We start from the raw sequence: 288,358 nt of genomic DNA on the forward strand, positions 1-288,358 counted from the left end.
CACTTTTGAGCCCTGCAATCTAATTCCAGAGCCCAAAAATAGGCATTGATTGAATGCAAGCAGTTGCTTATACTATGAATTCTTGCATAACCAGTTCCAAGGACAGGATTGATTGATATGTTGTTTTAAGTCCACTTTATGCAAAGTAAGGCTAATCGGGACTGGACCTACAGTTTAAAGTGGGATCCGAACCACTTGTGCCTCCACCGGGTATTGAACCTGGGACCCCTTGATTACAAGGTGACGACACTACCACAGCGCCATCGGGGAGGCCCTCCAAGGATAGGAAATGGTGTAAATTTTCTAATAAAACTTATGCCGTTTTACATGAAAGTTTTCTTATCAATCTTCAGTAAAAAGTGATCAGGTGGGAGGAAGGTTAGAAAAAAATTTGAGTTGACTTTTTAGAATTTGTCTTGATATTTTCAGTTCAAAATATGTTTTAAATCAGAAACTACTAAACTCCAAATATTTATTCACAACACTGTTACAAGAATTGACAATATTATCTCTTCCAATTAAATGTAAACTACAAGCAATGACATGCATGCATACATACTCACTACACAGAACTGCATTCCTGCCATGCCACTACTTAAAAAGTTCACAACAAATTGAACAAAGTAAAACTTTCTTACAATTCTTGCCTCTTCTCGACTGTTGTGCACATCAGGATGAACCACGGCTGATAAGGGGAATCCACAAGTAGCTTCAATGAGCAAAAAAGTCTCCCACTAGAATTGTCACCTGAAAATTAAAACAGTTAGTACTTCAAAATTAACTTCTGGTGATTATGTATAAAATTAAATGTTCAATATTTTAAATATACAGTGTGTCGCAAAATAATGTTTACACTCTTTGATTGATCAAATTGATGTTTTAAGTCCATTTTATGCACAGTAAGGCTAATCGGGACTAGACCTACAGTTTAAAGTGGGATCCGAACCACTATGTACCTCCACCGGGTATCGAACCTGGGACCCCTTGATTACAAGGCGAGGACGCTACCACTGCGCTTACTCTCTTTGAACTTTAATAACAGATAAACTGTTAAAGACGACTTGACTGTAGTTTTTGCATTTCAAGCTGCAATGTCTATGTTGAGCATGTGAGAGAATATAGGTCTTGTTTTGTTCTTAGTCCCGTCACAGCCTGTGAGATGTGAGAAATTTTTCTTTCGAGAAACGTAAGAGTCGAATATCCATCCATATCTCTTGATTTAACACAGGTAATTTACTACCTGTGGGGAACTGTGATGAATGCTGTGCATGCTACAAAGCCAGACACACTGAATGATGTTGGACATGCATACACTTCCGTTCATGCAGAAATCGTTATCTGCTGCTTATCACACTGTTCAGATTGCACCACATCATGTATTACTGCCAATGGTGGTCATTTTGAACATGAGACACCAAAAAAAAAGTTCGTGCTTGCTGTTATTATTGTTCCTGTTGTTGACATTCAAAGAGTATAAACACTGATGGTGCACTACTGTTATTCTACAGAGTGATTATTTCCCTACAAGACCCTGGAAAATGCAAATATCTCAAAGGCTATGCACTTTATTTAGAACATACGAGATGGTATGAAAAAGTTTTGAGACTAGGTCTGTTTACAAGAAAGTACTTTATATACCTACATTTACACACTATCACCTTCAAAATAATCCCCTTGCACAGTGCCCCTGCCATTTCTGGAATGTGTCCTGGAAGTCTCGTTTTCGAAGTGTGTCAAGCACCTTCTGCGATTCAAGCTGGATCTCTGCAATGGAGTCAAAAGGGTAACATTTGAGCTGGATCTTCGGGAAGAGGGCAGTCCGCAGGAGCCAAATCTGGTTCCGTACAACAGCAATGCTGTGGATTGTTCTCTGACGATCACCATGCACAATGCTGAATGGTTTCGATATTGTCAGGGGTTGCGCTTGTGGAAGGTGTTCCTGATCTCTCGTCATCTTCCAGTGATGTTTTTCCGCTCTTGAAGGGCACGTGCCACTCAAAACATCTCGAAGGACTCATTGCAGCATCGCCGTAAACTTACCGAATTATGTCAAGCGTCTCTGTGGCAGATTTGTCCACTTTTACGCAAATTTCACATTCGCTCTGTTCTAACTTGCTGTCCATGGTGAAATCGCAGACGTGGTCAGAATAGCCCCCAGTTGCACAGCACCCGATCTACTGAGGATGATGTCTCTTGGCACACTGACATGAAGGTCAGTGCTCCCTGCGACTGAGCATGCAGCCTTGTACTGCCATCTAGTGTCGTATTATGGAAACTTTTTGACACCACCTCGTATATATGTGAATAAATATCTTGATTCATGATAAACGTATCCATATTACAGAATACATGAAACTATCCAACACCACCATTTAGGCAGATTCGAACTTGATGTTACATATTTACAATTAACACATGCTCCACTACTGTGTAACCCTTCCCCCGGAATTAACCTTACACAATAAAAACTGAAAAGAAACCTGATACCAGTAACTGTGCGCTCTACCCTGTACTCCACAGAAAACAACAATACCGTAGGATGAGTGCCAAGAGCCAAAATGAAGAGCCTAAATGAGAATAATGTAGCAGGTTATTATCATGGCAACATAGTGCCTCGAAAAAGAAAACTATGTTTTCAAATCAATGGCAACTACTCAAGGGTACTCAAAATTGTAAGCATCATTTTGTAACTTTTCGTGTATGTTGAAGGCACTGATGTATGTGGAGGCTGGAATTGAAAATTGTATTGTAAGCATCAGCAATGACACCTTCTCCTTTTAATATTAAGATGCAAACATTGTTGGACCTCCTTGTTGAAAGCAATGCAACAATGTTGTTGGCTACTCTAAGGAGGTTAAAACTTTGCTTGGATCATGCATAGGCGAAAATCAATTCCCGTGATACTACGTTGTTTTTATCATGAGAAATGAGCTCCAATTACAATTTTAAACATTTATTTTAATCCTTAAAGGATGGGCCATGACACGGGTGTCACAGTAGGTTTCCCTTAAGGACGGCTTGTGACACCAGTGTCACGAGCAGCTTTTTCTTATAGTATGTTACTTTTTTAACATACTGTAACTTGGATAATTATCAGAGATACATGTTTTGATTTCTGGATGAATCTAGAGGTATGTAATTAACAATTAGAAAAGTTTAATTTCATTGTTACTATTGGTAGGGGGCAAAGTCCGATTTTTTAAAATTTTTTATTTGTTTCAAAAACATTGTTTCTTTCTCAATTTTGGTGTTACAAAACACACTTTTGGCAATAGAAGTACGACCTTCTGACATTCCTGATGCCAAAATCATGGGTGGGAGTGGTAGGAGGGGGAGGTGACAGGGAAAGAAAGTCAAAAGGCTCCAACTGACAACGAAGGGTTGGAAAACAGCAGACATTTTAAATTCAATGAAATATTGGAGAACAAAAAATAATTAAAAAATTTAATGGAAACAAATGACAAAATAATAATAATAAATATTCCACAAAACTGAGCCGTAGGATTACAAAGGAAGTATTGTTGAATGATTTGCCTGCTTTCTGTCGGTCATGCTATTTGTAGCCCCTTGCTTCACGTGTTTACTTAGGTAAGTTGCTGTAGAGGGTATGACAGACTAACAAAGTGATTTGGACGAATTGAAATTATTCGAGTTTGAACTTTCGTTCAGTGTGTGTGTTCCCAGCTTCTGGCGTGTGACCAGCAGAGAGTTGTGGCATTGAGGGTTTTATCTCCCCCCAACAAGAGTAAAGGGCACATAAGATGGAAAGAAGACTCGGTTTTTCACTGAGTAAAATTGACAATGAGTTATTATTTTCCACATCAATGGCAAACGTACCAGGTATTATACAGGTTCCCTTTGGAAATTCACATCCTGGTCTAGCCTGAGTTCCGATGAATTTCAAATTTCATGTTAAAAAAAATAGTTACTTTCCCTTTTTTTTCTTCCTCTTCTAACTGATTACGGATTCTTTTTCCCCCCATCATTATTATAGCCCAAAGAATACTGAACAAAACGAGGTATCATTTGTACCTCTAACGTTCTTAGTCTCGGAATTATTAAATTTCATTCAGAAGCATGTACAATTTCAAATTTCCTGCTGAAAACACAGGTCCACGTTAGTGCAAATACCTGGAAAATCAGCCTCGGCGTCTAAGGGTTAAAAGTTTTTTCAGAGACAAAGATGGATATCGGGGTTATTTTAAAGGGGGTGTGCACCTACTACTTTGGGTTTTCATTTTCTCAAAATCTCAGCCCCCCCCCCCCTTTCCTCTATGTGTACGCCAGTGGTTGGAAGTTTACTTCATGATATTTGAAACATGAAATAAGCCACAAACTATCAAATAAACATACTCACAAGCAATTCTGATACATCCACGAGCCAACTTCTACATCCATCTTCAATGGCATTGGACACTGAAGCTGGACAATGGCTGCTTCATCAAACCAGCTTTCAGCTGAGGAGATTTCTAGCAAGCCAGCTCAAAGAACATGGTCCTGAAAAATAGGAAGATTCTCCGATACTTCATCAATTGAACATTTTGCTACGAAATTTAAATATTAGAACTAACCTTCGCATCATTTGATACCTCTCTAATATCTTCCAAAAATTGGAGAATATTAAAATACATAATTTTATTTAACCTTGCACCAAGAAAGTGCAGAAAAAGTGATTTCATGTAATTTATTTTAATATCCTTATTACTAATATTTAAATAATAGTATAACAATAAAAGAATACTAACATTTGAAACTAATTGAAACTTAAAAAACACCACCATGTTCAAATATTTGTACAAGCATGTTCAGAATTATTTCCTTTGGCAGCCTATTCGTAACACATTAGCTCATGAAAATTATGTTGCAAAAGGGAGATTGAACTAGCCCAAATGCAATTAGTTCAATGTACTCAAAATGTGTATAAAGTAATATAGTGGGTCATTTCAGGTGAAATCGATTTCCTTCTAATCTCTTTTACTGATAGATACTTGTTCCAATATGACAAATCTGTAATATTAGACTTGTTGAACAAATATGTTGAAAGTTACAAATTTTTGAAAATTTGAAGATTTTCAGAAAATGGGTGGACGAACGAATGCAGCATGTGACACAAAACATGTCATATCTTGGAAACTATGTGGAGTATTGTGATGATCTAGGTATTGTTGGAGATGAGAAGGACAGTCCTAACAGAAAATAACTGTGTTACCACTCTTACGTGCTCATAAAGTAGAAAAATCTTTAAAGAAAGATTGATGAAAAAGACACTTAACTTTGGGAAATTGTTTGATAGGTTATCCCAGGTTATACCAGAATGAAAATTGTTACACAGCATAATCAATACATGTCAAACATAATATTAAAAATCAGAAAGGTAATATTTTTCATAGTAAAAATATCACAGGTTTCAGTATTGGGTGTATGAACCAATGTTTCTACTGGCATACAGCTATATTTTTGACAAATGGCCCTAAAACACTCACAAATTACCACTAATATGAGTGCACAGAATATTGTTAGAAATGTTGAATAAGTGGGAGAAACATTACTATGATGTTTACACTTTCAGTTCACAGAAATTTTACTAAGACCAGAATTTTTGTCCAGAATGCATATGGGTCAGTCCATACCGAATGGTCCAGCACTAGTTGCTTGACCATTTTAAAAATTTTTAATGTTTTTGTTTGTTCTAACCTCTATTCAGGGGTAGTTCAAAGCAGGCATTATTTATCTACAACTTTGTTTAAAACTGGTGGCCATTTTTTTGTATAATGACTTTATTTTTGGCCTTTGCAGACAATTGCAATAATTATGATAACTCAGCTAACAAAAATGATAGAAAGCCGTGGTAAATAACATTGTTTTCAGTAACCCAGTTTCAGAAATCTCCTATAATGGCTGAGGGTTCGACGTGCTTAGTCGGGAGATAGGCTAAGGCTCTTCGAGGGCTGTTATTTAAGAAGGCAAAATCTAAGGTGCTTTTCGAATTTAGCAGGTGAAATCATGGATTAAAAATGCACGTGCTGCGGTTACAGATTTAAAAATAAAAATCACTGTCTAAATGCAGATTCGAACACACGCATGTCGGTGCCTCATTGGCAACTTAAAAAAGAAAATCTGTAACCGCACTCGAACACGCATCCTTCAGAGCGTGAAGCCGTAACACTAACCACTTTCTATTGGTAGGTATTTATTTACTTATCATCTAAGTTTTCGAATTGTTTCATTACTGGCGACGCGAATATCTTTTCGCTTATTTGTTGTTTTTCCAGACCGATACATTTTTTTACCTTCTGCCACGCATGGAAATCCTCATGGAATACATTATTGGGATGCAACTCACAGCAAAATAATATCTTAGTTTAATAAACTTGAGGTGGGAATGATGTGTTCAGTCACACATTTGACCTCAAAATTTTTCATCTTTGAAGTTTTGCTTGCAACACCACTATCAACCGAGCATTTATTTTCTGGACATATAGTACAACTGTTTTATGTGACAGAAACAAATACAGATACTTTTATCTCTTACGAACATTTAAACATTTGGCAACATCTGTAGCTATTTACTTAAACCCACACGTTTATACAAGATATTTCAAAGACCTTCATCTAAATTGAAATATGCACATCTTTTACATAAGATCAAGCAATTACAATAGCAACTGCGAAACTTTATCAGCCTGTTCTGCAAAAATATGTAACAAGATATGCTTAGTATATTTAGGACTAACCATTAGATTTCCTATTTGAATTCACCAGGTTATGAGCCAGAAATATTTATTAAAAAAAAGTTAGGAACATTCCATCAAAATATCCTTACTACAGATTTTATTATGAACAGCGTGAAGTGAAGCATCACATGGAGTGAGGAAGTAGAAGTTCTGATTTGTATGTGCCAAAACCTCACCGACAGAGTCGCTGTAACCCATAGAGATGTCTGTCCATTTTTTTTTTTCATAAATAGATTTACACTGTCTCATTGTAAAGCATATGAAGTTGAAAGAGAAATTTGGAAAACAAAACTGCGGGTAGCCTCTGTACCAACATCAGTACATTTTATTTCTTTAAAAGCACTATGTAAAATACCCAAGAAATTCTAAAAAAATAATTAAAAATGTGCACATACATCTTTGTAGGTCATGGTATCAACCAGGGAAATAGTTTCCTGGTACCAATAAAAATAATCATTGCATTTCATTATACTCTGATAATATCCAAGATATTTCCAAGATGGAAAGTATACAGAAGGTTGTTCGCTTTATATCCAACCATGTTTGACAGGTACTCACCTTAAGAGATACCGCGCTGCCACCACCGATCATGTTCTATTGGACCCCCAGCATTGTGGACTATCGGCCGGCATCGCAGTTTCCATTGCAGCAAGCTCCGGCGCAGGACAGGCACGGAAATTCTGTCCCACTCCTCCGTGCAAGCTTTCCATAGACCATCCAGGGTGCACGGGCGGCGATGTTGAAGATGTCGTTTCAACAGTCGAAATGTGCAAAAATCCATTGGACTCGAAGCCTTGCCCATATGGATCACCACCTGGTTCGCGACCATTCCATACAATTGTGGGATGTCTCTCTGATAGATAGGTGTCAGAATGGAGTCTTGGAAGTATCTGGCATTCACCTTCACGTTTTTGTCCACCTTGTGTATCATCAACTTACCTTCATATCCGAATCCCGTCACAACCATAAAGCCACGAGGGAAACTCTCCCTGCACTGAGGAACAAAGTTGCTGCGCCCCTTGCCGTCAATGTCACGGTATGTGATCGCCCGAATGTGACCACCAGCAGTGAGATGGACATATGATTCATCCATTGTGACAACTTTCTTCCATTTGGAAACCGGCAGGTACTTTTCATACAGTTTCCTGCAGTTCGTCTTACGTTCGGTAGAAGGTGGTGTACACGGTAGGGATGGGCAAACGGATCCAAAAGTTTCGGATCTGGATCCGCATCCGTAAGTTCCGGATCCGAGAGTTTCGTATCTCAATCCCATTATAATATTACCACACCTTAAAAGGTATTATGATCTTCAATTACAAATAAATTTTTCATTAGTTAGTCCTACAATAATTTATTTCAAGTGTTGTTCCTAAAATACTTTGCTACACATCGTCTAACACACTCGTGCACAAAAATAATCTTACTTGTTTAACATAAAATGTCAGAGGTGATTTTGTAAATGCCATTGAAACGAATATGTATTCATTCGAATGTATTGGAAATGGAAACACACATAAATGTGAGACATTCCATTCCAATATGAAACCTTTAACACATAGAACAAGATAGAAATGTTATACAAAAATTATACAATTTTTCTACAGTTACAGTTTTACAAATTAAAATAAAACATTATAATATATGCAGTGTTATATAATTACAAAGTGTAAGACTAACAAGGGAGGTTATCTAAGTGTCCCCCTCCGATTTTCATGAAACTTGGCAGGTGTATAGTGGGGCCCAAAGGAAGAAATATGTGTTTTTTTGTTTCAGCTAAAAAACGGTTTTAGGGGGCAAAACCCCCTCAAATGTCAAGATGAGGACAAATTGAAGTGAGGATCTGACCCCTGCTTCCCCCTCCGATTTCCATGATACTTGGCAGGTGTGTGTATAAACGGGCTCAAAGGAAGAAATACGTGTTTTCTTGTTTCAGCTAAAAAACTGTTTTAGGGGGCAACCCCCCTCAAATGTCAATATGAGGACAAATTTAAGTGGGCATTTGACCTCTGTGTCCCCCTCCGATTTCCATGAAACTTGGCAGGTGTATAGTGGGGCCCAAAGGAAGAAATACATGTTTTTTTTTGTTTCAGCTAAAAAAACGGTTTTACGCGGCAAAACCCACTCAAATGTCAAGATGAGGACAAATTGAAGTGGGGATCTGACCCCTGTGTTCCCCTCCGATTTCCATGAAACTTGGCAGGTGTGTGTATAAACAGGCCCAAAGGAAGAAATACGTTTTTTTTTGCTTTGGCTAGAAAACTGTTTTAGGGGGCAAAACCCCCCTCAAATGTCAAGATGAGGACAAATTTAAGTGGGCATTTCACCCCTGTGTCCCCCTCCGATTTCCATGAAACTTAGCAGATTTATAGAGGGGCCCAAAGGAAGAAATACGTGTTTTTTTTTGTTTCGGCTAAAAATCTGTTCTAGGGGGCAACCTCCCCTCAAATGTCAAGATGAGGACAAATTGAAGTAAGGATCTGACCCCTGTGTCCCCCTCAGATTTTCATGAAACTTCGCAGGTGTATAGAGGGCCCCAAAGGAAGAAATACGTGTTTTTTTTTGTTTTTTTTTGGCTAAAAAATGTTTTAGGGGGCAAAACCCGCCTCAAATGTCAATATGAGGACAAATTGACGTGGGGATCATCTGACCCCCGTGTTCCCCTTCTATTTCCATGAAATTTGGCAGGTGTATAGAGAAGCCCTATGCCCCCTGTTTCTTCCTATGCCATATTTACGTGGTTTCGGGGTCGGATCCCCACTTCAATTTCTCCTCATCTTGACATTTGAGGGGGGGTTCCCCCTAAAACCGTTTTTTAGCTGAAACACAAAACCATGTACTTCTTCCTTTGGGTCCCTCCATACACCTGCCAAATTTCATGGAAATTGGAGTGGCACACAGGGGTCAGATCCTCGCGTCAATTAGTCTTCATTTTGACTTTTGAGGGGGGTTTTGCCCCCTAAAACAGTTTTTTTAGCCGAAACACAAAAACACGTATTTCTTGCTTTGGGCCCCTCCATAGACCTGCCAAGTTTCATGGAAATCGGAGGGGGAGCCTTAGACCTCCCTTTTAAGTGTATTAATTAATTACAAATCGCACACACTATATATATGTGTGTATGTATGTATATTATATATATATAGGGTGTCATTTTAATGGCGCCCACGGACCACAGATTCGTATAGAGGACATCAAAACAAACAACTTTTCTCAGTAACATTTCTCTCGTTGTTGCGTCGATTCAACGCTACAGCCGTTCAAAAAAGACCGTTTTGCCGCCTGGATGCTGGCAACCCAACACAACATTTGATCGTATCTGTGACGTCATTTCCTGCGGCGAAACAGCGCACGGCAGGGTTGCAAGGAACACACAAATTTTGTGAAAAATGACAAACTACCAACCACATTATTAGCTGTAAAACGAAACGAGAAACGCATCCAGAAGCCCGAGCATCATAGCCTACCAGGCAAGATCAGCAGTCATCACAGGGGAAGGGGAAAGTGAACCAACGATATGAGAAATGGTAAAAAACGTATTCAAAATGAAGTGTCAATATCGGATTTTGTCTCAGTCTACATGCCAAATATCAAAAACAATTAATTTTATTTGACTTGAAGCTCACATGTGGCTGTTTACGCTACATGTCAAATATTTGCAAATCTCGTTGCAAGGTTGATATCTAAAGGTTTGTATCCAGATGACTTGTGGTACTTTTGTGCTGATAACGGACGTATTCGAGGTTCACGTTGTTACATTACGGCTAAAACATGTACAATCGCAGTAACAACGTAATGATGAATCAGTAACGAATATACTGCCCTCTTCACAGTTGCAAACTATTACATGTGTATCCGGTGCATTCTTACTTTCCAAAGAAGCGCATGTGGGATGGCAAAACGGATCCGGATTCAAATATTCCAGATCTGGATCCGAAAGTACTGGATCCGGATCCAAAAGTTCTGGATCCGGATCTGAAAATTCCGGATCCGAAAAATTTTAGGATCCGGACCCTTACGATCTGGATTTCGGATTCGCCAGGTTCCGGATCTGGCCATTCCTAGTGCACGGGCCTTCAGCACACACTTCAACCTGAGGTGCTTGCGAATTGTTTTGTACACAGTTGACGGTGCAAGGTGAAATCTGTGGGCCATATCATGTTGAGTCGGGAGATTTTCTTGGCACGCCAATCGACGAATCCCCCTTAGCACTACGGGTGACACTTTGCTTGCAGCCCTTCTCCTGTTGGTTTTCGTGGGTGAATGTCTCGCAAGGAGAGCCTGTTGTGTGTAAGGGGCCACAATAGCTTTTGCAGTAGTCACCTCGAGTGTTAACCCATTCTCAGGACACTGTTTCACAATGCGTACATATGAAAACTTAGCATGGAAAAGGGCAATTACGTAACCCTCCCAATACCGGTTGCTTTTCGGCGCCATTTGATAACATTCACTACCAACACTCACGCACCTACAAGATCAGACACAACACTGCTCCCGCCAGCAGACCCATAGTTCCAGCATGATATGCCAGGTGGCAGCACCGAATCGACAATGGTCGGATATAAAGTGAACAACCTCTGTATTTTGCAAAAAAGTTGTATGCTTGAAAGTAGAAAACGTATTATTGAATGTTGCAAACATACGTTCAGTGCGAAATTCACATTTATTAATGGCTAAATAAATTTTCAGTACACAAAAATCTGTCTATAATATCCAATTTATAGTCCAAAATTATCAGAATATTTTTCTTCAGAATCTTTTAAGAAACCATGGGAATAAAATAGCATGATTTGATTTCACACCCTTGCACCAATAAATCATCGTTCTGGAAGCATAGATGTCCCAAAGCTTAATATACATACTACAGAAACGGCATAAATTTCAATGAAAAGAAAAACAGGTTTTAGTAAACACATAAGTTAGATGAAACGTTTTTGTGGCCACTGAATTCAAATTCATGAAGAATTACATAATTTAATCATTCCAGGCGTTTCCTGCATTTTGCCCATAATTTTCCGGTCATATTCAGGTACATACCTACTCCCCGCTGTCTGCTTTTAATTTTCTTCCCTTTCTACTTTCCAGAGCTTCCTGGGCCTCCTTGACAAACCTAGGCTCGGGAATCCCACCTTTATTGTAGCACGGACTTACGAGCTCAGGTAACAGACAATAGTGGTAAGTGATGGAGCTTTGGGTACATCACACTCTTCCAAAACATATCATCTCTCACAATTCTTTCTTTCTATCGAGGTCCCCTTCGGAGGCCAAATAACAAAATCACACTACCGTCTTCATGTGATGTGAAATTGTCCTTGGATCTGATAGTAATAATTGTGCGAGACTTTCAAGTGCAGTTGATTTCCAGGATCAACTACACTACAAAATTGCTTCAGGCACCGGGCAGCCTCAACAGGTGTCATATTTCCAGCACTGAAAGAACATTTCACCTCCAAAACACCTTCAGTCGACACAAGACCATCGGGAGTAGCAGCCAGGAAAGGGAGCTCCTAGTCAATAACCATACCACATTTGATTACTGACGAGTTGCTTTGAGCTTCATATTGTGCAATGGCCACCGGCTCATTGGCTATCCCAAACCTGATGGCGGGAGAACATTTGACAGGTTTGGGATAGAGAAGTCTCAAAACTGTAGCTCTGCAAGGCATGGAATCTCTCATCTTGCAAACCACGACAAAGTTGGAAGCAGTGAGCCTTACCTTTCTTTCCTCCCGCCATGTTCCACAAGCAGACTCATTGCCTCCACTTTGGCCGTGGGTCGCCTCTTCTATTTCCTTTCTCTGGTCAGCTGTAGCCTGTTCTTTGTTCCTCACCCGGAAGTTGCAGTTCTTCAGAACTTACATCCGGTTGAGTCGCTTCGAGACCTGGTGCTTCCTTTGTTTTGGGGAGAAATGCTGTTCTGCCTGGATTCTGAAACAATCTCTGCCTACACTTCGCCTGGTGCTATAAAGTCTTAGCGCACAAGCGTTTCACCACCTGGTTAGGACTCTTATCGCCTTTCACATCCGTTTATGCCACTTGCCCCCGTACTGGAAGCTAAGTGCGGCCACGTGGCACCTACGAGTGTAGGAGCCCTGCTGCAATCGGTTCCCTCCAATTAACTTGCAACTTGCAACATGTACGACTCCGCGAGATTGGAAGTGCAGTTCGTGGCAACAGAGTCCGCTTTTCCAAGTACGCGTGCAATCGATTGCCGGATTCCCACTAACAATCCCGGTGGAAGTTGTGTTAGCAGAAGGGGGGCAAATTTCTGCCTGGCATTCTTGCAGAACTCAGGTTTGCACTGACTATGGTCTCCAAACACATGATCAGGTACGTTCCTGAGATCTGCAACGAGGCCATCTCTATTTCCAGTATTCCTGGAAATTGTCAGGCTTGCACACCAGGATAGGTGCTTGATGCGGGAGGCACTCAAATGTTTCACACTTCAACCTTTTGCTATGTTCACAGAACTGGAAGCCTTCTACAAGGATATCAGCTTCCATAGCTGTAGAAGTGCCATTCCAATTCTTCAAACATTTGTAAGAATGTGCTTCCATCTTCTGCTGTAGCGATTTTCGATAAAAAACCTGGTTTATCTGTTGTAAAGTTACCAAAAATCCTACAAGTTTCAACACGGAGTGTTGCTTGCGTTTATCCGCTCATGTTATGAAAGAAAAGTGACGTAGTTCTGGAAATGTCCTATAGGTGGCAACACCTGTTATGCTAGTTCGGTTGCTTTATTAATCACGCCAGCTGGCATGACGTAACGTGACGTATTGTGCGATGCACACACAGTCGAGTACAGTTTGAATCATGCATCGGAATGGGGCAGTTGTAATTGCTGTCATCGCAGTTTGAATTTGTATCGCGTGGACATTGCTATTTTTGGCAAGTTAAATGCAAGGGGACTATGGTTCACGTATTTATACTATGCCAATGAACTAATATATAACATATATGAACGTTTGACGATAATATGTGAAAATCCTGATGTACGAAGTTTACGCATGGGCGAAACGCGAGAAATTGGTCAAATCTTCTTGGCGATCTACGAGTTTTGGAGTACGCAAGGAAAGAGGACTGAAGGCTATCCAAATACCAGTGAACATCGTGTTGAACTTCTAAAAAGGTATGAAAGTACATTTCTAAAATGTGCCCACAGTATTTAGTTGTAATCCGATCTTCCTGAGTTCCCAGTGTTGGAACGAGTGACGTAGTGCAAGTGATAGCCCGCATGAACCTGTTCTACAGTAGAGTAAGATGCGTCCAACTAAAGTCATTTTTGCGAGATGTAGTTAAATGAACTCCCCAATGAACTTACTCACATGTATTCATGAACGCTTATTTTGAAAAAGTACTAGCAAAATTCTACATAGTGTTGGAATTCTCGTTAAATGGAAATACTATGAACACAAAATTGTTAAGTAGATGAGAAATAAGCATTAGTTATCACAAGTAGATTCTGCCAGGCGATAAAACTGTTGCTAAAAAAATTAAAATTAGTAAAAAGTGCAAATCGTCGCCCAAAGTCACTTTTGGCAAATCACAACTGTGGTGATTTTCAATGTCTCGTTCATGCTTGAGTACCGCGAAATAAAAGAAAGTAAAATTTATCTTAACCTTATCTTTGAAAGAGCATCTAATTAACGTTGTTCTCCCTTGTTAGTCTCATAACAAGATGAGAGTAATACAATGAAAGCCAAGGTACTAGAATGGTCTCGATTTATAAGTTATGAATTTGAAGTGTTGAACACTAGTTAATTAAAACTGATTTTGCTGGACAAAATTGTATTTGATTTTAAGCAAACTTACACGTTGTGTTGCCCCTGTCAACACATGCTTTTTCAAGCACAAAACTGTTCAATCTGTATTGTATTAATCTATGTTGCAATATTTTCTTTAAAAATGTGTTATTGTTAATGTTACAATAGGTAATGAATTGTTTAACTTAAATCAGGAAAAAATGTTGAAACTATGGACATATAAAACAACTATGTAGTAACCATGGTAAATTGTAAACAAAATTATGATATAAAAGAGCTAGATTTTTGTAAGCCTTCGGGACATTCTCCTGGTTGCCGAAAGGCTGATGGTTCAGGGGACGTTGGGTAATAACTTGCTTCAATCTTCGGATTGGCTGGTGTACTTGTACTCCATTTGGCAGATATTCCACAAACCCAACTCTGAATAAGGCATTCTCCTGTACCATCAAAAAGACCAGGGTTATAAACTTCGGTACAACTAATAGGTTTAGGCCTACAAGTTGTATCGGGTGAATTGTCTGTTTGAAAAGTGTTTGTATATCATCGGAAATTTAAATAAATCTTCGAGTAAAAGATCTTAATGATCTTTCATTTCAAACCTACATAGGTGATAATTAAAAATAAATCCTGCACCACAGACCTCGCATAGGGCTTGGTCCTACTTACCCTAAGAAGCCTTTGAGAAGTCTGATAAAAGGGTTGTAACCGACTAACAAAGCCATAAAGGCAGAAGCTGCGTGTCAACGTTGCGTGATTAAACAATTTTTTGCAAGTTGCAGTTTTTCTTGTTGAGCAACCACGTAAAACTATATTGATTGTTAAATTTGTAAAATGTGTAAAACGCGAGATTATGCAAAAATAATTGTGTCGCTTTCTTGTTGCGCCTTATTGTTATATCGAAAGTTATTACAGGCGTAGTGAATCTACGAGTAATAGAATTGTTATTGTTGAAGATATAATTGAATAAAGTTGTCAAATTGTTACAAATTGAAATATGTGTACGATAATTTGACCTTGCCATATCAACCAACAAGTGTGGGAATATGTAACATGTGTAGTTAGTGGTGAAGGTATTAATATTGATAATCGTAACACTGTTTATTTATGTGTGCTATATAAGAATACGAAGCTTGGCTTACCTTCCCCTTCTTGCAAGCAATCGTATGTATCTTGCTTATACACTGCTCAGTCCTTGCCATGATGTTTATTGGGTCCAGTTTTGCATCAAGTGAAATTGAGGCGCTGTGAACAACATAGCAAAATACCTTCCGCCGTTTCCAACTTAGCAATTTTGTAAGGGTTCTGCGAATATTAACATTATTTTGATTTCGGCCTCTAAGATTTGTATTTATGGCAGCTTACTATTTTGTACCACCAAAGCAGACTGTTACACTTCTCGGTTGGCTGCTTTGGCACACACAATGCAAAATTTGTTCCTCACTCCTACGTATAACAATTTCTTTGTATAAAAGCCGACAATGACAGTGCATCCAGATTTGGCTGATTTGGTGTCCATGAGACCACTGGCTCTAGCCCCCCATCAACAATACCTGTTGTCCATGGAACACCGTCATTCAGCCTGTAAGCTGCCATTGCCAGTTTTCGATCTTCTTCGGCAGCCTCGTTCATTGTTTCCATGACCCTTTTCTCCCATTTCTGGAATTAGAAGAAATAAGAACATTAATACAAAATAAAGTCAATAAGTTCTATTTTGTATACCACAAACAATTTTCTTTTGCCGAATTCTTTGCACACAGCTTTTGAATAAAAATCGTTTTTGCAATGTTCTCAACGGAAACCAAAACGGTTATTACATAAAGGGAACAAAATGAAACTGAAAATACCAAATGTTTATAAATGTTCAAAGGTTGCAATTTTTTTACAAATTTTTTGAACAAAAAATACTTATTTTTCAACACTGAATCCAAATATGTATGTTCCATTTGAAATTTCACATTTACCCCCCAACCCCTCTACGGGGTGGGTGGTGGCGACGAAATTTTTGCGGCATTGACATACCCCCTCAATAGTATCAAACTTTTGTTCTGTGCAATTTTTCGATTGGATGCATTCTGCATGCAATATTCAATACTATCATTGTGTCGAATAACATGGGTACCTGGGGGAAACCCTGGGGGGTAAAGGCGGTCAGGGGCATGATGCTGATCACATCACCCCCACTCACGACCGGATCAAGATAGCGTTGGGCGTTACTCCCACACCCCGTATACGCCTTTATGGCGTGGTGCTAAGCACAGGGGAACACTTTACCTTTATCATTATAAATGGACCACCCGGTATAAGTTCATTTATGTCAGAGGTTATGGAAAACAAAGTTTCTGAATTTGCATATTTTAATTACTGATGATGCCTATTCACTGAAGGAAAATCTGATGAAACCCATTTCTTCTAAAGGAAGGATGATGAGGGGCAGTACAATAAACACTTTTACAAGCAATAAAGACAGTTGAATATTACTTTTTTACATGGATAATCCTAGTAGCCACCATTGAAGCAGATCAAAATTTGCTAATGTTATTGTGTGCTCAATGTATATCTTGTAAAATATTATAAAAAAGGTAAAGTGTTCCCCTGTGCTTAGCACCATGCCATGAAGCCATATAAGGGGGTGTGGGGGTAACGCCCCACACTTTCTTGATCCGCTCGTGAGTGGTGGTGATGTGATCAGCACCATGCCCCTGACCGCCTTTACCCCCCAGGGTTTCCCCCAGGTACCCATGTTATTCGACACTGGGTGGGCGCCGGGACCACTTCCGTTAGAAATGTTCCCGGATTTGAACAGGCCGGGGATCGAACCTAGGACCTTTAGCATGGTAGTCAGACGTGTTACCGACTGAGCCACCGCAGCAAAATATTATAATACATGAAAAAGGATATATACAGGTAACTCAGGAGATTGATTTACCACACAATTTATCAGAACCTAGGAACATGCTAAATAACTTCATTCAGGACTAGGAAAATTAAAGATAGATTTAAGATCTACTTCAGCTCCAATATCCACTAAAAGAAACATTGTAGCCATGACATATTCACGATTCTTGCCTACAAATAGTCTGCTCATGATTTAGCAAAAGAATTGTGGTGTAGTACGTGCAAACATTGATATGTGCAGGAAGCATGGTGGATAAAAATCATATTTTTTTAAAAAAACACATTTAAAATTGCTTGTATGCTTCTTGAGACCATACATATACAATACATGTCTCTTACAGAAAATCTTTTTCATGTAAACAGCCCTGTAAAATATTAGAATAGTTTGATTAAAGCAAATAAAAAATTACATGTAAATATATATTTTTCAGTTTCTGATTCTGTATTTGAAAATAAGATCCTTAGGAAAATATTTGGACCTAAAAGGGATGAGGAGATAGGTGAGTGGAGAAGGTTACATAATTTAGAAGTACATAATTTGTATTCATGTCCAGATATTATTAGAATGATCAAATCAAGAAGACAGGTGGGCAGGCCATGTGGCACGAATGGGAGAGGAAAGAATAGTTTACAGGATTCTTGTTGGGAAACCTGATGGTAAGAGACCTGTAGGAAGGCCAAGACGAAGATGGAGGGACAACCTTGAGATGGACCTAAAGGAAATCGGTAGGGATTGAAAAGAGTATATAGATCTTGCTCAGGCTAGGGACAGATGGAAGGCCTGTGTTGCTGCAGCCATGAACCTTCAGGTTTAAGAAGGCTAGAGAGTTAGGTAGTTAGATTCTGTATATATGTGTGTGTGTGTGCACATGAGTGCTACCCAACACTGATGGAAGTCACTAGGGGACTGGAATAGATCTTTGATTTTTATTTGTTTTAGTTGTGGTTTTTGTTGTTAACATAGGGAATTTTTAACAAGCGAAGACTTCCATCGGAGTTTTTATGCTGCCACCGTAAGTTATTTTACCTTTTCTATCCTCAACTTACGATTTAACAATGCAGTACCATGTTTGGCACCTAAAGTTTTTTATTTTTTTATTACCTAATGAAGGAAGTCGTCCTGAAAAAACATTCTTACCCACTCACGTAAGTTATTTATACATTTTTATTTGAATTGATAGTGAGTAAAACGCACCATTCTAATACATAAGAGCAGATTATGAGAAAGAATCTCTAAAATAATTGCATCCAAAGTGGTATCTAGAGTTGGAAATACTCTGAAAAGATTTTAAATTAGCAAGGTCAATTTTCTCTTTCATATGGACCTGCAAAAGCTATGAATCAGGCAAGTCAATCCAACAAAAAGATTGAAGTTCAAACAGGCACACGCTGACAAGGGTGAAAACTACTAGTATAGAACAATTTTTGTGGATGGAAGCAATTTTAAATTTCCAATTAAGATGGGTGCCCTTGTGTATGAAGGATTTCAACAAAGAATGAAAAGGAACATCCAACACACAGTTTAGAAACATGATGGTTTGTGGCTGCCTGTATTCACCTGTTAAGAATGCATTTAAAGCCAAGTGCACAAGAATTTAGCATTCATGCATGACACCAGATATACAATTGGCTGTGCCTCTAATCCCACACTTATATAATTTCTCAATTAGTATTTTATGGTTAACATAGTCAAAGGCTTTAGAAAGGTCACAGAAAATATTCACAGTATTTAATTTTGAGTCCATTGAATGTAAATTATTAGAAATAAATTCATAAGTGCAGTTTCTGTAGACTTATTTTCTATGAATCCATGCTGACTAGACGTAATTATATTAATTTTTGTAAGAAAGTCTTTCAATCTTCGATGCATCAGTTCTTCTAGTATTTTATCTAAGCATGATAATAGTGATATTGGTCTATAATTATCAATACTTGAAGTGTCACCCTTTTTATAAATAGGTATAACTCTTGATAATTTAAGCTTGGTCTGCGAAAACTCCAGCTCTAAAAGATTCATTACATAAAAAGGTAAGCACTTTTAAGATATTGGCGGAACATTTTTTTAATTATAGCATCTGGTATCCCATCATATCCTGCACATTTCTTCCTCATGCGAGCATTTATGAGAGAATCAAGTTTGTATTCAGTTACGGGATATATAAACAGAGTGATTATTAGTTTTAATTCCTTGATAATTATTTTTATGTGCAGGAAGTTGTTGGATTAATTTATCAATTTGATTTATAAAGACTGAATTGAAGTTTTCAGCTAATTTTTTGGGTTAAGTTATTTCTTCATTTGCCACTAGTATTTTATTAATTGGAGGTTTATCATATATCGTTCCAGATTCTTGTTTCATAATATTCCACATAGCTTTACTTTTATTATTTGAAGTGGCAATTAATTTTTCATATTCATATTTCTTTGCATCAGCAATTACCTGTTTGTAAGTTTTCTTATATGATCTAAAATACTCCTTAAAATAAGGGTAGGCATTTACTTTACTAAGCCTATACAACATTTTTTTCTTTTCACATATTCTAATTCCTTGCGTTATCCATTTTTTAATTGGAGATTGCTTATTTCTATATGGTTTGGCAGGAAAGGCTAATTCAAAGTTGTACTGGAATATATTTATGAAGGCATTATATTTTTCGTTGACAGATTGAGCTCTGTACACGTCTTCCCACATTTCAAATTTTAAGAGTTGGTTAAAATAATGAATATATTCTATACTAAAATTTATTTTATTGATATATATAGCATCCTTATTAATTTTATTTTTGTGAGTTTTTAAGTTAAGATTATTAATTTCAAGTTTCTGAAACGAATGATCAGATAGTCCAGCTTCACCTATACTTGATATGCAATCACTTTTAGTAATATTAGTGATAATTTAAAATTATGAAAAAACACATTAATATTGCTGTCAGTTCTATAAATTACTAATACTAATAGTTTGAGGGAATCAATTACAATACCACAACATTCAAAATCTTTTTCCTGACAATAGTGATCAAGTTTACGGTCATCAGTAGCCATTTTATTTCTTACAAAAATACATGTACCTCCCCTATTATATTTAGATCTACAAAAGCTTGCGGCCATTTTATAACCAGGCAAGTGTGCACTCTTCTTTCTTCATACTTATACCAATGCTCGGACAAAGAATATCACATTTTTCATTATCTATTACAGTTCCAGGGTGGCTACAAACAAGCAGAAATAAAATTCCCCGAGTTTTCCAGGACAAAATTTACATTTTTCCCTGACAATTACAAACTAAACTAAATCGATGTTCTTGCAAATGGAAATAATAATCTCGTATAGATCCAGGTATAGATGTCAAGTACCAATATTATCTTCTATGATATTGACTTAATTTCTCTATTATTTGAATTCAAACTGCAAAACAGCAATTAACATTTTTCACGGTTTTTGCGTTTGCAAAAAATCAAGGTCCCTACTAACTGGAAATTACTTTCTCGGCACCCCTCATATAAATCTGTAAATGAAAAGTGAAAATTTAGCAGGGCTGGGAGAGAAAAATCAATTCTTGAAGAAAGTGATATGCTTTTATGATTGAATGATTCGAGTAAATATATTAAAATATTTACATATTTATTATTAGTATTTTATTTCATAATATTGGACATTAACTTCACTCAGTGAGAGTTTAATGACCATCTCTCACGAGTTTAAACAGACAGGACAGCGAGTGGCGTTAATTTCATTGCAATACTAGTGTTGCAGTAAACTTGAGGTTGGGAGCATGCACTTGCCAATTTTTTATAACGTTCGCCAATGCAGATTTGTGTTTCAATTTTTCGTGATAGTATTCAAGAGTATATATCCCATTTTGTTGGATTCTTCTTGATATCTAAGAATTGTGCAATGTCATTGTAAACGTATGTTAACTTGTGCGAAACCAGTAATACGTCAGGATGATGAAAGAAAACCATTGTAAGCACTGCTAGATTAAATAAGGTTAAGAAGCCAGAACAGTAATAAAATTCCAGCAACATATTTGCACTCTAAAGCTCTTGTTTATGCATGCGATTTCTGTTGGATGTTGCAGTCCAAAGACATCCAACAAAAATCAATTCCATGAGTGTGCCATGCATGCAATTTCTGTCGCATATTGTAGTGAGATACTTTGTCAGGTGGCGATATTCGACAAAAATCGTATGTATCAATGGAGCCTATTTGTTTCTATGTTCCTTCAGTTTGTCCAACAAAATGTCTTACTACGATGTACCACAACGGCCCAAGTTCCTTTTGTATTATTGCGATTTCATCATGCTATGAATGCAATTTTTACATGGTTCGATTTTGATTTATGTCTGTTAATACATACTGCAGAGTTTTAGCGATCACTTAATATTTTGCTCAATATATGCTATCATGGTTAGGTTAGGCAGGGTAGGTTTGGTTCCCTTAGCATTAAAATAAAGTCCCTAAGTGCATTCTACTAAGGTTCCAATTTACTTCTACATTCATTCCCATGCTTCTACGATATTTATTGTCGCTTGTCCACGGGGCTAGCGTCAATGGTTCGTGGGGCTAGCGCCAATGGTTCGCAATTATTTCCAATTTCTAGATCCTGATACTAACACGACACCAAATTTTAACTATGTTTCCTAACCTAACTGAACTAACCTAACCACGTGCCAATGGTTCGTGGGGCTAGCGCCAATGGTTCGTGGGGCTAGCGTCCATGGTTCGCAATTATTTCCAATTTCTAGATCCTGATACTAACACGACAACAAATTTTAATTATGTTTCCTAACCTAACCACGTGCCAGTGGTTCGTGGGGCTAGCGCCAATGGTTTGTGCGGCTTGCGACACGCCATCCTTCTAACTCTCGTTGCAAACGCAGACAGTTCGAAACACTGGATACCCAATGAACATGAACAAAACACAATCACGACAAGTGATGCATGAAGAAGAAGACGACGACGATGCGCGATGGTGTACGAAGGTGTACGCGCCAAACGCTATTCTCTGTTGGAGAATTAATTTTCAACGAACAACATGAATTTCAGCTATGAAACATTCCCACCTCACACAAAACACCTTCCCCATGTTCGACAATGCTACAGGAACTTATTACAGTAAGTAGTTTCTTCTGTAAAAATAAATAAATGTGTCCGAAGGATAGTAAACTAGTACCCTTGTTTTAATTGCTTATTGATGTTCATTTCACTATTTCCATCATCAACAGCGTATTGTCCATTAATATCTAAGGGTGTATTAATATAAATATTGTCAGCATTAGATTTATATGATTGTTTCATCAAGCTAGGCCAGGTTTTATTACATAACCTTATTACATAACATGTCTACAGGGTGTACCAAAAGTCCCTTTACCCCCCATTTGAATTGTAGACAAACCTGCAAAATGTTATTTTAACAGCATGCGTATGATGAGAGGATGGTATACCATTAAATCAGACCAATGACCACCATTTACTCCAGAGGATCTGTGTGCACACAGCTATTTTCATGCCACAGTATTATTCGCCTCCAGGTGCGATGTGAAATCCTCCGTAACTTGGCTGGCGTGAGGGAAGGAAACGCACTGCGAACAGCTTCTTGAAGTTCATCAGTTGTCTGATAATGGCGACTTTCTGTTTAATGTGCCCTCATAGCGCATTATCACAAGATGTCAGATTTGGACTTCGGGGTGGCAATTTTAGAGGTGCTGGTAAATTTGGCGATCCTCGTCCAATCAATTTGTCTCTGAACACTTCATTGAGGAATTCTCTTCAAATGGCTACCCCGAGATCCAGATCTGACATCTTATGTTACAGAGGATTTCACATCAGTAGTGGTAGTGGGCGGGAGCCGCGCCAGAAAATGAGGCTCGCCTTAATGGATTTTTCTTGTAAGGCATGAGCCTCATTTTCTTGCAGTGTTGCCAACTTCTTACTCGAAAAAATCACCAAGGTTTTTTTTTAGTCTAACCACCTAAAGCAAGGAGCTGGCAATCTTGCTTGAGGCTTCTTAATGGTTTGTTTTTGTAAGGCATAAGTCTTATTTTCTCGCAGTATTGCCAACATCTTACTCGAAAAAAATCACCAAGGTTTTTTTTTCGGGTCTAACCACCTAAAGCAAGGGGCTGGCAATTTTGCTTGAGGCTTGGTTTACAGTGCATAAAGCAAGGTTGCCAACCTACTGTTTTTGCCATAGCTTTTTTACAAAAAAAAGAGAGGAGAGAAAGAGAGGGAAGAGTTAAACAACCGATAGCCTACCTACAGCTTTTCTTGGTCTAACCTAGCCTCAAGCAAGGAGCTGGCAATTTTGCTTGAGGTTTGGTTTACAGTGCATAAAACAATTTTTGCCAACCTACTGTGACGATTTTTTATGCGAACTCGATTTTAAGTATAATGTGAAAAAATCCCGCATCGAATATCGTCACATTTCTCCTCATGTTACTCCGGTACGCTTCGCGTCTGTCTGGTTTCAAGATTAATGAATTGACCGCTAGAGGTCTCTAGTGCATTTTTCGCCTTACGAACAGCATCGACGAAAAGCAGCAGTTCCTTATCAGCTCGCGAGCACGCGAGGGATTCCTGACGTGACGTAGTAGATTACGGGAGAAGCAGCGGCTCGCAGAACTCAGTGTGCTTCTCTCCCTTTCTCTCTCTCGACGGCAGTTTTGATTTTGACAAGTACTTGATTTCGTCAAACATTACGAGGGAACGTTGGTTCACACGCATTTAGTGCAAACACGTCAGAAGCGATTGGAGTCTTTTGGGAATACAGGAACGTCAAATTACGTGGATGGCGAAAATGGAATTTGCTTTTCCCCATTGAGCATTTTTCACCGAGGACGACTTGTTAGTTTCGTCTGGTAGAAACCTGAAGTACGAAGGAGAATTGGATCGACAAGTGAGAAGGAAGGATGAGAACAAATACGCGGCTATAGTATTCGACGAACACGAGAAGCGGCCGATTTGACGACGTCCCAGTGTTCGCTTGATCCAGAGGGATTGTCCAGTTAGTATGGATGGATCGATTGCGATGAGGCTGAGGTATGTACTCGATGACTCTTTTCATAAGTGAAGTGTGAAAGTGTGTGTTTTTTGGACGAGAAGGCCACTTTGACTCTCTTGTCGTTACCTTCGTCACGGAATGATAAATTGAATCAATAAGTAATCCACGAAGTGCGAAGAGTGAATCACGAGTAAAACAATTACAAATTCTCCTTCCCCCTCTTTTTTGTGAATAGACGTCCTAATGTTGCCGTGGATACAGTGAAGAAAGAAAGTGTCGCTGAGACGCGTCCTTCCTCTCCTCCCCGGTTTTTGCTCAAAGTAACAAAAAGGATTAATCGTTCAATTTACCTTGCATACGGGCAACTCGTATAATGAGCTTAATGCCTCCCCCTCCCACAAAAACCAGAATCACGAGTTGACATAACTTTCACGCAATATAATCAAATGAGTTTAGCATGAGCACCAAAGTAATATGTAATGTCAAAACGGGTGGTCTTTTTTCCTTTGGAATAACTAGCAATTAACGAAAGAGTAGTGTAAAAAATGCATCATAGTTTTGTCTTGACCTGTTTTAATATATTGCATTATTGCGTCATTGGTAGTCACTGGGTTTTGTTCCCGGTTATATTTTTTTGTTGTGCCACCAGTAACGAAGAATTGTTAGTAACTTTTAGTCAGTTATTGTTACGAAAGGAACGAAATAATTGTTGTGAATAGTATATGTATATGTTACGCTTGGAAAACGCCTGCCATTCTGCGTTGCGAGGTAGTGCGTAATAAATCTTGAGTTGACTCAACAAATTAAATTAAGTGTAAATAATTATCCCTTACTCTGTAAAAATTAGAATCCATTGCATTAGAGCATTTTTGACTAAAACGTGATCGGAAGACCATGCTTGGATGAACAGGCGATTTACTTTCATTGATTGAGAAAGCGACTTAATTTGGCTACGATATTTTCAAGTTTGGTTATTGACAAATTGTTTTCCTTTTTTTTGTGTCAAGTTGGTTCTCTGCGGAGACTGAGGCGACGGTCCAAAATACTGTCATTAGCCTCAACAAGCCCTCCTGACTATTGTAAGTGATAGTTTTTTTTTTCTTTACTTCTATTATCGTGCGAGTGATTGAATTTTCCACGGACCTCTGCACCTTCCTTTCAAAAATCTTGACCTTATTGTCACGCACGCGACTATCACGTTACAAAGTTTTTGGTAGCAGATCTGGTTCTGTATACATACATTTTCTGCTTTACTCGTTAAACGTAAGAAAAGTTTGGATTCACCCCCCTTTTTTTTTACAAAATTTTTTTCCCTCCCACCCCCCCCTTTTAGGAACTTTTGTTTCCCCTTCCCTTTCCCAGGACTTCTGGTCGTGTACTATTTGGGAGAGCTCATTTGTTTCACAAAAGGTCGGCAGTCGATTAAAAATATAAATATATATCTATATTTTTTCATATCTATATTTCCTTATGTTGCAGTTCAGTATTGTTAACACGTATGTGTTAGGACCAGTTACCTTTTTGTTTTGGTTATTTACCCTTTTGAGTTTAGGAAAAATTTCCAAAGTAGTTTCCACCATGTCATCCCCTCTACATGGCCATTTGTATGGATCGTCGACCTTCCCATTTCCGCTTGTAAATATACAACCTCCCCCCTTTCAGCAAACCCCGCACCTTCATACACCTAGAGAACTTTTCTTACCCCCCGACTATTCACATGTTACAAACCACATTCGATATTCCGCAGCAACAGAACTTTTACAAGCTTTACCGTATACTGACGGTTCAGACCCTGACCAATTGTTTCATTTTTTGCTAACTATATATAAAACCTTTAAACTTAATCTTTTGGATTTAGAATCCTTATTGCTAATGGCGTTTTCATCCACTAAGGGAGTACTCCGGGAAGTTTGGTACAATTCTCTTATTGAGAAATTTCCATGGCCAACGTTTACACGAGTTATTTGGTATCGTTTGGTCCCCTTTTCCACATTGCAGATCTTACTGAACAAATATCTAACACGTCCTCAGAGAACTGATGAATTTCTTTCCAGCTATTTGCATGAAATTTTTGACGCTTTTCACATATTACCCATTGATTGGACCGAATCAAGTCTTTTGGAATCGGTTCTGCTGAATTTACAGGATACCACCCGTCTACTTTTAATGGGTTTTAATCGGCCCACTTCTATGGTCAATTTTATAAGTTTATCTCGAGAAATATGGCCCATGGAATTACGTCGCGTCGAGCAACAAGCGGAGGAAAACACCTCACACTCGGGTGCCTCACCGCCAACCCCGTTGCTTGCCTCTGTAGAACATTCACCTCCAACTAGACCTGCATTCCCTTCTCCTACCCCCCTTTCAGAAACCTTGGATATGTCGGACGATTTTCCCTCTTACACGGTTCCACGGACTAGTGGTACTTTACCGAATCCTTCGTTTTCACAGTTGGGCACCCAACAAGTTTCGGTACCAGCGGCTACCACCTTAACGCATATTGAACACCCTTTGACTATTATTGAGACAGCTGTGCCGATTATCAATGCCACCTTGAATTTTACACCGAGTCGCATTCTTCTCGTTTCAGGAAGTTCTGTGTCCTTGATTGCGAGGGGATTTTTGGCCAGCTTCCGCCCCAGACCCCCCGTTTGTAAAGACACTACTCGTACGCTACAAACGGTCAATAGTCAGGCCATACGCCTTGACACAAGTGTGGTATTGACCTTGAAGCTACAGGGTTTGTCCTGGAAATGGAATTTTTGGATTTCAGAAAATTTACCCTTTCCTGTTATCCTTGGTTCAGATTTTTTTTCCTATTCCAAGGGTACTATTTCCTTTGAACATTTACTCGTTTCTTTTCCCTATTCCACTGATCCCATTCCTTTCGCCTCGTCTGTACCTCCCACCACGCTACACCAGGCACGGTCTCCGGAAGACGATGACCCTCCTCATTTGATTGACGTACCCTCTAATATAACAAGTTTATTACATGAATATGATGATGTGGTCACAGAACGTGTTGGCAGTTGTACACTGGAACCAGTGTCTATTCCTTTAATCACTAATGTTCCCTTCCGTTCTAAGCCCTTTCAGTTAAATCCTACACAAACGGCCATTCTACGTCAAAAAATTCAAGAGTTGATGGATCAGAACATCATAGAGGAATGCGCCTCTTCTTACGCATCCCCTTGTTTCCTTGTTGACAAGAAGGATGGTGGACATCGCCTGGTATGTAGTTATAAGCATCTAAATAGACTCATCGCCTATGACAACTTTCCACAAAGCCGTATTGATTTGATATTTCAACATTTACAATCGGCTCGGGTATTTTCTTGCTTGGATCTCTGTCAAAGTTTCCATCAGATAAGGTTAGATGAGCCCAGTAAAGACTTAAGGGCGTTTGTCACCTCTTTCGGTCAATACCGGTATACCAGGGTTCCCTTCGGTATCAATCTGGGTACTCAACTTTTGACACGTGCCTTAGATAAAATTCTGGGTCCATTTAAATTTAAATTCTTGGTCACATATGCCGATGACGTCTTGATCTTTAGTCCGGATGAGGAAACTCACCTGCAACATCTTCAATTGGTTCTTCACGCATTTCGAGAAGCTGGGTTAACTGTTAATCCCATTAAGTCCAAATGGATGCAAAGGGAAGTCAAATACTTGGGATACATTTTACGTGAGGGACAACTTGTTTTGGATCCCGACCGTATATCCGCCATTCAGGACATACCCCCCCCTAAGAACCTTAAAGCTGTTCAGCGTATTCTTGGATTATTGGGGTACTATTCCCGTTTCATCCCATCTTATTCGGAGTTGACTTCTTTTCTTACAGATAAAAAGAAAAAGGGCATAGCCTTCGTATGGTCAGAGAGTGACCAACAACAATTTGATCACCTTAAGCAGGTTTTCCTTGAACATACGGTTTTAGCTTTACCGGACTTTTCCAAGGAATTTGTCCTCCAATGTGACGCTTCGGGATTGGCATTAGGGGCTACTCTTAATCAACGTATGCCTGACGGGTCTTTACGCCCTATTGCTTTTGCTTCCCGTAAGCGGACCGATTTAGAACGTCGACAATCCATATACGAGGCCGAATGTTGTGCGATCGTTTATGGTTTCAAAAAGTTCGAGACTTATTTAACAGAAAAGCATTTTACTCTTCAGACCGATAATCAGGCTCTTTCCTGGCTTCTACGACATCCTGAGCAATATGGCAAATTTGGGCGATGGTTGCTGTACCTGTCGCGATTTTCGTATTCCGTCGAACATATCGCCTCTCGACTTAATCCTGTTGCCGATTGTTTGTCACGAATGTACTCACCTGAGGAATTCCAGGTTTCTCCCTTACCTGTTACCTCTATTGCTTGTGCGGCACCTAAATTCCAAATTATCCCCTTTAGTAAATCCGATATTCTTGATCTTCAACAAAAAGATTCTAATTTACAACCAATAGTAACACAATTACGTGCAGGACAAAAATATAAACATTATGCTCTGTATCATGACCTACTTGTTTGGCAACCCCCACGCTCTACAGCTTCCTTAGTTGTTGTGCCCCACACTCTTCAACACCTGATTTGTCGCTATTATCACAATATGCCTATGGGAGGTTCACATTTGGGTATTCAAAAGTGTACTAAGAAAATAATGTCAGTCTTTTGGTGGCCATCCTGTGTTCAAGATATTAAAGCTTATGTCAAGTCTTGTGATATTTGTCAAAAGGCCAAATTGGCCATACGAAAGCCTCCGGGGTTTTTGTCATCTGAGATCATAAAACATCCTTGGCGACGCCTATATATTGATCTTGTTGGCCCTCTTGTGCGTTCGTCAAAGGGCCACTCTTATATTCTAGTAGTGGTAGATGCCTTCTCAAAATGGGTTTCTCTTTATCCTCGTCGGGGACCCACATCAAATCAGATAGTAGAAAAGCTTCACTCCTTATTTCTTGTGTTTGGGGCTCCTTGCGAACTGGTGTCGGATAATGCTTCTTATTTTCGATCTCGTCACTTTAATTCCTTTTTGTTTGAAGCTCGGGTGAAACATATTTATACTAGCTCCTATTACCCTAATCCTTCATTGGCAGAAAGATTTATTCGCAATCTCAAGGCTTCCTTGATAGTGTATCATTCGGATGACCATACCAAATGGGACGTCCATTTACATGCTATTTCCTTTGCGTTTAATACCGCAGTACAGGAGAGCATTCAAACTACACCTTCACAAATAATGTTCGGACGAGACATTGATGGCCCTATGAATTTCTTTTGGGAATTCACATCTGATTCCGACTTGGCTGGTCCTCCTTCGGCCGACCGCGCAAAATGCTGGGCTCAAGCTTTTCATCACCTACAAAAGTCTTGGGCCACACGGCGGGATCGATATGACCCTAAAAGACAGCCTTCTTCAGTTAAAGTAGGAGATATGGTTCTCTATAAAACCTTCCCTCAGAGCAAGGCCTTCCAGAACATCACCGCCAAACTTCAACAACGATGGGCTGGTCCTGCCAAAGTGTTTAAGCTTTTAGGTCCAGTAACGGTTCTCCTAGTCGATCCCGAAACCGAAGTTTTTCTTCGCAAGATTCACATATCTCATCTTAAACCTTATTATATTCGGGATGATCCTCCACCGGATATTGACTTGTCTGACACACACCTAGCTTCTGTCCTGCATCCTATGGAAGGACAGAATTTAAATCGCCCCCTGCGTCAATCTCATTCTTTTTACTGCAACTTTTGCCACAGAAGTGGACATCCCACGTCTCACTGCCGCCGTCGTTCCTCCCAGCATGATCCCCATTCTCGTAATCTGGCTGTTCCAAGGTAACCAATGCATTCACTTTCACATGTATGGTATGGTATGATAAGTGTTGTTATGTACTAGAATGTTAAGGTTTCTATTGCAAGTGTACTGTTTATATCTTGTTTATTACTATGTGTTTATTCACAGTTTTGTATTCTTACTTGGTGTATGTTAAAAAACATTTATTCATTAATCTTCATCAAAGTAAAGCAAACTATGATTCATTACTTAAGTTACAATTTACCTTCATTTAGTAAATTTGGATGTCAATGTCTATACCCGTTTGACAGTATATGTATAGTTTTGGGATTGTTTATTTCAAATATCTTGTAATTGGTGCTCTTATTCCTCGCAGCATTCCCTTCCTCCCTTTGGTTTCCTCTCCTCTTTCCTATCTTTTTGTTTTTTCTTCTCCTCTTCTCTTCTAATGTATTTCATTTTTTTTCTTTTCATGGTTTTTGAGGAACCTCACAATTATATAACATCTCGGAATCAGTGGAATTGAGGCATCATAAGGATGATTACTTATCCCCGTGCAACAACATATATATATATTTCCGTCTACGTCGCAAATATCTTCGACCTGTAAGTGCATATCTGATCGTTGTTCCAGTGTCAGTTTCTCCGCAAAAATTAAGTGCTACGTATCATATATCCCTATTTTTCCTTTATAGAAGGCAATTCTGTGCGCCCCATTATAAACTCTATTGGCGCCTATGGTAATTGGGTGTTGCAAAATTTTTGATATTATGTATTACCACAGTCTTAAATTGTTAAATGTTTTATACCATTTGTTCGTTCCCATTTTTAGATTGCAATCGATCATTCACTTCCATTTTTTATATTATTGTTATTGTATTTATTACCTTATTTATCTAATGTATTTCAATCATTGCAATTACTAATCTCTATGTTGTCCACTGCCTTTTTTAGAGATTAACAGGTCTTTCAAGTAATAATTCCTGTCGGCAGTCAGGTGTTGGTGTCAAAAAAAAAAAAAAAAAATTGAGGGTGTTTTGCCTTAATTATTGTCTGGTTTTCATGTGTGTGTTTTCATCAAGGTTAACTTGTTTATATCATGTATATATATAAATGTTTTAATATGGTTAGGGGTTATTTTGTAATTGGTGCTCTTGCGATACTATTGCGCTAAGGTCATGTTATGAATTCTGAGCCTTATTGGTGTTCTTCTCCTTTTTTCGCAAGGCAGGGGAGTTTGTGACGATTTTTTATGCGAACTCGATTTTAAGTATAATGTGAAAAAATCCCGCATCGAATATCGTCACATTTCTCCTCATGTTACTCCGGTACGCTTCGCGTCTGTCTGGTTTCAAGATTAATGAATTGACCGCTAGAGGTCTCTAGTGCATTTTTCGCCTTACGAACAGCATCGACGAAAAGCAGCAGTTCCTTATCAGCTCGCGAGCACGCGAGGGATTCCTGACGTGACGTAGTAGATTACGGGAGAAGCAGCGGCTCGCAGAACTCAGTGTGCTTCTCTCCCTTTCTCTCTCTCGACGGCAGTTTTGATTTTGACAAGTACTTGATTTCGTCAAACATTACGAGGGAACGTTGGTTCACACGCATTTAGTGCAAACACGTCAGAAGCGATTGGAGTCTTTTGGGAATACAGGAACGTCAAATTACGTGGATGGCGAAAATGGAATTTGCTTTTCCCCATTGAGCATTTTTCACCGAGGACGACTTGTTAGTTTCGTCTGGTAGAAACCTGAAGTACGAAGGAGAATTGGATCGACAAGTGAGAAGGAAGGATGAGAACAAATACGCAGCTATAGTATTCGACGAACACGAGAAGCGGCCGATTTGACGACGTCCCAGTGTTCGCTTGATCCAGAGGGATTGTCCAGTTAGTATGGATGGATCGATTGCGATGAGGCTGAGGTATGTACTCGATGACTCTTTTCATAAGTGAAGTGTGAAAGTGTGTGTTTTTTGGACGAGAAGGCCACTTTGACTCTCTTGTAGTTACCTTCGTCACGGAATGATAAATTGAATCAATAAGTAATCCACGAAGTGCGAAGAGTGAATCACGAGTAAAACAATTACAAATTCTCCTTCCCCCTCTTTTTTGTGAATAGACGTCGTAATGTTGCCGTGGATACAGTGAAGAAAGAAAGTGTCGCTGAGACACGTCCTTCCTCTCCTCCCCGGTTTTTGCTCAAAGTAACAAAAAGGATTAATCGTTCAATTTACCTTGCATACGGGCAACTCGTATAATGAGCTTAATGCCTCCCCCTCCCACAAAAACCAGAATCACGAGTTGACATAACTTTCACGCAATATAATCAAATGAGTTTAGCATGAGCACCAAAGTAATATGTAATGTCAAAACGGGTGGTCTTTTTTCCTTTGGAATAACTAGCAATTAACGAAAGAGTAGTGTAAAAAATGCAATCATAGTTTTGTCTTGACCTGTTTTAATATATTGCATTATTGCGTCATTGGTAGTCACTGGGTTTTGTTCCCGGTTATATTTTTTTGTTGTGCCACCAGTAACGAAGAATTGTTAGTAACTTTTAGTCAGTTATTGTTACGAAAGGAACGAAATAATTGTTGTGAATAGTATATGTATATGTTACGCTTGGAAAACGCCTGCCATTCTGCGTTGCGAGGTAGTGCGTAATAAATCTTGAGTTGACTCAACAAATTAAATTAAGTGTAAATAATTATCCCTTACTCTGTAAAAATTAGAATCCATTGCATTAGAGCATTTTTGACTAAAACGTGATCGGAAGACCATGCTTGGATGAACAGGCGATTTACTTTCATTGATTGAGAAAGCGACTTAATTTGGCTACGATATTTTCAAGTTTGGTTATTGACAAATTGTTTTCCTTTTTTTTGTGTCAAGTTGGTTCTCTGCGGAGACTGAGGCGACGGTCCAAAATACTGTCATTAGCCTCAACAAGCCCTCCTGACTATTGTAAGTGATAGTTTTTTTTTTCTTTACTTCTATTATCGTGCGAGTGATTGAATTTTCCACGGACCTCTGCACCTTCCTTTCAAAAATCTTGACCTTATTGTCACGCACGCGAATATCACGTTACACTACATATACTAAACAAGGAGAGTTGGTACTGCCGTAAAAGAGAGAGAGGTGGGTGGATGGCAACACAAGCGCGCACGCGTGCGTGTGTGCGTGTGTGTGTATAATATGTAGTATTATTATTAACTAGAGTGTGTTGGCAATTTACTTCCAACTAAAAAAATAGAGATGCCAACGTTGCTGTAAGATGAAGAGAGAGAGAGAGATTTATGGCTGGCAACAGTAATAAGCGAATGCGCCATATCGTAATTTTCCAACTCCGTATATCGTGATTTTTGTAAACCTCTCTCGGGGAAACGATGTGCCACGCACACACGCACGCGCGCGCGCGCGCACACACACACTTATATTATAACACAAACAAACAAACAAAATAATAATAATTGTTGTTTTTTAGGATTCCTGGCCCCCATAACCCCGCCAGAAGTGCGTGGTGCCCAACCAAAAAAAAAGTAAAGATTTACAAATAGGAATTGGCAACACTGACGAGGCTCGAATTATTATTTGAGGCTCGAAATTATTATTTGATGCTTGTTGGTGTTGCCTACCCACAGGAGGAGGGGAAAGAGGGGGGTAGAGGAGAAGAGGGGAGAGAGAGAGAGGAGGTACTATCAGCGCCATCTATTAGCAAACAATAGAAATAAAAAGTAGGGTCAAACTTTTTCAACACCCAAACATTTTAAACGTCCTCACGTAGTAATACGATCTAGCTGAAGATGTTTAAAAGAGTACTCTTAGTTGGCGAAGCTAATTGCTAGGGCCCTTATATTGCTAAAATATTTCTTGATTTGCATATTTCTCATACCGCCATATGTTGTTCTAGTTGACTTCTTCCAAAAAAATGCTAATTAGCGAGAGTTAATTAAGCAAGGGCAAGTAAAAGAAGCAAAATAGAACATATGTGCCGGCGTGAGAATATGTAAAAATTCGATTCAGAGGTGGATCGAATTAAAGTTGGGGGGATATTTTGCATTTTTTCCCTATAATGTACAAAACATTTACCGTACATAATTTTTTCTATTTACAACAGTATAAAATAAGAGGAATATGTGACAATATCTATATTAATTAGGAAAGTATGTTGTATGCTAGGTTAGCTAATTGTGTCTTCTACAGCTTCACTGTATAGAGGGAAGATGGAAAAGAGAGCTCTACGGAAACTGACGCTCTTGACAATATTGTACGCTCGTGAAAATTATATATAAATAAGACTTAAGCGTATTATCTGTTTTCATGCCAGATTTTGCCAACCTGTAAACTGTAGTGTTTAGGTGACAAGCGACCTGCTCAAATATGATACTGTTGACAATATTGTACGCTTGTGAAAATTACATATAAATAAGACTTAAGCGTATTATCTGTTTTTATGTCAGATTTTGTCAACCTGTGAGCTGTAGTGTTTAGGTGACAAGCGACCTGCTCAAATATGATACTGTTGACAATATTGTACGTCCGTGAAAATTACATATAAATAAGACTTAAGCGTATTATCTGCTTTTATGTCAGATTTTACCAACCTGTGAGCTGTAGTGTTTAGGTGACAAGCGACCTGCTCAAATATGATACTGTTGACAATATTGTACGCCGCCGTGAAAATTATATATATAAATAAGACTTAAGCGTATTATCTGTTTTCATGTCAGATTTTACCATGTGGTTGAATATTCAGATGCCAGGCAATTCGCTGGTATCGAAATATTCAAGCAATGCAGGCTGTGCTATATTTTTATAAACATCATCTGTCTGAATATCAAGGATAAAGCTATCTATGTCCATGTATATTAGTTTTACACGATCACCATAAAAAAGCTTAAGGACATCGTAATAAAGCACCAGCATATGTAATTTGGCCAATTCTAATATTACAACTCCTACATAAATAGGCTTATCAAACTTGATCTTAGTTTTTTTTCTTGTTGAAGAGTGCCAGATTCTCATCATAAATTCTTCTGTAGTTGAAATTAGGTTTTGCTACCAATAGTGGTAATCACCCCAAGAAAATTTCACCATACGATATTTTACAGGCAAAGCTAACCTACAAATAGGAGTTGGCAATACTGACTAGTTGCTTCACAAATTTTTTGTTTTTTAAAAAAAATTGCCATATGATATTTCAGAGGCGAGGCTAACCTACAAATAGGAGTTGACAGCGTAGCCTTCTAAGAGATGATAAGTATGCAGTAAAATGAAGAAGAAGAATTAATGACGCTAACCGGCGGTGCAGTGTTAATGCTTCTTCTTCTTCTTCTTTTTTTTTTTCTGTATTTTCTAGCATACTGATCTATTGCATGCTAACCAAACCTCTTGGGAGGTGGGCCACGGGTCCTCCACATGTATGTATGTATGAAATGCGATTTGGGGGAGGCCAAATTTTAAATTTACAGCTTAATTAATCTGCATGCATGCTTAATGTTTGATTTGTTTGTTTCTAGTTCGACATGAGATACACACAATTTTATTTTTTGAAGTACAGTTAATATTACCTAGGTTAATCTGTGACATACAACTAGCGATCGACACGACCACCTGACACACAGACACAGAGAGAGTGAGCAAATTTAAAATGTGATCTATCGTGAATTAAACTAAGCTCCCTCACCTACCCACATATAGCCTTACAGGTGACTCAAAAGCAGAAATTGGTCATAGCGTGACAGGTCGATCTATCGTGAACTAAACTAACCTCCCCTACTTATACATACACACTATGTCTTACAATAAGTAAGGCTGCTATATCACATGTAAGGGCTGACGGTTGCCAACACACACAAGATCTATTGCAAATTTTATTAACCTACGACATAAGCCATGGACACACACACACCAAGCCTTTCAGATAGGGTATAAGCAACTCACCTCTTGCAATTGTATAACGGGGGAAAATTAACCTACAGCTAGCAACACTGTTTGAGCTGTTTTCGACGAGTTGTGTTACCAAACTTATTTTTTTGCAAATAGGCTCTACAGCTAGAGGCTTGAAACATATACCCTACCAGAGTATGCCAACTTACCTCATGTAAAAATATTACCTAGTACGGGTTAAGCTGTGACATACAACTAGCGAACGACACGACCACCTGACACACAGACAGAGAGAGTGTGATACAGCTTATACGCAGTTTTTCCTACACACGTACTGGGTTTAAAAGGTAACTTGCAACAACTATTTTACTCACCTCCTATCATATAATAAAATTACCACAGGTTTTTGATACTTGCTGCCAGAACATGGTGGTTTTAGACTGGAAATTCAGCCCGATTATTCTATTTGTGCAAGAGAAAAATGATGATGCCTGCATTTGGAATATATAATTTTTCTTACGGTATTTTGCGTGCCCCCAGTAACCTTGCTTTTGATTCACGGAAGCTATGACGTGTATTTCCTGTTTCGCGAACATACGAGAATTTTTCACAATGTCGCATCAGATAATATATTGCAAGAGCGAGTTGGTTGTGTATATAAATCTAGTCTTGGGGAATGGACATGAATATAATGTCAAAATTATTGCATAACTTAAAAAGAATATTTATTGCACTGCGTTTTCTAGCAAAGGTAAATGTGGAATGCCCCGGCCCCTCAGAGATTCGAATACTGTTAGTTAAACAGCAAGCATTGTCATATGGACTGACGATTATTATTTTTTTAAAAAAACAGACCTCGTAGTAAGTTATAACCTGAGCTGTCTTGCAAGTCTCTCGAGTTTGATATCTGGTGAAGGAATATGATGCCACTATAAACTGTACACAAGATATACCCAGTCCCTGGCATGAGATGGACGAGGACCTATACAGTTGTACAATGGTTGTTTTTTTTATTAAAGCATAGCGCTTATTTACATGTCAGCGCAACATGCATGCAAAGAAGGGAGGGAGACCATAACGGATAATTCTTATTTCGATTTCAATATTTTTGCTAGTCATGCTATCTAGACGAACACTGGAAGATGGGCAAAAGCGAGGGAAAGAGAGAAATGTTATTTTTTGCCCCTCTGCCTGCGTGTGATATACTAGTTTTACATGCATACGACTGTATCGTGAAGCGAGGCCGAAAATAATTTTTGAAAGCAGTCTCGAGCATCTTCGCGTTCAGCCAACAAGAGAAATAAAATATTATACATGTGTGTGGGGCGCAACAGCCACAGTACGGTAATGTGCATGGATGTTAAAACTTTTGGGTTTTTCTGAATAGACATACATATTAGTTTTGCAGTCTCCAGATGGGACCGGAGCTTATTTTTTATTTGGACAAGGGGGGGGTTCAGATCAACTATAATTTTTGTTCACATCAAAATGAAACAAATGATTTTACTCTACTGCTTACTTATTCAATATTTTTATTATTGTAAAGAATGGGGCGGTGTGTTTTATTGTATATAGTCTTCCAACAACCACCTCGGGGGCGTAAATTTATGTTTCTGCATGTATGCAAAATATAGTTAACTTTAGTTGTGAAGTTTGTTTTGCTGTTGTGATTAAATACTAAACCAAAATCTCACTACATAATTTTGAATTATATTTGTTAAAATCGATCTATATTATATCATCGCTATAGGTGGTCTATGTTATGCGCAGGAGATTTTTTTTAAAAAATGTCTTGTTTCTTGAACTTGTCTGTGTTGGGTCTTATTAACAACTTCACAGCTGTACCTGCACAACTCATCGACAACAAATCAACAATGTTAGGAAATGTGTGCATGGCCCCGAGAATACAATTTAAAATCAAGGGGCGAACGGAGATTACTACGAAAATTGTAACGCGAGGCTATTTTGGCTAATGGCAACGATGAGGATGAATAATGGTTGTTTTGATGAAATTGAAAAAGTGGGGCACGTCTGCTTCGAAGTGTATTACACCAACAACTACAATTGTCTCTCTTCCCCACACGAGGCGATTAACAGAGGTGTACTTTTGCTGGTCTACGACTCTGAGGGCTCAAGTTACAATATTTACCTATAGCTGTACATATTTAAAAATGACCTGAGCAATTAAATGTTACAATACCGATCCTGATTTTTGTCGGATGACGTAGGTTGCAATCCCACCCCCGATGGCGTATAGACTTAAATGTTTCCATAACATGAAATACTGTTAATGGAAATCTGTTGTTTCTAATGTAAAAATCATATAACAAGAAAAAGAAGAAAATAAATGTTGCGAGCAAATACGGAGCCTCAACCCAAACACATAAATAATCAGACAAGATGTCAACGGTGTGTTCATAACTAACAAGTGATTATTCAAAAATTGAAATGGTGCAGGGGGAAACAACCAACTAACTAACTAGGCTTCTTAAACCCGAGGATAGCAAATACAAGCCTATCCTGATCTGAGAAAGATCTCTATCTATTTTTTTCCATCCCAACCGATTTTTTTAGGTCTATTCAACCCCTCATGGTACACGAGCTCCCACTGCCCTGATGGTGGAGGAAGCGAATCTATTTGGACATGAAAGAGTATTATGTGTGGGAGACTATAATTTATACATGTGGTTGCTTGGATGCTTACAGAGGATGTCATAGCTCGTGCGATTGAGGCATTTTATTAAGCACATATTTTGATGAGTGTAAAGAATTAAATAAGTCACAAGGGGCTGAGGCATGGTTTGAATTTCTCGATCTAGGTATGGATGCAGACAGACACGAAGTTTTGTGTGTGGACACAAATGATAATGGAAAAATGCTGTTCACCCCGATAGCATAGTGGTAATGTTGTTCTTGCCTCGTTTCCATCGACAACATAGTGGTTACACTGTCCAATATTAAGAAGTTCTCAAAATTATTCAATCACTCTCTCTCTTCTTCTTCTATCATCTCGGTAACCAAAAAAAAGGTTTTCTCAAACGTTTAGACGGCTACGAAAACGTTGAAATGTAAAATATTGTTGCATTGTAATCAAAAAAGAATTTGTTGAATATGCCTAACCTAAAATAAAATTCAAGAATTAATAGAGTTAAATATTTGCCACTCTGAAATGGCGACGGCTATCATAACATTATTTTCAGCAGGATAATAATGACAATATTATATATATTAAGGATTAGGCCCGAGGGATTCTTATTCACTACACTTGCTTCTAACCTGTCCACACTGGAAACCGAAAACACAAGTACGAGACACTAACTTGGGAGAGGACATGCAAAAAACTCTGCGGGGCTCATCTTAAAAACTTCAGTAGATGTTTGTCATGGAACTCCCTCCTTAAATTCGATTCGAAAGGCACAAATATTCCGGTTCTTGAATAAGAAGCGCGTATGCCTTCGGAAAGAGAGAAGAAGAAATAAATAAATCAACTCATGCATATTCTTCATGTACGTACGCTTGGTGACAAGAAACAGTATTTTTTTCTCTCTTCAAGAAATTGTTTTCAACTTTTTGCTAGGTGACCCAACAGGAGTGGACGAAATAGCTTATTCATTCAAACTAGAAGCTTGCTTTTTTTTCAACAATGGAAAACACATTATTTCCAGTGAAATATCGACTCAACTACCTAGAATGGCTACCACGGACTTGGTGACTGAATACTAAAAAACTATCGAGCAACGAACATTTGTTCGTTGAAACGTTTCAACGTTTATGCAGAAAGGTTGAAACGTATTGTCACGATTAGTCGAACATGTCGCGAAAGGCAAAATAAAAAAAATAACTCCCAAGTATGATTACAAAGCGACAACGCCATCGGCAAGACATAATTACCAGAAAATAACTGCAACCGACACAGTGAGAGGGGTCTTCATATTGTAAGGCCAGTTCATCTGCTTGCTATTAAAAAAAAATAAATGCCGAACCTTGCAGGACACCCGGGAAGCCTTGAACTGTTCTTGTTGAAACTAAGTGACACTGCTGTGAAGTAAGTCGCTCGATAGTTTTTTAGTATTCAGTCACCAAGCCCGTGGTAGCCATTCTAGGTAGTTGAGTCGATATTTCACTGGAAATAATGTGTTTTCCATTGTTGAAAAAAAGCAAGCTTCTAGTTTGAATGAATAAGCTATTTCGTCCACTCCTGTTGGGTCACCTAGCAAAAAGTTGAAAACAATTTCTTGAAGAGAGAAAAAAATACTGTTTCTTGTCACCAAGCGTACGTACATGAAGAATATGCATGAGTTGATTTATTTATTTCTTCTTCTCTCTTTCCGAAGGCATACGCGCTTCTTATTCAAGAACCGGAATATTTGTGCCTTTCGAATCGAATTTAAGGAGGGAGTTCCATGACAAACATCTACTGAAGTTTTTAAGATGAGCCCCGCAGAGTTTTTTGCATGTCCTCTCCCAAGTTAGTGTCTCGTACTTGTGTTTTCGGTTTCCAGTGTGGACAGGTTAGAAGCAAGTGTAGTGAATAAGAATCCCTCGGGCCTAATCCTTAATATATATAATATTGTCATTATTATCCTGCTGAAAATAATGTTATGATAGCCGTCGCCATTTCAGAGTGGCAAATATTTAACTCTATTAATTCTTGAATTTTATTTTAGGTTAGGCATATTCAACAAATTCTTTTTTGATTACAATGCAACAATATTTTACATTTCAACGTTTTCGTAGCCGTCTAAACGTTTGAGAAAACCTTTTTTTTGGTTACCGAGATGATAGAAGAAGAAGAGAGAGAGTGATTGAATAATTTTGAGAACTTCTTAATATTGGACAGTGTAACCACTATGTTGTCGATGGAAACGAGGCAAGAACAACATTACCACTATGCTATCGGGGTGAACAGCATTTTTCCATTATCATTTGTGTCCACACACAAAACTTCGTGTCTGTCTGCATCCATACCTAGATCGAGAAATTCAAACCATGCCTCAGCCCCTTGTGACTTATTTAATTCTTTACACTCATCAAAATATGTGCTTAATAAAATGCCTCAATCGCACGAGCTACGACATCCTCTGTAAGCATCCAAGCAACCACATGTATAAATTATAGTCTCCCACACATAATACTCTTTCATGTCCAAATAGATTCGCTTCCTCCACCATCAGGGCAGTGGGAGCTCATGTACCATGAGGGGTTGAATAGACCTAAAAAAATCGGTTGGGATGGAAAAAAATAGATAGAGATCTTTCTCAGATCAGGATAGGCTTGTATTTGCTATCCTCGGGTTTAAGAAGCCTAGTTAGTTAGTTGGTTGTTTCCCCCTGCACCATTTCAATTTTTGAATAATCACTTGTTAGTTATGAACACACCGTTGACATCTTGTCTGATTATTTATGTGTTTGGGTTGAGGCTCCGTATTTGCTCGCAACATTTATTTTCTTCTTTTTCTTGTTATATGATTTTTACATTAGAAACAACAGATTTCCATTAACAGTATTTCATGTTATGGAAACATTTAAGTCTATACGCCATCGGGGGTGGGATTGCAACCTACGTCATCCGACAAAAATCAGGATCGGTATTGTAACATTTAATTGCTCAGGTCATTTTTAAATATATACAGCTATAGGTAAATATTGTAACTTGAGCCCTCAGAGTCGTAGACCAGCAAAAGTACACCTCTGTTAATCGCCTCGTGTGGGGAAGAGAGACAATTGTAGTTGTTGGTGTAATACACTTCGAAGCAGACGTGCCCCACTTTTTCAATTTCATCAAAACAACCATTATTCATCCTCATCGTTGCCATTAGCCAAAATAGCCTCGCGTTACAATTTTCGTAGTAATCTCCGTTCGCCCCTTGATTTTAAATTGTATTCTCGGGGCCATGCACACATTTCCTAACATTGTTGATTTGTTGTCGATGAGTTGTGCAGGTACAGCTGTGAAGTTGTTAATAAGACCCAACACAGACAAGTTCAAGAAACAAGACATTTTTTAAAAAAAATCTCCTGCGCATAACATAGACCACCTATAGCGATGATATAATATAGATCGATTTTAACAAATATAATTCAAAATTATGTAGTGAGATTTTGGTTTAGTATTTAATCACAACAGCAAAACAAACTTCACAACTAAAGTTAACTATATTTTGCATACATGCAGAAACATAAATTTACGCCCCCGAGGTGGTTGTTGGAAGACTATATACAATAAAACACACCGCCCCATTCTTTACAATAATAAAAATATTGAATAAGTAAGCAGTAGAGTAAAATCCTTTGTTTCATTTTGATGTGAACAAAAATTATAGTTGATCTGAACCCCCCCCTTGTCCAAATAAAAAATAAGCTCCGGTCCCATCTGGAGACTGCAAAACTAATATGTATGTCTATTCAGAAAAACCCAAAAGTTTTAACATCCATGCACATTACCGTACTGTGGCTGTTGCGCCCCACACCCATGTATAATATTTTATTTCTCTTGTTGGCTGAACGCGAAGATGCTCGAGACTGCTTTCAAAAATTATTTTCGGCCTCGCTTCACGATACAGTCGTATGCATGTAAAACTAGTATATCACACGCAGGCAGAGGGGCAAAAAATAACATTTCTCTCTTTCCCTCGCTTTTGCCCATCTTCCAGTGTTCGTCTAGATAGCATGACTAGCAAAAATATTGAAATCGAAATAAGAATTATCCGTTATGGTCTCCCTCCCTTCTTTGCATGCATGTTGCGCTGACATGTAAATAAGCGCTATGCTTTAATAAAAAAAACAACCATTGTACAACTGTATAGGTCCTCGTCCATCTCATGCCAGGGACTGGGTATATCTTGTGTACAGTTTATAGTGGCATCATATTCCTTCACCAGATATCAAACTCGAGAGACTTGCAAGACAGCTCAGGTTATAACTTACTACGAGGTCTGTTTTTTTAAAAAAATAATAATCGTCAGTCCATATGACAATGCTTGCTGTTTAACTAACAGTATTCGAATCTCTGAGGGGCCGGGGCATTCCACATTTACCTTTGCTAGAAAACGCAGTGCAATAAATATTCTTTTTAAGTTATGCAATAATTTTGACATTATATTCATGTCCATTCCCCAAGACTAGATTTATATACACAACCAACTCGCTCTTGCAATATATTATCTGATGCGACATTGTGAAAAATTCTCGTATGTTCGCGAAACAGGAAATACACGTCATAGCTTCCGTGAATCAAAAGCAAGGTTACTGGGGGCACGCAAAATACCGTAAGAAAAATTATATATTCCAAATGCAGGCATCATCATTTTTCTCTTGCACAAATAGAATAATCGGGCTGAATTTCCAGTCTAAAACCACCATGTTCTGGCAGCAAGTATCAAAAACCTGTGGTAATTTTATTATATGATAGGAGGTGAGTAAAATAGTTGTTGCAAGTTACCTTTTAAACCCAGTACGTGTGTAGGAAAAACTGCGTATAAGCTGTATCACACTCTCTCTGTCTGTGTGTCAGGTGGTCGTGTCGTTCGCTAGTTGTATGTCACAGCTTAACCCGTACTAGGTAATATTTTTACATGAGGTAAGTTGGCATACTCTGGTAGGGTATATGTTTCAAGCCTCTAGCTGTAGAGCCTATTTGCAAAAAAATAAGTTTGGTAACACAACTCGTCGAAAACAGCTCAAACAGTGTTGCTAGCTGTAGGTTAATTTTCCCCCGTTATACAATTGCAAGAGGTGAGTTGCTTATACCCTATCTGGAAGGCTTGGTGTGTGTGTGTCCATGGCTTATGTCGTAGGTTAATAAAATTTGCAATAGATCTTGTGTGTGTTGGCAACCGTCAGCCCTTACATGTGATATAGCAGCCTTACTTATTGTAAGACATAGTGTGTATGTATAAGTAGGGGAGGTTAGTTTAGTTCACGATAGATCGACCTGTCACGCTATGACCAATTTCTGCTTTTGAGTCACCTGTAAGGCTATATGTGGGTAGGTGAGGGAGCTTAGTTTAATTCACGATAGATCACATTTTAAATTTGCTCACTCTCTCTGTGTCTGTGTGTCAGGTGGTCGTGTCGATCGCTAGTTGTATGTCACAGATTAACCTAGGTAATATTAACTGTACTTCAAAAAATAAAATTGTGTGTATCTCATGTCGAACTAGAAACAAACAAATCAAACATTAAGCATGCATGCAGATTAATTAAGCTGTAAATTTAAAATTTGGCCTCCCCCAAATCGCATTTCATACATACATACATGTGGAGGACCCGTGGCCCACCTCCCAAGAGGTTTGGTTAGCATGCAATAGATCAGTATGCTAGAAAATACAGAAAAAAAAAAAAAAAAAAAGAAGCATTAACACTGCACCGCCGGTTAGCGTCATTAATTCTTCTTCTTCATTTTACTGCATACTTATCATCTCTTAGAAGGCTACGCTGTCAACTCCTATTTGTAGGTTAGCCTCGCATCTGAAATATCATATGGCAATTTTTTTTAAAAAACAAAAAATTTGTGAAGCAACTAGTCAGTATTGCCAACTCCTATTTGTAGGTTAGCTTTGCCTGTAAAATATCGTATGGTGAAATTTTCTTGGGGTGATTACCACTATTGGTAGCAAAACCTAATTTCAACTACAGAAGAATTTATGATGAGAATCTGGCACTCTTCAACAAGAAAAAAAACTAAGATCAAGTTTGATAAGCCTATTTATGTAGGAGTTGTAATATTAGAATTGGCCAAATTACATATGCTGGTGCTTTATTACGATGTCCTTAAGCTTTTTTATGGTGATCGTGTAAAACTAGAGTGCCACACACGTAAATTTGCCGTTGCGTAGAAACGAATTTTCGTTTCGTCTCCCTCTCTCTTAGCATCATGTGTTCTACCCTGCTCGAAAACCTTCGCTATTGTTGCCACATTGTCATTCCATTCCTGGACACACTCGCGCAAACATCATTGAAAACAATTGAATAGCGCTCCAGCTCGCGGTTCCCACCGTTCGGTAGGGACGCTAATGTGGCAATATAGCACGGCGTAGTGCTTGCTTCTTTTATGCAGTGCATGTTCATTGGCTAGCTAGTAACTAGTGTTGCCAACTGTAATAATGAAGCACTATTTCTGTCACGGAAGGGGAAAAGGCAGGTAAAGTGGCGGTGAGTTTTGTTGGATTGGAAGCACCATATTTTTATTTTATACTAAGTATTTGACCGGTTTGACGTTGTGTGCGTGTATTGCGTGTGTGTATGTAAAAGTGTGTGTTTGCTAATGAACGTTAAATTCCATAATGCCTCCAGTTCTGTCGAAGTTGAAATCAAAAACCTTGCATAGCCAAGCTCGGGAAATTCTAAGCAACGTGCACGAGTTCATGAAGGAGGAAGCCAGTCATGGTGTTAGCATCCCAATAAAGCATTTTGGCAAGAGAGCAGCGAACAGCAGCAACAAATTGTTCATATTTCATAATTTTGGAATTATTCAAAATAAATAAATTATGTGGCTCCAACATCATTTCAACTCTGGCTCCGGCACGTGTTCTTCTAGAAATTGCATAGAGGAGGCTGTCATTTTTGCTGCTTAATGCGATACATATTGTTTTCTGTGTTAAAATTGCCATGCTTTGATGGGTGACCAAGTTCATAGCAGGGCCGGCGGAAGGGGAGGGCGAACCGTCCCATCGCCCAGAGCGGCAAAATTTGAAGAGAAGAAAAAAAATAAGCCTATTGAAAACTGTGATCGAGCGAGATATTCTTTTGCGCTGAATAGTATTGAAATAGCATAAGAAGTCTCATTATTTATTTTATATTTTGATGTTTTAGTTAGGAATATATTGATTTTCAATTTTCCGTTGCTGCGTAATGACCGGGGGGGGGGGGGGGGTTCGAAATAGAGCGGCATCTGAAGCCACCTCCCAGGGAGGCAAAATGACTAGCGCCGGCCCTGGTTCATAACAAAAGAAAAAGCTGCGCAGCTTATCGTCTAGTGGCAGTATATGTACTTGTTATTGTTGTGGAAGCCGGCATCCTTTGTAAATGTACAACAAAGGCAACCGATTGTCGCCGATCTCAGAGAGGAAATAATAATACTGCTTCAGGAGGAGTGTTATGGTGCAATTGTAGCGGTTTAACACGTTGGCATGTTATTATCTGCCGTTGCAGTTCCATACCAGTGTATACGGGTTTTGGGAGTGAAAAGTTAGAACGCCACCAGCGCATTAATGCAATGAAAAATAATATATATTTTTTTTTATTTTGTTTGAAATCACTCAAATAAGGAATCGTATGAAGAAGTCTTCTTTGCAGCATTTTTGGTAATTTTACTTATGTGTTAGTTCATATTTTGCGAATTTTTAGTCCATATGTATGTAGCTACATACAAAGCCACTTGTTAGTACATATTAATCCTAGTCCTGGTATAATGCATGACGTTTAAAACTCAACGTTAGATAGACCTGAATTCTCTAATTTTATTGTTGTACGTAACAGCTGTGCATCGGCGCACTGCAGCGATTTTTCTATCTGCTCCATTAGCAACACTGCTTCTTTAGTTGTTTCGCGCATTGCACGGCAGAATTATCTGCGCTGGACTCTAATATACATGGACATAGATAGCTTTATCCTTGATATTCAGACAGATGATGTTTATAAAAATATAGCACAGCCTGCATTGCTTGAATATTTCGATACCAGCGAATTGCCTGGCATCTGAATATTCAACCACATGGTAAAATCTGACATGAAAACAGATAATACGCTTAAGTCTTATTTATATATATAATTTTCACGGCGGCGTACAATATTGTCAACAGTATCATATTTGAGCAGGTCGCTTGTCACCTAAACACTACAGCTCACAGGTTGGTAAAATCTGACATAAAAGCAGATAATACGCTTAAGTCTTATTTATATGTAATTTTCACGGACGTACAATATTGTCAACAGTATCATATTTGAGCAGGTCGCTTGTCACCTAAACACTACAGCTCACAGGTTGACAAAATCTGACATAAAAACAGATAATACGCTTAAGTCTTATTTATATGTAATTTTCACAAGCGTACAATATTGTCAACAGTATCATATTTGAGCAGGTCGCTTGTCACCTAAACACTACAGTTTACAGGTTGGCAAAATCTGGCATGAAAACAGATAATACGCTTAAGTCTTATTTATATATAATTTTCACGAGCGTACAATATTGTCAAGAGCGTCAGTTTCCGTAGAGCTCTCTTTTCCATCTTCCCTCTATACAGTGAAGCTGTAGAAGACACAATTAGCTAACCTAGCATACAACATACTTTCCTAATTAATATAGATATTGTCACATATTCCTCTTATTTTATACTGTTGTAAATAGAAAAAATTATGTACGGTAAATGTTTTGTACATTATAGGGAAAAAATGCAAAATATCCCCCCAACTTTAATTCGATCCACCTCTGAATCGAATTTTTACATATTCTCACGCCGGCACATATGTTCTATTTTGCTTCTTTTACTTGCCCTTGCTTAATTAACTCTCGCTAATTAGCATTTTTTTGGAAGAAGTCAACTAGAACAACATATGGCGGTATGAGAAATATGCAAATCAAGAAATATTTTAGCAATATAAGGGCCCTAGCAATTAGCTTCGCCAACTAAGAGTACTCTTTTAAACATCTTCAGCTAGATCGTATTACTACGTGAGGACGTTTAAAATGTTTGGGTGTTGAAAAAGTTTGACCCTACTTTTTATTTCTATTGTTTGCTAATAGATGGCGCTGATAGTACCTCCTCTCTCTCTCTCCCCTCTTCTCCTCTACCCCCCTCTTTCCCCTCCTCCTGTGGGTAGGCAACACCAACAAGCATCAAATAATAATTTCGAGCCTCAAATAATAATTCGAGCCTCGTCAGTGTTGCCAATTCCTATTTGTAAATCTTTACTTTTTTTTTGGTTGGGCACCACGCACTTCTGGCGGGGTTATGGGGGCCAGGAATCCTAAAAAACAACAATTATTATTATTTTGTTTGTTTGTTTGTGTTATAATATAAGTGTGTGTGTGCGCGCGCGCGCGCGTGCGTGTGTGCGTGGCACATCGTTTCCCCGAGAGAGGTTTACAAAAATCACGATATACGGAGTTGGAAAATTACGATATGGCGCATTCGCTTATTACTGTTGCCAGCCATAAATCTCTCTCTCTCTCTCTTCATCTTACAGCAACGTTGGCATCTCTATTTTTTTAGTTGGAAGTAAATTGCCAACACACTCTAGTTAATAATAATACTACATATTATACACACACACGCACGCGCGCACGCTTGTGTTGCCATCCACCCACCTCTCTCTCTTTTACGGCAGTACCAACTCTCCTTGTTTAGTATATGTAGGTTGGCAAAAATTGTTTTATGCACTGTAAACCAAACCTCAAGCAAAATTGGCAGCTCCTTGCTTGAGGCTAGGTTAGACCAAGAAAAGCTGTAGGTAGGCTATCGGTTGTTTAACTCTTCCCTCTCTTTCTCTCCTCTCTTTTTTTTGTAAAAAAGCTATGGCAAAAACAGTAGGTTTGCAACCTTGCTTTATGCACTGTAAACCAAGCCTCAAGCAAAATTGCCAGCCCCTTGCTTTAGGTGGTTAGACCCGAAAAAAAAACCTTGGTGATTTTTTTCAAGTAAGATGTTGGCAATACTGCGAGAAAATAAGACTTATGCCTTACAAAAACAAACCATTAAGAAGCCTCAAGCAAGATTGCCAGCTCCTTGCTTTAGGTGGTTAGACTAAAAAAAAACCTTGGTGATTTTTTCGAGTAAGAAGTTGGCAACACTGCAAGAAAATGAGGCTCATGCCTTACAAGAAAAATCCATTAAGGCGAGCCTCATTTTCTGGCGCGGCTCCCGCCCACTACCACTACTCACATCACACCTGGAGGCGAATAATACTGTGCCATGAAAATGGCGATGTGCACACAGATCCTCTGGAGTAAATGGTGGTCATTAGTCTGATTTAATGGTATACCATCCTCTCATCATACGCATGCTGTTAAAATAACATTTTGCAGGTTTCTCTACAATTCAAAAGGGAGGTAATGGGACTTTTGGTACACCCTGTAGATCTAGCAATTTCCCTGTTGTGATAAAATATCAGGTAATGTTATGTTTTCCTTCCTACCATGAACTCTACAGGCGTGCCTATTTATTACTAAGGCCAAATTTCATGGCAAGATTATTTTTTTTGACACTATCAACTGTTAGTTTAGTTTAGTTTATTTGCGTCCAAGGACTACCGGTGTGTACAAATTACAGTACATGGTAATATAGGACATGTCAATACTTACATTACAATACAGGTACATTAATAGATTTTACAAATACAAAATATATAGCCAAAAATTGTAAAAAATTGGGTCTTACTCTGCTATTATATCAAAATCACAAAAAAATATAACATGAGAAGATATACTAATTACCCACTTTCATTTGACATTTAATTTTACAAGAATAATATGTGATTATACTACATTATGTACATTTGTCTTATGTAAAAGCTGCTTCCATGTATTCAGCTATAGAATAAAAAACATGCTTCAGAAGCATTGATTTTATCTTGTGCTTGAATATCATCAAGTTTGGTTCTTTTTATCTTTGAGATAAGTTATAAATATCTTCCCAATTTTCGCTGTTTAGTTTTCCAATAAACATGAGTATAGAACCTTCATCATATTTACGTTTCTGCATTTTTAGTGGCTTTCTATGATATTCAGTAGCTTCTCTTTTACATGTGAGACATAAAAATTGTGCTTCATGGTCAGAGAAGTGGACTGATATGTTTTCACATTGAAACTCTTTTGAGTGTACACTTATTAACATGTGGTCTATGAGGGAGAGTGTCTCTTTCGTTATGCGCGTGGGTGTAGTTATAATTTGCTTTAGGCCAAAAGTGTTTATTGTGGCTTCAAAGTGCAGTTTCCGTCCTGTATTTTTTAGAAAATCAAGGTTTAGGTCCCCGCATACCAAAATTTCACATGTATAACTTTTTAATTCATCTAACAATACTGACAGATTTTTTATGAATATTGTATAGTCTGCATCAGGCGTTCTGTAGCAACATACTATTATTAAATTGTATTGTGCAAGACGTACAACACTAACTTCAAAATGTTTTTCTATAGGTCTCACAGTTTTGGGGACAATTTGTTTGGCAATTATATTATTTTTTGTAAATATGCCTGTTACCCCTCGTTTTATTAGAGACCTTGATGAGAAACTAGCTAGGTGGAAATTTGGAATTTTGAAGGTAAGTAATTTCATCTTTGGACAGCCAGTGCTCAGTAACACACAGTACATGTGCATCTAAACATTCATCGGTTAGGAGCATTTCTAAATCTAACACTTTGCCTGTAATACCTTGAATGTTTAGATGCACAATATTGCATTGATTAAAATTTCGGTAACCACCAAACGTCTCTAATTCCCTTATTTTCGTATTTTTCACATTGATACTTACATATTCTGCATTCGTAAGGATTCTTCTATTTCGAGTTTCGTTTTTTGCAGGCAAATAATCTCAATTTTCGAAATATGGAGTATTTTTATTTACTTCGCTTTTGCTTGCGTTACACGCGATATGGCGGAGAAATCTTGACTAGCGTAGTCCATGATCAGTGGTTATGCAGTGTTGCGACCTTCTTCATAGCAAAATATCTAGGTACTAGTGTGGAGAATACGTAAGTATGAATGTGGAAAATACGAAAATAAGGGAATTAGAGACGTTTGGTGGTTACTGAAATTTTAATGATATGGATAACAACATAGGCCTTTAGCCTAAAAATAAACTTCAGTCTGCTGACGTCAGAACGCAAGGTAGCAAGTGTTGTGCGATAAGTGATTGAAATAAATCAAAGCAACTGAAACCATTGGCGCGTGGATAGGTTAGTAGGGCCACGCAAAGGTTTCAATAGTGAAAAAGATAGCCCCACGAACCATTGGCGCTAGCCCCACGAACCATTGGCGCGTGGATAGGTTAGTAGGGCCACGCAAAGGTTTCAATAGTGAAAAGGATAGCCCCACGAACCATTGGCGCGTGGATAGGTTAGTAGGGCCACGCAAAGGTTTCAATAGTGAAAAAGATAGCCCCACGAACCATTGGCGCGTGGATAGGTTAGTAGGGCCACGCAAAGGTTTCAATAGTTAAAAATTGGTTTCGAAAAAATATTCGTAGCCCCACACACCATTCTCGGATAGCCCCACGAACCATTGGCGCTAGCCCCACGAACGATTCACAGATAGCCCCACGAACCATTCACGGATAGCCCCACGAACCATTCATAAATAGCCCCACAAACCATTCACGGATAGCCCCACGAACCATTCATGGATAGCCCCACGAACCATTCACGGATAGCCCCATGAACCATTCACAGATAGCCCCACGAACCATTCACGGATAGCCCCACGAACCATACATAAATAGCGCACGAACCATTCATAAATAGCCTTAGAGATACTGGGCGAAAGGGGGGGTTATCACCCCCATCAACCTCACATTGAGCACGCCACTGATCCTGTGCACGTCATGTTGTCGCAAGTTCGTAATCAGAAATGATGAACAGTAACTCACGTTTATTTACGTTCTAGAACTGTTACACAGTTACAAAACCGCGCATTTGGAAACACTGACCGGTTGTTACGTCATGAAACGCTCGCAAATATTTGGTTCACGTAGTAGACGGACATCAAGGGAACAGCTTTCATGCATCGGAGCGACATTAATGTCGAAAATTACATGATTTATCGGCAAAAAAATTTCAACGAGTTGAAAGCAAACTTCCAAGACCTTCCTAAAGTATAAATAAACCCATTTCGGTAAGTACTTTCTCCTGTAAAATTGAAGAAATACGTTTTGGGGATACGAAAATTTTACCTTGCATTGTATAACTCTCTTTATCATTTGAGAGAAACTATTGGGTGTAAGACCTTGTTCCTTAGGTTTAACATTTACAATATTTGTTGCATTTTTTCATTTTACAATAAAAAATCATCTTTAAATTACGTCTGTGAAGTTCTCCACATTTTCCTCAGCCACAAATACAAGCCACGCCCACGCCGCGCCCCTTACGGCAGGGTTGCAATCCCAGAAACCAGACCTTCTCAGGCAATATGTAAATGAACATTTCGGATAGTAGTAAATCATGAAAGTTTAATTTCATGATTGAAATATATACATCCTTATAATATCGGATGTTCGTGCAGATGGTTCTTTTTGTTTTACATTAACTCTTTTATCATTTTCCACTTCCTTGTCTTTTTCATCTTTTCTCACTTCACTGTAATCTTCATTTTCTTCACTACCATTTTTATCACTTACCATTTGACTGCATTTTTCACCATTCATCACAAGACAGACTTTTCCGATTAGTCGATTTTAGTCATCTTTCCGAGTTTTCATGGCAAGATAGAAAAAAATCTTATCGATGGAAACAACAGAAGATGTGCTTAACTCTGCTTCATAATATTAATATTGCTGATTCGGTTGCAAATCTATAAATTTTGAGTAACTTACCATTCCATTCTCTGAAATTCATTAACTGCACACACGTACACGCGGTAGTGGGTCAGGTCCATCGGTTAATTGTACACAAATCTTCATGAAGACGATTGATGCTACAGGCACATTTCACATATTTGGCATTTTCCACACCTTTGATGAAGCATTTATGTCAATACAATACAAATTGAATTGAAATCGAACTCTTCCCGTAGTCAACCACGGCGCCATTTCTCTTTTCTGTCCAGCTCGCTCCAGTGTTGCCACCACAGGTGGGAATTTCAACCAACCAAAGGGGGGGGGGGATTTCCTTTCTTGTCCAAATTTTCCCCTTCGCCTTTCGTTGCACAGACAAGAAATGGATTACGTTCGCTTGCATGTATTGTTTTTTTACAAATGTTTAAAACATTTAAAACAATGTGTTTTAGACATGCTTTTTTTATTTTGGCCGAGTCTGCTGCCATGCGCGTATTTCTATTTCTTTTTCGAGGAAAAATTTCAAACCCACGCAATTCATTTTTCTTTGTGGCCATAGATTGTGAGGGAAGAATGGCAAGAGGTAAAAAAATGTATTGAAGTTTAGAAATTTTCTAAATAGTTTCCAAATGTTGATTCAATCTGCCTATTAATTAGAAAATATTTTGAAATAATAATCCATAAGTGACTATTTTGTTCTGTTATCCTAATGTGGCAAATGACAATGATAAAAATTATTATTTTATGTGACGTCATATTCAATATGGCGGCACAGTGCTGTTTAATAGAATTGTAATGAATGAATCAGTGTGTTTTACATGTGACAGTCACTTCTATGTAGTGTAATTACTTCTCTCGTAAGGAGAAAAGAGGTATTTCTTTACGTACTAGTTATTATATTCTTCTAGTATAATGTTTATTTAGATATTTTCGTATATTCGTCACAAATATAGGCTTGCTTCCAAGAATAGCGTTAACTGCGTGGAATATTAAAACATATTTGGTCGTGACCTTAACTGGTACACGTTTGATTTTGAGTGATAGAGAAAATGTTTGCCTGCTCAAGATATATGAAGGTTTACATATCAGTGAGGAAGTATATTTTGACGAATACAAAACAAAGCGAGTGTTGACTTGTGTTTTTTGAGGGTAATGGTGTCTGTGGTTAGTGCGCAGAAAAAATCAACTAGCAAAGAATCTTTACATTTACTCAGTAAATTATGAAGCGATCAACTGCATAGCGTTAAAAATAAGCAACAACACAAATTGCTGTTAATAAAGTGACATCAAGCAATTTGTAAATCCATAGTTAATAGAAGAACCCACTTCATATAAATCAACTGAAGATTACATTTTAATATGACCGTGAAACTCGTTTAAATTTTTTTAAACCAAGTAAGTCAAAATGCCTCTAGAATCTTACACCAAATTGAAAGAAATCAATGGTGCGTAGTTACTGTCGTTAAACATTGTTATTATTTTGGTTATGTTTATCACGAAACATTTAGAAATTTAGAAAATTCATTGTTCTGTGTTGTGTTGCTTTGAAGAGCTAAAGTACTTATCCCCACATATATTATAGAGCAAGCTACAAATTCAAACAGTGTTAAACGTGATATAGTGGAACTACAGGCAAACGAGCCTATGCAGACCTGCGACTTCTGTGCATCTTACTTTTGCTGGAGGGGAGGAGCAGAGAAGCATGCTTCCTTATGGCCCAAGTTGAGCTGCTGGAGGGGAAGGTGCATGGAGACTTTTGGCCGAAGGTTCTTTTCCTTGTGATCACTTTACAGAAGAACTAAGATTGTATTGCTCATTAGCAACATAGCCTGTTTCTTGTAAATGTTTGGTACTGACAGCAATTAGTAACTCTTGAGTTTCATCTCTCTGTATTGTTGACAATTCTATGTAACACCTAGCTGTAATATAAATTTCCACTAGCTATAATGTAGAATGCATCTATTTCACAAGGTGGCGAGAATAGCAGAAAGAGCCATTTTCATTGCATACCTGTGAATTACTATTATTTTAAGAAAACAGTTAAACTAATCTTAATAAGAAGTACAAAGTAATGTAAAACCCATCTCTTATCAGCAGCACCCCCAGGATTAATCATCTGGGGGTGCTGAGGGGTTGCAATGTTGAAAATAAAGCATGAAATATGCATGCACGTTTTAGCAAAGGTGCAACCATGCCTATAAAATTAATAATAATGGGATTATTATTAGTAGTAGTATCAAAGTTATTATCACCCAGAAAGGGAGATAGATGTCTGTGCTAAAGCATTTTGGGCAAGAATTGACAATCCCGGATATTTCAGTAATTTCTATGCTACTGCTTATACTGACGGAATAATTAGTTGCGATGACTTATCTGAGGTTAACATTTTGGGGTGAGGTGTAGAAATTGTTCATGAATGTGTAGAAGTTGTAAAATAAGATTTTCTATTCTCACAATGATTCTCCATATACAAGTATGGGAACCATATTTGTTGATATGAACAATTGACGTTCGTAATTAGTTACGCTGTCTACAGCATTACCACACTTGATTTCATACTTGGGGAGCATGGATCGTGTAAAAATGGCAGAAGAAAACAGTAAAAAAGTTGTTAGTGTTGTACAGATTGTTAGGTGGAGTGTGCAGGAGGATGGCCATGGGCTAATCAACAACTTATGGGTTTGGGTATTTTGCCCAAAAGATGACAGTGACAATCACGATGTAGATTGTCACAGTGACAATCACATGTGGAATGTGGACTGATTTGATTACAGTTAAACTTGGCAACAATGCATCAATGTAAAATTGTAGGATACAAAAATGGCGTGTTTGATGAAGAACTTTTTCCATTAAAGTGCTACGAAAATAAGATTTTTTTATCTGTTCATTATTGCAATTAGCGCAAAACCATTCACGGATAACTCAACTGACCATTCTTGTTAAGGTTAGGTTAGGTTAAGCAAACATAGTTAAAATTTGGGGTTGTAAAACCATGCATGGGTGTCCCCACAAACCATTCAAGGTTAGGTCAGGTTAGGCAAGCATAGTTTAAATTTGGAGTCGTAGTAATGTCATGAATATATATTTCGTTCCTTAAGTATTCAAAACTCAAAATCTTGCGATAAATGTTGAGCAATCGTTCATTGTCTGTAACAATCACGGACTCCCTTATTTTGCAATTTCTACACGTGACCCCCAAATTTTAACTTCAAATTCGTGATTAGGAGGCCTCAATTAGTGAGTATACGAAATATTACAAAAATCTGGGAGGGATCCAGTATTGAAAATTTGCTCCAGCATTTTTTTACCTTAGCATGGTTCTTACCAGATGAAAACACGGCTTTTTGATTTTAAACTTTATCACACTAAACATAATACAGAACGCTGCTTAGAATCTGAATTACACTTGTTTAATAAATCATTGATAAGTTCATTTTTCCATGTAATTGGAGACGCGTGCGTAACATGTTTCACAGACGAGCTCTCACATGAACAAGTTCAAGTCTGGTCGCTTTTGCGCATGCTCCACAGAATGCTTTCATTCCCGAACAAACTGTTTTACACATATCCAACATAGAGCAACGTAAAAAATAAGAAATATATATGCAACTTGTTAACACTAAATTATGTTATGTATTCGTAGCCTATTCAAAGTTTCTTCAGCCTCCCCAATCGTGCAGTGGGAGCGTCGTCACCTTGTAATCAAGGGGTTCCGGGTTCGGTACCCAGTGGAGGTACATAGTGGTTCAGATTCCACTTTAAACTGTAGATTAGTCTTACTGTGCATAAAGTGGACTTAAAACACTAAATCAACCAACCAACCAATCAAAGTTTCATTAATACATATATATGACATCTTATTTAAATGGATTTCATATTCAATTCATCCACCTCATAAGTAACAAACTGCGAAAATGATATAAAGCTCTCACATGTGCACACTCCTTTTCACCCAAACAATTGTTAATGCATTTAAAACCAAACTGCTTAGCAGTAACAGTCTGCCGTGCATAGGTGGTCTTCTCTCTCTCTGGTAATTTATAATACATTACAGAAAAGAGTAATATTGCTCGCAAGAAAATTTTTGGATTCAAGTTAGTGCAAGCTGAAAACAGTATTAATTTAATAAGGTGCCACATTCTATCTTTTATAATGTTATACTTTAGATTGTATGCCGCCTCCTAGCTACGGCTCTGAACTTTTACAAAATGTATTTTTATTTGCATAAAATTTGAAATCTAGGATGGCAATTGCCTCTCTGTGCCCCCCTTTCCTCGCAGGTCCCCTTGCCCATCTGGAAGAAAAAGTAAAGCAATGCATAAAAACTATTTCCATCTTGAGTACCATTTTATCCTGCTACTCTTAGATTTTCCTAGTCTAGCTTTTTTTTTTTTAATCTTTTAATTAAAATTAAATTGAAATTAAAGAGAGGGGTTCATATTATTACATAAGATAAATTAAATTATAATTAGAAACAATATCACGAAAATTTCCCATCTTCCGTCTGCCGCACTATCCTCATCAACGAACTGTAACATTTCTTCCCGAAATTTGAGCTCCTCAACAAAGTCTGAAATGATACTTTACTAAATATGTCACGTGGAACATCTAGAATGTACTAACAGGTAAACTACCAGTCACTAGAGTACAAACTTGCGCTAAATAATTTTTCAAGCAGGATTTGATGATTTTTTTTGTTCCAGTCCGACTTTGAGAAAAGAGGAACAACAAGTAGGCGGACAATAAAACTATTTAACAACAATGCTAAAAAATGAACTCTCTGAGCTGTAGGCTTATATCGAAAAACACAAGCAGACCATATAAAACAAAAGAAGAAACAATTCTTAACAACAATACTGACGAAAGAAAAGACAATGGCCTCTGGTCTTTATAGAGACTGCGGGCAGTGCAGGAAAATAAATGCCCCACAAAGTGACAAGTTGTAGAACTTTATAAAAGTAAATAAAAAAATCTGGCTCGGCTTAGAAAATTTTTCTGCTTGAATATGGTTCACATAGCTTTTAATTTTTCAGGCATTAAGGTTAGGTCAGTTAAAACAGAAAAGTCTGAATTTTCTTACCCATAAGATTGTCAGACATTCATCTGCATCACTACATGGAGAGTTCATAATTCAGCTGTGGTTTTGGGTGACCCTTTAGACATATGCTTCAGAATGTTTAATGTAGGAAAACTGTGCAGCAGGAGTGAAGATGTGTGATCTAAAACAATCTCATGGGAGCATAGGTACTATAGGATCCAGGTGGTGCTTCTGTGTATTTCCAAATTGTACCTCTCAGTTTTACAATGTGAAGTACATGTTAATTTGTCCATATCTTTTTTCAGTTGTAACGGTCGGATTGACCATTACTGGTTTTGGTATATTGTAATAATTGATTGCTGGCCAGCTACAAGGTGTAGGGTTAAGTAATATGCTTCCATGAGTGTACTTTTATGTTATTATTGCATGTAAGTGTATATTATTGAATTGTGCTTTGCTGGATGTTAGATTCCCCTGTTTCTTACCTCCCCGGTTGGGGGAGCTAGCAGTCTTTCAAGAGACCGTTGTAGTGGAATTTTCCAACGCTACGGGGTCCACGTCCACGGACGTTTACCCCGGCTATAAAAAGAGCCAGTGGGCTTTAGCAAGAAAACAGTGTTTCCCCATTGATCGACGAAAGAGGAACGTCTCCTCAAGTTTAGTCCACTTATGGTGGCTAAACTGGATATCATAATGTAGCATCTGGTTATGCCAGCCCCTGTTGCTGTCCCAAGTCCCCTTTTAGAAAAAGCTTTGATTATGTGGATATTTCCGGATTTGATTAATTGATGCCCAAACGAAGGAGTGAAGGCGTAAGGAAACGCAAATTGTAACGGAATATCATTTAAGCTGAGGATAGGCCCACCGAGATAGTTTTGCTAACTCGGTGGTAAGGGAAGTGCCGATGGTTATGCCATAGGTGCGCATATATATTATTAGAGATTTGGTAATTTGATCTATGCAAGACACTCATGGAAACGCTCTGTAAAATATGTATATATATAACTACGTAAAATAAACCAATATATCCTACGAGAATGCTTTAATTTCAAGAACTACGGTACTGTCCATTTAACCAGTTGTATATTCACTTGCTGTATATGTGTAAACGAACCAGGGACATACAAATATAAATTGTTATGTGAAACCCCCCCCTTTTGTAATTCCGGCGCAAATATAATCTGCTCGCTTGGCACCCAGGGTGAGGTGAAAGGAGAGATTGAGGGATGAAAGTAGGAAGTAATCCAGAGGGCCGGATAGAAACGAGGGATAGGGGGGCGACGACTTTCACATATGGGGGCTCTATTGTCCAGGATATATCTTGTTGTATAAAATGTCGTCAGGTCTATAGGTTTGAAAAATAGACGGACTGACGGACGGATAGATTTTTTAATTTTTACAACGAAGATCGTACAGAAGTGAATGTTATTACGTAGTGGAAAAAGTAAAGTAGAAAAAATGGCAGTACAAATTGATAGAGATTTGCTTGGACAGCTATTGGGTAATCAGGATATAAGCGATAAATCTCAGGAGGAAATTATTAGGGAATTAAATAATCTTGCTTTATCTCGCACTGAACAGCAGAGTGCTAAGGAAGAGGAGAAAAAAGTTCAGAAAATTCTCGATAAGTCAAATTTACCGATTCCAGTCTTCACAGGGAGCGATGACAAGATTTCGCCGCATGATTATTTGCAGGAATTGCGGAATTATAAAGATGTCATGGGCATTTCGGAGAAGTCATTGTTTGACAAGATTCTTCCGTTTTCGCTAAGGAGGGCTGCAGGGGATTGGTTTAGATTTTCACGCCCGTTTGAAGATTTCAAGAGCTTTGAAAATGCTTTTTTAGAAGAATATTATTCTGTAGATTATAAGAATGAGATCGACCGTTTGATTCTGAATCGCTTCCAAATGAGCGAAGAATCTCTGGTTTTGTTTATTCGTCGAATGAGAAAACTGTTTTCTATGAGGCAAAAAGAGACAGAGGAATGTGAAGTAATAGAACATATTCTATCTCATGCACACCCTAGTTTCCGAAGGCATTTGTATGGGATGCAATTTCATACTTTGAAGGAATTGGAATCTGAAGCAGCCATTGTTCAGAGAAGGTTGTATTCAGAAAGGCTTTATTTTTCACCGCTCGCCGGTGAGACGGAATTATCTTTTTCTGAAGTTTGCAACACTGAAGAGGACACCTCGCGAAGAACAGGAGGAAAACATTTGGCTTTGTCCGCGAGGACAAGCGAAGGGGGAACCGAGAGTGACCAGCTACCCTTATGCTCTCTCAATCCAGGTTTAGGAAAAAGGATCAAGTACTGTGAAACAACCGTTTTACCAAGAAGGGGCATTGGCGGTGACGCGACCGTAGGGCAAAAGAGACCCTCTTTTGATGCAACTTTTGGGCAAGCGGGGGCCAATAAAAATTCTGCAAAGTTGATTTGTTGGGGCTGCCGTTGTGAAGGCCATAAACGTCAGGAATGTCAACAGGCCAATAAAAGGAACCAACCCGCTGGAAAGGGAGGTCAGCAGCGTCCCCAAATAAACATTCTGTCGCCCGCCGGGAGAAAACGCAGAAACAAAGGCCGTTTTTTGAATGGAGAAGGCTGTTTTCAGCAAGACCTCGAACCTCTCATTCAATGTAAAATTAACAACAAACGCTTTGTATTATTTGCAGATACGGGAGCTTCAGCTTCTACGCTAAGTTTGAAAACAGCCAAGTTGTTAGAGAGGGATGGAAATAAATTCATGAAGACGAGAAAATGGAACATTTCATTAGCTGTGGGCTGCGTTACGTCGAAGGGCGAGATGTATGCTACTGTTTGTATTAATAACATGAAATTTAAGCATAAATTTATCATCCTTGAGAATTGTTTCCGTGACATAATCGTTGGAAGGGATTTTTTGAAGCAGAGTGGGATAATTTTGCACATTGAGCAGAACGGTTGGTCGTTCAAATATAGCGACGTGATTTACACGTTCTCGAAGCGTGCATGTAAACGAGAATTTGCTGTTACAGTTATGCAGAGAAATAACGTGGTACAGGAAAGGAATAACTCGTCAGATCACTCGCGCCTGGATGGATGCAACACACATGCACATGAGAATAGCGGGAAGTCTACGAATGAGGATACGGGCCAATTAGTCGATTCCCAAGGACTCGAAGGTCAGAAGACTGCAAACGCTGGTGCATTATGCTCTCTAAAAATCTCGAAAGAGGTGAAGAGAAAACGGAGGACCGGAATAAAAAGGGAATGCAAATTTCCTCGAAAAAATTCCATTTCTACGAACGAGAAGAACCATTCATTATCATTGTTGCCTTTTGCTTTGGAGGACAATGAAAATGATGAATTACTGGTTTCTGAGAGGCTACAAAAAACTTCATCGCTTGTTTCAGAGCAAATGAGAGACAGTTTGTTATCTCATATAATGAAACAACTGAAGGGAAAGCATTTCTCTGGAAGTAGGAAGTATGAGGAGAAAGTTGCTAAGTTGGCCAATCAGTCGTTTTTGGATGAGGAGGGAGTTTTGTGCAGGAGGATAGACTGCAAGGAAGATTCTAAGGGAACGGCCAAGATATGGGTCCCGTTGAGTTTGAAATCTCAAATATTGACGTCAAATCACGATTCTGAATTTGCAGGACACTGCGGAAAGCAGAAGACGATAGCAAAAGTCAAGGAGAAATATTCGTGGCTTGGAATGACACGAGATATCGCTCGCTACGTCAGAAGTTGCGTTCCCTGTACTGTTTCCAGCAAAAGGAAGACAGAAGAAGTGAGACTGAAGTACAAGAAAACGAGCCCAGCCTTACAGATGTTCCCGGATGAAGAGAACGAAATCAAAAGTAGGCCATGTAAATTTCGCATTGGAGACAAGGTGTGGCTGAAAGAGCACACTACATCTGGTAGATTGCGTGGCGTTAATGGTGAACTTGAAACGGAACACTCAGGTCCATGTTTAATGTCTGGAAGGATTAAAGAAGATACTTTCAGGGCAAAGAATGGGAAGGATTGTCCGATTGTGTAAGCTGAACCAGGCCAGTTGTCCAGCCATAAACCACCAGCTTTTGCTGCGAGGTGGAGGGACAGAAAACAGCCAAGGGGAGCCACGCGACAACTCCTAATGAGGGTTAGGAAGACTACCGTCGGGCCGCCTAGCCAGCAATCCCAGCTGTCATAATAGCCGACCGCGGATCTTCTTTTATTTGTTATTTTTTTTATTTAGTTTTCATTTGTATATAACTTACCCCTATTTTCTTCATTTTCACAACACTGTTTATTTATTTGCGTGTCTCCAAGTTGTAAACAGAAAGACACATTGTGTATTTAGGTTCGAGAGTCGAACCAGGACTCGGTTGAGAGTCGAACCAGGACTCGGTTGAGAGTCGAACCAGGACTCTGTTGAGAGTCGAACCAGGACTCGGTCGAGAGTCGAACCAGGACTCGGTCAGGAGTCGAACAAGGACTTGGTTGGGAGTCAAACAAAGGACTCGGTGAAGAGTCGAAGCCAAGGACTCGGTGGAGAGTCGAACCAGGAACCAGAGAAAACCATCTTCAAGGAAGATGCTGTCATGAAGACTTCATCCTAGAGAGGATACTTCAGTGGCGGATTTCACAAGGAAGAGGAAGCTTGGTGAATCTGTGAACATTGTGGACAATGTGATAAAGTGACTGAACTAGTGACTATTTCATTTTTCAGATACTCTGAGAACAGTTGAATATCTTTAGTGTGTGTTGAGTAATTGTGTTGGATGCTTTTGTAAATATGGTGATTTTGTTTTTGAGTGTATTGTTTTTTCTTGTTCCTCTTGAAGGGGGGAACTATGTAACGGTCGGATTGACCATTACTGGTTTTGGTATATTGTAATAATTGATTGCTGGCCAGCTACAAGGTGTAGGGTTAAGTAATATGCTTCCATGAGTGTACTTTTATGTTATTATTGCATGTAAGTGTATATTATTGAATTGTGCTTTGCTGGATGTTAGATTCCCCTGTTTCTTACCTCCCCGGTTGGGGGAGCTAGCAGTCTTTCAAGAGACCGTTGTAGTGGAATTTTCCAACGCTACGGGGTCCACGTCCACGGACGTTTACCCCGGCTATAAAAAGAGCCAGTGGGCTTTAGCAAGAAAACAGTGTTTCCCCATTGATCGACGAAAGAGGAACGTCTCCTCAAGTTTAGTCCACTTATGGTGGCTAAACTGGATATCATAATGTAGCATCTGGTTATGCCAGCCCCTATTGCTGTCCCAAGTCCCCTTTTAGAAAAAGCTTTGATTATGTGGATATTTCCGGATTTGATTAATTGATGCCCAAACGAAGGAGTGAAGGCGTAAGGAAACGCAAATTGTAACGGAATATCATTTAAGCTGAGGATAGGCCCACCGAGATAGTTTTGCTAACTCGGTGGTAAGGGAAGTGCCGATGGTTATGCCATAGGTGCGCATATATATTATTAGAGATTTGGTAATTTGATCTATGCAAGACACTCATGGAAACGCTCTGTAAAATATGTATATATATAACTACGTAAAATAAACCAATATATCCTACGAGAATGCTTTAATTTCAAGAACTACGGTACTGTCCATTTAACCAGTTGTATATTCACTTGCTGTATATGTGTAAACGAACCAGGGACATACAAATATAAATTGTTATGTGAAACCCCCCCCTTTTGTAATTCCGGCGCAAATATAATCTGCTCGCTTGGCACCCAGGGTGAGGTGAAAGGAGAGATTGAGGGATGAAAGTAGGAAGTAATCCAGAGGGCCGGATAGAAACGAGGGATAGGGGGGCGACGACTCTCACACAGTGTAACTTTATTTTTGGTGGTGGTAGTAAATATATTATGTGACAACTAATCTATTTACAAAATTATTTAGGCTACATGTTTAACTTGTAATCATCCATGTAACAGAGCTGTTAACCCTCTTGAGAATTATGTATAATTTTTCTAATCAACATATTTCAATGTTTTATGTAATATAAAATTGGTTCCAGTGTGCAGTAGATGCAAATAACTGAGTTATATGATCCCAAAGTATGGCCCACATATGTAAAAACTTGCCATCTCTGACCACTTTTGACACTTTTTATTAGTAAAAACTGTTTGTATGCACACTAAAATAGCGAAAGAACACATTCGAAATTGCTATCATCTCCAAACCTAACAACATAAAATTGTATTGTATCCTGGGAATCTGTGGAGCAAAGCAGTGCATAAAGGCGGAGTAGTGGAGGAAGCAGTACACCCTGCTGGAAAATATGGTAACAGCAGTCGCTCTTATCCCTCCATGCAATCCCATTCCCTTGCACACGTTCATTAGCCATGTCCCCTGGAGTCACTACTTACACAGAGACTTGCTTTTGTTCGCTTGCTCCAGAGATTCCCAAGACAGAGTATAGTTGCTTTTGTGGAATGTCGTGTTGGTTGCTATATTCACTTGCTCAAAGCTTTCAAGGCTCTTCTGCTTCATGGTGAGGTAACAAACATACTTTATTTCACAATAAAACATCTCTGTGAGATAAAAGACAATAGTAAACATATATAAACAGAATAAATCACTTTCTCAAAGGTGTACAAAGGATCAAGGCTACCCATATAACTTCCAGACCCAATTGTAATTTCCTGATAATTAAGTGCTGTTCAAGACAGGATGCTCTGTTGTTTACTTATATGGATATTTCATTAAGTAATGCTCTGATATTGATACTAAGCTCAACAGGAAATCAGACCACGTTGGTAAACCAGTTTATAGTTTTATATTAATTAATTGATTATTTCAGAATTATTGGTTTGTACCATATTCAATTTAATATTTTTTGTTTCATTTCTTTTAGGTTTGACTGCAGATATAAGAAATGAACGAAGGAACAAATGGGAAAGTAAAAAATGAAGAAAATGGCCTTTCTGCCACAGAACACAGTCCAGGGAATGCAGCTGACCTGCAGGAAGATAATGACTCTGCAAGATTACAGAATGTTGCCATAGGGGGTGCACGCCCAAAAGTAAAGAATTATCTGTGTGGTATTCCCAATGGAATATCAACACATTATTCTTCTGGGACATCTGCAAAGTTAAGTAACAATGTTTCCACAAGGAAATTGTCTTGTGGTCCTGAATGCCAATCTGTCTGCTCCTCCGAAAATAGTGCTAGTGTTAACTTACAGTGTGCAATTGATGTAGCTGGTGAGTCGGAAGAATGTGGAGAAGCTAGCGAACGAAACTGTGTAGATTCCCTTGCTTCCAGAGATGAGCAAGACTTAAGTTCCTCTTCTTCAAGGTACCCTGTGTCTGATTGCAATGGTGTAGACAATGCAGAAGGTGGTAAAAGTTCGCTTTCCCCACATCAAAACGATTCTGATAAGAGTGATAGTGTCAACTGTGACAGTTTCGCATACGATCAGCATGACGAAGATAGCTCTAGCGACACTGGTAACGATGGGGATGACGGTCTGTCTGATGAATACTGTATTTACACATACAAAGGAGACCAAGCTGCTGATTTGCCTAGCTCATTTTTTAAGTTAGACATTCTAAATAATGATATGTTATATTCTGATTTTCCTAATGTTGGTGCTAATGATTCTGTTCGACTGCCTGGCGTTCCACAGCCAGAAGTTCATGGTGCGAGAGAGAGAGCTTCCAGTGAAAGCAATGGAGCATCTTCTCCAGAAATGGATTATCTTGAAATGGACTTTGATCCTGGTCCCTCGTGTGAACGGGACTTTGGCACGGACTCTGAGCAAGAAGTGGACGGCAAAGAGCTTGGTGAACAATACTCCGAGAGGACATGTGCTTCAAATTCATACAATTGCAACTGTTTAGGGTGCCAGTCAGCGGAGTGTGCGTCTAAATCGAGCGAAGGCGATAAGTTGTGTTCTAAGGCATCTGGCGCTTCAACTGCAGGCGCAGTGGGTGATAGTGGTGACAAGAAACACGAGACTGAAAACAAACAACAGAACAACCTGGATTGTTTTCAACTTCCAAGTACTTCTATGTCTTCGTATCCTTTCAGAGAGCAACAGGCAAGTGGCAGTTCAGCCACGTGTAGGAGTGAAGGTGAAGACGAACCCTCACCTGGGACTTCGCATGAGGATGGTAACATCAACATAGGGTCAGTGTCGGTACCGGACTTGAGCCCGGAATCGGAAACTGGTTTTCCTTCAAGGACGAGCCTAGTTCAGAGTCACAGTGTTCACAGCAACATCTCTGACCTTAAAGCGCCTAATGTTTGCCTTCGAACATGGCCTGTAAGAGACACTTGGGGTCATCACAGTGTGAATGGTGATCTGTGGCCTCCAGGGGAGAGTGATACAGAGTTTTCAAACATTGAATTGCTGAACGAATCCCTTGGCTTGTGTGCTACAAATGGAAATTATAAAACACATGCAGAAGGTTTCAATTCAAGGAAGTACAATTTACAGTCGGCACTTTATCATTGTATCATGGCCAAAAGGTTGGTGCTGGAAAAGCAAGCATCGCTAGCAGATGATGAATCAAATATGGTGAGTACAAACTTTGTTTCATGTTAACATGCATCCTGAGAAAAGCACAATATATTTAGTTCAGTAATAATACTGTTGGGTTAAGGTTTAATAATATTTTTGTGTTTCAACACATCTTTCATGATGTTCCAAGCAAGATTTCAAATCTAAAGTGTAAATCACCAACCCTGAGACCTTCTGTAAACAAACGGTCTTACCGATTCGATGTATCACTCCGCGTCAGCTGATTCATAACCGCAATCATCTGCTGTTACACTCATAGTTCGCCGCACCTATTCATTTTATGTGAGAGCCTCTGAATGTGAGAACCCGCTCTCAAAACAGCAGACGAATATGTAGCCGCATACATTGTTACTCTCCCGGTCATTCTCTCTTTCATAACCCTTAAAACTGCAGACACTGACACACCACTGCACTGGGATACCAACTTAACCACTTCATTTACTGGTTTCTCAGGATACCACTGATGGAACGTTACATAAATATTGAGTAGAATCTGTTTCTCACCCCTTTTCAAAGGCTGTCCTTGCTGGTGTTTTGAAAACAAGCTCGGAGAACACGTAGACCTTCCTGCACGCATAGAACACGGCATGTTATTTTTCTAAGGATAAGTCAGGCAATATTACTAAGTTGCACTACTTCCTTGCTGTTCACATGATTATTTTCAGAAAATAACCAATGTCATAAAATATCATTATGTACACAAATCTCTAAGCTCATTGAAAGTTACAATGCATATTACTACAAAATGTTCACACTTATCTTGCTTGCCATGTCACCAAGTTATTTTACGAAGTGCACTATATTTGGCGGAACAAAAATCGTTATTAGGATGCTTGTCAAAGTTTCCAACCGCAATAAATTTACGAACTTCCATTGTCTTGTTTTGATCATCATCATCAATATATTTATTGGACTTACAGCAATGCATGTGGCTGTTTATGCCCATTATATATTTTATTTACATAAGATACAATTTACATAAAATGTATAAACAAATTTCAAATACACTCCTATCTATATCATCCTTAGAAATATACATTACCATGTTATATCATTTTGTCTAAAAAAAATGTAAGTAAAATATATTCAATTCACATGCAAGAAAGAAGCCAAATTTATGGGAAGTGATTACTGGTGCAAAGAGTTAACCATAAAGGTGAAGCAATAAGTACAAAAGAAAGAGCATTGGGTTTAAAGTGAGACGTCATTTGCGGCAGCATATCCCATACTACAAATTGGCCATTGTTTTACCTTACATAATGAATCCTGTAACAACGCTGGATTTTCATGTGGATTATTTTACTTCTATGAGTTTGCAATGCTTTCTGCATGCAGGTGGTTTTGTTTACAGAAGGTCTCAGGGTTTGTGATTTGAACTTTAGTGCATGTTTATAATTTTTTCATAATAATATTGAAGACTACATGAGAACTAGCATGCAATTTGGTTCTTAGTTTCTGTGCTTTTAAAGTTCTTTTTCTGACACTTTTGGCTATTTAATAATACGTGTGATGCAGAAAAGACAAATATTAAAAAATGTATACTGTTACGTTATTTTAAAAAATTAATGAAAATGTCCATACATGAACTCAAAATATTAAAAAATGAAAAAAATTAGAGCTGAATATGAAGATTCAGATGCCATGATGACTGCGTGCCCTGTATTTTTCTACCCCTGTATATGAACTTTTTGCATCAGTTAATATGTTCTCTTGAAATTAAATATTAATAAATAGATTGACATAATCATGAAGAGTGATAGTTCAATTATGCGTAGGCATATTGACAAATATAAAATTAGGTTTAAATTATGTAGTAGTCGGCCACTGGATCTAATGAACCTCTTGCGGTCCTGCATAATTGATGTCGGGGGCTAGTATCGGCTCCAGCCCATCAGATCAAACAGTAGTCTATAGAGCGTCTCAACCTTAAAAATCTGTATGGGTTAAATGGAGCGCTGCGTTGGCAGATCATCAAACAAGTTGCATCGAGTCGCTGTTAATCGCTAATGATTGTGACAAATTTACATCCTTAATATCGTATAGGAAATCATCAAAATCTATGTATTTGATGCATTTTGGAAAAAGAAAACTATAGTTACCTCAAGATTTGCATGTAAATGTTTATATTTCGATGTAACTATTTACCATTTTACATTTGCATTATATGTGTAATACACACAACTATTGTTACTTCTTTTGTTGAACGTTGTATCCTTTACATAAACAGAATTAAATAAATGCAAAAACAAACATTAAGATACATTTTTTATGGAAAATAAAGTGCACTGCATTTCCTATGAACTGAGGCACCTGCCTGCAACTGAATTGTAACGTTGATGGCGCGCAATGAATTTGATACGTGAGACAGCCTGCATAAACAAACTACGATTGCGGAATAAATAACGGTGCTGTGGAGTAACAATGCATTCTAAAAATAACTTCAAACAATGGTCAACACTTTTCTCGCTTGGTCTGCATGTGTATCGCGACAAACCGAAAAGTTTCTCATTAACCAACTTTTTCGTGTTACGGTCTGGTGATTTATACAAAATATCCAATGTATGTATATATACAGGGTGTTTCTAAAGGTCGTTTACAACGCTTGGGAGGTGATTCCTCACACGAAAACAAGCAAAAAGTCTAAGTTCCATTTTTACGACTGAGGCTTCATTTCCGAGATAGGAGCCTCGCAAAAGGTGACAAAGTGAACGTCACACCTGACTGGGACGAATACTATAACAGATAGAGAGGCGGTTCCAAGGGAATCATAAAGGAATCGTATGTGCTCAGTCCGGAAGTCACTATGAAAAGTTCACTGCACGCATGCGCAATGGAGTCCTCAAAGGAATTGGGGATTTCCAGCAACAACAATGCATGGAAAGTGTATGTAACGCATCAAGAAGGACCGTGACAATGAGAAAAGCGTTAAAGACAACACATCCCGACCTCAAACATCAAAACATGAGCACGGAACACATAATCCGAAAAGTTGAGCACGGTTGCATACCCCAGTTACACGCGAGGAAGGAACGAATCGTGTCATGTGGCATACGAGAGACACATCACTCCACCAGGAGGAGGGAAAGAAAAACACAATATCAGATGATTGCGACAACGTGTATTTATAAACGCGACAACTACGTAATATCCCCACACACACAACAAACAACAAATGCTACAATATCTTACGCACGGACAGTGCGTGTGGATGTACACCAACTGAAGATGTCACTTTCACCACACAATGGGGGTGGGGAGCAATACCAAGAGTGTTCGCGCGCGATCACTGTGACGTAAAAGAGACCAGTTTTGGAAGCGCTGCGCAGGCAAGTCTGGCTCTCGTAGTCTATGTTTGACCTTCATGGCTGCTGTACCCGCGAGAGGAGCTCGAAAGGTTGGTTCTCTCCGGCAGTCGTCCCAATCGTGTTGCAGGTGCTGGGATATGATCAGCAGTTCGCTCTAGGTTGTCATACGCATTGAAGAGTACTAGTATGTTGTATTTAAAGAAGTTGACGTGGTGGAGTGGGCAAGTCAAGTATCGCAACAATTGGTCTTTGGTGTTCGTACGGTGATACGGTCAATTTTTGCAGTGTGCCAGTGTTAAACAAAAACGATGCTTTGCAGTTCCAGCTCCCTATTACATAGATGGCTGCGTATACGACCCAGCAGTTAGCAGACATGCATCTCATGTATGGGGAGGCACGTGCTAATAGCCGTGAGGGAAGTTGTCTTTATGGAGAATGCTTTCCACATAAACGTTTACCGTTTCACGCCTTCTTTCAGGTAGTGGACAGTCGACTGCGTGAAACAGGGTCAGTCTTACCACCGCGGCAAGACGTTGGAAGACCCCGAAGTGTACGCACATATCAGTTTGCAGAAGATGTGTTAACAGCGGTCGCAGAACATCCTGGCACGAGTACGCGCGTGCTCGCTCGGGCACGAAACACGTGTCATGTGAATGTTTGGCGAGTGTTGTCAAAAGAAGGAATGCACCCTTTGAAACTGCAAAAAGTACAAGAATTGTTACCTCGTGACTTTCGACCTCGTATTGAGTTTTGCCAATGGTTGTTGAATCAGCTGGACACAAACCATCACTTCTGGGGAAAGGTATTGTGGGCAGATGAAGCCATTTTCACCAGGATGGATGTCTTCAATAGTAGAAACAGTCATGTCTGAGACTTTGACAACCCACATGTACTTTTTGTGGCCCATCACCTGCACAGGTTTTCAGTGAATGTGTGGTGCAGGATAGTACATGATCATTTAATTGGATCATACATTCTCCCTGTTCGCCTGATTGATCGCACGTAGCATGCATTTCTTAGTGAGGTTCTGCCTGAACTGTTGGAGACCGTACCTTTGGCACTGCGGCAAGAAATGTGATACTAACACGATGGGACAACAGCTCATATCGATCGTAATGTACGACATTTCCTGCATGACGTGTTTCGTAATAGGTTCAATGGTAGGGATGAACCTATGCCTTGGCCACAGAGGTTGCCAGATCTCAACCCTCTCGATTTGTTCTTCTGGGGAGATATGAAAACCCTCGTATGCGACACACCTGTCACATCAGCTGAGGACCTCGTTGCTCGCATCAACGTCGCCGCCGCGACGGTAGCATATACACCTAGCTTGTTTGCTCGTACTCGACAATCCTTGATTCGTCGCTGTCATCTCTGCGTAGAAGTGAACGGCAGACATTTTGAAAACCGTCTGTGATTATCGTTCTCGACAAGTCCCAGTGAGAACACTCTTGGTATTGCTCCCCACCCCCTTTGTATGTTGAAAGTGACATCTTCAGTTGGTGTACAGTGAAACGCACACGCAAGACATTGTAGCATTTGTTGTTTGTTGTGTGTGTGTGTGGGGGGGGGGGGATTTACGCAGTTGTCGCGTGTAAAATTACACGTTGTCGCAATCATCTGATATTGTGTTTTTCTTTCCCTCCTCCTGGTGGAGTAATGTGTCTCTCGTATGCCACATGACATGATTCGTTCGTTCCTCGCGTGTAACTGGGGTATGCAACCGTGCTCAACTTTTCGGATTTTGTGTTCGGTGCTCATGTTTTGATGTTTGAGGTCGGGATGTGTTGTCTTGAACGCATTTCTCATTGTCACGGTCCTTCTTGCTGCGTTACATACACTTTCCATGCATTGTTGTTGCTGGAAATCCCCAATTCCTTTGAGGACTCCATTGCGCATGCGTGCAGTGAACTTTTCATAGTGACTTCCGGACTGAGCACATACGATTCCTTTATGATTCCCTTGGAACCGCCTCTCTATCTGTTATAGTATTCGTCCCAGTCAGGTGTGACGTTCACTTTGTCACCTTTTGCGAGGCTCCTATCTCGGAAACGAAGCCTCAGTCGTAAAAATGGAACTTAGACTTTTTGCTTGTTTTCGTGTGAGGAATCACCTCCCAAGCGTTGTAAACGACCTTTAGAAACACCCTGTATATACATACATTGGATATATGTGTGTGTGTATATATATATATACACACATACATTGGATATTTTGAATAAACTCTCCTCATAAGCAAATTAATTCACTCAGGCGAAGAATATCATATCTACAAACATCATAGATCCTGTAGAAAAAACTGGCGAAGTTGTGAAAAAAATTAAGCATTTTGCAAAATTGCATAATTATGAAAAATTCAAATCACCTGAATTTATCACAGGTTATATAATGCCGCCAGTAAATAGAGCATAAAAAACTCTACAGGATAATGATTTCACTGTTTGAAATTTTTGACTTTTACATTTTGTAAATTTTGTAACATCTCGCAATGCAGCGGTGGTAGAGATGGACAGAGCTATTGGCAAAACTCATGTATTAGAGAGAGAGGGAAGTACTCCATTTAGTTCCATACTGACTTTTAAGGTTCAGATACACTATAGTGCATGATGCCCCTACAATGGAGACAGAAACATCCATTCAGAAAAGGCAGGTTTTCTTTGCAACTACATGATTTCCACTTTTCTTTCTAGCAGGGTGATTGTCAACATGAAAGTGATGTTGGGAGAAAACCAGTGGAGAGGACAATGATATGGTCTGAACAAGAAGCATGTGTGAAGCAAGTTACACAAATTTCAACATCTGCTTGTGGAGCTACCGCAGTCCTTAATGCACTGGTATGTATTAGCTGGTAGTAGCATTATATCAAACTGGTTATGTATCACTGAAACAGATTTCAGAATTGTATCCTTCCAATTAGATGAGAGTAACACAAAATAGTCTTAAACAGAGTGCAGAAACCTTGTGCGGAACTGACACTGATAGGCATGTATCTAGAAATTTGTTTCAGGCTGGGTCTGGACCAAGTGTCTCAAAATAATAATAATAATATTGTTTATACTACAATAATTATAATTATATTAAATTAATTAATATATTTTTATTACATGAATAGATAAAAGGACGGTATAAGAATAATGATATAACAGCATGTATTCATTTCTAGCTTACGTGTAGTTGAGGTTGGCAAAATTTGTAAAAAGCTAACTGCCCTGGCAAGGAAATTAGTGTCAAGTAGAAAGAATTGAATATTTATTGATTGTAAGTAGTTAGATCCAGTTGATGAATATTAAGTTCCTAGTGATATTTTATGAATGTTACATTGTGAGTAGTAATAAATCTGGCATAAATTTTCTACTGTCATTCAAAGTCGAATGATCACAATATAATCCTTGTCTTCCAATAAGTTTAGAGGAAATAAGTAACCCTCGATTAAGCAAGAAGTATATTTTCATTATTTACTTTTAGTTATTTTATTATTCCATTACTTTCATTATTTATTTTTTGTACTTTTGGGGGGGGGGTGTCTGGACCCCCCTAAATACGTCCTTGAACACCGGCCAAGCTTTTTAACATTGGATGTTAAGTTAGTGCATGAACTCACATTGCTGTTGTTGCATTAGAGATATCTGATAATAGTAATCTGTTCAGTGTATGTCTTTAGATAAAGTGTAGAAGTATAGTCGCAAACAGTATGACCTTTTTGTTGTGGGAGGAAAGCCAACATGTCAATGTTAAATACAGCAGGAGCATTCCATGTCAAAGTTCTCGTCCAAGTCAACAATCTAAACTTGCCGTTCGGATAAAAATTCAAGTATTATATATAATTAACTTAGAAGGTATATTACATATTTTTTGTTTATTTTAACTTTTTGATTTGGTTTTGTTTTGTATTGTCCCCCACCCGTGATACCAAAAAAACAATTATTTTTCTCCTTAGACTTTTATATTTCCCCTCCAACTCCACTAGAACATTCAAGGGTCAAATACCTTCTCTCCTGTCTTTTTTTTAAATAATAATTTGCAAATTCACAGAAATTAAAATACAGTTCTTATTAAGTAAAGAGGTAGTGTTTTATCTGTCCCACTTGTAGCTATAAATCAGGGAAAGTATTTTAAGGTTAATTATGTTTAATCAACAGTGTTTAGTTTCATAATTCATTGCACGGATACCGTAAAGAAAAAATGTTGCTTAACTATCAATATAATAATTAGTTTAATGTCAAAAATGTAGTCTGGGTGTCCCATTCGTGACAATGGAATGCTCCGGCATTTTTTCGTTGTGTTGATTGAAATGGATAATATAATTGTTTTGCATTATTAATGAAACTGTGACATGCATTTTATTTCAGCTGGCTTTAAATATCCCAGTTTCTGTAGATAAAGTAAGAGAAGGTGTAAAGACTAGATTGAGAGCGGAAACAGCACCACTTCCCCAGTACCTGTTCTCACGGTCAGTAGCTGGAGCAATGCATTCTGATTTAATTCGTGGCGTTGAATGTGCCTCAGATGGAGAATTATATGCAAGATTTTTTCACATGTTCCCTGAGAGAATGTTTTCGTTGACAAAGTGGCTTTCGTTTTGGATGAGGAAAGGTATAGTACATTTTTTAAATTTCTTTTCCTTTAAATTCTTTATTTCTTAATTATAATTCTGCTTATAATGGTCTTAGACCCTTTTGTTCTTTGATGTACCACCTTTTCCAACAATTGCTTATAAAGATGTATTATTTCTGAAAGTTAAATTGGATGAAATATGCAGAAGAGTAAGTAACATTAATGTGCAAAAAAGAACCAGCTCTCTACTGATGTAGCAATTTGTGGAATGAAACAATAAATTGGACAGCTTTATTAATCTGACTTCTCAGATATATATCATAAAAGTATATTTTTATGGCCAGAAGCCATGTCCTGCCCTTTCACTCACCTATCTTGTGTCAGGGGAAACCAAAGTCCTAATGGAATCTAACTATCTCTTGTATTTCTTTTCCTTTTTATAATTTTTTTTTGTCCTATCTGGATTGAACAAATGACATGTTAGATCAGTAGCAAATCTTCACTTCTTATTCTCAATAAACAATAACTACTGCTTGTTTGATAGCATAAAAATATTAACCAATTTCTTGTTAGTGGACATGCAATATAATTTCATCTTTTCATGGCACAATTAACAGTATGGATAAGCTGATGATGGTGTATCAATAACCCATGGTGCAACAGCCCATGAGGGCCAGAACATAACTACCACCTGCCGATGTGGGAAATCATCCGATTAGTTACGGATTAACGTGTGTTCAGCACAATCAACCTCCAGTCATTGTAGGTTACCATGACTGGTTTACGCTACACATTCTTAGCTTCCCAATTGTATCATTATACACAGACTGAAATCTTAGGAGAAAAGTTTTTACGCTTCCCGAGGAGACTTGAACCTGGACATGTCCCGTAGCCGGAGCCCAAAATATCACACCCGGGACATTGGTATTGGTATCGGAAAGTAAAAATACCACATGACACTTTCATTGAATTTTAATATCCTGGAAACTATGTAAAATGTATAATTTTAATTATTGCGGTAATAACATTGGATGCTTTTGAGATTCCACCGGTGAACAGGTTGGTGCATTCCTAATGCATGCTTTGGCATTCCGTATTTCACTGGTGTCCACCAGAATTTTCACCAGGTTAAACCTGCAGAGCTGGTGCAGCTGGTGAATCAAAATGTTGTCATCTGCTTTGAAACTTGTTCTGATTCACAATATCCATTTTGTTAGCTATAGTGCGGAATGTGAAGCCAATTTTGTTGCACTGAGAACGAATAAACTGGATGAAGGCATATATTGTTGACATTTTATGTAGTACTGCTCTTTCAAATGCATGCAAAGGGAAGTAAAGTATGCTGATTCATTAAACCATGTGCCTGTATTCTGCTGCAACATGCGGAAAGCCTCCAGTTGCAATATTCAATATTTTTTACAAAAGAATACCACTTAAATTCGTAGTGTACGTGCATAATGAGATATCGCTACATGAAAGTTAAATTATATTCATAAAATATATTTTGTGATTTAGTCATTATCAGTTACTTTTGCCTAATAAACGTGAATGTAGATGTGCTTTCCGAATCTAGTCTTTGTTTGTTTCAGTATGAAGCTTTCCAGATTACACCGAATTCAACGTAATTTTTTTTCCACCAGTCTGATACATGCTGGTGAATTCTGGTACATCTAGGTTGTTTTTAAAGGTTTGCATAATCACTTTTTATAGATACAAAGTAATCTATGGTGATTTTAATTGTTTTTGTGTACAACCATCCAGCACATAGGCGTGCCCACTGTTGGGGGAGGGAACAATTGTCATCCTAATCAGACATGTCCGCAAATTTTTTCAGGGAGGGGCAAACAAGGAATTTTTCCCAGGGGACTAAACAAGGTATATTGCCCTCATTGTAGCGTTGCTGTCGCAAAAAAACACCACTTGAGTTTGAAAGTATCACATTCCTGCATCCCTATTATAATAATTAATGCAAATTACTGTGACTGAAATCATTTTATATGTGTGAAATATGTACTATTAGTTTGACATTCATTTTCAAGGGGGAGGTGGGGCCATCCTTGCCCCCATCCTTCCGGGCATCCATGCCCTATAAGTTTCACCTAGAAATTTGGTGTAGAGGGATCTTATAGCCGTTATTAAATGATATTATGCTCTTAAAGAAAATTAAATATTTTCAAACCTATGGAAGTTCCAAGCAACTACGGGCAGGGGGGGTGTACTATTTCCTACGTAATTGAACTATACTACGCCTAAAGTTACACTAAGGGAATTTTCAATGTGTCTGGGCATACACTAGATATAAAGGAGAATCACAAAGTAAGGTGACTATTGAATTTATTCGGAAACGTGAATGAGTACAAATATGAAACTGCAGTATGTGCACATGGTATCACATTACAATTCCACATAGTCGCCTCTGCTGTCCAAACATTTATTCCAGCGGGAGACCAAATCGTCCATCCCGGCCGCAAAAAATTCTTGCTCCAAACTGTTGAGCCAGGTAACGTAGCCTTTTGTACTGCTTCAATTGTGTCAAAACGTTTTCCACGGAGGTGTTTCTTCAGGGGGCCAAACAGATGGTAGTCCAAATGGGCAAGATCAGGACTGTACGGAGGGTGTTCGAGAACCTCCCACTTGAAACCACCTATGTGTGCACCCTGTATGTAGTCTCGCATTGTCGTGCAAGAACACCAAACCCTGTCGTAGTGCTCCTATGCATTTTTGGCGTATGGTGGTATTAAGTCTGTCCATAGTTTGGCAGTACCTCTCGGCTGTAATTGTTGTAACCTGTGGCACGAACTCCACATGATTAACACTGAGACGGTCCCAAAACACAGTGGAATGACACTACGCACCTCCACTTTTGTGCAATGTTCCAGTTGCTGCGCCATGTTTCGACTGACCTATTCAACAGAAGAAAGAATGTGGTAGGCTGTGGTGGCTGTCAGACGTACTACACCTAGACATCTACAACATACAAAAAATATAATTTCACACATTCAAAACAAGCTATTGTACAGCTAAATTCACCTTATTTTTTTATTAACCTTATTTATTATTTACCTTTGTACGCCTCTGTCTCCTACCCATGACTACAGTAAACAGTGGGATGGGCTGAAGTTTTTCTTTCCCAATTGAACTTGCATCAAGTTTTTTGCCGGAGGCAGCAACTCCATATAAATATGTAAGGGGGGGGGGGGGGCAATATTGAAAATATTTTTTTACGTATAATGTTTATACTTCTTGAGGAATTGGGGGGGGGGGAGTCAGATGTGTTTTGCCAGCCCCCTAATCAGAGGGTCTGCGCACGCCTATGGTCCAGCATACAAATTAACGAAAAAGAGTGTGAACATAATAACAAGCTTCAGGAAGAAAACCGAATTTGCAATAAAGTATTCTGAAGAAATAACCAGCAATAGAATGGGATATATTGATTTTCATAAAGTAAAAACCACTGAAAATTACCATATATTATTTTGCATCTGGTAACTTCTGCAAAGTTCAGATTCTATGGAGAAATTGATTTTGTGATTAAATGGTTGTCTCATGTGGAATTATGAATATTTTAAATCAAAACTCTGGCAGATTGTTGGGCCTCCCCTGTGGCGCAGTGGTAGCGTCGTTGCCTTGTAATCAGGGGACCCGGGTTCTATACCCGGTGGAGGCACAAGTGGTTCGGATCCAACTTTAAACTGTAGGTCCAGTCCCGATTAGCGTTACTGTGCATAAAGTGGACTTAAAACACCAACTCAATCAATCGGGCAGATTGTTATAATATAGTTGCAATGGAAAATTTATAAATATTCTGAACAACTTTTGAATTGTCACAATTTTCAAGTATCCGTATTGGTGGGAATGAGTAAGAATATTGGCATCTGTTCAATGTGGTATTGGTCAGCCCTACTAAACAGTCAGTAAACTCAACTGTCAACAAACAGGTGGTTCCATTCAAGGTTAATTGTGACATAACCAAACATCATATGTGTCATCAATCTTTGATTACATTATGCCACAGTTGTTACAATGATAATCTGGAAGGATTTTAAAAAAAAAAACTTTTTTATGCTTTATTTCAGGTGCAGTTCCGATAGCTACCCTTAACTTGCAGAAAGGTGTTGGCCCTGGAAGTACAGTACCTGATGCCTGGCATCACCAGATGATATTTGGTGTAGGCCCCCGAGGCATATACTTAACAAATCCTTTGGAATGTGTACCAGAGGCAGCACTCATGCTTCAGCTTTGTAGCCCATCTGTGCTTATGATCAGGCGCCGTGATGTTGTCTCTCGTTGGAATGACAGATGCGATCTTCGACCTCTGATGAAGCATCCTGATCCCAGGTGGAAAATTATGAATGTTCTTGGTAAGTTATTGTATTAATATTGTTAACAGATTTGTGTAATTGTGACTTAATAATTCAACAGTTATAGTGAACTTAACTGTAAACCTTTTTGTTTTAAAAAAAATACTGTGAAGTCTTTATTTTTGTGCACATGGATAAATCTTGACTAAACAAGGTATCTCTGTGTGGTATGACAGTAAATGTAGTCAAATGTTTTCCAAAGTGTTAATGTTTATACCCAGATAGACTAATCTGAACTGGATATACACTTTAAAGTGGGATAAGTGCAATGTCCTTCCACCAGGAAACAAACCTGGATCTTCGATTACAAGTTGACAACATTATCATCCAATTATTGCACTCTTATTTAACATGTACGTTACAACTTGCAAATAGCTCTCAGGTTTCATTATATGTTGAATTGTTGTTAATTCGATCACCTTTCTCTCACTTTTGACTGAAATGATTAGTATGAATGGTGAGCAGATGATATACATTGCATAAGAACAAGAGGAAAGTGTGTTTTTTTGTTTTGTTTAATCTGAAGAGCTGTATTTGGAGTCTGGTCGATGTACAAAGTGTCTACAAATGATTGAAGCAGTTTCATGATGTTACTGTATGTGTATTATTGAACATATCGTGGAGTAACTTCACAGTTTTGTAGAGAAACTCAATAAGTTTTGTGACACATTACAAGTTATGGGATTTCTATGTTCCCTGGGTATTGAACCCAGGGCCCCTTGATTACAAGGCAATGATGTGTCAAACCGATGGATCGGTCATTGTGGAAGTGATGATCAACAACTGCTGTCATTGCCTCACGCTCCCCTGACAACTCCATGTGCCTTTTTATAAAAAAATATATATTTGAATGATTTAGTGTTTGTGCCTCCCATTACCTAGTGATCTAGCAAAACTGCAGGCTCCTATCATCAGTGCTTTTGATCGAATTGATAGGGACATGATTGCGTTTGGGAAGAACTTGAATTAGAGTTGGTTTGCAGAATCTAACGTTAGAAGCGGCCCCGGCATCCACCCAACGTCGAATAACATGGGTACCTGGGGGAAACCCTGGGGGGAAAGGTGGTCAGGGGCGTGATGCTGATCACATCACCCCCACTCATGACCGGATCAAGAAAGTGTGGGGTGTTACCCCCACGCCCCCTATACACCTTCACGGTGTTGTGCTAAGCACAGGGGAGCACTTTACTTTTTTTTTTTTTGTTTTGTTTTGTTTGCAGAATCATGAAGGGGGAACATATCGAACACTTGTAATGTGTCACAAAACTTGTTGAGTTTCTCTACAAAACTGTAAAGTTACTTCACGATATGTTCAATAATATACGTACAGTAACATATTGAAACTGCTTCAATCATTTGTAGACACCCTATATTTCCACCCCTAACCCTTTGCAGTAAATTGAGGTCACAAATCTCCAATTTACTGACTTTCTTTGAGTCGGACATTTCTAAGAATACATCACACTTCTCGTGAAAATTTGAAACATTGGAGTTGTCCTCATCTGGTTCTCATACAATCGTGCAACTAATTTATGTCTAATGGGACTCTCATCTGCAACCTTAATGGCAAGATGATAATGATAGTGTGTTGTGGAGAGACAATTATGCTCTATTTACTAGAGTATCTCATAACCTTGAATAAGCAATGTGTATCAATTATTGTTATGGTTAATTATGGTAATTATTGTTAGGGACAGATGGAAGGCCTGTGTTGCTGCAGCCATGAACCTTCGGGTTTAAGAAGGCTAGAGAGTTAGTTAGTTAGGTAGGTATTTTTTTCCTTTTTTTCTCATGACCTTCAGTTCTTGCATCCTCTACAAAACTGCATTGAATTGTGAATTGTAAACAGTTTCTCAGTACATGGAGATATTATGATTTTATCTCTGCAAAAAGAGAAATTTATCTGAACATTTTTTCCGACACTTCCTCCCACTTGCCATTTCAATCACACGTTACTCGAACAATGCTCAGTGTAACACTGCCAAGCAACTGTGACAAAAAGCATGAAGCTAGGTAGCCACTCCAAATTTCTCTTTGCCCTACGTGTGATGTATCATAAACTGTAATACCCATGGTCAATTTCCTGGTCAAGAGACAGTAATTTTTCAGTAAGTGGACATCTGTAAATATGGTTCAGAGAAACTGGGACTCTGGCTATAGGTATTTTTCTGTTTACTGTTATGCTCTCATTCACAGGTCAAGTGGTGAATATTCTGCATGAAGATGCTGCTCCTAACATTCCTGGATACCAGCGGGTCCTTACGGAACACATAACAATACCAGCAGCATATCAGTCTGGTATTACATTAATTGTTGTGAAGGAATCTCCTGCCTTTGAGGATCTGCTGCAGGCATCAGAATTGCCTTTGGTGCAGGATATGAAGACAATGCTAGTATAAGTGACCGTAGAAGGTGAATTCTCTTCCTTGTAATAAAAAAACAATGACAGGACTTTTCATGCCAAAGCATGTGCAGAGCAAGAAAAAGTAACTGATTGTAAATTTTATACAGTTTCCTCATGAAAGTGAGGGAAAGAATAACATGTGATCTACTAAAAGGCTGCTACACCCTGATGTCGCTGAGTAGTAAAGAAAGTAGTCACTTTCTAATGTGCCATGTATATTTTTAAGCAGTTACTTTCGCGTTTTGAGTACCTAGTTGTGAAATATGTACAATATTTTTTATAATGCTGTTAACAGTGTGTTTATATAGAATTGTAGTTTGAAATATTCTTTGATGTTGGAAAAAAAAACCTTAACAGAACAGTGTTTATACCAAAGAAAAACGATTGAGTATGCATATCTGTAAAATTGTTTTTTCCCCTTTTGACGTTTTTCATATTTATTCTTCTTTGCCTAAGTATTACAGCGATTTTCTTCTGTTGAAATGAAATGTTGTGTTACTATGAATGATTGTTGTAAAGGTATTGAATTTTTGGCAATAACACCAGGATATTTAATACCAGAAATCATGGGGGTGAAGTTTTGGTTACTTTATATTATAACGAGCCCCTGGGCACATAATTGTAAAGAAAGAAAGAAACGTTGTCTTCCTAAGTTCAAATTATTGAAACATCTGTTAGAGACTGTCCTTATTGTTACAATCATGCTTAGTTTAAATAAGGGCAAACTTAAAGGAGCTCACTGTTAAGAAACCAAGAAGTTCCATAAATAAATTTGATACAAATAATGAAATGTAAGTTGCTATTTTATTCCACTTTCATTTTAACTAGTTTAAAGAATGGATAAATGCAATCGTCATTAGTAGGGCTTGGAAGTTGAAGACCTATAAATTGCCAAAAATATCAAATAAAGGACCTAAAAACTGAAAAAAAGGACGTATAAATGTGATCCAAATTAATTATTTTATCAGTTTTAACCTTCCCACCCCATCCCTCTGCACGGCACCTTGAGATTTTTGCAGGCGTGTGTTGCCTGGTCGTATACACCGTGCTGAAAGCTTCAAAACAAGAGAAAGTTGCCACTTACAGCGCGACCTTCCAGACAAGTTACGGTTAAAGGACCTTGTACCGTACCTGCTTCAGTCGTCCAAAAATGTTTTTCTCTCATTTCAGAGATGGTTCAAATATATTTCTTTATTTTCTTTATTATTTCTTTACTACAAAAAGGATGTTTAAGAGGTGATGAACTGATGATGATTCGAATTGAGAATGGGCAGTAAAAACGTAGTCAAAAGAAGGTGAAGTTGCAAAAAAAAAGCCGTTAAGAACTGAAAAAAAGGCTAAAAAGGGACTAATAAGCCAAAAAACACCGAAAAAGGCAAAAACGGACACCTTTTTTTGGCATCCAATGACCCAAAATGAACATATATTATGTGGGGCCTCATCTTCGGACACTACTAGGAAAAAAAAAAGATTTTTCCTCAACTTCCGAGCCCGTCATTAGTAATTTATTCTGTAGTGTTCTGTTATGGACAGACAGAAGTGCTAGAAGTACACGAGTAGTGTACAATTTGACATTTAGGTTCACATGGATAAATCATCAGAAACTTGGGGAGTTTTGCCAAGGAAGTTAGGATTACAACTTCCATATTGGCAGTCTTTCTTTTAACCTTTTGAGGAAATTGTAATTTCAATGCTTTTTCTTTATTCCCTGCTGGTACCTTATTATTGAAATACTGGGTGTGAAACTTTGGGTAATTGTAGTTGCATTCATACTAAAAGACAGGGTCATCATTTTCAATTTGCAGCTGGGTAGGAATACCCAATTTCCGATTATTTTTTTCTTTCATAAAATGCTTTTTAAATACGAGTGACATGTTGCCTAGGAGTAGTCTTTCATTGTGTTAACCTGCAAATTTCAAATGATTTGCATGCATAGGACTGATGCCAGAGCCATATTTCAATAACATTGCAGATCTTTTCTTGAAGGAAAATAAACTTCGTTAAAAAGTGTTTTGAAACATTAAAAATAACTATTGTTTTGATATTCAAGTATGTCCTAAAATCATACATGTATTAATGAACAAAAACTTGAAATATAATTAGTTTTTGAAGATGTGATGTGTTAACATACCATCACATGGTGCTGGATCACGATATAGACCAGCTGTCCCAATAGGTTAAACATTGTAACTCGATCATTTCTAGAACACATGTGAATGCCACGTGGAGACAAATCTTTACCTGTTCTCTGCTTATTTGATATTTCTTATTTTCCATTCCTACGATAAGATTATTAAATTATTTCTCTTGTAGTCTATGGTTGTTACAAGCATAAAAAAAACAATTTTTGGTTGTGACGTTTCAGGAGAACACACTCTCTCTTCATCAGACATTTTTTTTTAATGTCTGATGAAGGGAGCGTGTGTTCTGAAACGTAAACAACCAATAACTGTGTTTTTATCCTTGTAACATTGTAACAACAACCTGGGGAAAACCCTGGGGGGTAAAGGTGGTCAGGGGCGTGATGCTGATCACATCACCCCCACTCACGACCGGATCAAGAAAGTGTGGGCCGTTACCCCCACACCCCCTATACGCCTTCATGGCGTGGTGCTATTCGCAGGGGAGCACTTTACCTTTTTTTTTTTTTTAACATTGTAACAACCATAGACTACAAATAAGATGATTAAATGTAAACCAAATATGGTTACATTTTAATTCACAAGTAAACAAAAATAATAAATTATATGAAGTGGGTCACTCATATTTAAATTGCCACATGCGGCTTTTATTTTTCAAAAGCAAAAATTAGTAGTGCACTTCTTGGAAAAACAGTTATCTCAATGAACAATGCACACAAACTACACAAAATCTGTTTTGTCAACAAATTATAAGCCCAACAATTCACATTTATGAAAATGGAACTCCAGTTCATCACCATGATTAGACAGAAGTGGCAGAAAAGTGACGCAAGATAAAAATCAATCAGTTAGCAATCCTAACCCTTGAAATAGTTCCACTGACTCCAACTTTGGCGTAATGTTTCTAAATTCTAAGTCAGTTAAGTACTATTGATTACTGCAATTCTTATCCACAAGATATCAAATGTCATGTCTCTTAGTTCTCTTGTTGGACATAAGTATTACAACCTTGGTGACAATGAAGTTCGACCAGAAAGGAATACGTGATTAAATGCACAGAGGCATAAGCGGTGGAATGGGTGACCCGCAGAAGTGACGCATGTGTGTAAGAGGAGGCGGGTGAGCAGGCAAGAATCGTGATCCCAGCATGTTGCACCCAGGGTCATGTAAAGAACGAAAACGGGGAACTATACGTGTGACATTGAACTTCGACCAGGCACCAGACCCATACGGAAAAATTCCAGATAGTGGCGCATTCGACGGAAGCATGACGTCACGGACACGATAAGGGAGTCCGCCGTATATAAGCGTGTGCTGTGCACCGAGGAACCGCAGTGCATCATCATCACCATGGCCAGGGGCAAACCTATTGACAACACCGTGAGGAGAAGAGTGGTGTAGTTGCAACGGGATGGAATCAGTGAACGGGAAATAGGGCGCCAACTGAACTTACCCAAGTCAACCGTCCACTGCATCATCAAACACCACCAAAATACGGGTACTACAGAGCCAGGTAAGGCCCCCGGTCAAGAACGCCTGCTGAGCGTGCGTGACCTATGGATATTTAGGCGCTATATCCAGACCAACAATCATGTTTCTGTGGCCGAATTACGACTGTGGACTCGAGAACGCTTTCACATTGAAGTGTCAACCAGAACCATTCGCCGTTACCTACAGCGATGCGGTTACCTAGTGTACAAGGCGAAACGTAAACCCTTCCTTTCCATGTTGAACAAAGGCAATCGACTACGGTGGGCACGAATGTACCGGGGATGGACATTTCGGCAGTGGTACAGGGTTTTGTGGACGGACGAATCCATTTTCAATGTTGTGTACGGGAAAATACGGAAAACAGTCATTTGTCGGAAGGAGGAACAGAGTGAAGCAATGTGTTATGCACGTCGGGTACAGAAACCTGCGTCAGTGATGGTATGGGGATGCATGACGGCATCTGGGGTTGGCCCACTACACGTCTGCGAGGGCATTGTGAATGCACACGCCTATACACGCATACTGGAGCGGCATCTTCCCACAGTGCGAAGGCACCTGTTCCAAAGGCGGCGTCTCATCTTTCAACACGACAATGCCAGGCCTCGTACAGCGCGGCTGACAAGAGAATGGTTGACTCGCCATCACGTGCGAACTCTGCCATGGCCACCATCGAGTCCCGACCTCTCGCCCATTGAGAATGTGTGGCGTGTTCTTAAGCGACGTGTGCAACAGAGGGGACCCACGACAGTGGCTGCTCTTATCGCCTGCCTGCAGGAGGAATGGCACCGCATCGATGTGGAATACCTTGCACGACTCGTCCGCAGCATGCCCCGATGCATTGCCACAGTTGTTCGCCAACGGGGCGGCGTCACACCATGGTAAACAGGATCCCCTCTAACAGTGGTCGAACTTCAATGTTACGTGTAGATGGACGAAAATGTTTTATTTTGTGTGGACACCATACATTGCTGTGTTTCAGCGGAAATTTATGTTTTCCTTTGTTCCATGTAGCCTGCTGAATAAAATATGTTCAGCATATGCATGTGTTCTCCTTCTTTCACAACGCACTCCTATATTTGTGACTGGTCGAACTTCATTGTCACTAACTAACTAACTCCCTAGCCTTCTTAAACCCGAAGGTTCATGGCTGTAGCAACACAGGCCTTCCATCTTTCCCTATCTTGAGCAAGTTCTATATACTCTTTTCCATCCCTACCGATTTCCCTTAGGTCCATCTCAACGTTGTCCCTCCATCTTCGTCTTGGCCTTCCTACAGGTCTCTTACCATCAGGTTTCCCAACAAGAATCCTGTAAACTCCTCTTTCCTCTCCCATTCGTGCCACATGGCCTGCCCACCTCAGTCTTCTTGATTTAATTATTCTAATAATATCTGGACATGAATACAAATTATGTAACCTTCTCCACTCACCAGTCTCCTCATCCCTTTTAGGTCCAAAGATTTTCCTAAGGATCTTATTTTCAAATACTCTCAATTTATGTTCCTCTTTCAATGTAAGGGACCAAGTTTCACATCCATATAATACTACAGGCAAAATTACTGTTTTGTATATTTTAACTTTTAGTTTCTTAGATATTAAACGAGAAGACAAAAGTTTATGAAGAGAGAAGTAACATGCATTTCCTGAATTAAGCCTACTTTTTATTTCCTCTTTAATATAATTTTCATTTGTTAATATTACTCCTAAGTATTTGAATTTGGAAACTGGTTGAAACGAGTTGTTATCAATAATTAGATTTTGATTATTACCTAACACTTGGTTTCGGCCTGTAAGCATATATTTAGTTTTCTCTTTGTTAACTTCCAAACCTATCTCTTTAGCAGATTTGAAAAATATTTTAGCATTATTCTTAATTGTATTCATATCATCCCCCAGTAAGTCTACATCATCTGCATATGCTAACAACTGAGTCACACCATTTAATTTTAGTCCTTCTTTAGTTTCTTTTACCTTCCTAACAGCATATTCTAAGGCAAAATTAAAGAGCAATGGAGATAATGCATCTCCTTGTTTTAACCCATCATGAATTGTAAATTTGTCAGACATATTAATACCCACACGAATTTTACTTTCTGTTTCACTGGTGCATATTTTTATCATACTAACAAGCTTCTTAGGTATTCCAAACTCGACTAATATATTATATAATTTATCTCTTTTGACCGAATCATATGCTTTTTTGAAATCAATGAATAGCTGATGGACATTTTGATTATATTCCGACTTTTTTTCAAGTGTCTGTCTGATGTGAAAAATTTGATCTGTTACGTTTAAATCCACATTGATAATCACCTATAATTTCATTAGCATATGGTGTTAGTCTTGTTAAAAGAATGTTAGATAATATTTTATGTTGTTGAGAGTAGAGAAATTCCACGGTAATTATTGCAGTTCATTTTATCACCTTTTTTAAACACAGGAACAATTATCGATTCTTTCCACTGTTGAGGGATTTCTTCTTTATTCCATATTAAACAAATTAATATATGAATTTGACATATTAATGAATTTCCACCATATTTAATTAACTCAGATGGTATTAAATCAATGCCAGGTGCTTTATTATTCTTTAGCCTTTTAATAGCATCTTTAACTTCAGTCAAGTTAGGTTCTGGAACTAAAGGTTCTGCTGTGTGTACTTCATTTACTTCTGATTTATCTCCTACATGGACATTTAAAAGGTCATTAAAGTAATTCTTCCCATCTATTTAGAATATCGCTTGGGTCAGCTAGAAAATCACCGTCTTTATCTTTTATCAAGTTTACTTTAGGTTGCCACCCCTTTCTAAACTCATTTACACCTTTATATAAATCTCTGATATTTTTATTTTTGCTGTTTGTTTCAATTTCGTTAATTTTGCTTTTCAAGTAATCTCTTTTTTTACTTCTAAACGTGCGGTTAACTTCTCGCTTTATTCTATTATAATTGTTTAGATTTGTATCATCAGAGTTATTTAACCACCTAAGTCTAGCCTGATTTCTTATTTCTATTAGATTATGACATTCATTATCAAACCATGGCTTACTTTTTCTCGGTTTATGGTATCCTATACTTTCTTTAGCTGCTGATTCTATTGCATTACGTATGTGCTCCCAATTCTTATTTACGTCTGTTTCATTTATATTTTCATCATCATTTAAATCCTGCAAAACATCAAATCTATTTGACAGTTTAATTTGGTAATCTTTCTTAATTCCTTCATCAGTAAACTTTCCTGTATCAAATTTTAGAACTTTTAGATTTTGTTGCTTATGATTTATCACTGAGAGTCTTTCTCTTAATTTAGCAATTACTAAATAATGGTCACTGGCACAGTCAGCACCTCTATGTGTACGAACGTCAATTATACTAGTATGCCTTCTCTTATCAATGAGAATATGATCTATCTGATTATGAGTGTTACCATCTGGAGAAGACCAGGTATATTTATGGATATCTTTATGTTTAAAAGTGGTACTTTTCACAATTAAATTCTTTGAGGTTGCAAAAGTAATCAATCTTATACCATTATCATTACTTAATTCATGAAGACTTTCTTTACCAATCGTGGGTTTAAATGTCTCTTCTTTGCCAATCTGTGCATTACAGTCACCTAACAGAATTTTCATATCATACTGAGAAAATTTATCAAAGATCTGTTCTAACTCTGTATAAAAATCATCTTTAGTATTATCATCTTCATCTTCCGTTGGTGCATGTATGTTTATTAACCTACCCTGTAAAACTGCATATGATATCCTATCATTAATAAATTCTATTATTTATGAAAAAGCCTGTTCCAAAATTATGATTTTCAGTACCACCATAGAAAAAAATATATAATTTTTAGTTTTACAATTCCCTTCTCCTGGCCACCTAACTTCATGGACAGCTACTACATCTAATTTATACTTAACTATCTCATTAACTGTACACTGAAATGCCCCAGGCCGGTAAAGGCTCAGAACATTCCAGGTGCCTAATTTAATATCCTTATTCCTAATGTAGATCTTATCCTTAGTCCAGGGACCTCCCAAAGTAGTCCCCACCCGGAGATCCGAACGGGGGACTATTTTACCTCCGGAATATTTTACCTTGGGAACATCCATGGCCTTATATAGCTGTTTCTTGATATATTTTTTTTTACAGTGCAGAGTTGTCAGCTCTACGCCAAACCCCCGATATGATATGAATGGAGGAACTACTACACAAGACAAACACAAACACATTAGACAGCACAATTACTACACAAGACGAACACTAAGGTTGTATAAGAAATATAATAGCATTACCCATTATAATATTTTTAAGTATGCATCCACCATTAAAATAAATCATTACTCAATTTACTTGAGTTCATGACGTAAATTGGAGTTATGTACTGAACAAGTTTTGTTTAAAGACATTTATAAATGAAAGCAATAGCTTTATTGAAATGTGTAACCAACACAGTAATGAGCAGTGAATTATAAAATTTCAACTATGCATTGTTTTAATAAATATAATGTCCAAGTATAGCTATATTCGTCAAAAAAGCCAGTGGATTTTTGTATGATAAATTTGCAGCACACTTTACAAATGTATCACTTTCCAGACACAGATTTGTCAGTAGGAGTTGAATGGCTTGGCTGAATTTGCGATGATGTTTGTTGAGCTTCACTGACACGGTTGATTTGTCTATCAGGCATCCTCACTTGTATGATTGGTTCTCTTGCTCTCGAATGCACAGGGGATCTAACTCCAGTATTATCCTGAAATAGTTGATGAAACACTATTAAACTATGAGTTGTGAATATTTGAGCAACTACCATGTCAAAACCTAGTTTTTCTTCTGCAGGGATTCCAAAATTTGCTGTGTGATCATCACATTCAATTTATTTCCTTTGAAACTTAACAATATAAATACGGAGAAACTAGTACTCACTTTTATCCGCGAAGCTGTTTTTTCTCCTTTTTCGATTAATTTCAGTGGCCACTGCCACCATCCTCGTTGGAACTTGCTGCACTGTTGCTTGGCATGTGTCTTTTGTTCGTAGTTCTCTGGCTGCCGCTAGGTGCACTGTGCATCTTGGCGTGTCGTCTGAACTATGAACAAAAGACACACGCCAAGCAACAGTGCAGCAAGTTCCAACGAGGATGGTGGCAGTGGCCACTGAAATTAATCGAAAAATAAGAAAAAACAGCTTCGGGGATAAAAGTGAGTACTAGTTTCTCCGTATTTATATACTACCACGTCTCTCTTTTCCCAATTATGAATTAACAATATACATCTATATCTTTTTCACCCTTTTTAAGTTTTTTTTACTGCCTGAATAATGATTAAATTATGTGGATGAAATGCATTGTTTTATGGACCATATTAGTGGTTCCGTCACAACAGATGACTGAGCATGATATGAGTCCAAAGAAAAGGGGCATGTGGTTTTCTCGTATTCAAAATCATTGAATTTTCCATTGGAAGGGTAGCTTTAAGTATCGTGACAGCAGTTAGGAAACAAAATTGTGATGTATATCGTATGTGCATGTAAAAATAAGATTTTGGAGAATATGTCGATATGTTACATATACCTTACAGAGCATAACTTAAAGAATAACTGGAAAATGGCATTTTTAAAGAAATTCCAACCATTTTACTTCCGAGCACAGCTGAGCTCGACTCGTAGCCAACGAGAGAGACGCTGCTACTAGGGATGATGGGAGTTCAGGAGCCTTGCGTGACTGCAGAGAGGATGCCTATTGGATCGGACGCTGATAGGAGCATTCATTTTTTTCATTTCCTGATTCATTTATTCTTGTACCTTCTCCCTGTAATGTATATGTAATATATTGATGTATTCTCCGAAATCTCATCTTTACATTGATATGCAATACAAATCACAATTTTGTTTTATAACTGCTGTCGCGATTCTTAAAGTTACCCTTTGCAATGGTAAACTCAATGGTTTGAACAGGCTTAAAGCACGGGTCTGGATTATTTGGATTCAGTCTTCAAGCGTGACGTCACACTAATATGGTCCATTTTGCTTTTAAGGGTGTTTATGTGATGACAAGGTAACAGAATACAATACTATGACTTGATCAGAATGAGGCATTTGGCAATGTTTGCTTCAATGCTTGCCTTACCGCTATACCAAGAAGAAAAATATTATCTTGCTCCCATGAAAGTTTAAACCATGAGGGAGCAAAGGGGACATGGGTGATGCAATCGGTTGTTTGTATTGCCAATATGTGCAGCATTTTTAAATACATTGTCATCAGCTTTATTCAGTACCAAGCGTTTGCTTGAAGATGAAAAGCAGACATGTAATATTGAACATTCTTGAATTTTTTGACGACAAATATTTGTAAAAAAAACCATTATCAACTTTGCGAAACAACTTTTTCTTACTATGGGTAGTCCTACAAATACAATATTGGTCTTGTTTTGAAGCTCTTTGCATCTGTTTTTAAAATTCATTATGATTCTCAATTCACATTGCGAAACCGATTTTATACAGATTTTTATTCAGCAGTGTAAAGATGTACACGGAACGTGGCAACATGACACACTGCGATGTCTGTTGAGTCGTAGGTCAACCTATTCGCAACATGGCTGAATTCAAGAAATACTGGTCTGCTGCATGTCGACACTGCACCGCCGATACTGTGCGGAAATTGATGGGTGGGGTCAAACGAAAACTGCATGCATATGTCCGTAATGAATGATAACTTTATTTGCTTCTGTACGTTGTACTCAACACGAGGTGTAGTTTCATAAATACTACTCTCTCTCATTGTTGTCTTCTTTTTTTTGAGTGTGTTTGCCGTCTCCTTGTTGATAACTACTTTTCAATACACACTACTGTAAATTATGGTTGGAGGAGATTAATTCGTTCTTTATTGGTCAATATAGGCATATTTGTTCATCAGGAAAATTGATTTCTTTTTCAACCTAATATTTCCATACATTACCATTGAGTGAACAATTCACATTTTAAAAATAATCTTTATAAATGTAAAGGTTGTACCTTGCTACCTTAATTTTATAAAGCAAATTTCTAGACTTTTTTTTTTATAGAAAAAATCTTTACAATAACCATTTTACCTACATTAATTATGGATTTGAATGCATCAATACAGTTCTGCACAGAATGATTTTTATTTAATTTTGGATTAGTAGATTATCAGTATTAGTAATATATACTTGAAAAGCATTGGTTAAAATTTCATATCTGCAACCTTACTATAAATTAATACTATAGTTATTACCGTTGGTTCCTGACCAGTACTTGCATTGATACTGGCAGTGGCACTGACGGTGGGGATGGTAACAGGAATATTGAACCATGGATCATTTCTTATTGCATGTACACGAAGTCTATGCTTGAGTGGTGCTAGAATTCGCGTTATGAGATTTTTGCATGGAGCTGATACTTTGGGTTCTTTTGGAAATACCACTTTGGCCTGCACTTGCTGAAAGAAAAATAAAACTGTTGCTGTTAGATCAGTGGGAAGTTGTCCAGAACTTCTACTATAATAAATAAATAAATAACCTGTGGTGCAACAGCCTGTGAGGGCGAGGGCCTACCTACCCACTGCCAGCCTCAATCCCCCCTGCCGAGGTGGGACACCATCCAACCAGTTACGGGGTGACATGTGGTCAGCACAACGAAACCCCAGTCACGTTGTAGGTTTTCTATGACTGTGTTATGCTAATCATTCGTAGCTCCCCAAAAATAATTTCTTGTAATAAAATTCAAGAAGTTGGTTATAGAATATTTTGCATTGCAATTATTTGATTGTGCTTTATTTAAGTGAAAATTAATTTTTTTTTATCATCCATGATACTGGCATTCCCTTGTTCCTAAACATGTTTGGAAAAGGGAGGGAGACAGAAAGCAACCACTCATAGGCTCAGAAATAAGTTGCAGTAGATGTCAAGTGTCTCGCTGTATGCATAGTGTCCAATATGCAGTGCAGATCTCATTTTTTTACCATCTGGTAATTGTGCCACCATAACTTACTGTTATCTACAGATGAGTGTTTATAACTAAAGGCTTGGAGCATGTGTGTCAGGAAAGGGGGGGGGGGTTTGAACAGGTCTGTTGACCCCCCCCCCCTGGATATTGGCATCCTTCATTTCAAGTTAAAAATAAGCAAAAAAATCTTGTAATTTTTATTGTTAATAACAGAAATAAAGTTCATTTAGTATTCGAACAGAATAACTACAGTAAACAGTGCATTAGATAAATAGTCAAGGGTCTGACTTCCCCTACAGAAATTTCTGGCAACGCCCATGGCTTGAAGCCTTGCCATTACAACAAATATTGAAATCTAGTTATCCATGGTAGATCAAATATCCATTTAGTACTAGTTCAAATGTCCATCGTCACAAATAGCTAATTGTGCTCAAAGTGGAGGGATTCTATCCTCCTAGATAGGAAAATATATGCAAAGCATCCCCCTAGCTAACCTCAAGGTTCAAATAAACATCCACACACCTAACAATTTCATCTTCAAGCACTATGCATAATAGATTAATTAGTTATTATCACAGGTGTTGGATGTTACAATCAATAATGTAGCTGCCTCACTGGCCAGGCACTAAGGTTTTTGGTTTGAATTCCTTTTCACGTATTCCTTCAACAATTTCGTCAGCCGGACCCTGTGGCCAAGTAGTTAGTACATCGCGCTGCGGGTTCTAATCCCACTCTGGCTTGGTTGTTTGTGAATGTCCATTCATCAATTTCATCACTCATCCCCATCTTCGCAAATTAGCCAAGAGGCACAAAATGCAAAGTAAAATAAACTCAATCAATCAATCATCATCCTTACTCATCATTGCTGTCAACTTAAAGAGACAGAAATGATGTAAAAATAAGAAAAATAAATTATATCCCCAATAATCAAGAAATGTGTATTGTTTTTGTGTATAATATTTGTGTACTATATTCTATGTTCCCTCAATAATTCAAAGTAAGGACACATTTGGTTCTTACAATATGAAAAGTGAAACTCATTCCCTCACAAAGGAGTGAAAAAATACTGCATTTTCTCTGTTTGTTATTTCTTATGATGAATGAGAACAGTCCACACACAGAAATGACTTCCTGTGATAAATTAGTTTACATTGCAAGACTTGTGTATGAAATACAGTATTTAACCTTGTGGTTACAGGAAAGTTAATCTGAGTAAATCAAGCTATGGCATTAACCCCTTTCTTTTGTAGAAGCCTTGAGTTCTTGGTGAACAAACAGCACTTATCCTCGGTGACATAAAGACCACTAGAACACAAAAATGAAAAAGAGGTGATGGTTATAGAAAAAAATATACCCTCTATTTTGTAATGATAGTGTTTGCATATAGTTTACACAAGTGCTGGAATAAACAGCCAAACATGGAGAGACTAGGCAGGGGCCAGGGGGGCTCAGACCCCTTGACATTAGGTTAGGTAAACAATTTTGCATAATTTGTTTGCACTGAAGAGTGAAAATGTACACAACTTTAAGGATAAATCCACATAATATGAACAGCATCTACAAGGGTCGTTCAAGGTTGACCGGGATTTTCGTATGTAAAAAATTGGTGAATAGCCAGATCATGATGAAACATGCGGGTGACGTAATGTATTCCTTCGCGAGTAACTAGCGCCCGGCATGACGTATTTCGCGCATGCGCAGCAGTTGCAGCGAACATGGCGGCAAGCAGTGTGTCTGTGGCTGTGGAGCAGCGGTGTGTAATCAAATTTCTCGTGAAGGAGAAAGTGAAACCAGCTGAGATTTTCAGACGATTGCAAGCACAGTATGGTGAACAAACGATGTCGCGGACAAGAGTGTACGAATGGTGTGAGAAGTTTCGCGAAGGACGGGAGCTGGTGACAAATTAAGCGCATGGACACATTCGCCCGACTGCAGTCACACTAGTGAATATCGCACGTGTTGAGCAAATGATTCTTGAGAACCGGCGAGTAACAGTGCGGGATATTGCTGCCGAGGTGAATATCAGTGTCGGGAGTGTTGAGACAATCATTCACGACCACTTACGCTTCCGCAAAATCTGTGCAAGGTGGGTTCCCCGCCAGCTGACATTCGATCAGAAGTGGACACGCAGGACGGTCTGTGAACAGCTTCTGAATCGGTTTCGAGCAGAAGATGATGAATTGTTGCAATCCATCATCATGTGTGATGAAACATGATTGCACAATTCAACCCCAGAGACCAAAAGACGCAGCATGGAGTGGCGGCATAAAGGTTCCCAGCCCCCCAAGAAAAGCAAAACGCAGCCCTCCGCTGGAAAGATCATGGCAAGTGTCTTCTGGGACATGAAGGGCGTTATCCATGTGGATTTTCTGGATAAAGGGAGCACGATTAATGCCCAGTATTACTTCACATTGTTGAGTGGTGCTGTACGAAAGTCCATTCGCAAGAAAAGACCTGGGATGTTGTCTGGAAATGTCATTCTTCTCCATGACAATGCCCGCCCTCACACGGCCAATGTAACTACAACAACTCTGGCCGACATGCGCTGGGAAGTTCTGCTCCATCCCCCCTACAGTCTGGATTTAGCCCCCAGTGATTATCATTTGTTTGCACCCTTTAAAGACCATCTGGGAGGGAAGAAATTCACGACAGACGAAGCACTGCGGAGCGATGTCCTCCAGTGGCTACGACAACAACCAAGTTCTTTCTACGCCAAAGGAATTCGGGAGCTGCCAGAATGATGGCAATGGTGCCTCGGCGCGCACGGAGAATACTTTGAAAAACTGACATAGTTTGGTGTTTCTTCTGCTACCTATTTCCTCTGCAGAAATAAAAGTCCCGGTCAACCTTGAACGATCCTTGTATTACATTCGCTCATTTTGTTTATGAGCAGATGTAGCTACTAGTATTTAGAATATTATCTAGGCTTCAGAAAGTTCTTTCATAGGGGAGCTTCTTTATCTGTACCTTCACTGTCCCTGTTGCGACCTCTCGTTTAGACAGATATCTGTAACTTTGATGTCATCATGCAAATTCCTTCCGCATCTGCGTCAAAGGTCAATAGCTCCCAAGTTTTGGGAAGGCAGGGGAGTGTAATTGCTTCGGCACTGTGATTGAAGATTGTGAATATTTTTGTGTGTGATATAAATATCTGTGTAATCTAAAGTAGTATGGAGTGTGTAAGGAATGATTTCAGTACCAGTCAATTAACACTTCAAGAGACGTTTTAAAGGATGTAGAAAAATGTAATATTTGTGTAGTATATGATATTTATAAATTTTATATAGCTTAATGAGCCCCCACATAATTTACCTTCATTTAATACTGTTATTTTTTTAAAAAATTGACTGTTTACAAAGCCCCCCCCCCATCCCTTTGCAGGAGATCAATTCTAGCTGCGGGCCTGAACTAAGAAGAGAATTTCGGCCATGCATTGCTATATGGATTCCTTCTCTGGGAACAAGTAGTTTCAATTTATAGTTTTACAGTTAAAATCATCAAATTTCACTTCTTACCTTCAATAAGTTATTGTAGTTGGAATCATCAAAGGGCAAGCGCCCAAACACAGTTGCAAAGAGCACAACACCCATGGACCATACATCTGACATCTGTGGTTGGTAAGGAATGCCTTTCAGTATCTCAGGTGAAGCGTAGGCATAGCTTCCGCAAAATGTCTCACTGAGGGGAACAACACCATTCCGTTGTCTCATGTGGCCACGAGCAAACCCAAAGTCTGAAACCTTGATGTTGTAGTCGTTGTCAAGCAACAAGTTCTCACATTTAATGTCCCTTGAAAAAAAAAGATAAAGGAGCTTGACATTAGTTGTACTGGAATGAAAATGGATGTTCACAGCTTTATGTTCTCAATGACTTTTTCAAATTATGGGATTGTTCTAATAAGCCACTCCTGGCATTACTACAGAAGCAATTAACAACGTGGAGCATGGTCTATCTAGTTTGAACCAAAAAACACAGTAGGCAAATGCAGTAACCAGATGGGGAAGTCAAATAGGAAATCAATCATAAGTGTTTCACAAGAAGTGATTGACAAGATCAAACTAAGCCCTATTTAGGCTTAAAAGTTCATACAAATCCTCAAGTCTGCCTTTTCACTCGACATTTCTTGTGACTCTAGTCCATTGAAACAATCTCTCTCTTGATAATGTCTTTAACGGACACTTATGTAATTTCATTTGAAATGCTTTGAAAATAGATGGTGAAAGTAAACGTGGCTTGGCACTCAACCCCTACCCTTTCAATTTTCTCGATAATTATTTGGGCTTTTTGTATGCTACATTATAATTTTGAAGAATAAAGTTTTATACAGAAATTAGCTGATATCAAGACTGAAGCAGCTCATTCCACAATAAGCTAATTTTGCATAAAATGTTCATAGCACAGTCCAAGAGTATAGGAGTTACCGAAGTATATTATTACAGATAGTGCAGGTGACTTTGCCTCAATCAAATGATTGGTTCATTTTAATTTCTACTTTCTGCAATTTACAAACATCACTCTATCTGTTATCCAATGATACCTACCTATGAACAACACCTCTTTCATGACAATATTCTATAGCATCCACTAGTTGGCGAAACCAGTATCTTCCTCGTTGTTCATCGATGCATTTCTCCTTTCGAATAATATCCAAGAGGCTGCCATTTGCTGCATACTCCATGACAATGTATACTCTGCAATCAATTTGTTTTAGTCATATAACAAATATGGATATAGTTCAATAATTTAATTATGTAGGCTACTTCAAAAAAGCTTACAACTTTGTAGGCATACAACAATTTAATCAGGACAGTGAGACGATTGCCATGTCATTTTGTGGCAATATAATTTCCGTCAAATATTAATTTTCATTCAGTGTCACTGGCATTGGTAATACAGGTCAAACTCACTGAAACAAATCACGCCACCCAGTGGCGGTAGTCCCCCCCCCCCACTATTTGCAATTTTTGCTCCTGCACTATGCTAAACCTTATCTACCAGGGGAAGGTAAACTGTCCTTGCCCCCCCCCCCCTCAGTTTTAGAACCCAATCGCCGCCACTGACGCCAACTTATCCAAACTTTATTGCATGATGGTAATTCTGTGTAGTTTCAGGTGTACTTGTTTTCTCAACATGTGCCAAATGGTCACATTGCATTGAATACTGCCTCTTACTTTCCTAAAGTCGAAATCTAGCCATATCATTTTAAATGTGGCCACGCTTCCCCCCGTATATATTTTTTTACCTTTCTTGATTGCTTTCTTCTTGGAACCACCCTGTCAGTAGATCGTGGGCTTGCCCATTCTTGGAATATTTTGTTATTTTAGAGGTCAAGGTCCAACTTTTCAGGAAGTAAATATTTGACATCCACGTCCCAACAAGCTCAGCTAGGAGAAGAAGTAGAAAGACCCGGGTCGCCAACCAGAGGTTCCCCTTATTTCTGAGTACATATTTGGTTGGTTGTTTTTATAATAGTAATATGGTCATCTTTTTTATTGGATGAAGGTAGAAAGTAAAGAACCAGGGTAGAAATATTGAAGGGGAGGGACGCCGAAAATCATCCTCGCCCGGGTGAAAATTTTATCTTGAACCGCCCCTGAGGTCTAAAATAAAACAACCCCCTTCCCCCAGGCACGCCCACCAGAGCCAATTTAAACTAATCAAAACCCTAATTGTCCGGCAGGAAGATTTCACGCCGAAGCGACGCGGGTTCTTTGAAGAGTCGCGTCTCATTTGAAGAATGCTGCCTTATTCATTGTTTGTAGAGTTCAATGTTGCGCATGTCATTTGGAGAATGCTGGCTTGTTCAGAGTGTGAAGTGTGAAACGAAACGCTATTTATTAGATCGTTCTCAAATGACATGTCACGTGATGGATTTAATTACTTCGGGGTGATATCTCCCTTGGAGAGCGACAGCTAATGAAATGGTCTTCCGCTACCAACGGCAGAGACACATTAATCCGCCACTGGGCTTTGACCAATAAGATACACGACTTTCGAAGCACTGTATACACGATTACAGTTTCATTGATAGATGTTTGAGGATAAAAGCTTCGAATCTCGAGATAACGAACACACTGTGTGCACACTGTGCATCAGTGTTGTCAAATACCAAGAATTCATTACATAGCACAGATAACTAAAGTAGGGCAGGAAGTACATGTGTGCGGAAATACAATGGAACATAGGCGTGCGCAGACCCTCTGATTAGGGGCGGCCAAAGCCTTGAAAGTTCTGTCGGGGAAGAAAAACCTCATTTTATCTCACTGTTTTAGTTTTATTGCATTAATGGGTATAACAAACCAACAGCAAATATGATATAAATGGTAAAATGGTATCTGAAATGTGCGCGCTCCTTTTCCTCCAAACCAAGCTGTCATAACAGCAACTGTCTGAGGCACTTAGTTGTTCTTATAGTTATCGTTGGTAATTTACAAAGCATCCCAAAAAAGAAATTGCGAGCGAAGCGAGCAAGAAAATTTTTCGATCCAAATTTTTGCAAATTGAAAACAGCATTGATTTCATAGGGCGTAAAACTTTTCACGGGAGGCCATGGCATTCTCTTTTACAATGTTTCTCAGATTGTTTGGCGCCCAGGGACAACTCCCGCCGCCCCCTAGCTACTACGACTATGAAATTGACAAGACTAAGAAAAGCAGATAATGCGAGCGAAGGAAGGAAGAACATTTTACGAAATGTATTTTTATTTGTATAAAATTTGAAATCGAGTGGGCAATTGCCCCTCTGTGCCCCCTTCCCTCGTAGTTGCTCTGAACTTTCATGGGCTTGAAAATATTTCATTCATAATGTAGGTGCATTGAAGATACGTCTGAAAAGGGGGGGGGGGCAACGGAAGGATGACCACACCTCCCCCTTCGAAAACTAATATCAACCTAAAAGTATATATTTCACACGTATAACTTGATTTCAGTCATAGTAATTTACATTAATTATTATGTAATGGGGAGCGCAGGAATGCGGTAATTTCAAATTCAAGTGGTGTTTTTTTGAGGGGGCAACACTATTATCTGGGTAATATGTCCTATGGAAAAATATCTTGCTTGTCTCTTCGTGCAAAAATCTGAGAACGTCCGTGATTAGGGGCGCAGTTGCCCCCCCCCCCCTTCCCGGTGCGCACGTCTCTGCAATGGAGTAACCATAATCAACCTCTGTGCATTCGATCAATATACAAAAGAAAAAAGAAAAATATATATTTTTAGACGTCATCTTCCTGGTATTTCGCCACACTGTAAATGGGCCTCAGTAAAACCTTTTAGGAGATCGTATTTCCTTGACTGATTTCAGGACTGGGAAGTGGGTGGTTGATGAAACACTCCCCCGGACCAGAGTGGTTTCTTCCATGCCTCGGCTTAATTGCTGAGTAGAACCCCTAAATGCCTTTCCTTTATGAGTGATTGATCTGGTGACGCAACAGTCAACAAAGTATATAGGGCAAGGGAGGTTATGCCTGTAGACCTAGCTTGGATGTTGGAAGTGGCTTCAGAGCTGATGTTAGATGTTGAAATGGTCTGTCTAGATCAGTGATTCTCAACCTTCGTGAACCCGCTGCCCGGTAAATTAGTTTCTTAAGGGCAGGAGATACAGTTACTCACCAATTGTGCATTTATTTCAATATCGCCCGAATGGACAGTGCTACTAAAAAAAACCCTGGGTGTATCAAAGAGTATGAATTTCTCTCCATGTTGCAAGTGGAAGCGTTTGTTGTTTTTTTATGTTGGTTATTAAGCTGGACACGATGTTTGAAAAATATGATGAATAAGAATTTTCGGAATCCCATGTATTCTTTATGGAGAATCAACTTCAACATCAAGTTACGGCTAATCAAATTGAAGTTTCGACTTTTCGGCTGATGAAATGCATCTTCAAACTGTCCTCTTCGAGTTGACACCTTTCTCTATTCCATCGGAAGTTTTATATTCCCAAGAGAACGAATCAAATCATATTCCCATATGATCAATGCTTTTCTCCTTGCCTCCTGACAGTGTTGCCAAACCTGATGCGCATAAGAGAAGTAAAATTCACCTTAAATGGAGTTAAAACTGACTTTCAAGGAGCTAGATTTACGAGGGCTGGATAAAGTGCCTCCTAGGATAATGTTAGTTGTCAAGGGGTGGGGGCACTGCTATTATCGTTAACTCTAAATTGATGGCAATTTATTCATAGTTTTCAACATGTAGATCCGGCGGCATCGCCGATCTCAATAATCCACCGATGGTCGTATGAAATCGAACATAAAGTATTCCCTGATAACAATATTATGTCAATTTCACGGCGCTATAAAGAAGTAGCTGGGGAGATAAGAGGGAGTGGGGCGACGCAGCCAATATAACAATATCACGTCACGTGCAAAATGTATAATTATGACAAAAGTTGGTCTATGTGGGCCAGAACCAGTGATGGCATCATAGTTGGGCACGGGGATGGGCGTCCCAGTTCACAGCCGAACGAGTGCACCAAAGAGCCAGATCTGACTCCAAGACAGGGCCGGCGGAAGGTGAGGTGGGGGGGTCGAACCGTGCCACCGCCCAGAGCGGCAAAATTTGAAGAGAAGAAAAAAATAAGCCCATTGAAAACTTGAAAGTTATAATATTATATGATATTATATAACTTTGGAGTTAATACATATATGCCAACTCACCGTTTTGAAGGAACATATCAGTAGTCTTACTTTAAAAGCACTGAGTGCCACAAGGTGGGAAAGCAGATTCGATGTCTTAACTCTGTTGAGATATCAAATGGGGAGGTCTATGATGCGCTCCTTCAAATAAGTGGAGATAATAAAATTGTCCAAATGGTCGCACATGAGGCTCAGTGTATTGCGAACCAGTTGTGTGGCTTTACATTCCTTTGCTCACTAGTTATCTGGTATGACTTTTTACTCCACGTAATGTAATGAGCAAATGTCTTCAAAACATTAATCTACGATGCGTTAGATGCTGTTAGATGATTTCTTGCAAACATATCAGCGCTTTCAAAAGAGCAGGAGTGATGAAAAATTTCAGTTTCTTAGATGCCACTTGGCAGCCTGACAGGGCCTCCCTACCTCCACTCGTGGAGGCGTCCGGGGGCGGCGACCTGTGAGTCCCGGTTGATGAGAAAGAATTGCCATCGAATTTAGATATAGATGATCCAAAGATTGGCAACACTAAACAGGGCCGAAATCGAAAGAAGAAGCAGTTTCAGTATGATGAAACTATTGAAGATCCACAAAAAAGGTACAAAGTTGATTTTTATTACCAAGTCCTAGACGATTATTTTAGCTCTAAGAGAAGGATTTGAGCAGCTTAAACATCACAGTGAATTTTCAATTTCTTTTATGATATTAGTAAGCATAAAGACATACCATCTGATATTTTGTTTGAAAAGTATAGAAAACTCCGGGAATGTTAACACATGAAGGCTACTGAATTAAAAGATGAACTAAAAGTGTTTTCGGCTATTAAAAAAATACACCAAAGGAGATTATAAACTCGGTAACCGTGGCAAGTGGAGAGCAAAGTTGTTTTGTTTTTTAATTAAGGCTAATAAAAATACTATCTTCGGTCAATCATGTCTGAAACACGTTTGTACCCATTTTATGCAAGATAGCATTATACGAAATAGAATATTACATGCAAAGGTAAAGTTCCCTGTGCATATAGCACCAAGTCATCAAGACACATTTAGAGGATGCATAGGCGCCGACTCCATGGGGCTTGGGGGGGAGGGATCGAGTCCCCTCGATTTTAACGATGTGGCGGCTTATTTTGCTTCTCTTGTAAAGTTTATTTTGAATTGTGCCACATGAACTGAACTTTAAATACACATTTGAAATGTTCTAGACCAAATTTGGGGGCTGAGACCGCTAAACCATCCACTTTCGGGGGGCTATGACCAGAGGCAGCAAAACACATGACTTATTACTATATACTAAGTATATAATTATGAGTTAACATTTTTACTAAAAGGTGTTTCAAAAGAAGATGTGCATGAACTAGGAGAGTGGATGGAACGTTCGGGCTACAAATGGCTCTCACTGACATTCAGAACGAGAGATCTGCTTTGCGCTCCGTGGTAGCAGATATTAAAAGTCGGGATTTTTTTGCTATTATGGTTCATGAAACTTGTGACATATTCATCCGTGAACAATTGACATTTTGCATTCGAACTGTAAATGACAATTTTAATATTTTTGAGGAATTCATGCGCTTTTACGAGATTCCGAACACTGAGGCCAAAACTTAAAAAAGGGAGGGAGTGAGTCATTCATTAATTTATTTCAGTGATCAGAGCCCCTCCAATAATTTTGACAAGTCGGTGCCCCTGAGAGGATGTGTGAGGGGTAGGGCCACACACATTCTCGATATCAGCTATTTTGGAGGTGAGGTGATCAGCACCACTCTCCGACCGCCTTTACCTCGGAGGGTTGCTCCTAGGTACCCATTAATTTGAGGCTGGGTGAACCGCAGAGCTGCTTTATGCGGGAACAACGCAGGAAAGAATCCAGACCTCAGATCACCCACGCGGAGATCTGGGAATATTACATGTAATTCTTTTAAAAAAATCCAATCATACCTGTATATCACAGACCTACAACGGTAAACACATGAAGTCAAGCCTTCATTTCTTACCTAATACTTGTTACATTTCATTCAGATACGTTTAAGAGAGAGAGAGAGAGAGAGAGAGAGAGCGAGAGAGTTTTCATAAAATATAATAATAATATAAAATTAGTGTCGCATTTTTTAAAGTTTAACTGTGGTCGAGCAAGATATCCTTTTGTGCTTAATAGTATTGAAATGGCGTAATAAGTCTCATTATTTATTTTATAGTTTGATATTTTACTTAGGAATATATTGATTTTAAATTTCCCATTGCTGCGTAATGGGGGGGGGGGGTCGTAAGAGAGCGGCATCTGCCGCCACCGCCCAGGGCGGCAAACTGACTAGCGCCGGCCCTGCCCAAGAGAGCTAAGTTGGCACACTGCCACGGACGGAAGAGCTTGGAAAGAGTCGCGTGGAGACTGTAACGAATGCCCTTAAAAGTCATGCTCCGATCCCAACAATTTTACTCGTAAATATCTTTCAAATTTTTGAATCTTTATACGTTAATTAATATGTACCGTATCCTTGAAAATTAATATTAATTATTATGACATAATCATAGAGAGTATTAGTTCGATTATGTCTATATATCAAATCACAAACCCTGACACCTTCTGTAAACAAAAGCACCTGCATGCAGAAAGCATTGCAAACTCATAGAAGTAAAATAATCCACACGAAAATCCAGCGTTGTTACAGGATTCATTACGTAAGGTAAAACAATGGCAAATTTGTAGTATGGGATACGCTGCCGCAAATGACGTCCCACTTTAAACCCAATGCTCTTTCTTTTTTTACTTATTGCTTCACCTTTATGGTTAACTCTTTGCACCAGTAATCATTTCCCATAAATTTGGCTTCTTTTTTTGAATATATTTTACTTGCATTTTTTAGACAAAATGATATAACATGGTAATGTATATTTCTAAGGATGATATAGATAGGAGTGTATTCGAAATTTGTTTGTACATTTTATGTAAATTGTATCTTATGTAAATAAAATATATAATGGGCATAAACAGCCATATGCATTGCTATAAGTCCAATAAATATATTGATGATGATCAAAACAAGACAAAAAGTTCGTAAATTTATTGCGGTTGGAAACTTTGACAAGCATCCTAATAACGATTTTTGTTCCGCCAAATATAGTGCAATTCGTAAAATAACTTGGTGACATGGCAAGGCAAGATAAGTGTGAACATTTTGTAGTAATATGCATTGTAACTTTCAATGAGCTTAGAGATTTGTGTACATAATGATATTTTATAACATTGGTTATTTTCTAAAAATAATCATGTGAACAGCAAGGAAGTAGTGCAACTTAGTAATATTTCCTGATTTATCCTTAGAAAATAACATGCCGAGTTCTATGCGTGAGGGAAAGTCTCCGTGTTCTCCGAGCTTGTTTTCAAAACACCAGCAAGGACAGCCTTTGAAAAGGGGTGAGAAACAGATTCTACTCAATATTTATGCAACGTTCTGTCAGTAGTATCCTGAGAAACCAGTAAATGAAGTGGTTAAGTTCGTATCCCAGTGCAGTGGTGTGTCAGTGTCTGCAGTTTTAAGGGTTATGAAAGAGAGAATGACCGGGAAAGTAACAATGTATGCGGCTGCATATTCGTCTGATGTTTTGAGAACGGGTTCTCACATTCAGAGGCTCTTATATAAAATGAATAGGTGCGGCGAACTATGAGTGTAACAGCAGATGATTGCGGTCATGGATCAGCTGACGCGGAGTGATACATCGAATCGGTGAGACCGTTTGTTTACAGAAGGTCTGAGGGATGGTGATTTAGACCTTAGGCTTATTGACAGTTCACAACGACAAGATCTAAAAAAATATTTTAGTTTCTTCAGACCAGTGTCGTTTTAGAAAAAAAATGGTAGGTGCTGATTTTCATTGGCATTTCCATTTCAGACACCGGAAAATTCCAATTAATCAGAATATTTCCACTTCAATATATGTGTTAATGAAAATTGCTACGCAAAAACTAAATTGTCCGTGGCGCCCACCCGTCAACCTTCAAATTTGGAGACGGGAAGAACGTTTGATTACTCACCGCCAGTGTAGCGAGAGTATCCTGTTGTCACAGTTGAACTCTGTACTGGGGTCTGTCTGAGCGACGCTCGTTGAGCAAGATTTTCGCTCGTTGAGCAGACAGATCATTTACTTGACGTAGTTTGCTCATTGATCAAAATATCAGTGCCTTTGAATAATCCGTGATGGATGTGGCTGGGTCGAGTGGACAAGATTTCGGTGTTTGAAAAGCTGTTAATTATGGAAATAGAATAGTCAGGGTGCGAAATCATTTAAGACTGGTGGGAGGGGAGAAAGATCTTAATCTACAAACCCCCCCTCCCCACAAACATACATATAAATTATACGATATACATATTTATAATGTTATAAATAGTAAAAATAAATTACTAAATTAAAACTATATAATTATAATTATTATTGATATTATAAAGTAGCAAACTACTTCCTTTACTAACTGGTTAAAGATGTTAATAAATTATGAAATAGTTGAATTGGTTTTATTATGTGCAAGTCTTTTTAAAGTTTTTGATTTATGTTAATGTATATCAATTAGATTTCACAGTTATTATTGTTTTGCATTCTTGTTTTAGTTTTATTGTGCATATTGATGTAGATTTGTTAATGATCTCTTGAGAGAGAAAAAGCATTGAACACTCACAACTACACTAATTTGTATTCGATATTATTATATTATGTCTTCTAATGCGTACGTTTCACTATTAAAATACAACATTTTACATTTTTATTCAGTGACATTCATAAATTCAGTGTCTCTTATTTCCGTAGTTCTCTATGCTTTGCACGCTGTACAAACTCTTGACAGTTTGTGAGAGATGTTATTAGTACAAACAAGATAGCTGAAACTGAGTCAGTGTTGTCTTGACCTTTGTGATAACCAGGGAGTAGATTTATATGTAAATACATATTTATGTATGAAGCTGAAATCAGTTATATTTTGTAGCCTATTTGCGCATCATGGCATGAAGACTCGAAAAATTTAGTTTTTATTTTCCATATTTGTACATATACTAGGTTTTGGATCATGTTTTACATATTTTAGTTATTTTTACATATTATATCCATATTTCAGCACTTTTCTCAACATATACTCCATATTCGCCAATTACTACATGTCCCCATGTGACTGACAGAGTCGGGTGAATTTCTTGCGAATAACTGACAAAGTCCGAAGCGACGATAAATAAACGAAAGATTACGACCTTTTTATAACCCTCCAATTGCGTTAATTACAAGTTATTTGTCATCCGAACAATATTTTTCTTTCAATTTTACACCTCCCAACTTGTTTGCTTTCCCTACTGTAAAACACTTGAAATTACTGTCTACTTACAATTGTTGTCAATAATAGAGAAGGGCTCAAGCAAGGCTCCTGCTTGTTACAAACGTTATTTTGGCAACGTTGGAAGAGAGTCCCAAGTCAAGCAGCTCATTGCTAACCACGCCCTCGCTAATAGTTACAATGCCAAGACTGTATTTTATGTAGCTTGTGTCTCATATTACTAAAAAGGTAAATTTTTACAATGTTAAGTCCATTTTTAACTCCATATTTTGGAGAAAATAACTAAGTACGTACTTACTTATTTAGTACACTTTTACTACATTGACTATTAAGTAAGCTAATATACATACATAGCCACACAAGTTCCACTTGCATTTAATCTCTTCAACACTAACGAAGAAAATCAATGTCGAAATGAAGGAATTTCAGAGGCCGGAGAAATGTAAGGAACCTGAGGTCAAAGACATGTGCACCTGCACGGATCAGGGAATCACTTGACTAACAATGCAATGAGAAAAAAATGCGTATTCTTCCTTTCTCTCTTGTATTTCTTCTGTATAGATGTCCAACTTCCTTTTACAGTCCTGCAATCTATTACTTATATCTTGCTTATCTGGCTTACTTTCTTTATTGTTAGTTATTATTTATTATCTTTTCTCTTCCGTTTTGTCTTCTTCTCTCCTTTATTGTCTCTCTCTCTCTCTCTATGTCTCCCTTTCATGAATATATTTTTCCATCTCTTTAACGAGGCTAATGTTTGACTGTTCTTCTTGCAAAGAGTAGCATTTCAACTATTGACACTAGGGTTCGAAATGGACCGGAGCGGACCGGAAATGGCAACATATCGGTCGGGTTCGTTTATTATTATTATTATTATTTTTAAAGATATTTTATTACATGTTCCTTTTCAGTTTGAACTATATTATAGTCGCATCTGTATAGGCTTTCCCTCTACGTGGAGACGCGTTGTTGCCCCGAGGGGGCTTAGCTGAGCATGACGGCGTCTATTGTGGTTCTCGTATTTAATACTATTTTAATTATAATTATTTAAATTTAAACATTAAATTATTATTATTATTATTATTTTGAGACACTTGGTTCGACCCCCCGAAATATATTTCTAGATACATAACATTTTATTTGTTAATGATTATTATTTGTAATTTCTCGTGGATTCGATGGCATATTTATAACCAGGGTGGGATTGCAAGGGGGGTAAGGAGGAATTTCCAGGCACGTATCTAGAAATATATTTCGGGGGGGTCCGAACCAAGTGTCTCAAAATAATAATAATTTAATGTTTAAATTTAAATAATTATAATTAAAAATAGTATTAATTAAAATATTCAAATCAATTATTATTATATTTTTATTACATGAATAGGTAAAAAGACAGCATGAGGATTGTGATATAGCAGCATGTATTCATTATCTGTAGCTTACGTATAGCTAAGGTGGGCAAAATTTGTAAAAAAACAACTCTGCTCTGGCAAGGAAATTAATGTAATATAGATAAAGAATTGAATATTTATTGTACGAAAAGTAAAGTCCCTGGTAATTTTTTATGCATATAATTATAAGTAGTAATAGATCTTGCATAAAACTTCTTTGGTACTGCCATTCTAAGTCGTAGGTTATGATCCCAATATAATCCTTGCCTTCTAATTAGTTTGGCGGAAATAAATGGTCCCCGATTAAACAAGAAGTATATTCTCATTACTTAATTTTAGTTATTTTATTTTTTCATTATTTAATTTTAGTACTTAGTAAATCTTTCGGGGCGGGTCTGGACTTGCCCCCCTAAATACGTCCTTGGGAATTTCCCATTCTAGTTTTTATGAGCTGGGAGACGGGTTTGAGATCGGGTGTCTTTAGAAGTGGAGAAGTTGTTTCTGTTAAAGCCTTGGAGCATAAATTCTCGTAAAATACACAATCACAGACACACAACAATTTTATTTTGTTCCGAACGACGAGCTGCCACTGGTGCTGGATATGTATTACATGGCCTTAGCTTATAAAGAAGACGAAATAATGTTCAACTGGTTAAGTTTTACATTGCTTTGATAAGGAGATATCAACAAAATTTGTCACACTCATGACATTTTTATCTTCATTTGCACTCTCAATTTTTTCTTATCCGAGGCAGCTAAATTAAATAATAGTAAATAAGAGGGAATATTGATGACATATTGCTTACGTTTATCATAAACGGAAACTTATTATATAAGATTTAACTCAAATAATTCAATAGCGGTTTAGATGATTTTGATTAATCTATTAGTAGAGAACAAGAAATATTTCTGTTGTGTGTATCAGATTATTTGTTTTTCGCAAGGAAAAATAGTAATAGTACGTTTTTAAAGATGCTAAGACATAACTTAAATATTCTTATATATGGTAAAAAAATAAATTTAAAATCAGAAATGGGAATCTAGATATTATATTTAATGATTTCTCTTTGTTTCTCATTTCAAAATTTGTAGGATGTAAATATCACAAACCATGGCATAAGAAAAAATCTGGAAGGACGCACACAAAATGTCGGTGGTTGGTAGTGTGGAGGAGGGGGGAGACTTTTGTGCCTAGGGTGCCAAAATATCTAGCTACGGGGTAACGGGGCTGCTGTAAATTGAAAATGAACATCCCAATTGTCAGGAGGATACAGACCCCTGTCACACATGCACACACACACCCGAGGACAAGGAAGAGCGTTACAGTACTCACCTATGGGTTGTCTCTATTGCTTGTAGAAATCTTATCAGATTGGGATGCTTCAGCCCTTTTACCACTTCGATTTCGCGAGGTAGGAATTTTTGCAAATAATCTGAAGGTGCGTGGAATTTCGAAACAATTTTCACTGCTACTTGACAAACATGCCTTTGCGAATAAGCAACCTGAAAGTAAAAATAGCAACAAATTACTATTAAAAAGTTTGCTTGAAGCGTGAACTCAACTTATACAAAATTGTAATAATAAACACAGAAATGCATTTGTAATAAAGTTACAACAGTTTTCAAATTGGCATGCTAATTTGCAAATTACAGAAAGCACGAGATTCGAGTGGTTGAGTGTAATCCCAGTCCAGATATTAATGGAAGAGTTCAATTAAACAAACTAGATGCGATTAAACATTTGCAACATACACTCGCCACAAAATGACTTCGGACCTCATAACAAAAGCACAAAAAACTACATCTTTATCACAGGTCGGAGGCTCAGTCCCGAATCATTGAATTGTTGATAAAAGCAAGAGACTTGGTAGAATTAATTGTTCTATCATTAAAGATATTTTCAGTCGAGTAGCCAATCGATATCTGCGCTCAGACGGCCGCCATCTTGAAAATAATCCGCCATATTTGATATTTTTTGATTTGATATATCTCGGGAATGGTGTCTCCTATGAACATCCGGTTTTCTCAGAAATGTTCCAAATAGTGTAAACTTTCATATTAAATCAATAAATCTATTTTTAAAAAATAGAAATAGAAGTTTTTCAGAAAGTCTTAATTAATAATTCTCGAACCAAACAATGGCATTTTCTATTTTGTAAGATTACTTAGTGTTTGTTAGAAGTCTAGACGAACTGAACCCCTATTTTTTCTAGATTTATAAATTTACCTTAAATAACTTTTTAAGAGAAATACAGTTTACAAACAAGTCAACATAATTTTTGAAAAAAGAATCATTGTTAAGACTTTCAACACGCAGTTTTTCTCATAAAATGTTTTGTAGTTTTACTGAAAAACTTCTTTTCCTTATTTTTCAAAAATAGATCTATTGATTTATTATGAAAGTTTACACTATTTGGAACATTTCTAAGAAAACCGGACGTTGACAGGAGACACCGTTCCCGAGATATATCAAATCAAAAAATATCAAATATAGCGGATTATTTTCAAGATGCGGCCGTCGGAGCGGAGATATGGATTGGCTACTCGACTCGACTAAAAATATATTTAATAATAGAACAATTAATCCTACCAAAGTATCTTGCTTTTATCAACAAGTCAATGATTCGGGACTTAGCCTCCGGCGTGTACTAAAGGTGTAATTTTTTGTGCTTTTGTTATGAGGCCCGAAGTCATTTTGCGGCGGTATATATATATAGGACTATAGATACTTACGGTTTCTTTGAGAGGAGGGAGCTTTTTCTGAAAAGCAAGAATTGCCTCGAAATTCGAGACAGGAATTTAGAAATCGAGAGGGAACCGAGATGAGATCTCTCGAAACTTGTCGAGACGAGTCAGATATCAGACATCTGTAACACTGACATATATACTCGTGACTTGCTGTCCAAGACTCTTGCCTTGTTCCATACATACATATAGTATGTTAATATGTGTTTTTTCTTCTTAAAAATCCAACTAAATCAAAATTGCTCTACACTGTGAGATATTCGGATATGTCAAGAGAGTGGTTGTATGATTAGTTATAAATATGTTATTGTGTGTCATTTAATGTGATGTTCTTTGTTCGGATTTTTCATATTTTTTGTATTATTATTTCAGACTTGAGACGAGAACAAGACAGGGAATTGTAACACGATACGAGACCGACTTCCTTATTCACGAGACGAGACTGCCAAGTCACGGCTACCTTCCTCCTGGGAAATGAACGTCAGTCTAACATTATTAATAATTTCACACATTTCAGCAATGATAACTTGCGTTAACTATTATAAGTAATTGATAATTACAAATAAGACTGGAACGCGATACTTCAAAACACTTGGTATTTGTACATGAAATCAACAGAAAACGACTGTGCCTATGTAGTGTGTAATACGGTAGCTTGAAAAATTATTAGATAAGCTATGTCATTTATTTTTCCACACTTATTTTGTAGTTAACTGCACTGAGGTATATTAAGAATGCTCTTGAGCATCACCTAACAAAAAATCTTATACCCCCAAATTAAATCACTACTTGCAGAGTTTGGCATTCAACGAATGTATAGGCTTGCTATTCTATTCAAGTTCATTCGAAGGAATCCAGTTCCTATGATCCCCCCCCCCCCTCAATCTCTAATATTATTTACTTGCGAACGGTATAATTTAGGTCAATGCGTGATTTATGTGCGACAAACGAAGCTCTTAAACTCTTAAACGGCGTTAAAATGTACTTAAGTTTATACGGCAAGCTCATTGCTCATTGATCATGAAAAGCATTACAATAATTGCACATAGGTCATGCAACAATTAGTACGAAGTTGTAATGTTACGAGCTGTATCGAGAAAGGCTGATTAATTGGTTATAAAATGTCGGAGTATGCAGTTGCTGTTTGACTTGCATATGAACTCCAAGAAGAAGTTTGCCTCTTCGTAAAACATTTCTCCACTTATACTGAAATCCGTAACGAGCTCTGTTGACATCGCAATCGCAGGCTTTTCTTTAACACTGTAGCAGTATCGTGCCCTAGATTTTTGTTAAAGGGTGATATATATTTTCTACTCAATCCTATTATTTTAACGTATCTGTCCTTACTTTTTTTTAAAGAAATGGCAAACTAAAACATGACTCCTTCCAAACTCCATTTTGACACTTCATGATCATGGAATATAATTATAATTTATACGCTGGTTTACAACCAAATAAAATTAAACGTTTTCTCTCTCTGATTTCCTTTGATTTTTGTTAATTAGCGTCTCTTTTCTGCGACTTTTGGCTAATCGCGACGATGAGGATGAGATGATGAAATCGATGTCTTGTAGTATTCAGGAACATTCTGGATTAGCTAATCTGAGCCTAAAACATAGGTACTTTGCCAAAGTTTTTGAACACACACAAAAACTCACGATATAGCAATTATGGCTGAAAGAAAATCTACTCATATTTGAATGTTACATCCTATGGTATACTTATTGTGGATTTATGCATATTCTATGCCCCTCCCAGAAAATAATTCTGGATCCGCCTATGCGACTAAATACGTGTATCACTCATAAGTATTATACACTATGTATTTCAGATAAATGTCCGATTTTGCTAGATGATGGGATACCGTCCCCCTGTATCCCCCCTCAAGTTGAGCACTGCTGACTGCGACTGGGGCGTTCGCTCGTGTTGCACTTAATTATGCTTTCTACTTCTTTTAATTCGCATTTCGCCTCAAATAAAAGGAGAACAAAACTACAGTGAATGGAAGAAGGGAAGGGGAATGAAAGAAGTCAGACACAGAGAAAGAGAGAGATAGGAAAGAGACAGAGAGATAAATAAAATAAAGAAGTGAAAAAGGGGGAGAGAAATAAAAAAGCAAAAGAGAAGAAGAAAGAAGGGAAGAGAATTATAGAAGCGAAAGAGAGAGAGTAGAGAAGAAAATGTCAGAAACAGGAAGGAAAATATAGTAAAAGAAAAGATCAACAAGTAAGGAAGTAAGCACGACCAAATACACATGTTGTAGATGGTAAACGCGTTTGCACACGCACCGATAACATCGATGGTGGTCGATGGCCTCTTCCACCTCGATATCGTGAGCACAAGAAACCAGAAACACGTGGTTCTACACGATAAATTACCCAGAACGACAATCGAATTGTCGGTATGGTGCCGAAGCTCCCCTCGGCAAATTGGCAGTCGGAACCAAAACCTGCGCCTCAGGTAATGAAAAGAGAAGTTGTGTCAAGGAGAAGTTGTTTTGAAGCAATAGGACCATGGGTGCCCGCAGGAGGGGGACAGAGAAGGCACTTGCCCCCCTCAGATTTTTTGAAAGAGTTAATGTAATTCGAATGGTGAAATTTTAGAGATATTTTATATCAAAAAGTATTGTTTTATGTGACTTACAGGCCGTAAGTTACAGCAACTATTGTTATTATTAGAAATAGGGTTACATTTAACCTTACAGTCTATTTTACACTGATTGTCCAACTATAAAAAACAGCTTTTTGTCCTACATAAATTAATGTTAACTATACAGTTATGCAAATTGTAGGCTATATAGATATACAGAATATGGAAATTAGAAGTGTATGTAATTTTTTAAAAAAAACATAAGTAGTAGTAGTATTAATAGTAATGTAATAATAACAACAAAATGAAAACGATAATAATAACAGTAATAATAATAAAAATAATAACAGATAATAGAAGTTTCTGTGACTCGCCCCCCCCCCCCCAACAAAACCCATCTGCGCTTTCAGGCTTGGTCCATCACTTTGCGCGCAAGCAAGAACCAGATTTTGTGGATGCGTGTGCAAAACTCGCTACTGGCAAAGGTTTTATCCGACGAAACAAGGGCACGTGTGCAAGCTAAGACGGGAAAAGGGGAAGAGATGCGAATAAATGGGAGGGCCTCCCTGATGACGTAGCAGTAACGTCGTCGCGTTGTAATCAAAGGGTCCCGGGTTGGGTACCCGGTGCACGGTGGTTTGGATCTCACTTTAATCTGCCGGTCCCTGTGGCCTAGTGTTAGCACATCGCGCTGATACGCCAAAGGTCCCGGGTTCGAATCCCGCTCGGGCTTGGTTGTTTGTGAATGTCCATTCATCAATTTCATCACTCATCCCCATCTTCGCAAATTAGCCAAGAGGCACAAAACGCGAAGTAAAATAAACTAAATCAATCAATCAATCAATCACATTAATCTGTAGCTTCGGTCCCGATTAGCCTACTGTGCATAAAGTGGACTTAAAACCAACTAATAAATTAATAAAAGGGAGAAGGGAAAATCAGAATGCAATGTTTCCTCCCCGCCCCTCTCTGCGGGTGCCTCGTTAACTTTTAGTTACTGAGGGTATGCTTTAAAACACCAAAAACTTCCACACACAAATATATTTTTTCAGACTAGGAGGTGGTACGCGTTCCCTTCTATCCCCCACAAAGAACGCCTGTGTTGTGCTTTAAGGTCTTGACAAGCGTAGACTATTGTTCGCAAGCTCGTTGTTCTCGCACTGAACAAATGTGGTGACACATGTAAGCCACGCCTGAGCTGCACACAGCATAGCAAACGGCAACACTTGTGCGATTCACACACGTTTAGCCAGATTAGATAAATTAATCACAAAATGTGTGAAGTGAGAATGCAGAAATCGACTCTACAACGTTTCTCTGGCCTTAAAGTAAAGCCTGGACCACACGTAAAGCTTTGTCGACAGTCTTGCATGATCATGCCAGAGAGATCAATCAAAACATTACGTGTGGACCAGGCCCCCCCCCCCCGAGGCCTGACGCACTGCCCCCCAAAAGTAGAACATTCCCCTTATCGCCCCCCCCCCTTATGCCGAATTATTTACTCAAATTATTTTGGTCAAACAGAATTTGCGGAACAATATAATACAGATATATTTAAACAATATATGTTTACTTTAGGTAACATGAAACGCTCGTAATGAACCTTATTCTTAACAGTCGGTGGCGAAGCGTGACATTTTGGGGCGGGGGATTCCTACATTGATAATGATGATATCAGTGTTCGTACATGACGTGTGAAGTAGAGATGGCCAAATCCATTTCTTTTACGGAGTACCTATATGATCGTAAAATAAGAAAGACAAAACTTTCATAATAAATTCTACCCAAAAAAAATGGAAAAATTGTTAAACTTCTCTCTCCGAAATTCGGGTAGTAAAATTTCCAAATCGAGATTTTAAATTTTCCGGAATCCTGATATTTTTTGCCATCCGTGGTGTGGAAGTAAGATATGTCAGGGAAAAGGTTCTGTCTGAGTTAGTATGTCTGTCACCTCGTGAGCAAAAATCTAGATCCAGTCTTGTAATTTGTAAGCAGAGTAAACACAAAACAAAATGAAGTACTTAGTGTTTTGTAAAGTAAGAACATATTTTTTCCCCCGAAATCGATATTTGAACCGCAGGATCCAAACGATTAAGAGAAATACTATGAAGGAAATACAATACATCCAGATTTTTTTTTCCAGTTGTTTCTAGCACTGAGAAAATTTATGCTTTTGCTTACTTATATTTTTTTTTCTATGCACCATTACTGTCATATATTCTGTGTAATTTGCGTTGCGATGCTCTTCAATATGTGTTTATCTGTTAAAAAACAAGAGCGTTGCATGCTTTACATGTTCTGAGAAGTTGCATCTTGATGACGTCAAGGTCTCTTATGACCAAACCTTCAAGAGCCGGGAAAAGCGGTGGAAGGACCGTGGATTCGCAGACCTACTGCGATGACTTGGCCAGCCTGACACCATTGCACTAAACAGGAAAACGTAGCGGGATGGTTGGGCACGGGGGGTAGAACTGGGCTCTCCTTTCGATGCGCTAAACTTAGCGAATTTCTTGCGTATTTCTAGCTACTTCATGATCTCACTTGACTAATTTCGCTCAAATATGCTAATATTCGGACTTATTTTCTAAAATATTTAGAAAGCAATATTTTTATTAATTTGCTTTGTCATCGCCGCATCACCCGATGACCGGGAGTTGCCGCGTTTACCTACGCCAATTAGTCCTACCGCTACTCCCCTGTTTGGGCAAGAACTGCAACATTAAAATCTCTCCTCCCTGAACCAGCCAGCAGGGAAACAGGATTTTGTCAAAATGACCGTTCTGCGCTGTGAATGGAGGCCGATTCATATGGCGGCACTACTAAGGCTGTGTCAACAAGGAGGTTATAAACCCCACCTATTCTTTCTTGAGCACGCCACTGAGTACCAGTGTCATAAAGTACAGGAAAAAAAGTATTTTCAAAGCGAGGTAATGCCCATCTTCCGAAATAAATTGAGAAAGAAATGCTTTGAAAAGCATGCTAGTAAATAATTGGGTAGAAAAAATGGCAAAAAAATAGAAGTTCATATTGAAATGGATGCATTCTACTTTTTTGACAGCAGATGCATTTTCTCTTCCCCCCTCTCCGCCCATATCTTTCGCTCGCACCAGTGTCGGCCATTGGGTTCCAAAACTAAGGGGGGGGGGGGGGGCAAGAACAGTTTACTCTCCTTTAACAGCACGGGGGCAAAAGGTTTAGGGGGACAACCAACTGCCTCCCGTGCCACCTATTCGCCCCCACTGGCTCGCACTGACCCTTGTCTTTTTTATTTTGTATTTGCCTTTCTCTTGCGCATAGTCTGCTTCCCCCTCTCTATCTTTCTCGTTGTATATACAGTAAAAACTGCATATCCCGGAACATCTATAAGAAGGAAACCTGTAAATTCGAAAGAAAAAAAACCCTCCTTAACGCGGAAACGGAACACCATTTAAAGACCAACGAGATGTTTTTATTCTCAGTAAGACGGAAATTTCTTCCTTTATTTTTTTTCGCTCGCAAGAAAACAATGCAATACTGTAAGTGGAACACGCCTCTGTTGCCACTCACTTATCGGTAACATTGTCGATACGAAAGAATGCGCTACATTACTCATAGCTGTTACGATTCCGTTTCTTTCTTTCATCTCTTACCCTCTTCTCCACCTTTCTTTGTCTATTTCTCCTCTGTTCTTTCGTAATCTTTCTATTTTTCTTGTTATCTCTCTTTGTTTCTTTCCTTTTTCTTCACTTTTATATCAATCTTTCTTCACCTCTCTTATTCCAACTTTCAATCTTTCTCTTTCCTTCTAAGTACATCGCGCTACGACGCCAGGGGTCCCGGGTTCGAATCCTGGCATGGGCATGGATGTTTGTGAGTGTTTATTTTACTTCTCTATTTGTGCCATTTTTGGTTAATTTGCGAAGATGAGCATGAGTGATGATATGATGAAATTGATGAATGTATCGCATTTTTATTCATGTACGTACATGCATTAGTACTCTACATTATAAGTAATACGAAATGTAAATCTGTCTTTCCATTATTTCCTGCAGCGCTCTATTCTGTATTTAAAGTCAACACTGTATAAGAAGGGAAAACTGTTAAGACGGAAAATTTTGCTCGGAACCATCATGTTCCGGGATAGACAGGTTTTACTGTATTTATAAATTTTCCTTGTTTTATCTAGTTTACTACCTATGTAGGGTAATCGTGGCAATGATTAGATGAAATTTATCAAGTTGATACATACAAAGTAACGCCTAAGCCTAGGACAGGACTCGAACCCGGAACTCCTCTAGCAGTCCCTGTGGCCGGGCGGGTAAACTTTCGACCTCGCCACCGAATTTCCCGGGTTCGAATCGCAGCCTGGACTTGGGTGTTTTTTTTGCGAATATCCCTTGATCAATTCCATCTAAAATCACTCATCCTCGTCGTCGCGATTAGCCAAATGTGTGAAGAAAGTGACGCTAAGTAACGAAAATACAAAATAAGAATTTATATACCCTATGCATTGCTATAGACGCTTTCTTTTTCGCACCGAAAGAGGATGAGTGTTAAACATGGATACTGATTGATTGTTTTAAGTCCACTTTATGCACAGAAAGGCTAATCGGGACTGGACCTACAGTTTAAAGTGGGATCCGAACCACTATGTGCCTCCTCTGGGTATCGAACCCGGGACCCTTTGATTACAAGGCGACGACGCTACCACTGCGCCATCGAGTAGGCCTTCACATGGATACTGAAAACGACACGAAAATAAAACGTGCGTTATTAACACGAGACTGACGGAAAACTGTAAATAGACATTTTGAAAATTAGGAACAAGAAAAAAATAAACCAGGATAATTAACAAGAAACAAGACGAAAATAGTATATATTTCTTTCGTAGTTTTCGGTGGTCTGTGGGCGAATATTGGCCTAGCTAAAACATTTCATTGGTTATTTTGCAGCATGAGTATCAGCTTTTGCAATGGTTACTGGTTAGCCTTCCTGTAAATACTCGTTTCACGAGTTCAGTGCCTCGAAAGCGTCATTCAGAGTCTGCTAATGAGTTGCCTGCTACAACCGGCTGCACCGAAGAAGAACACAATGCCTTTTGTTTTCAAGTTAATGAGGCGAGGAAACAGAAGAGGCCAATTTCCTTCGCAATCAAGAGGCACATGTAAAATCATTAAATATGTTTCAAAAGTAACCTCTTTGTTTTTATACATGTTTACCTTACAGGTGTTAACCATCATAATCAGCCTCATCGTCATCATATATTGTATAAACAGGGCAGTATTTACCGGAGGTTTGGGGAATCCACCGCTGGTTGAAGATATTTATCCCCGAAGGGAACGTTATTTGAGGCACAACTACAAAGTACCGTTTAGAAATTTATATATTGGCAGTTTAATTACTTTTTCCACCATTGTTGCATCACATCACATATTTTTTTAGCGTCGCTTTTCTGCCACTTTTGGCTAATCGCGACAATGAGGATGAATGATATGATGAAGGGACACTCACAAAGAACACTCGTGCACAGGCATGGACGTCCGGAAGGGGGGGGCAATGTGGGGGCACGGCCCCCCTGTAAAATGAATGTCGACCTAAATATTATATATTTCACACATAATTTCATTTCAGTCACAGTAATTTATGTTAATTATTATAAATTCATTGAAGAAACATGATAATTTCAGACTAAAATAGTGTTTTTTGAGGGGACATCACTATTAAGGGAAAAAATATTCCTGCTTTGCCCCTTCCCTGGAAAAAATCCTGCGGACGTCCAAGTGCACAGGTCGGGATTCGAATCCGGGAACCTTGTCGTCGTACTCTCACAGATCTTCTACACAGATCCAGAACTGTTGGACAGTCACCTGTCGTTTTCATTGGGTAGTCTAAAAATATGTATTTTAACTGTTGTCGCTCAGCTGTAATGAAGGGTTGATCTGCATTATCAGTTAACATATATTCCTATTCAACAACTCGATTCCCAGAATTTATACGTTCGGTCACCAAGGCAGGACAATATTTTAATCTTATGGACTTGTTAACATTCTACAATTACCTTGACAAGTGCGTATGATCCTTCTCCTATTGTGGCACCAATGTTGTAACCGTGCGTTTCCAGGACGGTAGGTTTTCCTCCTTTGGCTGACTTATTTTTGATTAGTGATGTTACACTCAGTTTCTTTTCGATTAGGTTTCCTCCAGGTGTCTTTGGAACTCTAGCATTTTCTGTAGTTGCTTCATTATCATGATTGGATTGATTTGTTGTTGGGGGGTATTCGATAACCATTTGTCCTGAAACAGTATTTGTGTTTTCGTTTGAATGTTCAGGAGATGGTGTTTCATCATTCGCTTCTTCATTACACTCTGCGTCACTAACATCCTTCTTTTGAGTCATTTCGCTTCCGTTGTTTTCTCATTTTTAAATTTTTGAAATAATAAGGGAATCATTTAATGTCATAACTGCATTCTTTGTTAAATGGTCCAAGTAAAGTTGCGGGATAATGCATTTCTTGCTATGGAAACAACCGAGCATTGTCGGAGGAGCGCGTTTAGAAAGTCACTTGTTTCTTGCATTGAGCATCATGGACAGCTGTTGTTGCGTATTTATTCCCATGACGTAAGACGAGGGATTGACTGAAGAGTGTGCAGCATTTTGGGTGTAAATTTACTAGCCAGTTTTCTTATTGAATACCTTCAGTATGTCATACGCGTACTTATTTAAGTATATAATTATAGGCGACACAGGTAATTAGAATATTATTTAATGTACGTTTTATCTATAAGAAAGAAAACGCTTTTCTAGCTGAAACTTATGGTAGTATCAAGTTATGGTAAATGTCCGAAGCTATGGAAGTTTGCAAGAATAATTTTCCAAATTATGTTGTAAAATCAACAAAGGCGACTAGGTAACGTATATTTGCGTTGTAGAGAGAAAGCAATATGTTTGCTAAAGTGACAAAACAAAATATTTTCAGTGGCTGTATATTTGTCAGAAATGTCACCTTTCTACTGCGAATTTATGCAATCATCCTTTGTTTAATGTAGAATAATTATTGTAGTTTTATCCCTGGACTATTGCATTGAAATTAAGGAAACACTAACTCGTGCTGTGAAGAACGTCTATTGCTGTGTACAATTTGTTGGTGTCAATTCGTAATATAGCATTTGTAGTTTTGAGCTTCATATTACCTTTTGTTTTTGAGAGATGCATTATCCTTGATATAAGTAAGTCACATAATACACATGTATGTTGTGTCTCTGACCCTTCTCTGGGCATTGACATGTTGGAAAAATATGAAATGACACCTTTACTTTCTTCCAGACCACTCCATGCCTTACAGTATTGCTTATATACATACCTTCTTGAAAGAGAAACCTACATAGACCATATTATTTTTGTACAGTATAACTGAATAAAGAGTAGTAACAGTGGAAACAGAAAGTAGATTTTCTCCAGGTTATATATACTCTTTTAGTTATAAATACTACAATTTGGAGGTACCTGTTTGTGATTTTTTTCTTTGAATGTTTTTTCTTTATGAAAAGCTTGAATGATCGACTTAATACAATTTAATTATTCCTTTTGGTTACTAATGAAAAGTGGACAAAGCTTTTTCGGATATCTTTATAACTCAGGTATCAAATTTAGCATTTTCTGGTGAATTAATTTCCACTCTTCTTAAGTTTCATTGTCTTATTTGCACTATGAATTGATTGATTTCTTTTTACAATGCATGTTAGGAGAAACCTTCCAGTGATTTTTGGGTTATCTTCACAGTCCCGTTGTTCAGTTTCCTTTGCGAATACAAATTTCATGTTTTGAATCCCATCCAAACTTCCTCTAAGATCAAATGAAAGTGAACATTTTAGGATTCAGGCCAGGGTTAACAGTGCAACATACTTCAGAACAGCACACAAATAAATATATGGCAGCATTTCGTTCTTTTTCAGTTTTAATCTATAATTGTGTAAGGTAAAGTTCCCCGTACATGAAGCACTGTGCCTTCCACCATGCCATGAAGGCACATTTAGGGATGTGGAGGTAGGACCCCACACGTTCTCGATCTCTGCCATTTTGGAGGTGATGTGATCAGCATCATTCACCAGTTGCCTTTACCCCCCCCCCAGGCACTTGCCCCTCCCACTTTTTGCCACTTGTGTTCCCACACTATGCTAAACCTTATCTAACTTTCCAAGGGAAAGTAAACTGCCCTTGCTCCCCTCCCAGTTTTGGAACACAATCGTTGCCACTGAACACTACTATGATTAATATGTTAAGAAAATAATCTTTATGCTTATGCTACTTAGATTTGTGCAAATACTGATAGATTACCAGTGACAATGAGTTGTGATCCAGTTGGTAGGCTGTCTTACTGCCACATGGGTTCAATTCACAGAGTGGGTAATCTAAAGTGTGAATTTTTCCAAACTTTTATCTGCACAAAGTGGATTTGAGGTTCATCCAGCCTCTAATAAATGGGGAGAGGACTCCTTTTGAGGTAAAGGCAGCCAGGGCATGGTGCTGACCACATCAACTCCACAATGGCCGAGATCATGAATGTATGCCTGCATGGCACGGTGCATTGGGTGCTTAGTAACCTTACCTTTTTTTTTTAACCTTACTGCCATGGGTAGTACTCAAAACTGCGCAGATTTGCATAGTCTCGCATTGACTGGTGAATTTGAACCAAACTATTTTACCACAAGTTCTGATTGGTAATGATCCTATAAGCTCATGTGAGAAGATTACGGAGGTCATATTTGGTTCTCTTGTCCCTTGGATGTATTTAGTAGGGTTAAGTACTTCTACGCCCATTGGCAGTGTTCATGGCCCCGTCTAGTTCGCTGCACATTTTGTCTCTCTTTGCACTGAATCATCTAGTTGGTTACATAGTGCAACACCAACTTGTCTACTTCATCTATTTGGTGTAAAGTAGTGCATTTGGGCATCATGTGCACCATCTTCCTGAGCGGTGTGGTGTACGATCACGTGGTGCATGCTAACTAATCAAATGGACTTTTGAAGTGACTGATGGGCACTTGTTGAATTTTCTGAACTTATGCACTGCTATTCATCTACTTAATCAAGCATCATTTCCTTGCACCAGCCTGACACCGGAGTATGCCGGCACTACACCAAGTGTCAAAAAATGCAGCGAACTAGACACGGCTAATATCATTAGCATCGGAATTCAGATCTAATGTTAGATGTAGCAATAACCCAACCCTAATAACCTTTCAAGTTTTTATTTATTTATTTATATTGCATGTACCATTATACCTGCTTGATTTGTGGTACATTCCCATGTAACGGATGCAACATTTAAGTATCACTCTTAGGGAGAATTCACACTGAGGCAACAAGTGATGCATGACACTTGAGGATTTCTCCAATCGAATGCAGGCTCGTGTGGCCTGTCATGCCGCTATTGTGTGAAACGTTGCTGCCGATTGGCTGGTTCCCAAGTGGCATGTGTTGTGTGTCGCTTTAGTCTAAAATCTCTTTTATGCCCTTGTTAGTGTACTCCATACAGTCGATGTAAGGTTGAGACGTAAGAATTTACTTCACTGTAGACCATGCCAGCATGGTTATTTTCTGAAAGATTGGTGGATTCAACATGAATACTACACAAAGAAAACAATATGAAATTTCTTGTAACAGATGTAACGTAGATTGGACATAATGTATGTAGTGCTTAGGTAATATATAATTTCCTGTCAAAGTATTACAGTTTTGTGCACAAAACGCATCATTACCAATGTGGATATGTCCAGATCTTCCAAACACCTTCCATGTAGCAAATACTTCAAACCCTATAACGAATGCAACATGTACTGCAACAGCTTATACACAGTTCCTTCAATGAGCCATATGACTGGCCAATCACTTGGTGCAGTGTTGCCAACCACATGTTACTGACAAACAGTGCCTTTCATTTTTTTCTTGGCCATGTCCACTTTTTGCTGGACTGTATCTTGTGCAACTTTTTTCACTATAATCATTGGTTGCCCCAAAGCTCGGTGTATCCAGTGAGTACAAAGTACCTATGATGGCCTATAGATTTGGAAGCTGGGAAGACTATGTTTATCGAAAATCCAATCTATTTTCATAATAAAATTGACAATGTTAACTATTGTTTTCCACTTATTACATTTTTAATCAAGTAAAATTATCTAATCTTGTGTTCTTTGTTGTGACAAATAATCCTAATGTTGATGTTTGTTATAGGTGTTGGTAAATCCTGTTTGTTGCTTCAGTTTACTGACAAACGATTTCAGCCAGTACATGATCTCACTATAGGTATGTATTTTTATGCATTATTCTGGTTATTAAGCATTAAGGTTTTTAATATTCATATTGACTCTCTGTATACCTAGATATATTTTCACCAATATGTTTATGAGCCTCCCCAGTTTCATAGTGGTAATGTTGTCTCCTTGAACCAAGGTATCCCAGGTTTGATACCCGTTGGAGGCACACAGTGATTCGAATCCCATTTTAAAGTCTAGGTCCAGTCCCAATTAGCGTATCTGTGCATAAAGTGGATCTCAAAACAACAACACTTGTCTAATCTAAACCAATATATTTATGTATTAAAAGTTAATTGTGGTTTTTCTTGTATATATGCATTGCTTGCATTGTAGAATTATTTTCCTGTAGTTCACGGTTATATCATTGTCAAAAATTCAACCCTGCCGATTGCCTTTGGACTACCAAAAACTCTCAAACCGGGAACTCCAATACGACCCATCATTGCAACTTTCACACATCCTGCATACAAACTATCCAAATATTTAGTTGAAAGGCTTGCTATAATTAAACAACAAACACCATTCAGTGTTAAAATTGCATATGAAGTGAATCAGAAACTAAAAAAAATATTGTTTGGAATAATGAGTATCGTATTGCAAGTTTTGTAAGAATTGACAATATAGAGAAAGTCTGGAATTCACTTCCTAGTTCTTATACTCACTTCTTATGCACTCCTGGTGAAGTATCTGGAGTTACGATGTGGGGGTCGCATGTTAAAATTGTACATTTACGTGTAGATGTTGTAAAATAACATTTACCGCGATAATTCTCCATATGGCGTGTTCCGTAGTGATTAGGGCTACCATACGTCTTGGTTTTCCCGGACATGTCCTCTTTTCGGATCCTGAAATTTGCGTCCGGGCTGGTTTTTACTTTCTGTTAAAATGTCCGGGTTTTTACTTTTATCCAATCATCATAGGTCAGAGATCACGAAGTTACAACTTTTCGAATCATTAAACGTCTGATGTTGGCAGTACTGGACGATGCGCTAAGCGTTAGTCGTTTGTTGTTACAGTTTCAAGTTCCGGTCGATGTGCTTTCCGCGTCATTCGTTTGTTCGTGTTTCGAAGTGGAAGTTAGAGTTTGCGAACACGGTGTAAGCTACTAATATGCCTAAAAGAAAGTGCAAGTTTACTAATGAGTTTCAAGAAAAGTATTCATGTTTTAGACGTGGTAGAGACGATTTTGGAGGCTAGTGTATGGTTTCTAAACCCGGTGCATATGCGTCTGTGGCTTTGGAAAAAAATGTTCTCTTTTTAGCATTTCAAAATATGGTATTATTCGGCGGTTACGTGCTACAGAACTAGGAATTGCATATTGAAAGTGATCATTGGCCCACAAACCATTCACGGAAGGTTAGGTTCAGTTAGGTTAGGCAAGCATAGTTATAACATTTCATTCATAAAACTACACATATACACCTATATATATAAAAAAATCAATCTGCTTTTTTTCAAATTTCCAGATGTGACCCCCGGTTATTAAAACAAATTCGTGATTAGGAGGTCAAAATTAGTTAGTATACTGAAAATTAACAAAATTGGAGACTTTCTCTATATTGTCAATTTGCACCGCAAGTTTTGATGTTGAAAATTTATATCCTAGTGTCCCAATAGAAGGTGCCACAGATGCATTACACAGATGGCTTGTTGAGATGAAGGTTAACCCAGTAGAATCATGGGAAATGGTTCGTGGTTTACTGTATGTGCAAATTACAATTACTTTATATTTGATGGCAAAATCTATCAGCAAAGTAATGGTCTATCAATGGGAAACCCAGGATCCGGAATCATCTCCAGCATTTTCTTCATTACATAGAATCTCCAATTGTTAATGAGATAGGTGCGGATATCATACTCTACATCAGATATGTAGATGATGTGCTAATTATTGCCAAAAATGAGAACACCATCATGGACGTATTTAAATTATTAAATTAATCACATCGTCGCATAAAATTCACTTGCGAACCCATGCACAACAATGTAATTTCTTTCCTTGATCTGCAAATTAAGACAACTGACTCAACAATTCAAACATCAGTCCATAGGAAAAATTAGCAGGGGAAAAATACATCCATGTCAATTCAGAACATTCACGTACAACAATGGATATTTTAATTTTTTTTCCTGAGAGCACAAAGACTATGTTCTAATAATAAGGATATCAAAAATGAAGAAGAAAGGCCTTTTAATATAGCAAAATAATATAAGTTGTTCATGTTCAAGGGATTATGTAGGACAAACAGCAAGGAAAATGGCAATAAGATGGCATGAACACGATTTGGACATTATAAATCTAAACCCAAGAACAGGTTTGTCAGCTCATCATCGAAGAGAAGCATTTGATTAAAAAGATTGAGGGGAAACATAGAGTTGAATGTCTGGGAAGCTTCGTTCATTGCAGAAGAACACTGGAAAAAAATAAATAATGAAGATGGTAACATAGATCCAGTATGGAATTTTCTTTTTCACAAATGGAGTAAGCTACCATCTTGAAAATTTAATATAACAGAAAACATCAAGAGACTTTGTGAAAACAATGATGACTTTGAATTACCTGATGATATTTGGGATTCATAATTTTAAATAAAAAAATAATGTGATCAACATTTTTTATTTTTTTTTTATCTGAAATAAAAATAAAACAGACTGCTTCTTTGCACAGTTAAGTTGCTATATTACAACAATGTAACATTGACAACATCCATTCAATAACTGATTCTTTTTGTTTAAAAAATTGCTAACCATTGTTATAACTGTATCTTTAGTCAAAATGAAAATAAATGTCTGATGGAGGGAGCGTGTGTTCTCCTGAAACGTCACAACGAAAAACTGTTTTCTTATGCTTGTAATAACCGTAAACTACAGGAAAATAAGTTAATTGTGTGTAATGATTGTTTATGAACTCCCTCGTAGCTGAATGTTTTTAAATGAAGGGATAACAGGTGGCAAAAGGGAAATATTTTATTACATTAGGGAAATTATAACCTTTTTTTTATGGCACCACTGGTTGCTATTATCAGGGAAACCAATAGGACTTCATCAAGCCTGTGTTCTTTCCTTTGATGCAAGCAGTTCAGTGTCATATTCAGATTTTTAGTGTTGACTGAGCATCATTTGAGGACAATTCGGAAGGTGAGGAGTTACAGTTACACCATGTGTGCATTTATTTCGATATCGTCCGAAAGACAGTGCTACTAAAAAGATCTGGGCGTATATAAGAGTATGAATTTTTCCTCAATTTGCAAGTGGAATCATTTTATGTCGATTATTAAGCTAGACACGATACTTGAAAAAATATGATGAGTGAGAATTTTCAGAATCTCATGTATTCCTTATGGAAAAAAAAGGAAACAAATTCCAATTGCAGCTAATCGAATGGAAGTTTCGACTTTTCCGCCGGTCAAAAGCTTCATCAAATTGCCCTCTTTCCGTCGATATCTGTTTCTATACCATCGGAAGTTTGATATTCCCAAGAAAACAAATCAAGTAATACTACTGCAATGCATGATGCACATAATGGATCTAAATTTCACATTAAATTGAGTTAAAACTGTCTTTCAAGGAGCTAGATTTACGAAGGCTGGATAAAGTGCATCCTAGGGTAATTTTAATTTTAGATGTCAAAGGAGGGTGGGGGTGCTGCTATTACCATTAACTTTAAAGTAATGACAATTTATTCTAAGTTTTCCGGAAGCATCACCCATATTAATACTCCACCGATGGTCATATGAAATTGAAAATAAAGGATTCCCAGCTAACAATATTATGTCATCTCCACGGCACTATAAAAAGTAGATGGGAACATAAGAGGGGATGGGGCGACACAGCCAATATAACAATATCACATCATGTGCAAAAGTTGGTCTATATGAGACGGAATCAGTGATGGCATCATAGTGCGGCATGGGTGCGAGTGCTCTAGTTCACAGCCAAAGGAGTGCACGAAAGAGCTAGATCTGGCCCCAAATGAGCTAAGTTGGCAACACTGATTTGGAGGAAAGAGCCTAGGGGAGACTGTTCGGCATGCTCTTAAGTGCAATAGCAGCAGACTGGTGTTGAAAACCAGAAGACAGTGACGATGGGATTTGATACGCTGACCATGCATCGCCCAGTGAAAAACTGGTTGCAGTCCTTGGTCTTCAAATGGTTCTTACAGTGTTTAGTTTTATGTTATTTGTTTGTAAAGTTAATATTTGACAGCATATAGTTAGTTTTTGTGATAAACACACAGCGAGTGGCTCTGGCTACATGTGTTTTTATGTGCTTCAGTTTTATATATAATCTGAGGGAATGCTACATGTACTTAATTTTAAGCAGTGAATAGTTTGATAATTTTTAAATACAAAGTTAATAATCTTGGAGGTGTGTGTGCATGTAATTTTGTTCAGTGTTGAAAAACATTTTGGAATGTAAGTAGTAAGTAAAGATAAATGATATTTCTAGTAATTGAAAAAATAGTAAATCAATCTTATTCTTATCTGTAATCCCTTTATCTTCAATTTTTTTAGGTGTAGAGTTCGGTGCACGAATGATCACTATTGATGGAAAGCAGATTAAGCTTCAGATATGGGATACGGTAATTGAATATTTTTTGTTGCTTTTAAAGAAAAGTGCTGATATGTTTCTGTCGATTTCTTGTCAACTTTTAAAGTTGTGAAAATATAGATGGTAGTATGTCACAGAGTTTAGAGATAGGGGAACCGATTTGTAAGTTTATATCTTTATCATGAGATAGTAAAAACAAATTACAGATGTGTGTGTGTGTTTTTTAGAGAGATAACACATAATATCAAACAAACTAAAATTTTTCTAGTAAACTGTCATTATTGTCACACTTAGGCGATATTTAAGGAAATAGTCAACATGCTGTCACAAATTATAAGTCTCTGCCATGCTGGTGGTGATGTGGTCAGCATCAAACGCTGGCTGCATATGTTCCCAGTTTGATTAGAGACCGCGGTGGCTCAGTCGGTAGCGCGTCTGACTACCATGCTAAAGGTCCCGGGTTCGATCCCCGGCCGGTTCAAATCCGGGAACTTTTCTAACGGTGGAAGCGGCCCCGGCGCACACCCAGCGTCGAATAACATGGGTACCTGGGGGAAACCCTGGGGAGTAAAGGCGGTCAGGGGCGTGATGCTGATCACATCACCCCCACTCACGACCGGATCAAGAAAGTGTGGGGCGTTACTCCCACACCCCCTATACGCCTTCATGGCACGGTGCTATGCACAGGGGAACACACTTTTTACCTGAGTGAACTCCAGTAAAACTTGGATGCAGGGACGTTGTTGGATATTCCCTCCCAAGATTTCCAATGCTGGAAATCGAATCTGGGTCTTCCATGCAGAAGTCAGGTGCACTATTGCAGCTTCTGCAATATTTATGTAGGAATCAAAATATTGGTTTAATGAGTATTTACATTTTAATTTCATGATCGGAAAAGTAAGTATGAATGATTTTACAGAATGTTGTAATAAGTTCCAAGTGACCTATTACACACCATTGATGCGTTCTTATATTCCCAAAACTTCAGTGTATTTGTTTTGTGACTGGGGTAGGCTGGCATTTAATCATTCAAAGAATAGTAAATAATCAAATTAGGATATTTGTGGACAATGTAGTATCCTCCTCTGGCAGCAGTCTGGTTCACGCCCTCACCACAACACACAAATTGAGCTTTTAACAGTAAGTACGAGGACAAATCAAAAAGTCTTTGCGCCTAAATATTTATTGCCAGATTACAAATCATAAAAGAAAAACAAGATATACACAATCTTCTACGTACTTTTTGCTATTTTTCCACATAATCACCACACCTATTGAGGCACAAGTTTTGCAATGCCCGTTGCATAGAAGGTGGTCGGCTGATCACGGAACCAACGACGAACAACGTTCTGTTCTTCAGTGTCATTCGTGAACCTGTCCTGCCAGGAACTTCTTCAATGGACCAAAAAGATGGTAATCACTGTGGGTTAGGTCTGGGTTGTACGGGGGCTGCTCCATAATCTCCCATGACTGAAGTTTGTTGATTGTTTTTTCACCACGTATGGTTTTGCGTTGTCATGGAGGAAGACCACATTGCTCACTTCACGAATACCCTGAATCTGATGCTTTTTCCTAATGGTTGCTCACAGATGGGAGAGTGTGCGACAGTAGCTTGTCCCCATACACTGGCGCCATTTCCCTGTGGATATCTGTGGCTGTTTGTCCTTTGCACCATAAAAAACAAATAATACTTTGCTGCTCATATGGCGTGGACTTCCTGAGCACTCCAGCCATCTTTGCCAACTGATAACAGCACCGTGCCGTAGAAGAAATCTGAAGTTTCCATAGGGCTGTTCCAAGAAAAACCTACTGCATTGCTCGTATATCATGCTTTTGTAATACTTATAACAAGCTCGGAAAAAATTAGGCACCGAGGATTTTCGATTTGCCCCCGTAATCACATTTTTAGCTCAATGGATCAATCTAGTGGATTGTTGTTTGCATTAGTAAGGCTTTTGACACACTACCACAAAGCTCCTTCTGGCCAAGCTACACTAGTACAAATCCTCGCGTAAGTGGTTTGAAACTGATGTTAGGGAAAAAATAACGGTGAACTATCCTCAATACACATGCGAGCGGGAGTTCCTCAGGGGTTAATGCCCAGCCTGTTATCCATTCTCTCTGCTGCTGATTTAGTCACATACATAGAGAAATGTAAGGTTCACGGTTATGGAGATGACTAGGGTCATTCCATGTCAGTTTAACCCACAAAATGGGGGAGGGGATTGGATCCCATGATTTCAGATTTTAATGAAACCACATTTAATCCTTCCATGGTAAAAAGTGCTCCCCTGTGCTTAGCACCGTGCCATGAAGGCGTATAGGGGGTGTGGGGTAACGCCCCACACTTTCTTGATCCGGTCGTGAGTGGGGGTGATGTGATCAGCATCACGCCCCTGACTGCCTTTACCCCCCAGGGTTTCCCCCAGGTACCCATGTTATTTGACGCTGGGTGGGTACCGGGGCCGCTTCCACCGTTAGAAAAGTTCCCGGATTTGAACCGGCCGGGGATCGAACCCGGGACCTTGAGCATGGTAGTCAGACGTGTTACAGACTGAGCCACCGCGGCCACTCCTTCCATGGTGGTGAGAAAATACATTTTCTCTCTTAACTTCCCAAGTTTCATTTTTAAAGCCCCTCAAACTTTCAGTGATTCCGCTTTGCTTGCATTCCCAAAGTCTCCTGATGGCGCAGTGGTAGCGTCGCCACCTTGTAATCAAGTGGTCCTGCGTTCGATACCTGGTGGAGGCACATGGTGGTTCGGATCCCACTTTAATCTGTAGATCCAGTCCCAATTATCCTTACTGTGCATAAAGTGGACCTAAAACACCAAATCAATCCAATCCAAAGTCTCCTGTGTGAGCTACACTACCTTAGAGGAAAAAAATCTATCTCCCTTACAAATTATCACAATAATATTAACCAAATAATATGGATTTGAGAAAAAATATGACAACATATCACATTCATATTTTAGGAAACAAATAAATTAATAAAATATTATCTGATTTTCTGGGAATCTGAAAACATGTTTTACTAAAATTCGAATTATAATTGTAAGGAAAATGTGCATCACCAATGCAAATATCTAAGACTTTCGTAAATGGCTAACAGAGTTTATATTTTTAAAATTAACTGAGAATGTAGCTTCTAATTTTTTATAGAAGCAAATTTTTAGAGCTTAAAATTTTGCCTATTGTTTTCATGTACGTCCGGAAGCAGGACAAGAAGGGGGGGGGGGTTGGTGACACCCTCCTGATTGTGCTTTTGCAGGGACAAGCAAATAACATCAGTGAACTGTTCATGCATGTTCTCACAGCGAGCTCTGGCTGGCAGAGAACAAAGGGGTGGGAGTACTAATGTCATAACTGTCAAGGTCTTCTGGCAGACAACAGACTATCGGGTGGCAGGAGCGTTACCAGTATAAACTTTTTGGGGGTATAATAAAGACAATAATAGAAACAATTACTGTGGTTATTCAGGTTCATCTTAGAATATTTACTATCATATATCAGTGTATAATATATATGTTTATGTGTGTGTTGGGGGGAGTGCATTTAAGTAATTCCATTTCTATATTATGTGATTAGTTTAAACTTTAAAAGACTTATATTCGTAGCTTGAATGATTAAAATTTATGTCTTACACAGTCATATACAGTGCATCCCCAATTTTACATTCCCTGGTTTTATATTTTCCCACATCATGCATTCCATCTTGATGTTCCCAACATAGCAAAATATTAAACTTATCCTTGATTTTATATTTACCTGCATTTTAATTTTTTTTCAGATTGGTCCCCTAAAAACCTAAAATTGAAGTTACACTAATTATTGTGTAGGTTATATGGAAAAAAAAATACACATTGAAATTGGAGGCTCACTGCCACCATTCATATAATTGACATGTAGCCTTCTGAAATGGTAATAGTGAGTCACTGAAACTGATGGGCATTTTTTTTTTCCGCATCTATGTAGAATTATTATATATGTATTATGTATGTTATGAATACTTGTTTGTTTCGTAGGCTGGACAGGAGGCTTTCAGGTCAATAACACGGTCATATTATCGTGGTGCTGCAGGAGCATTGCTAGTTTATGACATAACAAGGCGAGAAACTTTTAATCATCTCACAACATGGCTGGAAGATGCACGGCAGCACTCCAATTCCAACATGGTGATCATGCTCATAGGAAACAAAAGGTAAAAACTCTTTCTTCACCACTTTTAAGGTGTATATATGTTGGGGAAAGTGGAGGGGATGGGGTGGTAGGGTTAGATTGAGATGCTGTATAAAAATAGTGATATGATTCCTAAAAGTTGATACCAGTATTGCTAATATCTATTGTAGATAGCTAGGGATGCAGGTGTGGAACATTGCTTCCCAGTCTACTTCACAGCCAGTATCTTCCGTTTCCTGGAATGCTCTGTCTTGCATAGGAGAATTCCACAGGAAACGGAGGTTTCAAAGCACAGTGGCACCTGCATCCCTAGCCGTCTCGCAAATAAACAACCCAATCCTACAGCAATTGTTGCTGAGGAAATGTTGAAATCGTAGTGGCATTGTAAGCATTATGCAAAAGTTATCTCTGGGTTAATTTGTATAACATTGTGAAATGGCTGCCACTGTCACTCTTTATAATTGCAGTGATAGCGAATACAATGAAATGTTAATTGTAATTTGTATATTCAGTATCTGTGCTCTCTCAATTCAACCATACCAATGTGTCTTCTACTAGAAAAATTTTGAGTCAGAAATTAAAAATCAGAATAAAGTTAAACATTGGAATTTTACTGACCGTGATGATTACAATTTTTGGACAATAATCATGTATCGGAAATCTGATTGGTCACATCCCAACTGCTGTATCAGTATGTGCTTGAAAGTACACATTGAGAATACTTCATTGATCATTATTATTATTTACTATTATTTTTTTAGTGATTTAGAATCCAGGCGAGAAGTAAAGACAGAAGAAGGAGATGCATTTGCTCGAGAACATGGCCTTATATTTATGGAGACATCTGCTAAGACTGCTGCAAATGTTGAAGAGGCTTTCATAAACACTGCAAAAGAAATATATGAGAAGATCCAGGAAGGAGTGTTCGATATAAATAATGAGGTATTTACTTTTCATGTAAATAAAGGGTTTTCCAATAAGAATGATATGATTTTGAAATGAACTGGCAACCATGCTTCAAATGTTATAACTGTCACTAATTGTCATTTCTGTTTAGTATACTGTGACAATTCATCATGGATAAATACACGCTTCAAGAATGTTTGGTTATTATCCAAAAAAATTATGAAAATAGACGTTCTATTGAACTTGGAAGTTGTGATTTAACTCCTTTAGATTGCTTTTTGTGGGATTATTTGAAATCTATAGCCTATGCAAACAGATCACGAACCCTTGATGCATTAAGATTGAACATCGAAAGCTGCATTCGTGACATTAGGCCCAAGTTATTGCACAAAATCATCGAAAATTGTGTTCATCGAATATACTCGTCTGCACGAAGTCAAGGTGGACACTTAAATGATGTGTTATTCAAAACATAATGTAATAAACTATGCTTAAAAATAGTATAAAAAGTTTGGTTGTATCTGAAATAGTTTTTATTTTATTTCATTGTAAAATCATATCGTTCTTATTGGAAAACCCTATATTATAGAAGTTATTTATTGCATCTTTGTATAAAATGATAGCATGCCCTTGCAATAAAAGTTAAGTGTTTTAATTGCTTAGTGATTACACTAGGGAAAAGGAATTTTGTATCCAGATAGTTGTTTTTGTGATTTAATTTGCTGCAACACTCCGTCCCCCTGAAATGTGAAGAAAATAAAAACATTCTCGAGTGAAAGCACTAAAGGAGTATGGGAAAGACAAAGTACTAAATGCAGACCCCCATTTTGTCTTAGAGTACAATTTAAATGGAGTGAAAAACTCCAAATATATGAAATTTCTTAATGTCCTGCCACTGCTTCCAGAGTGCAACTATGTGCTATCCACTTTTACAATTTCACTCCCACCCTAAAAGAAATCCTGCGTGTGACAAAAGGACAGAACAATAAAACACTGTGTTTATGTATAGAGTCCGGCAACATATACAACCTTCAAAGGTTGGTATTCCTTGCAGGCTTTCAGTAGGGATGAAACTGAGTGCGCTACATAAGAGCACGAGGGTGCAACAAGAGAAACACTGAGAAACCACTCGAGAAACATTGGCAATATTACATGATGTGTTCCGAGGCAGAATCATCTAACTTTTCGGGGACATAGCATGGTCTGCAAGATCACCTGATCTGACTGCCTACCATTTCTTTCTCTGAGGGGGATCTCCCGAGCAGAGTTTTGGCAAACAGATCCCCAACTTAAGAGACCCTGAAGAGAAGAATTAGTAAAGAAATCCAGGCCATTCCACCCGCAATGCTGGTGTCTGTAATGGATTTTTTTTATACCATTTTCAAAAAATAAGATGAAGTGAACAATATTGTGTGTTATTGCGGTACAAATGGCATTTTGTTTTCTATCAATCATCCCCTACCTTGCTTTAAAATAGCTGTATTGTGGTACTACGGGAAATAGAGGGCGATTCAAAAGTCTCTCGACATTTTAATCAAAATTCATTTTATTGACAAAATTGACAGTACTGCTGAAAAGTACTGTAATATAGAAGATAACCTCAAATACATTTCAATGTGGTGGCCCTGTAGTCTAGGCATAGCACCAACCTCTTTTGTGTAGATCGGAACACATGCTCCAACATGTCCCCTCTTGCTGCAGCTGTTTGCTGTGTTACTTTGTCTATGGTGTTGGTGATCTTTACTTCGTACACCCTAGACTTAATGAAACTTCAGACAAAAAGGTCTAGGGGAGTCAGGTCTGAGAGCGAGCTGCCCAAAATCTTGGTGAGCCATTGCTGAAACACCTATCGAGGAAGGTGCCAGTGAGGTAGTCCTGAACAATTCTGGTGAAGTGGGGTCCATCTTGCTGGAAAACAAGAGTGTCTTTTATCCCATCCTGAAAACCAATCATTAGCGATTTAAGGAAAATGTCAAGAGACTTTTGAATCACGTTGTACATTAAAATGGTAAATATATATTGCAAGACCCTACTTCTTACATGTTCGCACAAGATATAAGTTGAGCTTTACATTTATTCCAGGCAAATGGAATCAAGATTGGTCCCCAGCATTCTCCAACTAATCCAAGTTTGCCTTCTGGAAGTCAAGGGGCTAGCCAGGGCGGAGGTTGCTGTTAAGAGTAATCTTTGGTACTACTGAATCTTTTTGTCTTCATTGTCCTGTCTCACTCAGATTGGGTGCATCACTCTCTAGTGGTGAGGCACTTTTATTTTTGTTTGGACAGCTGTGGTGGCCCCTTGATTTTTTTTTTTGTTTTGGTGATAACGGCCACATTTCATGCTCTTAACTGCTACCCCCAGGACAGCCATTTGCTGTGCCCTGGTATATTGGAAAAAGGACAATCTAAGTGGATCAAGGAAATCTGCCTACCAGCACTACAAACATTCAACCAAAGAGAGAACAAGACGTGCTATGTCTATACAGTTTCATAATCTTGTGATTTTTTTTGGCTTAAAAGTATGTGGAATATAACAGACTGCTCATCGGTATAAATATTTTTGTCACTTAAGTGATCAGTCTTTAAACTTTTTATTTGTACATATTGTCATAGAAAAAATAATCAAATTGCATCTAAAAATAATATTTAATTCTTTTTGTATGTAGATATACACGTGCCACGAATTTGTTTTATGCATCTTGATATAATTACACGTCATGTATTTTGTTTCTCACCCACAAGCATATTTAACTTAAAATCAGGTTTGTCCCCTTCTGAAAAAAACAACAAAAAAGGTTTGTTAATAGTTGTAGTAACACTGTTACCTATTAATTGCTTACACTTGTCTCGCACCTGTCCAGTAAAGTTGTTTCATTTTCTGGTATTGATGTACTCTTGAGTGTCATTAAAAGTGCAAATTACAGTGCTGGATGTGATGTAGCAGGATGGCCCAACAGTGCTGCTGAAAATTAGGACAGTTAGCCTCCCTCGGCTAACATGAAGATCTGCATTATTGCTAATAAATATTTATTAAAAATTGAGAAAATTATTTGATCGTAAAAGTAGTTTACCCACAGCATAAGGTCTTATGCTTTCTTCTTACGGCTACCTATTTCAAAATTTTTGTGTAAGAAATATGTTGTGATTTCTATTTTTAGAGGGTTTTGATGATTGTACAGAAAGTAAATTAAAACATAGTGTAGATACTTGTGTACTTTAGCTGTTGTTACAAGTGATTTATATATATTGTATACAAAGCTACAAGTTTCAATCTTAAAAAAAAACTGTAGTGATTAACTTATAAAACTATTATTTGCGTCAAGTCAAAATAATTTCAATTTTATCACTGGCGGCTTCTTGTGTGAATATAAATGATTTTACTCTAAGAAAATGGAATGGATGGTATTATATCTCATGAAAAGTGAAACTGTACATTTATATTGTGACATCCTTCTCTTGACACCTATCCCCCAGATGAACTTTCCAAAAGGCAATGGACTAAAGATTGATCGATTAACTTGTAACCACTCCAAATTGTATGTTTTTGATGGATGAGATGTGTATGTGATTAGTAAGTTTCCAAGAATTGGATGTGTTTAGTGATCTTGTGTATGCTTAAGTGTGTTGCAATATATAAATATATATTATATACATATTCACATATACTGTAAAATATACAGCACAATAAATCTTCACGTGGTATGTTTGATTGAACTATAACCTGAACAGTCCACGTATGCACACATGAATGGCACAATTGCAATTTGTTAGCATGCAGGTGTGCATTTTGAGGTACCGTATTGGCCCGAATATAAGCCACACCCTAAAATTTGAAGGAGCGAAAAGGAAAAAAGGATGATACCCGAATATAAGCCAAGGGAAGAAAAGAAAATTGGTCCCCTGAAAGATCTCGTTGAAAGTGCATTTTTCAGTTTCGGCTTAGCAGTAACCCAGCGTCACAAATTAGATTCGTCAAGTCCATATTTCCTTCCGGCCTCTCTGTTACTTGTGGCTTTAGCGTAACAAACAACTCCCAAGATTGAAACTCATCATAACTACACGTTATTCCCAGGCTTGATGATGCTTTCTTCTCCACACGATCGTTCATATTGGCGACAAACTTGTAGATCCACTTCAGTAGAAATGAATATCTGTATAAGCTTAGAGAAGAACAAACACAATCTTAATAAAATCAAAGAGTACGTTACCAAGAATGCAGACAGTTTTTACAATGACCAGTTAGAAACAACAATGCTATTGTTGGATAACATTATGGTATCTACAATGCAATTGTTGCAATATCCTTATTTCAAATGAGAAAACAGCATAAGATTTGACGAAATGTCATAATTTTTTTTAAGGTTGTGAATATAAGACTCATCCTAATTTTTCACAATTGAAATTTGGATAAAATGTGTGGCTTATATTCGGGCCAATATGATATATCCTGATTTCACTTAACCCCTTGAAGGCACTCAAATGTCAACCTAAATTCCAGGACTGAATTTTTGCAGGCTAATAAGGATCTGGTGCCTGGATCCACAGTAAGTATAATCCTATGTGGGGGTTTGTTTTGGTGCAGTTCATATGTTTGATTGTCCCTTCATCCATTTTACCCTATCACCATGTGCAAAAAGTGGCAGAAAATAAACTCTAAATCAACCTTCAAGGCTACACAATAAAAAAAGATAATCCAATATTGTGTTGCACTTTGAGTCAATTAACAAATTTGAGAAAAGTACAAACCCGAAAAGAATTTATCTTTATTTTTCTTCACACTCATGATTTCCAGAGGAAATAAAGGTCATAATTGTACATTTCTAGACTTTTTTTTTTGTTTTTACTGCAATCTCTAAATATGTTCTTTAATTGTGGTCTTTTATATTGTTTCTGGTAAAATTGATCTTATTCTAAAAATTTGGTTTCATCAACATTGTACAATAGAAAAATCAAAGATCCAGAGTTTTGGAATGTGCTATTTTGAAGTCATCTTAGGAAAAAAAACAAAAACATGAAGTCAGACAAAAATACTTCATTTGGCCAGCTCTGATAACACTCCATAACAAAGAATTTGGTCCCATAAAGAATAAATTCACCAAATTTCCACAGAGATTTTGTTTCTCAAATTTCTAGAAGCAGGATTGATTTTAGTGAAAATATGTTGAGGTTGAAAAATGGTAAATTCTTTCATTTTGGTGGGTAAGTGATAAATAAGGATGTCGTGTAACTATTTTTTTCTGCACATTATGGCTCTCCTGTTACAAGCTTGTGAAGTCTATCATTGCTCCATAAGTATATTGGAATATACACTCGTCACAAAAAGTTTGGAATATTGTTATTAGGCGATATGTTTAGATTGATTGATTTGGTGTTTTTCAGTTCACTTTATGCTCAGTAAGGCTAATTGGGACTGAACTTGAAGTTTAAAGTGGGATCCGAACCTCTCTGTACCTCCACTGGGAATCAAACCCGGGATACCTTGATTACAAGGTCACGACGATTAGACTATAGGTGATAGGCAGGGTGCGATACATCAGCAAAAACACAAGAACGTACAGCAGACAGATACCATGTGTTGTTGAATTCCAAGATCTTGCTTATCGCATATTGCCTAACCTAACAATATTCCAAACTTTTTTTTTTTAAGGAGATTATTACAAAGCAAAGCAATTAAATTCCCTGTGCAGTGAATTGCATTATAATTCAGATAAATTGGTCTCCCTAATCACATAGTCAACAAAACTGGATGCTAATTTCACAGTTTCCAAATGTACTATTGCATTTATAGATGAACAAAGCAGTTCGTGACAAAATAGTTCTAAAAGTGATTAGTGTTCAAAATATGGTGAAAGACCCCTCTGTCAGACTAGTAGGCAAACTACCACACAGCTATTACATGTTTGTGGTAAACCATCTCTGTTCTAGTTTATTGAAGGAATATATGCAAACATGATTTCACAATGTCTAGAATATCTGGGATCTTAGTTTCTAAACTTGGCATCATTGGCATATCGATTGACTTCTTGTTCTAAGTCCACTTTATGTATGGATAGGCTAATCGGGACTGGACGTATGGTTTTAAAGTGGGATCTGAACCACTGTGTGCTTCCAGTGAATATTGATTACAGGGCCACAATGTTACCACTATGACATCGGGAAGGCACCATTGGCATATAAACACAATAAATTTCAAAACATCTCTTTTTTAAAAAAATATATCATGTTTGGGGCTTCAGGCAAGAGCAATAGCTGCTTCTCCCTAAGGCCAGCCCTGCTTGCATCTAAATAATAATCCATACATGTCCTTGTAACCCCTTTCATCACTGCAGATTGTATGACATTGTAGATACTGTACTTTAAATCCTATTTGTTTGAACGGATCTGCACTAACACTGGTACAAAACATTATCGATATTTTGATGGAAATTCTAGAATATCTCATTCTGTACATGGGTATCTACTCCATATATAATTGCACAATTCAGGTCTGCACAGCACTGGTGACATCCCCTAAGACACGTTTCATTTCATGCACAGCGTGAAATGTGGTAAATAATTTTTGTTGCATTGGGCCACACACTGCACTAAATGTGTGAGCTCCATACATATAACTGCAGTTTCAGTATGTAATTTACAAGGATATCATTATTTCCCATGTAGCTGAATGGTTAGACCTGCCTTTGATATGAGAGGTGCTGGGTTTGATCCCCATTGGAACTACAAAAATTTGTGTGTGCACCCATCATCATGTGAACAATTGAGGAGCTACTACTTGACACAGCTGGAGCGAGCCAGAAACCAATATGTTGACCATGCAACATGAAGTGGCCGATGTGCCACAAGTATTTAAGTAAATAAGAGGATGGAATGCCTGCAACCTTGCTAACAAATTTTGAGTTTAAGGAATCTACATACATTTAAACTTCATGGTGCAACAGCCCCTTGGGCAGTGAATGAGTCTCGTTACTGTTTCCTAGTTTTCAAGACCAGAGAGTATTAATATTGCTTTCAAGTACTGGTAGATCCAAAATTGTCCTCCTGATGCTGGATCAGGGATGATCATTCGGGTGTGAATCCTATATTCTTTACTACTGTATTTTAAATATATCATTTTTGTACATTTAATTGAATTGGCAGTTCTGTTGCTCTTCCAGATGTTAATGATTGCATACGTACATGCTGTATTGTATGGGGTATAGCCACCATGGTGGTTGAGTGTAGTCGGTATTCAATCAGCGAAGATTTAAGTTCCATTGAGTTCCCATAATTAAATAACAATAAAAATAAGAGGGCCAGTCCGTAAAGATCAACAAATTCTTTAATTAGTATTAGCGGTGAGGATATTAGTTGCAACTAGTATAGATGAGGATGGACTGCTATGAATGAGGTAATGATCAACACAGCTGCTTAAGTCTACTTTATGCACAGGAAGGCTAACCGGGACTGGACCTGCAGTTTAAATTTGGATCGGAACCACTGTACAATGTGCCTACACTGAGTATCAAATCCACGACCCCTTGATTACAAGACGACCGACAGTGCCATCAGGGAGGCCCCAAACAAGAGCAGCAACTGAGGAGTATGTGTAGCAGTGAAGGATCAAATCTATTTCTCATTTTTTTTATATGTACAGGGTGGCTCAAAAAGTCACTTACCCCCGGTACAAGGCCACTGCAGCGTGGAAATGGTGATTACCAATCGTTATCAGGCCAAGGGGGAACCACATGGTCGATGGCCATCTTGAATTCAACTTCAGAATTTTAAATGGGAGGGGGGTGATATGATATATCAAATAAGGCTAGAATTTCACGAGAAATTCAATGGTGAAGGTTTTTTCGACGTATCTTTAACCAGTAAAAAGTTATGGCTGGATTCTTGTACCAATTTGCTCCTTTTTGAGGTGTTAGAAAAATGCCTTAAAATTTGTTTAGCGCATTGGTAATGAATCGAGATCAAAATGATGTCTAGGGAGAGAAGTTCGCATGCCATTGCACACGATTTTAAGCGGATACATCCACGAAGAGCTGCGCATTATGAATGGTTGTCGCGAACAATTTACAGTGTGACACTTCCATTGAATTAAAAGTCCTTCACAGTGACAAGGCTATTGTTTTTCATAAGGAAGGTCATTAACAGAATATGCGACCCTTGTCATCTGATAACTAACTCTGGACAGAAACTGCTTCACAACGTTCCCAGTGTGTTCTGGTGTTCCTCCCTATTGAAAAAACTCTGTAAAAAGTACCTTTTTTCCATAAGCAAGGATGAAAAAACTTGTTTATTTAACAAATCTAAGTAGCCCTAAGCATTTAAGGGTACGTTGATGGAAAATTGACTAACCAATAGTGTTCAACACAGCACGCCACACCATTAACTTACCAGCACTAACCATTCAGCTTTGCTCTGTCGAAAATGGGTTATCAGATAAAAAGCATCGAATATTCTGTTTATGAACTTCCTTATGAACATAAACATTAGCCTTGTCACTGTGAAGGACTTTTCATTTAATGGAAGCGTCACACTGTAACTTTTGTTGGCCAATTTTAAAAATATTGTATTTAAATCCTTTCTACCTTCACCTTATATAAATTTTATCATGATCGGACCACGCATACTTTATTTATAGAATTTCAAAGAATGGTTATTTAGAAAACATCAAAAGTTTTTATGTTCTAATGATGAAAGAAGGCATACTTGAAAAACTTAGTTAATTAACAGTTGGGCTGAAAAGTTCATAGGCTGACTCATAGATGGCGTTACTAGAATTAAATCCATGTGATTTTTACTTAGTACTAACCTTCAAAAGATACGTGTATAAATTTCACAGCTGCCGGATAATTAGTTCGTGAGATATAGCATTGTGAGTGAAGCAGCTTTTGTTATTGTGAAAAAATGGATAAAAAATAATTTCGTGTGTTAAAGCATTGCTTTTTGGCGAAAAAAAAATATTGTTGAAGCCAAGGCTTAGCTTGATAAACATTATTCGGACTCTGCACCAGGAAAATCAACCGTTGAGAAGTGGTTTGCTAAATTTAAACGAGGCGAAATGAGCATCGAAGACGATGCACGCAGTGGACGCGCCAAAGAGGCTGTTACCGACGAAAACATCAAAAAAATCCACAAAATAATTTTAAATGATCGTAAAGTGAAGTTGATTGAGATAGCTGAGACTTTAAAAATATCACAGGAACGTGTTGGACATATTGTGCATGAATATTTGAACATGCGAAAGCTGTGTGCAAAATGGGTGCCACGCGTGCTCACAATCGATCAAAAGCAACAACGTTTTGATGATTCGGAGCAATGTTTAGCGATATTCAACCATAATAAACACAAATTTTTCCGTCGATATGTTACAATGGATGAAACATGGCTCCATAACTACACTCCAGAGTCCAATCGACAGTCAGCCGAGTGGACTGCACGTGAAGAACCGAATCCAAAGCGTGGAAAGACGCTACAGTCGGCTGGCAAGGTTATGGCATCAGTATTCTGGGATGCGCATGGTATTATATTCATTGATTACCTCCAAAAGGGCCAGACCATCAACAGTGATTATTACATAGCGTTGTTGGAGCGTTTAAAGGATGATATCACGAAAAAACGGCCCCATTTGAAGAAGAAAAAAGTGCTGTTTCATAAAGACAGTGCACCGTGTCACAAATCAATGAAAACGATGGCAAAATTATATGAATTAGATTACGAATTGCTTCCCCATCCACCATATTTTCCAGATCTGGCCCCCAGGGACTTTTTTCTGTTTACAGACCTTAAAAGAATGCTCGCTGGAAAGAAATTTAGCACTGATGAAGAGGTAATCGCCGAAACTGAGGCCTATTTTGAGGCTAAAGAGAAATCGTACTATAAAAATGGCATCGAAAAATTGTATGACCGCTATAATCTTTGTATCGCCCTCGAAGGCAATTGAAGCATATTGAATAATAAAATCGAATTTTGTCAAAAAATATTTTTTACTATGTTAGCCTACGAACTTTTCAGCCCAACTGTGAAATATAATAACAAAATAATGTAGAGCTTGATATGAAAGTAAAAATTTCAACAGGCAACAAATGTCTTCATGCCTTTGTGGGTATATTTCGGAATAGACGACTATCGAGGGCTTTAAAAGTCAAGAGTATATAAGACAATGACCAACAATACTGTATGGAAATGAAACGTGGACACTCACAGAGAGATTATCATTATGCTGATGACTTGGGGAAAGGAAAATACTATGCAAAATATACAGACCAAAATATCATGGTGGAGAATACTTTGTAATCATGAATTGAAGGAATTATATAAATCTCCTGATATTATACCTGAAATCAAGACCAGGAGATTGAACTGGGCAGCACATCTTATTAGAATGAATGTATTCTTCTTAAAACCTGAAGAAAGATAAAGAAGGATACGGTGGATAAATGATGTGGAGAGACACATCAGAACACTGGGTATAAGAAGATGTGAGACAAAAGTTGCAAGACAGACAGGAATGGACCGGCATTGTTGAAAAGGCTAAGACTATACTAGAAGTGCCATAACACCAAAGGAAGAAGAAAAAAATTGATGTAATCCGTTCATATGTAGTCAATTGGAGTCCAAATTTGAGTATCCATATTTTTAATCCGACAGTAAGGTCTATTATCACAGGTAATGAAAGTTGGTTATATCACTAAAATCCAGAAGGCCAAGAAGTTTCCAGGCCAGGAAAACTTGTGGTTATTTTATTATTTGACTTCAAAGGAATGGTTTACTAATATAAAGTGCCACAGTATTACATAATTATTGGAAGAACCTGGCTAATCACATCTGCCAAAAAAAACAGACCGTGTGTTGCCAATGTTTCCCAATATTTGGTCACCAAAAACATTGACTATACACCACACCCTCCGCACATCTCTGACCACCCTTCCTTTGTGTGTGTGTGTGTGTGTGTGACGACTGGAGCTGTCATGAAGTTGTATAGGCAATTCTGAAGACCATGTCAAAGCAAAAGTTCCACCACACTGGGCCAAGATATTCAGCTCAACGGAGATTAATCCAAAATAGTTTAAGGTGGCTGAAAAAGTTCAGGAAACTAGGATGAAATGTGACCACAAAAATAAAAACAACTGTAATAGTAATTTTTACTGAATTATTTCTCAATACTTTAAATCTACCTCAATGATCCCATTGTAACTAAATGAGGATTCTTTTTACTTGTCATTCGTAAGCAAGAATTCCTCATATCGTCATATGCATATTCGTGGAGAGCCTGCACCTTTTCAATATATTGTCACGTAATTGTTTGTAAAATACTAAACAAAAAAACAACTTATAACATTTGCCTATTGTGAATTTTAATGAAAAATCCTACTTAAAAATTACACAGTAAGTACAACTTGAAACCTTGCTTCACTTTTACAGAAGATACTACACAGCCACAAAAACTTATTCAAATTCTTAATGTTAAAAAAAATTGAAGACCATCTAAACAATTACATTTTAACTAAAAAAATTATAAATTTCATGTGAAAATGCACTTATGTTTTTAAGATTCATAAAATATTAAAATAAGCATGAATTACAAAAATTAATAATTGCATCATAATGCTTTTGATTAGTAAAAATTACACTGTCCTGAATAAAATAACGTGTACACGAGTATTAAAAACCGAAACCTTCTTATCTACACAATTCACTTGTAATAAAACAGATGAAAGTTTAAAACAATTCTGTTGCTGCTTAGTATAACATAGTTCACGTATTTACAAATGGACCCACTTCTCCTACATCCATTGCTGGACATGATGTGTCTAAGTCATTGCACAGGTCACACAGAAACTGAAACACCTTTGTTGCATTTTTCACACTATGCAATTTCAGTGCATACACCTGGAAGAAAGACAGGAGGCATTACACACAAAGTGGGAAGAAAATGTATAAACAAATTATTTTTTGATTGGCAAAGTTTATGGGGAATACAGAGGAACCTCGGTTTTTATGTTTAGGAAACCAAGTTAAAAAAACTCAAAAAACTGGAAAATGTACAATCGAGGAAACTTTATAACAATTTGCTATGTTGGGACCATCAACAATGAATGTATAATGCAGAAAATTGTAAAATGTGGGCTCCACTGTATTCTGTATTTGAGCATACTTTGTTCAAAACTAATGTCTTTGAATATAGTGTGAAATAGTGATTTATTGTTCACTAGCAAAATTGTAAAATTTCTGAACAGAACTATCCTCTGCAACTTCAATACTCAAAGAGGAAACACAATCAGCAAATTAATATCTTCTGAATAAAGAAATTGCTCGCAACCCCAAATCTGTCAGAATCTTGTATGTATATTTGTCCCCTCAAAATGTCTACCAGTGTAGGTGCAGATCCATATGCGAGGAATTGTGCAACAATCATTGTTCATCTGTTCAAAAGAAATACCTGCTAACTTTGTTGACTGTCAACTGCTGTACCATAATCTGCATAAATTCAAACAATGATTGATTGAATGAATTGTTTAAAGTCTACTTTATGCACAGAAAGACTAATCAGGGCTGGACCTATAGTTTAAAGTGGGATCCGAACGACTGTGAGATGTGCCTCCACTGGGTATCGAACCCGGGACCCCTTGATTACAAGCCAATGACGTCACCACTAAGCCATCAGGGAGGCCAAATTCAAACAATGGTGGTGGATGCTTCGCTCAGGTAATGTATATCGATTTATACTCTTGCAATATTATACTCCTGTCTGTGTAAAGTACAAATCTTTCTAGTTGCTCAACTTGTGTGCTACCAGACCATCCCACAATTTTCATTTTGATTTTCTGTGAAAGCAAGGAATGGATTACAAAAGCAAATGTCCACCTAATATATAGGGTGCGGCAATGAATCGGGCGATTTTAAATACTCCAGACTTAAGACAAAAATAATACATATTGTATTACAAAACATATAATTAATAAAAAATGAACTACTTTCTTCGTTGAAGAAGAAATACCAAAAGAAAATACAAATACGAGTACAATATTTACATATTGATTTATTTGAAAATAACATTACTACAATGACCTCCATTTCATTCCGCACACTCCATCAGTCACCTCTTCCTGGATTCAATCTTTAAGTTCATTGACAGTGTGAGGTTGGAAGACACGCTTTCAAATACCCCAAAAGAAAATAACCACACGGCGACAGTTCAGATGACGGGCCAAGGAATATCCCTGTTATTGTTTTTGTAATAAGCCTTTACAGCGAATGCAAGATGGCAATAGCCATGTGTTACATCTGATGCCACAACTAGCTATATCCAGTGTTGAAAAATCGTCCAAAGCATTGTACCCTGTATTTGATACAGGAGCAGGCCACACAAATAGAAATGCAATACTTTTCCTCTGATTCGTACATACTAAAATGAGATGGAAAAATCTTTTTCCAGTGTGTACATACCTTTCCAGTGTACCAGACAGCAAAATCAGGAAGTTGCAATCGTGAAATAGATAACTTTTTGACATTTAATTTCATGAACCACAATATGTGCTCCTGAAGACATCTGTGGAACTGATTCACTTCATTTGATGTTACATCTGCACTGTCCTTGTTATGAATGCTGAAAGAAAAAGTCAAATAACATTTTTCTCTAAATATGTTCTGCAGCATATCACAAATAAATATGCAATATTTGTTATTTTACATCTATCTTTGATAATTCTAAAGGTGATGTTCAAACGAGTACATGAACTAAATAAAGCCTGACCGATCAAAGAATGGACTTGGAAATTCCATTTTTGTCTTTTTCATTGAAAGCCAGGGAGAGTCACACGAACCGCTAAAGCAATCAGCTTTGTCCAGTTGCTGTGGTGACGGGAAATTCTCGTGGTATTCTGCATTGCCAAATTTTTCGTTTCAAATCGTTTTCGAAACAGGTGGAACCCTCAACGAGGCCAAGCACGACAAAGCCTAATGGCTGCCGCCGCGTAGCAAGCGAATGGGTCTGATTACCTGCCTCTCCCTGAAATGCGAAGGAAGGGGGCTTATTTACAGGAAGAGGTGTCATGTATGACTGGATAAAAATCAGGCATGTAGCAAACCAGTCGCAACACCGCTTCTCCCCCCTTGACCTGGAGGTGTATAGTCTGGGTTTCAAGTTCATTCTTTGGCCAGGCGGGCCTTAAATGAAGGAACAAACATAATGTAACACCCATACCTTATCCAGGATTTCTGGAATAATACAGTCCTGTTCAGAATACAGCAAATACTATAAAGTGATGAGAATAGGTACGATCATACAATTAAAGGTAAACCACACAAACAAAAGCCATACCATAATTCAAAGTAAACACAGCTAGAAGCATAGTCACCGACAGCTTGGGGCTTGGGGGGCTCGAGCCCTCCCAATATTAACAATGTGGGGGCAGAGCCCATCAAATAATTTTGCTTAAGAGGATCTAATGTATTATTTTGCTTCTCTTGTAAAGTTTACTCTGAATTGTGCCAGATGAAATTAACTTTAAATACACATTTGAAATGTTCTAGACCATCAACTTTGGGGGGCTGAGCCCGCTAAACCATGAAACCATCAACTTTGGGAGCTATGACCAGAGACAACAAAACACATGACTTACTACTATATACTAAGTATATACTGTAATTATGAGTATTGTTAACATTTTTACTAAAAAGAGTTTCAAAAGACGATGTGTGGATGGGACGTTCGGGCTACAAATGGCTCTCCCAACTACGGTTCTCTTAGCTTTCCTTCTGGGAAGATTCCGGGGAGCGTAGGGGATCACTCTGACAAAACAGACAACTCTGCCCCCGGGACCCGATGGATTCTCCTGGTGTCACCAGTTACCTGGAGTTACGGACTTCGAGAGAACCCGCGACATTCAGAACAAGATCATTGATATATTAGGGAGATCTGTTTTGCGCTCCGTGGTAGCAGATATTAAAAGTCGGGAATATTTTGCTATCATGGTTGACGAAACTTGTGACATGTTGCTATCATGGTTGACGAAACTTGTGACATGTCCACCCGTGAACAATTAACATTCTGCATTCAAACTGTGAATGAAAATTTTGATATTTTTGAGGAATTCATGGGCTTTTACGAGATTCTGAACACTGAGGCCAAAACTTAAAAAAGGGAGGGAGTGAGTCATTCATTAATTTATTTCAGTGATAGAGCCCTCCCCCCCCAATAATTTTGACAAGTCGGCGCACCTGGCTAGAAGAATGGGATCTAGACATGTATACCTATTATTATCTTTTGTTTACTTTTGATTTGCAAATTACATGTATTTTCTTTTTGCATGTACGGATTGCTTGCATTGTAGAATTATTTCTCTTACATGAGAAATAAATTATATGGATATGTGAGACAAAACATATGAGAATGGAGGACACAAAATTATTTTAATAACTTGACAGAACAAAGCCAAAATCATAGTGTATGTGTTTCCCTATAAAATTAATGCAGGGCCCCTACCTTAAAAGTATTAAAGCACAAATTCCGGACTTTCTTGGAGATTTACCTTCCTAGCAAAGCATAGAATTAGCTATAAGAAACAAAACACTTGCCCAAAGCTACATCAATGTTATTTGGGAGGAGGAATCCATTCACAGTGAGGTTCCTTCATGATGCAATCATGCCCAGCTACCTTTACCCCCAGGTACCCATTGATATGAGGCTGGGTGGGTCTCAGAGCTGCGTAGAAACAGGGAAATGATCACCTGCCCCGGGATTCAAAACCTGGGTCTTCCGCATGGTAGTCAGATGCTCTACTAACTGAGCTACCAAGGCCCATTGAGATCTTACATGTAATAACTTACTCTTCCTATGAACCATTCTCACTTCAAAAAACGTGCTAACTAGTTCTTCTACTTGTTTCAAGATCAGATTTCTGACTAGGACAATGAATACATGATTTCTTAAGATATTTCCAACTGAAGGAACTGCTAATGAAATATGATGCATCACTGGTAAAATGTACAGGGTACAAACTATGCAACTAAATAATTTCTGACAAGAATGAACGAATGATTTCTTTTACTTCACTTTCTGCCACTTTTGGCTAATTGCGAAGATGAGGATGAGTGATGATATGAAACTTATGACGGGACACTCACAAAGAACATCCATGCTCAGATTGGGATTAGAACAAGAAAACAAATGACTGTGCACTTTAGTTTGCAAGTTTCGCCAGGGGGCATCCTTATCTTGGTTAAGCTGTAGTCTCATGGAAGTAATTACGAGGAATATTCAGAACTAATGAACTCTTGTACCTTAAAACATGCTTTCGAATTACAGAATATATCGATTACAGATTCATATCCATGTAACCAATCGAGTCAAACATGAGATGGACAAAAGAAAACTGAAGCAAATTAATAAAAAAAAGCATAATCCCTTGTAAATCATAGCTATATTTAAGCAACCATACTAACAGAGAACAATCTATTTTTGAATTATTATTAAAAAAAACAACATGCACCATATTGTGACTCACCTGAACCATAGTCGTTCCAATCCATCGCGGCTCATTGTAATTACAATAGCACACCTGCTCGAAAATTGATTCATATCTACAAAATGAAACAGCACACCTGGGGGTGTTTGTCTATCATGATTCCCAATAAAAAGACAAGTAAGCCACATCATATCAGAATGCGAGACTATCAAGGGTAAAATTTCACAATCAAAAAACTTTCCAAGCAGTTTATGAACTGATAGTGTGATCTTAGCATTTCCCTGACAAAGCAACAATGGCAACTTCACAAAACCATCTTCTCTTGTCGAACACCCTTGGGACAATAAAACTCCAACGTAGACTACTTTCACTATGTCCTGCACTCTTGTTGATACTGTCACCATCACGGCATCTTCATCTAGAGACGAGCTTTCAAAAGAGCTCAATTTCTCAAAATGTGATTCATATGCCTCCCCTCTACGTGTATCGTCATCTTCAGAAGCAAGGCCTTCCTTCAATTTCCGACTATAATGCTTAAAGCTCTTAGTGCTATAATTAAACTTCCACAATGGAGAAACCTTGTACAGTTTCCAGCTCTTCTTTGAAAGACCTGAAATATTAACAAAATACAAACTGAGTCATAAATATGGCTACACATTTCACGTTAATGTAGTGTGTAGAGGGAAATTGTTAATGGTATGTTCAACGTGAAACTTCATCTTATCATATCATATTAGAGTTACGCACCTGAGCTTACGTCATTAGCCAATATAGCGCTGAACATGCAGCAGCAAGTTACAATTGCATACCAGACCGATCGTTAGGGCTGTGTGCACAGCAGTAGACTTAAACTAAACAACAATTTGATGTAAGCAGTCGTTTTCTCCACTTTCCCACAGTCAACAGCAACAATATTACATTAAAATTACATCTCGCCAGTCTCACGATTATTCTTGTATAGGTTACATTCAGGGTTAATAACTAATTGGATTATTAGTTGTGGGTCATTTAACACGATATTTAAACTAAAGAATGTCTCAGAATAGAATTATGTAAGTAGAGTAAAACCTCGTTAATCCAGACCTCAATAAGCTGGTCTTCGGTTCATCCGGACAGGTAAAAGGTGAAAAAAAAGAGGAGAATGCAAAGTTTTAAATGTGGCTAGAACATAATATGGGTATCGCATATGTATGTAGTGCATTGTCGTATTGCTTTACATTTTACTGTACTGTATTGTGTATTTAAGTCTATGCCCTTTAAATAAATCATAATAAACCTGTTTTTTGTTATAAACAGAGTTTTAATGCACTTTCTACTGTTCTTTTAGGTTATTTCAGTTAATCTGGACTTTCGTTAAACCGGTCAACTTATCCCCCCCATTAGTCCGGATTAAATAAATGTTACTGCTCTAAGTTGAGCAACATAACATACTCCTTTCTGGGCTGGATGTGTGCAAAACTTTTAAGGAAATCTTTACATAATTTGCATCCTCCTCCGTAGCCGAGCGGGTTAAGGCGTTTACTCGTCTTGAGATTGTTCGCTGCGGGACGGCGTAGGTTCGAATCCGGCTCTGGTTGGAATTTATTCAGCCTACGTATAGGGCCCGTGGCCACCCAGCATTGTGAGGAAATTGGGGAGCTCCGAGTGAGTGAGCGTAATCCGGTCACGGAGACCTACTATAACGGCTGGGGATACGTCGGGCCGACCCCCCGACTATTCCAACACTGGTTGAAGATCTCCACGCTTAGAGGAGATGAAGGAAAGCGTGGGAGGGAGACCGGCAGTCGGTAGGTACGCCTAGGCCCTTCATGGGCTGTTGCGCAATGGATTTTTTTTACGTAATTTTCTTTCTTTCACCTTTTCACTTGATGGTTCCATGGCAGCACCACAATACCATTTTCTGTTACACAGCAAATCACTTGAATAATTTGAATGGTCCACAACATGTTCAACCTTCATGAAACTGGTGTCAGGTAAATTTTATTTTTTAAAAAAAGTTGATGTCCCAATTGCAACAATTTTACTCATAACTAGGGCTGGGACTTTTATGACAGCATATTTTTTTTTGGTAAGGGTGATGTGTTCCCTAAATACAGGGTGTCCCACTAGCTTTCGAACCCGAAAAAAACGTTATAATTTCCGAACAAACACACATAGGAAAATGAAATTCACAACACACGTACCTTGTTTCATGCTGAATACATGATCGTCACAGCAGGTGCTGCAAGTGTCTTCCCTGGACGTCCATACATATTTGTACACGGCGTTCCATATAGTGAAAAGTCCGATGTAGAGTCTCCGGTGTGATCTCGTGAATCGCATTCTTGATGTTGTTTCGCAACTCTTGCAGTGATCGTGGTTTGTTTCTGTAGACACAACCTTTAAGGAAACCCCATAAAAAGAAATCCGGAGGTGTCAAATCTAGGGATCTTGGCGGCCACAATTTCTGCCATGGACACGTTGGAAGTATGGCATGTCGCTCCGTCTTGTTGGAAATAACCGCGACGCAGTTATTCATCATTCAGCTGATTCACAAATGCACTGAAGATGTGTAAGTAAACTTGTGTGTTTACCGTATCTTCAAAGAAGATGGGTCCAATGATACGCTGTCGGGAAATTGCACACCAAAGTCCCACCTTCAATGGTTCTTTACGGCGTCCAAATTCACGTTGAACGGTCTGATACGATCACGATATCCAATATTTCTTTACAATGAACGTGGGTTCTGGTACGGTGTACCGATCCATCCTCCCGATGCAGGTACTCGCGCATCACACTAACCCACACACATCACCTCCCCTGGCACCACCTACCATCTTTGTTTTGACGTGTGCATTTATGTTCAACCCTGCCTCGTGTTCAGCATGAAACAAGGTACGTGTATTGTGAATTTTATTTTTATATGTATGTTGTTCGGAAATTACAACATTTTTTTCGGGTTCGAAAGCTAGTGGGACACCCGTTATATAGAAATTCATATTGTGAAGAAACTAATTGAATTAAGGTGCTTTTTAAGGGTATATTTGGCTATTTCTACGTCATAAAGCATATTTTGATGGATTTTTTGGTCATATTCAGCATATTTTCGCTTTTTCAATAAATATAACAGGTGCGGCAGTGAAACAGGTGATTTGGCAACCCTGGAAATAGTAAGTTACGTAAGGAATCAGAAAACGGGAGCGGTGCCATCTGGACAACAAACCTTTGCCATTGAAACTGATATCGGTGTTCAGTTGATAACGCCTTCATGGCAAAAGCATGTTGTTCGTCGGTCCACGACGCCATCTCGACTGAACACCGATATCAGTGTCAATGGCAAAGGTTTGTTGTCCAGATGGCACCGCTCCCGTTTTCTGATTCCTTACGTAACTTACTATTTCCAGGGTTGCCAAATCACCCGTTTCACTGCCGCACCTGTTACAATTTTCCAAGTGGATTCGTTCTTACTCCCATTTTCACTTTTTTTTTTTTTGGACCATCAAAATCTTTTTAATTTTTAATTGAAAATTTACAGAAAGCAATTCTATGTGCATTTCAACTCATTAGGGCCCATAAAGTGAACTAAAAATGGTATGTACATGAAAATATTTCAGCATAAGTTAGATATTGATGTTCGAAACAGTCTAGTTATAAGAGCATATTTTGTAAACTTTTGGTCATAAGAGCATATTTTGGTGATTTTTAGGTCCAAAAATCCTAGCCGTACTCATAACTACCTTTCTGCTTTTTAAATTTATGGCATATCATAAAGACTAACATGTTGATTAAGTCTAGATTTGTTGATAAATATAAAATTAGGTTTAAATTATTTGTCAACCACTAAATCTAACAACATCTTGTACACTTGGCTTCCTCTCAGCATTAATTGATGATGAGAGGAACATATGTACTTAACCAGGCTGGTAACCTAAGGGGAGCTTTTTGAAATATTCAGATTCACCTAGTTTTGAACCCTGTAGAGTAGATAATTACTATGGGGCATATCTATCTAGAAAGATATTTACATTTTGAAAATTATTAAAATAAAAAAAACGAGTTTAAAATATGGATACAAAAAAATATGATGAAGAGAAAGTACTTACCTTCTAAGTCGATTCCAGCCTCATCTTGTACATCATTATTTTTTTCACTTAGCCTATATGAACGTCGTCTTTGATATGGGGTGTGGTGTACAGAGTGCGAATATGATTCAGACTTCCGACTTCGCCTACGTGCTTTTCGGTCATAAGCGGCTGGTGTCAAAGCCAATGGTGACCCCCGGCTTGCCAATGGTGCAGGGGAGCTTGTCATCCTCTGTGTGCCTGTGCATTATCTAATCCTGATTTCTAGTTGCTCAACTCATTAACACAACATAACTGCTGCCTCTCCTTAGAAATAAACAAAACATTAATTATCATCAAAACTTAACAAGTCTTAAACTTAATTCATGAAATTACTAGGGCTGAGCAGATACCGATTCTGATACCCTAACCGATACTTGTATAGTATATCTTCAGTTTAAATTAACGAAGGCTAGTTACTGAGTCACAAAATTCATCATATCACATTCTATTAATGATATCAAATACTCCCAAATTATTCACATATAGCATCATATCACTTAAAATGTCCTGTGACATTATATGTGAACTTTTCTACCCCCAGAGGATGCATAAAAAGATGACGTTTTTGAAATGTTGCAAGCATTATTAAAGTGTTGCAGACATACTGAAAAAATTGGTGGATTATTATAAGTACCCCTGCTTCATTTCATGATCCACAATTTCATTATACATGTATGTCTTTAAGAGGATAGAAAGTCATGGTGTGTAAAATAAAATTCATGTAGTACGTATAGCTTGCACAAGGAATGCAAAATAAATACAAATGTAAACATCATTCTTATCCTTTGGATTAATCTGGAGAGGGAGGAAAACGATGTAAAAATATACACAAATACAGATATTTATTTAACGCTCATTTGGCAGCTCTGATATGCCCTGCTGTCCATTATTTCCTGCCATTTGCAATAAAAACAAATCACTGCAGTGTCGGCAATGGGCAGCAGTCACACAGAAGGGTAGACCACAAGAAGAAAATCCACAACCCTCCCTCCCTCCCACAGCAACATTCATCCCTTTCCCAAGAACTCTGGAGTTGAGTTGGGTTGGTGTTTTAAGTCCACTTTATGCACAGTAAGGCTAATCGGGACTGGACCTACAGTTTAAAGTGGGATCCGAACCACTTGTGCCTCCACCGGGTATCGAACCCAGGACACCTTGATTACAAGGCGGCGATGCTACCACTGAGCCATCGGGGAGGCCCCAGGAACTCTGGAATGAGCCTAGCATTATAATAATGCTGCTTTTGAAAACGTCATGTTCTTAACCCATGAGCTATTGAGCAAGAATTGGCAAAATGAATGATTTATTTTATTTCCACATAGCAATGACCACCAGGCAGTTATATGCTTTCAATGTCACGTTTGGGTGCAGCACTTTCACTTTAGCCCTGCTTGTGATCTTGTCATTTGCTTCCCAGAAGGACACATCATTTTCGTAAATATACATGAAATGCATGTGTGGGACCTCAACCTGTCACAAGGAAGGGTGAACAAACCTTTGAAAAGGACAAATCATCTCCTCCTGACTAACCTAAATATTAAGCATATATTGAACAAAATATTAAGTAATCGCTAAAAGTCCGTAGTGTGTGTTAACAGAAGTAAATCGAAACCAAACCATGTTAAAATTGCATTTGTAGAATGATGAAATCGCAATAAAACAAAAGGACCTTGGCCCCAAATTTGGATCATATGTAATTTTCTTTACGGATTCATGTGCTGATTTGTGACCTACCGGTTGCTTGTACAAGGATAGTCTCAAATGCCGTGAAGCATGTTCCTGTATCTAGCAGAAAATGTACAGTAGCTTCGTATTCCAAATTATACTAGAGTTGTTTGACAATTTTGGCAAATATTGCCCAAAACTTTCTACAATTTTAGATTCAATTCAGTACAGTATCATGGTCAAAAATACTTCCTGCTTCTTCCCTGGATACTAGTTTTGATAAAACATATTCCATACATATTACTGCCTTCATCTAGTGAATCTTGTGGTAGCCACTACAATATTACAAATAATTCTATTTATTAATTTCTTCACACTCAAACATACACTTGCCTTTCTACATTTAGATAATAGGCTGTGTAACACGAAATTGTAGTGAAACAATACCCAAATTTGTGCTTTACTTTACCCTTAAAATTCTTCGTATCATGAAACACATGAAGATTAAACTTGAGTCCTAGGTTCAAGTCAAGGTTTGATCTGCATATTATTTAGATAGCACAAGGGTAATATGACATAGAAGGAATAGGTCAAAAACCATTGGCCCACAGTCGGGAGTTCTAAATTAATGATTAATAAAAAGTTTAAACTAGGGTGTGAGTTATATTATGAATTTCACTTTTATTTACAGTACATGCAATGCTACTAAATACTACAACAAAATTATTTACTGCATTCAAGTGAGATTGCTTTGATAACATATTATAACATGTTAGATATTCATGCCATATTATCAAAAACTTTGTTATAAACACTAAAATGAGCCACTGCTAACTTATATAACTTATTTATCAATAACAATAAGTCATACACCATTCTGTACTACCTTACCTTGTACTAAATATTTTGAATCTTGCAATAAACTTACCTTTGTGTTTACCCTCAAATCAACGTAAAATGCGCCGAACGTCCCTAACGAATATCGAATATTTCTATTGGTTGCCGCCATCTTCTACGCAGAATTAACCAATAAGATAAACCTTTTCATGTCGCTACGAAATGATACTTCCGGTCAATATGGGCGACAAGTCCGTAGTGGTACTGCTCTCCACAGAAAAACCAGCAAAACTTATAAAATGGAAAGTTAAGGAAGGCACAAATGTATCTGTTGGACGAGTAATATTATTGTATGACGACGCAGTCAGTGGGAGTGACGAAACAAAGAAATTTAAGGCGATACAAGTGGGGACCGTCAGCAAGCTTTTGGCCAAGGAAGGCGACATCATACAACCAGGGCAAGTATCTTCGTAAATGTATAAATGAAAGACAATTCAAGAAACAGTTTCATGTATTCACGTAACACAACTGTAACTTATATTTTTGTATGTACTTGTAGTTGTTGTTACAAGGTGGATCATTGATATAATACCGTGAAATCGTTAGCTGTACCTCGCGTTATTTGAAAAGGTGTGCTCATATGCTACTGTATTTGTTGCATAGAATGACAGGCTAGCTTTATGTAATATGATATTATTTTTTTAAAATTCAGAAATATGCATAGAACTAACCGTTCGTGCAAATATAACTGCGGTATGAAACAAAATGTCGTTTGAATTAAATGCCGTTGAAATTCAGTGTCACAACATAAATGTTACTTCTAAAGATGTGTTATTCGTGAGCGACCCTTTTGAAATGTGCATTGTTAGTTACGTGCACTGAAAAATGTGTAACTAGGAAGGAACCTGAATTGTGTTGTATTTTGGCTCAAGTTCCGGTTGTTTCATTCCTAATTAATCATAGTACATAGTTATTTTTTACATGGTTCTGTTTCTGTTTATTTCTGTTAACACGTCTTCAGAGTTCTAATGAATACTTACTGCTTGTTTTCTGGAGAAGAGTTTTTCCCTCCATATATGATTCTTTGGGTGATTATTCAGTATTGCCCGAACACCTCTCACTCGTTTCTTTTGCTAATTTTAGCAGTGTTACTTACCTATTCTGCATTGCGGAAGATTCATTAAGGTGAAGTTATGCCTTTTTCCATAAAATAGTGTCAACTTTTCATATTACGAGTCATTATTTGTCTTCCTTGTTCCGCTTCTGTAACAGATAATATGGCGTGCACTCGTCATGGATCGTCGTGCTTGTGTTTTGTCGATTTGCAGTGAGCAAGCAGTGTTTCAAAACTTTATGACTGAAAATTACGTACTGTTACGATTTTTTTTACATGTTTCCATGGTCCTTGCATGATTACCTCCATGAACCATGCACGACAAGGTTAGGTTAGGCAAACAGTTAAAATTTGGGGCCATTAGTAAACAGCCACTACATGTCAAACAGATGGTTTTCGATTTCACGGAACAAAAAGCATGTTTGGAAACACTGACATGGGGTTACGTCATCGAACGCAGGCAAATAGCAAGGAAATGGCAGCAACTGCCTCTGCGTGTTGGAAACATAGTAACACTTTACTATACCGGAGATGGATTTCTTCAAATTTACAGGAGAAAGTACTTACGCAAATCATTTTCTGTAGCGTTGTTGATGTTCGGGAGTGTAGTTTTGATCCATTTTAATGCGAATGAATGTGGTTTTCTATGAAAATCTATTTCCGACGTGCTATTACTGCTGCCGCCATTTGCTTTCTGCACGAGAGCACAATATGCGCTATTGCTGCTGCTACAAGATGACGTGTCGAGGATGCGTCGTGAAATTGTTGCCTGGTGTGGAAGATGTCATGAAATTTGTAATTCCGATGTTGTCCGTATATGCTAAATTGAACAAAAGGAGTGCTAATGGAACCTAACCTAACAGGCCTAACCTAACCTAGTAGGCATACCTCGTCCCCGTGATGATTCGTGGGGCTATCGTATGTAAGAAATAGACATTAATTTCATTAGAAATCCATTATTTCACCTAAAGAAATGTTCTGCAATGCAGAAAAGTACGTTAGCAATGAAAAAAATTGCGAAATAAATCATTGATAGGTGTCTCCGGTATAGTAAAGTAGTACCGGAAACATTTCTCACGAAAGAAAAAGGAATTCCGGGTCAGAAAGCTTAAACAATCAAAGAGAACACCTTCATGAACTTCCACAACGTCGGAGAAATTGATTAAAACAAGTAGTTTCTTCTGTAAAAATGAAGAAATCCGTTCGGGCAATACTTCATATTTACCATTTTTTGTTGGTGAGTTGCCATTCATTTACTGTGGTCTTGGATAGAATCTGCTACCATCATAATTCATGTGCAGGGTGTGAAGATGAATTACGTTGCCAAATGTTTATGTTGTTCGATTTGGCAAGTCAGGTTTGGCTCTTAGCATTAATAAAATATCCCAAAATGCTTTCGTTGTTAGGTTAGGTGGATCAGGTTTAAGAATTTTAGCATTAAAATAACGCTCAGTGTGTGATCATTAAGTTAATATAGGACACAGCAAATCTAGAAATATCGTTCAAACACTTACAGTATTTATTTATTTATTTACTCAGAGTTTTGGTGACAGTCTTATTTGGCCATTTTTCACTGAAACAACATAAAGTAGAAACAAAAAATAACAAGATGGGATAGATTTACACATTCTTCGTCAGTAATATACAAAAATTACATTCTGGAAGGAAAATATCTACATTCAGGGGAAGTTTGTTGTAGATTTCTGGGTGCCTGTAAAACAAGGAGCGTTGTAGAAGGGATAGCCTAGTGGTTGGGTTGTGGAAGAGTTGCAGGTTGCACGTTAGCTTTTGGGGTACCCTAAGTGTGAATTCACTGATTAGGAGATCTGTTCTGATTTTGCCATTTATTATCTTGTATAAAAATTTCATGTCAGCTAGATCACGACGAAAGGATGGAGTGTGAATATTCAGAGCAGCCATGGTGTCTGATTTGGATACATGTCGAAAGGAAGGTATTCTATGGCGAACAATTGCAAGAAAGAAACTGAGAACAGAATCTATTCTGGTGAGATTGGTTTTTGAGGCCATTGCCCAAATTGGGGAACAGTATTCAAGGATGGGCGAGATGAAAGATTTAAAGAATAAAGCAAGAGATGATGGGTTTTGAATTTCGCTAAATCTATATAGAAGACCGAGAAGGCGCATGGTTTTTTTAGTGGTAGCAATAATATGATAATTAAAAGTGAGTTTTTCATCCATGATAATACCTAGGTCCTTTTGGGTGGAAACGTTTTGGATTGGATTGTTTTCAATAGTATTTGTATTTGTTCTTTTTTAGGGAATAAGTAAGGAAAGAGCATTTCTGAGGGTTTAGTTCTAAATTCCACTGACGACACCACTTAACAAGTTCTGTGAGAGCATTTTGAAGAATCTTCATGTCATGATGCGATGAGATTCCTTAAAGAGTTTACAATCATCCGCAAACAAAAGTATATTGATAGGGAGGGAGGACAGTTTTTCAGGGAGGTCATCCATGTACAGAAGGAATAGGAGCCACCCTAAGACACTCCCCTGGGGAACTCCAGACAAAACGGGAAGAAAGTTAGAAGAGGTACCTGAAAGAACAACACGTTGTTCACGCTCATGGAGGTAGTCCTGGAGTAAAGAGAGAAATTTGCCATGGATGTTAAACTGGATGATAATTTATGAAGAAGAAATGTATGATTAATTTTGTCAAAGGCTTTCGAAATGTCCAAATATATAGTGTCAAGTTGGGAGTTATTATCAATAGCTCTGGCAGCATGCGAAAGTAAGACGGAAAGATTTGTCAGGCAAGAGCTGCCTGGAAGAAAACCATGTTGTGCTGTGTTGATATATGGTGACGTAAACTGAAGTAACCTGTTTTTGATGATTTTTTCACAAATAATTGATAGTGGCGATAGAAGCGAGATTGGTCTATAGGATTTTACACATTTTTCATCTCCAGTTTTGTGAATGGGCACAATGTTGGCCCGTTTGAAGTTTTTCGGAAACACACCCTTAGAGAAACATTTGTTGAGTAAGGCAGACAGAGGAAGAGCCAAGGAGTCAGCAGTTTTACGAAGGAATATTGTGGGGATTTCATCTGGACCTAGGGACCGGTGGAGGGGCAATGAAGCGAGAAGGTATTTTACTTCCTCGGGGGATGTTTTGATTGAAGATAGTGTGTGAGGACAGACAGCATTTAAGTGGGGGAGAGGGTCGGAAAGTGAGGGAGGTGAGAAGTTCTGATGAAAAAAAACATTGAAAAGTTCGGCTCTTTCTTCTCCTAGCAATATCAGTATTATGAACAATTTCTTTAGGTATACGTGGGCTTTGTTTTCTTGAATTTAGTAAAGTGAAGAATCTCTTAGGGTTTGTAGTACATTCAGTTGTTATGTTATTTATGTGTTCACTATTTTTTTTCTGAGTAGGTATTTTGAATGACGTCTGATGTCACAATAGGTACCGTGAGTGTGAACATTAGGGTGCTGCTTCCATAGGTACCAAGCCTGTTTTTTTATTTTTTAACACAAAGAGAACTTCTCTGTCGAACCAAACGGGGTATTTGGTAGATCTTGGTCTCGCAGTGGGCACGAAGTCCTTTATCGTAGCATACAGAATTTCGACAAAGTTCTCAACGGCTTCGTTCACTTCCTCTTCCATCAACAAAAACCAAGGGTAGACATTGAGCGCCCGCTGGATGGCATTCCATGGAGCTTTTCGCCATAGGTGGTGGTGGTGGGGGGGGGGGTTCTGCTTGACGGATTCCTTGTCTTTCTTCGTGGTAGGCAGGTGCATTGTGACGTCGAGTGAGTCATGGTCGGAGGTTAGGAGATTTTTTCCTGTAGTTACCTGCATATTAGGCAGGGTTGCCAGTACATAGTCAAGGTTGCGGTCACCACGTGTTTTATGCAAGTTGAACTGGTTTAACCCTATTCCGTGAATGAACGTATCAATAAACCACTGATCATTTTGGCAGTTTATAGTTCCCATATTAGGGCTTTCCCAATTGATGGACAGGTTGAAATCACCAAATAGCATAATATCACCACTTGTCATTGCTGCTAATACCGAATCCCTGCAGGCTTCGAGGATGGAAATAGGAGAGTTCTTATGTGGGCGATAATACGATCCAATTAGAAGTTTTTTGTTTTTTTGAAAATTGAGTTCTATCCAAATAATCACAGTCCTTGATTAGGTCTCTTCGTATTTTACAATTCCATTTAACATTAACGCAGATCATCACTCCTCCACCACGACGACTTGCACGGTCATTTCTAAATACATTGAAATGCTTTAAAAATGGAAATTAACTATCCATCACCGTGTCGTTTAGCCAAGTTTCGGTGAAAACTAAGCAGTCATATTGCAGTAGCTCGCTTAAGTGAATGTCACAGTCAGAAAGTTTGTTTTTTAACTTTGCACGTTCTGGTAATACACGGAAAAAAACAGTATCATTTCCTTGGGAGGGTCCCAGGTTGACATGGATGTCACCGCACAAGAGCACGAGGCACAAGAGGTGAAAGTAACCGAGAGTGGATCGCTGACCTCGCGGTCATTTGGTCCTCGGACATCCGTAGTCCCATCATGGCTGCGGTCAGGCCAGAAGAAGTTCCAGCGGCCGGAAAAAGAAAGTTCCTATATCCTTTTTTCCACATCTCCAATAATGAGCCACTATTGACCATAGTTACTTCAGAGTTCTGATTCACACGTACGTGGTATTGAAAAACACAAATGAAGCACAACACCAAGAAAATAAAACCACAATTTGCAGAGCAAAGAAACACACTCCCAGTACTATCCGCCATCTTGTCTTAGATATTTTCAATATCTTCCCACTCGTAGCTGAAGTTGAGAGAATATATTCTAATTACTTCCTGCTACTTTAACTTCAGCTCGTAAATCAGATGAAATAATTTTACTCCTATCTGTTGTTTGTATGCTGTGAATTTAACCATTATCAAGTTTTGAGCAAAATAATATCAGCTGTCTACATTTTCACTTGTCACTGCAAACAAATTTTACAAAGTAGTTTACCAAACTTCAGAAAGGGGAGGGGGAAGGTAACGACAATGCCCCTAGCCTCTGTCTGGCTACAGCCCTGGTGTTCGCAGTAGAACAGTGTGTTGTTCGACTCGGGACCTCAATGTCAAACGTGACATGTTCCAGTCCTGCCCTATATCGCTATATATGTATTGGTTGTTTACGACATATTCTTATGGAGCCTGTGCCTATTTCAATGTGTGAGTGGGGGGGTGGGTAGTAGCAACATTCGTAAATATCATTTCATTGGCGATGTGGCTTACGAAGCTTAAAGTTAATTTTTTAAGTAGTGGAAATCTATTGCAGTTGGCAACATTGCAGACAGGCGTGTGACCGGTGCAGTTTCTACTCGAAGCAACTACGTCATGCAGAGGGAGGGGCGTGCAGTTGATTGACTGAACGCACTGAGACCTACTAGGTATCTTAGAACTGTGGGTACCCGGCAGGTTTACTATACCTGCCATGAACGATCTGGGCAGGTGGTGTTCGAGCGAGTGTGTTGTGCAGGTTGCATGGCATTTCAGGAGCGATGTCTCTGATCACTTCACTCCCAGCATGGTTGATATTGAGAATATGGGGAGGGGCATAACATAGGTCAATAGATATTTCCTTATAACATTGGCCAATAGATTTTTCCAATATGTTTATGACTAGGAGCAGATTTGTATGCATTAAAATTTTTAAAAATGTTCCCTAGAAATTTTACATTATGGTCTATTGCATATGATTTACGATCCCACCAATACCCCTTGGGTATCACACATAATTTCAAGAATTGATATAACTCCCATCTATAGATCCGTATTTTTGTATGCTTGGCTGCTGTAATTTGTCAACAGTAGTTAAAAATTATTACATTTCTGTTGCTTCTATTTTTGAGAATAGACACAGTTTACAAAGAGGAAATTTTTGATTAGTTTCTGGGACTTATTTTGGAATTTTATCTAAAATCGAAGGAACATCATGCACTTGAGTTATAAAATTGTAAAAGCAATTAATAAAAATCACACACATACAATATCCTGTTTTACACACTCAGAAAATGATGATTTAACTATATTGTGTAAAGTGAAACTAGGTTCATGTAAATACTGCGAAAAGCATTGCGTATTTGCACACTACAGCGTAAGGTTTTACAACACCAATTTCCTAGAAAAATATTTATAGGGACATAGCTAATGGTAAAAAAAAAATAATTTGGACATCATCATAGTTAAATAGCTGAGATATTAATTTATTTTTCTTAAAAAAAATTACCAGAAATATGAAGAGCGAACTTGGCCTCCCTCGCAGAAAAAGACACTGAAATGTCAGACTAAAAATATAACATTGATTAAATGTCCAATTTGGACGTTATTATTGTTTGGTTTGAGGGCTTTGGAAACACTATGTGGTCTGTACGACACAGAGGAAATCATGCTGTTGATGGCAGCCTGTAATGGTTTGTAACCGTGGCTTATATGTGTGTGTGATAGACTCCATAAAGATCAATGCTTCTTTTCCATTGAAATGCTGTGATGAGTACGGTGGATGGTGAGATGTTGATGAATCTGAAAAAGACTTTACACTGTATCAAGTTTTAATTACCTGTGCATGTGCAACTTCCATTTATACTACAAGAAATTACTCTAAATACCTAAAATATTAAACTGTATACTTAAGTCGACTTGACATTAAGTAACTGGCATGGTAAATACATGATGGCCTTCTGTTCACTGTTGTGTGCTCTTCATTCTTCAGTATTATAATTACTAACTACATGTACATCTGTGTGCAATTAATACATGTAACAGTTGGGCTGAAAAGTTCGTAGGCTGACTCATAGATGGCATTACTAGAATTAAATCCATGAGATTTTTACTTAGTACTACCCTTCAAAAGATACGTGTATAAATTTCACAGCTGCCGGATAATTAGTTCGTGAGATATAGCATTGTGAGTGAAGCAGCTTTTGTTATTGTGAAAAAATGGATAAAAAAGAATTTTGTGTGTTAATAAAGCATTGCTTTTTGGCGAAAAAAAATACTGTTGAAGCCAAGGCTTGGCTTGATAAACATTATTCGGACTCTGCACCAGGAAAATCAACCGTTGAGAAGTGGTTTGCTAAATTTAAACGAGGCGAAATGAGCATCGAAGACGATGCACGCAGTGGATGCCCCAAAGAGGCTGTTACCGACGAAAACATCAAAAAAGTCCACAAAATAATTTTAAATGATAGTAAAGTGAAGTTGATTGAGATAGCTGAGACTTAAAAAATATCAAAGGAACGTGTTGGACATATTGTGCATGAATATTTGAACATGCGAAAGCTGTGTGCAAAATGGGTGCCACGCGTGCTCACAATCGATCAAAAGCAACAACGTTTTGATGATTCGGAGCAATGTTTAGCGATATTCAACCATAATAAAATTGCTTCCCCATCCACAATATTATCCAGATCTGGCCCCCAGTGACTTTTTCTGTTTGCAGACCTTAGAAGAATGCTCGCTGGAAAGAAATTTAGCACTGATGAAGAGGTAATCGCTGAAACTGAGGCCTATTTTGAGGCTAAAGAGAAATTGTACTATAAAAATAACATCGAAAAATTGTATGACCGCTATAATCGTTGTATCGCCCTCGAAGGCAACTATATTGAATAATAAAATCGAATTTTGTCAAAAAAAATATTTTTTACTATGTTAGCCTACGAACTTTTGAGCCCAACTGTTAGCATCCTCAAGATTGGTGGAAAATACAACTATAAAAATATCTCCAGACATTATATGTAGAATTTGTCGTGTACTTCACTAGAATCATCTTGTTAATGAAATCAATTGTTGCTGTTTCAAATTATAATAATGTTGACACCATCAACATTTTGCAGTAGATGTTTTCTCACAAATAATTAAATTTTCTACCTGGATTCTTAAATTTCAGCTTCTCATCGTGCATGACATTTTTACTGTATATGAAAATAATGGGCTTGAAAAACAAGACTACTAGTTTTTGAAATTTGTCTTTACTTAACCAATAAAATATTCTAAGTCTGAGAAACATGAAACTTATGCAAGCTGTATGCATATTACAGATGCCCAGTTTTAGAGTTAGAAGAATGCACTCACCCAACTGTAATGAGAGATATGTGTGCAGAATGTGGAGCAGATTTGAGGAAAGCCGAAGACAAGCTGCAAAATGCTTCAGTGCCAATGATTCATAGCATTCCAGAGCTTAAAGTTAGTGTGGAGGTAAGTAACATTCAATTGAGAAATAAACAGTTGCTGTTACTAGCTCTTTAATAGCAATAACTTTGACCTTCTTTGGAAGAGGTCTGAAAATGTGTCTATATCTGACATACTTCTCCGAAGTTGTTCATTCACAGACAGAACAGGTGGAGATTTCCATATGGTCTTGAAAGATTTTATTGAATAGTGTTCTACTAGGTGTTGGGATAGACCTTAAGGTTAAGCTGGACCTTTACCCAACACCAGGGTGTTTGTTTCCCCTCTCCTTTCAAAAACCACTATGATATTCTAAAAGCTAAAAAATTACACCAACTTAGAATTCCTTCTCGAGCATTCATTTGAATCTTCATCTGGTTTGCTTTCGCTGTGGTGTAGATATATGAATAGTTTAATTCACCTATGTAGCCACGAAACTATTGATAATATCTAGGCAACACCAATAGGATAATAAGATACATAAAAATTAATGTGAATGTTCTAGAAGGAATTCTAACCTGATGTAATTTTTCAGATTTTAGAATATCATAGCAGTTTTTCGAAAGGAGATTAAAATTTAAGAAAAATCTGCACCGGAATCGGCCATAGGTCCAGCTGAACCTATTAGGTGTTCGGTATCAGGAGTGATCTATTGTTGGCTGGCAATAAACATGGAAAAGGGACTGAGCAGAGAGTGGATGTCAAATTTTGTTTCAAACTGGAAAATCATTGAAACTCGGAAGCATTTACAACAGGCCTATGGGGACCAGGCTTTATCATGTACTTGAACGTTTTCTTATATCTTGGTGACCCTTAATGATGTTTCCAAAGATAGGTAGTTAACTACACCTACTTCTGACTATGTGGCTTGCATCAGGAACACTGTAATGTGACAGGATGCATGTTGTCTGATGAAATCAGTTTTACTCTTTTATTGTGCACCAAATTTTATGTTGAAATTTAGGAAAGAGGAGACTGAATTCCTGATTTGTGAACATCTGGTCTTTGGTTCCTTGGCATGACAGTACTAGCCCACATACTCCTGTTGCAATCTGAGAATTTCTAGCTAGACATCAAATAAGAGCACTCCGTGTGATTTCTTTTTGTTTCTCTGACTAAATTAAATTAATGAAAGATCAGCTATCCATACGGTAGTGACGAATGAGCTAATGAGCATGCTGAAAGTGCTTCCAATCTCTCCAGACACTAGTTTTTTGACCTGGGAGGTGACTACTCCGAAACGGGAGTTGATTAAGTACAATATATTTTCTTCAGTAACAGCACGTCACTAACAAGGATAGTATATAAGGACAACCATCTTTGGTCTGATAATGTAAACAAGAAATTTGTGAAACATTACCTGTTGAAAAATAATCAATATGCTGTTTATAAGTATATAGTTCATAATGTAATATATTTGAAATTGTTAAATATAAATTTTACTGCATAATTTTCATGCTCAAATTTAAAATGTTCGTTAAGGGCTTATTTCTTTCCTGTCACTAATGACTAATTTAGACAGCAAGTAAATTTTCAAATTTTGTCGGAAAAACAATGTTGGTTATGTAGAAAGTTTCAATGCAAAATGCAGGCTCGACCAGGACTCAAACTCAGTCTCTGGCATACCGTGCCATTGCTCTAACCACTGAGCTGGCCTAGTCTCGCCTGATTTTTCGCTATTGCTGTTTCCCAAACAGTACTACGTAGTACATCTCCTGTGGGTGCCTAATCTACAATGTTAATTATGTATATAACTACAGCCTGGATACTATTATTAATATAGTATTAATGTATAAAATATGTATATAAATATGATGAAACATGACATGACGAAAATATAATCATCATCATCCTTCGCAGTTTTCTGCCTCTGGCTGGGTCGGCATAGAAGTCAAGCCTCGCAATTTTCTTCTAGTCTTCCACCACTCCTCTCTTGCCACCTACATGTTGGTCTTCACTTTGGCCTTATTCCCACTCCTTTTGTATCGTAAACTCTTACTGGTAGTCTTTCTGCATCCATCCTGCATGTGTCCATCTCATATGTGTCTGATCTACAGCCCTGAAGCTTCACTACCCATACTGTCTATCGTATCTCCTCATTCCTTCTTCTTTCCATTCTAGTCTTCTCCAATATACTCCATAAAAATTTTGTCTCCACTGCCTGCATCTTTCTTTTGTCTCTCTCTCTCTGTCAATGTCCAAGTCTCTCCTCCATATTATTAGCACATAGTAAGTGTTGTGCATTACCTTCTTGCATTTCATAGGCACATCCCGCTTCGATATTAATCTTTGAACACTTTAATAGAGGCCCCCATCCATTTATCCTCTTCTGTTTACCTCCTCATCTATTCTTCCACTTCTCTCACTTGTGCTTCCTAGATATTTGAATCTCTCCACTACTCTAAACTCTTCCATGCCCACCTTTATTCTTGGAACATTTCTGGCTCTGTTTCTTGTTATTAGCACCACACTCTTTTCTACACTGAATTTCATTCCTGTTCTTTTAATTTCCTCATTCCAACTATCAAGCTGTCTGTGTACTACTATTTTCCTGTTTCCCCATATTACTAAGTCATCAGCAAACAACAGGACCTTCATCTCTTCCTCTCCTATCTTCTTCCCCACCTCTTGGTTAATTGCATCATTTGTAATTATGAAGAGCAATGGGGAAAGAGCACTTCCCTCTTTTAATCCATTACTTATACTGAACCACTCCATTCTTCCCACAGCTCCAGTTGGTCTTGTATGTGCTCTGCACTCTACACACTATCTCTTCCTCGACTCCTTTCTCTCTTAGAGCCTTCCAAATCTTTGGTCTGGTGATGCTATCGTATGCCTTTTCTATATGTAGGAATGCCTTAATCAAATAATTTCCATATTCGTAGTGGCTTTCCTGTAATTACCTTATGGTGAATATCAGATCTACTGGTGATCTGCCTCTTCTAAATCCATACTTTTCCTCTCTGTTACTTCCCTTATTCTTTTCTCTTAATATTTTCTCATACACCTTTGCTGAGTGGCACATTAGTGTTACTCCTCTGTAGTTTCTACATCCCTTTCTGTCACCCTTCTTGAATATGGGAACTATTAATCCCTTTGTCCAATCTCTTGCCACACTGTTTTCAACACTCTGTACAGCCACTGCACACGAATCACTCCTGCTGCTAGTGTAATTTCCACTGGCACTTCATCTACTTCAGGTGCTCTACCTCTCTTCCTCGACTTCTTTCCATGAGAGATTATTTTTTTCCTTCACTCCTTCATGTTCATTTCCTTTTTTCACATTCAGCAATCTCTCGAAATAATTTCTCCACATTCTCCTTATTTCTTCATCCTCTTGTACAATGTTTTCCCTTTCATCCCTTAGCTTACAGCTGTCTACTCTTTCTCTTCTCCTTTCTCTCATTAATCCATACAATACTTTCTTGTTCCCATCTACATCTAGCACTTTGGCCCACTTTTCAATCCACTTCTTCTTTCCCTGTTTACTACTATTCTTGGCTCTTTCTTCTTTTTGTGCATTTTGTGATTTAACTTTAAACCATTTTCTAAGTGCATCATTCTTGTTTTTCACTGTCTCACTAGTTCATTCATTCAACCATGGTGTTTCTTTCTTTTCTTGCTTGTCCACATATCTTTTTGGCAGCATCTACTAATTCTGTTTTAAATCTTATCCATTCTGTTTCTACTCCTGCGGGTTCATCTCTTTGCACTTTAGTATGCAATATTTCATGATATTTCTCTTTTACCATATTATCCTTCAATTTCCACACCCTTATCCTTCTCTCTTGTTCCTCCTTTCTATCTTTTATTTTCCATCTCTTCACATCCTCTCCTAGTATCCTGTGGTCACTGTCTAAGTTCTCACTGGGTATTACTTTAATGTTGTTCATTATTCTAACTGTAACTTGAAATTTTGTGGCGGTCATATTTCTTTTTAAACCAACTATTACCTACTAACAATCCTTTTCTCTTACAAAAATCCAGTAACCTCCTTCCTTCCTCGTTCCTCTGTTCCCATTCATCTGATCAGAGTATTTCCGTATACCCTTTCCTGTCTCTTTCCATCTGTGCATTAAAATCACCTATGACAATTTGCCATTCTTTTCCTACATTTTCTTCCAAGTCTTCTTGAAATTCTTCTTTCTCCTTCCTTGTACATCCTGTTTGTGGGGCATACATTTGAATTGTTCTATTACTTTCCCTTTTACATTTTTAGTTTTATTATTCTGTCATTTATCCTTTCTACTTCCTCACTTATTCTACTTCTGACTTCAAATCCAACCCCACTTCTCCTACCCTCTTCACTACCTGCTCAGTACAGTTTATAGTCTTTCCTCAATTTCATTTCTGCTCTTCCTTTCCATTTCTTTTTGCTCATTCCAAAGATGTCGATTCCTCTCTATAATTTCTTCAGTTCTTTCTGTCAGTGTTCCAATATTCAATGTCCCTGTTCGTAGGCTACGTAGTCTCCAATTTCCAGTCTGGTTTGCTTCTCTCTTTTCTCGAATTTTTTATACTTTCAGGTGTCGGTTAATAGGCCTGTCACAGCCTGCATCTGGGTGATGGTGCTGCCACCTGTGGGTTCTCAGGTTGGGGTTCCAACTCCCTTAGCCTTTCTGGATCTCTCCAGGCCCACAAGGCAGTAGGGGCAAGCACTTTTATGGCGGTGTTTATTCACCATGACACAAGGCTGTCGATGGGTGTCTGAAGTATTTGCTGAGTATGTCCATGCCACTGGACACCCTTCCACAACCTTGCTGCCTCAGTCTAGGACTGCTTATTTCGGTTTCCCCTAATTTGCAGCTTCCCCTCATATCTGAGGGGGGGGGTCACTATCTGCCACCTGTGACCCATCCAGTAGATGAGGCTCGCAATTATGTAACTTCGAAAAGGCAAGGACATTTCTTGCACATACCACTCACATTCTAAATTTTTGATGAAGCTAAATATATTTAACAAAACAAAATATGCATGTGCTTAATAATGTGGTAAACAAGAGCATATACAGTGTGTTTGTTTTAAAACAGAACTGCACACTGACGAGTACATAATTGTGGCCATGTTTAGAGTGATGAGACAATTCCTGTATTGTTATGTTGAGATTATGGGGAAGGGGATGCAGAAACTGCTGTGATGAGTCAGTTGTGGGAAGCTACCAGAACACTGTCATATCATGTGTTTTGGACTGCTGTGATGATATCATGCTTTAACTGTGTGGGGGATATTTTCATTTTAGATCAGACGTTCTTCACAGACAATACATAGTTTCACCTCAGTGATATGTTTGTAGCCAAAAGTACTGTACATGGAGCACTGAAAACCTGTATCGTATTATCAAGTCTCCTCAGCATTCTATAAGAATTGACATCTGGTGTTCAATCTCATGACAATGAATAATTGGGCCCCTATTCTTTGAAACAATCATGGTTGCTGAGACCTACCAAGATACATACCCACACCCCTGGAAAACCTGGAAATCTCAGGGAATTTGAAAAAAAAAATAATTGGAGAATCATCTAATTGATCAATGATCCCAATTAAGTACGAAGGAGTAGTACGTATTAATAATTAAAACTTCTTCAACCCATTTTACACAAGCTTCTTTGAGGGTCTCCCAAGTGGCATAGTGGTAATGTCGTTGTCTTGTAATGAAAGGGCCCCGGGTTCAATACCCAGTGGAGGCACACAATGGTTAGGATCCCACTTTAAACAGTAGGTCCAGTCCTGATTAACCGAAGTCCACATTAAGTGAACTCAAAACAAGAATTAAAGTTCAAACAAGCTATTTTGAAGATACAATCTTTATATACATGTTTATTTTGCATTCCTGATTAATTGATGCTGTGCCAATTTGTAAACTTCTGTTTGTCAGAAATATTAAAAAAACTCAATATTCTGACCAAGGCAGAAATTTATTTTATTATAAAACATAAACTAAACGTAACATTTCAACCTTCTAACAAGGTCTTCTACAGACTCTGCACCAAGTACATGTTGCAGAGTCTGAAGAAGACCTTGCTAGAAGGTTGAAACGTTACGTTTAGTTTATGTTTTATAATAAAATAAATTTCTGCCTTTGTCAGCATATTGAGTTTTTCATATCATGGAAACAAGGCTTAATGGTGTTAGGAATTTAAATATTTTGGTTTCTAATGTAATACGATTTAAAAAAATATTTAACTTCCATAAGAATTATTTTCCTGTAGTTTACGGTTATTACAAGCATAAGAAAAACAGTTTTTCGTTGTGACGTTTCAGGAGAACACACGCACCATTCATCAGACATTTATTTATATTTTAACTAAAGATACAGTTATAACAATGGTTAGCAATTTTTTAAACAAAAAGAATTCGTTATATAATGGATGTTGTCAATGTTACATTGTTGTAATATAGCTTGTAAACTACAAGAAAATAATTCTACAATGCAAGCAATGCGTAAATACAAGAAAAACTATTATTCATCTATTACGGGGGGGGAGAGGTACGTACATTCCATAAGAAACCTGTAACTTTTAATCTTTAATTGTATTTTATTGTTGAATTGGTTTTGTTGGTATCAGAAAGTGTACTGATATTATTATTATTATTATTATTGTTTGCAATAATGATATACTACAGATATAAAATTTACTCATACCGATAATTGTTATTCTACTGAACTAATATAAAAGTGCAAATGTTTGACAAACATGAATGATTAATGCACCTCCTTTATTAATCTATGTAAGTTGACTGCAATGGATTTTGGCTTTGAAAAACAAAGTGTGCATTTAAACGTTTACTTTCTTAAACCGTGACATATGAATTGTATGTTTTTATTCATAAAAATTATAACTAAATTGCATAATATTGCTCTAAATTGTAAGCTATTTATGAATTTATTAGATTGATAAAATTACTGATACATTGATGTGCCTACATTGGTCAGAACCATCTCTAATAATAATAATAAAGTGAGGGTGGTATGGCTATGAGGGAAAATTGAGAATACCATTGTATAATCAATTTAAAATAGTATTGTACTGTGTATTGAGTACTCTGGAAAACTATGGGAAAATATACCACGTGGTTACAAATTATTGGACGATTTCATAAGGCTATATTTTCACTAATACTGAAGATAAATACATTATCTTAGTGTCATTTGAAAGAGGGAAGTTTGAAGTTTTTTTTACTGACTTTAAATGCACTCGATGTGAGCCCCACGTGTAATACGGCAGGCAGTGATCTCATTCTTGCCAAACCCTCTCAAGCATGTCTGGTGTGACGTTCTCGAAGGCTCTGTCAATGCACCTTGTCAATTGTGGCAGTGTAGCTGGAAGTGGAGGGATGTAAACATTGTTCTTGACACAACCCCACAGGAAGAAATCACACACTGTGAGGTCCGATGAACATGGTGGCCATATGGAGAATGTGTCATCTGCGGTCATTGCACGACCAATCCATCTACCTGGCAGGTGTATATTTAGGTACCCCCGGACATCCATATGCCTCTTCCGTGAGCTGTGGCATTAACCAACTTTCCAGCATGTCCAAGTACATGTTTCCCGTGATAGTGTTCTCAGCAAAAAAACAAAAAAAAACTAAAAGAATGGGCCAAACACACGTCTCTTAGAAACGGCACAAAACAAGTTTACTTTTGGGCTGTCACGTTCTACCTCAATGACAGCGTGCGAGTTCTCAGATCTCCATATCCGGACATTGTGCCTATTGACTTTTCCAGATAAATGACATGTCGCTTCATCACTCATGATGATTTGTTCCAACAAACCCTCATCCTCTTCGATCTTGGCCATCAAAGTCTCACAAAACGCAAGCCTCACCAGTTGCATTTTGTATGGGAACAACTTCAATCGCTTCCTCACTGTTGATGTTGGTATCTGCAACTGCTGACTGCCTATCCACACTGATTTCTGAGGGCTCTGTGTGAAACTTTCACGGACTCTGTCGGCGGTCTCTTCACTTACATTTGGCCTCCCTGTGCATCCTTTTCCTTGATGACAGATGCATCCTCTATCGCGAAACTGTTCGAACCACCTACAGATTGACGACGCGAGAGGAGCACGATATCCAAATTGCCGTGTAAATGCCCGTCGAACAGCAACAACACTATCTCTTTGTGCATATTCAATCACACACCAGCTACGATTGGTTGACAGCACAGCAATTTCTCCAACACCGCTAGAAAAAAAAAGAAAAATGAAAACAAATTAAAATCACATGATAACTTCAAACTTCCCTCTTTAAAATTACACTAAGATAGTTTATTGATGTTCAGTATTAGTAAAAATATAGCCTTATGAAATCATCCGATAATTTATAACCACACTGTACTTATAGTTCATGTGGGAACCCTATGTCAGATAGTATACAGCCTTACTACAATAGGGTAAAAATCACTGCTGGATACAGCAAGACAGTGTAACATAGCAAACTCCACCATGATGATGCTGAAGGATTTTTTTTGTGTCTGTGTGACAGAATCATATCTAAAGATGATGGCCGCCAAGTTCTCCAGATCTTAGATGTCTGGACTTCTATTTATTTTTTTTGGGGGGGGGGGGCACTTAAAACTATGTACAAAAACAATCCACAAACCTTGGATGAGCTGAAGATAAACATCACTGATGCCATCCAGAGTATCGACAACAGAATGCTCCATAGGATTGCTAGGAACAATGCGAAACGTGTGGACAAATGCATTGAACTGAAGAAACTTCATTTCCAATGTTGTATATTTTAATACATACATGTATATATAGCTCTTTACATTACTTACTTGCTGTTTCTACAATGGGTCCTGTTTTAAATTGAACACTGTAATAGTTTGTATGGTTGGTTGTAATACAATACAGAATTTAAGCAAGATAAGAGGAAAGTGTATTAAATTTATTAGTTGTTTCTCTTCCCTTTTAGCAAGCACACACATTGGGGAAAGCTGATGAGGCACGATTGTTGAAGCACAGGAAACTTGTTCTTCTTGTTGATCTGGATCAAACACTAATTCATACCACAAATGATAACATACCTGCAAATTTGAAGGTATTTTTTTTTTAGATTATTATTTTTTTCAAGTGATTGTCTTGTTTCATATTTACTTGCAAATTTCTTCCAAAATATCAATTAACTTTCAGTGGAAAGCAGCTATTTTTTGTTATAAACCGTTCCCTAATGGGAGCTTTTAAAGTATGCACTTTCAAACATTTAGGCATTTTTAAAAAATGTACAAGTAATCATCATAGAGGTTGGTTTTATATTTTCAGCCAACATGTCAGATTCTCACACAAGAAATTTTTGACAACCCCACCTCTCCATACCAGTATATTTAGAAATGATATACTTTTTTTTCCGCCGGCAAGTTGCTATGGCCCCCACAATGATTCAGAGTTAATAGAATAGTTGTAAGGCTGTTTGTGTACAGTATACAGTATACAGTGTGTTTTAAAAGTCCTGCAGAATTCTAAAAACCTATAACTAGGGACGTGAAGTTTTCATTTTAACGATAACACCAAAGAGTTGAGGAAAGCAAAATAAAGTGTTTAAAATATATTTGGATAAGTTAAGGAGGCAAGTTTTTGGTGTTTCGGAATCACGAATTTTTCAAAATAATACCGAATTTTCCACTTTAATGTGAAAAACTCCGTGAAATATGCAATAAAAAACTGGGAATAACATTTCTTATGTTGAAAAGGAACTAAAGTGCTATTGAACTGTCATTTCTGGTCTAGCTGGGGAAAATTCAATTCATGCGCAGGCATGACTGACAGTGTTTAACCTCATCCTGAAATGGAATTCGCTGAGGGATCTTCCCAGAAGGAAAGTTTCGTAGGAATGGGATAATTTTAAGGAAGAAGCATCTGTTGTGTTGCAGGGGAGGGTGTTAGGGGCTTGTATGTGTGTGTGTACACAAAATGATATTTTGAGTTCGCAGAGGGATTTTTTGGCAGTGTTAGGCAAATGTATGACTGTGTTCAAGGATTTGGGTTATATCATTCAATAAACATTTCATATTTTGTGTTTCATGAGTTGAAATAGTTTTCCAAGTGGATGAAATTTGGCCATTTTCCACAAAGGCAAGTCACAAAAGTCATAAATTTAATCATTTTGTCATAACTAAAATTTGTCTCAATTTTCCAGAACTAAAACAATGAAAATTTTAAGCATGGAAGGAAGCATTTCTTCTCTGAATCAGTTAACCCTATTCAGTATAGTTGAGTGGAGATATAGCTAATTTTACCATTCACCTAAGTTCAATCAATCTTATTTCTAATAAAGTTCTTTGTTTTCATTCCAGAATTAATTCTTACTTTTTTTCACTTTATGAGCAATAGTGTTGAATTTAGTCTAGGATGGAATTTGTACTCATTTTTTTATTTGCTGATGTTGGAAATATACATACAATTTCATTATCAGCTGTCATCATTTAATTTTCGATTTGATAACAACAATAAAAAAACACAAACAGCACGATAAAAAACACTTTAGGAGTACTTCCAAGCTTTTGATTCCATCTTGAAATCATGACCAGGCTGGTCGAGAAATGCTGGTGCTACTTGAACTTCAACCTCGTCACTTTCGTCATCTCTTCACCACCCTCGTGATGATTCCAAGATGGAATTGAAAGCTTGGAAGAAGTCCTAAAGTGTTTTTTTTATCATGCCGTTTCTGTGTTTGCTATTGTTCTTAACAAATATGTTGCCGGCACATGACGTAAGAAGTTTTTTACTATTAATTTTCGATGTCTCTATTATTGATTACTCTTCATCCATTTCATTTTCCAGGATGTTTATCACTTTCAACTACATGGTGCTGTTTCCCCTTGGTATCACACAAGATTGCGTCCAGGAACACATACATTTCTGAAGAATATCAGTGACTTGTATGAACTGCACATATGTACATTTGGTGCTCGAAGTTATGCTCATACAATCGCAATGTTTCTTGATCATGAGGGGAAATATTTTTCTCATAGAATTCTCTCCAGGGATGAATGCTTCAATGCAACTTCTAAAACTGCAAATCTAAAGTAAGTATAGTATTTGATGCTGTTTGGACCTAAAAGAATAGTTGTAATGGTCTCCATGATTTTAGTGTACCACTAAACCATGAAATTGTAATCAGATTATTATTATTGTTGCTATTAAAAGTATTTTCTAATAATTACTTTTCTGTCACTTTTGGCTAATTGTGACAGAAAAAGTGATTAGCAGGGATCAGATTTATATGCAGTAAAAATGTGCTAAATATGTAAATACATATTTAGTAATTTTTGCCAAAATATGGAGTTAAATATGGACTCAAAATTGTAAAAAATTATCTCTCTAATAACATGAGATACTATGCGAGCTACATAAAATACAATCTTGTCATTGTAACTATTTCCCATGGGCTACCTTTCACTGATCTAGCGTACCTCAATCACAGAGGCAGTGCATGGTAATGTTGAAGAGTCTTCCTGCTTGTGGGACTAAGTCTGTGTGTTGGTTAATTAATTATGTTTTCTTGACACTTTGAGCTATGATTTTTAAAGGAAAACATTTCCTCTGGGCTATATATATTTTTTTGCACTCCACTAAAAGTACTACAGTATTTTAAATAAAACCGCAATATATATACAATTCATATACGTGGGTCAGAAATTTAATAGTGGCAACACTGCTGTATATACGCCATGAAACTGAACCGGTGCTTCTCACTTATACCACATGTTTGTTTGATACCTAACTACCTCCCAGTAAATGGACTCTTCCTTCCAACACTAGGCACATGCGCAGTGGTAAGAGGAATAGAGTATCATTAGAGTTGGCAGTCTAAAGTTGTGTAGTCAGAATCCCACTAATGTGAAATTTCTGTTGATTCTCCCCATACCTCCAGGACAGACTGTCAATGCACAGTATTACTGTTTATTTTTGGAACATAACCTGCGTTGCAAAAGAAGAGAACCTGCGTTGCAAAAGAAGAGGGGACACTTTCTGCTGAATCCTCCCATCAATTTTCAAGGCAATGCTTGGGTGCATGTAGTGCAACCTGCGGCTGATTTGTTACCTTAAATGCTTTCATTTAAAATAATATTTTTAGTAGGTGTGCAAAAATAAACTATAGTCCTTTTTCATATTCTTTTTTTGAAGGTAAAGTGCAGCAAATAATCTTACCATCCGTTTCGATGAAATCTTCCTTGCAAAAGCTTACTGCATTTCATAGTTTGCTGCCACTTGTACCTGGCTTCGCCATTTCACTGACACTCAATACTGTCGTCACTGTCACACAGTAAGTTAAAACTATTCTAAAAAAAAACTTCACAATAACAGTCTAAATCTAGCAGATAAGTACACTTTCAACCCAAGAGGCATGTCCCTTACAATGCATTTCTGGCTGTGTAAGCCCAGATCACATTGTTTGAACAGTTGCTGCAACATACTCCCAACACTCATGGAGGGAAGTAAGGTAGAAGGTGCTTGTTCTTTCTTTCCTCTAAACTGCACCAAATAAACAATTGTGCAACGTCCACCCATGCAGTGCTCAGCACCACGGCGCAGGACTACTGGTACTGGCTGCGTTCAACATGCTAAACACTGCAGTTGGGTGGTTGGCAAAAGTTTACCCATATGTATGTCATAGTACAAAGACTCAGAAATACCTCAGGGCTTACTGGGTGTAAAGAAAGACTAAACCAGGTTTATATATAGATGTAACAGTTTATTATAATCCTATCACAAGGATGTCCGTTAGCACACTTACTCACATGTCTTTACCTTTTCCCTTACCACTCACGTGCATTTACTTGTACCACCTTTAGACTCGAAGAGATAAGGGGGGAGCAGGGAACATCCAATTCATTCCTCGCAGTGAGACGCCAATGGGGAGTATGGGGACCTAATTTTATTTAGGGCCTTTTTCGCAGCAGTCGTCACGGGTTCCCCTGAAAGAGAGAGTACGTTGCTGGAAACCCAACGCCACACTATCCTGGCGGAGTGCCACAGGTTGATAGGGGAAGGAAACCTCTTGCAGCAAGCGGAGCGGATCCTCTCACTCTAAAGTGGAGTTGTTCTCTCTCGCCAATAAGCAGAGTGGAGTATCTCTCACTCGAAAGTGGAGTGGGTTCTCTTGCCAAAGGCAGAGTTCAACCTCTCTCGCTGGAAGGCGGAGTGCGGCTTCTCTCGGGTGCTTGGCCTCTCGCAAGAGCGGAGTGCAACTTCCTTCCTTAGGATGCTTAGACTCTCGCAAGAGCGGAGTGATCCTTCTTCCAGGTCCGTTGGTAAGAGATCTTATCGTGAACCGACCTGAAAGCCAACTGAACTGCAGGCCTCGCTGTGCTGGCTTTATACTCGCGGTGGCGCATGGGTGGTGAAAATTTTAACTACAAGTACGCGTTGCTAACTCATTTTTTTACATATTGCAACCTTCGTACTGAGAAACATCCAAGAAGTGACATTAAGAAAACACTAGTGGGAAAATCACTAGATGCACGTGTCAATATAAACTAAAACTGTGTGCATTCAGACAATACAATTAATAATGAGCCTCGCAGGACTTTGCAATGAATTGAACAGAGTAAATGTCAATAAATGCTAACATTCACAGAATACCGCGACCACGCAGGGTCGAAGCTAATAAAAACGTAGAGGTGGATCCGTTAACGTTTACAGAATAGTGTGACCACTCAGGGTCTAATAATAAGTAAAACTAATAAACGTAGAGGTGGATCCGTTAACACATTTAAACTAAAAGTGTACGCCTCACAGGGACATTTAGCCTGCATTCTTTATTCAAACCTTCTTAACAAAAATATAATATTGCGACCACGCAGGATCGTTAAATGTGGAGACCACGCAGGGTCGTTACAATTGTTGAATGTTTTGTTCAGGGAAAAAACAGTCGTACAAAATATTTGATATCTTGTCAATAAAGGGACCAAGGAAGATGTTTGTAAAAAGAGTGAAAAAGGAATGTAGGCTGAAAAACTAGTCAATAAGGAGACCAGATAGGATTTTTTTTTAAAAAAAGGGAAGTCAAAACCATGTAACCTTGTTGGTGGAAGATAATTATCAACAGTGTTGTTTTTTATTCCATGATCAGTGTTGAAAATTAAAAAAAGGACTCATCCAATCTTCTTAATCATTAGATACAATGAACAGCACCTGTTTTTGGTAAAATAAAATTATGCAGCATCATGTTTTAAGGTAAAAGTTATCAGAACCGTGTTCACATATAGTCAACTCTCTTTTCCATGTCCTTTCAGGCTTCCTGGTAAAACTCATTATTTTGAAGAGGTTCTCATACACAAAGATTGCCTTATAATTCTACTTGAAAAATTCCATGTTAACATCACGTAAATAATAATTTATTGTATAATTAATTTTAATTTATTTATAAATTTATATAAATACTTTAAATCAATGGTTCTCAAACATTTTTCTTATTGTACCGAAAGTCTTAATGTATCCCCACCATAGCTTTTCTCCGAATAGTGTTTTTTTTCTGCATTATTGGTGGGTCGTTTTTTATATGTAGGAGGCATGTATCTCCAATAGAGCAAAATGCCATTCGGGCTGTATGTGGAAAGATGGTAAATGAATAAACATTAGCATCCTACCTAAAAGACGATAAAAGGTAAACGACAAAGCAGTGTCCTATCACTCCTTCCTACTCCAACTCTGCTTGCCCTTTTAAACCTTTAACTTACCTTCCCATGTCTTAAATTTTTTCCATACTTGTCCTATCTCCTGAGGAAGCCACATGATGTGGTGAAAGCTTGAGAACAAAGTAATTACATGCCAAAACTGGTCTTTATTACTCAGTGAAATGATGTCATGTGGTGTAAGTTTTGCCTTATCTAAATTAGAATCCTACGTTTATTATTTTCTTGGGTGTTCCTACGTTACAATCTTCTTGATGTCTGGTTGTGCACTTGAAACTTTCAAGGAGAGATTCGGCTCCAAATTTAGTCTATTATAGATTTCAAACGAGTATTTTATTTCAAAACATATGAAACAAAGATAAGATACTGTCGGTGCCTGATCAGCCTTCCTGTTGAGTGTTAAAGCTATGAAGTCTGAAACAATGAAGTCTGCTCCACACACCTGCAGCAAAAGTGTTGTCTTGTGGGTATTCTCGACATTTCTCTTCAGAGCTGGTCGCATACTCCCTTCAAGTCATTCATATACCCCTGAGGGTACGTATACCACAGTTTGGGAACCACTGCTTTAATGATACCCCACAGGTGCAGATATGCCCAAAATGTTGGGGGGGGGGGGAGTATTTTCGAAAAATCGCATGGCAGTAAGCAACATGTGGTCAGTACTTTGCTCAGGATCTTGCATAGTTTGCCTGGTGACCACCCTTAATGACGTACCACTGATGGCATGTAGTACAGCACTTGCAAAGTGAGTAAATGCAGCAACCAAAATAAGTGCAAAAATTAATTTTTCAGTTGATTTCTTTCAAATTTTGGATCTTTTTTCTCAAAATGCTCATAGTTACTGGGAATAGAGTCTTTACTTGAAGGAAGACACCATTCCCAGGGTCAATGAAGAAGCGTTGACCATAGATCAACTACTGAGCTGAAGTAATAATGCATGTCCTTCATGAATTTATTGTCATTTTATACAATATCTGTTATCGTTAGGTAGTAGGGATCTTGATTTTTCTCATACACAATAATTCACAGATATTATGTGATTTAACCACAATTTACACTTAAATAGTGAAATATACTACTAAAATGGGACATTTGAATTTACACTACTTTCATTCAAATGTGAGTGTGAATTTTGTCTTGAAATTATGCACATGCTAAAAGAAACTTTCAAAGTGCATGATTTTATGTATTCATCAGAAAATTGTGCTAAATTCAATCCACAAATGTTGACAGTGAAAAAATGTGTTGATTTAAGCAAATGTAACAATGAAAAATTAAGGTCTCTTATTATTGCTATTGGTAAATTTTATCTTTCACCAGTAAAAATATGTTGGTCCATCCCTACTGTTAAATGCACTGGCACTTATTAATGACATATTTTTTTATTTCACAGAGCTCTATTTCCATGTGGTGACCATATGGTGTGCATTATTGACGATAGAGAAGATGTTTGGACTTATGCTCCCAACCTGATCCATGTACGACCGTATCATTTCTTCCAGCATACAGGTGACATAAATGCACCACCAGGCCTTGCAAAGCAGGAAAACGATGAAAAAGAAGGTTACGATTTTTCATCAATAGGTATGTCATTTTGCTATCCACATTTATTATAATTTCTATTACACACACACACACGCATGTGTATATATATATCAGAGATGGATTGATACCAAGTTTTACCCAATAACTGATATTATACCTATCCGATACTAAATGTATGATACCAAATGAATGCAGATTATGTTTATTAATAATTGGGAAAAGAGAGACGCAGTAGTATATAAATATGGAGAAACTAGTACTCACTTTATCTGTGAAACTGTTTTTTCTTATTCGTTATTAATTTCAGTCGCCACTGCCAACATCCTCGGTGAGTACAGCAAGTTCCAACAAGGATGGTGGCAGTGGCCACTGAAATTAATGGAACAAAGAAGAAAAAAACAGTTTCGTGGATAAAGTGAGTACTAGTTTCTCCATATTTATTGTTTATATTCATAAAAGTTATTAAAAAATAGCATAATATTGTAAAATATTTACAGATATATCAGATTGGTAAAATTATCTGTTGATACCGATAAAGTACTAATTAATCTGTCCCATCCCTAATACACATATTGATGAAGGAATTGGGAGCATAAAATTCTAGATCTTTGTTTGTTGAAAAATCATACTGAAATTATATCATACTTCAGTCACTTCTTTCACGCACTGTGGTGAAGGTGTCATCTGCTAATATATATCAGTGTAATGTATTTGGTCTAGGAATTAATTCGTGCGGTTGTTACGCACACATTGAAGCTGTAGTTCAAACACAAAATACATAAATACCTTAAGAAAAATATTGCCCATCACGAGCCACCACTTTCGCCCATCTGTCAGGCAAGTTACGGATTCCGTGGCGAAAGAAGTCCTCATCCTTTGAAGCGATCCAGTCAGAGACCCATTTTTTGATATCTTCTGAAGAAGTGAACCGCTGTCCAATCAAATTGTTATTCATGCAATCGAACAAGTAGTAGTCCGAAGGAGCAACGTCTGGTGAATATGGCGGGTGGGGTAAAACTTTCCATCCGACATTTTCTAAATAGGTTTTGACCGGTTTTGCGATATGTGGGCGAGCATTATCATGTTGAAAAATAAGTTTATCATGTTTGTTCTCCCATTCTGATCGTTTCCTGGCCAGAGCTTGCTTTAAACGCATTAATTGTCGTCGATAACGTTCTCCATTAATAGTTTCACCCGGTTGCAGCAGCTCATAATACACCACACCATTCATATTGTGCATTCATATGCACAATATAACCTTTGCACAGTGAATATCTCGTTTCGGTTGTGATGGACCTGGTTCACCTGGCTTCACCCAGGCCTTTTTTCGTTTCGGGTTCTCGTAATGGATCCACTTCTCATCGCCAGTAACAATGCGATGCAAAAGCCCCTTTCTTTTCTGTCTTTGAAGCAGCAATTCGCAAATGGTTTTTCGTCTTTCAGCATCTGTCTTTCAATTCATGTGCAACCCAATATGACATCTTTTGAATCATTCCCATGGCTTTGAGGTGTTTGGAAACTGTTGTTTGATCAACGCCTAATGCTTCTGCAAGTTCTTCCTACGTTTGACACGAATCCTGATCGAGCAATGCTCTCAATTCTTCGTCTTCAAATTTTTTTTGGCTGTCCAGGTTGCTCTTGGTCTTCCAGCCCGAAATCACCACTTCTAAACCGTGCAAACCACTTCTGACACGTTTGCTCAGCTAGCACATGGTCACCATACACTTCCACCAAAATACGATGACTTTCGGTAGCACTTTTCTGCATGTTAAAGTAATGAAGCAGAACACCCCGCAAAAACACTTTATCTGGCACAAAGTGTGCCATGTTCAGTTGACTACAAAATGCTGTTGTTGACGCGTCACTCAACTGCCCTATACCACGAATGATGTGTGCTGACAGGAGTTTTCAACGCATGTGTGGATACACGGAACTGTGGGACGATACGCTCGTTACGCCATCTCTTGTCCAGGTGCATGAATTAATTCCTAGACCATTATTCTTTTAATGCATGTACACACAAACCATCTAACCTATGTGTAAATCTTCATAATTGTAAATGCATGGAGGTTACCACAACTCCAGTTGTATTTCAAACTTAAGTTGCAAGTAATCTAAAGTTAATGTATTATTTTATACTTGCTTATGGAGCATGTACAATATTGAAACAGAATCACGATGAAGTGACTTTCTTTCAAAAGTAAAGCAAAGTTATTTTATTCGACATTTATCCACATGATCTACCATTGTGACTTTTTCAATGCAGAGGTTTCGACAAGACTTCAATAAGTTTCTCTGCGGAAATGTTCTACGTGAGAACACTCAGGGAAAAAACATGGCTTCATAGTCAACATTGATTTTTACACTATTTCAATTTTGAGAGTTCATCAGATTTCCCTACGTAGCACCAATATTATGTTTCTTTTACAGGGAAATTTCGTAAAACTTTAACGTCAGACTTAAACAGAATTGATTGTTCAGTAAGTTGTTGTGATAAAACAGAACACCCAAACACCTCCAACATTTCTTACAATAATAATTTACGTCTGTGAACACCTACTACAGATAATCAGGTGTCGACAGTAGCTACACAACATTAAGAACTCAAGTGAAAGCTTTCTTTATGTAAAATTACTCAACCTGTTTATTTGGAATCATCTTCAGACTGTGCATCGTCCATTTCGTCATCATCTGACTTGGCATCTGAGATGGCTTGCCATCTCAATGCTCATTCACTGTGACTTCCACCAGATGCAGAGCCGAGAAGATAAGAAATTTCCATTCGGTTCTGTAGAATCACCCTTGCTGGCAGTTGCTATTCACTTCCAGGAAGGGCTGGAAGTAAATTGCCAGAAAGTTCAAATTGCACCTCGATTGGAACTTTCTATCTCCATTAAGGGTTATCCCAATTGAACATTTGCTAAGAAAATAATTTAAGAATGAATGTCGCACCTGTCACAATGGAATTGTCCTTGTAGAAGAGTGGCAAGGAGATTTGTTACATGAAACAGCACAAAGAATTCTTTAAGAAATTGTTGACTCTTGTGGTTAATATTCCGTTACTCTCCTCATTCCATTTTCTGGTGTAAACCTGATGTGGTGATTACTAGAAGTTGATTTTTTTTTTCAGATCCAAAAACAAAAGCAGAGGATAAGGATGACAAAACTGAAAATTCTCAGAATGGCGATTCGTCTGAGAAGGACAACGTGGCGCACATGGCAAAGCTTAGCATGGAGAAAAAGAGCAAGGCGAAGGAGAGTGGCAGCGAAAAGGAAGAAGGCGAATTAAATGAAGACAGTGTCAGTTGTGACGGGGATGAACCCGCAGCACCCTCCCAAGACAAAGAAATTGCAGCTGTGAAATCGGACTTGAGGTTAACGGATGACGAAAGCCAGGACACGTCTATTAATAATTCCAAGGAAGCATCGCAGGACGATGAACAGAGGAATGAAGACACAGATGGGATGCAAGCTGATTTTGAAGTTTCCGATGATGATGAACAGAAGAAGGCAGAGAAGCCTGTGAATAATGAGTCGGTTGATCCGAAGGATGGGCCTGGCGAGAACAAAAGTGAGTGCATTAAAACGGAAACGTCGGAAGAACCAATGGAAGTTAGTGCTGCAGACACCAAAGAGGAAGAAGAAAAAACAAAGAATTCATATGTTTCCAGAGACAGGCAGAGTGGGGAAGGTGAGGGGGAAGAAGAACTCATAGAAATAGAAGATCATGATGACTATTTGTTGTATCTTGAAGAAATATTAAAAATTATACACAAAGCATTTTACAACATATACGATCAGTTGAAAGAGGAGGGGAAGTGTGAAGTACCTGATTTGAAAAATGTAATACCATACGTTAGAAGAAAAGTTTTGGAAGGTGTAAATATAGTGTTCAGTGGTGTTGTACCTACCTGTATTCCTTTGGAAAAGAGTAGGCCTTATACTGTCGCAAAAAGTTTAGGAGCTAAGATTACGGAAAAGGTGATACCGAGAAAGATGGACAAGGATGAGGGAACGACTCATTTGGTAGCTGCAAGGTTAGGGACAGCAAAGGTGAACGAAGCACGGAAAGTTGGTGGTGTATTTATAGTGACTCCTGACTGGTTGTGGTGCTGTGCAGAAAGGTGGGAACGAGTTGACGAGAGACTTTTTCCTCTGAATAGAAACACTGCCGTGAATCGAAAGCCCCCATCGCATTGCGGGAGTCCAGATATTAATCAAGACAGGCAACAGCAGGGCACGGAATGTGACCGAATGTTTTCCGGTGATTTGCGTGTTACAAATAGTGAGGTTTTCCCTACGTATGACCCAGTGACCGGGAAAAGAATTGTACCGAGTGCGAGTAGTGGCGATGCTAAAAAATCTAGTGATACTGACAAAAGCAAAGATAACGATGGAAGTGAAGATGGGAGTTCCTCTGATCGTTTCATGGATACCATAAATCCTTTACTGTCGTTTTCTTCTGAAGATATTGCGAACATGGACAAAGAAGTGGAGGACATATTTAATGAGTCGGACGAGTCTGAAAGTGAGGACGAACCGAAACAAAAGCCAACCAAAATTGTTTTGCCACCGAAGGTATTGCAGCAGGTAGAAGAGGAGGAAGAGGAATCGAGCAGCAGTTCTGCTGACAGTTTAAGTGGTAAGTTTTCTTTCTTGTGACTGTTCGACTTAGAAATCTAACTAATATTTTATGGCATTTTTTTCCTTGGCGAGTGCTTTCGAAACTTCTAGTACTTAACCATTTATGCTGTGACATAGTGTGATTGTTAGAACAGGGGTGCCCATCTCCCCAAATCATGTCATTCATCCTCTTAAACCATGTCAACTGAAAGTAACATTTTTTCTTAGTTTTTCTGAACACCATACTTTATCTATCTGCCCCTCCTTCCTAAACAAGGGTGCCCATCACCCCAAGATTGTGGATGCATTATTCCTAGAGGCACATATTTTTGGTAAATAAAAAAGAAAATTTCGGTATAAAAACAGAGTTAATTTCGGGTTCAAAAGCGGTAAATGAAATGAAATTTCGCTGTTATAGCGGTGAAAAGCAGTATATAAAATGGTATTTTGGTTATAAAAATGTGAATATAATCCCAAATTTGATTTAAAAACTGCACTGTTATACAAAATAAACATATCCCTTCTAATAGCATATTAAATCATTACCAGAATATTCAGTTTATTCCTGTAAAAAGGGGTCCATTTTTGCTTCTCAAATATCTACAGCAGAATTAATCAATTTTCCATGAATTGCATAACTCACAGGATACTTCAGACTTCAGAAAGTGTCGCGTCTGTATGTAAATGGTACATTTCGTGTTTAGGAGTCTATTTCACATTTTGCAGTTGATTTCGCATCATTTTGTGACAAAACAGGGTAGGAAAATGCACCTCACACCTTTCAGAAACATGAAAAATTAACATTACAATGTGTTATTTCACATTTTGTGTTTTCATCAAAAACGAAATATGCATGCCTTTAATTATTCCCCTCTCCCCTGCAAAAAAAAAAGTTCATAATAATCCCACCAAAATAGCTTGGAAGAATACATAATAAATGTTTATTTAAATACAATACCATATTAAACTGTCCATATTTTTTTAATTGTTCAAATTTCAAAATAACTGAAAGCACATTCATTGGTGAAATGTAATAAGTTATATAAACATACATTTAAACAGTGTTTGTGAGTTGAGAATAAGGTTTGTAAAATTGTTACACAACTTGAAACAGAAAATTCAACCTGGGGAAATGAAATAAAATGATGCAGCCGTGTGACCGATTAAATTATTGTTTCACAGACATTACAGAACTTTAGCTAGAAATTCCTAAGCTCTTGGCGAGAATAGTTTCTCCTCCAAAGAACTCGACCCCTCTGATTGGGGTAAATATAATAATTTTAGTAATCCATAGCAATAATTATGTGGATTTTTATCTTCAGTGCAAATTTCACTTGTTGAAGTAAAATTGTCCTGTGACAAGAAGGTAGAAATGTGAATTTGATATTTTTTTTTTTCTGTTTGATCGGGTAACGTGCAAGGTGTCCAATTTAATATTTAAGAATTGGATATTGCCCCCTCCCCCCTGATAATACATATTATCTGTTACAATTCCCTTGGTAGTCTACAAGTTGCTATATCATAAAAAAATCCCTCTCCAGAAGTTGAGTGGATGCAACATGCATGTACAAACCCATCTGTGGGCACCCCTGCCTTACTTTCTTTACTTCATCCAATGGATTAAATAAATATGTTGCATTTAAGGTGTAAATATTTTACATATATTTTAGAAAAATATATAAATTTTGAATTTTATATCATTTGACGGAAAAAAGCCCCTCAAAAAACTAGATGGCGCGGTCTGTGCCATAAACCCTTCCTGTAGGCACCCCTCTGCTAGAAGTAGAAAAAATAATGGCATTTTTGTTTCATTACATGGCATGCTTAAACACACGTGTCTTATTGTACTGCTAGAACAGATTTAAATTACCTTCTTTTTGAAGTCATTATTGTCTTCTCGTTTTCTCACAGAATACATGTTCCAGTACTTTTGTGTATTTGCACATATAATATTGTATAAATCAGAATTCAAGATTGAACTTCGATATCCAGGCAATACTCCACATCTGATGAATAAGTCTTTTGCCAGAAGTAGTTCATACAATAACATAACAGTATTTATATTACCACTTTTTAGGGCTATAAATCAAGCAAGCACATACAATCAAAATTTATATAACACTTAAAAAAAAACTGTCGATACATCTCACTCCAGTGGTCGTTAGTGTGAGGCACACAAATTAATTTGTACTACAACCGGACCCTGTGGCCGAGTGGTTAGCACATCGCGCTGCGATGCCAAGGGTCTCGGGTTCGAATCCCACTTGGGCTTGGTTGTTTGTGAATGTCCATTCATCAATTTCATCATTTCGTAACTCATCCCCATCTTCGCAAATTAGCCAAGAGGCACAAAACTCGAAGTAAAATAAACTAAATCAATCAATCAATCATTTGTACTACAGAGCAAGGTGAGCCCAGCCCAGAGTTCACTACCAGAAAATTTTCACTTTAAGTTAGAAATTCTATGGGCGATTTCATACCTAAGCGACAATTACAAATGCTTAAATTCAGCATTTATTTTTATTACTCCTCAGAAACCCATTGGTGTGATACAGTTTCACTTCTGAACTATTAAACTTCATGTAATATTTTGTAAATTAATTTTTGCAATTTTAATACTCTCTAGGACTTGTTTTTGTTGCTTAAATGCTTCTAAACTCTGAGTTGTTATGCATTCCTAAGAAAATAACATGAAATGGAATGAAATAAAACAATGGGTTGTCACAAAATCAGCATTAAACTAAAAATGCTAATGTGGCAGGCCTTAATAATAATAATGCATTGAGGTGAAATTGTGCATATGAACTTTTCAGGTGCAAAGGCAACATTTTCTGATTTTCAGCCCATCCTAAGACATAGTTTGTAAATGTGGTTATGTGTATGTCAGTCTTCTGGTCCTTTACAGTATTTCTAAGTTGCACCCAATCCATTTCGCATTTTGTAATTCTGTTTATGTATTTCTTTACTTTGAGGAATGTAGTCTAGGAGGTGGCTACTTTTTCTCGCCCCCTCCCCCCACACCATCATTAATGAACATGCATGTCTTGCAAGATTTCAAGTGGGAGGCAGCTTAAAAGTTTTAAACTTAAAACTGGCAATCAGCATAAACACTGATTGATAATTTTCTGTTAGTTTTTGATAACTCTGGTGAGGCGTTGCTTGGATGTTAGGGAGCTAACAGAGCAGTCTTTTTAGATGTAAAATGGGGGCACCAATTACTCTTATGTTAATTGTTAGTTTTCAACATCCATAAATTATTCTCATACTTAATAACATATATAAGGAACTGTTAGTAAATGTTTAGTGTAAAGTGTTAGGACAAATATTTTTTTATAATAGTTGTTTAAATGTCTTAAATTTTTGGAAAATTTGCCTTGAAAAACGTCGATTTTATCTCAGTCATAGAGTAGCCAACTTAATACAGAAATTATTGATACTGGGAATCATAGTTCAATTCTACATGAATTGTTTTCACAAACATGAAAAATCCTGACATGTAGTAACCAAATGTGAGTGTAGACAGACTGAGGATGCAAGCAATATAGTGTTCAGAGATTTATTAGTGTTTGTTGGGGGGAAGGAAATCCCTATTATATTTTGTCAACTTTTCTTTAAGAATTAATGCAGTTTAGGTTTCAGATTTATGTTTTTGTATTTAAAGATATATTATTTTTTTTGCATTGAGTGTTGGAATCATGATCTTGCTGGCTGGAAACTAAAAATTCTATATTAAAATCACAATAGGAAAAACATCTTATGTCATGTCATTTATTTTTAGCCTTAAAAACCTAGAATTATATGTGACTTATATTACTAGGTCTTAGATTAGCCACCCTGTAAAGTAATTTAAGGTTTGGGCCCAAAATGGGAACTATTTTACTTCTTGTCATCATGAATCTTTGATTTCCTAGTTGTCATGAACTTTGTTAATGCTACTTACAGGGGATCATCCGAAAGGCTGGGGGAAGGAATCGCAGAAAAGGAAACGTGATGCTGATCTCCTTACTGGAACAGGTACAGGTACCGAGACAGAAGAGGATATGCCAAGTGCAAAATTTCGAAGAGGAGAAGCCCTTCCTAGTGACTTAGATCTTGGTGAACAAGAGAGTTTTGATAGTGATGAAAACAATCCAGACGAAATGGATGACCGTGAGTGGAATATGATGGGTGCAGCTCTAGAAAGAGAATTTCTGGCTGGAAGCAATGAATGATTGATCTCACCTTTGTTGTTTGTACAATTCATTCTCAGTTATGTACATAGATGTGATTTGTATATGTATATATGTATAAGCGACAGATGTACATATATTTTAAAAGCTACGTGTGGTTCCTGTACTTTTTCGTGCAAGGACAGAAGTTGCATGCAATAGGCTGGAATGAAAATTGGTTGTATGGATTTCAAAAGCACTTTCCTGCTGACAGTACAAATATTACATTCCCTCTGTATGGAGGGACATGTGTTAGTTTTTAATAGATTTGTGAGCTTATTGTAGTTTGTTTTGGAAGTTGTTACTATATCTTTAAGTTATCACCTTAAAGTATGGCAATTCATATTTTTTCAAATTTTGTTATTGTTCAAAAAATTAACTGTCTGCTATTTTCATACGAGCTGATGAGAAATTTGTAATGTTAGAGTAGCTTGCTTATTTCACATTTCAAAAATTTTACTGTTATTTTAATTGTATTCTTGCTGCCTTGTGTAGCATGTCTTAATTTTAATTTCATCACCTTTAATTAATTTAATGCCAATAATAATTTAATGATTTAATTTAATTGGAACAAACTAATTTTCATTCAAAATTTCTGTATTGATGAGTGAATGTTTGACTTCACAGAGACAAAATGTTCTTTCCACATAACTTAACAAACATAGAATATGATGTTTGTTGAACATACAGTTACCCCTCTTCATAGATTTAAATTGGCAATGAAAAATCTCAGATATCACAATATTTGTGTTTGACGTATTTTTTCTCCCCAATTTTGAAACCTAATCCAGAATAAAAATATGTATTTTTGTCTTGTGTACTTAACCATTGTACATATAATGAAAATGGGGGAAAATTGTATATTTCAGTGTGTTCTGCAGGGGTTTCTATGCAGAGGAAATCCACAAATGACCCCTTGTTTTGCTTCTTCAAGCAATAATATTGACTCTGCCCCACACTTAGCATTTGAAGAAGAAATAATGAGGACAAATGGATATTACATTTTTAATGTGTTTGACAAAGGTTTGTTATATACATATTTCACCTGTCATATTAGGGCTGGTCAAAATTTGACCACCTCTTCCCCCCCCCCCAAAAAAAACAACTTAATTGAAAGGTGTGTTATAATCCCATAACCATAAGTAATTTTACAAAACATTTATGTTATGACCAAAATGCTACTGTGTAAAGTGAAAAATGTTATGGCATTTCTCAAGGATAGAATCTGTCGATTTCCGTAGCATAACCAGAGTCAAGCTCTAGGTCATGAGTGCTTTAATGGCATCCGAGTGAGATGTAAAGAACATATAACTTCACATTTTTAAAAGCCAATAACTATTCAACAGAGTTTTTAAGTACAAAGCAATGTCACTGTTTAAATACATATTTTATAACGTGTACAGTACACATATGGAAGATTGCTTCAATTGTAAACACTGTGCAATCACAAAAGCAAACCGGGATGTTACATGAAATACTTCCATGTGTACTGTCTGCTACGAGATTTTTGAAAGCGTTTACATAGCATTTATGCTAGCAAGAATGTTAACAGAAATGCTTCCGTCTAAAGCAGACGTTAGGGTATGTGCAATCTCAAAAATGGTGGGTCTGCGTTGTAGGTGGCCGCGGTGGCTCAGTCGGTACCGCGTCTGACTACCATGCTCAAGGTCCCGGGTTCGATCCCCGGCCGGTTCAAATCCGGGAACTTTTCTAACGGTGGAAGCGGTCCCGGCGCCCACCCAGCGTCGAATAACATGGGTACCTGGGGGAAACCCTGGGGGGTAAAGGCAGTCAGGGGCGTGATGCTGATCACATCACCCCCACTCACGACCGGATCAAGAAAGTGTGGGGCGTTACCCCCACACCCCCTATACGCCTTCATGGCGTGGTGCTATGCACAGGGGAACACTTTACCTTTTTTACCTTTACCTTTACCTGCGTTGTACTTTACATGGAAGCATTTCATGTAAAATTTCGGTTAGCTTTTGTAATTACAATGTATAATATATACAGCACAAAAGGCATGTCGAGTTACACCATCTATGGTGAGTTCACATTGTTTACAATTGAAACAAATATTCTGTCGTGTGTACAGTAAACATTATAAAGCACGTATTTAAGCAGCACCATTGATTTGTACCTAAAACCATTTAATAATTAAGTGTGAGGTGATACATTGTTTATATCTCACCCGGCCGCCATGACATCAGCACTCTTGATCTAGTAGGTTGCTTCCGATTGGTTATGCTACGGAAATAGAGCAGGTTCGATCCTGGAGAAATGCCATAAGAATTTTCAATTTACATGGTAGTATTTTGGTCATGGTGTAAATGTTAAGGAAACCAGTGGCCAATATTGTTACACACACACTAATTGACAAGGAGATGCATTTTTCGCATGATTAATAAACATCAACAATGGAAATGTGCATCACATTTGAATCCCACTACTGCAGCAGCTAAAGCCTACTGCTTGCCTTAAACACAGCATGCAAACAAACTCCACCAGTGTGATTGCAGTATGTTTTTGCTTTTCCTGAAATGGTGATTCTTATGAGGCAAGGATTTAACTTTGTGTATATATTTTTATTTCAAGTTAAAGTAATAACAAAAAGATGACTGATCAATTCATAGAGTAATATTTTGTGCACAGCAAATTAAAACTGCCATATTTTCCATCACATGTATAAATACAGTACAATTCTTTCATATCTTTGCCAACACTAATGAAGCTCTTCTGAATCTACAGAAAACATGGCTCTTGCCATCCACTAACGAGCATTTACAATAAGCATAGCTTTTCACTTCCACATAAACAACTATACTGCATATGGCTGGTCGTCATTCTCGAACACATGGTATTTCTTGTAAGATTCCTTGTGCGTGAAGTCTTTCTTGTCTTCTTGCCACCCTCTATCGGGTGCTTCTTTGTATTTGAATCCTGTTTTGTTTTCTCCGTATATTTTACTCACTTCTTCTATATCATCTCTGAAAACATTAAATGAAATATATAGGAATAGGATGAGAAAAAGTGCAAGAATGGTGGATAAAACTCAAATTTTGAAGGAGACAATAAACACTTACATTGATCAACATATTTCTTTTTGTGTGGTAAAGGTATACTGCCTCCATCATTTGTGTAAACTATATATATATACTGTACAAATATCATTACACAATCATTCAAAACATTATCATTACGGCTGCTTTACATGGTTTACACCAGACTAAAATTTCATGTCAAATTAAAATGTTTGTGAAGATAGTCTACTTGCAGAAATGATTAAGGAAACTTTAAAATTGGAACCAATTGTTGCCATTTACTGACAAACATTGAAAATTTTGATTCACTGTCGAAAATGGAGTACATGAAACATACATCTGAAGCATTCCATTGTCATGGGTGGGACACCCTGACTACATTTTTTATTTTCTCTGATAAGCTTACTTTTCATTTTTTCGTGATTGATTTCACCATCTATCTTGCGTCTTCGTCAGGCGGGTAGTGAAATAGATCGCGAAGATAATTTGCATGGAAAAATGCAGAGTAAATTATCTATCTCCCCTAACCGCTAAACAGATATCTTTAGATACAATGTACATTTTTTATATTAAACTGATAATTAAGCAACAACATTTTCTCTGCAAGAAATATGAAACTTAAGATTGTTGATTAAATATAAGTATCTATACAATACTTTCAAAAATTTATAGCTATAAGAACAATTTTGGGTCATGGGTGGGACAGATGAAACACTGCCTCTTCACTTAAGAAATTTTAATTTCTGTGAATTGTCAAATTATGAAAAATTATTTAAGACAAAGAGAGAAGGTGATTGACCTTTGAATTTTCTAGTGGAGTTCAGGAGGAAATCCAACAGTTCAAGGAGAAATTAGTTTTTTGATGTCATGGGTGGGACAATAGAAAAACAACTAAATCAAAAAGTTAAAATAAACTAAAAATATGTAAAATACTATCTACTTTCTACCTTAGTTATTTATGTATAATACTTGAATTTTTATCCAACAGCCAATTTTTGATTGTTCACTCACAAGATATGATAAAGTTACAACATTGCATTACATTTTAAAAATTGAAGTTCAGGGGAACTTTCTCATGGAATGTCCCATATATATTACAAGAGTAAAATGAAAACCTTAAAAGTCCAATAAAAATTGTGGAATCACACAGACCCTTTATATATTGTTAGTATATTTGTGTGTGTGTGTGTGTGTGTGTGGGTGGTTGGTGAGAGGCGGTAATACGTAAGGTTGAAAAAGAGAAAACATCTGGTCATTTTGAATTTTTGGAAAGTTCACCTTGAAAACCAAGAATTATATATACTTAAATTTTATCATGGTCCTAGAATGGCCACCCTGATCTAAATGCCGGCAGATGCGCTTCCACCTACCCAGCAAGCTGGCTGCCGCTACACGGATGACTCGACTGTGAAAGGCACTGTATAATTTACTTTATATCTGAGATTAACCTTTAGATGCCGGAGTTCTCGCACACCCATATTCTCGATGAAGCTGGCACCTTTTCAAACTTGTCACGAAAGTACAAAAATAAATTGTAACTCGAGAACTAATAGTCTTAGACAGATGAAATTGGTTTTGTTTTCTTTCTTAAAGACAGGGCTTTTAGCAGAGGTAAACTTTCTACATTGTGCCTCCCAATAATTAGTGTTAAAGGAAAAAGAAGATTGATTTAAAAAATTTAAAAAAAATGACATTTTCATTTCTATTGTCGTTTTCATCTTCAGAAGACACAACGGCGCTTATGGAGAAACCGCACAGTGTTGCCAATACAGCGCTAGCTCATGTCGCCGGGAAATGATGACCTTCCTTCACAATGAAGGTGTTACATATTTTGTATATATAATGATAATTATATGTAATTATTAATATTATACTGTGAACGTTACAGTTACCCTTTTTACAATGATCCATTGCGATCACTACACACGCGAGTGTAATGCACGAATATGACACTTCACAAATCACTTAAAAAAGTAAAAATCACTGAGCGCTCACACAACTGAATACACTTTTTCGAGAGAGGGAAAAAGTCTAAACAGACCAAAGCACACTCACTCAAGTAAGGAGTTATGGCCCACGTGAACTGATAAGACGTGAATGACTCAAGCAAGGCATGTCATATTTCTATCTTGAAGCCCCATATTTTGTCACGTGTTGGAAAGCCTTTCAAAGGTTAATTTGATGTCTATGAATTTATGTGTAAGTTGGAAACTGAAAGGTGATCTTCATTTCAGTATTAATGTCGACAGTAATGTAAACAAAAAGAACGTGTATTTGCGACAGCACTAATGTTGCTCACAACAGCAGCATTGGAAATAATTGTCAATTATTAAATTTAAGTAATTTCAATTCTATTATAACAAACTGCATGAAGTTCATATTTTTACTGAATGGAAATAAAATAACAACTCGAAAACTTGGTGGTGATTAGCCGGAATGCTGCGGTGAGCCAGCTCAAGATGGCCAGACAACGTCTCCTTACTTCGCACGCGGTTCGGGTTAAAAAGAAACTCCAAATGCATGGAAGTAATATTTCTGGGAACCTTTGAGTGGTTATAAAAAATAATTTCATTATTTTCTCCACAACTTTGTCACTGGAAGTTTTTACTTGGAATTACAGAACAAAAAATGGCCAGCGACGACATTTTCTACTGCACGAATATAAAAAATCTCCACATACTTTATTTGAATATTTTTTAATGCAAATATGCTTTACAGTATTGATAAATTCTGAGTACCACCATCACCTATGACAATTAAAAAACAGTGTCAATTTTTTTAATACTGAATGCTTCAATTTTACGGCATGTTTCAACGTTAGGAATGAAAACAATGTAAAAATTGTGTTTTCACGGAAAATTTGCATTTTTAAGTTATCTAAAATTATGTGAGCAAGTTATCAGTTTTTTGTGTTCACCATCGTATTCTCTACAAAATTTCCTGCAAAACTGCAGGTACCGATTTTACTTAAGCTAAATTTGTAAATCCAGAAATTTCACAACAGCGCGCTCGTATTTACCATAAGAAAAGCATTGCCCATAAGAGCCCATTGTGTCTTCTGAACGTGAAAACGACTCTAGCATCGACCCTGTGGATGCTGATTGGACCAAATTTGGAGGAAAGCATGACAAAAGACCAAAAGTATATGTAATGCACGTGCTGCAACTTTGAAAAAATAAATTGAAAATAAGGGGTTCGGAAATTTTGCATAATTACGGGAAATTTCGCACGTGCTGCAACTTTGAAAAAATAAATTGAAAATAAGGGGTTCGGAAATTTTGCATAATTACGGAAAATTTCGAACTTTGAGCCATTATCCCTGCTTTCTCCCATGACCCTAATTGTCGGATGTTACTTAAAATGTTGCTTTTTTTACTCATTCTCACAGTTATAATTTAAATTGTTCACAAAGATGCAGTGGTTGAGAAGTTATAGCCTTTTATCTTCAATTTATCCCATAGCAACAAAAGGGAAACCAAGATCTTTTTCAAACAGCACTTTTTAATAATAGTAACAATTGATGTATTGTTTGAAATTCGAGTATGTAATACCTTTAGGCATAAACTAATGAACAAAAAAGACAGAACTGAAATATAATGTATAGTTTTCAAGAAATGCCACGTTAATTGCTGTTGTGTGCTAACACGTGGTTGGGGCAAACTTTGACAATCAGGCCTTAGCCCCTGAATCCTTAATTGTCAGACGTTGCTTAAAATGTTACTTTTTACTCATTCTTGCTTGTAGAAGTTCCATTTTTCAAAAACATGCAGAAGTTTAGCAGTTGTAGCCACTTTTATAAATCTGTCCCATAAAATGGCTGCAATGAAGGGAAAATCAGGACTTTTTCAAACTTCGCTTGTTAATAGCAGTAACAATGGATATATTGTTTTGTAATTCGAGTATGTTGTACCTTCATATGTATACTAGATAACAAAGACAACTGAAATATCATGTGTAATTTTCAAGAAATGGCCCATTAATTGCTGTCATGTACATTGGTTGAAATATCGACCATCCATAACGGGTATACTTGTGGTGGTCGAAATTTTGACCAGTCCAGCATCTAAACATTAACCTATCAGTGTGCTAGCTTTCTGTTATTTCGAAAATTTCAACAAGTAAAAATATATATATGGGCAGCTTAACAGGCTATTGTATTAATAAATCAATTAATACGTAATCAAACAATTTTGGGAAACTATGTATCCACGGTCTTGTGGGGATGAACATCTCTGAATAGGGCAACAAGCAGGTCAAATATAGTGTTAAGTAAAGCTACAAAAAGTTACTTTCAGTAGACATGCTGTTGGTCATGGGGATTATGATGATTTTTGGGTGGGGGCACCCCTGCAACACAGCCCTACCATTAGAACAAAATTTGGCCCTCTTATGTAGTATACTAGTTAACAGCGACAACCTCTGTTTCAGGTAAGGAATGATGCATGGATTTGGTGGAAATTAAAACTATTGACGTCAGCTGCATGTAAACAATAATTTGCAGTAATTTACATTTATGCTTGTAAAATAGAAGCTTACCTATATCTTGCAATGACAACTTTCTTCTCAGTGATTGGATCTGTCACATCTCCTAAAGGATACACTACTTCCTTTACTTTGTATCCAATCTTTGTTGTCAACATCGATGGAAGTTTTTCCACCAACACAATATCACCAGTCTTGCATTTTTGTTCAGGATCATGGGCATAAAGGTATCTATCTTCTTTAAAATACTGTTAAAAATTTTACAAAAATATCATTATTGTCTTTGAAAACAGTCAACAGCTATTAAGAAAGACATGTAGAAATGTAGTACATTTTAAACCAATTCTACAATTAGAAAATACAAATTACAACCGTAACAAAAACGGACTTGTAAATATCAAGCTCTGATTTCAAAAACGAGAACTAACCTGTGTTATAAGGGTACAGTTTTAATTTTAGTAGCTGTATGTGCTGAAGATTTTGACACGCCCATCTCATGGCGTAGAGGTTTGTTTGGAGAAAGTTCTAACACTGCACCAATTTCATCGAGTTTTGCTTGTGTGTTTTAAAATTTAACGATCCAGTTTCTCGTAATTTAAGGACAAGATGTCTAACCGTATCTCTATGTGGAGGTGAAACGCCTGGGAATTTCTGTACAAATTGCCTACACACGTCCCGACACGAGTCTGTTGTCACGTAAGTGTCATACATAAGAATTCTTTGTTCTAACGTGAACCTTGTGGCTGGCATTCCAATCATCTCCTGACACAACGCACATCCACACTGCAATAACACAAACAAGTAACGGCAAGTAACCAAGAATATCACTCTTGCGCACATAACGAAATTAACACGCTCTTGGTTTACATCTGCTCGCCACTATATTCACAGCTCTGTCTTCATCTAGTCACGAACGAACAAAAAACACGAGCTCGGAGATTTCGGATTGCAAGGAAGCTCACGAAAACCATTGACTTTTAATGGTTTCGTCTGCAGCTTAATCTTGATACAGTGTTGCACATTTGAAACCTCCAAACGATCGACACAAAACTCTTTCAAGGATATAAACTTAAGCAGGACGTTACTTGTCAAAACTATGATTAAAATGTTTCATTATCTGTGGCTCTTAACATCGTTTCTAAAGTGTATTTTTTTGTGTATATAAGGGCAGAACTTGGATGAATTACAGATGATGAATTATAACACAGGTTAGCGCTCGTTTGCAATATTTATATGAATGTATGCATATGTCCATAAAAATAAGCGGGCATTACACCCGACATGCTTCTCCCGATCTCTCGGCTGAAGATCGAAATGGACGCACGGTATAATGAAACATACATGATATGGAGTTCTAAAATTACTTATTTGGGTAGACAAAAGTCTTATTTTTTTCCCCAAACAGGTGCATAATTTTTCACAACTTTTTTTAAGAAAAATCTTTAACAATAATTTCTTACCAATCCTGTACATTATGTTTGTATTTTGTCTTTTTATACCTCTTCAAATTAAAAATGACAATGAGGGTAAATGGTGGGCTACAATACAGTCCACTTTTCTTTTAAAACATACATTTCTTTATGATTAAGAGATACTTAAGACTACTTTTCGTCCCCAATATTGAAAAATATTACTTTTACCTAGTATTACATACTATGATACCATGTTATATAACACCAATCAAAGAAAAAGTGTCTGGAAAGTTATATTTTACAAGTAAGAAGAGTCTCGCCATTATTTAGGGCAGGATATATATAGGCCGCGTCCGAATCGGCAGCAGATGTCGCCTAGAGCACCGTTCCATCCGGGGACTCCGTTGTCAGAATTGGCGGCAGACATGGAGTCGGAGGGGTGACGCGAACGGGACAGATGCACGCTCCAACTCGCTTTGGCCCTGCGCTTGGCAGCCATATTGCATCTTCTGCTTTGCGGAGATAGTGTTTACTGAATAGACGATGTAAAACTCGGTTATACTTGGACATTTTATCGATAGAACTGAATGTAGAAAAATTGAAAATTAAGCAATCAGGTCACATTTCTAATATTAGTAGTAAATAAGTGTAAATCATCATTGAAACATTTGGTTGGCGTCTGCCTTCTGCTTGCACCCTAGGGTGCGGTGGGTGACGTTAGGGGCGACACCTGTCTGAAAAAGTGACAACTGTACTGCAAGGGGACATGTAGATTCGGACGACTTCGATGGCAGGCGGGGTGCTTGATATAAAAGGATGGAGGCCAAAAGGGCTGAATAAAAAGTGAAAGAGGAGAGAGGAAACACTCGCCAGATGCAGAAAAACTTCAAATTTTCGTGATGATTTGTCACATCCTCTGCAGTAGGAAAAAGGTTCATGTAGTGAGCGACATATCGTGGCCTGCAAGGTTGCCAGGTCCCGAAAGAAAAAGTAGACAGTTTCACACATGAAAAAATCATGTTCCCTTGCCAGGCTGTCAAAAACTGTGAGTGGTGAAAGGTGTAGGGGAGTGTTGCTGAAGGTGAGTGGTGTTACTGGGTGGTCTTCTTCAGGTCAGGGGATGTGGTTGCACTCATGGTTGATATATAGACCCTTTCCCATCTTTTGCATACTGAGGTGTTTGTGGGTTGGGGCAAGGAGTGGACGATTGCTACTTGGAAGCAGTCATTGAAGGGAATATTGTGGTGATTGGTGCGGATGGCAACAGCAAAGTCCAGGTTTTGGGTGGAGGAGTGGTGGTTGTTGATGCGGAAGTTCAGGGCTGTGGATGTTTCCCCCAGGTAGAAGCTCCCACAGATATTGCAGGTGAGGATATAAATGAGGTTAGAGCTGTAGCACGTTCCTTTGGGATAGAGGGTGAATTTGCCAGTGGCAGTGTGGATCTGGAAGGTGCGGGAACTGACAAATATGGGGCAGGTTTTGCACCTTAGGCAGGGGCCAGTAGATTGTGAGTAGGCAGATTGTGGTGGACCAGGATGTTTTGGAGATTGGGAGGGAATTTGAAAACCACTCTGGGCTTGTCGGGGAAGATGTTTCTGGTGTCAGGATCACTGTGCAGGATGGGAAGGAGGGAACGTAGAGTGTGTGTGATTTTGTTGAGGTGGGGGTGATATTAGGTGACAAGTGCAGGGGGATTGGTGGCAGATTTCTTGGTGGAGGTGTATGAAACAGCTCGGGATATTTGATTGGTAACCAGGGTGGAGGGATATCCACGGAGGTTATAGTTTTGTCAGGAGGTGGATGAGGTGTTGACCTCTGAGGGCCAGGGAGAATGGGATGGCTTTCTTGGTGTGGCACGGATGGGAGCTGGAGAAGTGTAGGTATTGCATATGGTTGGTGGGTTTGATGTGGATAGAGGTTCCCAAATGTCCTTCCTTCGTGTGCACATTTACATCCAGGAAGTTGATTTGGTTGGTGGAGTGGGTCCAGGTGAACTTGATGGAGCTGAAGTGGTTTAGTTGGTCTAGGAAAGTGGTCAGGGACGGTTCTCCATGTGTCCAGAGCATGAAGATGTCATCAATGAAACGGAGCCAGAGGAGAGGTTTGAGAGACTGAGTCTCCAGGAAGAGGTTGGCATAGGATAGGGCCATTCTGGTACCCATGGCTGTGCCCTGGATTTGAAGACAGTGTTTGTCCTCAAAGGTGAAGTTGTTGCACGTGAGGACAAGGTGAGCTAGATGGGTCAGGAAATTGGTTATGGGGTTTTGGTCTGTTGTTGAGGGATTCTATGGAGCGGAGGCTATGGGAGTGAGGTATGTTGGTTTAGAGAGAAGTAACATTGATGGCAAGGATGGTGTTGGCAGGTAATAGTGGGAATGTGTTGATATTCTGAAGGAAGTGATTGGTGTCCCGGAGGTAGGAGGGCATAGCTTTAACAAGAGGCTGGAGGTGGAAGTCGACAAAGGCTGAAATTCTTTCGAAAGGTGAGTGGGGTCTACCAGGGTTGCCAGGTTTATGGATTTTGCGCAGTAGGTAAATAATGGTACGACTCTTACTTGTAAAACGTATATATATAAAATATGGTTCAAATATGAATTGAAAGCAGCTTGTTCTATTTTTTCCACTTATGGCCATAAAAAATAAACTTATTTTCCACAAATTATAATTAACCTAATATACACTCCTCACAAAAAGTTTAGAATACTTATAGTAGGCACAGCAAGTTTGGAATATTATTGTATTAGGCAATAGGTGATAGGCATGGTGGTATATGTCGGCAAAAAGATGAGAACGTCCACCAGACAGATACCATATGTTGTTGCATTCCAAACTTTTTGTTAGGAGTGTATATATATAAAAATATAAAAGTATATGCCCATACTTGAAAATGAAGTAAAAGTGCATGTGTGAAAACCAAAACTTTATTAATTACTTTTGAATCAAGAATCAGTGTGTGCAAGATGATTTTATCTGAGGTTACATCCTCTTAGGCAGACATACACTGGGGTGTGGCATGAGGCAGGCACATGCCACAATGTCTTGTGCCAGGCATCAACATGCTTAAATTTGAGCCACCTACCAAATGTCTTCCAGGTTATTAGTAGTGCTGTCTGCACATGTGTGTGTGTAGGTATATGTTTTGTGCAAATTAATATATTAGGAGGTTTTTTACATGAGATGATTGATTGAGTTGGTGTTTTAAGTCTACTTTATGCACAGTAAGGCTAATTAGGACCGGACCAACAGTTTAAAGTGGGATCTGAACCACCATGTTCCTCTCATTGGGTATCAAAGCCGGAACCCCTTGATTAAAGGCAATGACGCTATCACTGCACCATTGGGGAGGCCCTTTTACATGAGACGAAAAATCTCTCTTTCATGATGTTCATATCCATCAGTGACAACTAGTGTTGGACGATATATTGTGTAGATGATATATCGCGATAATGAGAAACTATTGTCCAGGCAATATCAACTAGATGATATATTATCACGATATTTTGACGATATCAACTAGATGATATATCGTCACAATATTTTGTCGATATCAACTAGATGATATATCGTCACAATATTTTGTCGATATCAACTAGATGATATATCGTCACAATATTTTGTCGATATCAACTAGATGATATATCGTCACAATATTTTGTCGATATCAACTAGATGATATATCGTCACAATATTTTGTCGATATCAACTAGATGATATATCGTCACAATATTTTGTCGATATATATCACGTCTGCGACATATTGTCACAATATTTCGGCGACATATATTGTGTAGGCAATATATGTCATGTTTGCAATATACTGTCACGATATTTTGGTGATATATATCATGTCGCCAATATACCGTCACGATATTTTGGTGATATATATATCATGTCTGCAACATATTGTCACAAGATTTCGGTGACATATATCGTGTAGGCGATATATGTCACAATATTTGGCAATATATATCGTGTTTACAATATACCATCATGATATTTTGATGATATATATCATGTCGGCAATACATTGTTAATATTTGGCGATATATCGCCAATATCACAATATGGAAACATATAATATCGACTATATTATATTGACGATATATTGCGATATCAAATTTCCCATATCTTCCACCCCTAGTGACAACTGCCAATGTCTCTCAGTATTCATTCATTTCATCATATCATTCCATTTGTTGCAATTACCATAAAATGAAAGAAAAACGTGTAAATAAAGACAAAAATGCATCAATGTACAAACAGCTACATCAAGATGAGAAGAAAGAACCATGGCTAGGGTTACCAGACTGCTATAAGGGAAAAGTAGAACATAATGTTCCAAAATGTAGGACACAAAACATTTGCAAAATAATAATACACATTTCTATAGAACACGTTACAAAGTAATTTAAAATTTACACTTTTAAGTTTTTAAAAATTAATTTCTTCATGAATTCTTAAATGCAAAATTCCCAAACTTGTAATCATACTAAACAATGCACCTCTTACTACATGTTTTAACTGGTACTTTTCATAGGAGCCAATCTTTCTCAAAATTTCAGGTTTAGTCAAAATATATTTATGAGACACTGAACAGTCAAACTGTTTGAAATTATAGGGACCAGTACCAAACTTTTTACAGACTTTATGAAAAAAGTATTTCTCTTGCGAGTAGAGTTGGAAGTGGTTGGAAAAACCTGGCTTTTGGGGGGGGGGGGAGTTTTCTTCCGCGGCTTTTTTGAGGGTTTCTACCAAAATAATAAATCCAGAATTCTTGACTTTTCTTTTTCCCCCTTTTTTTTAATGTTTATTTAATCGACCCTGACTTAGGTAAAGTTGGAAATTTGCAATCAAGAAAATAAATATTTATTTAATGAAAAATCCCTACATAAGGGCCAGTTAAGATGTAAACTGAAGCTGTATTTTAGAAGAGAATTAAACCTGCTTTATCTATCAATGCATCCTGGACTGCATTTGGCAGACTAGCAAGGCTTTGGTGTCTGGACTCGCAGCCAGTATAATATTATGTAGGGCTTTGTGTCGGTTGTCCCTATATGTTTGTGACTGTCCCTTCATCCATCTTATCTCCTCATCTTTGTGATTAGCCGAAGGGGCAGAAAAGTGAAATAAAATAAAATAAATCAACCGATCAATGATTGTGGTAGCAAAAATCCTTGACCACAAGAATAATTTATCGGCTTTTTATTGACTTCTTTAGCTACTTCTTGATTTCTTTGCTTTTTCTTGACTTCCATGACTTTCTTGACTTGCAAACCCCCTGAATAACTTTGTTCTCTATATCCCTGCTTTACAATCAAAATATTGAATCAGTATAAACCCTACGGCAAAAGAATCCACTCAGGCATTGAACAGTGACATCAGCAGTACGTGGTCCCAAAACTTTGTTCATTCATTGCTTCCGTTATCCTGTTTGCTTTCTAGCAGGACAAACATTTATTTTCTTATGAGTGAATATGTAAGTTCTTCTTAAAGGTCCACATAACCACTTTTTGTAGATGCAAAATAATCTACGCATTTATTTTTAGTGGTTTTTATTTTATTTTATTTGCTACGTTTCGTTCTGGTTTCCCAGAACTTTTTCAAGCTACACCAAAATATACATACAACACCTGATGAATGACTGAATCAAAATAAATTTCACTATTGAGTTTGGAAGCGCAGTAATTGACTTGTAACTTGCATGCTTTTTCCTTTTTACATATTTTCCTAATTAATATTATGTGATGCTCAAAATGTAGGACATTTATGATATTTTTCAAATTCGTCCCGGACGCCGGACTTAATGCTAAAATGTAGGATATGTCCGGGAAAAACCGGACGTCTGGTAACCCTACTCCTGGATGCCAGACATAAGGCTAAAAAGTAGGGCATGTCCAGGCAAAGCCGGATGACTGGTAACCCTAACCATGGCAAGCTCATTAACTAAAGTGGGTAGTCATTTGTTTTCTCCTCTCGCTTCCCCTTTGCTTGTGCCCGAGTGTCCCTGTGTTGCAAGGTTACACAATCACATGGACTGCATTACCCACTATCCCTCTGCTTGCTTACAATTGAAAATTTGGCAACGGTGTCAGGATTTTGTCTCATCTTGGTCCAACTGTATGCCACTTCAGGCAGAATGGAATGTCTGTAGTGATATGCCTACCTGGTCCTTTAATTTGATGATTCGAAGTGAGCATATCCCAATTACCTAATTACGCCAATCTGCATCATTTAACTTGATACCAACTGACACTTCAAACTGGAGTTCTAACTCAGGTTATATTGTGGCCCTATTCAAAATTTGTGCCAATTTGGTGCGACATTTGAAGAACAGTTTACTTCGTTGGATGCTTTAATTAACATTACATCAAGCAAGTTCAGGTTAATTGTGCCAATGGAGGGAAAATGAGGCCATGGCTCTCGTTAAAGGTGCATAGAATCACTGAATATTGTTTTGTTTCTTTTTTCACCAGGTATTTTACTTTGTTTTATGAGAATGAAATATGAACTTATGAAATGGATGATTGGGTGGCCACATTGATACATCATGTCTTACCCAGGGTTCAACTTGGGACCCTGAACTTTAATTCATATTCAAGTTATGACCAAATATGTTTTTTTCGGAGCGAATTTACAATACTGAAACCTCCCCGATTTTTGTAATATTTCGCATACTCACTAATTGAGGCCTCCTAATCACAAATTTGAAGTTAAAATTTGGGGGTGACGTGTAGAAATTGCAAAATAAGCAGAACAGAACCCTGGATTTCTCCATGAAAACAATGGTTATTTCAATATTTTATGTCTTAGAACGAAATTTCAACTATGTTTGCCTAACCTAACCTTACCGTGAATGGATTGTGGGGCACCGTAAAAAAAATGTCATGCCCGGTTGGCTCAACCATCTTTAAAACGTTCTTAACAAGTTGATAGTTAACGCATCACTAAAATCTTAGCAGCCTGTTAAACTTTTAATGTTCGCTCAAGCGATTTTATAGGTCCGTTAACTAATGGCATGTTAGAGACGTTTTGCTTTGATGCCTTGCTCAAATCATACTTTGATACGAGAAATGCAAGGTTTTCATTGGTTGCACCGGGGACAGTAGACTGTGCGTAAGCGGATTTGAGTTTTTTTGTATGAAATCCCAGGAACAAAAATAAATATGTAACACATAAATATATGTTTAAGAAATTAATGTTAGTTAGGTATTTACGTCCGCACACCGAAAATGTTATGTATTAGGATTAACAGTTACATTGTAATTTCGTAAGTTAGATTTAAATGAGTGCCTACCGACTGCCAATACAAGATCATAAATATATAAATAAAAACTACTGTTCTAGGTTAGGGTAATCTGTTTGAAGTTTGATAAATTTAATTATATTAAAATGGCATTGCAAAAGAGGTCTAAAGGTGGAAATGAATGAGTGTTTGCTAGAATAATTTTCCTCAACAAAAGAGAACATTTCACGAAATGTACACCATGCATAACTTAACTCACTGTGCCATGGCAATTAAATAACATGTAAATATTGCAAGTCACTTCTATTGGCATTGCAAACAAGAAATCTACTGTTTCCAAAAAATCACTGACAAAATAAGAAGGCACGTAAAATGTTTACGAGTATGATTACCGTTCATGCATATGTACAAGGGACGTTTCTGAATGGTTGTGATTTTGTTTCGTACAAATATTTTTCAAAGAAAAAATATACATAATACAAAACGATATTTTATATTTGGTTTATCATAAATGGTAAAAAGGACAAGTACACTGTTAGACAGTATCCTCACCACTTGTACGAACGTACCGTGCAAAGAATAATTTCCGAATGCGTGGTAGTGTGTTTTACAAACAAATATGCATACTTTTACAATGTCTATGCACGAAACTACATTACCAGAAACAGCTTAGGTTCTTAATGAAACATACATGTGTAGTACGGTACTTTACATTATGTTTGGTTATTCATTATGTGATGAAATTGTAGTCATTCAGAAAATGTACCTTGTACATGGAACGGTTGATTACTATGATATTTTACATTTAATTTATCATAACTGGTAAAAAAAACATAAAAAGTACACTGTTAGACAGTATCATTACCACTTGTACGTATGTACAAGGAAAAATTTCCGAATGGATGGTAGTGTGTTTTTCAAACAAATATGTATGCTCTTACAATTTCCATGCACGAAACGACAACACCTTTAAACTGCTTAGGACCTGAAGCTTTTTTCCTTAATGAAACGTACATTTGTAGTATGGTTCTTTACAATATGTTTCGTTATTCATTATGTGATGAAATTGTAGTCATTCAGAAAATGTACCTTGTACATGGAACGGTTGATTAATATGATATTTTACATTTAAGTTATCATAACTAGTAAAAAATATAACAAGTGCACTTAGACAATATCATTACCACTTGTACGTATGTACAAGGAATAATTTCCAAATGGATGGTAGTATGTTTTATGTCACTGTACAATGTCAAAATGTTACAATGTCCATGCACGAAACTATATACCTAAAACTGCTCAGGACCTCAATAATAATAACTTCACCTTATACAAATTGAAATATAATTAACTGAAAGCATATATTTTTTGGCACGACAGGCAAAATTAATAAAATTTGAATAATGTGTGATGATCACGATGCCATTATTGACAAAACTTTTTTAAAAAAAGTACATTGATACAATATTTCTCATTTAACTTACATGTGATTTTTGATTTGCAGTACGAATTTATAATATGAATACGAAATGGGAAAATTATTTTGGTGTATAAAGAAATCGAACTAGTGTATGTTTTGCGATGGTATGCAAATAATGTGTTCAAATCGGTTTGGGATAACCTTTTAACACAACAGCTGGCATACGCAATTTCGCCATCTTATTTCCGACACAACACAACGCGCTGTTAAGCACTTTAATGAAGCAAAAGAGTGCCTTTAGATTTAGAGATGACATTAGAGGTCTGTTAGCCTTAACGAAGGTTGGAGAAATGCCTCAATGTGCTAATGGAGCGTTAACTTGATTTAACGCTTCCTTAAAGTTTAACGCACGTTGAGCGAACTGGGCATCAGTTTCGTAGCACTTGAGCGACAAATTTTAACTACACAATCGTGATCAAGTGTCCTAAATTATTGACTATGCGAAATATGAACGACAGCCCTGATTTTTTTTATATGTACTAAAATAGTTACTAAAAAAACTTACAAAAGAAAGAACTTTATTTCCTACCTTCAAAGTAGCCATCTTCCTCACACCACATACATTACTGAACAAGTGAACGTTACGTTGAACAAACATGGTTTCCATGCTTGTATATGGAGAATGAACGTGGTAAATGAAAAGTTTACTTTACAACTTCTACACGTCAATTAACAATTTCAACACGTCACCCCCACATGTTAACCTCAGATACTTCATTGGGACTATGTATTTCGTGAGTATAAGAACTAGGATAGAAATTGCAGAAGGGTCCGGTATTGTAAATTCTTACCGGTTTTTCACATAACAAACATGTTTTCTTTTAGTTCAGCACTTTCTGCCCATGTAGTTCTGTGCTTTACAGCTGTCATCAGGATTTGATGTAAACCATAATTTCAGTGAACCTTCAAGGCATGGACTCCAATTCAAAACCAATGAAACTTAACCTTCCACTTTTTTCTGTACCACCTGCTGACTCTTGGGACTTTTTGTACAACCTCACTGTTTTCCGTAAGTGAACAGAGAAAGCAGGCTCTTCTGGCTTGGGTTACTGGACTTTTCAAGGATTCCCTTCACACAGAAAATTTGGGAGTGACGAACATGTATTCAGTCATGTGGTGCAACAGATTTCAGACCTTGTGAAGAGACGAGAGCAACCCACACATTTTTTTTTTGCAAAATGAGGGAACTAGCATTAGAAATGTTGGTAACATTATAGTATAGGGGTGCCGGATTTCTTCAAATTTACAGGGGAAAGTACTTACGGAAATCGTTTTCTGTAGCGTTGTGGAAGTTCGTGAATGTAGTTTTGATCCATTTTAATGCGAATACATGTTGTTTTCTGCGAAAATCTCTGTCCGACACGCTTTTTCTGCTGCTGCCATTTGCTTTCTGCACGAGAGCACAATAGACAAAACACTCGCACAACGCGCAATGAACCAGTACACTGTCACCATAATGTGTGTTAGAGAATCGAAATAACAAGTAACAGTAAGTACTCGTAAATGTAAGAAATATACATTATCTTACTTAGAAATGCATTATTTCACTTTAGGAAATGTTCCGCATTCCAAAATAGTATGTTAGAAATGTAAAAAAGTGCGAAATATATGATTTATAGGTGTCACCCCCATACTATAATAGTACCGAAATGTTAAATTTCAATGGTATTTGTCCCCCAACATCTCAGCCTCTCCTGATCATGATAGGTCATAAACTGTTGTGAAGAATGATGAAATTGCAATAAAACAAAAGGAACTTAGACCCTTCCTAGTTGAAATACAGTTGCATCAAAGACTTAAATCTCACTGCAATATGTATATGAGGCCTCCGTGGCAAAGTGGTTAGCACATCGCGCTACGATGCCAGGGGTCCAGGCCTGGGCATGGATGTTTATGCATGTCCATTCATCAATTTCATCACTCATCCTTATCTTCACAAATTAGCCAAACGTGGCACAAGAGGCAAAGTAAAATAAAGCAACGCCAATCAATCAATATGGATATAACATTTATATAAAACACAGTAATGTTGTTGATGGTTGTTAGTTTTTAGTTCTTTACTTCACAGGGTAAATGTCTGCTATATCGGAGACACATTTCTTCATTTTTACAGAAGAAACTACTTACAGAAATGAGTTTCTGTAGTATTTTGAAAGTTTGTGGAGGTATTTTCTCACCGTAGAATGCTGCACAACAAGAAATAAGCACTTTTGATATAATAAACTTGCATTTTGTGCAAAGCGACAACATTATGCCGTTGTTTCCATTATGAACCTGAAGATGGCGCGAGCGTCGAAAGTCACGCGGTCTCGCCAGTGTTTCCTAACGTGCCTTTTTTACGAGAATTTTATTATTATTATTTTTTTTTTAACTAGGCTTACCTCACCTAACCAAACCTACCTTAACCTTGCCTGAAATGGTTTCTGGGGCTATCGTGAATGATTTTTGGGGCTATCCGTCAATGGTTTGTGATGACATAATGAACTCGAAAGTAGGTATTTTTCGGTTAAGAAGGTTGAAACACTGCATAACCACTCCAAATCGACAAAACACAAGCACGACGCGCGATGATCCACAGCTGTGCGTGCCATATTGTATGTTCCGCAATGGAAGAAAGGACCCAAATGAATTACTCGTAATGTGAAAAATTGAAGTTATTTTCGTGTAAAATGCATAATGGCACCTTCAAGTATGTTCCGCAATACACAATTGGGTAACATTATCGTATGAGGGAAACAGATTCCTTCAAATTTACAGGAGAAAATACTTACGGAAATCATTTTCTTTAGCGTTGTGGAAGTTCCTGAATGTAGATTTGATCCATTTTAATTTGAATGTGTGTTGTTTTCTGCGAAAATCTCTGTCCGACACGCTGTTTCTGCTCCTGCCATTTGCTTTCTGCACGAGAGTACAATGTTCTGTGTGTTAAGATGATGCAACCCCGTAGCCAGTGTTTCAGCCTCGCCATGTTTTCACTAGAACATGACGTGTCGAGTATTTTTAATTTTTTTTAACTATGCTTACCTAACCTAACTGAACCTAACCTTACGGAAAATGGTTTTTGGGGCTAACGTCAATGGTTTGTGAGGCTAACATCAATGGTTTGCGACGTATTAGCATAATTTCAAATCTGGGCACGAAAGTAAATATTTTCCGGTGAACGAGGTTGCAACACTGCATAAATCGACAAAACACTCTCAGAACGCCCCCTAAACCAGTACGCTATCACGGCCATAATGTGTTACAGATTCGAAACAACAAGTAACAGTAAGTACTCGTAAATAGAAGAAATAGACATTATCTTAGTTAGAAATGCATTATTTCACCTTAACAAATGTTCCACATTCGAAAATAACACGTTAGAAATGTAAAGAAGTCCGAAATATATGATTCGTAGGTGTTTCCCTTATACGATAAAGTACCCACAATTGGTAAGTACGAACCATTTAAGACTGAAAATATCCGATAGAAATGTGTCTCCGATATAACAGACATTTACCCTTCATAGTAGTAGGTCTTCCATGAAAATTGTTTGACAAGGTCGGTATCTATCGGTGAGAATACGGTTTTATGCATAGTGCATGCAATTAATACTCATTCATCCAGAGAACTGCACTCCACCACGCAGACCTAAGCAGTAATTCTGTTCCTCGAGTTTCATAGATAAAATGCTTCACTTACGAAAAATAGAGTTGAAATACCCCCCATATATGCATTCTTATACGTTTGTATATCTGTATCGAACAGGACAAGTACAATAACGAAATTAGTATGAGGCAATGCGAACTTGGGCCGAGACATTGAATATTAAATATGTTCCTCAAGTTAGCCTGACGCGCCAGCCTGATCTGCGCATCCGTCAGTTAAGCTAGGCAGTACGTTCAGGCTGGTTTCTAAAAGGCTAACTTAATATAACTAATTACATGCATTATAATGCAAATACACGAACAGATATTTCTATTATTATGTAAGTTTCCGCCTGTGATCTTCCCTACGAAGAGTAATTAACGAACATTGCGATGTAAGATGCTTTTTACTGAGTAATTCTCATCTCCACAAACTATATCTATAAAATTGAAATATTGAGACATACCATCAGCAGGTTTTTATCCAATACCAACTTTTTCACACGGACTTTCGTGGCTTCCTTTTGCGTTGTGGGAAGACATTGTCCCATTAGAATTCTTGCCGTTCTTCTGGCAGCCGCCATTATTTACAGATATGTCTGAGTATATCGGCTACACACTTTGGCACATCTCGAATATTATGTAGAAAAATTGGCATAATCGAAATCATTAAATTAAATGAGGAAATTATTACATGCAACGAACGAGCGGGAGCATTTTCTCTCATGTAATTGGATGTGACCATTTGCGCGATCACAAGGGGAGGGGCAGGGAAGCTTCAACCGTAAACAATAAGGCAGTGTCTGCTGCCACGTTGTTTTTCTGCTCGAACCTCAAAAAAGATGCGCGTTGCAGTAGGCTCGGTCTTTGTTTTATCGTGATTTAATCATGCTATGTATCCAATTACGTCTGTAACACATACTGTGAAGTTGTAGCGATTACTTTCACAAAAATGTTTTAAGATTAGGTCCCTCAGCATTCTTCTAATAATAAACCTAAATGCTCTCGTATTTAGGTTAAGTTCTGTTAGCATTAAAATAATATCGCTAAATGTTTTCTGAAGAAAAAGGTTCTGAATTACCTGTACATTCATTCCCACTAAACATAAACTTGCATTTCTCTCGTCTTAATCTGTTCTTAAGATTTGTAACAGCCTCTTAGCAGATGAATTACGTGGCAGCAGCAAATTTGACACTTATTCTTACTGCTGACACGTGCGTGGCAGCAGACTCGGCCAAACAATAAACATTGGTGACGTCTTCAGTATGTCTGTGGGTTTCCCGGAACTTCCGGCATTCCGGTTTGCACCCGTCCCCGTTGTTCTTCCTGTACAGATTGGGTCTCTCTTATCGCACAACACTTTAGCAACCTTGTATACTGACGTCACGGGAGAAATCATTTTAGGATAGGTAATAGGTAATTTGCACGGTAATACTCATGGATCCCACTGTACCTACATTGTTAGGCTAGGCTACATTGGTTTAGTTCTCTTAGCCTAAATAATTATTTTTAATTTTATTTATGCTAATGGAACCTAACCTAACAGGCCTAACCTAACCTCGTAGACATTCCTCCTCATCTGACGTCAGAACAAGGTTGCAGAAATGAAGTGCGAACGGGCAGACCCGTACAGATCACCGCCATACGAATTAACCCTTTCGGTCACAGATATGTTATAATTTGAAATAAATCTCCATTTTCATGTATACCGGTAATGTTTATTTTGATGTAAGAATGAAGAAAAACAGCATAAAATAGTTTTGAGTACAGCATACCTGGGGGGGGGACGTACAATATATTGGACACTGTGACTTGATGCACATGACATAGGTTTATATGAATAGCTGTATGATCATTTTTTAAAATGATGGTTATCATAAAAACAATCACGTTCCCTAGTGAAACACAAAGGCACACCACACTTACGACATGCAACAGTTTTGAGTCCAGGGTGTACGTACAATATATTGGACACTGTGACTTGATGCACATGGCTTAGGTTTATATGAATAGCTGTATGATCATTTTTTACAATGATGGTAATCATAAAAACAATCACGTTCCCTAGTGAAACGCAAAGGCACACCACACTTACGACATGCAATCATGGTTTTCTTATCACAGACTTCATATTTGCACGTGGATGCATTCTTCTGCTCGAGGAACTTGGGAAAATGGTCGATGTTATCGTAACGTAAATGACTTCCACTTGGCACTTTGGGGAGTATAGCTGGTTTTGCAGCCTCGTTTCTACTGCTTCCCCTTGTAGATTTGACTTTGTTACATTTCATCAGATCCAGTGATAAAGTTTCACGAAACTGAAATAGGTCCATAACATCTTTTTGTGGAATATTGCACGTAGCTGCATCAGTTCTGTATTCAAGCCAAGCATTTGCACATGCAAGATCAAAGAAGTGAAATATTACTCGTAGGGTCCACTTCCTTGTTTTCATATTGATTCTATACAGAGCAATGAGCATGTCAATGAGATCCACTCCTCCCATTTTGCTGTTGTAGGTTTGTACAATTTCCGGGATGGGCACATCAATATATTTTGCTTCTTTCTTGCTCCATCTTCTGGCTGCTGTGTCACACTTTTCTCCAACAAAAGAAGATATCAACGAGACCGAACGATTATCTATCCAACGAACAGCACAGATATCAGAGTCTACATCAACTCTATAGTCTACACTGCCTCGGGGAAGCTTCTTCATTTCCTTCTCTGGTTTCAAAGGACAGTGTTCCGAGCGATTTTGTCGAATGGTGCCAACTGCTAAAATACCCTTTTCCTTCAGTTCTCGTAAAAGTCGGAGAGAAGTGAAGTAGTTGTCAAATGCAAGTTTGATGTTTTGATGATTAGGTGGCACATTACAAAGATGCAGCACAACAGATGCTCCAACACCCAAGTCGTTTGCTGTATTAGTAACGAACTTTGTAGTACTCCCTTGATGCACAAGGAAATCAGTTACTAAACCTGAGGAGGTGCAAAGAAGGAATACCTTCACTCCCCATGGTGAAGGTTTTCCTTTGATGTATTGCTTGATGTTTAGATTACCCTTGAAGGGTATTATCTGTTCATCTACTGAATAGTATTCAATTTTTGGAAGGCTGTTGTATTTCTTCTGGACTGCTGATAAGAGTGGTTGTACTTTCCATATCCGATTTCTTTCATCAGGTTTTGTGGTATCCACAAAATGGAAATATGTGGATTTTGGTGTCTAATTTGTACATTTTATTTAGATACGTATAATCAAATGAATTTTTCTCAGACCTGCCCTTATTATATTACAGAACCAGCTCGGAAGAAAACAAAGGCAGCTTCATGGAGGAAGAAATAATTTTCACCTGTGCAGTCAGTGTGGATTGACCCTTACATGCATAATATTACTGACTCTCCTCAGACAACAAAAACTCCATACCATTACTTCAAAGAATATATTCCGGATAATCTGCTGGACACTATGGCTACTCATACAAACCAATATTCCATTTTGAAGAAGGGTACAAGTGTCAACACAAACGCTTTGGAGGTGGAAGCCTTGATAGGAATTCACATCAAGATGGGAAGTCTGAATTATCCCCGTGTGAGGCTCTATTGGTCTAACAATTCAGGAACAAGAATACCAGTTATTTCGGAAACAATGCCAGTAAATCGTTTCTTTACTCTAAGAAGCAATTTGCATCAATCATCTGTAAAACAGATTTTACGTTTCTGCAATTATATTTCATTGGTATTATTATTATTATTATGGAAGAATATTTATTAGCATACCAAAAAATTTGATTACCTTGTTACAAAGAAAAATGCATATATTTATGTTATTTGATTGTTTGATTTATTGAATTAATTTATTTTACTTCGCGTTTTGTGCCAATTGGCTAATTTGCGAAGATGAGGATGAGTGATGACATGATGAATAAACACACACAAATATCCATTCCCAGAGCGGGAATCGAACCCGGGACCCCGAGCGTCGTAGCGCGATGTGCTAACCACTTAGCCACGGGGTCCGGCATATTTATGTTATTGTAATATCTAAAATCATATAATATTTGTTGTTATTATTATTATTGTGGAAGAATATTCATTAGCATATCAACGTATTTGATTTACTCATATCAATTGTTACCTTGTGGTTCATCTTCTTTATCACTCTCAGAATCGTTTGTTCCTAGAGTGCAATCGGGTTGGAGCTTGGAGTGATGAATCTGGCTGATAAGTCTGAGAGTACGACACAGTATTGATCAGGTCCAGTAGTTCTTCCTCAGTAACATGTGCATGAACCTTGTCTGTTCTTGCAGTCCTTTTTCTCACCCTTTCTGTTGAAGGCTGTTGTTGTTGAGAACCTGACGACAAAATACACTTTTATAGGCCTAGCAGTGGCGTCGCTAGGCCCTTTTTGGGGGGCTTCAGCCCCCCCAATCCCTCGATAAGCCCCCCCAACTTTTAGCTATTATTACATAGAGTATTTCGAGAAAACATATTTGAACAATTGTTAATGCAGGAACATACCTATAGATACAAAAAAATACCTGAAGAACTTGACATATACCATCACATCCATAGTACATTTAATGAACGCCATTCCCAAAGACATGTTTCCGAACTTATGCAGAATGTTGCAAATTGCAGTGACAATTCCTGTGACATCAGCATCGTGTGAGAGGAGTTTTAGCTGTTTGAAGAGAATCAAGACATTTTTGCGTAATAGTATGGGCCAAGACAGACTTTCCTCACTTGCAATACTGGCCATAGAAAAGGAAGAGTGTCATGAATTGTGTGTGGATTGTGTTATTGATAATTTTGCAAGAAATTCGAACCGCAGAGTACAGCTGATACATAAAGACATAGTTCACCAGCATTAGAAAAACAGGACAAAAATATCCATCTGTTTTCATAAAAATTAATGCAGTAAGTCTATGTTAGTTTTAATTCCTTATGCTTGTTATATATTATTGTCTTATTAATCACTTTGCTATTTTCAAACATTAAAAATATTTACAATAGTAATAAGTCATGTATCTGGTTGCAGCCCCCCCAAAGCAGATGGCCTAGCGACGCCACTGAGGCCTAGGGTATAAATAAGTGCAGCTTGTATTTCCAAAGAGTTGTGTCAGGCTTCAAATCACTCCTACATGCAATGAAAGAGACCAGAAAATTTAAATCTGAAACATACCTCAAATTGCATGCATGCACAGAAAACAAAGAACGATAACAGCTGTGTCCCGCTGGTCATACTGTCCAATCAAATGGACAGCGAAATTCATTATGTCATAGTACTGTGATTCATTGCTGCAGAACATTGTATTATATTTCTACCTGACTACTGTTATCGCAAGATTATCATCAAATGCACTCTACATGTCTAAAGTATCTTTGTCCGAAATAAATAATGTTTTAGTCAGGCAACCTACCTGAAGGCGTAGTACTTGTGGCGGAATCCATCTTCATTTGGTTATAGAAGTTCAAAAGTCGGCCAACAGATGGAAGCACTTTGCAGGTATGTGCGCAGCATATCCAATAGATAGGACAGTGTGACTTGTTGGGCTCCAAGTGTTATAAGTTGTGAGCTTTTTCTTTTTCTTTATTTGTCCAATGTATTGTACGCTATGACAGAAAGGGTTAAGAAATGAGCACTTGTTTTCATTAGTTGTGCGACGATGGTCCAGAAAGGTATTTGTTAAAGTTTTAGTGGTTTTACCATGAAGAAGTGGACTTTTTGAATTCTCTGGATGATCAAACGAAGTACAGATTAGTCTTTGTGGCAGCCAGTTGTACATGCAGAGACTCTGCATTGCAGACCATACCCAAAGAGAATGGGGTTCTCTTTGCATAGACCAATGTAGATTCATTCCAGAGGTGTGGCGTGCATGTAGCCGCTGTTACCGCAGGTAACACCAAAATATAAAGAATTGAAGAACCTGTCTTAAAATATTATTACGTACATAAACTGGTAATATTGTCGTAAAGTAAACATTGCAGACTGACATTTTTTCTGACACCGGCAAGAGCGAAGAGGAGGACTGATCCGGTACCCTCCTCAGGCAACATGAGGAAAGGGCCCTGAGCCCACCCAAGGAAGACTTTCCGTCGCGGCAAAGACTGTTACGGCGGGAGGAGGAGGCGGGTTATTGGCATGGCCGTATTTAGAGGGGGGGTTAGGGTTCAAGCAAGGTTCTGGCATATTGGATTAATGGAAGTTTAGAAATCAAAATTTGACACATTTTCAAAAAATGGTTTGCAGTTTCACAAAAATACAACAGCGACACAATTCTGAAATGATCGAGCTAGAATTTTCAAACATTTTGAATTCTTCAATTTGAGCGAAACGGGTTTAATTCTCAGAATCGCAGCCCACCCGCGACCCCTTCATTTTCACTTCTGTTGTCCTCTTTCCAGTGCTGTTCCTATATCAGACTGAAAGTTCCCTTGTGATTGTCCCAAAATTCCCGTTCCAACTTTTAAATTCCCTGTTCGATAAGGGTTTAAAAACCCCTTTATAAGAGTTCAAACCTAGGATATCCAGCTTCGTAGCGCATTACATTCACTACTCTTCACCCAGCGGTCGATATAGTTCATACATTTAACCTATATGCGGTCCTATAAAGGACATACTTGTATAGTGTGTAGTGGTTGTATATAATGTTGTTAGTAAATATAGGAACAATATGAGCGTCGGAAAGTGGGATCGAACTGATCCATAGAACCCCCTCGCCCCGAATTGACATCGTTTATTGCAAGTTACAAAATAGCAGAACGTTTGTTAGTTTTATTGTTAATAACGAAAATAATGTCCAGTTAGTATTCGAACAGAATAGCCAAAGAAAAATGACGTTGGATCGAAAAATTGAGGTTACAATACAGGCACCATGTTATGTTTTACCATTTAATCCAAAGAATAACTGGTTCCACAGTTTTCAAAAATCCAAAAATTAAGTTTTATGTGAATGGTCAAACAACATAAACTTTATGACTAAAATTTCTCTTACTTTTAAAGCTTTTTCTTGAGGTACCTAAAACTTAATAACAAAATATAATAACTGTGCATCTCAGTACACACTGCATGAAACGTAAAAATAATAATAAAAACATTTGTGCTGCATATTCACGCTTCTGATGGATATAGTAGAAAATTCTCCTCAAGGATATAAGGACAGCAATAATAATAATAATAATAATAATAATAATAATAATAATAATAGTTTATTTTAAGTGTTGAGCACAGTATGAAACCTAATACAGCACTAAGTCAAATACAAAAGTACAAAGTTACACGAATAAAATACATAAGCTGCAGAATAACATAACATAACAAGTTAGCATATTTACACTTCAAGTTACAGTTTTCAATGAGATCTATTATATCTCTGATACTAATAATTGTTTCTTGTCATATAATATTGTGCAGTTAACTGTGTATTGTTCTAATAATAATAATGATCATATTTATTGAAGTGATGATAACGATTAAACAACCACTATGTTATACAAAATTAAAAAATTGAATACATAATTATAAAATAAAACAGTAGATCCTACAATTTTATACATCAACATAAATTCAAATTGTAGGTTTCAACAAGATCTGCTACTAAACCTCTGGCCTTGTTTAGGCATGTGAGAATTGAGATATACCTATGTGAATATCTGGGAATTTTATAAGCTATATTATTCAAAAAGTATTCACTGTCAACTTGGAAATTTAATATCTTCTCTACAAAATTTAACCTTTTCATTTTTCTTCTTTCTTCTAAGGAAAACATATTCAACTGTGATAACCATTCAGAGTAATGTTGGTCATAGTAATTTTTTTTTAAACTTTGTGCATAATAACCTGATAAAAAGTTTTTGAACTGATTCAACTTTTTGAAGGTGACTGGTTGCAGTCAGAATCCATAATTCATTTGCATATTCAAGAATAGGACGAACTATTGTTTTATTTATTTATTTATTTACATTTTACTTGGGATTACCGCTAAGCAGTTTTTCCCATATCTATATACATATGTACTGTACATAAACTTACATTTTTTAGTACATTATTATTAAAGGATACTATGAACAATTTTTTTCTATTAAATAGTTAAGCCACATTTTCTAAAAAAAGATAACAATATATATCCAACTGTAAGGTTAGGTTCACAAATCAAAGATTCCAAACACTGAGGAAAAGGAATTTCACAGTTTATAAGAGTTTTATAGAATGTCTGTCTTTCTTGTGTGTATCTATTACACTCAAATAGGATATGGTGTATATCTTCCTTGTTGCCACATGTACAGTTTGGGTTTTGTACAATCCGGATCTTTTGTAAATGACTTTTAGTAGTTGTATGTCCTGACCTAATACGATTTAGTAATACTATCACATTCCGTGAACCTTGAACTTTTGTAAACCAAGGTCTCATTCTATTGAAATTAGCTATCCTCTGATAAAAGCTGCCTGCATTTTGAAATTCACCTTTGCACCATTCCGTCCAGTTTTCCTTCAACTTTTTCTTCACCCTCGGTAGAAGGTCTGTGTACCAGGTTTTCAGCTCCAGTACAGGTTGAATTACCCTAGCTTGTTTTGCATACAAATCTGCCATATCATTTCCTAAATTTTGACAATGTGCTTTAACCCAGGTTAAATGAATTATCTTTCCCCTGCTCCTTAAATTTTGTAAAGTTTTTACACAGTTTATAATGTATGGGGAACATTTAAATAATAAATCATAATTGGACTGAATTGAATATAATACACTTTTGGAATCCGTTAATATTAATATATTTTTTTCTTGCAATTTATATGTATATATTAGTGCTTGGTAAATTGCATAAGCTTCAGCTGTAAAAATGGAAAAATCTTCCGGTAAATGTACCATAATTGATTCCTTCTTCTGTACATCATAAACAGCACATCCTACATTTTTACTACTTTTTGAACCGTCTGTATATATAAAGTAATAATCTTTCCATCTTTCCATGAAATCATATTTTGTATATTGTTCAGGAAAATAAATATCTCTATATTCACAAACAGGAAAATCTAGAGTATATATGGGCTTACTCCTTACTTTCAATAATTTTTGATGATCCTCATAGTACTCATTATACAGTATAATTGCACCCATCCTATATCTTCGCAGTTATTAATTTTGCCTGTATCATATAATTCAACCAAGTCGAATAGAATGTCGTTAAACGGATGATTAACTTCTGACATTGTTTTCAACACATATTTAATAGACATTTCTCTTTTCCTATAACTTAAGTTCCATTCGCATGCTTCCATGTATACAGCAACATTGGGAGTACTCTTCATCAGTCCTAGACACTTTCGTAGAACTTTCCTCTGCATTACTTCCAAAGGTCGAAATACACGTTCCGAAATTGTATTAAAGACTATAATCCCGTATTCTATTGTTGGTTTGTAATAGTTTTTGTAAAAATTCATCATGGTACTAGGATGACTTCCCCATTTTGTTGTAGCCATAGAACGAAATACATTGTAAATTACTTCTGCCTTTTTCACTAACATTTTTACATGAGGTTTCCATGTTAATTTACTATCAAATATAACGCCTAAATATTTCACTGAATTTTCTATGGGAATGTGTAACTTTTTTGTATATTGATTCACATTTTTCGGAGCTCCTCTTTTACTAAATATAATCAACTTTGATTTTTCTGACGATATATTCATAGACCTATTCTCAAGAAATTTCTTTCTCTATTATTTTCACTTCCATGTTGGTGACTCCTTTATCTACTTGCTTGACACTCTCATATATACATAAATCATCTGCATATTGTATGAATCCAAATGGCTCAGGACATATTCTTTGAACATCCATTAAATATATATTAAAAAGTAAAGGACTTAAAGGACTTCCCTGTGGAAGTCCTCTTGTTATCCATCTAGGACCCTCAACTTTATTGTGAAAGTAAAAATATAAACAACGATTTTTTAATAGATTCCAAATTATTTTTAGATGCATATAAGGTATTTTCAGATTTTGTAGAATGTTTAATAATTTATTTATATTTACATTATCATATGCCCCTTTAATATCTAAGAAAGCAGCAATAAGACTACTTTTCCTTTTCATTGTATCATAAATTTTTGATGATAACATTGCCAACGCATCTGTACACCCCATTCCCTTCCTAAATCCAACTTGAAGCCTTGAAAATAATTCCTGTCCCTCTATATGCCAACTTATTCTCTTTAGAATTAATTTTTCAAAAATTTTCCCCAGTACTGAAGACAAAGCTATCGGTCTATAAGATTCTCCTTTATGTGGACTTTTGCCAGGTTTCAATATTGGTAAAATCATTTGAGTGTACCACGATTGCGGTACATTTCCTGAATGCATTATATAGTTGTATATGTTACAAAGATATATTATACCACATTCCGGCAAGTTTTGAATCATCGAGTATGTTATTCCATCTTTTCCTGGAGTTGTGTCCTTGGCTCTTATTATTATGTCTCTTATTTCATCGATCATGATATTGGTATATAATCCTTGTGAATGTCTATCTTTAGGACTGAAAGAGAAAATTTCATCAGGGGCATCTGCAGGTTCTTGTTTATTATTACATGTTACCTTCGTAATAAATTCATCTTTCCAGGTTTCTTTGAGTGGTATTAATCGAGGGGTATGTGGTTTGCGGATTGATTTAAATTTAGCCCACACGGTACTGATACTCTCTTTGTTATTTATGTCTTCACAATACTTTGCCCACGATTGTCTCTTTGCGCTGATATAACATTTCTTGGCCTGCGCTATTGCTTTCTTATAATTAATCCAAGTTTCCTGATTTGGTATTGTTTTATAAACTTTAGTAGCTTCAATTCTCTGTATTTTAAAATTTTGGCAATCTTTATTCCACCAGTGTACTATTAGATACTTTTTTACAACTTCCTCTTTTGCCCTTGTACATGATCTGTCCATAACAATGCTAACAGAATCTACAAAATAATCATATGTACTCTTATCAATATTATTTAAATCTGTATTTTTAAATAAGATTGTAAGTAATTTAGAATATTTATTCCAATCAGCTTCGTTAACTTTCCATTTTCTGAGCGGAATAGTGAAAGATCTCACTGAATTAGTATCAGTATAAAAGAAACATGGATAATGGTCACTGGTTCTTTGATCACTGTCTGTTTCCCACTGAAATTGACCACATATATCATCTGACATTAACGTTAAATCTATAGCTGTTGGCCGAGTACCTAATCTTCCTATATACGTAGCAGACCCGTCATTAATTACAGTAAAGTTGTACAAATCCATACATTCTACTAACACTTTCCCCAACTTATCTTCATCCTGACCTCCCCATATTGTGTGATGGCAATTGAAATCCCCTGCTATAATAAAAGGCTTTTCTATGCATTGAAACATTTGCGATAATGTATTTGTCGTTAATTTCTGTGACTCTGCACCTGTAGGAATATATATAGATATAATACTAACTTTTTGATTCATAAAAGCGATTTTAATTCCTACGACTTCAATTTTGTATGTGTCGTATATAGACAATGTATAATCAAAAGATATAGGTTCAAATGGAATGCTTTCATGAATCATAATTGCAACTCCTTTACTATCATCTTTAATCTTTTCATAAATTATGTGATAATGATTTACTTTAAAATAATCTATGTTTGATGGGTTCACAGAGATTTCCGATAAACATAAAAGTTCAGGTCTATATTCATCTATTAATTTCACCAGATTTTGCTTTCTTGCTTTCAATGATCTTACATTCCAGTGTACCCCCACGAATGTTTTCCATTATTTTTCCTTCCACACCCTAAGGTGTCTCTCCAAAAATTTCCAAATCCTCAATAATTTTCTGCACCTGGCCATTTATTTGTGAGCATTCTTTTAGTATTTCTTTTATGCTTAATAAGTCAGAATTTTTAGTTAATGTCGCCATAAGTTTCGCCATTATTTGTAACAAATTATACATAAGATCCTTCTGAGATGTTATGTGAGGAAAGTACACGATTTTTTTCTGTCCTTCATTGTTGTAGATTCCGGTGCTCACCTCCTGCATGCTTCTGTTTGTACTATCCACATCTTCCTCATTTTTCCTTGTCTTAATTACAGTTCATGTAGACTTTCCATTTAATTGTTTTTGATTACTTTGTAATTTCTTTAGAGAACCTTTACTTGATTCTCCTTCAGAATTTCCATTATAATTCTTTGTTTGTGAATAGGAATTTAGTCTGAAATTTTTTCCATATTTATTTTCAAATTTGGAATAGTCTCTATGATGTTCTGGAGGAACTCTTTTCCATGAAACATTTTCCAAGTATGTATCTGATTTTCTTTCACCCCAATCACTTAAGGCTTCAAATCTGTTTTGTATTGTTATGCTATTTCCTACACCAGTCTTTCTTGTGTCAATTTCACTTATTTGACTTTTGTTTATATGGTTTTTTATTTGATCAGCATATGAGTTGCCTTGAACAACATAATTGCTTGGAACATAACCTGTTATTACTTTCTCTCTTGCATCTTGCCGGGATAAATTATCATATGCCATAACTCTCATGATTTCTCTTTCCATTTCCCATTTTACACATGACTTATCAGTAGCAACATGTTCTCCTCCGCAATTTAAACACTTCGGAGTTTCATTACAATTTTCATGTTCCTCTCTTCCACATCTAGCACACTTAGCTTTATCCTTGCATATGGCTGCTGAATGTGCGAACCTGTAACATTTCTTACATTGCATCACATTTCTAACTTTAGGAGTAACATCGAAAATGTGACTAACCACTATAATCTGTTTAGGCATTTCTTGAGATCTAAACGTGATTGATATTAGCTTAGTAGGAACAAAATAATATGAACCATCATCTTTTCGAATTCTCTTTTTCATTCTTTCCACTGATATTACTGTCGGGTCTTCAATACTTTCCTTAATTTCCTCCTCTTCAAATTCAGTGGGTACACCATATATCAATCCTTCCTTCACCAATAAGGATTCCGGGATGAACACATCAATATTATTTTCTTTATGAAAATGCATATTTTTCATGAAATTGTTAGCTTCATTCCTGGTGTAAAAATAAATCTTTGCTCTAAATAAACCACTTGGTTGGATATATCTGACCCTTATATCTTTCTTTCGCAATTCATTGCCTATTTTCATAGAGTTAAATTTCTTTTCTGCACCTTTAGTACTAGTCATTATTGCTAAATATGGCCCATTATGTGTATCATAATACATTTTACACTTGTCTACATTATTTTCTCTTCGACCTTCTCCAAACGTGTTTACTTTATCTCTATTATCTAACCTGTCTATCCTTACCGCTTTTGCTGGAACTTGATCATCTTCAGAAGATCTGACTCTTTTAGCTTGTTTTCTAGATGTTTCTTCTATAATGTTATCTTCTATAACAATTTCATTGTCTTCTACCAAGTTCGTTATAATTTCTACTTGATTATTAAGTTCCATATAACCTATGGCATCCGCCATGACGTTAACAAGACTGCCTTACGAAAATCACATTAATGAGTATAATTCCTTTTACCGTAGTTTTAAACTTCAACTTAAATAAGTATATGGGTTTAACTCAATTCCAGTCACAAAATTCTCTCTTTATAAACAGTACTCACTTAATTAACAACTATTAATATTACCACAATATTACACAAACAGCTCAGTTTCCATCAACCCGAACTATTGTTTTATACAGGAATATTAAGGTATCTTCCTTTTTAAAAACTTTCCATGAGAAAAATATATAACCAAGCATTCTCTTTGCTCTTTTGCAAATTTCTGAAATGTGCTCATCAAATATGAGAGAGGAGTCTATTACTATTCCTAAGTCTTTATGACTGTCGCACACTTGGATTTTATTTTCATAAATAAAATAGTTGGAGACTATATAATGAACTTTCTTAGTACATCTTAAAACTTTACACTTTTTCAAGTTAATTTCCATTTCATTAATCTTGCACCAATATGTCATTCTATCGAGATCAGCCTGAAGTTGAGCGACATCATTATTTGTTAAAATACTCTTAAAAACTTTTATATCATCTGCATATAATAAACATGTGCTAGATTTTAAATTTAATAATAACAATAATAATAATACGTTTGTATCAATTAGTTATTTATAATGAAATTTGAATTATTATTAATAAATAATTATTATTGTTATTATTTCTATTATTCAAATTTCTTGCGATGCGCATGGGAACAATTATGAGTGACCCCCCCCCCCCGAAATCTTTTCCTGCCTACGGCCATGGTTATTGGCATGACTGTTTAGCCGCCGCAGTTGCCGGTGATCCTTACCGGATACAGATCAGTGTTGCCATATTCAGTTGACAGAAAAGAGTTAAGTCGCCTAATCGGGTCTATCTTACTCTGAAGGTGTCCAGTCACACTGGGGAACGATGGCGAAGTGGTAGCGTCGCCTCCTTGTAATCAAGGGATCCCGGGTTCGATACCCGGTGGAGGCACAAGTAGTTCGGATCCAACTTTACACTGTCCCAATTAACATTACTGTACATGAGTGGACTTTGGAAAAGCAAACTACCAATTGATATTTTCCATTTACTCTAAATATCAGCGATTACGAAAGTACTTTTGTCCCTCTTCGACATCATGGGCGAGAAGGAGAGGAGAGGGATGGGTATGGTCAAGGGGTCCGCTGTCCTTCTAAAAATGTCAACCTAAAATTCTATATTTCACACATAATATTATTTCGGTTACAGGAATTTGTGATAATTGTTGAAAGGGCCGATTGAGATTGACATACGTTGTCGCAGGAATGCAATAATTTCGGATTGAAGCAATGTTTTTGAGGTGGTAGAACTGTTTTTGGGTGAAAACATTACTTACAAGCATAATTTCTCGATTGTTATCTTAGCACGCTCTGCAGTGTCAGCTGTCGCAGGTTCGAATCCTCAGCAAGAAATTGTTATTTCAATGTTTGTTGTTATTATTTTACTTATATAATTATAATAGTTACATACACAAAGAAATAATAATTTTATTTCAATAATTCACCATGCATCCTCATCGTCACGATTATCCTATAAAGCGAAAGCCTTAAAGGTAGCAAGGGACGTAAAATATACGAAATAGTAGTGGTGTCAGAACAGAGGCGAAGATATAGTACAAGCAATGCAAGCACTGCTTGCATAATTCGAATATCATTTAATGTACTTAATGTTCTAACCGTATTTAGTTTCCATCGCACTCGATTGAGCGAAAAAATGCGGCCGCAAACTCCCCCAGCAGCTCTGTAGCAAGCACCAGCCTCAATGCTTGCAGCCGTTCTGCGGGAAAATAAGGCCTCCGAAGGAGTCACATGGCGAAGCGTGAAATTCTGGTGGAACCCGTCCACAAAGCTTCTACAAAAAGCTGTGCTTTCCGAGCTTGCGTGATTCCAGAAAATAGCCGAGTTCAACCGAAAGCAGAAGGATTCATCTATGGGTACGTTGCCAGCAAAAACTAGTAACGAATATTTGTCTTCATGAACACGTAAACAAGATCGCAAATATAATAATAATTGTTAGTCATAAAATAACTAAAAGAAGTTATTATCACTGTTCTAAATTCCATATATATCATATTATATTACAAATTATTTTAGATTTCGCGAAATGTAAAACGCGTAAAAAAAGTTGACATTGGGAGTTGGGGCAGTGGAATTTCTGCACCCCCGTGAAGAGTTTTCTCAGGGAGGGAGGGAAGATTGGACGGACCTTGGTCCTGCACCCTGCTTCCTGGTCGGTCCAGCTCAAATTACGCCAGAAGTGTTGACCGCTACCAGTGTTTGCAACTGCCAAATTATTTACGCAGTAATTCAAGTGAGCTCTTTCACAAATTTTACAATCAATAAATTGACTGCTTTTGAATAAAACTTGGGGTGAAAATAAAGCTATCTGAGAAAGAACTATCTACTGATATTTGTACATGGCATAGAAGTAAATCGTATACATTCTGCATATTATGAGCACAAGAATATGTTTTAATGATTGATTGATTGATTTGTTGTTTTAAGTCCACTTTATGCACAGTAAGGCTAATCGGGACTGGACCTACAGTTTAAAATGGGATCTGAAACACTTGTGCCTCCACCGGGTATCGAACCCGGAACCCCTTGATTACAAGGCGACGACACTACCACTGCGCCATCGGGGAGGCCCGAATATGTTTTAAGTTCTATTATTATGACGCAAGTGGTGTTCCCAGGGTCTTTTTACGGTCCCCATTTTGTCATCTTTTCCTTCCTTTGACGTTTTTTCTTAGATATACTGGGCCAAAAGGGGGTTATGTCTACCATCCACCCCCCCTTCGCCCCGGGCACGCCATTGAATGACACTTTATTACTTAAATATTAATGTACATACTCGTTCTGCTGAAATGATTCTGATTCCTCCGAATAATTTTTATCTCCAAACTGATATATCTTTCCTTTGTGACGGATAAAATTAAGGAAATAGGTTGGAATCACTTTCTGTTGTTTCAGAGATTTTCAAAGTGATCTTGTGTGGATGCTTGCATTTGCAGTTGTGGAAAGCGCGTGGGATAGTGTGAGTGTTTGTTGCTTCGTGTTTTGTGCTGTGAATTTATCGGAATGAACGCGTATTTAGGAACGGTTGATGTGAAGTGCGGGTGTATTATTGAGCAATTGAACATTGCTTCGTTTAGCTCGAGAGAGATAAGTGTTAAAATGAAAATCGTGGAAGGGGGTCGACCAACACCGCATTTACCGGACTTAAAACAAGTTAGCCCAAGGGGCTTTGTGCGACATTTCCAAAGCAATTTGTACCACAAGTTTATTTGGCTAGCAGGTTGTGAAGCACGCAGTAGGTTGTACTGTTGGCCATGAGTATTGTTCGCCGTGCACAAGACGAACTCCGTGTGGTCAAGTGAGGGATACTGGGATCTGAATAACCTGCACAATGCATTACAGAGACATGAAAAAGCAGAATCTCACATAAGGGCATTTTTAACTCTGAAGGAATTCGGAAAATCTCGTGTGGATTTTGCTCTGGATCACCACAGACTAGTAACAATCGAGCGCCATAACAAAGTTGTTCGTCAAAATCGCGATATTTTAAAGCGTCTTGCAAGTGTAACAACCTTTCTTGGTAGTCAAGAATTATCATTCCGGGGACACAATGAAAGTGAGGCATCATTGAACCGTGAAAATTATGTAGAACTTGTAAATATGTTGGCAGAATTTGATACTTTGCTGGCAAGTCATTTGGAGAATTCTACAACATTTACTGGCTTGTCAAGTGAGATTCAGAATGACCTTATTAAAAGCACGAGTGGTGTCATAACGGACGCAATTAAGGCCGAGGTAAGTGAAACCAAGTTCGTAGCTATTATGATCGATGAATCCTCGGACGTATCACGGAAATCGCAACTTTCGACGATGTTTCGTTACGTGACGAAGTCAGGAAAAATTGTTGAGCGTTTCTGGGGGTTTGAGGATGTCAGCAGGAACCGAACTGCAGCTGTAATTGCTGCCCACGTTGTTGAAACAATTCGAAAACTAGGCTGGGAATCAAAATTGGTGTGTCAAACATACGACGGGGCAGCCGTAATGGCAGGGGATCTCTCGGGGACACAAGCACGAGTCAGACAGATTTTCCCTAGTGCAATATTTGTTCACTGTTTTGCACATTGCTTAAATTTAGTACTTTCTCAAACAGTGAGCAACATTAGTGAATGCAAAGTGTTTTCTCGACGCTAAGTGGCCTTGCTTCTTTCTTTTCGCATTCGACAAAAAGAAATGCTGCTCTCGACGATATAGTTAAAGCAAGGTTACCTGAAGTGGTTCAGACCAGGTGGAACTACAGTGAACGGCTTGTACAAAAAACGTCCGAAAATAGAGTGAAGATAATTGAAATGTTTGAGGACATTATTGGCAATGCACAAGACTGGGACAGTGAAACAATTTCTTCTGCGGGTGGTTTCTTGGCATTCCTGGATAGTTTCGAAACCAACTTTTTCTTCTCTTGTTTGGGGAAATATTTTCCTTGACGGGATATTTATTTAATGTGCTGCAAACAAAAACTATGGATATTGGATTTTTCCTCAAAGAAATTGAAAGTGTCAAAAGTGACATTACCAAGAAACGAGAACAATTTGACATAATTTATACAAGGACAATAGATATTGCAGGAGTACCACAGCCGAGAAGGAAGAGGAACAATGTAGGTGACACAAAATCTCAGTACCAACGTATATATTGTGAAGTTATAGACAACATCATAAGCCAACTGTCTTCACGTTTTGAAAACCTTGAGGCCCTACGATTTGTTGAATTGCTCGATAGCGGGAAATTTCGCATGTACGCTGCTACATTTCCAGAAACTGCCTTCTCATCGCTTATGCAACTGTACATCCAGCATTTTATTTATTTATTTATTTATTTGAGAAAATTTCAGATACAGCACAGGTGGCCATTTTACACTGAAATTGTCAACAATGAGAAAGCAATAATTATAATAAGCATAAAGATAAAAAATAAAATAAAATAAATAAATAAAAATAAATAAGAAATAATTAAGAGTAACAAAACAACATAATAGTGAATAGCAAATGAACAAACAAATAAGTAAGAGATGGCACTATGTGATATTAATTACAAGTATTTCTTCTGATAGAAGACCGAAAGGCAAACTCGGAGGAAAATATATCAATATTTGAGGGGAGATCATTGGATTGTGTGGCAAGTCTATAAAAGAGAGATCTTTTTTGAATTTCCAGTCTAGGTTTTTTTGTATAAAATAACCTTGTATTGCGAGTTGTGCGCATAGGTACGCTAAAGTGGAATTCCTCAAGGAGTATGTTGCAGCGGATTTTGCCATTCACAATTTTGTATAAGTAACTGAAATCATTCTGCAAACGTCGCTGATAAGCAGTTTGTAAGTTTAGAAAAGACAAGAGATGCGTAATGAGGGAACCCTGTGACGGACTGTAGGTAGGAAGAAGTTAAAGACTGAATCGATTCTGGAGAGGTGAGTGGGACATGCCATGGACCAGACGGGAGAGCAGTATTCTATTATTGGGGAGATGAATGATTTGAAGTACAAAGTGAGGGCTGAGATGTCACTAATTTCAGTGAAACGGTAGAGTAAACCTAAGAGACGCATGGCCTTTTTTGTGGTGTATAAAATATGTTCCTCAAATGTGAGCTTTTGGTCGAAAACAATGCCTAGGTCCTTATGAGAGGATACTGCTTTGATGTTATTGCCAGAGATGGAGTAAGATGACTTTAACAGATTCTTCTTGAGAGAGATAGTGAGAGTAGTATACTTGTCAGGATGTAATGTAAGGTCCCATGTCAGGCACCAGGAAGTAAATGTTGCTATGTCATTCTGAAGAAGATGAGTATCGTCGGAAGTGGAGATTTCCCTGAAAATTTTACAGTCATCTGCGAAAAGAAGGTAATTGCTAGAGGGAGCTGTGAGATGGTCGGCAAGGTCATCGACGAATAATATGAACAAGAGAGGTCCTAGAACACTACCCTGTGGAACTCCAGAGAGGACAGGAAGAAAGTTAGAAACAGTTCCAGGAAGAACGACACGTTGTTGGCGATCGCTAAGGTAATCTGTGAGAAGGGTGAGAAATTTGCCATGAATGTTGAATCTATTGCATAATTTGTGAATCAGAAGACGATGACTAACAGTATCAAAGGCTTTGGCCAGATCAAAGTATATTACATCTAATTGTGAATTATTTGAAATGCATTTCATAGCATGTGAGAGTAAAACAGACAGGTTTGTAAGACAGGAGCTACCAGGAAGAAAACCATGTTGCTTAGAGCTTAAGTACGGAGAAACAAATTTGTACAGTTTGTCTTTGATTACTTTTTCACAGATGATGGACAGAGGAGAGAGTAAGGAGATTGGTCTGTAAGATGAAACAAAATTTTTGTTACCACTTTTGTGAATCGGTGTGATGTTAGCTTGTTTCCAAGCGTGAGGAAAGATGCCTTCCGAAAAACATCTGTTCAAGAGAATGGAAAGAGGATAGCACAGGGATTGCACAGTTTTCCTGAGAAACATGGTGATGATATCGTCTGGTCCTAGGGCACGGTGAACTGAAAGAGACGACAATAGATCCTTCACCTCATCGGGTGTAGTGACAAGCGTTGTTAGGGAGGAGGAACAGACTGGTCTTACATTTGGCAACGCTGCATGGGAAGACGGGGGGCATAAGTTACCATGAAAATAAGCGTTTAAGAGTTCTGCCCTTCGGTCCCCTATCGCACTTTCACTATCATGCGTAATTTCAGCTGGAATCCTACTGTTATTTTTCCTTGAGTTTATTAGATTAAAGAAGTTTTTTGGGTTTTCCGGGATTGTTGCAGTGATATTGTCTATATGTTCCTTATATTTTTTTTTCGAAGGAGATACTTTGAGTGTCGTCGCAGAGCAGCAAAGGTATTTTGCGTGTGTTCACTCGGGAAGCCCTTCCAAAGTTGCCATGCTCGTGTCTTGTTGGCCAGTACATCCCGCACTTCGGAGTCGAACCAACACGGAAATCTAAGAGAAGATATTTTCCCTGTAGGCACGTGGTCCGTCACTGCTGCTTGAATGACACCTGTAAATAGGTCAGCTGCCTCGTCGACCGTCCCGTCTTCCAAGATGCCCCAGGGGAAGAAGTCGAGGGAAAGTCTTATCTCCTCCCACGGCGCTCGGTTCCACAGGTAGCGTTTGTTCTGGATGGAGGGGCGATGGCCTCTTCTAGGGGGTTGGGGGGATGAGAATAGAAACATCCAAACTGTCGTGGTCGGAGGTCAGGAGGTTCTTACGTGGCGTGATACTAGAGTCGACGAGCGATATGAAAGCGGCTGACCTTGACAAGTCCGCGCAGAGAGAGAGGGAGATACATTTCCGCTGTTGCCACCTACTCACTGTTCGAGGTTCTCGCCATTCTTTCAAAATAAAAAAACAATGGCTTACATTCGAACAATTGTAAATTGCCGCTGCACGGCTATTATTGCAACAATCGATACCAATCCAGCACGAGTATTACCAGAAAGCTTTAGACAATCGTATTGTGCTGTAAATTAAACATGTAGAATCTTGAAAGTAAGTGAAAGAAGTTAAATATTTTATTGACCATTATTGTATAGAGAAAAAGTTCTCTTGCGAGCCGATTTTTATTAAATTAGATTTGAAATAACTTCCAGTGAGAAAGTTACAAAGAAAACTCCAAATTTTAAGTTCGTATAATATTTACAGCGATATGTTATTTCGTTACTGAGAAAACGAGAGAAGAACTTGATTCATTCTTTCGCGGCGCGGCAAAGGCGACTTCGTTTGCCGCAGATACCATGCGCCGGTCTTGTGGGACTTGCAATAACAAAACAACTGTCTGGCATGCATAACATGAACTGAAAATAAAAAATATAATGCCATTTACTTACATAACGCTCATTCCGTACTGCTGTCAACCTCGTCACTTGATTCAAGTTCTTCGGAATCCGTGTCTTGCAATTTTATAATGACCTTCTCGATGACATCATCTCTGACTATTTCACGCTGGAAGTCATCTTCTTGTATTTTTTGAGCCACACAATCTGCCCACTCGGAAACACCTATTCTGTCTATTGCTTCGTTAGTCAGTTTCTGTACGTCGGCAATTTTGAAAGTCTTGTTCTTGTCAGCTACGTACCCCTTCACCTGGGCCCAAATCATTTCAATCGGGTTGTACTGACAATGATAAGGTGGGAGACGAACAACTCTGTGACCATATTCTCTTGCTATTATATCGATTTCGTAACTTTTGTGAGTTGGTGTATGATGTTTCACCAACTGCAACAATTCTTCTCTGGTTTGCGTGCTTGTGTGGGGAATGTTCTTGTTACAGAGCTATTCCATAATATCCGCCTTCCTTGTATTCGAACAAGGCGTTTTATCCACTTGCAAGGAATGTATGCTCGCGTTGTCCATTACAATCACGGATTCGGGAGCGAGAAACGGCAAGAACTGCTCGCAAAACCACTTTCGAAACACGGCAGACGTCATTTCTGAATGATAGTCAGTACTGTTTGTTTTGGAGCGGAAAACCAATTTACTTTGGGGCACAAAGCCTGTAGCAGCTGAACCAGCATGACACACTATAAGACGAGCACCTTTTCCTAATGGCACCTTTAACCCACCAGAACCATCACTCATTCTCCAGCAGCTCGTCTTCCTGTGATTCTGGTTGACCCAGGTTTCATCTAAATAGTATATATTTGCAGTACCAGCTTTCCTGATTTCGTGCATGGTTCTGAGGAAGATCACTCTTGCAGCTACAACATCACCCCTCTCCATTAAAAATTTCCTCCCGTCGTTGCCTTTCCTATATCTGAACCCCATGTTTTTCAAAATTTTTAACACTGACCACGTACTGCCTGCAAACCCGATAGCTTCCTTCAATTTAGCCCTAAGTTTCACTGCAGTAGGAAATTCGCCATTTGCGTACATATCAAATATAATATTACTCAATACCCCTTTATCAAAATCGTCCAAGTGCGTAACATTCTTTCTCCGATTACGACGTTTGCCAGGCGAGCGAAAAAGAACCAACCCTGTATCACCGATCGACGACCTGGCTTCCTTCGCAATCGTCTGAACTGGACGCCGACCTATCCCACATGCAGCCGCTGTACGCTCCTGACATTTGGCAGCACTGCTCCCTGACGAACACGAGGCACTGTCTGCACTGCGAGATTCACTTTGGAAGAACTGATACACTTTGTACACCATATCTCGCGCTTGTTTGTGTAGAATACGACGCTTAGGTGTTTCTGTAGCCATCTTGCACACGTATATTGACAAATTTTTGTGATCACACTGAAGAAACACGAACAGTCACAACGAAAACCAAACCGATTCTTGCCGCTCGTAAAACAAAAGAACGACATCGCGCGTTTTGCACGGAAGTCTCCACCACCTCCTTTTGCTACTGCGCATCGAGGCTTCTTCAAGGTCAGCCGCTTTCATATGGCTCGTCGACTCTAATATCGTTTAGGGTGGACAGAACATAATCCAGGTTGCTGTCCTTCCTGGTGTTGAACAAATTACGTTGTTTCAGGTTTAAACCACAGATGAAAGTTTCAATAAACCATGCGTCGTTCGTACATTTTGCTGTTCCATTCACAGGGTCTTGCCAGTCAATTGAGAGGTTGAAGTCGCCGAAAAGCGCAACGTCTCCCAGGGCAACTGCCGCAAGCAAAGAATCTCGACATTCTTCGAGGAGGAACAAAGGACTGTTTTTATGTGGCCTATAGTAAGAGCCAAGGAGAAGCTTCTTGGCACCGGTCACTGAAACTTCCACCCACAGTATTTCACAGTTCCGTTTTAAGTCGTGGCGTACTTTGCTTGGCCATTTTGAGTTAACACAGATCATAACGCCCCCACCACGAGTCGCACGATCGTTCCGATATATGGTGAAATGGCTTGCGAATGGCAGCTCACTGTCACAAACGTTTTTTGTCAACCACGTTTCAGTAAAAATTAGGCAGTCATATGCCATGAGTTCACACGCAAAAATTGCACAGTCGCCAAGCTTATTCTTAATGCTCTGTGTATTTTGGTAATACACAGAGAAATTTGCCACCGTTTTCACAGGCCCCGGATTCACATGTATGTCCCCGCAGATCAAGGCCATGCACAGGAGGTGGAAGTACCGGACCGGGGTCCCCTTACCTGCCGAGCGTTGTTCCCTGCTGCTGGGCGAAGCCATGGCGGAGACACGCACACGTGTCGCCGCGAGTGCTGGAAAAGAAAATCTTCTCTGAGCACATCTCCACCGCAATAGTTCATTAGAATCCTTTGACACAGCGGAAGGAATGCTACACTGAAGCCACGAGTACACCATGATTAAACACAGGCCGAGAAAAACCACTGAAAACTCTCGAAACACAGGACGACGATCAGCACCACTACTACAACTTGCCGCCATCTTGAATCTTCTTGAATCTTGAACCTTGTTGCACACCGAGCTCAGTATTGCCTATTCTCGGGATTGTTTCCGCAATAAGAGTGTAAAGGACATCTTGAAGTACATTGTAAACAACGAATTACAACAAGTGATGCCCGAACTCCACAAACTGTGTCTGCTAGTACTGACTATACCAGCCACAACAGCGTCAATTGAAAGATCGTTTTCAACGCTGAAACGTATCAAGACATTCGCCAGGAACAGCATGGGTCAGGAAAGGTTGTCAGCCCTTGCTCATTTGTCCATTGAGAAGGAACTATTAAAGGAACTCAAAATGGATGAAACTAAATTTTACGATTGTGTGCTTAAACATTTTCTAGAGAAGAAAAGAAGAATGGAGTATGAATATCGTCACTAAGGGTGGCATCCAATGGACCAAGAGTTTGAAATTTATTGTGGTGAGTACATCGTCTATGCATGTGTTTCTTTGCTTTGAAATGAATTTTTTATTGTTTGTGTTTAACTTTTTATTTAGTGTTTAAGTTACTCCAATGCGGTTTTTAGGGTGCCCAAAAATACTAAATTACATCATGCAGCGTAAAATAAACAAATGATTCCCATTTTTTTTTTATCTAAATCGGTTTGGTCACCGTTTGACCATATTAAATAATAATGAACAAATAAAGGTACTAATAAGTAAGTAAGAAATTCCGTCTCCCTTTAGTCGTATGCGGAAAGTTCGCATATGCAAAACGTTTAATATCATATGAATAACGTTACCTGGATTTTTTTAAAAAAGTAAATGTGACGTTTGCGGATCATATGGTTTATTTTTAGTACAGTCACTTTATTACGATATTTTGACAAATCCAGCGACTGGGTAAATGAGGCTATAAACCTTGAATCTTTCCCCTCGGCATGTCGTTGTACTACATGTTTTGTTGTACTGAAACATTGCTTGCCTCCTTCGTAAGACTACGCTTCGCTACTGTGTCAGAAATGAGATTTCAGTGGATTTAGCGAAACATGGGAGTGGGAGTAGTTAGGAAACAGATGAAGACTACATCTACTCTACATACGTCTTATTTGAAACGAAAAGTTTCGCCATTTGGGCAAATCTGGTTTCAAAAGAACTAAGATGGCAATAGTAGTAGAACTGGACTTCTTGCAGGTTCCGAAGGAAATATTGGGGAAGCGCCGATGCTGAAAGGGGAGGGGGCAAGAAGGGTGCTTCACGTGTTACAAAAGTAAACAACGGTTTGCGGGAGGGACTGTGCAGTGCGAGTTTTGTGAGTGGTGTCTTTCGTCTTTATGTTGTTTTCGGGAATTGTTAATTAATTAACAAGCGGAATGGAGCTTGCTCCGAGTTCCGAGGTGGCGGGTTCATCCTATCTGAACAGATTTCCGTAAGTACTTTCTCCTGTAAATTTGAAGAAATCCGTCACTATAATGTTACCAACTCAGTTCCCCATAACATAAGAATGGATAGCGATCGTCGATTCTGCCATCTTACGTGACAGTTGAGAAGCAACTCGAGACAATTAGTCGAATCGACTGCTCATAGATGTCGCTAACATCGCTGACCTATCTATGCCACGGGTCTCACTTATCGCACAACACTTGAGCAACATTGGGTTCTGACGTCACGGGAGAAGGCTCGTTAATTTTAGGCTAAATGCCTACGTTATTAGGTTAGGCTAGCTATGTTTAGTTCTCTTAGCGTAAATAATAATTTTTCATTCTATTTATGCTAATGGAACCTAACCTGACGTCGTGGTAGCAAAACTGTTGTGCGAAGGGGCAGACCCGAAGAAGCACAAGAAACGTCATAAAGTGTCACCCTGATGCACCACTACACTCAGGGGCGATTCCTCCATGTAGGAAGTGAGGAACTTCCTACAGTTCATTTGTACTTATTTAGAGTTCTCTACTTTTTAGTAGTTTAATGCGTGTTATAAAATTATGAGCGCAATGTACGTACCCAACGGCGAAAGAAACAGGAGGCGAATTGTCCACCAACATTTTCATTCGGTCTATATTATTCAGTGTGATGTTAATGAATTGAAATAATGACGTCAATAAGCAGAGAACAATGCCTGCTTCGAACCAACATAGTTTCATTCCTTAAAACAACCCAGGATGTAGAATATAAAAGTAATGAAAATAGAGGTGGACAATTTGCCTACAATGGACATTTCCACTCAATTACAACAATTTTAAAAACTACACCCTGGATAAATGACCCCTGCAAGTTCTCGCGTTTCTCTGCGTCCAGTTTAAGGCAGAAACGAGACTTCCAAAGTTGCGAGGCTAGCGTTGCGCTGAAAACACGCCGCCGCCATGTTACTACGTCACTCCTTAAGGAGAGCTCGTTTGTCGTCTGCTTCGAGCGTCCAATTCCGGATGGGTAGCCCACGGTGAGCGAACACGTGCAGCAGTTTTACAAATCTGTACCGATTTAAATAATGGAAGACAGGGGCGGCGCCAGAAAATTGTGACCGGGTGGGCAGGAACCACATATTGATAACTTAGGGTGGGCAGCCTAATTTTACAAACATGCATTCTCTCTCTCCTATCTCTCTCCCCCCCCCCATCTCTCCAGATTTCCTCTGTATTTCTTTCCCCATTTATTTTTGCTGGAATACGTTTTCTTATTTATTCTTTGCATACCTTTCATTGTATCTCACTGTCCATGCTTTCAATTGTTCACTATGTACTTCGCTTTGTATAGTGGATATATTGTCTTGTCCCTTCAAGTTAAGAATGAATTCTTCACATAATTGGAGACGCAAATAAAAACGTACTTTATTAGGTGAACTTAGCAAATAACAGTATGACTGTACTGTTTAATTCATGCGAAAATGATGAAACATCTGGAAGAAATCCTTTATCAATGCAAGAGACTGCGAAAGTTATTAAGTTACAAGAAGTATTTATATTTGTGAAACCAGCGGCGCGATAGGAGAGGGACAAAGCTTCGCCCTACATGTAGAGGAACCGTCTAGCAGCAAGAATATTTAAAATGTAATTTTAGCATACCCAGTGGAGGCATATAGTGGTTCGGATTCCACTTTAAACTGTAGGTTTTGTCCCGATTAGCCATATTGTGCATAAAGTGGAGTTATAAAAACTTTAAAAAAAATCAAATGTAATTTTAGCGTTTGGATTCGGATAGCAAGTTATGCCAAAATTCGACATTAATTTAAGAGTTGCGTAGTTTTCCCTTTGCCACTATTACAAATCAACAATATTGTGAGTTTTTAACTGGAAAGATTTCTGCTTCCTGGATGAGGGTTCTACTTGGCTCACGGGGGTTTTACAAATTGATAAGTGCATATGAATCATTTCATTAAATTAATGTCTTACTGAGAAAGTTTTAAAACACAAAAGGAACGAACATTTTTTGTTCACTGCACAAAAGTTTTCCAGCATAAAAACGAGAATTTTCACACAAGGTATAACTGAAATTGGTCAAAATAAAGAAATTTGCGTAATATGAATATCGAAAAATCGATGTCATTAAGGAAGCAATCACTTTCTGAAGTAACTATTCATCTGACCAATGCAGAATAAAATTGATTGATTGATTTAGTTTATTTTACTTCGCGTTTTGTGCCTCTTGGCTAATTTGCGAAGATGAGGATGAGTGATGAAAGGATGAAATTGATGAATGGACATTCACAAACAACCAAGCCCGACCGGGATTCGAACCCGGGATCCTTGGCGTCGCAGCGCGATGTGCTAACCGCTCGGCCACAGGGTCGGGCCAATGCAGAATAAGAGATGCTCGATACGGTTCAATAGAAATATGCATATCGTTTGGAAAAACAAATACTTTTACATATATTAATTTTATCTTGTTCATAGCGCTTTAGAACTCTTCGAAAAAGTTTAATTCACAAACAATTATCACCATACCCACTATACCCAGGGAGCAAAGCACCATCTGCCCCAAAATTCCTTAAGAAGTATATACATTATACATAAAAAACCTATTGTGTCAATATAGCCCACAACAATTTATGAAGTTGGTTTCACTGTCGAAATAAGACATCTATTACCCAAAACGCTAGGATATGGAAGCCTTGTTATTGATCGAAGTTCTATTCATACCATATGGAAATTACACGAAGAAGATGTTTTTATTTACGTGTTTGGTTGGTTTGACTTTAGAACACTACCGTGTTCCAATATTACAGTGTAACTACCGCTACGTACATGAAGAAATCGATTTTTAAAACAACCTCTACATCATGAAAACAAATTTCTATTCATTGTGAACATTATTTTGTTTATTTTTCCTTAAATTGGAGTTTTATTCTTCATTTTAAAATGTATAAACATGGTTTTATTAAACATAGAATATTTTATTTGACAAGACCGTTCGTACATTAAGAATGAAGGCGAAAAGTTCGAACAATGAAAAGCAAACAATAATAATATTCATAACGCTGTAAATAAGGAACAAATGTAATTTTAAAGTCTTACAAGAAAATTGTGCATGCTTCTAAACTTTCGTTTTCAATATCAAAGTATCCAAATCGAATTTACAAATATCAAAATTACGTGAAAGATTTTTCTCGTTTTACAACAGCTACGTAAAATTGACGTACAGTGCACAACATAACAAACGAAATCAAGACGATCAGCGCTTGCACCCTCCTTACCACAGTGCTGCCTTATGTCCGACAGACAACTTGAGGCACTGTTACGCAGAGGAGTGAGAGTGTACGGGAGAGGTGGGAGGTAGGGGAGGGACTTTACGTACGGTAGTGTTCTAGGATTAAGGTATTTGTTTTATCTTGTATGATTTTGTACTTGCCATCTCGGAAAACGTGAATGTTAAGTAGATCATGAGTCCTATCAAGGCTCGAAATGGATATCTGACGAAACGGAAAGCTTCGTGTTGTCACTTTAATTTTTTCTCTGACTACAGCCCCTCCCGAAATTTTGAGAAAATCAAAAATTTTCAAGCTAAAATTAGGTAGATAAGTAGAAAAAAGAAAGATGTAAATGCAGCCCCCCCCAGATTATCATTTCTGTCTTCAAGTACAATTTTAGCACAGTGAAAACTCCAAATACACGAAATATTTTATTGTGCATCAACCTACCCAAACGAAGCTATGTATTATCCACATTTACCATTCCAGCCCCTCCCGAAAAGAAATCCTGCGTACGCCAGTGCTGAGTAGTTACTATGATATCATATATCGACGATATTAACGACTAGCATTACAATGAATAATAGTTAATATTAAAATATTTACATGAACATGAAATAATAAAATATTCATTGGAGAAGTGTCTTCTGGAATATTCTTTAATTTCAAAAATTTAAACAGACGTAAATCGTGATTTGTAGTCAGCTCGCCCAATCTTTTTTTTAAAAAAAAAATCAATGCACGTATCCTCAACACTTTGCCTTAATAACGCTCATTAAACATATCAACTTCTGAAAGTGCTATTTTGCGTGTGGTCAGGGATTGGATTTATTCTTCAGCTTGTCAACAATACAAGCAAAATGTAAGAAAAGATAACGACAAGGCACAAAGGATGAAGGACGTCCTCACGTATAATACCCTGCTCAGTCCCCTCGTCTCGTAGCAACAACGCATCTCCACGTAGAGGGGAGATTATATAAATGCTATCATACCGTTACGTACTATTAAAGAGTAATAACAACTTCACTTCACACAGAAATGGAAATTTTAGTGCAATATGCAGGGACGTGCGTCTACACTTAAACAATGATAGTCTACATTCTACACGTAGATAATGTAATCTATGTAAACTACATGGCGAAAGGTGAGGGCGCTGCAGAAGAAAAACAAAAATATACTGCGCATCTGTTGCTGATGCGTAGAGAGGAACCTTATATACGCGTTTCTACAATTGCGAACAATTTCTCATAGAGGAAAAAATGCAATATAGGAAATATTATATTGTTTTAGGGAGAAAATACTACTTTTGCACCACGACTGCCATCTGTTGGCGTCTTTGACATCTTCAGCTTTTTACACAGTTGATGATTGAAAGAGAAGCGAGAAATTTTGTTGTAAATAGGGTGCTTGTCAGTTTGTTAGAAGCAAATAAAGTTGAAAATGTCACTCAACTTTCATGAAAGCCTTGAAAATTAATTTTAATGTAGCGTAGATTGTCTACGTAGTCTATGTAAACTACAACCCAATGTAATCTATGCGTAGATTACGTGTAGACAACGCATATAGACGTAAACTTAAATTGTACGGCACATCACTGGCAATGTGTAAAGAAAAAATACAACGGACCGTTGCAATATCTGACGAGACGAAACGGGAAGATTCCAGATATTCACGAACCGGAACACGGTTCCAACGATTTTCCTTATCTTGCTCAGTAAACTAATGTAAATCCAAAAACAGCGAAACTTCTTGTAGAATAATTTTTTTGAGCCTTTCTAGTATCGACGATATTCATAAGAAAAATGTGCATAGAGTCAAGACAAGAATACATTTCCTTATTGAACCATTCATATTTTCCTAAACACTTATGTTTTGAATTTGTTCAGGTGGGCAATCGGGTGGGCAGAAGAAATTTTGGGTGGGCGCTTGCCCACCCTCGCCCACCCGTCGCGCCGTCCCTGATGGAAGATGAAGCGATAGGAGAAAGGAAAGCTATGCTTTGTAATGATCATTCTTCTATGAAATATCCGTGCTGCTCACGTGCAAGATAAATGAAAGGGTTCAGCTGCGTGCGTGTTCTCAGGCCATGCGAGAAATACGTATTGCTTATAAAATTGGCTGCTGACCAGACACTCAAAAATATTTTTTAAACTTATATTTATCGATATTTACCGTAACCTATGTAGTGCAAAATAGGATTTTTCACATTCTTCATTTTATTTATAAAGCCTATTTAACTTTCTTTTCCATAAAGCAATTTCAGTTTGTGTTCCATTTCTGTTGCGCAAATTATGATCAAATATTTTTGTGCGGATAAGAGAAAATACACTGAGAAGATTACATTAGTTGCACAGTACATATCTATACTTAGTTTATGTATAATTATTACAAGGAAATAATGTGTATAACCATGGGCGTATTTAAGGGGGATTCAACGGGTCCAACCGCCCTCTTTTTTTGGTTCACTAAAATTACCAGTTTCCTTGTTCTATCCGCTTGATCATAAAAAATTCCTTCGGATTTATTTCATTCTCTTAAATTAGAGACGTATAGGATGGGATACGGATGGGAAGGAAATTTCGTAATTCCATACACCAGATGGGACTGCAGACCAATATCTGCAATTTCCTGATAGTTTCCGAATTTCTGCGATAAGAAACTGCATTGAGACTATCAAATCAGTTATCCCCCCCGAATCATATTAAATAAATTTGGTTCTTAAAAACGTAGTGACACAAGATGAACAGAAAAGTATCAATATTTCGTGACTACAAATTCACAACTTTGTCGGGTCCAACATCCCCTCCCCCCATGCTCCCCAACAAGCTTCCGGCCAGCAGTGTCCTGGATTTTCACTTACGAAATAAAGCAACCCTAATCATACCAAAAGTTGATCCATCCCTCCCCCCGTGAATTATATATACGCCCATGTGTATAACAATATCCCATACTGAAATGGTACGATAGAATTATTTTGAATTTTGTACTGCGAAAAAAGCCGCCTCATCTAGTTACCCCGAACGCACTAATTTCTTGGTTCATAACTTCACCACTAAGGATCCTATCGAAACGAGACATGGCAGTCTTGGTCTCGTTCTCGTTGAGAGTTGTAAATGTCTGTCTCGTGTTTATTTGTAAATGCCTCATTGACAGTCTCGTCTCAATTTATAAACATCCGTCTCGGTTTGGGAGGGCAATTCTCGTTCTCGTCTCAAGTCTAGAAAAATATAGAATTAACAACGTATGCAGAGGCTTATCATTATAAATACAAAAAAAAACCTTTCTTAATATTTTTTTAATTATTATTTTTTTTTTTTTGACTCCTCGTTTCGACGGTGCAGCTCTCGAAAACTAAATATTATCCTGCTTATATATGCAAACCAAACCGCAGATTCAGAATTACCAGGAATGAACTGGCGTTGTAATTATTATACACAAAATTCATGATTTATCTGAGGAAGTCACATGGTTTGACTCTCGACCTGGGCATGACTGTGACACGTGATGGGACACGTGAATGTTTTCGAAATGAGATGGGACAGAAGAAAAAGTTCGTCTCTTATCATGGCAGGTTGGGTGATACTTAGATTGTGCAGTTGGTGGTAGTGTGTGTGTGGGGGGAGGGGTGGGGGTGTACTCCTGCACCCCGACTTCGAATACAGCTTGTAGTTATTCATCTTCATTGTAGCGATTAGCCAAAAGTGGGAAAAAATGTGATGTTAGAGATGATACATAATAAATTAACCATGCGTTCTCATCGTTGCGGTTAAACAAAGTGAACGGAAAAGCGACGTAAAAGTAGGCTAAATACAAAAATTTGCAATATATATATTATCTGAATAAAACTGTAATTTACTGCAGGAAATTTAAAAACTCACCGTACCTTTTTATACCGTATCACCTCTTATATTGCAGAAATTGGCGTGTAAACCAGTGTGTTCTAAAAGTATTATCTTAAAATTTGTGAAGAAAATATTATGACGAAAATAACTATAATTCCAGAAAAGGCATTCCTATAACATTAAGTTCTTGCCAGTCAGAACTAACCTATGTATTCGCAATGAACAAGGCTGTTCACGTGTTCAGTCATTGACTGTTACAAGGTTTGCTTTGTCACCCTAATGGGAAAACCCTCTACCGAGTGGCTGAATTATAGTAAATACTACTATACTGCTAGGGCATAATTCATCTCCAAGATGGAGCACAGATTTTTGCACTGGAAGTTGTAAGATACTTGTTTTACACAGTAACAAGTGAATTTTCTGCCGCTTCCGCGGCTCATGCTAAGTTGACGGGACGAGCAGAAGCTCCACCTGCACGCATTTCTAAGTGATGACGTCAGAGGACCTCCTGTCTGTGGAGAGGACGTTTTCAAATCCGTGACGTAGTAGGTGAATTTCAGCGGTGTTTGAAGGCGTTTCTCGAGAACCTCAACAAACGCCGAGATATTTTGCACATGTTATGTTTGTGTCATTATCTGTAAAATGAATGGATTTTAAACGTTTTTCATGTCAACAAACAAACAAACAAACAGTGCGTACGTACGTACACATACATACATACATACATACTACACACACACACACACACACACCAGGCACGTATCCAGGAATTCCTTTCGGGGGGGGGGCTCAACACCATTTTTTTAAGGGGTATAGTAAGAACCTCACAATTGTATGTTTAAGATCAGTGGTGGCAATTGGGTTCCAAAACGGGGGGGGGGGGGGGTGCGGAGGGCGTTGCAAGGAAAGTTTACTTTCTCTTGGTAGCCAAGGCTTAACATTAAGAGGCCATAATTTTGAAGCAGAAAAATAAAAAATGGGGAGCAACTATCCCTTAAATCGTTGCCACTGTAAGGCTATCATTTTAATCAGAACGTGAAATCTGAACATTTTTTACCACTCGACTCTTCTGTTTCCATGCATTAATAATGTGTGCCGGAACCATCTCAGTATGTGTGTTTGTCCATTTCTTCTCATCAGGTATAAAAACTTCTATGGTATCTTCGAGTGTTTTTACGAAGCTGTTACACATGCACGGGATGGACAATCCATTCGACAACGCGAGATTCAAATTGTGGGTTGCGAACTGGACGCAGACAGTTCTCGAATATTTCTCTCTGATTCGAGCCTGAACACCACTAACGTGTCTTGTGCTCACATTTTTTCAGCTCTTATAAAAGCCGAAACCCACCAAATTGTTCAGATTCAGGCCTTAGCACTCACAAGTGTTCAAAAATGCCTGTCACAGCTTCCGCTGTCTTGTTATATATCGGCACGAAACAAAGGAAGTCTTCTCGAATACAGGTGGATCACGAAACAATTAATGCATAATGAAAACCCTTCCGTTCCCAACACATCTAATGTTTCGCCTCCCAGTATGATCAAATGCTTACTCATTTATCTCCAGTGACGTGCCCAAGGGAGGGTTGGTGAGGTAATAACCCCATTTGACCCAGTATTCCTTTTTATATATATATATATATATAAAATAAAGAGGAACGTCAAAGACAGGGAAAAAATGGCAAAATCAGGACTGACTACCAAAAATAGTATGCATAACCCCTCTCCCTTCCGAAAATCCTGGGCACGCCTCTCTTTATCTCGGACAATTTTTTTAAAATGAACTCACCAGAAGTTATCGTTAAGTTTATCGTCTGCCTGCCTTCACACCTAACCTTAACAAGGCCCTAATTTTCCATCCTTGTGACTTGGATTTTCAAGACTTAGGAAGGTTTCAGACCGAAGGAACACGCGATACATGTCGATTGGAATGGGCCAATCAGCAGCAACGTTTCACACCGTAGCGACACAAAAGGCCGCACAAACCTAATCTTCAGGCGACACGGTGTAAAATCTCCCTTATTAGGCCACTGTCATTGTCACCTTGGAGTAGTAGCTCTTGTTGACCACAGAAAAAAATTATCCTCAACCGGTGATAATGCTCCTCAGTTTTCTTCTCTCTCCTATATTTTCTGTGCTTGTTCACTATACAGGCAACACCTTACGATTTGATATACACAGGACATGTACTATGTAGACATTTTAACGAAAAATCGGTTGAAGTCAAGGATGACTAGGTGGCTCAGTTGGTAGAGCCCTGATTTGGGTCCTGGTAGAGCCTGCAATTTCCGCCTAAAATATCTACATATTCAACATCTTCTTGCTTTCTCTTCTCGACATTCATAAAATTTTCGGCTGTCTCTTTATGGGAGTTAAGTGTTTGAATGTGTTTCGAACCCAGTAGGCTTAAACAAAAGTATTTTTTTATATCATGAAATTCTCGGACTGCTTATATGAAATTTAGTTCTGGCAAAACTAAGTCATCACTCAAAACTTTGATTTTCAGTTGATCTATGCAGTATATTTCTGTTTTAATATCCGGTACTGATGAAATATTCACTTTAGAGAGAGAGAGAGAGAGAGAGAGAGAGAAAGAGAGAGAGGCCTTGATCTCTTCGGCCCTCGAACCGAGCTAGCACTACTCTGAGGCTTCGGAAGTTCTGCTGTCGTCAATGTCTTAATTTTCGAATCACTATAGTATCTTATAAAGCAACCAGAGGACGCTGACTGATCTGATCACCAATCGACTGTATGAATTGTCACACTTACCTCTGAAATCTCATTAACCGATTCTTTGTACAGATCAATCGAAAAATTGAATCCGCGTATTTATATCCTCATTATATTGTAGAACGTTCCGCAGATAAAAGGATTCGTTAATATCGCCAGTAATTGACTCCTTCTCTCATTCAAGAACGTACCCTCTCCCGCCTTCCAGAGATTAGAAATTACAACGAATCGCCCTACGTGTGGCGCTACCTTTGTTGTGCAGCTTCCAAATGCTGACAAGTCTCTACATAGTCCTCAAGTGCGCTGAGACAACACCGAAAGTGCAAGAAAAGTGTACGTGCAATATTACCAACAACAGGGTTATAGAACATTCTCCGTCTTGCCTCGATACTTGTCTATCTCCTTAAATCATCGTCACGTTATTCAAAAAGCCAAAAACCTAATTTTATCTAGTGTAAAATAAAAAAAATCCTGGGGGGGGGGGGCTCGACCCACATCAACCCCACCTTGGATACGTGCTATTAACAATAACAGGGTTATAGAACATTCTCCATCTTGTCTCGATAATTATTTCTCCCAAATTATCATGACATTATACAAGAAGCCAAAATCCTAATTTTATCTAGTGTAAACAGAAAAAAATCCTGAAGGGGGGCTCAAGCCTCCTGATTCCCACCTTGGATACGTGCTGTTGACAATAATAGGGTTATAGAACACTCCGTCTTGTCTCGATAATTATTTCTCTCAGATTTATAAATTTATTATCTTCACATTATTCAAGACGCCAAAAAACTAATTTTATCTAGTGTAAATTTAAAAATTTCCTGAGGGGGGGGGGGTCGAGCCACCTCATCCCCACCTTGGCTACGTGCTATTAATAATAACAGGGGTATAAAACATGCTCCGTCTTGCCTCGATAATTATCTCTCTCCTTACATTATTTTCACATTATTTAAGAAGCCAAAAACGTAATTTTATCTAACGTACAGTGAAAAATTTCCTGGGGAGAGGGTCGAGCCCCCTGTGCCCCATCTTGGATACGTGCTATTATCAATAACAGGGTTACGGAACATTCTCCGTCTTGCCTCGATAATTATTTCTTTCCTTAAATTATTGTCATATTATTTTATTTCACACCACAAGAAACAAAAAAAAAACTAATTTTATCTAGTGTAAACCTAAAACTTTCGGGGGGGCTCGAGCCCCCTAAGCCCCCCCTCTGGATACGTGCCTGACACACACACACACATATATATACAGTAGCGTAGCAACAGATCGCGAGGCCCTCATCCGTTGTGTAAATTTGAAATCTCAATGTAAATCAATACTAAATGTTCATGAATACGTCAGCAATTTATCATATTTAAATAATAATAATAAATTGCTGACGAAAATTGTATTGAATAATTTCACTCACCCGGAAAGTGTATTTTAGGAAGATGAAATCTGAAGCTGTAGGGCATGCCCATACTCAACGGAAGCGTCATGGGGGCCATGACCCCCCCCCCCTCGAACTATGAAATATTATAATGTGGAGATATAAAAACGTACGAAAATAACATTGACGATTTTTCAGATTGTGCAAGATTTTCGATTTCGTCCTTGCACATAGGAATGGGTTGTCCGAGGAGAGAGAGTAAGGCTCCAGAAGTTTGCAGTCTACAACACTGAGTAATTTTTGTTTTATAGCCATTGATGCAAGGCTAAAAGACATCCCCATTTAGTCGGGACAGTCCATTCATGTTACGCCCATGATTTGACGTATTCATTCAAATTATAACGTTTAACTAGAATTTATAACCAGAGAAAAGCAGAATATTTAAATTTTATTACGCACAAAAATTAGCCTTTTCCATATTTTTTCTCACTTCCATTTAGGCTATTAGGCCTATATTTTTCGTATCAACCGTTTGGGACGCAAGGGCCCTTTAGAAGCGAGACCCCGGGCGGTCGCTCACTATATATATATATGTAAAGAAAAGGAGCAAGGGCCTCCTCGGTGGCGCATGGTAGCATCGTCACCTTGTAATCAAGGGGTTCCGGGTTCGATACCTGGTGGATGCTCATAGTGGTTTGGATTCCACTTTACACTGTAGAACCAGTCCCGATTAGGCATCTCATGTATACAGTTCATATCGGAATCCGGTATCTCTTAGTTCAAGGCGACCGCGTTAAGCACTATTCTATAGGGCTTGCCCGAGTCTTCTATGGCATCTGATTGTTCACTTGGGAAATGATGACTATAAGAAATTATATGCACACGTCTAATTTCTTAAAATTAATCTTATTTGTGTGTGGAAAACTGAATATATGATGGCACTGGATAAAACAAAGTCGCACACGCTCAAATGATTACGCTCTCGTTTTTGGTTCGGCAGGTTCAACAAGGGATCCATTCTATTCTCGATGGAGGCACATAGTGGTTCGGATCTAATTTTAAACTGTAGGTCCAGTCCCGATTAGCCTTACTGTGCATAAAGTGGACTTAAAACACCAGTTCAATTAATCAATCAATCAAAAGGTTCGATCCCTGGTGGTCAGGCAGGTAGCCAGAATTTGATTTCGGAAGGGGCTTATTTATCCCTTATCGGCACCTGCCATCTAAAGACGAAAAGGTTCGGGAGGAGTAAATGCGCTGAAGATGAATTTCTTGGTATATTGCAACTTACCATATACAAGATGTTTAATCCTGTTAATGAAGTAAATTTAATTACTACTTCACATTATTAAAATCAAATATTTGTAGGATTTCGGGAAAGGACAGCAGCCCCCGAGCCCCTTCCCTGGGTATGTGATTGCTTGTATTAGTTCCAAAATTTCTATGCTGTTCCAACATCGTGAGGACAATTTGCGAAGTACTTGAAAGCGATATGGAAGCAAATTCTGCTCTCAAAACTATATGAGACTCGATGTGATGACCACGCGCAACCGAATGAAAGAACTCATCGCAGGCCTTGTCCCTCAATATTAAGTTTACTGACTAATTGTAAGTTTTTCTGGGCCTCCTCGATGACACATTGGTAGCATCGCCGCCTTGTAATCAAGGGGTCCGGGGTTCGATACCCGGTGGAGGCACATAGTGGTTCGGATCCCCGATTAGCCTTACTGTGCATAGTGGACTTAAAACACGAACTCGATAATTGGAAGGTTTTAGAATAACCAAACATCGCTTTTTATGCATTGTACAACTTTACTTCTTTTCACCCTACTTTTACAGTTTTTCTTCCTAAGAATTCCACTGAGTATAACACGCTACGAAACCAGAGGTCCAAGGTTCGGACATTGGACAAGTATGGTTGTATCATGTCTGTCCCATCGCCATTCCTTCGGCTCATCATTCATCCTCATCATCGCATTTAACCCAAAATGTAGAAAAGCAGCGTAATATAGAAATATATAAATGATTGATTTGGTTTATTTTACTTCGCTTTTCTGACACTTTTTGGCTAATCGTGAAGATGAAGATGAAAATGAGTGATGTGAAATTGATGAGAGGACCGTCATAAAGAACACAAACGCCCAGTCCAGGATTCGAACCCAGGACCCCTGGCATCGTAATTCACCTTGTTAACCACTGCACAACAAATATAAACAGAAAATGCTTTATAAGTTATTTGCTTCTCTATAACTCATGATCATATTATAAATATTATTCGCTGTATGACTAGGGATTAATTATATTTGTATGTCTAGCCAACCCAGCCACCTAAGCAGCATCAGCTTCCACATTTGCAGGTGGAGGCTAAATAAAGAAAAATCACAGAAAGTCAGAAAGATAAACAAATTTTGTAACATAATACTTATAGAGCATGCAGACGGCTGTAAAAACAATTGCTACAGTCCTAGTTTCCTTCCTTAATTAAGACGTGGGTTATTCTTCATTATACATGAGATCAACCAACCTGGGAATCGAACCCAGTATCTTGTGTTGTAGTCAGACTCTCTTTTAGAATGCCAATATGTTGGATATTTGGTAGATCAGTCGATCCTGATCCATTGTTTCCAGAGAAAGACAATCTGGCAGCTTCTCATTCAACATTTTACTCGCGATGTAGGAAAACGAGATCACAAATACTTTGCGATTCTATATTCTCGCGTTTACAGAAGTTTACCACCGCTCGGACCACAAATCCTACTTCAAACTATCTGACAGATATCAATTGTCCACCAAATCAACAGATGAACCGACCGCTTCGATGTTTCTTCGAATTTTCAGAAAGTGGCCTTTCTTCTCCTTTGCAGGTCAGGTCATTAGCAGGAGGGTTGAGTGCATGTGAGAAGAACCGCTATGTCATTCATTCCCGCGCCAAAAAAGGGACAAGCAATAGAATTCTGTTCTTGGAATTTGATATGGAGATATCTTTTCTGAACCATAAAATAATTAACCTAGAAAGTTCTAGCCACCCTTAGCTAAATATTCCTGTTTGTGTCGTCCTTTCGGCGCCCATGGTGTCAGTGCAGGGCCAGATGAAGAGAAAGTGCAGGTTTTGGGGGGGGGGGATCTTGGATCTGGTGTGCAGCAGGGAGGAAAAGTGCATTTTCAATAGGTCTCACCCTTCCCTGACCGGGGTGGACCACAAAACCATTAACTGCATCCTCTGCCAATACATCTGTTTGTGTTCAACAAGCAAGAAAGAGGGAAATAAGAAAGAAATGCCTTGTTTGGGTTCGTGCTACTGAAAATTGAAGAAGTGCTTCAAACTGCAAACAAAATTTACTGAAGAATTATTTTGCAATATTTGTCATCAAAGTAAAATTTCCAGCAAATACAGAACAGATTCCTGGGGCCAGTGCCGCCCCCCCCCCCCTAACGACGTCCCTGGGATAGAGGTTTATATATAACCACTTTCCATTTTTCAGGTCAAATTTATTAACAAAGCTCTCAATGTGTTGCACTTTAAGTATCGCTTTTATCCCCCAGAGGATCTATAATTATAATAATGAATTATTACTCTTATTGGTAATTAAGAATAGCAATTAGTATATAAATTCTTTTCGGCCGAGATGACTTAAATATTGAACTAGAGGAAGTTTGAGATGATTCGTCTACTACAACGCGGAACATTTGTTTCATTTGCGCCCCACAACTTTCTACCGATTTTTTGACATGAAATTTTCCTCACGAGGTAAACTGGGGAGAATAAAGAAAAGATAAAGAGGGTGTGATTGGACCGGAAATAGATCTGGATATAATTTTATTTTTAATTTCTCAAATTATTGTCCTTTTTAGAAGTGAATTTCTCCCTCCCAGATAAGCAAGTTTGCAAATTATGCTGGATTTTCAAACAATGAGAATACAGGGTGCTAGGTGCCAATGAACCTAAAATTGTGCTAGGTTTAGCATAATTAAGCTAGGGTTGGCATCACTGCACCGGCATCGGCTTGCTCAAAAGGGTCCTTATGAACAGTCCTTCCAAACCAGGCGGCAAACAAGTCAACGGACCTTGTGAGGAATAGGATGGAAGGGAAAAAAAATCTAATAGTGGGGAAAAGTTGCCATTTGATGTAAAACCACAACAAAAGAAATTGATGGTAATCTGAGCATGTCTTGAGGTGCCCCAAGTACGATAAAATTTCATAAATTTGATTTTTTTTGCTCTATTTCAACCTTTTTCTCTAGTTTCTTATTTCCGCTATAAAAGCCCAAATCAAAATGTTTGTACTTTCTATACCTTTATATTAATAGAACGAACGTTTTGGGGGGGGTTTTTAAATTTATGGTGAAGATAAAAAAATAATTATTAAAATATTAAATTTAAAATCCCCCAAAAAACATGTTCTATTAATTTGATTTGGGCTTTTATAGCACAAATAAGAAACTAGTGAAAAAGGTTAAAATAGAGCAAAAACGTTTCAAATTTATGAAACTTTATCGTACTTGCGGCACCTCAAGTCATGCTCAGATTACCATAAAATTTTATTTTGGTCGTTTTTACATCAAAACGCAACTTTTCTGCACTATTAGAATTTTTTTTTTAAGAAAGTATTTTTTCTTTCTTCCACCCTACTGAGGAACCAACCAGTTTTTCCTCAATCAGGGATGCCAACCAGCAAAATGGTAAAAAACCAAGCAGAGTTTGATATTTGTTGGCACTTAGGACCCTGCTTTTGGCATAATGGTAAAATCTACCATAATCTGCAAACGCAATTCCCTGGGAGAGGGAAATCGAATTGAATGGAATATGTTTTCAGGAAATATAAATAATATTATGTCCAAATCTTATTTATAAGCAAACATGTTTCAAACGAAAGGGAGTATTCCGATCCAGCGGCAAGCTTTTTTACAACCATGCCTCTATATTTTCTTCATCCTGCCCGATTTAGTTTGTCAGGAGATTTTTTGGTAGGAAATCGGTAGAAAGTTGGAGGTAAACAATTCTCAAACCTTGTTAAGTTCTATGTTGGGGGAAAATTTACACTATTACATAACTGTTAAGAATAAGTAACGCAAGTTCAACACACTAGAAAAGTATATGCAGAATTACAATTATCCGGAAAAAAAAGTAATTAATAATAAATTCTAGCACAATTTAGAAACATTTAGCATAATTTTGAAGTTTAAGCAGCACTTTTTGTTATCGTGAACTCCAAAATTCTTTGAAAAATTGAAATATCGTTAATGTGATTTTCGCCAGTCTTGAGAGATTCACATTTAAATAGTTCAAAGTGAGGAGCAAGGGCCCCTTGCCATACCTTGAGCATGAGCCTGCAGCTAACATTCTAAACTAAACTAACCTAACCTACAAGCGATATGTGTGAATGTAATTGAATGCATTTTACAAACCTTCCTTGGTTTCCTACCCTCTGAAAAAGTCACGAGTTGCCACTGACTACACCAAGTGACGTTCGTTGTTTCTAATACTTAAGAAAATTAATTTCTTCCAAAATTTATTTTGCAAGAAAATTAAACTCTTCAAAACATTTTATATTATATTATCTTATACCTTGAATAGTTATATCAATAGTTTCATCTCAAGAGAGACGATACATTATGAAATTATAAACTATTTTAGACCATTTTCTACCAAACCTGAAATAGGTCACTAAAAACAACGCAACTTACAGCAGCTTCCACGATTGAAAAAAATAATTAATGCCTTTAATAAAACAAATCATATGGAGATAAACTCGTAATCAAGAACTAAATGTAGGCAGTAAATGCCCACTCTGAAAAAAGTACAAACACAAAACACCATGCATGAATAATTGAATATAATAATAATTATAAGTATTATGATAAATTTATGTATATTATATATATGCACTGTTTTCTGGCATTTTTATGTAACTGCCCCTTACAATATTTTTCCCCCCCTTCCACCCCCAGTCACTTTTCCCTGGCACCATCACTGAACTAATTCATAATTTATATATCATTACAACAGTAGTAGATTTTGATTTACTGCAGTTCTACACACAGCACAGTCTATTTGTTACAGCCAACATACAAGAGAGTACATACATATGTATGTGGCTGTTCAGTGTTTTGAGTTTTTGTTTTAAGTCTACTTTATGCACAGTAGGCTAATCGGGAGTGAACTTGCAGTGTAAAATGGGATCCGAACCACCATGTGCCTCCAGAGGGTGTCGAACCTGGGTCCCCTTGATAACAAGGCGACGATGTTTCCACTAAGCCACCGGGGAAGCTACCTTTGTATGGTTGTGTGTTGTCTAGTGTTTTGCCTATGTATGTGCTGAGTGCCCCAATCCGGTTTTTACCCTGGGTAAGGAGATTGTACACACACACACACGGTGATTTTTTTATCTATTGTAAGGCCATGTATAATGTGATGGGTGCAATTAGCCTAAGTTCTGACACTTCCAAAATTTTAATTTCAATCCATCAATCAATAACATTCTTCCATGAACACCATTAACAATTAAACAAAATTAATGGGTAGTTAGTACTACAACAATAACAACTAATAATAACAATAATATACTATGCAATAGTCCATATAACTTAAAATAGGTGTAATTAAATAGCACTAAGGACGCTTTCTCCTAGAAGAATCTGCTGCACACACTACACAATTAATTTGTTTTATATGAATTCTGAGGTCGAAAACAAGAAATGTAATATGTCAAATTAAGGATAAACGTTTACTCTACACTTTTTGTTTGGAAGACTTTCTTCTTAGATGCTTAGATTATTAGCAAATTAATGATTAAGATAAAATTATTAGTGAAAAATACGAATTTGTTTTACTAATCCATTAACTACTAAATGGTTGCTCCTATCAAAAAACATAAGATAACATTAAATATAGAACGTGACTTAAGCTTCATTTGAAAAAAAGATAGTTGAAATCTGATCATTAGTTTCATATCGTAGTTTTTATAAATGTCTACATCTGCAATCTTGGATTGGCTGCCATTTCTATTAGCTACCACTTTGAGATGGCAATCATGTTTTTTTTGGTATCCTTACACAACCATACAACTGTGGTATAAAGGAAAATAGTACCCCAAATTATACTGAATTCTTGATTTTTTACCACTTGGCCCATAGACTATAACAATGAGGATGAAGCACCAAAAAGTATCCATGTTTACCCAGGTTTCGAACTTTCTACACTAGCTTGCAATATTTTTCACCAATACTTCAGATCTATTTCATGGTGCTTATGCAATGTTGGTTCTACGGTGCCAGGCTGTAAGGCGCAAATAGCCTTGTGCCGCTTCAACTATAGAAAAAGAGGCCCACAGATTGTAGAAACGTTGACGACATGGGGCTCTCAACTATGAGCTACCTGCACCATCATCTGCAACTCAGCAGTGATTTCATTATCCACTTCCCTAAACACAAGAAATTTTCACGCCACTCCATAAACTTAGTATGGACATGGACTGTGAAAGCAATAACAAATAAAGGCATTAATTATTGTGTAAAACACAAATATCTCACACCTTGCAGTACAAAATGGGTGATCCATTGTGTTCTAACAGCAACAGTATTTACAATTATTCAGCAACTCTGCAGAGGATTTTCCACTAAACTGACAAAACTCTCTTCCTGGTAGCATAGTGGTAATATCCTTGGCCTTGTAATCAAGTGGGCCCAGTTCGATATCTGGTGGAGGAACATAGTATAGTGGTTTGGATCCCACTTAAAAATGTAGATCCAGTTCAGATTCGACTTTCCATGCATAAAATAGACTTGAAATGTTTTCAGTGAAAAAACTCGTTCAGCTATATATAAGAACCCAGTGAAGGCAGTGTCAGTGAGTCATGCATGTATGATCAGGTGAAAATTCCGTCCCTAGGAAGCTTTGTTTACTCCCACATCAGTTTGCATTGAGGAAGTTAGTTGTCCCTACTTGGCTTACCATAGATACACTTATAGTAAGTCTTGAAGCTTTCCTGGCAACGAGTAATGAAAAAAATCTCTCGGGCTATTGGCCAGGTGAGTTGTGGAAAGGGTTCCATAGATAGATAGATACACATGTTAATATAAAACATTTTCCAAATTTGCTCCACGCATACGTGCGCGTGTTTGTGGGAGGGAGAGATTGATTTGGCTTATTTCAGTTTCATTTTCTTTCACTTCTGGCTAATCGTGAAGATGAGGATAAGTGATGATATGATGAAATTGATGAAGGGACACTCACAGAGAACACCAATGCCGAGACCATGACCCTTCGCATAGTAAGACACTATACTAACTACTACAGCACTGGAGAGAGAGAGGAGTAGGAATATGCTAAAACACGGTGCACGAGATCTTTAATATGTGTAAATGTAGTCCAGGAATGTGTTTTTCTTATCCAGAATGTGTGAAAATTAGATTTCTATGAGGAAGGTATTCAAAAACTTGTAGTTCGTTACAATAAATGTTTAAACTGGCAAGGAATTTATGTAGAAGACTAGAGAAGTGTATGTAAATTCAGAAAATAAAGGTTTTTGAAAAACATTTACTTACTTCATTTTTATTGCAAAATGGACCTTACTTAAAATATAACCCTCGTACATAATCACCTAAGCAGCATCATGTTCACTTTCAGTCACGTGATAACTTTCATATTCACTTTTGGCAGTAGCACATACCTGTCTCTCCTCCCCTTTCTTCTGAAGAACATCTGAATTTGATGTGTGCCATCTTTCCACCCTTTGATATTTTTATTGTTACATATTAGTCCCACAAACATGTTACTGGCGTTAACTTTATAATATTACATGGCTTAAAAGTGCAACAGAACAACACAGTTGAACTCAGATCAAAGATAAGGAAAGAACGTCAGCTACACGAAAGCAGCCATGTGCAGTATAGTTTAGAGTGTTGCAATCTCGCAATGAATATCGTGGAGGGAAACTGGTACTTTACGTGCCTAACCACTGCCACACGCATATATTTTTCTTTATTGTTTGTTCACTTTGGTCTATTGTGGTGTTCATATGAGGGAGGGTAGAAGGCAAATATGATTTTTTGTGTAAAATTTTAATTTTCTTACTTCAACTTTCATTATTGCGACATCAAATGTGCAAATTTCACCCCCACTAAGAGTCCTGCCATTCTGCAATAATAATAATAAAAAAAGATTCATTTTTCTACGACTAGCGATTTTTTGTACATCCCAGCAAGTTCGAAAAGGATGAGCCTGAAAAGTTGCCATCCCGAGATGTTAGTGGACAGGAGAAGCTCACATTCACTAAAGGTTGCTGAGCCATTCCCACACTACACTAGTGCAAATGAGAAGAAAATTTTTGGACTCCTGGAGGCCCCTGCCTCAATTACATTTTTTTTTTGTTCCACCCTTGACTCACCCTGCATGTTGAATCATCCCCAAGCATTCACAATTTTCAATTAAAAAAAAATGAATTAACTGAAATACACTGACTTAATATCATGAGGTTATAGAATAAGTTATGATTTCACTACTCCTTAATCACCTCCAATGAGGCTTTTTATTTTTGTCCTCAGATTATATGAGACATCAAATTATCCAGACTCTATTATGTAACTACATCTCTGTACCTATTCTACAACCACCCACATCTACTCCTTCATTAGGTACATAATTTACAGATTTTAATAAATACACACAAATAAGAATACTAAAAGTAAAAAGAAGGGTTTTTTTCTCTCTCACAGAAGTATTATATGTATTTTCTATTAAATAATAGCCATACATACATATGTAATACTATTTATAAAATTAACAAGTCGTATCTTTTATGCTTAGTCCCACTTGTACCTAAGTCATTAGTGCAAAATAAAAAGGCAACCATTGCACATAATGACCATTACAAAATCATTGAAAAAAAAAAGAAATACCTACCACTTTCTGATAAAATGTAGGGTTTTGTCATGAATTACATCATTATTTTTATGACTTAAAATAGTCAAGTCATGAAAGCAGGCTTACTCTTTCAGTTGCAATTCATTTAGTTTCCAATTCATTGTAACTACTGATGTGCTTTTGCTTTATCATTGTACAAAATTGAACTATTGCTACGATAAATGTTTATCTCTTATTTACTACAGATAGGAGCTGTATCCAAACACCATTCCACAAGCTACACATTTAACAACTTTAACAGTTCTTTTCCTTTTTTTATATAAAATAAATTTCTTTACCTAATATCATGGCACAATTAAACAAAATTCTTCTATACAATAGTTCTTGTCTTAGGATGATGTTTCTAAACACACATTTCACAAAATAAGCTGAACTGACATTTTCATAAATCTTGTCGTTTTGAGGATATCAAGTTGTATGATCACTTGCAAAAATATTACCAGGTAAGCTACCTGTGACCCATTTTTCCCAGTGTGAGGTTCAAGATTTGAAACTAAAATGTTCATGAAGCCGACCAGCACTTGCATCAATACAATTCCACTTCTTTAAAGAACCAAATGGAAATGGGAAATTAATGAAAATATTGATTAGCAATTTGCAAGGTATTGCTTTTGTAACCAACTGTACAGTTTGCAAAACACACTGATTTCCACTACTTTTATACACTTTAATGCAGAACTTAATCAAAACACTTCTTTTTGTAGAAGTGGAAAAATTCATGTGAAGCACAAAGTGCTCTTATGCAAATGTCTTGACTAAGATATACCATTTAAAACAAACATTTTTGATCCATTAAATAACACAACTGAATGGAATATTCCCATTCAATTTGCACACATCTTTAACATTCAATTTTATCAAATGATCATGAGGACACAATTAGTATGTGAACAAGACATTCACGAAGAACCAAACCAAATTACAATAGAAGTAAATCAGGAAAAAGGTACAAAAATACATGAAATTTCAAATCGTATTCTGCAACATTTAACAACCATATTGGTAACTTTGACCATAACGGCAAAAAGATCTACTAGATAAACACAGAAGCAAATGTGATTTGGAAGTACAAACCCTTCCAATAAATATTCTACTCTAACAAACATTCTTATTCTAAATACTATATTTACATTTCATAGTCCCCATCCCCTTACACATACTAGGCAATATATATTAACAGCATTTTTTTTTGTAGCTAATCAATGGTGATTTATTCATTCTAGTTTTTTTGGACTTTTAACCACTCTTATTTAAAAGAGATTTACCAACGTTTCGGAGGCTGCATCCTCCAAGGCAACCATTTAGACACGCTACCCTGAAGACGGAGGCAGATGCAGCCTCCGAAACGTTGGTAAATCGCTTTTAAATAACAGTGGTTAAAAGTCCAAAAAACTAGAATGAATATTAACAGTATGTAGTTAATTCCTGAAAAATGAGGTCGTATATGCACAAACATAAAGAAAAGGAGCAGTGATATCTCCAAAACTTACTCATCTGCAAACTACAATAAGCAATTTAGGTAAATATGTGATATCGCCCGAACAGATTTCTTCAAATTTACAGGAGAAACTACTTAATGAAATCAGTTTTTGTAGCATCGTCAAAGTTCTTCGAGGTATTTTATTTTGCGGAAACTGAAAAGTTCACCATAGAATGCTGCAGAACAAGAAATAATAACTTTTTATACAAGGAACTTGCATTTTTTGTAAAGCGACAACATTATGCTGTTGTTTCCATTACATACCTGCAGATGGGGTGAGCGTCGAAAGTCACGCACTCTCGCCTGTGTTTCCAAACGTGCCTTTTTTTACAAGAATTGTTTTTTTTTTTTAACTATGCTTACCTAACCTAACATAACCTTGCTGGAAATGGTCCATGGGGGCTATCGTGAATGGTTCGTGGGGCTATTGTGAATGATTTTTGGGGCTATCCGTCAATGGTTTGTGATGACATAATGAACACAAAAGTAGGTATTTTTCGGTGAAGAAGGTTGAAACATTGCATACCCACTCCAAATCGACAAAACACAAGCACGACGCGCGATGATCCATGATGAGTGCACGCCATCATGTCAGTTACCCAAGCGGAAGAAGGAAGACAAATAATGACTCGTAATATGAAAAGTTGACACTATTTTATGGAAAAAGGCATAACTTCACCTTAAAGGATCTTTGGCAATGCAGAATAGGCAAGTATCAATGCTAAAATTAACGAAATAATTGAGTGAGAGGTGTTCGGGTGATATCGCATACTAGGCAATATATATTAACAGTATGTAGTTAATTCCAGGCAATATATGTTAACAGTATGTAGTTAATTCCTGAAAAATGAGGTCCTATATGGACAAACATAAAGAAAAGGAGCAGTGACATCTCCAAAACTTACTCATCTGCAAACTACAATAAGCAATTTACAATAAATTCACACACACATGAAAATTCAACATTTCTAAGGCATACAGCAAACATCACAGGTTGCTTGACAATATAATTTATATATATTTTCCTAGAAATTAGAATTTACCTGATAAAGGAAAATAAACATTCTGTGTTTAAAACAACACAACAATAATGACATTGAAAGTCATGTCTTCTTTGGGTTCAAGATGTACATCCATTAGTTGTGTTTGTTATGTGTTTGCTTTTGTACTTGATGAAGCGAATGAGGTTGGTGTTAGCAGTCATGACAATCGGATAATGATCTCCTAGTTCTTTTTTCTGCAGGCGTACCTAAAAAACAAGGTTTTTAGTTCCGACAATTTGACAGTAATTTTTTTAAAATAGTAATAAATTCTAAGTCAATACCAATACAGATGCTGCTACTCTTACACATTCCCACGGATACCAATATCAATGCCTGAAAATTTAACAATTAAAAAGTATTAGAAACAATCGTTAATACCGTATTTACTCATGTATAATGCGCACTTTTTTCAAAAATATTTGCCCCCAAAAACTGTGGTGTGCACAGAATAATTCAGACAGCCAACATTAAACCGTACAGGGTCATTCCATTATTTTGAGACACTTGCATTGATTTTTCATGTTTATGGAACCCTATCATGTTATATATCGTTGTAAAGCTTAAATCCGGCAGTTTCTGAATATGGAAACAGTATTCCATACCAGATGACGACACAAATGCGAAATGCGGTTGAAATAAGTTTATCGAAATATGAAGAAACATTCTGATTTTTATGGTATTTTGGATGATAACATAAGAAAAAAGATAATAAAAATTAAAATGTATTACTGGCCAAATAAAATGACATACATGGAGTGTGTAAATTCCTTAACGGAAGAAATCTTGTGCTGATAACTGCTATTTGGAAGGACCTGAATGTGCCTCATATAAATGTTACATTAGTCACGGAAAAAAAAGTATATATTTTGAAAAAGAAGGAATGAGCAATTGAATAGGTATGACATCATTCACTCTTGATCAGCATAGCAACAGATTTACGACCTACAACTAAGAAAGCCATTTCTTGAAACTGGATTGTACTGGGCATTATATAAGATATAATTTTTTGTCACTTTTACCCATCCAAAACCAGAGTGCGCATTATACAAGCACATGCACTATACACACATAAATACGGTATTAATCATGTAAATATTCCACTGCTTTCATATGAATAAATTTATCAGAATTTTGCTTTCAAATATTCATGAATTACATCAGAATTTTAAAATAGCCGTTACTTAATTAAAAAATCCATTTTCACAATACTGGTGCAAAATAAGTGGAAACATTGAATTTTGCATAATTTCTAGGATCTTTAGTCTGCAAAAGTGTTGCATGGTATCTTTATGTACTCCGCAAAATAGCATAACTCTGGAATTGTATTGGTGAATAAATTCCAGCTATTATTGTCCGATAATGATACATTGGCATTGGTGTCAGCTTAGCCCTTATTATAATTAGCCACCAGACAGACACAATACTAACTTAATAGGGCACTAATACATGGTGTTGCAACTAAACCTGACTGTTTCTAATTACAAAAACAAAACTCTTTTATGCAATGAAGTCAATTTAATACATGTTGTGCTTCATCTCAATAGGAAAACAGAATAAGTGGCAGTTTCATGCAATTTCCTGACCAGGACAGTCATTTTTTTTAATGACTCCTCAAAACAGACCCTCAAACTCGTTCTAAGTTCTTGGGATTACAAACCTAATGCAGTCTCCTTGAAGTTCCATACTATCAGTAAAATGGTATTCCGACTGGGAACATGCAGATTACGGTAAATGTCATTACCTCGAGCAACTTCCGTTTAGTGTAGATTTAAAAACCATCAGATTCAGTTGTCGTGCCTCACAGGTGTGATATTCAAAAGACGAACTATCCTTGTTAAGAAACAGCATGAAACAGCCACTCATACTATTTTCATAAAATGCTTTGAGATTCACTACAACATGTATTAAATTTTTCTTTGTTGTATGAAAGAGTTTTATTTTTATTTGTAATTAAAAACCATGGCAGCACCATGTACTTTCAAGTACAAACTTGATGTGACTTACAGAAAATATTGTTTTGCAAGCAGAGCAAGACAAAAAATACTAAACTTCTATACAAACCACGAATTTAGTGTAAAGTGTACTATAAAAGCCAACTATTATGTTGACTTATTTATGAAAATTGACTTGAGTTTTAAACAACAAATGGTAGAAAATATCAAAGGGGAAAATTATTTTCTTGGTTGGGAACTATATTGCAGATATAGAGGTTGGGAGAGAAGGTAGAGATGGAAGAAATTCTCGAACTCGCTTCCCGCTTCAATTTGATCACTGCTCTTAACAGAGTTAAGTTGTGAAAAATATTGTAGACAGTGAAAAGAATGTGAAATAGTAGCAAAAACAACAATATGATCTTAGTCTTACAATAACAGTACACACAAAAAAAAAAGAAAAAAATTAAGCAAATAAGTTGAAGACCTTGCAAAATAAGACTGAAGCACCTTGTTCAATTGGATACTGTACACATTTTAAATACCAAGTCTTTCCACTCAGAATCCAGAACCATCCTTTTCCTCTTATTACAGTGCAGGATGTCTACAATTTCGTGTCAAAGTTTCAATCCTACAAATGAAGATGTTCATCAAAAAGACTAAAACCAAGTATAAGCCTTATATACAGAAACTTTTTCTTTCATAACCAAACACTTCACAACATTTTAATATACCCTGGTTGTATTTAAAATAGTGTATGTTAATTTGGAAAGCTTTATTAGTTTATTCCTGTACACAATATACATGGTGCAAACATTTAAAAAAATATCTACATAGAAAGGGAATGCACACACACACACACGGGAAGAAAGACACACACACACACACGGGAAGAAAGACACACACACACACACACACAAATATTTACCTTGTGTTTTAATGCGGGCAAGAGATTCTGAAGCTTTTCCACAAGATTTAGCTCTGCCACTATGTGGTCAGTATAATCTTCTCCAAACACATCCATTATTGTGTCGAGGGATTCAGCTACTACCCACAACTCTGATTCTTTTGTGCAAACATCAAGAAGAAACTTTCCAATTAGCTGCAACATTAAATTTTATGAAATGAACTAAATTATCTTCCCCAAGTACATCACATACAAAGCATTTTTTTTCTGATACTAATGTATTTGACAATTTCATACCTGTTGTCAGTTGAATACTATGTTGTAGTATGTCCATCTACAGTAACTATTCAGGAGAGCTGATTTAAGTTTTACGTACGTGGATCTTGAATAACACTACAAGATTTGAGCATACATTTTACTACTGTTGATAATCCACACCATTTGAGTCAGATACTTCTAAGACAACAAGATACTGTGATGAAATAATAAATAAATAGTGTATGGCTGTACACACCATACTGCATGATAGTATCAAAGCTAAAATTCTTGTCATATTAAAGGATGTCTTAGTACTGGGTATTTGTTAGGATGCAATGGGTGCAAACAGCCAACATGCTGATGCATACAGAATAAGGAAAAAAAGTACTGAGTGCTTTATTGTGCAAAGAATAACAAGAAACTGAGTTATGTTTTGCTTATAGCCAACAGCCCCTGTGCATGTGCACACATGCCAAAAAGGCATATGGGGTGATGTGGAGTTATAAGAGCTCCACATATTCTTGATCTTGGCAATAGTTGGGTTGATGTGATCAGCATCATGCCTGGTTGCCTTTACCCCTCAGGTACCCACTGATACAAGGCTGGGTGCCAACAGTAATAATTTACAATGGTACCAACTACAAGGGTCGTTCAAGGTTGACCGGGATTTTCGTACGTAAAAAATCGATGAATAGCCGGATTATGATGAAACATGCGGGTGACGTAATGTATTTCTTCGCGAGTAACTAGCGCCCAGCATGACGTATTTTGCGCTTGCGCAGCAGTTGCAGCGAACATGGCGGCAAGCAGTGTGTCTGTGGCTGTGGAGCAGCAGTGTGTAATCAAATTTCTCGTGAAGGAGAAAGTGAAACCAGCTGAGATTTTCAGACGATTGCAAGCACAGTATGGTGAACAAACGATGTCGTGGACAAGAGTGAACGAATGGTGTGAGCAGTTTCGCGAAGGACGGGAGCTGGTGACAAATGAAGCGCATGGACACATTCGCCCGACTGCAGTCACACCAGTGAATATTGCACGTGTTGAGCAAATGATTCTTGAGAACCGGCGAGTAACAGTGCGGGATATTGCAGCCGAGGTGAATATCAGTGTCGGGAGTGTTGAGACAATCATTCACGACCACTTACGCTTCCGCAAAATCTGTGCAAGGTGGGTTCCCCGCCAGCTGACATTCGATCAGAAGTGGACACGCAGGACGGTCTGTGAACAGCTTCTGAATCGGTTTCGAGCAGAAGGTGATGAATTGTTGCAGTGATGAAACATGGTTGCACAATTCAACCCCAGAGACCAAAAGATGCAGCATGGAGTGGAGGCATAAAGGTTCCCCGCCCCCCAAGAAAAGCAAAACGCAGCCGTCCACTGGAAAGATCATGGCAAGTGTCTTCTGGGTCATGAAGGGCATTATCCATGTGGATTTTCTGGACAAAGGGAGCACGATTAATGCCCAGTATTACTCCACATTGTTGAGTGGTGCTGTACGAAAGTCCATTCGCAAGAAAAGACCTGGGATGTTGTCTGGAAATGTCATTCTTCTCCATGACAATGCCCGCCCTCACACGGCCAATGTGACAACAACTCTGGCCGACATGCGCTGGGAAGTTCTGCCCCATCCCCCCTACAGTCCGGATTTAGCCCCCAGTGATTATCATTTGTTTGCACCCCTTAAAGACCATCTGGGAGGGAAGAAATTCACGACAGACGAAGCACTACGGAGCGATGTCCTCCAGTGGCTACGACAACAACCAAGTTCTTTCTACGCCAAAGGAATTCAGGAGCTGCCAGAACGATGGAAACGGTGCCTCGGCGCGCACGGAGAATACTTTGAAAAACTGACATAGTTTGGTGTTTCTTCTGCTACCTATTTCCTCTGCAGAAATAAAAGTCCCGGTCAACCTTGAACTACCCTTGTACATGTAATAAAATGGTTCTAACAGGTGGTCAATTAAGATGAACATGAAAGGTGGTTGAATGCATAAAAGGAAATCGTATTTAATGTACTTATTTCATGTAGTACCTCAACAACTACAGTAACCAACTTCCATCTGCCCATATGGCCTAGCAAGCACATGTAACAGTTTCTGAAAGTGTCCACCTTGAACATGAATACAAGTGTGAGCATGTGTCATATTGGCTGATATCTTTGTGTAGAAACTGGAACAATGTCCACGTTAAGACAGCAACTCCTCACTATATGTATAAAAATCCTCTGCTCCTGTTTTAAGTTTCTACTGTACATATTCAGGTTTAGCTAGATATGCAATGGCATTTTCCAAAATTTAAACACCCATCATCACAGGACAGAATATAAGCTCTGCCTCCTCGTCAACGCACGTGCTCAAAACATTGGAAGGAAATTCTGACTTTAGCCTGGCTGGTAGCTCAAGTATACTTGTTTGAACAGAACAGTGGCATATTCTAGGTTCAAAACCTGGGGTATATCACCATACTGTTGTGTCCGAATGGACAAAATTTGCTTTGGAAGGATGGGGTCTTTCTCATTCATTTTTTTGGATTTTGAAGTGATGCGACACTGTGATTAAAAGTACATACCTGACAAGAAGTTATGAAAATGTATCATTAAAATAACAGCAGCAAGTAAAGAATTTCAAGTATCTCATGGCTCTATAAACAAAATAGTAGGCCTAAATGAAAATTCAAAATATAACTTATAAAAAACTTCTTACCTTACTTCATTTGAACAGAAACTCCATTCTTCTCTCCTTTTGCATAAATTTCAGGGTCACATATTCATAAAACTTTTCATCTGATTACTCCTTCCATTTAAGAAGAATGATTTTCTCAATAGATAGAAACTTTTTTCAGCCATCACCAGAAAATTATAATTCACTCACTAACTATACCAAATACATATGACCTGCCTTTAAAAAAAATACACACACCAATGGAACATTTTCTAAGAAAATCCCCAATAGGATTTTTGCTACAACTACAGAGAGAGAACTCCTGGCCTTTGTCACTTTTCTTAATTTTAACTGGTCATAAACCAACCATGGTCAGCCATCTATACTAAACTTCAAAACAAAAATTTCTGCTGACCATGGTGACAAATCTACTCTGGTTGAAGAGATCAATGACCTCTATCTCTACTTGTCTACAAGCATTGACCGGAACAGTGATGTTCTTGGCCCAGAAGGAGATTTCCCTGTCATATGGGTTTGCAACACTGATAGGGAATTTGTGAGAAAACTTGCAGAGTTCAACGCACAACTTCCTTCTGTGTGTTACGAGTTCGTCAAAGAATGTAGGCAAGGTTGCCAACTCCGACGAAATCAGGATGCCACTCTCTAAGATACCAGGCTGCCAACTCTAACAAATCATGTTGCCAACTCCTGAAGCATCATTATCATCTCAATAAAATGACAATTTTTCTGCTGTATTTTAACCTGAGCCTGAGGATTCATAGATACCCGAGAATATATGCTCCTGTGTTTGAATCAAGTCACCCGTAAAACTACAATTCCTATTTTCTGGAAAATAAAAAGGTATAGAATTCACCTATTCATGCAGGCAAACCTTCATGTGGTCTGCAATCACTGTTCAGGTATTTACTATAGAAAATAGGCCTACAAACTAGAAATATCTACAAAACTATGAAACAATACACACAAGCATATGACATGAATATTCTAAGAGGAAATATACATAGATTTTCAAAATAATGGTTGTGGAAATATTCTCAAGGTCAAGCACATTATACAATCACCTGATCAAAACTCTGAAATTGTGTAAGAAACATGTACCAGAAACACCAATAAAACACAGTGTAAGTATTATGGTATATTTTGCTATTTATAATAAATCATGCTGGCACCAAGTGTAAGTTGTACTTAGGAAAATTAACCCTTCGTTGGTCGTGTGAGAAAAGTTAGGTCGACGCTTGTGCATGGTCTCAGAGACCAGGTTTTTAAAATATGCCAAATTAATGGTCTAAAATGCCAAATCTTCAATTATTACGATCAGATCTGTTCTTTCAACAATTTAACAATAAAACTATAAAAATTGAAATTATATAAAATGGTACTCTTTGGACAGCAAGTGGCTTCAAGCAGCTCGAATATCTTACTAACACTAAAAACAAAATCGTGGGGTGAAAGAGGAAGGTTAGAAACTCAGCTAGACAGAGGAAGGGTGTTGACAAAAAAACAATCATTGATAAATAACGATGTTAAAATCACACACCCAGAACAAGAGACCATGGACGACCAACGCAGGGTTAAGAAACTAAATGCATACCGTTTTTCTTACCTTAATTAAAACTGCAGATCCTTCATTGTGAAAATTACCAAGTATGATTCCCAAAATTCCAACTATTCTTATGACATTTGCTCTAACGCTAGCATCTGGACATGAATTTTCCCCATTGAACAACAACTGCAAAAGACACAAACTTATTAAACTACTGAAAAAATTGAATAAAAATTATCACCATAATTAGGTCAACAAGAGTTATGCAAGTTCAAATAACAATTGGTTGTAACAATGAGCTTTTTACTGTGGTGCTAATTACAGGAAACATCAGAATTGCTGAAATGTATAAAAAGGACACTTTTTCCGTATGTACAAGGGATAATAAAAAATAATGACCACTAATGTTACACGCACTCACTTGGTTCACACTCTTTGAAGCTTTAGTCTAAAAGACCCAAACTACTCAATCAAAAGTCATCATGGTAAGAAAATGTCCTGGAAGTGTTGATAATGACCCTGTGAGGCAACAACGTCAACTGTGAGACATTGTCACAGAATATTGCCAATAAAACGAATTAGTCATTACCTCCATTTCAAGATCTAGGCAATCTTCAGACAATGGCTGATATGAGCCAAAGAGATGACAAGGAGTGAGCGAGTGCTTGTTGCCATTATCTACTGATGAGTTTAATAGTCAGTGGCATTACTTTTCATTCATCCCTCATATATTCTTAGCTAAAGGAGTACAAGCACGAGATTGGTGTGATTCAAGTGTAGATATATATGTTAGAGTCTACGTTACAAGCATTATGGGACAGATGTATTGTATACGGATTCAATAGAAGCAGCTATTTAAGAATATATGTGTAAAGCTCCCTCCTCCAGGTAGGATAATTTGCATGAGCAGCCTCCATACTGAACCCCCCCCTCCCCACCCTCCTATATCCAAACTCGACCAAGCATCAATTCATGATGAAAGTTGTGCGAATTACTCACAATTATAATAAAAATATATTAATAACTTACGTTTTGCAAGTATCTATGTTGCTTCTATGATGTTTTGGGACGCAACTGCTCCCTTCTTCAGGCTGTTCACTTTACGTTATACACAATTCATAACCACGTTGACCTCTTATTACGTATAGGATATGGGATTGGTTTAACCACACACACTTAAGCAATCCCATATCCTATACCTAATAAGAGGTCGATGCGGTTATGAATTGTGTATAACCTAAAGTGAACAGCCTGAAGAAGGGAGCAGTTGCATCCCGAAACGTCGTAGAAGCAACATAGATACTCGAAAAAAGTAAGTTATTAATATATTTTTACGACCAAGCATCCCCTCCCAACTAGAAATTTCCACTTCGAGTGCTGCTGTTTTCAACATAATTTTTGCCCTCCAAAAAAACACGTTGTCCATTGTTGTACAAAGTGACACGAATGAATTTCTTCACCAGATTTCTTTCTGTAGACTGACTTTTGAATTGTTAGTTCAATATTCTTGACCTGCAGATATAAATAAAATAAATACATTTTTTTAAAAAATCGAATTCTTCTTGATGTTTTCCTGGACATGCTGTATGTGAGGACGTGCTTAATTTAACAAATAATAAAACTAAAATAATAAACCAATTTATATTATAATTTCCCTGTTGTATTATTTTTTTATCATTTTTTTGAGCATTTTCATTACACACGGTAAACACTACAGTGTTCAGGAATTATTAGCACATAGTCTACATATCTTCATGTACAGCATAAAATCTACAACTACTGTGTTTATTTGCTTGTAAGGACCAACATTCTAGGGTATGGGGTTTAACAGTACACATGAGCATCCTTCTGAAGCTGCAGATGCACTTATTTACAAAAGTTTGCAAACTGCTGAAAATGATTTTTTTCTTAACTGGGAAATTTCGATTCCTAGAAGGGTTGTAGAATTCTTGACCATACCCACCTGCAAATCAGCCTCTGTAAGCTGTTTGAATTCTGGTAGTTTATGAACTGCCAATCTCTGCAACACAGCTCGCATTGCAGAAGTAGCTGCTTCCAAAAGTGGTATGTCAGATGCAGCTGAAATTGGAGGAAAGTTTTTCTGTGTCAACAGTTTCACCCACTCAGATTTGTACACTACTTCATTAGAGCATTTAATTTATTCTACCTCTATATTAAATACTAGGGATGGGACCGATTAATCAGTACTCTATCGGTATTAGCTAATATAGGCGTATCGGTTTATCAGTAAAATTACCGATTATTTTACCGATCCGATATATAGATAAATATCTTATAATTTAGTGTAAAATTCTGCCACTTTGTTGTAATTTTTATGGATAATCTCGATGCCATACTTTTTAAAAAAGTAATTGTCTAAATATTCAACTTCTTTTGCACTGCAGTCACCTCGAAACACACATTTATTAAGGAGATCAATGAAGATTCTAGGTTCTTCAAGGACCATTTCTAATTTTACATCGGGTTGGTAGAATATTGGTTATCGGTATCAGTAAATTTTATATCGGTACTTTATCGGTATCGGCCAAAATTTCATATCGGCCCATCCCTATTACGAGGAGCATGCCAAAAGTTTTTACCAGCGCATAAATGTAACATCCCAGCAACTGTACATGTGTTGCATTTGACAGCCTGATGTTTATTGACCTTGAGCAAACAATGGCTAGGGTGAGTCAGCAATAGTGGGGTGAGAAGTAAGAGCGACAAGGCACCGCGCGTCGTCCATTGTTGTTGTTAGTCATGGAGCTGTCAAGACGTGACTTTCGTGCCATGATTTTGTACGATTACAAAAAAGGTTTAACAGCAGAGCAGTGCGTTGAAAGTTTAATGAATACTTTCGGGGAATCTGCCCCTTCACGAGCCAGTGTTGGAAATTGGTTTCGAGAATTTAAAAGGGGTCGTGTGTCACTTGAAGACGAACCTCGTTCCGGGCAGCCTAACACTGCAGTGACACCCGAGAACATCGAAGCTGTGGGGCAAATGGTGAAAGATGATCCTCATATTTCTTTTTTGGAGATAGAAACAACTCTCAACGTTGGGTCAACAGCAGCACAGACAATGTGCATGAACACTTGGGTCCCAGGAAAAGGTGTTCTCGCTGGGTCCCACATTCACTCACGGAAAAGGGAAGAGAGGGGCAGGTGGAGTGGTGTGAATTTATGTTGGAGAAATTCAACCAAGGTGCAAGTCGTGATGTTTACAACATCGTCACGGGTGACGAAACGTGGATTTACCATTACGATCCACTTACAAAGCAGCAGTCGCAAGTGTGGTGCTTCGAGAATGAAGAACTCCCAACAAAAGTGAAGAGAGCTCGAACTGTTGGAAATAAAATGGTGGCATCTTTTTCCTCACGGAAAGGACATGTTGCGACAGTTGCACTTGAAAATCGGCGTACAGTGAATTCTGAGTGATACTCAACAGTTTGCCTTCCCAATGTGTTCACAAAATGGAAGGCCCAACACCCAAGATCAAAACTTGGTCATCTGCTGCTGCATAATGACAATGCAAGTTCCCACAGTGCTGCAAGAACCATAGACTTTTTGAGCCGCGAAGGAGTCCGAGTGTTGCCACATCCACCCTATTCACCGGACCTGGCCTTGTGCGATTTCTTTGTGTTCCCCAAAGTGAAGGAACAGTTGCGTGGATGTTGCTTTTCATCTGACGATGACGCCATTGCTGCTTATTTGGAGGCTGTGAACAACATTGCCAAAAGTGTGTGGAATGAAAAATTTTCTAAGTGTTTTCAAAGGATGCAAAAGTGTACTCGTGTCCATGGAGAGTACTTTGAAAAAGTGTAAATGTCTGGTTTCAGTTTGATGATTTTTGTGGGAAGAGCTAAAAACTTTTGGCATTCCCCTCGTAAATACTGGTAGCACATCTGTTTACATATGTCCAAAACTGATATTTGTTATTGTATTTTACTTTATTAACATAGCGAAACCTCGATTTTACATTTTTTTAGGGGACCAAGCTGATAAGACTTTAAATGCGGGAAAATGTAAAATTGAGGAAAATTCTACAACATTTTGCTATGTTGGAACCATCTTGCAGGCAAATGTAAAATCCGGCAACACAAAATCGGGGTTCTGCTGTATTACTTACCACCCAGTACATTTATTTCTCTTGTAGTCTACGGTTATTACAAGCATAAAAACACAGTTTTTCGTTGTGGTGTTTCAGGAGAACACATGCTCCCTTCATCATATTTATTTTTAGTTTGATTAAAGATACTGTGTTTTTATGCTTGTAATAACCATAGACTACAAGAGAAATAATTCTACACTGCTCAAAATAATTAGGGGATCAGGCAGAAATAAGTAGGGGATCATACCAGATATCAAAGCTCATGTAGGCATACTAATACCATATCCTTTATTTCATTCTGAGATTAGTTACAGCAAGATATGCTGCCATGATACCTAATGTTAATGACATTAATGACATGTGACGTGATATGACAATTAGAGCATCAGTAGGACAGCACACAAAAAAGCACAAAAACAGACACAAACACTACAGCAACTCTCCTCTAGTACGGTGTATGTTTCCCCTAACGGCCAATATTGCTGCACACCTGCGTGGCATGGAATCAATGAGCTGGTCAATGAGCTGTTGGGGATAAGTCGCCACTCTGCCAGAAGGGCAATTTCCAGCCCTGCACGAGTTGTGGGAGGTGCTGATCGAGCTGCAACTTGTCGGCCTAGTGTATCCCAGATGTGCTCGATTGGATTTAAGTCTGGAGAGCAAGCTGGCCAGGGCGGACACTCGATACCCTACTTGTCCAACATGTCGTCCACCAACCCAGCTCGGTGTGGACGAGCATTATCATCCATGAAACAGAAAGAATCACCAATGGCACCAGCATAAGGCACGATATAAGGTCGGAGGATCTCGTATCTATACCTTCGAGCTGTCAAGGTGCCATCGCGGATGATGTGCAGGTCCGAATGTCCACCAATAGTGATTCCTCCCCATACCATCAGTCCACCGCCACCATATCGGGAGCGTTCGTGCACAAAAGCTGGGTTGTTTCGTGTTCCGCGTTCATTCCAGATGAGAACACGTCGATTGTCAGGTTCCACACTGAATCGCGACTCATCAGAGAACAGAACAGACCTCCATTCGGCATGTCCCCAACCACGATGTTCCTCCGCCCAGTTTCTACGGACTCTACGGTGTTATAACGTTAATGGAACACACACCATGGACCTACGTGCATAGAGGCCACTTTCATGAAGACGATTCCGGAGAGTTTGCGATGACACTCTGCATCCCGTTGCTGTTTGCCAAGCACATTGCAGTAGTGTTGCATTCTGCCTCCTGTTCCGACGGGCTGTGATTAAGAGTTAACGGTCTTCCCTCGATGTTGTTGGTGGTGGACGACCTTGGCCTTGTCTTCTGCGAATACTTCCTGTCGTTTCAAAACGATTCCATAGTCTGGAAATTACACTTTGCGACACTCCAATGGCGTGTGCTACCTGGCATTGTGACTGCCCAGCTTCAATCCTTCCTATGGCTCTCCAAGCCATAGCTTCCGGTAAATCACATTGGTGTGGCATTGCCTTTCTCACCTGAACCTTTACCTCCCCCAACTGAACTGTATCGCTAACCAGAGATGACTAGCATACAACACCAGCACACATACACTCCTCCACTCTACCCTTTGATATCACCAGTGCAAAGGTTACATCATGTTTAAGGCACTGGAACTTTTGTTTATGGGGATTTAGCAGCTGATTGTAGCTCATACAAGCGCTGACAACATATCTGGTCTGATCCCCTACTTATTTTTGCCTGATCCCCTAATTATTTTGAGCAGTGTACAATGCATACATACAAGAAACATTATTAACACCCTGTACATATTACAAGGTTTTTATTTTTAATTATGCATAATCATATTTTATTGAATAACTGGCTGCATGGCATGGTAGGAATAGCTTAAGTTTCTGACTGAAGCAGCGTCACTGAACAAGAATAAACAATATTATGTAAACCAAACAAAAATTAGAGCATTCAAATTGGTCTACTTACGCAAGTGAGTATGTATTCTTACGTGGACAACGTTTCGGAAGCTTTACTGCTTCCTTCCTCAGGTTGTCGTTTTCAGCTCGGAATATCAAGCCATGTCAGAGAAGTGTCATGTAAGGATACTGGGTAAAAGGTTCGGGTTAAAAACGCTTCATAGTGCTTGACCTATACAGAATTAAAACCACTTTGCTAAAAACCCCTTAAAACTCACAATAAAACATGTAAAACCACCGCTACGGTAAACTGGAGTGGCCATTGAGAGCCTAAACTCCCTGTCAAGGTGAAGCGAGCGGGCAGATGGCACCGCGCAGCGGAGTGGTACTTCCCCTCCCACGATAGATCCCTCCCCTCTCTTTTTCTTCCCCTCGTCACCAATCCAAGGAAAATTCCCGTTCCACCTCGGCTGCTTTCCTTACTTCCGATGTGACATGGAAGCCCATCGGGGCCCTTTTATTATTCAAACTGTCCCACTTTTTAAAAAAGCTAATCCATACGTCATCTAAATTGCCCTCGTCCCGGTTCAGTTTATTTCTGTGTCCCGCGCAAATCAATGCCGTTTCGTACACGTTCCTATCCAATTTACTATTACTTTTTTTGATAACCTCTCTTTTTATTATTCTATGCCCACTGTTTATTATATGCTCTGCAAGCCCCGTTTTCGGATCGCTTTCTTTGATGTTCTTATCATGTTCGCCCCATCTAATATGCATGCTCCGGCCGGTTTGTCCAATATATTCCATCCCGCAATTGCATTCAATTCTATACACCCCTTTTTGTTCATCAGGGTTATCTCGAATTTTTACCCCCCTCTTATAATCCGTGAAATGCTTTTCAATATTTCTAGGTGCTCTCGTCCCGCATTTCACACCATACTTTTTCACTGTTTTTTCAATTTTCTCAGTGAGCCCTTTACAGTACGGTATCCCAACATAGTTAACTTTACTATCCAACCCTCCCTCCTCTTTTTCCTCCTTTTCTAATCTGCTATCAGAATCGGGGTTCCCCTTTGAAATATTCTTCCTTGCTCTCCTAGCTAACACGTTCATTTCATATTCGGAAAATCCATTCTTCATTCCTACCTCTATTATCCACGATATTTCTTTTTCTTTTTCTACGGCATTATTGCATAACCTCTCAGCCCTTATGAAAAAGTTTAAATAAACATTCGATTTGACCCTACTTGAATGTTCCGATGCCTTATTAATATAAAGTCTGCCTGCCAGGGGTTTGTGAAACACCCCTGTCTTTATCCCCTTTTCAGTTTTAGTAATACTTAGGTCCAGGTAGTTGATATTACCTTCCACCGAATTCTCCCTAGTGAAGCTTATTCTGTCCTCTTGTTTTCCTAACTCCACAAAAAGGGTGTTAAGATCTTTTTCGTTTCCAACTACAAGGATATCGTCCACATACCTACAGTAATATTTTATGTCTACTCCCACCCTTTCCATAACCGCTTTTTCTAAGTAATGCAAGAAAATGTTTGCCGCAAAACCCGATATCGGGTTGCCCATCGCTAACCCTTCTTTCTGTCGAAAAATCTTATCGTTTACGCGGAAATAATTGTACCCGGTTACAAGAAAAAACCACCTGACATATTCCAATGCTACCAATATATCCACGCCATGGTCTAGTAGCCATCTTTGAAGGCAGTCACCGGCTTTCTCTCTCGGTACACTAGGGTACAAATTTGTTACATCAAAACTGCTAATTTGGTTATCCCTCCCGATTTCTAAATTTTCAATTGACTTTTTTACCTCAAAGGAGTTTTTAACGCTATACTGGGTGTTAACATTAATCTTCTTCATTCTTTTAATTAATTCCTTTGCCAACCCATAACCTGGGTGTTCATAGGTGAGGATTATTGGTCTAAGTGGGATCAGTGCCTTGTGCTTTTTTGGAATGCCGAATGCTGTGGGGATATTCCCCTCCTTCACTTCTTTAATGAGCTTCTTCTTTTCCCCGCTGCCTAAGGTTATGCTGGTTTCTATCCCACGTCTAATCTCATTTCTAATTTTACTAATTGGGTTCCCATTAACCATTTCGAAATCATTATTTAGAAAGCATTCTTCTAACTTACTTTGATATACGCCTTTTTCTATTACTACCATCTTATTTTCTTTGTCAGATCGAATGAGATACACATTATTATCTTTGGCCCATTTTTTCACAGTGTTTAAATCATCCCTACTTCTCCGGTCATTTTTCTCTTTTTGCGTTCTATTCCCACCCCTGGAAACACACCCTCTCTTAATTTGACTCAACATGTATTCATCAATAATCTCACTTACACCCTGCCTGACTTTGGACTTATCTTCTTTCTCGTCTAACTTCCCGATAATTTTCTCCGTGGCGATAACAACCTCCTCTTTCACAAACCCTTCGTTCTTTACAGCGAATTTAGGCTCTCAATGGCCACTCCAGTTTACCGTAGCGGTGGTTTTACATGTTTTATTGTGAGTTTTAAGGGGTTTTTAGCAAAGTGGTTTTAATTCTGTATAGGTCAAGCACTATGAAGCGTTTTTAACCCGAACCTTTTACCCAGTATCCTTACATGACACTTCTCTGACATGGCTTGATATTCCGAGCTGAAAACGACAACCTGAGGAAGGAAGCAGTAAAGCTTCCGAAACGTCGTCCACGTAAGAATACATACTCACTTGCGTAAGTAGACCAATTTGAATGCTCTAACGTATTTTTGTTTATAGATAGTGAGTAACACGCACGTAACCAATATGTTATAATATTATGTAGAATGGATAAGATAACAATCAGATTTGTACCACAGACCCCTGGTTTACCAGTGTATTATGTTACAATTACAAGTTGTCAGAATGGTCCTTCGTTCATCAAACTGTGTGAATAAACTATGGGGCAAAAACATTATTTAATCCACATATATTGTATCTGAATAAAACACAATTAGTACTCCTGAAGTAAACTCAATGGTGCAACAGCCTGCCAAAATCTCCTCCACTACATGAGCCATGAGAACTAACCATTCAGCTAAGCATGAGCTCACACAATCATTACACAAAGCATTAAATCGTGAATGGTCAAATGTTTGTACAAAAAAACGACCATCTGCATGCAGACACTATTGTGCTAAAGAATCAAGAAATTATGTTTAAGTATGCACCAACAGTAAACAAGAACGAATAAGATATGTGAAGAAAACAAAAATGAATGATTGAGAATGATGAACAACAGACCAAAAAAAACTATCAACAGCACACAAATAGATATCAATACAAACCTGTCTGTTTGAAGATTAATGTGCAAATGTTGACCCACATGTCATACAAATTATGTAATCCACCCAGGTCTTCTATGTCTAAGCCTGTCACTAAGTTATGTAGACACAAGTAACTTCGACATCTTAATAGAGATAGCCTGCAAAAGATTAAAAGTACAAAAATTATTATAGTGCAAAAGAATGTTTTCATGCGCCATCTCTAAGCATATACTTTATTACTTCCAACATAGATGATTCTTAAGCATAAAAAATATGTAATGAACATACTAGATAGCAATTTGTAAGTAACTGAATCACATAATTTAAATTATATTGCAAAGTTGACGTACCTTTGTAATGCCTCTTTCCCTTTTTTATGTTTGTTTAATGTTGTGCAGATGTCATCTGATGGGAAAGAACCTTTGTTCATAGTTTTCTGAACAAGTTGATGGCTAATGATGGCTTCATGGACCTAAAAGAAAGTAAATTAACTTAAATCCAAAATGTGTTTTATTAAAAGCACTACAAATACCTGAAAATTATGCATATACTGCTGCAAAAGTTCAAAATATATGGCTAATCCAACACTAAAAAGTTTTTCTGAAGTAAGGTAAAAAAAGGTTAGGTTATAAGTTTATAAAAAGAGCACTGTTCTAACATTTGCAAATTAAACATTGAATATCCTTATGAAATATTCACATACCCTGTTCATTACTTTACTCATTACAGTCGTTTTCATTCCTTCTTATGCTTTGAACTATGTAACAGGTATTGAAATGTTACACGAAGCAACAAGATGGAACTGATAATAAATGTTGCAGAGAGTACATGGAGTTTTATAGATGATTTTGAAATTTCATTTGCATAGTACGTCAATACAGATTTTTAAATTATTATAAAGTTTACAAAATAGATGTACAACCTTTGTCAGAAAAGTTCCAGGACTGTTTTTTTTTTATTCTTTACCTGCGATATTCAAACACAAGAAATGGGTGTTATTCAGTCACCTGATATGTGTTCTGAATAGAAATGGCCTTGGAAGTGTTTCCATGTAAACACACTAGGTGGCAGTGCTATGCTTAGCAGCCCACTGTTTGGCTTGTTGGCGCATTTAGTTGGAAGTTACACAAATATCGTGATGGACGTGCATTCCGAGCAGAGAGTTAACATTAAGTTTTGTGTTAAGCTGGGAAACCCCTAGTGAAACATGGAATATGATACAGCAAGCATTTGGTGACAAGGCATTATCGAGAAACCTTATCTTTGAATGGCACAAAAGGTTTCGGAAGGGCAGAGATTCAATGCAAGATGATTCAAAGACAATGTTGATCCCATTTTTCATGCTAAAGGTTTGGTACACCATGAATATCTGCCTGAAGGACAAACGATAAACAAAAACCTTTATATTGACGTCCTGAAAAATTTGCATCAAGCAATTCTGCGGCGCCATCCTGATTTGTTGGCATCTGGGCAGTGGTTCTTATTGCACAACAATGCAAGGTCACATACTGCTTTATCGTTCACATACTGCTTTATCATTCCAGGAATATCTGGCCAAGCATTGTATCTCTGCTCTACCACATCCCCCATATTTACCCGAGCTGTTACCGTGTGATTATTTTTTGTCTCCCCCGTGTGCAAACACCGTTGAAAGGGAAGCATCATGATGATACTGATAACAATCCAAACGGTTTTGTGACAGATGTGCCGAGAAGCATCCTAGATGAAGCTTTCCCTGCTTGCTTCCATGACCTCCAGAAACGGTGGCAGCTGTGTATAGATAGTCGAGGGGACTATTTTGACAAAACCTAGGACCATTAGTTCCTAAGTTGAATAAATTATTTTTTACGAGCTCAGTCCTGGAACTTTCCTGACAAAGGCTGTTTATATTTGAATCAGCTTACCTCAGGTGGAACACCAACTGCAAATTTTTCAATGGGTGTTGTCATATCTTCCATTACACATTCCTCGGACAACATATCATCACTGGTATCAGACGATTCTTGATCGGCCCACTCCTCATCATTATCTAAGTGAATTGCGAGTTATAATTACTAATAGATTTTGGTGGGGAAAATGTACAAGACACATCATCGTTCCAATGCCAAAACCTCAAATGTGCAAATTTTGACTAGTGCAGCATATGACTACTTTCGGTTGATATATTCCTATATATATAAATGTTTATCCAAAGATAAAACCTGTTTTTTTCTAGGACAAGGAATATTAAAATGCTGTTATCTCAAAATAAGATTTTGCACAATTGTGGTTTTGGCATCAGAATGACAATATGTAATAACTCTATGCATTCCTTCAATGAACTTTCAATCTTGTTTAGTGTCAGATTGAATTTCTCTATACATTTGGTATTTTAATGTTCATCTAAAGAGACTAACTGGTTAGCAGGTAGCTGTAATCTGAGTAAATTATTTTGCTGGTCATTCTTATTGTTTTCTAATGAACGGAATGTGTGGAACAAAGAAGGTTACAACTGAAATAATTTCACCAATTATATCACAAAACATCAACCATCTCAAGGCCATTTCAGTTCACTTATTCAGCTTATTGCAGCTTATGACTTATGTACTAATAGTTTCATTTACGTATAGTATAACAGCAATTGTGCTACAAGTCAAAGGCTGCTAAAATATCCTCATTATTCAAGAACATTTTGAATTAGAAAATGTGAAACTGAAGTAACTCTTATAGAGCCTATGTTAATTTAGCGGGCACCGCACACCCCTGACCCATCGTGGGCTTCAGCCTGCTGCCGGAATTCAGTTTTATGACTGTATTAGAGTTGAAACCAACTTTTAAATATCCTGTGTGCATGTTGTAAGGGACTCTTTACTTCACCCAGTTCAAGCATGTGTTCATAACATTTTTAAGTTCATGTGGTTAATCAACTACTGTTATCCATACTACAAAGTAGGGATGGGACAGATTAATCGGTACTCTATCAGTGTCGGCCAATATAGGCATATCGGTGTCTCTGTTTATTAGTAAAATTACCTGTAATTTTACCAATCCAATATATCTACAAATATCTTATAATTTAGTGAAGTATTCTGTAATTTTGTTAAAATTTTTTATGGATACAAATGTATGATGTCCATGCTCTCATTTTGTTAATTAAAAGTAAATGTGTAAATATGCAGCAGTCTTTCGCATTGCAGTTATCTTATAACACATTTATTAAGGAGGTCTCAATGAACCCTTTGGAATTTTATATCGGATCAGTAGAATATCGGTCATCGGTACCGGTAAATATAATATATACCCTATCCCAGCTAACTGTGGAGCAATGCCACACATTGCATCAGAGTAGCAGGGGAAATCGAGTGGCCAGAGCGAAGATGTACACGCTGCTCAAAGGCTTGTAACTGAAGTCACTTTCCCCTACTTTACGCAACACCGTTCCCTCTCACGTGTTCATTGGTGGAGCCATCTTGCGTCACTACTTGTGCAGACATGTTTTCGTCCGCCTGCTCCACAGTTAGCTGGGACAGAGTATAGGTACTTTATCTACTAACATTTCATATCGGCCCATCCCTACTACAAAGAATAACAATTAATAATAAGCACTTACCATCATTAGAACATATGTTTGTAAGGATTTCCATTGAAATTTGCTGAGCTGTGAGGAGATTGTGTATTTCAATGAAAGCATCCTCCACATAATTTGGATCAATATTGGCACTGTCGTTCTCACTTTCTGCGATCTTGTTAGCAAATTTTGCCATGGCCTCTAGATGGTTCACATTTAACGCTGCCGAAAGACTAGCCACAACCTGAGATATCACTGGTACAGGCAGACTAACTATTATCCCAAAATTTAAGTTGATTATTATACCTAAAAAGAATAGTACACGATTAGAAAATTTCAAAAAACAAAGAAGAGTTGACTTACAATTTCAACATTGTATTTTACCATGAATTCTATGAAAATTATATAATGAATGTGAAAAACTAAATATGCTGACCAAGGCAGTAATTTATTTTATTATAAAACATAAACTAACGTAACGTTTCAACCTTCTAGCAAGGTCTTCTTCAGACTCTGTATCAAGTACAAAAGTAACCAGATACAACGAGAAGGGTAATATATATACACAAACATTACTCCCTCCAGACTATTTAGAAAGTTGTTAGGAACTTTCTAGCAGATGACTTTCACTTTCCAACTTTACTTTCACCTAAAAGGCTAAACACAATTACTTCCATATAGAATGTGGTTGGACTTTTTAATCTCACGCTCTTTTCCCTTCATTTTTCTTCCTTTTCCTCTCCTCTTTTTCTCTTGTCCTTTCCACTCTTTCCAACATCTTCTTCCATTCTTTGTTTAACTTCAGTCCCCCATTCCAGTTCATTGTGTCTTCTTCGCCTTTCTTCTCTATTTCCTTGGCTTCCTTCCATTTTCTCACTAGCATTCTCTTCTCCCTTCCTATCTGCTTAGCCTCATCCCACTCTATGTCATGTCCTGTTTCTCTCGTGTGTTTAAATATTGCATTTCTCTCTCTCTTAAGTCGTACATCATCCCTATGTTGTTTCAACCTGTCTTTCAGCCTTTTTTTCGTTTCTCCTATGTACACACTCTGACATTCTTTACATTTTACTTCGTAGATAATCCCTTCTTCTTCCTCTTCTCTGTTTTCCTTTTTCTTGTTAGCATTCCTCGCTATTCCTAAGATGCTTCTCCCTCCCTTCCTGTAAGTTTTAATTCCTGCTTTTCTAAGCACTTTGCATATCTTTTCTGTGGTCTTCCCCATACTCCTTATTCCAAACCTTCTCTCCTCTTTTTCTTTCTCTTCTAATTCTCCCCTGCCCGTTTTCTTACTTCTTCTGTTTATGTCCAGTCTATCCTGCTTCTCATAGCCATTCTTTTCCAGCTGTTTCCATAGGCTATTTATTTTGCCTTCTTTTTCACATTCTTTCATGCATATTTTCTTGATTCTGTCCTCCATATTCTTTATAAAATTTATTTTTGTCACCTCACTTACATCACTTCTTTTGTGGCAGAATACCCCTGCTGCACACTTCTTCTGATGCCAAGCGGTTTCAATTTCTTGTCCTCTTTCCCTTTTCATCAATATATCTAGATAGCTTAACTTGTCTTCTTCTTCTATTTCAAGTTCCAATAATATCCCTCTTTCTTCATCTTGAATTTCTTTGGCAAAAATGTCAAGCTGCCTCTTCGTTCCCTTCCAAATGCCAAAACAGTCGTCCACATATCTGCAAAACAGAACCATTTTGTCACCTCCCTTTTCTATCACTTTCTTTTCCCATTCATTCATAACCAATTCAGCCAATGCTGGGCTTAGACTGGAACCTATATTTAGTCCTTCACTCATTAACATTATTTTATCTCCCATTATACTGTAACCGTTATTCCAAATGGTTTCCAGCGCCTTCACTACCCTTTCACTATCCCATTCTCCTATAATTTCTTGTCCCATTCTCTTTTTAATAATGTCCAAAACGTGTCCCCTCTTGATGCTCGGGAACATACTTTTCACGTCTAAGCTAAACATTGTCGTCTTCATCTCATTTAACTTAAGTCCTTTTATGAGGTCTACTACTTGTTCACTGTTCTTAACTGCTCTGCTTTCTTGCTGTGTTACTAACACTTCAATAACTTTCTTTAATTTCTTTTCTAAGGGTTCCAAAATATTGTTTCTGCAGTTCATTACTGGTCTTAACTTTATCTCCTCTTTGTGTATCTTTGGAAAGCCTTTCAAACTTGGTAGTCTTCCTGTCTCCTTTATGCATTTCTTGAATCCACTCCTCCTACAGTCTTTAATGATTCTTTCTTTTATAGTTTGTTCTTCACCTGTTCCACAAATCTCCTCATATCCATTTTCTTTTAGGTCATCAAACTTCCTCTCGTACCATTCTCTTTCCATCACCACAATTGCTCCACCTTTATCTGCCTGCTCTATCACCACATCATTTCTTGTTTTGATTTTCTTCATCCCTTCCCTTTCTTTTTGACTCAAATTATCTACTTTTCCTTGTTTTCCCATTTCTTTCTTTAGTATGGCTGCTGTTCTTCTTCTAATCTTGTCTCTTTCTGTTTCTTCTTTTATATGGAGCACTGCTTCTTCAATGTCATATATAACTTCCTCATAATCTACATTTCTTTCTTTAACTTTGAAACCTCTGCCTAGTTTTAAAAAAGCTTCCTCTTCTTTTGTTAGATCTACATTCCCTATTACCACAACTCTTCTTCTGGTATCCTCTTCTTCTTCCTCTTCTCCTCTTTCTTCTTTCCATCCTAGTCCCTCTCCTTTCTTCTTCAATTTTATTTTCATTTTCTCTCTAAATTTCTCCTGCCAGATTTTCATTTCATGAAATGTATATTCTCTCGTAAAAATGGTGAGACCATCTTCAATAGCTTTTTCAATTCTTGTCAGGTTCTCCTTTATTATCTTTATCTCCTTTCTTCTTTCCCTTATTTCATTCCATATCAGTTCTTTTTCCATTTTCTGAACCAATATCCTCCATCTCCTGGTGTTGCAAATCACTCCCTTCTTACTTATTTTTAATCCTTTAGGCACTGTGCCTCTCTCCAAACATTTTCTCAGAAACTTCTCTTGTTCGTCTTTGTGTATTTCTTTCCTCTTCAAGTCTTTCCAGTTGTTAATTTTCCTCATCAGGCTTGGAAAATGTCCAAATATAACTCCATTAAGCCTTGTTTCCATGATTATGAAAAACTAAATATGCTGACCAAGGCAGTAATTTATTTTATTATAAAACATAAACTAACGTAACGTTTCAACCTTCTAGCAAGGTCTTCTTCAGACTCTGTATCAAGTACAAAAGTCTTTTGTACTTGATACAGAGTCTGAAGAAGACCTTGCTAGAAGGTTGAAATGTTACGTTAGTTTATGTTTTATAATAAAATAAATTACTGCCTTGGTCAGCATATTTAGTTTTTCATAATCATGGAAACAAGGCTTAATGGAGTTATAATTGGACATTTTCCAAGGCTGATGAGGAAAATTAACAACTGGAAAGACTTGAAGAGGAAAGAAATACACAAAGACGAACAAGAGAAGTTTCTGAGAAAATGTTTGGAGAGAGGCACAGTGCCTAAAGGATTAAAAATAAGTAAGAAGGGAGTGATTTGCAACACCAGGAGATGGAGGATATTGGTTCAGAAAATGGAAAAAGAACTGATATGGAATGAAATAAGGGAAAGAAGAAAGGAGATAAAGATAATAAAGGAGAACCTGACAAGAATTGAAAAAGCTATTGAAGATGGTCTCACCATTTTTACGAGAGAATATACATTTCATGAAATGAAAATCTGGCAGGAGAAATTTAGAGAGAAAATGAAAATAAAATTGAAGAAGAAAGGAGAGGGACTAGGATGGAAAGAAGAAAGAGGAGAAGAGGAAGAAGAAGAGGATACCAGAAGAAGAGTTGTGGTAATAGGGAATGTAGATCTAACAAAAGAAGAGGAAGCTTTTTTAAAACTAGGCAGAGGTTTCAAAGTTAAAGAAAGAAATGTAGATTATGAGGAAGTTATATATGACATTGAAGAAGCAGTGCTCCATATAAAAGAAGAAACAGAAAGAGACAAGATTAGAAGAAGAACAGCAGCCATACTAAAGAAAGAAATGGGAAAACAAGGAAAAGTAGATAATTTGAGTCAAAAAGAAAGGGAAGGGATGAAGAAAATCAAAACAAGAAATGATGTGGTGATAGAGCAGGCAGATAAAGGTGGAGCAATTGTGGTGATGGAAAGAGAATGGTACGAGAGGAAGTTTGATGACCTAAAAGAAAATGGATATGAGGAGATTTGTGGAACAGGTGAAGAACAAACTATAAAAGAAAGAATCATTAAAGACTGTAGGAGGAGTGGATTCAAGAAATGCATAAAGGAGACAGGAAGACTACCAAGTTTGAAAGGCTTTCCAAAGATACACAAAGAGGAGATAAAGTTAAGACCAGTAATGAACTGCAGAAACAATATTTTGGAACCCTTAGAAAAGAAATTAAAGAAAGTTATTGAAGTGTTAGTAACACAGCAAGAAAGCAGAGCAGTTAAGAACAGTGAACAAGTAGTAGACCTCATAAAAGGACTTAAGTTAAATGAGATGAAGACGACAATGTTTAGCTTAGACGTGAAAAGTATGTTCCCGAGCATCAAGAGGGGACACGTTTTGGACATTATTAAAAAGAGAATGGGACAAGAAATTATAGGAGAATGGGATAGTGAAAGGGTAGTGAAGGCGCTGGAAACCATTTGGAATAACGGTTACAGTATAATGGGAGATAAAATAATGTTAATGAGTGAAGGACTAAATATAGGTTCCAGTCTAAGCCCAGCATTGGCTGAATTGGTTATGAATGAATGGGAAAAGAAAGTGATAGAAAAGGGAGGTGACAAAATGGTTCTGTTTTGCAGATATGTGGACGACTGTTTTGGCATTTGGAAGGGAACGAAGAGGCAGCTTGACATTTTTGCCAAAGAAATTCAAGATGAAGAAAGAGGGATATTATTGGAACTTGAAATAGAAGAAGAAGACAAGTTAAGCTATCTAGATATATTGATGAAAAGGGAAAGAGGACAAGAAATTGAAACCGCTTGGCATCAGAAGAAGTGTGCAGCAGGGGTATTCTGCCACAAAAGAAGTGATGTAAGTGAGGTGACAAAAATAAATTTTATAAAGAATATGGAGGACAGAATCAAGAAAATATGCATGAAAGAATGTGAAAAAGAAGGCAAAATAAATAGCCTATGGAAACAGCTGGAAAAGAATGGCTATGAGAAGCAGGATAGACTGGACATAAACAGAAGAAGTAAGAAAACGGGCAGGGGAGAATTAGAAGAGAAAGAAAAAGAGGAGAGAAGGTTTGGAATAAGGAGTATGGGGAAGACCACAGAAAAGATATGCAAAGTGCTTAGAAAAGCAGGAATTAAAACTTACAGGAAGGGAGGGAGAAGCATCTTAGGAATAGCGAGGAATGCTAACAAGAAAAAGGAAAACAGAGAAGAGGAAGAAGAAGGGATTATCTACGAAGTAAAATGTAAAGAATGTCAGAGTGTGTACATAGGAGAAACGAAAAAAAGGCTGAAAGACAGGTTGAAACAACATAGGGATGATGTACGACTTAAGAGAGAGAGAAATGCAATATTTAAACACACGAGAGAAACAGGACATGACATAGAGTGGGATGAGGCTAAGCAGATAGGAAGGGAGAAGAGAATGCTAGTGAGAAAATGGAAGGAAGCCAAGGAAATAGAGAAGAAAGGCGAAGAAGACACAATGAACTGGAATGGGGGACTGAAGTTAAACAAAGAATGGAAGAAGATGTTGGAAAGAGTGGAAAGGACAAGAGAAAAAGAGGAGAGGAAAAGGAAGAAAAATGAAGGGAAAAGAGCGTGAGATTAAAAAGTCCAACCACATTCTATATGGAAGTAATTGTGTTTAGCCTTTTAGGTGAAAGTAAAGTTGGAAAGTGAAAGTCATCTGCTAGAAAGTTCCTAACAACTTTCTAAATAGTCTGGAGGGAGTAATGTTTGTGTATATATATTACCCTTCTCGTTGTATCTGGTTACTTTTGTACTTGATACAGAGTCTGAAGAAGACCTTGCTAGAAGGTTGAAACGTTACGTTAGTTTATGTTTTATAATAAAATAAATTACTGCCTTGGTCAGCATATTTAGTTTTTCATAATCATGGAAACAAGGCTTAATGGAGTTATAATGAATGTGGTAACATGATCAAACATGAAGGACATGGTGTGGACTATACTCAGTATGTTTGTGAATACATAGAAAAATCACCCCTACCCCCTACAATTGCAGTACCTCACAAAATTAAATGCAGTAAGCTAAATATGATTTTGACTTGAAGTTTTAACTCCACTTTATGCACAGAAGTCTAATCGGGACTGTACCTAGTTTAAAGTGGGATCCAAATCACTATGTGCCTTTCACATTCTTCATCTTAGGAATGCTGGGCCAAAGGGGGGATTTGACCCCCATAAACCCCCTCTTGGGCATACCACTGTTCACCAGGTATCAAACCCAGGACCCCTTGATTACAAGGCCACGACGCCATCGGGGAGGCCTACAATAAGCTTAATGTAAGGGGAAAAGTTTTTACGTAACACTAGAGAACCCTCGTCACCTTGCTATCAATGTTTAAGAGTTTCTTGATCATCCTTTGCTGTCAAAGGCCTTCGCTCCTCCATACATACATGTTCCTCTACTTCTATCGAGCAAGAATTGTACTCGTAAACATTATCTCCTGCAGATTATTTCTACAGGTCGCTATATGGCAAAGAAGGGTGGCTGTAATTCTATCCCTCCCACATGCATCAAAATCCAAGAGAGCACTGATTAGTTAAGCTAATATTTAATCAAATAGATAAATAATTCAATGACTAGGGCAGGTCAATCATAAGCGTCCCCAAATTAAGAACTGGATAATGCTCATTCACTGACATAACTGAAGTAACCATTACAACAGCCTGTTGAAACTGAGTCTACAGCCAGATTACCGCTGCCTCTGTCTTTACTACATACTGATCCAACTAAGAGCATTGAATTACCATGCCAACGGGATGTATAGTGAGCAAGACAACACCCAAAAACTCCACTCAAATGGGACATGACCCTTAGTTATTTGAAACAGTCACTTTGAGAAAGCCGCTAAAAATGGCCAGAAACTCCAGGACAAATAAGTGAGCACAAAACAAGTAAAAACGTATGTAAGCACTCCATGAATATAACCTATATATCCAAATATACACAAAATAATGTGCATATTATTACTAACTGCATAACAGCCATGTGTTGAAATCACACAGCAAATTCATTCATGCTTCAGGGAAATAAACAAACTTTCATAATTGATATACTGAACTGAAGTACTCACATACTTGTGAAATTAATAGTTCATAAAAACGAGTTTCGTGGATAAGTGAGTACATCATTTCAGTATATTAACACACAGAGAAGTTCAAGAACCAAGTACTCATTATTGCATATGTATTTCTTAATAGTCATGTTAACAATTCGTTATGGTGTCAAGTCTTTCTATATTTTATAAATATTGCAAAAATAATAAACAAACAAACATCCATCTTCCTTTAATCTTCAATAAAAATCGAAAATGCAAATTTTTTCTTTAACCCTCCGTAACCCACATTTTTTGAAATTTT

The 288,358-nt window shown here is 37.8% G+C and overlaps 7 protein-coding genes and 1 long non-coding RNA gene across 11 annotated transcripts in view; 3 read left to right on the forward strand and 5 right to left on the reverse strand.

The window, feature by feature from the left end:
• Positions 1-601: 601 nt before the first annotated feature.
• On the reverse strand, positions 602-52,806 carry LOC146001174 (uncharacterized). Its single transcript, XR_014443540.1, has 4 exons — positions 52,591-52,806; positions 16,043-16,148; positions 4,358-4,497; positions 602-747 (listed from the first exon to the last, which is right to left on the reverse strand). It is a non-coding gene; the product is annotated as an uncharacterized LOC146001174 (long non-coding RNA).
• Positions 52,807-53,299: 493 nt separating this feature from the next.
• On the forward strand, positions 53,300-81,513 carry LOC146001491 (uncharacterized). 2 transcript variants are annotated; one of them, XM_083138869.1, is made up of 6 exons: positions 53,300-53,423; positions 64,424-66,091; positions 72,090-72,233; positions 73,749-73,992; positions 78,030-78,314; positions 80,511-81,513. In XM_083138869.1, the coding sequence occupies exons 2-6, from the start codon at positions 64,445-64,447 to the stop codon at positions 80,711-80,713; spliced, it is 2,523 nt and encodes an 840-aa protein (XP_082994995.1). In that variant the 5' UTR covers positions 53,300-53,423; positions 64,424-64,444; the 3' UTR covers positions 80,714-81,513. The 2 variants fall into 2 exon arrangements, with proteins under 2 accessions (XP_082994995.1, XP_082994996.1); XM_083138870.1 differs by having other exon boundaries at positions 72,093-72,233.
• A 7,112-nt stretch (positions 81,514-88,625) lies between these two features.
• LOC146001175 (testis-specific serine/threonine-protein kinase 3-like) lies at positions 88,626-119,444 on the reverse strand. 2 transcript variants are annotated; one of them, XM_083138465.1, is made up of 6 exons: positions 119,016-119,444; positions 108,978-109,147; positions 96,850-96,999; positions 95,824-96,097; positions 91,599-91,802; positions 88,626-89,101 (listed from the first exon to the last, which is right to left on the reverse strand). In XM_083138465.1, exons 1-6 carry the CDS (start codon positions 119,352-119,354, stop codon positions 88,934-88,936), a joined length of 1,305 nt encoding a protein of 434 aa, XP_082994591.1. In that variant the 5' UTR covers positions 119,355-119,444; the 3' UTR covers positions 88,626-88,933. The 2 variants fall into 2 exon arrangements, with proteins under 2 accessions (XP_082994591.1, XP_082994593.1); XM_083138467.1 differs by lacking the exon at positions 91,599-91,802.
• A 106-nt stretch (positions 119,445-119,550) lies between these two features.
• Rab2 (RAS oncogene family member Rab2) lies at positions 119,551-136,603 on the forward strand. The gene is made up of 6 exons (XM_083138871.1): positions 119,551-119,704; positions 123,189-123,260; positions 127,786-127,853; positions 131,850-132,025; positions 132,765-132,945; positions 134,992-136,603. Exons 1-6 carry the CDS (start codon positions 119,659-119,661, stop codon positions 135,085-135,087), a joined length of 639 nt encoding a protein of 212 aa, XP_082994997.1. The 5' UTR covers positions 119,551-119,658; the 3' UTR covers positions 135,088-136,603.
• A 7,600-nt stretch (positions 136,604-144,203) lies between these two features.
• LOC146001494 (centromere protein L-like) lies at positions 144,204-156,204 on the reverse strand. Of its 2 annotated transcripts, none has more exons than XM_083138874.1 (5): positions 156,059-156,204; positions 153,445-153,729; positions 149,402-149,972; positions 146,343-146,502; positions 144,204-144,785 (listed from the first exon to the last, which is right to left on the reverse strand). In XM_083138874.1, the coding sequence occupies exons 2-5, from the start codon at positions 153,650-153,652 to the stop codon at positions 144,651-144,653; spliced, it is 1,074 nt and encodes a 357-aa protein (XP_082995000.1). In that variant the 5' UTR covers positions 153,653-153,729; positions 156,059-156,204; the 3' UTR covers positions 144,204-144,650. The 2 variants fall into 2 exon arrangements, with proteins under 2 accessions (XP_082995000.1, XP_082995001.1); XM_083138875.1 differs by having other exon boundaries at positions 156,022-156,065.
• Positions 156,175-191,285, forward strand: Fcp1 (RNA polymerase II subunit A C-terminal domain phosphatase Fcp1). The gene is made up of 7 exons (XM_083138872.1): positions 156,175-156,425; positions 165,153-165,309; positions 174,205-174,330; positions 176,070-176,314; positions 181,320-181,510; positions 184,602-186,113; positions 190,037-191,285. Exons 1-7 carry the CDS (start codon positions 156,190-156,192, stop codon positions 190,303-190,305), a joined length of 2,736 nt encoding a protein of 911 aa, XP_082994998.1. The 5' UTR covers positions 156,175-156,189; the 3' UTR covers positions 190,306-191,285.
• Positions 191,286-192,866: 1,581 nt separating this feature from the next.
• Positions 192,867-212,318, reverse strand: mRpS17 (mitochondrial ribosomal protein S17). The gene is made up of 3 exons (XM_083138468.1): positions 212,054-212,318; positions 197,880-198,073; positions 192,867-193,289 (listed from the first exon to the last, which is right to left on the reverse strand). Exons 1-3 carry the CDS (start codon positions 212,168-212,170, stop codon positions 193,121-193,123), a joined length of 480 nt encoding a protein of 159 aa, XP_082994594.1. The 5' UTR covers positions 212,171-212,318; the 3' UTR covers positions 192,867-193,120.
• A 45,524-nt stretch (positions 212,319-257,842) lies between these two features.
• LOC146001495 (HEAT repeat-containing protein 3) overlaps positions 257,843-288,358 on the reverse strand; it is a 98,818-nt gene continuing 68,302 nt past the window's right edge. The window contains exons 7-14 of the mRNA XM_083138876.1: positions 280,770-281,033; positions 279,085-279,209; positions 277,531-277,652; positions 277,202-277,338; positions 269,858-269,973; positions 267,955-268,080; positions 263,434-263,607; positions 257,843-260,780 (exon numbers count right to left, since the gene is read on the reverse strand). Coding sequence (XP_082995002.1) covers positions 260,652-260,780; positions 263,434-263,607; positions 267,955-268,080; positions 269,858-269,973; positions 277,202-277,338; positions 277,531-277,652; positions 279,085-279,209; positions 280,770-281,033 — 1,193 coding nt within the window. The 3' untranslated portion in view covers positions 257,843-260,651. The remainder of the gene's footprint in view (positions 260,781-263,433; positions 263,608-267,954; positions 268,081-269,857; positions 269,974-277,201; positions 277,339-277,530; positions 277,653-279,084; positions 279,210-280,769; positions 281,034-288,358) is intronic.

The sequence above is a fragment of the Lepisma saccharinum genome, chromosome 17, assembly GCF_977018435.1.
Source record: "Lepisma saccharinum chromosome 17, izLepSacc3.1, whole genome shotgun sequence".
Classification (NCBI taxonomy): Eukaryota; Metazoa; Arthropoda; class Insecta; order Zygentoma; family Lepismatidae; genus Lepisma; species Lepisma saccharinum.

Excerpts from the sequence above, each read along its gene's own strand:
- LOC146001491 (XM_083138869.1), top strand. The coding sequence starts at position 64,445 with ATGAACGAAGGAACAAATGGGAAAGTAAAAAATGAAGAAAATGGCCTT. Across the intron at positions 72,234-73,748 it reads CCGCAGTCCTTAATGCACTG|CTGGCTTTAAATATCCCAGT; the intron begins GTATGTATTAGC and ends ATTTTATTTCAG. Across the intron at positions 73,993-78,029 it reads TTCGTTTTGGATGAGGAAAG|GTGCAGTTCCGATAGCTACC; the intron begins GTATAGTACATT and ends GCTTTATTTCAG.
- LOC146001175 (XM_083138465.1), bottom strand. The coding sequence starts at position 119,354 with ATGACTCAAAAGAAGGATGTTAGTGACGCAGAGTGTAATGAAGAAGCG. Across the intron at positions 97,000-108,977 it reads GCAATAGAGACAACCCATAG|AGTATACATTGTCATGGAGT; the intron begins GTGAGTACTGTA and ends AATTGATTGCAG. Across the intron at positions 91,803-95,823 it reads ACTACAATAACTTATTGAAG|CAAGTGCAGGCCAAAGTGGT; the intron begins GTAAGAAGTGAA and ends TTTTTCTTTCAG.
- Rab2 (XM_083138871.1), top strand. The coding sequence starts at position 119,659 with ATGTCATACGCGTACTTATTTAAGTATATAATTATAGGCGACACAG. Across the intron at positions 119,705-123,188 it reads TATAATTATAGGCGACACAG|GTGTTGGTAAATCCTGTTTG; the intron begins GTAATTAGAATA and ends TGTTTGTTATAG. Across the intron at positions 123,261-127,785 it reads AGTACATGATCTCACTATAG|GTGTAGAGTTCGGTGCACGA; the intron begins GTATGTATTTTT and ends CAATTTTTTTAG.
- LOC146001494 (XM_083138874.1), bottom strand. The coding sequence starts at position 153,652 with ATGACAAGCTCCCCTGCACCATTGGCAAGCCGGGGGTCACCATTGGCT. Across the intron at positions 149,973-153,444 it reads GGCTGGAATCGACTTAGAAG|GTCTTTCAAAGAAGAGCTGG; the intron begins GTAAGTACTTTC and ends TTAATATTTCAG. Across the intron at positions 146,503-149,401 it reads TTGGAACGACTATGGTTCAG|CATTCATAACAAGGACAGTG; the intron begins GTGAGTCACAAT and ends TTTTTCTTTCAG.
- Fcp1 (XM_083138872.1), top strand. The coding sequence starts at position 156,190 with ATGATACTTCCGGTCAATATGGGCGACAAGTCCGTAGTGGTACTGCTC. Across the intron at positions 156,426-165,152 it reads GGCGACATCATACAACCAGG|ATGCCCAGTTTTAGAGTTAG; the intron begins GCAAGTATCTTC and ends TGCATATTACAG. Across the intron at positions 186,114-190,036 it reads TTCTGCTGACAGTTTAAGTG|GGGATCATCCGAAAGGCTGG; the intron begins GTAAGTTTTCTT and ends TGCTACTTACAG.
- mRpS17 (XM_083138468.1), bottom strand. The coding sequence starts at position 212,170 with ATGGCGGCTGCCAGAAGAACGGCAAGAATTCTAATGGGACAATGTCTT. Across the intron at positions 198,074-212,053 it reads TGGATAAAAACCTGCTGATG|TATTTTAAAGAAGATAGATA; the intron begins GTATGTCTCAAT and ends AATTTTTAACAG. Across the intron at positions 193,290-197,879 it reads GTTGTCATTGCAAGATATAG|AGATGATATAGAAGAAGTGA; the intron begins GTAAGCTTCTAT and ends TAATGTTTTCAG.